The following is a 288,358-nucleotide window of genomic DNA, read 5'->3' as shown; positions in this document are numbered from 1 at the left end:
GTACCTCTAGTATAGTTTATATAAGTGTATTCCATGTATCATCTACTATCTACTGTTTCCCAGCCAGATGTGTTCATCACCCAAAGTATGAAAGTACTGTTAATTTAAGGTCTCTGGAGCACTAGGAAAAGTGGAGTAGGATTTAGAGGCGCTGGATGAGGAGGAGCAGAAAAGGGCAATGAACTTTGTTGATGGTCCTGAAGCTGAAGGGTCATCCGGTTACGTCTTGCGGTGTTTGTTGTTGTGTAACGAGGTGATGTCATGATTAAAAGCTTCAAGACACTGAAAAAAATGCTGAAGGCAGGCTTGGGATTTCCCCACAAAACTTTGAAGAATACGACGAAGCAAGAATCCTTGCGTTCATAAACAGCAGATTGATGTTCCAGTCTTTTTGCACAGTATCAGTTTCTGCTCTCTGCTGTGTTTTGCCCTATAATTCTGTGAGCAAAATACGTCCATGTACAGAGTTGAGCAAGTGTACCCAAGAAAGATTTCACTAACTAGAACAAATAAGGTAATCTAATCGGTGGAAGGGTAAGCACACAGACCTACAGAAACCTCCTACTGAACAGTACTATCTTGTTAAAGCTAGCTGCAACTTACATCCTGTCAACAGCATTATACTGTAATCTTTGTGAATTCTGTTTTGTAGCCTTGTGCAACTGGTTAAACACAGTCCTCGAAGGCTTCTCGTAATGGCATACGCTGGAGTTTTGGAAGGGCAGATGTGATGACTAATGGGCCAATACTCACCCAAACTTGAACCATTGGAAACAGACTAAACAGAAAAACAGAAAATACTGACGTAAGTATGAGCAGTATGTAAGAAGATTTTATCCAAATCTTCCAAAGGCCTTGTAATCATAAATTATGTATAATGTTCATCAATCCCTTAGCTAATGTACAAGTAATGTAGTTTAGCTTAAAGACCTTTTCCCATGACATATAAGTCATCCACCCTACAGTGGATGAATAATTGGTGCTAAACCAGCGCAGAGTCCTTTGCACTATTGTATCAATTGCCTGAAAGGTCTGAATGTAATGTAATTGACCGAATGGTCTAAAGTTGGTCGAATGTTGAGCCATTTACCCGCATCCTCCGTCCTCCATGTTGACCTCTGTACCACTCTTGGCCTTTCAGTGTCTCTCCCTCTTTTCTTCCTTTCTCATCCTTGCATTCTAACACAATACGGTCACGTCCGGCCGATGAATCGATGGCTCTGTTCGGACCATGAATGGACGACTGCGACAGAGAGTGAATAGAGCGAAGAGGGGAAAAAGAGCAGTTTATTTGCAGATCGTTGTTGCAGCGTTGAAATAAATGGATGTAATAGACTTGTGCAGATGGAAGACAGAGGGGGTCAGGGAGAGTTAGGCAGAAAGACTGCACTACACCCCTCAGGGGTTTCTGGGAGAAGGTCAGAGGTCGCTGTGCTTCGGCGAGATTCATATCTGAAGCAATGTTGGCCCTTAAACTCTAAATGCTGGTACCAGCCTTTATTGCTCCAGACGTCCTCTCACATAACCCCTTGCATTCCCTCTCTCTTCCATTTTTGTTTCATGTGTAAAGCCATCCTGCGCTCTTATATGTATGTACATATCTTTATTTATCCAAGTAAGCTCCCACTGAGAACTTAACCATTACAGCGTGTATATGTGTACAGTATGTGCTTTCTTTACATGTATGTGACTCCTCTGTTACATCTCCCCATCTGTAGAAAGTTTACATCGCCAGTGCAACCAGAGCCCGTCAGATGAGGTCCCATGTCTACACCATGCCAGTCAAGCGTAACAGGGAAGTAAACTGGAAGCACTAGACGAAGGAAGGCAGGGGGTAATGGGGGGGCTCTTGGTTGTGGGGATAGCCTATATAACTAACACAGAGGGGGCCTTCTGAATTACAGCCTGAGTCTGTGTTAGGCTAAGTACCCATTTGCAGTCTTGGCCTGGAAAAGGACCATAAAATGTGAGGATGATAAACCCAAAAGCCCCCAAAACCCTGTTGAGAAATCATATATTACTTAAATGATAAGTTTCAAGAAGACGAAGGAAGCGCGTCTGGATCCATGCAGTAAATTTCACGAACACACTGGAAAAATGTATTAAATAAAGAGTAAATAACAGAGGGTTTTAGCATGAGCACAAGTATCAAATATATTTCCTTAAGTTTGTGTGGTATCTAAAACACTCAGTGACATTTGTGTTCAGTGTTTAAACACATTTAAGTGTTTAGCTAAACTCTAGGATGTTTTAAAATACTTTTTAGTTCATCATCACATGATTTTTCAACATTTAACCAATGTAACATGACAAATGCTGGCTTCTGAAGCTGTAAATATCCTTGTTTTTTGGAGATGGGCTTATCTTAGTCAGAAAGATGATAGTGGTTGTTTAGCTAATATTGTTGCACGGCAGTCTGTTTCACTGTTTATCTTATAGTATGTGCTTGTTAAATATAAGTAACACTAATCAAATGGGAGTATGTCTAGGTACACTTTCACACTCAGGGAGTGTGCAGTGCATTTTATTTATTAATATTCAACAAACAAAAGCAGTAACATGCGTCAGACTGACCTGATTCTAGACCCAACTTTCTTAAAGCCAATGAAATGTCTAGAATGAGCTCCTGACCACGTGTGGTATGTGAACCTCAGTCAATGTTATTACATGTTCGATATTTTTATTTCCCACTGGCCACTATAACGGCATCCCTGCAATCTGTGTGTAGTGAAAAGATGCATTGCATTTCCCAAATAAGGCATTCTGACTATCTGAAACAGGAAAAAAAGAAGCTGAATTCCTTCAACACAGAGTTACAGTGAAACACACTCTGCGTACCACAGTATCCACACCACATTCCCTCTCTTGGAATGGCCAAAATTCCACTTGGTGTGAGAAGGACAGCCTCAAGTTAAAGGCCATGGTGAACTCTAGAGCTCTTTGACCCAGACATGGACCTTGGGATATCGCCGATACGTATCAGTGTTGGTGGTGTTTGGCTGTAACTGAGCCAGACTGACAGCTGCTGTCTGTCTGCTCGGTCTCTGTCATCAGCTCCGGTCATGTACCGACACCATGAACATACCAAGCACAAACCACCTAGCTGTAGGCAGGAAATATATCTATATCTATATATAGATAGATCTATCCTGGGTCACAGTAAAGTCTATCATGAGTAAATCTGTATGTTTATGTAAAAATTTCCCACCTGGATGAAGTAATGTAAAAGTATGTGTTTCATAACTTTATGTTGGCATGTTGTCTCTGGTGTATGTACAATACGTGTGTGTAGATTACAGTCTATAGAAAAGATCATCCAACAATAAAGCCATACACTGCATAGTGGTATTAACATGGCCACATAGCCAATCTATATTTAAGCATACCATGACTGTTTTCAGTGTTTCAGAGGTCAGCTGAATATGTTATGTACTGTACATGTGGTCAGAGGGATAAACACTGCACTGAAACACATGAAACAGATGGGGTCACGCCCTAGCAATACTCTGTGTGTAAGCTGAAAGTGAGTAACATACCACTGGAATTGCCAATTTTACACAATTGGCAATAAAGCTCAAGGCAAACCTGGTGACAACTTAAAATAGATGAAACACATGCAGAGGTTCTTTCCACCAACTTGCATATTTTTTTTTTTATTTATTCTTTTTACTGTCAGGGAAGAGCATTAGTTGTGCAGCTTTTTCAAACAAGGAAATGAGTTCTTGATATTAAGGATCTCTTCTATAAGAACGTCCTGGGCTGACACAGACAGCATTAAGCAACCATGTTTTTAAATGGCAAGAAAACCAGAGCTCCCAGAGACAACCTGCACAGTAGATGAGAAGAGCATGCACACTCTTTGGTGAAGGACCTTACCTGGATTTGAACCCAAAACATTTTTGCTGTGAGGCAACTAACTCTATACAAAGCAATGAAAGTAAAGTACTAATATTGACTGGAGTAATACAGGTGGATTAGGGGTCTCAGCTGTAGGTTAACTAACAATTAACCCTCTGACAGATGAATTATCCTGGATTATGACTCTAACCCTAACCCTGTGCTATCACAATGGTAGTTTAGGGTTAAATGTTCTCCCATGTCTTGGAAGTCAAGGGACAAAAAAGTGACCAAAAACCTATTGTTACACGTGATTGCAGCTCATTGCTGACACGTCTCTGGTTACATGTTGGAACATGCAAAACACAAAGAAAATACTCCAATGCAGAAATGCATACAATATTGATGTGACAATAAAAGTGATTTGATTTATTTTGCATCTCTATAAATTGTCTTTTTAGCATGTTGCTAACTCTTGGAGCTCTGCCATCATCTGGGATGATGCCGAGCCTATATTTACCATACAGGTCTCCAGTGATCTGATGGATGTTGAGAGGTAAACTATTCACAGGCAGGTTATTGCAAACAGATGTTTAATTCAAGTTTGTGTGTCTTTTCTTGACGTTCTCTTTTGTACAACATAGCGCTGCATTGTAGCTCTGTTCAGTTTCCGTGTCGCAGGTTCTTTGTGTTTGCAGGCTTGTTCAGACTGATTTCACCTGTGCATGAAAAAAATATAAGGCAGGGCTTTGTAAGCCAGTCATGCATGCAGGCAGTTATTTCTATTATATCCTTTGACTCCTCCAAATAGAGATAGAATTTGACTGACATTCTTTTATTTAATTGCATTAGATTTTACAGACGTCCCTGATTAAATGGCCATTGAGTGCTTTTCCACTTGCACAAAACATCCCAGAAGCAAGTGCTGTTTCATATTACAGAACTTTTATTGTTGCCCACTTGTACAATCAATACTCTCTTGCACTATTAAGAGGCATGTAAATCAGCATTGGTTGTGAGTTTGTGAGGTCAGGGCTTTGGAACTGTGGGAGTATCCATTTCCACACACAAACCTCTCAGTCTGGTTTAATCCCCATGTCGCCTCATCCCTCAGCAACAGCCCTGTCCTCTGGTTAGGGTGCTGGGCAGAATCAGGCGGGTCAGGGGCCATGGGTCAGGGCTGCTCCTTGAACTGGACAATGGCCAAAACCCCACCTGGAGTAAATCAGTGGCTGCTCAGGCGATTGGCCATGACAGCCCCCATTACCGAGGCCAAATAAACAGAGACTAGGCAAAGAATTGTGGGTAAATCTAAGAGGATATGTGTGCACACGTGTACACACATTCACCACCTCTGTCTCTGGTGACTGTCCGAAGGGCCACAACTCACCGTTGCTCCAGTGTCACCCCCAATTCAACTTCCCGCAACCCCGCCTGTGATTAACTGTTGGAAGTGGAAAAGGTGAAAGGTCTTCTAAGAACAGCAATATCGGGGGTGGGGGGCTTGATCCTGAGGTGTGCATGTATACGTTTGTGTGCTGAGGTTGGGCTGTTTCAGTGAAGGGAGAGCTTTGTTTTTGGACTCACATTTCACAGCGCAGACCTCTTGTTTGTTGCTTCAAACTCACTCCGTGTGCTGATGTGAGAGACGAAGCCGGAGCTGGAAATAGTATAGCTGTCGTTTATTTTGAATGGTGGGACAGATGGATGACTGAGTGGATGACTATGGATGCAAGTGGACTGGAAATCTTCATATTTTGTTATCCCTTTGACACGAAGGAAAATAGTAAATACCTGGCATTGTCATTTGGGTCAAACCTTTCATAAAACACAGTGATCTAGATCCATAATATCGCCTTAGATTGTCTTATATGTCTTATAAACTAATCTCTTCAACCAGCTACACTGAAATAACTTAAAATGCCAAAAAGATTCCTTGCAGATAGATATAATGGTTAAAATAAACTTGGACAATAGAAGCTGAAATAGAAAGTGATGCATAAAGTTGTGTGATGGCCTTTTAGGTTTCTTGTTGACTGACTGCACTGCTTCCATTGTTAAAGTCAAAGTGGATAAAATGTGATTTATTGTCTTTTCATTTGAGGCTTTAAGGCAATAAAACTAACTAGAAAGTCTGAGGGTGTGTAGAGTTTTGATATCCACTGCATGTTTGGATATTTCATTTGGTTTGCCTCAGTAACGGAGACCTACAGGCCTGTGAGGGAGGGGTGGTGGGGTTTAGCATAACTCCGTTTTGAAAACTAAGACACAGTGATAACCACAGTGGTCTCACTGGCTCCAACCAAACCTCACGGTAGTTGGTCAGTATCGTCCACTGCAGGGCTGTAACTATGTTTTCTGCTCTCTGTGAGTTTCTATAGGCTTCACTTTACTGCAGTGCTGACTTATAACTGTATAAGAAGGGGGGTCAGGATAAAAAGCTGAGTGGGATAAAAGAGAGATTTAATGTGGGCTTAGTTGCTTTTAAATGATTTGTATAAATACATGTTTTGAATGCTGGAAGTCTTCATATTATTATTATATGGACAATCTGGTGGAACAAAGTATCAGATGTTAAAGATTGTGGGGTTGAGTGTTCTTTGGGCAAAACAATAATCATGTGGAGAGACAAATATGAGGCACTTCAGAAATGCATTCACAAACAGTTTGTTAAGGAATCTTCTGTTAGTATATGGCATTTGGATGTTGTGTATAGACTGGAAAATGTGTTAACTAAAGTCTCTATCAGACTAGAGTTAAAATTACAACTGCAAACTTCATATGATCAGGAAAGATTGCAGTGATCAACTGGTCACCTCTGCGCAACCACTTCAGATTGGAAGGCGAGTGCACGGGTCGCTAGGTGGAGCCAACCTGTCTCCAAATATTCGAAGTACAGCTGGCAGTTAAAATACCCTTGTGCAGCAACTATGTCACAATTTATGGCAAAATTTCTGTTTCAGATACACAATGTTCTTGCTGGACTCTGACTGTAAGTAGTTAATGTGAAGGGGAACAGATTTATGATTTTCACTGGTTTATCACAGTAAATTGCCATATTATCACAAACAGTTTAAAACAGGGAACAAGAAAGGAATACAAGATGAGATTAACAGACACTCCGATAAAGGGCACTAACCAACTTAGGTTTTAAATACATAGGAGATAATGTGGGAAATGGAGACACCTTGGGAACTAGACACAGCTTAAACTAATTAAGGTAATGACATGCAATTAAATACCAAAATACAAGACATAGGAGAAAAATTACTACCAAAATAAAACATGACAGGGAAACATAGCACACAGAGACGGTCATGGGATTAGGTAGACGATCCACCAATTGCTCTTAGAACTGAAGAAGCTTCTCGGATGAGAGGTGAAACATCTCCAAGAAACTTAAAGATTTCCAGACGCTTTTCTTCCCAAGCGCCTTAGACTACGATGACCTGGATGACTGAGAACCTTCACAGAGACGGAGACTTTACAGGAGACGAGGGAACACTTGGGATGAGGGATAAACTGAAACTCTAGAAACTGGATATAAACTACAACTCTAACCACAAAAAAGAAACTAGATTTCAAAAGGTACAAATAACTAAAATAAGAATATAATAATTTTGAAAAGAACAACCAAGACACATCTGCTACATAAAAGAATACAAAACTCAAAAGAAACTCAACTGACACCATAAACCGAGGAAACCAAACTGGAAACCAAACTGGACTAGAAATAAAGCAAAACTGAAACCCGAATCTAAATTTCAAATAAAAAGATAAACACGAGAAAAAGCTACTACCTGGAAAATACAAGAGGTTGTGCTAATAACTGGTAACAACTGCTAATAATTCCTCCATATTTTCTTGCCAGTTAATACTACGCTTGCATTTTCTTTGCTGTTCCAAGTTGCTAAAAATTTAAGAATTCAAAATAATTTAATAATTAAAAGTAAATGGAGGCTATTTATTATGCTGAATAGCCTCCTTCCTGATACACTGATGCAGCATTTTAATTTTACACCTTCTTTTACAGGTATACCATCTGGGATACCTGGGAACACTTAATCTTTCCCCCAATCCCATTCCCATAAATGCGACACTTTGAGAAAAATTTCCATATGCAAGCATTTATTGTTGTATTTGTTTCTCTCACTTTGTAGTCTTTTTGTTAGTCGATGGTGTATGTATATGTGCTTGTTTTCTATGCTTCACTTTACTAGGTTTCCAGAAACAAGTATTCATATCCTTGCTTTGGCTGTTTATTTATGTATAACCATATGTTATTTACATGTGCATCCATATGTCAGCATTTATTTCTGCAAAAGGGTCTTTACTTGTTTTTCTATTTGGTTTCATGTCCGTGTGTGTCCGTAACTTTGAATGTCAATACCACAATTTTATTTTTCTCTTGTGGCCAGGGATCCAGAGAGTTCTGAGCACATGGGGGGATAAGGGGGTGGTTGCTTGTGGTTGGGTGGATGGATGTTAGTGGTGGGGAATCCAGTGGGGCTGTTTGGTGGATGATGGTCAGAGGTTTCGGCAGCCCACCTCCCCTTTTTTTTTTTTCCCCCTCCCCTTTTTCCCAGCCCTCAGCCACCCTGTCATTAGGGTGACAGTCAGGTCCTGTTTAGCCCCAATTGGCCATGCTAATAACAGTTTTAATAACCCGGACCCATGTAATATTTCACTGCTGTTTGGACCGTCCTGTCACGCTAAGAGCCCAGCAATGGAAAAACCACTTCACCACTACAAGGATGGAATGACTGGGTGAACTCTGTCCGGGGATGTTTATGTGTGTGTGTCTATGTGTCAGTGTGTGTGTGTGTGTGTGTGTGTGATAGATCCATGTTTTGAAATATGACCGACTGACCAAAGTATATGTATAAGTTCTTGGATTTGCAGCTTGGATTTTCTTGTTTTTCTGTGTCCTTTTTAAATGTATATTTGCATGGAACATTGCATAAATGATCATCTGGTTGAACTAAGCGTGCTCACCTGCTATGTTTGTGTAATATATTAACTCAGTGACTAAATCTTTTACTATGTAATATGTTGTAATAGGCTCAGCTTGTTACAGCTGCAAGGCAAGGAGAGGTCAGAGGAGCTGCTGAGGCGCTGAAAACCATGAACATGTACATTACTGCACCTACATTCATGAACACATGAGTAGTAGTATGTATGTAGTATGGTTACATCAGAGACAAGTCAGACTTAAGCACTGAATGTGTTTTCAGATTCAGATTATTCTCATTCATTCAGTAAAATTAGTATTTAATATGATGAGCTAGAATCGATGCTTCATGGAGCTGCAATGTACAACACAGCCCAATCAAGCCAAAGTCCCCGAAACACCAATCGTATTAAGTAAAATAATTCTGCATGTCGTGATTTTAGTGTGAAATGATGATGAAGCAGTGTGCACTCTGTCTATAATATGGAGATAACATAATCCTTATCTGTCCATAGATTTCCTTTTTTTTTAAAAAAGAAAAACATAACCAACCTCCTTCCTTACCCATAACTTAAAGGTATGAAGGAAAGTCCAAATGTTCATCTGATCAGCATTTAAAAACATGGTTTTAGCCTCTGGACAGTTTCCCTGCTCATAACAACTCCACGTGGTCCAAGGCAGGTAGCTTAGAGCATCAGTCACACAGGCCTAGACACTGTGCGGTGATCTCCTGGCAACATCCAGTCACAAGGGACAAAGAGGTATTTCCCAAATTGTTAGTAAGTGTTTGCTGAAGGATGTTGCATCAAAAGAAGATTGCTGAAGGCGCCTGAAGTTTTGAAGTAAGAAGTTTGTGTTTCATGTTTAGGGAGTAAAAAGTTGAGTAATTTTTAAGTCTGCTACTTTTTTAATGAAGGCACTTTTCAACATGACTCTTCCAACCTCTTTGCTTTCCAACAAGCTTCACTAAAATATAACTTCCCACATCATCCATCCCCACATCACTCTCAACCAGACAAATGTTCTTGCAGCCTCTGGTTCAGATCCCATGTGCTTTTTCCAGGAGACAGAGCTTCTCTTATAAGGAGAGGCTCCTTTCCAACTGCTCCTTTAGCTTGTTTGGCAACATTGTAGCTACCATTTGTCCTCAAAAAAACCAAAACAAAGAGAGATGACCAATTTTCAGTTGAAGCTATAACGCAGGTAGCTTTCACAGTACTCTCTCCTTGAAGGTTTTTATATGGTTTTCCCAACACACCATTTTGACCTGCTGGCAAATTTTATCCTCTGCGACGAAGGCCATGGCTGAAATGCATTGGTCAAGTAATAAAATTCTGCTTCATACGACAAGTATTGCTGGAGTTTCACCCTCTTTAAATTTTATCCTCCTCACAGTCAATCAGTGTGTGAATCAGGGCATATGAGGTGTGCAAATAGAGTACAGTTATATGTACATTTGCATGTAATAATCAGTTGAATAAACACTGATAAAGTGACAGAAATGTCCTGAAGCTAACCTAGATTACAAATCTTGCAAGGCTACTAACTAACCAGTGTTTCTTCAAGCATACAGGCTGTGACAGTGACAATAATAGATACTTAATTGCCAGTATGCATCTTTCATCAATATGTAGGTCATACGTAAGTGATATGGATCTGTCTGTTAAAAACTATTTTAAGATAATGCAGAATACTTTTAATGAGTTCAGAGTTTCCAATCAGCCTCATTTCATATAAACGGAAAATGCTGAGATGGAGACTGACTACAGACAGAAAAAAAGACACACAGACACACACACGCACGTCTAGTTGCTTCAGTTCCTTCCAACCTTGGTTTTGAGACAGTCTGTGTGAGCCGGCTGAAACCTAATTCTTTGGCAAGCCTTCTCACTCAGCCAACGCTGTGAAAGATAAAGACTCAGGGGGAAACTGGGCCTGGGAATACAGCTAGTGTCGGCTTTTATTGGGCAGCCCACATCACAGAGGGGACCTTGAGCAGGTCTTAGCCCACCGGGGAGAGCTGGAGACGGAGGCCCATGGAGAGAGTCGGCGCGGACAGCGGCTGGGGAGCATCAGAGATGAACCAGGGAACTCTTTCATTCCCTGCCAGCCAGGAGATTCCTTCCAACTGGACCCACAGACAAGACACAGCTTCAAAAGGAAAAAAGAGAGAGAGAGAAAGAGACAAGAGACAGACAAACTCATTTACTCAGAGAAATCTTACACCAAATTATACAGTAGCAATAGGTCTTAAAGGATTTTGCAAAGAGTTCTGCAAGTTTTAGTCGAGGAATTCAAGTTAATCATACCATTTGCCATTCTGAGCAAAATTTACTCAGTTTGTAACACGGGCTTTCTTTCAGCCAACATAAACATCTATCACTATGGCCATCGTCCTCTGCTTGTCTACCACTATTAAGTCCAGTTTGTTAGCCATCACCAGCACAATCAGTCACTGGCCTTCCCAGAGCCTGGACCTCAGCATTACTGAAACAATGTGGGATCATTTTGACAGAGAGCAGAGAAAAAAAGGCAGGCGACATCCAAAGAAGAGCTTCAGAGTGTCCTTCAGGAAACCTGGAGAACTATTCCTTAAGACTGTCTAAAGAAATCACAAGAAAACTTTCCTAAGTGAGTTCAGGCTATGTTGAAGAATAAAGGTGGTTGACTTTCAAGCTCTTTAGAATAGCACAAACTCTGTTTTTTCCTTATATACTGTAGCTCAGTGAACATGTGTCCATAAATGGCTATTTCCCATTTTTCTAGCAAACCTTAAAAAAATGATGAGTGGCTCAAGACTTTTGCAAAGTAGCGTAGGATAACAAAGCATTTAAAAGCTTGTTTTGTGGTGGACCACTGGAGGGCTCCACTCACACCCAGTCCTCAGGAAGTGTTGTTGTTATGTTTTGGAGGGAAAAGAGTTCAGTTCTGTGGTGATGAGATTAAACGACGAGTGATAATCGAGAGCTCGTCTGTGTTTACCTCCACATTGGTGACCCCTGACTCGAACATGCTGCAGTCCGATGGTGGCACCGACTCCGCTCTGGATGCATCAGCAGCCGCCAGCCCTCTGCCTCCGGCTGCGGCTGCGTTTGCTGTGCGGCTCAAGCTGCCGGACTTCTGGCTTCACGATCCCCCGTCGTGGTTCGTGCACGTGGAGGCTCAATTCGCCCTTCGTGGCATCTCGGCTGACGACACGAAATATCACCAGGTGGTGGCCTCTCTCGACCCGCTAGCCACCCGTCGTGCATTGCCTCTCCTCCGGGACCCACCTGCCCGAGGGAAGTACGCCGCCCTTAAGGAGCTGCTTCTTCAGCACTATGCCCTCTCCGACGCAGAGCGAGCCGAGAAGCTCCTCTCCCTCTCAGGCCTGGGTGGCGGTACGGCTCTCGAACTGATGGAGCGCATGCTGTCCTTTCTCGGTCCGGACGACGGGGGATTCCTGTTCGCCCAAATCTTCCTCCGACAGCTGCCGGCGGCCGTGAGAGCCAGCCTCGCCAACTCTCCACTTCTGGGCACGAAGGATTATCGCTCCCTGGCTGAGGACGCGGATCATATTCTCTTGGCTACCCGTGCTTTCCATGATCACGACCTAGTTCCAGCCTCGCCTCCTACTTCCCCGCTGACCTGCCCCGACGTGTCCGCTCCTTCGCTGGCGGCAAAGGTCGCGGCACAGCCACACCGCGGACGGGACCTCTGTTTCTACCATCAGCGTTTTGGCCCCAGAGCGCGCCGCTGTTTGCTGCCTTGTGTTTTTCCTACCCTAGGACACGGGACCCGACAGCGCGCTGTAGCGGCTGCGACCGCTGGCGACAAAGAAAAGCTGCTCTTCATAGAAGACTCGCGCTCCAGGAGACGTTTCCTGGTCGACTCCGGCTCACAGAAGAGCCTCCTTCCCCCGTCCGGCGCCGACAGTTTAGCAGCGGGCTGCGGACCGCAGCTCATTGCGGCTAATGGCTCTCCCATCGCAACGTTCGGGGAAAGGTTCGTGACTGTTTGTTTTCATGGTCGGGATTTCCAATGGACCTTTGTTGTTGCCGCTAGCTCTGTTCCTATTTTGGGCGCTGATCTCACGGACTGCTGGTCGATGTCGCTAACAGACGCTTAATCGACGCCCAGTCTTTTTCTTCAGTACCCTGTTTCACTCGCGCCATCGAGCCCCTGAATCGGGCTAATTTGGTGACTTCTGGGAATGTTTTTCAGCGTTTGCTCTCTGAGTTCCCTTCACTGACTGTTCCTAATTTCTCAAACACGGCAACGAAGCACGGGGTTGAACATTATATTCCGACGGTCGGTCCCCCGGTGTTCGCACGCGCCTGCCGCCTCGACCCCGCGAAACTCTCCGTCGCTCGGGAAGAGTTTGCCACCATGGAGCGCCTCGGCATTGTGCAGCGCTCGAATAGTGCCTGGGCCTCTCCGCTACACATGGTGCCCAAGTCCGACGGTTGGTGGCGGCCGTGTGGGGATTTTCGCCGTTGAATAATGTCACGGAGAACGACCGTTACCCCATTCCCCACATACATCCCCGCCCAGACTTTTCAGCGGTTGATGGACTCTGTCTTGCGCGGGCTGCCTTTCGTCTTCGTGTACCTTGACGATATATTGGTGGCCAGCTGTTCTGAGAGTCAGCACGCGTCGCATTTGCGTCAGGTTTTCCAGCGCTTGGCGGCACACGGCCTGATCGTCAACCCCTCCAAGTGCCAGTTCGGCTTGCCAGTTCTGGATTTCTTGGGCCACCGCATTTCCGCTGACGGTGTGGTTCCGTTGCCGGACAAGGTCCGGGCCGTTTCGGCTTTTCCGCGTCCCGCGTCCGTTAAAGCACTGCAGGAGTTCTTGGGGATGATCAATTTCTACAACCGCTTTCTCCCCAGAGCCGCGCACCTGCTGCAGCCTCTCTATGCTGCCTTGAAGGGTAAAACTGCTAAGGACCCGATTGATTGGCTCCCTGAACGCATCCAGGCGTTTTCTGATGCCAAGGCCACGCTGGCAAACGCCGCCCTGCTTGCCCACCCGTTTCCATCGGCGGAGATCGCGTTGACCACCGATGCGTCGGACATGGCGGTGGGCGCAGTTTTGGAGCAGCGGGTCTCCGGTATCTGGGAACCGCTTGCCTTTTTCAGTCGCACGCTTAGGGACAGTGAGCGCAAATATAGCGTTTTTGACAGGGAGTTGCTGGCCCTGCACCTTGCGACCCGGCATTTTCGTTTTTTTCTCGAGGGTCGGAGTTTCACCGCATACGTTGATCATAAACCCTTGACATTCGCGATGTCCAAGGTCTCTGACCCGTGGAGCGGGCGCCAGCAGCGCCAGCTGGCAGCCATTTCCGAGTTCACAACTGACATTCAGCACGTGGCTGGTAAGTCCAACTGCGTGGCCGACTGTCTATCCCGCGCGCTGGTTTCTCCCGTTTATGTTGGCATAGACTTTGACGCTATGGCCGCTGATCAACGGGCGGACCCGGACGTCCTTGCCCTTCGGTCTGAGCAAACGGGCCTTGTACTGGAGGACAGATCTGTGTGGAACGGCGGGCCTAGCCTGCTTTGTGACGTTTCCACCGGCCGACCACGCCCTGTAGTTCCACTTTCGTGGCGTCGTCGCGTTTTCGACTCCGTACACGCCCTCTCTCATCCAGGCGTCCGGGCCTCGGTCAAGCTGGTCAGCTCTAGGTTCGTTTGGCCGGGCCTTCGTAAATCGGTGAAAGAATGGGCAGCGGCGTGCATCCCATGCCAACGCGCTAAGATCCATAGGCACACACAGGCGCCCCTCGAATCCTTCCGCGTCCCAGGGAGGCGTTTTGATCATGTACATGTGGATCTGGTTGGTCCCCTGCCGCAGTCACAAGGTTTCACGCACCTTTTGACTGTGGTGGACCGCACAACCCGTTGGCCTGAGGCAGTGCCTCTGGCGTCCACTACAGCTGCAGCAGTGGCCAGGGCATTTTTGTCAACGTGGGTTTCGCGTTTCGGTCCCCCGCCGACATCACCTCAGACAGGGGCCCCCAGTTTGTTTCCGAGCTTTGGTCTGCCATGGCTGACGGCCTGGGTGTCAAGATCCACCGAACCACTGCGTACCACCCGCAGGCCAACGGGATGTGCGAGCGTTTCCACCGGTCGCTTAAGGCCGCGTTCCGTGCTTCTCTCACAGATGGCAACTGGGTTGACCGCCTCCCATGGGTTTTACTGGGGTTGCGCTGCGCGGTTAAAGAAGACCTCGGGGTTTCCCCGGCTGAACTTGTCCTCGGTCAGCCCCTCCGGGTCCCCGGGGAATTCTTGCCCGAGAGCCCACCCCGTGCTTCGCTCCCTCTGTGCTGTCTCTCCGTCCCCCAAGAGACTCGTTTTCTCTTCCTGGCCCAGTGCACCATTGTCTGCCCGACACCTTTGTTCCGAGGTCGTTGGACTCTTCGCAGTTTGTTTTCGTCAGGCATGACGCTCATAGGCCTCCGCTGCGTCCACTGTATGACGGCCCCTTTAGGGTTATTCAACCGGGCCGGAAGCATTTCCTTTTGGACTTTGGGGGTCGTCAGGAGACTGTTTCTATTGACAGACTTAAGCCGGCATATGTGCTGCAGGATGATCAGTTGGTGCCGGCTCAGGCCCCCGCCGTGGCCGCCCGCCTATAAACAGTTATCCACTGGACTGGACAACCCTGCTTCTTCCTCTGGGAGCACCCCCCACCTGGCAGGGCCCGAGCTATCTTCAGCTTCTCCTGGCCGCCCATGCCAGTCTGGTCCTCAGGCACGTTTCCCCTCAGCCAGCTCTCCACCTCCCCGGTTCAGCCGTTCTGGACGTTTGATTAAGGCAAGGGTTCTGGACTAGGGGATGACACTACTGGGTGTTCGGGGGGGGCATGTGTGGTGGACCACTGGAGGGCTCCACTCACACCCAGTCCTCAGGAAGTGTTGTTGTTATGTTTTGGAGGGAAAAGAGTTCAGTTCTGTGGTGATGAGATTAAACGACGAGTGATAATCGAGAGCTCTCGTGTCGTCTGTGTTTACCTCCACAGTTTGTTTGTTTGTTTGGTGGGGATAAACCACCAACTTCGGTGTAGTGGGGTTTTTTGAAGAGCCAACAAACAATTGTCTCAGCCTTCCATAACAGAAACCAACTAACTTCGAACTGTACTGAAAAGCAGCCTGGAAGCCTCTTTAAGGTTTTGTTTAGGAAACTACAACAACCAGAACAGAAAGAATTAGCACCAGTGTGTGATTTATGGCTGAGATGAGTGACTGTCTTTTTTTCTGTGCACACACACCTGTCACAAACAGAAAAGGGGTATGAGCCTGAAGCTGAGCCCATCAGATTAACCGTAGCATTGCACTTGGACATTAATCAATGCCTGACACACATACACACACCTTCACAGACACACAAGAATGCACATGAATGGATCTGTAGACACTTGTGTGGGATAATTTTATTCAGCCTCTCTGTTAAATACATGCCACTTTTCTCATACCTTAAAGCTGTAGGAACATCCTGTTCAGTTTACATTATGCAACTCGACATCAGTGGCCAAGTATTCACCAAGCATTCACCTTCAATGTATCTGTAACTGGGGTCCTCCAGCTTTATTACTGACTGGCAGATGCGTTTTTAGATCCACCCTCTGGTACGTGCAGTGTTTTTCACTCTCCATGTGCTGTAGATTAGTTTCTTTGTTCTCTGTGATGCTGCCATAACACTTGCTCATTAATCACAGTCCTACAGTAGTCTACTCTTCCACCGTCACCCCTCCTTCTATAGCTGCCAACTATTCCCAGGGTGTGAACTCTCAGTGCTGCTAAACCACAGTGTTATCCAGCCAGCAGACAGGAGGGGAAAGTGGGTCAAGAGACACCATGCTGGAACCACCTGAAAGCACCAGGAATGCAAGACCACCACCCATTCATCTGGCTATATGGGTGAACGTCAGGACATACTGTATGTCCACCAGAGTCATCATTATTTTAATGGGCAAGAAAAACCAACAGAGAATGTATTTATGGGCTCTCCTTATGTGAAACGTAAGTTCCCTTAAAGGACTAGCATTAATTTGACAAAGTATTTAAAAGAGAAAAGCTAATAACGTGGGGTTTCAAAGATGATGACTTGATTTAAACGTTTGCTAAGACGTTTATAAAAGAAAAAACTGTCTGAAAAGCTTTGACTTCAATGTGGATATTAAGCTTAGAATAATAGAATAGTAAGTTAGACCAAACTGAAAATAGTAAATGGCTAACCTTTCTTGTAAGCTCAGACATTAGCCTAGCAATAGCACTGCAGCTAGCTACTGCTGAGCAGATGTGTTCAGCTGTGTCAGCTAGCCTCACTTCGCATACAGGCAACAACTCACAGGGAAGTCAGATTTACTGAGATATTTAGACACTAATACCATAAAATGTATACATTCTACTCTTTAGCCTAAACCCCAGCTTCACTGTTACCTACAAGCTAATCTGATCAAATCTGATAACAAAAATACAAAGTAAACTTCCCTGTAAGGATCACTGTATGGAAATGTTCTTGCACTTTATATTCACACTGATTAACTTTTTTCAATTACTACTTTAAGGAACTCTTTCGGGGGGGGTTAACGAAGTATTGGACATGCAAACCCATTAATATCCACCTGTGACAATACAGGAAGCTGCACATCCCTACCTCCCACAGCTCTGCAAATACCACAAGTTCATCTCGGGGGACTGCACTAGAACTCAGTGGGCTTTTCTCTAAACGTCTTCCTCATCTTCTTTCAGCTGCTCACTTTAGGGGCCATCACAGCAGATCATCTGCCTCCACCTCACCCTATCCATAGTATCCTCTGTCACACTAACCTTATGCATCTCCTCCTTCACTACATCCACAAATCTTCTCCGTGGTCTTCCTCTTTTCCTGCTTTGCAGCTATAGTTTCAACATCCTTTGCCCAACAACTTGCCACCTTCCATTTAGCCTCCTGCACCTTAAACCTTTTTCTTATTACCAGTCATAATCCCTCCATTTAAAGTCCCTACACTGACTTTTCCTTCTCTCTCACCAACTCCAAACGTCTTCCACTGCTTCTCTTCCTTTATCTTTAGCCAGCAGTAGCACAGTTTTCCAGTACCCTGTTGGCCAACAGCATCAGAGGTGGTTAACCCAGGCCCAAACCAATCCCATATTGAAATCTTGTTCTTTAAGAATCAGATTAGCATTCTTAAAGAATGAATGTGAGGTTCTCTCCCTTCAAAGCATGTCCTGTTGGGTTGAAGAGTATTTCACTATTTTGACTTAAGAAACTCTTGGCTTGCTTTTGCAGCTTGCGTTGTGTAATTATCTATTCATGCTATGATGTGCTTACTGATCAATTCACAACATTTAGTTAGGTTTGAGCAGAAAGTGAAGCCCAGAATTTCTTTTAGGTTTAATCTGTCTAAAGAATAAAGAATACAGGCTTTTTGGGATGTTTTCTGCCAAAGTATAAATTGGCCTTCCTGTTCCTTCATGTAGCAAGTGCTTGCTATAAACCCTCTGTATAACTATTCATGAAGGTGTGTCAATTGTGGACTCTGACAAAGATAAAATGGTATCTTCTTGAGAGTGCTCTTGACCTGACTTGATGTTGTGAAGCGTGGTTTCTTAACCAAGGAAAGAATTCTGCGATCATCAACTTTTTCTCTTCTGTGCTCGTTCAGGTCAGTGCATTCCTTCTTTTTAAGAAAGCAGCAAAATGTAGTTGTGGCCACTCCTAAAGTTTTAGCTTTTTCTCCAACAGGTTTAATTTGGTTCCGCCCGGTACCCACATCTCTTTGAACCTCATACTGATAGTTCAACCGAAAAGCTTGAACCAAATGGAAATTCATCACTTGGAGCCAACTTCAGATCTTAGCTTAATTTGTCATGAAATAATGAGCAAACCAGCCTCACCTGGTCATGAAACAGCCTGTCAGGGGGAAAATACTTTTGAGCCTCTGAAAATGGAGTACTATGTCTAAAAATGTCTTTAGTTCGGGCTAATAAACAGTTAACACAATATTAACGATGACATTTTGACTGTTAAATTTGAAAGCTAATGTGGTCAACAGAAACAAAATAACAAAAATTGTTTCACTGACCAACAACTGTATATAGTGTACCGTTTCTCTTAGCTATATTTCACAAAAAAGGTGATAAAAGGAAGAATTCATGTGCACTTTGTTACATAAATGATACTCGTGTGGCATTTATTTGTCAGAGCACATGTACAACTGACACTACTGCAGCTTTGAAACTCCTATAATAAAAAGATCACAATAATTTGGAGTTATCACGCATGGTTTGCGAAAAGGTGTTTCAGTATTTGTGTCACTGTTCAGCAGCCTCTTAAATACATCACTGGATTCAGACTTTAAACCAGGGCAGCGTGCAACAGGGGGGTGAGTTTCGCTGTGCAGGAGGTCCAGCAGTCCGGTGCCTCACTCTCTGCCTTTGTTTCCAGCTTTGAGCCGTGCCCACTCTCAAATAAGGACCCAAACACACATACATACAAACACACACATACACACACATGGACACATGCTCTAAGCCCCCTTTCCCAAAAATATCTCTTGCACGCTACACTCCTGCCTTTTGTTCCACCTCCACCCACTGCCTCTTTGGCGTCCCCTGCCCCCCTCTGCCACCACCAGCAGCAGCAGCAGCAGACTTTTCCAAGCCAGTGGTCAATTAGCATTTTTCCACAGCTTACTTTTGTCTTACTTAACCCTTCCCAGCACCACAGTCCCCCTCCAACCCAGCCACCCCACCCTACCCATGCTATCCACTGGTATGTGGTCCATCATTAATGTGCACCCTGGAACGACCCCCCCAAAAAGATAGGGGCCATGGGTGGAAAAGGGGGGCCTTTCACTTCTCATTAAGAACCAATAGTCGCCCATCTCTCATGCGACAACTCCCCCACTATTCTTCCTCATCATAGCTAGCCCACTCTCTCTCCCTAATCACATGTGCTCATTAGCATGGTCCCCCTTTTTGGGTCCTGCCGTGCATTATCAGGTCAGGCGGGGGGAACGGACGCCTCTCTCTTTGTCAGCGCAAGCTTTTAGAGATGCAAAATATGATACGCATTCAGTCCCTTCACCTATCTTTGCTACCTCTTCAATCCCTGGCCCGCTCCACCCCCACCCTCCATGTGCTACAGCCCTGCTATAAAACTGCCAAAACAACCCAGCTCCCATCTCTCCCTCCACCAACAGCCAGGGTTTAAGGAAATTCACCCCTGATCCACTGACCCCTGCCAAGTCTGAGCGAGCGCTGTGCCAGTCCGCGACCCCCACCCGCTCTCAGAATGTCTGATGAGACTTGAAACCGTCCGAGCCTGGGCACTCTGCGTAAGTCACAAGGCTCTCAGCTGAGTCAGTCTCAGCCCTCAGTCTGCCACCCAGACTGTGGTGGACTGAGCCTAACACCTAACAAAGCCAACACTGCCTTACTTCACTGCGGTTTTTAAAAGGTTTAGCTAAACTCATGATGATCAGTGAAGGATGAGGCATGGGGAAAAACTTGGTAAGGGCACGAGCACTTGGATACACACACCCATTCGTACGCACATGGACACAGATGTTCCCCAATTTTAAAGCCAGTCAACAATAATGATACATGATGTAACCAAATATTATTTCATAATTAACTTGCCAATGACGCCCTGGATCAAAGTGTAAATCCCCATCATATTATGGAAAGAGTAGTGTGACAGCTCAGGACTGTAAATTACATGCACTATTTCACAGTGTCAGACAATCACAGACAGGCAATAGCCCTCAGGAGTGCACGCACACAATGAAGTGTTGAATTTTATCTTTTATTCCATGTTTTCATGCAGCTCTTTGTGATCCATGACTAACTCTGATTGCTGTGCTTTTATGTTATTCATTCATATTTGACTTTAGTGTACAGCTAACCCTTTTATTAGGCATGTAAATCAAATATAAGCTGTGCTAAGGAATGCATTACTTGGAGGTATAAAAGATCAGCAAAGCCAGATCCAAGTTGTAATCAGTGAAACAGTCTCGGTAGATTGGAGGCAAATGTCAGTAAGAATTTGTAAGTGCACAGCAAAATATGTGTGCAGAAATACTGCATGCACTGCAGGTCAAAGATGAACCTGAGGGGGTTTCATTAAAAACTGAAGTCATCTTACTGCTTGTCCAGTCTCACTTCCCTTCATTTGTTTTGGAGGTCTGAGCTACTAACTATGTCACTGTTGTTATTAACAATAGGAACCGTGGCCAGAAGGAAAGAGGAAAAAGCTCAAAGTTGTTTTAAATGGAATAGTTCCTATTTAAATGTAAGTCATGCAGTAATTCACAACTTGGAAATACAAAGTTGCCATTTTCCAACCTTATAGTATAGTGATATAGTGTATATGTGGACAGTTGCTTTTATAGACGGCATCGTACAAAGCATCAGTGATATTTATTTGGTGTCATATATCTTTTGGTAATCGACCTTAGCCACTGTGATACTGCCCACTGATTAATGAAGTCTAGTTACGAAGCCTCGAGCTGTTCCTGGTGTCAACATATTGGTTTTTCAAAAACAGACATAATGACTCAGCGACAGATCTGACTGAAACCACTCGCTCAATTAAAACTTGTGACTGACACATCATTAGCTAATGGACATATCCTGATAAAGTGTTTACTGAGGTTTGAGCCTAAAAACACTGAGACAGTAAAAACACGGGATTAGCATTCTTCCTGTTAAAACTGAGTTCTTTCTTCCCACTGTCACCAAGTGCTTGCTCGTATGGAGTCATCTAATTGTTGGGGGTTTCTTTCTCTTATTGTTACAATATAAAGCACATTGTGGTAATTGTTGTTGTTGCTTTGCTGAATTGAAGGTTATAAAATCAAAGCTATGAACTGAAATACACTGAAATACTATAGACTTTATACTATGGATTTTTAGAAACTTTCACGTTACATGATTATTTGATTTGTTGTTAATGTAAAGCATGCTAATTATTACAACTTTAAGTAAAGTATAACAAGTTAAACTTAAATGTTATGTTTTTCAAGATCTTTTGGACTTTCAACAATATTATCCTATGATGCTGGTTTCTCTTTTGTATGGAAACCTGAATCTGGAGTATAACTAGTGCCTATAATGTAGGATACTACACTACAAATTTTTACATTACATATTTCTTTCCTATAGTGAGATGCACTTCCAAACCTTTAACATGCTGCTGAATAGCATCTTAGGTGGTAATATCCCAATGCCTTTCCCAGGACTTCATAATTCAGTACACTTGGACTTGTCTTCAACAAAGGGATTCCCCCCCCCCCCCCCCCCCCCCCCCCGCCCCCCGGCCCCCACCCATCTCCCTGCTAGTGGATCCCAGAACACTGTGACAAACTGGTCATTCATATCTGCCCTCTTCACCATGCATCTTTTCTCCTCAGGTGTCAGGGAGACCTATTGTCCATGCCCAAACAACCCTTGAAAACGTCACCCTCCCACCCTCAGGCCCAGAAGTGACACGGCTGACCTTGGTGTCAACCCCCTGCGCCCCACCCTGTGACCTTTTTGCCAAAGCCGTGGGGCTGGGGTCCCATTTTTCTCTAACTGCTGCATTATGGGAAACACAGTGACTGAAGAGTGAAAGAAAGAAATGGTGCATGTGTGTGTGTGTGTGTGTGTGCGTGGGGGGAGGGGGTTCACATCCCCAATCAGTGATGTAAAACAGAACCATTGTGAGGGTGGCAGGGGGAAAAAACTCTGATTAATGCAACAGGGTGTTTGTCTGAGAGATGAAAGGGGAGAAAACGAGAGAGAGTGGGAGGGGGGAGAGAGAGCGAGAGAGAGGGGGAAGAATCAGGGCATGAGAAGGTTCTCGACGCATTCGCGAATCTGTTCAATGTCCAGTCGAAAAGTTCTGTGGGTGAAATATTTCACAGCTGACAAGTGTGTGTGTGCAAGGAGAGGCAGTGGTGGTGCTGGTGGTGGGACGTGGATGAGGGAACTGATGAAGTGTAGCAGGAGCATGTGTGTCAGTGCGGGAGTGCTGGAAATATGTTATGTAACCTCCTATCTGGGGGGGAAAGAGAGACCAGGGTCAGAACAAGGGAAGAGAAGAAGAAGAGAGGAAGAATGTATCGAGTGAAGGAAAAAAAGGGGAATCTCTCCTCTTAGTTTCCTTTTGTCTGTCTGAGGTATGTCTGAGTATGTGTAACTTTCAGAAGCCCAGTTTTTATACCCTCCCGTATTCACACATCAACTTGATTTCCTTCTCTCTGTGCTTCTTATATAAACAGCCTAAAGCATACTATTTCCATACATCAATAAATCCCTGCCCCTCTCCCTTACTGTCCGTCTGCCATATAAACACATTGCTCTCTTTTCTCCTGGTTAATTTCAGTCCTGGACTGGGTTGTGGCAGCTTCCTACCTAAAGTCACTTCTTTGTAATCAGTGAAGTTAAATGTAAAGGGTAATAACTTTTTTGATTGCATTTGTAACACCTAAAAAAAAGAAAGGAAACACATTTTTAATGGTATAGTTACGGTTGGACTGGCCATTTAATATAATTGCCATTTTATTTGACAACTGATGTGACAACTGATAAGCCAGATAAGCTTGTATCAGTTGCAGTGTTTAAGAGTTTCACAGATAAATGTCAGTAGATTGTGGGTTTCAGTCAACTGAGTTCTATTTTCTTAACCTTCCCAATTCAAGTGCATGATCCTAGCTACGATGGCCACAGACAAACATGTCCAAGCCAAGGGGGATCAAAAACATTCAATATAAACTACTCCATAACGACCATGGCCAGCATGTTTCTGCTACTGTTTTGACTTGATCCAGATCCAGATTCAGTTTTTTCCTATCTGTCAGCTATCAGCTGTCAATGCTGGGTAAGAAGCATTCATATCAATTTACACTGCAGGAGGCTGTAAAACTTTGTGAAAGGTGTCCAATAATGGGTCAGTGAGTCAGAAAAGCTCACTTCTGACTGATGACAGCGATGCTGAGGTTAGTTGGTGACGATATGCTGAACTTTTCTGTCAGTAAGACTCCTGTTTTTGTTGCAGTTAGCCTCTTTTAGCTGGTTTCACCCACTGTTAGCTGCAATTAGTAAAACCTGAAAAGAAAGATGAGCCTTGAGGTGAGGAGGAAGAGGATCACATTTTAAAACCATCTTCGGCTTGGCTTCATCTTGAGTCTGAAGGTGCAGACATGATTTCAGTCTCCTTCCATGGCAAACGGATGCCTAAGAACATCTTTTCATCTCATATGTGGTCTCTACGTAAAACATGATCAGGGAGATGTATTCAAATATGGTCAGGGACAGTTCAACGTACACAAACCACACACCCTGCTCCTATGTATTTTTAATTAATTCATTATTACTTAAGTTTACGAGAATGCATTTGCTGGAAGACGAAATTACACACAAATCTATGTACATTTGTGAGTACAATATCTTTTTTTTCTGTTAAAGAGCCTAAAAAAGGTTATTGATTGTACATTTCAGTCAGACGTACATGGCCTAGACACATTGTTAAACTCCTCTCCTTTGACGTTAGTGCCTTTATTAAAAAACTGCATCTACAGAAGTGCCAAAATCTAAAGGAGGATTGGAAAAGTTGCAGGACAGTAAAAGTATGTGCAAAATTCACTGCCATAGGAAATTCTTCAAAGCCTGTGGCCGATGATTATGTTGGGAGAGCGACACAGTGAGAAGGATGAAGAGCAGCGAGGGCAAAACTGGAGGGGGTGTAGAACAAGCAGAACAGTGGGCTCAACAATAATAACTTGATGATTAGCATTAAGCTACTCTGGACTTAGGGAATCCATCAAATTCAGCAAAAGAAGTGTTTGGCTTTGATTTCCCTTCTTTGGTCTTCCTACCCTCGTTATCATCTGTTCACCTGTACAGTATTACTCCACATGAGCGCTCCCCGAGACTAATGAAGTCACTTGGATGAGTGACAAGACGTTTCTCCAACTAAAAAAGCTACATCCAGATGAACAGAGTAAACTTTTTGGCTGGATCAGGTGATGAAGAACTCTCCCTTAGGCACACTGCCATAGGCCTTGGCTTCTGTGGGCTTCCCATGATGATGTCCATGATGTGTTTCTTCTTCACGCCCCTCTTTTCACTCTCTGTGTGTTTATACACACTTACACTTTGCACTATATACATTTTTTGCCATGTTTGCCAACTGGTCAACAGACAACCTCTCCTCCCTAAGCCTGGTTCTAGTTAGGGTTTCTTCCTGTTAAAAAGGAGTCGTCCATAAACGTATGAGCAAAGTGTTTGAACTCATGAACACGATTGAGGGAAAAGGTAAAAACATAGCTTTTAGCTTTCTTCCTGTTAAAAGGGAGTTTTTCCTTCCCACTGTCATCAAGTGCTCACTGATGGTGGATCATCTCATTCTTGGGGTTTCTCTCTGTTGTTGAAGGCTCTTTTCTTTACAACATAAAGCTTCTTGAGGCAAATGTTGTTGTGATTTGATATATGAACTTGTGCTCTTCATTTTCTGGTTGTGCCTGACTTGTGTTGGCAGCATCTTCTGTTCATCACATGACTTTTGAAAATAAAGAATTTCATTTTGTGGCTTCAGTTCAGTCTCCTGTGGTGTCTCCAACTGGGCCTTCACTAAATAATAAGCTCAAATTGTGACACAGGCACTAAAAGCTGTCTATCTAGGCACTGCCCACAGACACTGTAATATCCAGAGGGTAACAAGAACTCTCTATCTCCATCAGACAAATTAATCTGGTCTGTACTCTCCAGCACGGGTGCAGCAGTTTGCTGTCAGCAGTAAATGCTATAAGCTATTTCTATAATAGTAGTAGAAAAGAGCTCTTTGATTTTTGCCACCATTATAACTATCCTGTACTTTAGAGCTAGTTTCTGTGCAACCTGCTAAGTGATGCATAAATATCTGCTTAATAAAATAAACCCTTAGATATAACTAACTTACATTCAAGCTGCAACAGACTGCAGGTCCTTAGAACAAGCATCTATTCGGTTAATATGAGCATTTCAAGAACAAACCCATGCTAAGCCTGGGCTTCATAAACTGTCAGCACATACTCTTAAATTTCTCTGCAGGCCCACATGGTGGAATGCGATATATGTTTGGCCTTCAGCTTTATGTGTCCTGCCCAAACCAATTCATTCAGATCTGCGCTCACAAAATCCCTTTTTCACAGTGTTTCATTTGCTCTGGCCGAGCCTTCCCGCCTGCCATTATGCAACCCTTTTATAATGTGTATGTGTAAAAGAAGTTATGAATTAAAATGAATCCAACTCCAGAGGTCTCGCTGCGGTCTGTGCTGGCTACAGTTAGACCACAGGTTATTGTCCAAATCAAAATGTAATTCTTAGTTGAGCAACTGTTCCTGGGTGGCGTCACATTATTGAGGCGTGTGTAATGTTATGTGTCATCCCCATGAGACATCGAACAGTGCGCTGTAATAATAAAACCAGATGATGTCATTTTGGTTTTATTATGTAAAAATCTTATGTATCTTTTTCTATTATTCTTGTTAAATCTTTTGGAATTCATTTAGCTCCAGTCTGAACTTGTTTTTATGCTGTGCTTTATGTTAGTTTGTTACAATGTAAGCTGCAGGAAGTTGTATGGTTTCTGTTGTTGACTGTATGAGATGTTAAAGCCTATTGAACTTTTGTTTCTTTTCAGCATAAACTTGACTTGCTGGGCAACCATGTGCCACCACAACAGCTTCAATTCTCATTTGCACTGATATCCAAGTCTCTGGATCTCTACTGGTGGGATGGCGTACCATTCTTCCAAATGATATCCTCTCATTTGGTATTAATCTGGGATGAAATCTATTAAATGTTAAAGGAATCTCATATAAGTCGCATTATTTCTATACTAATCAAACCAATCAGTAATCACTCATGCCCTAAAGATGGGGGCACTGTCATCTTGGAAGAAGGACTGAAATTTTCCATCACTAAGAGCAACTTTGTATTGACTGGAGGTCGTCCTTCCCTCTAAGAGGACAAGTGGATCCAACCCAAGTAAGAAGAATGCTTCTCACAGCATAAGAGAGTCACTGGATACCCTCTCTTTAGGGACACAGCCAACGTGGCATCATTTATTCTGGACTCCACATTTTAAGGTCTGTCTATAAAATGTGTGGCTGACACACACAGACAGACTTACCTGAGACTGTTAAAATACTCAAATTTTACTAGAAACTGAAGTAGAACTCATCACTGAGGCCTTGCAGGCAGCCATTGGCTACGGCTGACTGTACCCTACCCCATAACAGGGCTGGTATATAGGGGACTATCCACAGAGGCCAAAAACATTCTTTATAAACCATTTCTTTTTTTAGTGCTGTAAAGCTGGACATTTCCATGTGGCTAATTTTTTTAGCCCTGGAGGGTGTTGCTGTGTTGGTAAGTATTAACGGGCTAGGCGAGGCCTGTTCCCTCATTATTTCATGACAAATTAACCTAATAAAAGATCTGGAGTTGATTCCGATTTTAAACTTGCATTTGGTAATTGTTCAGTGGAAATCTCAAGATGAGGTCCAAAGAGATGTTGGTCCAATTGAAAGAGGAGGTCATTAAACTGCAAGAAAAAAGTAGACCTATCAGAGAGAAAGAGAGAGCGAGAGAGACACCAAAAGGTCCAAGAGACCACAGACGACACCTGAAGTGCATGACTGCAAATTCTTTCCTTGGATAAGAATAATATGTTTCAAAATCTAGGGAAGACAAGACCACTCTCAAGGAGGTATCATTGTATCATTGTCAAAGTCTACAATCAAGTGACTCCTTCACGAATGCAAATAGAGAGATTACTACAAGGTGCAAACTGCTGATTACATTCAAGAACAAGAAGGACAGAAAACACTGAAATCAGCCTGCACAGTACTTTGGTCAGATGAAACCAAGATGAATTAAGATTAATGAGAAGAACAAAAAGTATGAGAGGATAGAAACAGCTCGTGATCTGAATCAAACCACATTAACTGTCGAACACGGTCAAGGTAGTGTCATGGCATAGAAACATATGGTATGTATGACTAGTGTTTATGGATGATGTGACTGCTGATAAAAACAGCACAATGAATTGTGAAGTGTAGCACACTCTCTGCTCAGATTTAGGGAAATGCTGCAAAACGGGTCAGATGATGCTTCACAGTGCAAATGGATAATTACCCAAAGCAGATTGCAAACGATTCTCAAGGAAATATTCTTCAATGCTCAAGTCAGTCACCTGATCTCAACCCAGCAGACAAAACTGAACCCAGAGAGATCCACAAACAGCCAGTAACTGAAGGCAGCTGCAGTACAGGCCTGGCAGAGCATCTCAGCGACGGAAACTCTGCATTTGACGATGTCCATGGGTTCAAGACTTAAAGCAGTCATGCAAATGACCACAAAGGTTTTTCATCCAAGTATTAAAAGTAATCCTTATTCTTAAAACTATGTTAGTTTGTCCAATTACTTTTGTGCCTCTGAATGTTTAAAGTGGTTGTAGTTTCTGAACAGTTATAGGGCTGCTTCTGTTTTACGCTGTTTGAGCACTCAAAGCATTTTATGCAATAAGTGCAGTTTTCTATGCTTTTTATTTAACTAAGTGCTTTCCATCTAAAATTCACACACAGATGTAAGCGTCGGAGAGGAACTTGGGGTGTCAGTATCACGCCTAAGGGTACTTTGGCACGCAGACTGGAGCAGCAGAACCACCAACCTTCTGATTAGTGCATAACCTGCTCTACCTCCTGAGTTCATACGATACTTTTATTTAACCAAAAGTGTTGTTTTCTTAAACTAGAATTGCAAAAGATTTGTCCTTGTTCAAAACCTCTGGACAATAACTGTAGTTATTTGCAACTCAAAATTTAATGACATCACACGGGTATTAATTTACTTAAAGAGGTCGGTACACAGTGGCGGTCCTAGCCTGTTTGGTGCCCTGGGCGAACACTCCCTCTGGATTCACTTTGTCTATAGGGTTTATTTCTGGGATTTCACACAACCCAGGATTCAAATCATGAATACATAATGGGCTTGGATTTACAACATTATGAATGAAATGTGCTCTATTTGGAAGCAGCAGGTCTCCCTCCCCTTTCGACGGGTTGTGTGTGAGACTTTAAATCATCAAACTGTAAAATATACATTTTAAATTGTTATTGATCCCTTTACCCCGAGTCCTAAAGTGTATATTTATTTTCTTACTCTTCTTATATTTATTGTTTGTTTACTTGCACTGCTGTAACTGGAGCCTCGTCGTCTCTCTATATACTGGACTGTATATAGCAATAAAGTTTACTTTGACTTCAGCAGCGAGCAGGCGCACCGAGGGCTCTCACGCTCACTTTTCGCGTATAGAATTTTGAAAAAACATCGGTGCAAATTATAAGTCGGTATCATAATGTCTGGTGGTTTCGTGTTTGTTGTTTTGTTTTTATTTTCTTTTATTTTGCGAGTTGGTTATTAGATGCTGCTCCAGAAAGCCAGAGAATCCCCCGCCGCCCCGGCCTCTCCTCTCTGTGCCGCAAGCAGCAGGCGCAACTCCCAAATGAGGGCGCCCTTACTCCGAGCAAATGGGCGATAGAAAACCGATTGATGCCTATGACATTCCCAATATGCGCTGGCTGACGTCGGGGAAGCATGAGTACGAGCAAAAGAAATGTATTTATTTTTTTGCCAATGTCCGCGATGCCGCCCCCCACCACGATGCCGCCCTGGGCAACCGCCCGTGTCGCCCGTATCAAAAACCGATACTGTCGGTACACTTTAAACAAAGTGGTAAAAATCAGCTAGCATTTAAAACCTGCTGACTACCCTGAAACACCAATTTGCCACAGCTATAAAAGTTTTTCTTTTTTTCAGCATGGCCCTGCACCAAGACCCTGGAAAGTAGAGTCTTTACAAACAATAATCTGCTGCTCAGGAGCTCTGCTTTCTCCTTTCTTGTCACATCCCACATCAGTCGTTCAGCCCTTAGGATAAAAGTGGAGGGTGAGTGGTGGAGACTCATACAAAAGCCTCCCAGATCTCAAATCCCCCGGTGAAAGTTTGAAGGGATAGAGGGAAATGGGACGAAAACACCTTTGATTTCCTTTTCCCTTTCTCCCCTGCAGAGAACATTCTTTAAAAAAATTGCTCTGTGCTCGGTTTGGCTTCATTAAAAAAGCCAGAAGACACGAGAAGGGTTGGAAGGGGGGGGTCTGTCCTGCGCCCCATGAGTGCGTTTGGGAGGTAGGGAAGGGGGGGAGGACAAGTTGTGTGTGCTTTTGGAAGGGGACTTTGGAGGGTGGACTTTATCTGACTCAGAGCCGTGCTCTGCGGCCCATAATTAATAGTCCCCGATGGAGGTGGAGCCGGACAATAGGAGCCTTTCAGTGGGGCTGTGGGGCCCCCGTCCCAGACCCGTCCTGGCCCGTCCTGCAGCCACATTGTTGCCCTGCTGTAACTTCTGCCAGCTGGGCTGAGAGGGAAACTTCAACATAGCAGGGGCCAGAGACACTACAGCCCAGGAGCCTCTGTGTTTGTTTGTTTGTGTGTGCGTGTGTGTGTGTGTGTGTGTGTGTGTGTGTGTGTGTGTGTGTGTGTGTCTTGTTATGCTTCTCACCAGAGCCAAAAACACATGAGCAGAGAAGACGGGGAAAGTGCGAGCAGCAAAGAGTGAGAAAGAGAATGAAACCCAATGTATACAGATTTATTATAATTATTATTATATTTTATTAAAAGTCTGCTTTGTTATTTGTTTAACCAACACAACTTTTATGAGAGTCACTGGATATCGGGATATTCAAAGGCAGTCGAATGACCACTCCAGTTCATAGATCATCATCATTATTTTCTGGCTGTCCCTCTCATTTAACGTTTTACAGAATCAATATAATCTTAATCATCTGCTCATAAACTAAGTTTTACTGCTTGTTTTTTTCCTAAAAAAGAAAAAAAAATGTGTGCAGCAAACACTAGGGGTCAGTGTTCCTACAACTTAGAAGAGGAGCAGCACAGTCCCAGCATAAGTCAGGCTCTCTGTTACTGGAGGCCAAAACAGCAGTTACAGCCTCAGAAGCATTTGCCTCTGTGCTGTCTGAAGTATTCTGTCTATTTATGTTCAGATAAATACATTTAACAAATGAACTGATTTTGAAAATGCAGGATATTATACACAGTTATATGACCTTTTTATACAGTATAAAGTGTTTATACAGAACAACGCTGGAACAGCAACAAAACTGAACAACTGGAGCATAGTTATATATTGTATATAACTGTATATACACAGCACTGTAATGTTGTTGTTTTTAGAAATCCAAATGTTAAATCTAGAGCAAGTCTAGCCTAAATCTGTATCAGATCCATTTGTTACAGTGCACTCTGTTTTATTACCAGGTCTGTGTCCTCAGCTTGCACTGAAATTCACCAAAGAAATGACTGAAGAAAACCAAAGTGATTATATCTTTCACGCTAACCTTCCAGCCTGAGTAATCATTTTGTTGGTATGTATGGAAACATACATGTGGTTGTCTGAGGGGCGTGTTTGCATGCGAGTGTGCATTTAAGCATGTCTTAGCATGCCTGTATGTGTGTAATAATAACTACACTCACTATGGCCAGCCTATCTTTGGACTGACCATCCATACCAGCCTAATCTTTTGCTGCCTGCTCTCCTTTCAAATGTCATGATGCACCTTTGGTGCTCCACTGTGTCACTACTTAATGTTATGTCATAGGGTGTTTCACCATGTCCTCATATTGTACAATACAAAATGTTACATTATTGTACTTTATGCTAAAGAATGTCAAGTCACTGCAAGCATTCCCACTCTGCTATGGCCAATAAATTCGGATGCAGTAGATGTGAGTTACCTAAGGTGGCAGGGAGAGCAAGACAGGACCTGGAGCCCCTTAATCTGCCCTGTGGAAACCTTAATCCCATTACTGTGTGAGGGAGCAGGAGCCCCAGGATGCTCTAGCTCACTGCTCACGGCCCGGCGACAAAGCTCACTGTTGGCTTTTGAAGTGGGAGCTGACCTAAAGGGACCCTCGTCTGGTTTCCTGCAGGCGTGACAGCAGCAGTAGTTACAGAACAGTGGTTATCTTTGTGTGGGGACAATTTCACAGAGAACTCTTATTGCGTTTAATCTGGGTGCTGCTGTACACGGACAACTGTACATTTTATAAATTCTCATTTAAGAATCATGAAAAGCAAACTGTGACTCACCTCCACTTTTGAGTCATAAAGCTGCTTTGATCAGTTAAACACCCACAGGGTAAAACATTTTCTTATTTTTGGCAAAAGTCTGTTTAACTCAAGATCCTCTCAAATTAAGTTACATCATCGTGTCATCATACAACCGATGCTCTGTTATTCTAAATGTTTGCAGAAACACTATTTCACTTCATGCTTGAGAATTTACTGTTATACAGTGCTTATCATATTAAATATAACCTGGTTGAAATGTTTCCTTTTTCCTCTGGCAGTGAGTTTAATCCTGCCAGAATACTTTAACTGTTTGCATAGGAAATAATAGTCATAACATATCCTGGATCCAGCCCATTCTATTGTTTGTTTCTGTTTCCACTTTTACCCACTCTGTGGCCACACTGCCATTTTCCTGTCAAATGCTGCTGCTGTTTTTTTGTTTGTTTGTTTGTTTTGGGTGTTTTTTGCTTTTATGGAATATGGTGTCTGCTTTGGTAGATACAGCAGCAAAGAGCTGTCTTTCTCACATAGATTAGGTTGGTTCCAATAGCTTGTTAACTTTCACTATTTAGAAGTTCTACGCGTTTCATTGGAAGTTCTTGGAAAGGGGAAGGTGTGTTGGCACGCCGCAGCCTGTCAGTCTGGGTGAATGTACATAGTCTGTGTGGCTACACGCCTGGCTTCTAGTATATCCTTAAAGTGAGTGTGTGCCAGCACACAAACCTGTTTATGTGAGGATGAGTTAGCTGATCTGCCAAAGGGGAAGGCAGACTGTCATGTGGGTGACACGTCTGAACCCGCCCTTGTGCATGTATGTCTGTAGGTCCAGTGGCTCCCTAGTAAAATGTCAGTTGAATGCAGGATGGTGCTTATGTCCAAACAGCATAGCTGACAATGTGGTGCATCCAGCGTGTGGTGCCATGTGTGCTGCAATACAGTGTCAAAAAATGAAGCCAGTGCACAGTTGCCAAAGGCTGCAGTTCCTCTGAGTGTCACTGGAGACGTGAAAGGTGCCCAAAAACATGTTTACAACCTGCTACAACAACCGTTTCAGGTTTCTTCCTTCAAAATAACTGTATGGTGGGTTAAGTAGATTGTTGAACTCCATCTGGAGTGTTGTTACTTTGACTGGTTTGCACATTGTAACCACTAGCTGTCTGTAAGGCCTCCAGTCATGTGACCCACTGAACTGGGTCGTGTTACTGTGTTTCTGGAAATTCTGGAACATTTTTAATGGAATCATCTAACAAATAAGATTATCAGACTGACCCAGAAGAGTAGTTTGTTTGGCTTCAGTCATACTAAGTAAAAGTTACCTCCACTATATACACTAAAGCACAGGGCCTACACATTACACCTGCAGGATCTGCTTAGCCACTGTCTGAAACCCATACAATAAAGCACCCGAGGCAGTTTTTGTGCTGATGTCAATGACTCTGTGACTTTTACACAGTATGCACCTCAGTCCTCTGCAACCCTAATCTGTAACTTTACGTGGTCTGGCATGTAGTGGCTGAGTTGTTGTGGTTTCTAAATGTTTCACTCATTATTTCGCAACTGTTTCTAAAGGCAGCCTGCATGACTAGGTGCTCAGCTTGATACACCTGCAGCACTGACTGAAAGCACCCAAATTCAAAGATTCAGCAGTGGGGCTTGGTTTGTCCATACACTGGATATGTTTGTGCATTGCATTCATACTCTGTGGATGTAGCTTATTATCCAAGCATGTTAGTGTTTCACCCTTTAAATTCAAATATCTAAATACTTCTGTCTTTGCAAACCAACTTGGAGGTATGCAAAAGGGACGTTTTAAATGTGGAGTTTGCATCACAGTGGCATCATCCTGGTGTTATAGTCTATGTTATAGTCTGGTGCCTCCTGTACATGCTATGCAGACGGCTCCATTACCTAAACCACACAGAATATTTCCAGAAGTGTGAACTTGTTTGATGTGTGCTACATCCCCGTCTCATTCTCCTGATATTGTGTGTGAAAACAGCATTTGTATCACTGGATTGTTGAGAATAAAACAGTCATAGCATTCTCACTCAGTTCCTGTTTTCTCCAATCTAACAAAAGCATCTCACACTCCTCTGTCTGCCTTCTCCCAGACCATGCTGTATATTATTCTCAAAGTCCACAAGAGGAAAGGCATAACACCCGGTACTAGCCTGCATGTACGCGTCTAAATGTATCTGAGTATATGGTTACAGAGGTCTGGCTGTACCAAGCAATCAGACGCATGCTAAGTTTAGCATAGTGTGTATATGCGCTTGCTTGTATTTACAACCACAAATGTACAGGCTGGGGTTTTCCTTTTGTTTCAGCCAAGGCTAAGCAGAGCCGAAAGATGCACTGAGGAGATATACACACAGGCGCACACACACACGCACGTACACACATGCATATACTTTACATAAGCATTTAAAGATCTTTTTGCGGTCTCCACTTCCCCCGAGTCTTACATAATCTGCCAAGTAGAGTTTTTCAATCAATGTGAACCAAAAAAAAGGATTTAGGAAATCTTGAGCAGGTTCCAAAGAGGGACAGATTCCCTAATGAAAAGCACGATTTTAATCTTGCAAATTTTAGCAAAAGGAGTTTTTTGGGGAGGTTTTTTGGTTTTGCTTCAACACCTTGGTGGTGGTTTTTCCCATTCCAGTCCCTACAGCTGGCCTGTAAATATTAATGAACTTTAAAAGGAAGCCACTTCACCTGACACGTTCACTGAGGCCTATATTTAGGTCACAATCTCGTGGCCTCCTAAAAAGTTTGGGGCCTGCTGACAAAGCAGGTAAGAACTTTGAATGTGGGTCACTGACCTTCTTGAAATTTTTGCTCACACTTGCAAAGTTAATGTGTCGCCCATATGTGAGGCGAGAGCGGGTACAGCAGTTCTTCTTCAGAGAAGGTGAGCAGAGACGTCACGTTCTGCGAATCTGCTCATTTTTTCTCCTCTTTCAGGCTTGTGGATACCAACATGCAGCATGTGCTTGGTTCTAATTGTCTGTCCTGTCTGCCCACATTAGCAGACTATTTGTTCCGAAAACGCCCTGTGTTTATCCTGGGCCCCCATAAGGACAAGCCCAGCTCAAGATGGGGGTAAGGAAATGGAAATGGGCGACGAGGGAGGGTGAGCGGTGGTGGTGAAAGTGTGCATGTGTGAGTGTGTGTGTATTGGGGATCTTACCATGGTGCCTAGCCCTTAATGGGATCAGAGGGGAGCGGTGGCGTGAGGGGGACAAGGTCAAGCTGAGGTGCTGCCAACTCTGGTTAACCACGAGCGGACCTGATTCCAGTGCGACAGGTGCTCTCTCACACCATCGCTCCCAATCTTATGTTACCCCACTTCTTTCTCCACCTTCCCCCTCTGCCACCGAGATATTTTTCTCTCATTTTATTGTCGTTTTTTTCTCCTTTTCCATTCCCACCTCCCAAACCCTCCTCCTGTTTCCTGTCAGCACTCCATGATGTGGCCATAATGGGCTACACGTACTTTAGGATCTTGACTTGATCAAATAAAATTTTAGTCTCAGAACCACAAGTTCAAGTTGCCTTTCATGTAAAACCTTCTGAAAACTTGTTTCCGGAATTCTATTCAATTCAAATCACAACAACCAGGCTCAGGGAGGGGCGGGGCCATCTGCTGCGACCAGTTGGGGTGAGAGAAGGAAGTGGAAAGCCTATCCATATGATACAAGCTTCATTTTGGTTCCTCTCACTGGTTCTCAAACGTTCTCTGGCATCCACCATGTCCGAATTTGAGAAAATATCCACCCAATACAATCAGTAACAAAAGAACCAAACCTGAATTTGCAGTTGTTGCAAATCCATAATCTGAAACACGTCCCAAAGATGCTCTATTGGATTGAGATTTGGCGGTGGACAGGGTTAATTAAACTAAATAAAGACTAACACACTTTCGTGAACAAAGAAAGGCAAGAAGCAAGACGCTTTTTAAACCAGGTGCAGGTATATTTATTGTGGCATATTTTAATGATCTGTAACTCGTGTAAACCAAAATATACTTTTGTGATCCAGCAGCACTTTCAAAACACCCCAAAGCCTTCCTGTGCCACCTCCAGTATTTGCTGGCTTTATGTCCGAATCAGGTTAATAAAATGACAAATCATTTGTTTCATTTCACTCTTAGATTTCAAAGCAGTTCACGTGTAATGTTTACTTAGCAAGTTCCATGTAATACAAAGGCTTTCCTATCTGATATCAGCATAACCTGAGACGATGCCACCTCAACCTACAACAACATTAGCCTCATCATCTGCAATCATCAGAAATCTAAACTGATCTGCACAGCAGCAAATTCAGCTTCTGCAAAGAGATTGGAGTGTGTTAGAGCCAAGAGCAAGTTCTGTGCATCAGGTTCAGGTATGAATAATAAAGTGCATGGGAGGAGACGGCTGTCAATCAGCAAGACACTGAACGGTCTTTGGATGCAACTCTGTTTTGCAAGCTTGAATTCTAGCATAGATTTTCCCATGTCAAACAGCATGTGATGTGGGGAGATTGTGTAAGAGGATTCCTGACATGCATCTCTTGCTTTGTGTGTGTATTTGTTTCCTGGAGTTTCTGAGGCTGCTTGTCAGCGCACGCATCCAGACTGTGTGAGTGCGCCTGCAGGTTCTTGCAGGTCTTTCATGTGTTGGCGTACACCTTCATAGACACATCCATTGCCAGGTTTTTGGGGGGGGTTATACACTCGGGAAAGAATAACACAAGGCCTGAAGAGCAGCAGCTCAACACGGCACGTCTGAGTTTGCAGCATTTCGAGCTGCATCGACATGAGAAGAAAGTCAAAGAGAAGCAGAGAAGGAGAGACGTTTGAGTGTGTTTGTATGCTGGAGAGGAAGCCGCCGTGGTGAGATAAACAGCTCTTATCTGTGGCTGTGCACGTACTGCAGGGCTGGTTGACAAACCACAGTGTACGTAAGAGAGCAGACAGGTACACAGGCTGAGTGTGCGATTGTGAGGGAGATGAGACACTTTGATTAGCACACGCCAGCTGTCATATACACACATCCATACAACTGTTAGACACTCTTAGAAAAACATATGCATGGTTACACACTGTGCAGAGCACGCTGTACGTCACCTGCCAGTCACCTAATAAGAATGTGCTCTTTATTCATATTCATGTCTCTGGTCTGCAAGCATGTGTGTCTCTTCTGTTTTTGCATGCCTTTTAAAAGGAAGTGCTTGGATGACTTTCTGTAGCTTTGCATGATGCACAGTATGTGTTTGTGCTGCCTACTCTACATCATCGTTTGCATTTTTAGCACTCTGATGTCATGTACCACTGAACACAGCATTCGGCGCTGTCATGTCGCTAACCAATAGTTTATATATAAACAGTGGCTCAAACAACTACATGCAATGCAAAAAAAGGTCACACACAGACTGTCATCCAAATTCGTAGAATTCTTTGATGTCTCCTACCTGATGTTTTGGAAATGTAGCAATTTGCTAATATAATGTGGTCTTAATGCTCAAATTAGCATAGTATGCAGGTGCAGCAGGTGGCTTTGTCAAGCCATGCTCACTGCTGCTGTGCAATACTGCAAGTTCTGGTATCAATCCGATACCAGGTAAATACAGGGCCAGTGTTGGTCATACCAATACCGATCCTTTTAACCTTTAAAGGCATCTTATGTAAAGGAGATTCATGATTCATGACATGACTCATCATCAACCTGCAAATTCTGAACACAGTTTAATGAGCGCTAAATCACTGTGATTTTTAATGTCCACAATAATTTATTTAACGCAATTCAGTGGGCTACATACTGAAATACAAACTATCGGTCCTATCACACTGGTGTCAAGACGAAACCAATACCAGTTTGTATCATTATCGATATTTGGATTGATCCGCCCACCTCTAATGCTCACCAGCCTGAATTGTTTCACACATAATTAACCCTCTGGGGTCCAGGGTATAAATGACTTTGACTACTTTTGATTTTACCTTCATATTTGACATTTAAACATCGTTTACCTCACCTTGTTTGACTTGATTCTTTTCACCTTACGTGTTTGACTTGACAGTTGATTTTTCATTTTGAAATACTGTATTAACACAATGGTCTTAAAATTACACACACACACAAAACAATAAATAATAAAAGCTGTGGAAACCACAAACACGTTTAATGAATCATTTTCATAACTTGAAGTGCAAATATAAACTGTGTCATTCTTGCCTTTTTTTCCTGCACTAAACATGACAACAGCATCTGGTTTTACTTGGTCTATTAACACAATTTAAAAACTGCTATAAAGTTTCAACACAAGTTTAATCAGAGACTATGCGAGTTTGCGTCTTGCTGCTACGTCATCTAAAATCTATCATGTGATTTGGAAACATCATTTGACTCTAGAGGGCTAAACCCTTGACTTTCAGATAAAACCTTTAACTAGCTAGCATTACGCTAATTTCACAGCTTTTCCACATCTAAATAAAAAAAGCTTGTAAATGTGTTTATAATTATGCTCAGAATCCAAATCTGTTATATAGTGAATTTTCTTATTAACTTTCAACAATGTGTAACCTTAAAATCTCAGTGGACTTAAGGAGTCTGCAATTCCAGTTTAGCAAAATATTGCTGAGTATTTCTGTGGTGTATGAACCTGTTCATTCCCACCCTGCTAAAGCTCAACCAGTAGGGCCCAGATATTGTGGCAACCTCTTGTCACTAGGTAAAAAATGTATTCCCCAACCAGTTGGCAAATGGTTGCTGGTTGTCACTAGGTGAAAAGACTTTGCTGCACCAATGCAATGCAATTGCTTTGGTCGCTAGCAGACAGTTTGCATGGCAGATGCCAACTTGTCTGCAAACACTGACCATCAGTTGGAGATTTGTCTTCAAAGCAAAAGTTAAGCCTTATTGCTACAATGAAAACTATTCAAAGGTGCAACTTTAATTTGAAGCTAACATTCTCCATTTCTTTGTGCAGCAGTCTTCACAGTTTAACAACAACTTAGTAGTTGCGAACATTTGCAGACAAGTTGGTGACTGCGGCAACCGGCTAGCAACCAAAGAAACCACAAGGAGGTTTTCAGTGCAAAACCAGGTACTACTATGCAACCAATGTCACGCTAGCAACCATTCACCAAATGCTCGCAGAATGCACGCTTTCCTTTTAGTGGCTGAAAGTTACTATGGTCATTAAACAGTTTTTTGACCCGTGCGAGTGAGGTCATAGTAAGCTCCTCTGTGTAAGACAGCAAGACTGCATTTCAGAAAGCGCAGAGAACGCAAAGCATCCGTGCCACATCTCAGTTTCGGGAGACTGTACTCCAGGTTGTGGCCAGAAGAAAAAGTAGAAAAACTTCCCCGGAGGCTTTCCTCAAAAGCCTTGCACGTGGGTAACGGCACGGACAGGGCTGTTGTTAGTCAGCAGTGCTATCGAAAGAGACATTCAACTGAAGAGGAGAGCCTCCCGGAGCAAAACAGTAAAGCTGTTGCTGTGGTTCATATTTAGTGATCTGATGCAATGACTAAAGCTTTTCTGTGTCCTGATTACAGTGAATATTCACTAAAGAAAGCCCTTCCTCTTGAGGCTGAATATATTTGTTTTTCATGGAAACGAGCAAATTGCAATTTTAGCTACGTGTCAAACAACGACTGCTTGTCTCTGTGTGAATCCCACCTGCGTCACAGACCGTCTCACATGTAACCCCGTACCACTCTATGAATGAGTTATCCTAGCTATGCTCAGATTCAGTACAAGGCGTTCTCAGTAACCAGGGTCATCACATCACCTCACTGTGTTTTCCCATGGTGGTGGGGGGCGGGGGCAGCGAAACACTTGTGTGTTTCTCATTCATGTTTCCCACAGCGAGGGCTGCATACGGGCTGTTTGACGGCAAGCACCCACACGCAGAAAATTCATTGTAATGCTGTGGATATATGATGTGCGCATTAACCATTCACAACCGTCGACATATGATGCACACATAACCAAACAAAGTGAATAACAGACAAACAGGAAAGACACACGAGTCTCACAGTCTGAACAATAAACATTTGAAGTGATCACTCGAGGCCTTGTTTACCAGCACAGGTACAGGAAGTGTGCCTGCATTTGTAGTGTTTCCTGCTAACATTGTGGATTTGTATGTGGTGTGGTATCGGTACAATATCTGCTCATATGCATCCACGTGTGCGTGTGTGTGTGTGTGTGTGTGTGTGTGTGTGTGTGTGTGTGGGTGTGTGTGTGTGTGTGGACGCTGGTTGCCGCTGCACTGTTATTTTCCACTTCACCTGTCGAGCTGTACGAGTGAGTGCTGCAGCAGCAGTGGCATTTGTGAATGCTCTGTTAAGAACATGTGCCCTCTCCTCCACCACATCACTGAGTGACAGGCGTTCCTGTGCTCGTGTGTGATGTGGTTTCAACCATGCAGCATCACAGAGGTTTCCAGTCATTCTGCTCAGCAACCAGACTTACCAACAGATAAAGGAACTCAGTGTTCTGATGTTATCGTAACCCATCTTCATCTCTCTCTGTTTCCTTTGCTCTGTTTCTCTATTTCCTCTTGAAAAAAAAAATCACTACAATATTTATTCATGTTTCCTAAAGGAACAAGCACAGTAACAGTCACGCTTATACTTCACATGTTATGTGAGTTTTGGTGTGCTTTTCAGTAAACAGCGTTTCCCATAACATTAGCACTAGCATTAAGAGTTTCAGATAAGTTAGCTAGCTAGATGACAATCTACTGGACTAATCCTTTTAAGTTCCTCCCACTCCACTGTCACTTCAAACATCACAATATGTGTGACTATTGCTATATGAGACTGAACTGAACAGAACCACTTGTAATAAGCTCCAATGATAGACCAAACACCTGTTCAGTTATAGCTGTGATGCCTCCTCCCCAGCACACCACAGAATATGCCATTTGTAAGTTCACTATGATTGGCATGCACAGTTCTCTCTGAGTTTCTCTTTCTGTCACCCTTATCTGTTTTTCTCAAAACGTGTCTGCTCAGGCAGCAGAGCATGCTGCAGAGCCACCTCCACCGCCGCTGCTGCTGCTGCTGCAAAGAAACCCAACCATCTCATGAGGAGGTTTCCTCTAATGATGTGAAGACAAACACCGCAGCTGATGTGCACGAGTTGACTGAAGAGCACATGATTTGCAGCCTTTTTTTTCCCTCTTTCCTTTTTTTTTCTCTTTGACGGTTCCTATCTTCATATTTCACATAAACGCCCCGTGTTGTAGCTAATGAAGGTGCAGCCTGACTGAGAAAACCACTGCTTTGAATATCTCCTACACGGTGCAAACATCCTGCACAGACTCCCTCGCTTACAGTAATTCATTATTATGGAACAGCTATTTGACTCACTTATTAATAGGAAATCATCAGTTTTTCATCTCAGAGATGAATAACAGGTGATATCTATTAGGGCCTGTGCTATGATCTCAACTAATACTTTCCAGACGGGCCCAGTGAAACCCGTTTACAGTAACCACATGTTTTTTCCCCAAAACAGCTTCAGACCACTTTGGAAACACATTGTTTCCAAAATATTACATGGTTTATTGTGCGGAATATCTATGTCTTATATTTCACAAGGATTTTGATCTCTATTCTCAATAAATTGATTAACGGAGACGTCTTACATGCCTGACAATTGTTTGACTGAGTCATAATCAAATAATATCGGATGAATCACAGCAGTGTGAGCTACTTAAAATAAATTATTTTTCAGCATTAACATGTTAATACATAAAACCATAGGAAAAGCCCATGTGTGTGTGGTTTACTGGTGATATAACATGAAGGGAGGGCGCAGGTGTGAATGACATTAATATTAGCTCAGTTTCATTAAGTTCTAGGTGGAACATAAGCAGTGTTGGGGAGTAACAGAGTACATGTATCGGCGTTACGTATTTAAAATACAAAATATGAGTAACTGTATTCCGTCAAAGTTACGATTTAAAAAGGTCGTATTAAGAATACAGTTACTTTGTTGAAATAAATGGATTACACGGCGGTCTTTTCCTGTTTCATATGTTAGTCTATGCCCTCTCTATTTATGGTAATTCCACGCCGGTGGAAACCCACACAAAACACGCAGAGGCTCTAATGCCTGGGTCTCAATCTCGCGGCCCATGTCACCTCTACTCTCGGCCCACATAATGACGTGACGATATATTTTTTAAAATTGTTGTTCAAAAAATGATTTAATATGAAGGCAATAGCAGAGTGTTACAGGCATAGTCCTAAATAATGTAGCCTCATGGGCAGTGTAGTCCAGCTGTAAGCTATTAAGACTCGACTGTACACTGTGTTCGTGTTTTCCTCCGAAACAATAAGTCCCGTTAGAGCAGCCTATCAGCGCCTCTCTCTGTCTCTCGCTAGCAAAGTTGACCCAGACAACAAAGTAAAGCTAGTTTTCGGCTACGAGCCGACATGAACCCGACGTATTAGCCAGAGGTCCCTTTACTACAGTTCGGAGCCGCGGACCTGTTTTATATACGCGCGGAATAGTTTTCTATACGAGAGCAAAAAGTGCAGCCTTACCTAATGTCCACCCTACTGTTACTCATTTTATATTAAGATTTAAAAATCTAGTTGGTGTTGGTATGTCGAGTAGCCTTCAGTAATAAATCACACAGCAATAGTACATTTATGTAGTTGTAAAAAGCTTGATAATATATTAAGTAATCCAAAGTATTCCATTACGTTACTCTCATTGAGTAACGTAATGGAATACATTATAAAATACATTTTGGGGCATGTATTCTGTAATCTGTAGTGGAATACATTTTAAAAGTAACTTTCCCAACACTGAATATAAGTCACCACTAAATCCAGCTCAAGTCCAAATGCTTGTCTTGGAACTGTGTGTGGTAATATTATGAATATACACAAATATGTAACGGGAGATAACTAGATCTAATATAGAATGGTTTTATATTAGTTTCCTGTTATGATACCTGAAAAGAGACTATGAACATGTTGGGCTAATTGACCTCAACTGAAACTGGTAAAAACTGGCAAACTGGGCTTTATAAGAAATATTAATAAAATGTCAGCGTGTATTGTAACTTTGGATTAAAAATGACTTCAACAAGTTGTTTAAATTAGATTAAAAAGGGCTAACATGAATAAACACATTTAATACAGCAGATCTGCTCAACTGCCCATTAATGCGGCCGATCGCATGGCAGCAGCTCGGTGCATTCAGGCATGCGGACGTGGTCGAGATGACTTGCTAAAGTTCAAACTTAATATCAAAACGGAGAAAGGTGATTTAAGTGACTTTGAATGTGTCATGGTTGTTAGTGCGAGACAGGCAGATCTGAGTATTTCAGAAACTGATGGTCTGCTGGGATTTCCCCACACAACCATCTCTAGGGTTTACAGACAATGATCCAAAAAGGAGAAAATATCCAGTGAGCATCAGTTTTCTAGGTGAAAAAAAGGCTTTTTTGATGTTGGAGGTCGGACTGAAACAGGTGGGCTACAGCAGGAGAAGGCCACTCCTGTCAGCTAAGAACAGGAAACTGAAGCGACAACGTTTGACAACAGAACTGGAACAGACTGGAAGAACGCTGTCTGGTCTGATGAGTCCCAGTTTCTTCTGTGATGTTTGAATTTGGAACAAAATCATGGACCATCAGCTTGGGCTACTGGTGATGCTGTAATGGTGTGGGGGTATTTTCTTACTTTGGACACCTTAGTACTTACACTGTCCCTTCCTCGTCCTCCTTCATCTCCATCCACTAGAAAGAAAGGACCAGCATCACACCCAGTGTGCAGACATATTGATCTTTCCCACAATGGAGCCCTGAATGGAGCAGAATAGGGGCCCATTATGAATTTGGCAATCTTCTTCTTTTTTTAACAATCTCTTAAATGAGAAGTATAGGTAGGGGAAAAAATAGGGAAGGATGGAGAAAAGGGAAGAAAAAGTTACACAACAAAAGAGGTGAACGGGGGGTCTCGAGGTGCCGGCTGAAGGAGGAAGAGTAGGAGGCTCTCCTCATCTTCCCTCCTTCAACGAGGCCGTTTCTCATCACTCCGCCTTTGATGTGCAGCAGTAGACCAAGATCCTGTCAAATGAATTGGTGGGGAAGCGTGTGTGTGTGTGTGTGTGTGTGTGTGTGTGTGTGTGTTCATGGACAAGTGTAAGGGTTAGGAGGGGGCGTGAAAAAGAAAACTTGATGGGCTTCGGAAGTGAGGATAAAGAGGCACAGCTGGACTGATGGGAATGACGGGAGTCTCTTCCTTTCTCCCGCAACACCCACACACACATATACACACACACACACATATACACACACCCACATACACACACACACACCATAAATAGGCACAGTCATGCAGGTGTAGAAACTCACACACACACACACACACACAGTGAAAGTTTCCCCCATTTGTTTCACTCGGTCACCCACACACACACAGACACACACAAGAAAATACACTGCAGAAACAGAAACATACTTTCACGCACAACAACACACTCCACAAGATTCCCCCTGCCTGTTTTTGTCACACGCACACACACTCACGCACACACACACACAGCTCCCTGTTGTTGTTGTCATTCACAGTGAGGTTGTAAAAAGCCCCTCTGTTCAGACTATAGCCTTCATTCCCTACTAATGGTCAGGTGCTTCTGTTCTTACCCACAGAAATCAATCAGCAGTCTGCTCGTTGTCTAGCTCTTTGAAAAGTGTGCGTGTGTGTGTGTGTGCGTCCTATTCTCCCTTTGACTATATAACTGTAGGTGAGTTATTGCGAAGCCAATAACTCTTAGAAAAGAAAGTACTGTCTAATCCAGCATGGTTAGAAATGACTCACGGTATATTAAACAGTTTCTCACCCGGCTCATTGTTCCTCGCAGATTCAGAAAAAAAAAGGCGAGTGAGTCATTACCTTCAACCCACGGGTCGATTTTTTTTTTTTGCAAAATCTTTAAATTTACGATTTGTTTCTTGGTATAGCTAGTCCAGCCACTGAAAGTCAACGATTTTCATCTTTGGTTTATTCAAAGAAAAGAAACTTTCTAAAACCATGGAGATATGCAGATTACTAAGAAACGCACGCTCACGTGTAGCTTCATGTGCAAAGGGACGATGCTGAAATGTGACTTTTTAAGACAGAGTCAAAGAAGTGAGGGTGGTTTTTACAATAAATCAGATTTCTGTGTAATTTTTTTTCAGATTGTATCTACTTGATTCAAGAAATAATTTACTACAGAACAAAGAAAGAAGCTTCGTGTATTTTTGTGCTGTGAAGAAAGTCGGTACTACTAATCTGACTGACACGAGGCTGATGTGACCACTTCAACATAAAGACTTGCTTGGACTTATTTCTCGTTCCCATGTGAATTAGCACTTTTGGTTACCTGACGTCAGCCTGTACATACCGTTCTTTGTGATACATATTAGCCTAAATTACTCATTATGAATTCATCCAATTCCTTCTCATCATCAAATTAGTCAGTTAAAACTCAGCGTGGTAGTTCAACATCTTGTCATTAGTTCCTAACTTAGTTACTTCTCATTGGTAATTCATAATATTGCTTTTTCTTCTTCTGACTATACTTTCAGTTGTGAGTGTATATGTTAGTGACCTTCTGTTATTAGGTAAATGACAAAAGCCATCACCACAAATCACCACAACAGGACAGGTAAAGGTCAAAAGGCTAATGCTAGTTAGTGCCTGTCCCAGAGTGAACGCAGCAGTGAGTGTGCAGGACTAACAGGGACTCAGCCGCTCTATAAATAGCAGAAATGGAAAATAACTAGTCAGAATCTGTTATCAGCACATTACATTCACAGCCTTTGTTACCTGCTCAAAGAGTGGAAGCCTGACTTTACGCACCAGACTCGTAATATTTAAATATTATTTAAATATTTTTGCTTAATTTAATCCAATTTAATAAAAGTATTAAATATAATATTCCCTTGTAACTGTAAATTATTAACTTATGAAATTAAGTTATTAACTACATTTTTAACTTAACTGAATAGTTTTATATAACATTAATTTATTAAATACAAATGTATTTTTTCACCTATTCTTAATGAAGCTGTTGGCACATACTGCGTTATTTTGCAGGATAAATTTGCAGCACTCATTGTTTTGGATCGAGGTTGATTTTTCTGCAAGCGGATAAACAGATCCCACCAATCAGACTGCTGGATCTGACAACAAGTGATCTTTGAAATGATTTCTCTGCCTCCTCTGATGTGGACCCAGCTCATCCGACACGAGCTCAAACTGCCCACTGACATCCTGACACATGTACAAAAGCAGATGTGATACAGCTTCAACCTCCAAACTGTGAAATTCTCCCTGCTGCTGTCTCATTTAAAACTGAATGTACTTTGAATCTCTGTTTCTTCCTTTTCTTGTTTAAAAAACATCAGGACCAGCTCATCACTGCTTTATGTGAACTCCATTTTTTTGGAGTGCGTTTCTTAGACAGGATACTTTTTTTTCCAAAACTATACCGCTTTCGGTGTGTATACATGTCACACTACACGTTTGCACCAGAAAAAATTCTGAATTTTGTGATGTTTTTTCTCAGCGTGCTCGGTGTGTAGAGGCCTCAGAGGTGTATATACTGTGCTCTACAGTAGCCCTCAGCTGTCAGTTCCACACAACATTCAAATACCCTTAAATCTTGAATGGCATTTTTATAGAAGCATCTAGAACTACTTGAAGCTCTTCTGAAAGATGAACAAACAAGTCCAGAACAACCGCACCACCATCGTACTTTATATTTCCATCTGTGCTCGCACACGACTTGCAAATTTTGCATAACAAACACTTGTTTTGACACAAAAATCAAACCTTCGATGCTTTCACTGTGACTAATCTTTTGACTACCTGAGTTCAAAACAAAGGATCTAATCTGTCACTACTAACAACATTTTTTTTAAAGAAAGGACTCATTTCTAGACTAAAGAAGCTGGTCAGATGGCTATTTTTGGCCTGATTTCCAAGCTGGCACATGAACCCTACCAGGTGCTTACTGCTGTGGGCCAGACAGCACTCTTAAACCCTGCCACCTTTCACTCACTTTAATAGGTGGCAGTGTGAAAGCCTGATGGCACCGACACCAGCCTTTGGCGGGCAGCAGGCCTGAATGAACAGAACCTCTTATAAAACGGAGAGAAAGGGTAGAGAGTGAGTTATAAAATGAAAGGCTGACACCGTAAAACAGAGCTCCAACAGGAACACAGAAGGAAGGCAGAGAATCACCAAAACAAGCTACCCACCCTCATCCACACACACTCACTCACTCATCAGCCTGCCAAACCCCCGACATTTACATTAGAAGAGGAAGGACACAGTGGGCCTGTGGAGGAATAGAGGGATGGGGAGGAGAGGTCGGACACGCTATTGGAGGTTGTAAACACTGTAAGACAGTATCTCCATGGAAGCCCGCGCACTGCTCTGAGGCATCCCACTCCCCCTCTATCCAATCGACAGCCCCCCCCCAAGTCTTTCCTAAGCCAAGTACCCTGACCAACGGGCCCCCGAATCGGCCCCTCGCCTCGCCTGCCAGCCTGGCTGTCCAGCACAGCAGATGTGCACAGAGGAGTGGCCTTGGATGACTAGATCCCCTGGGCTTTACAGAGGGGGAGGGGGAGGAAAGATGAGGACAGTGGCCTTGACAGAGGGCTTATGTGACCAAGGTCTTGTGTTTGTGGAGATCTCATATTTACTGTAGCAGTACAGGTTCATACAGATGAAAGTGTGTACGTCCATATTAGCTGACGTGCGTTCAGCCCTTGTGCAATATGCAGAGTTTGCAGCAACTATTTATTTTTAGTTAAATAATACCACATTTTCTTTCAGCTTATTATTTCTCTTATTCAACTACCAGTAAATATCATGTACCACATGTTTCCATGAGAAACAGTGCTTCTCATGATTTAAATTTGTTTAGATGTCTCCCAAATGTCTCAGGATCATCTTCCTGAACACATTCAGACTCCAAATTCTGGTAAAATTGTTTCAATCTGACCCAGATTTATGTGAAGGGTAATTGCTGGTAACAAAAGCAAAGTACATTTCCTGAAAATTAAAATCAAGTTGATGGCTCACTTCACTGACACATCAGAGGAAACCAAGTATGTATCTCAGATCCACAGTTTCAGACGTTTCTTCAGAAATCTAAAAGCAGGAGCCGTGCAGAAAACAGATGATGGGGATGAACAGATAAGATAACCTTTATTAGTCCCACACGTGGGAAATTTGTTTTGTCACAGCAGGAAGTGGACAGTGCAAAAGTTATGAAGCAAAAATTAGAATACAATAAGAATAAATACAGTACACAACTGTACAGAATAGAATAAAATATAATACTATATACAGTAGAATAAAATAGAATAAAATATACAATAAGATAAAAATAGAATACAAATGCTATATACAACTGAGTAAAAATACAACGATGCCAGAAAAGATTATTGCACATTAGTGTTATTGCACATGTGTGGATGTGTGTGTTTGATCAGTTAAAGTCTTTGTTGTGGAGTCTGACAGCAGTGGGGAGGAAAGACCTGCGAAATCTCTCCGTCCCACACCGTGGGTGCCGCAGTCTCCCACTGAAGGAGCTGCTCAGTGCTGTCACAGTCTCCTGCATGGGGTGGGAGATGTTGTCCAACAGGGATGACAGCTTAGCCGCCATTCTCCTGTCACTCACCACCTCCACTGGGTCCAGAGGGCATCAGGAGATGAGATTTAACTTTCCCATCAATATCCCTATCTGGAATGACTGAATTTAATATAACTTTCAATTTTAATTCAAATGTATATATAATGCTGAAGCACTTTATGTTGTAATGTAAAGACCCTACAATGATCCAGCAAAACCAGGCTCAATTCTGCCAACACGTGTTTAAGGGAGAACATGCAAACTCATGCTAAGCACCGTGCCACCGTGCAGTCCATGTGAAGAGAAAATTACTGAAGGTGGTTGCTGAAATGCAAGAAATATTGGCCATTCCTTCAAATGTTGATCAGGACAAGCTGACGACACTGGTTGAATTTTCAAGTTCCTACAAGTTCCAACATCTTTGATGTTTCATGCCTAGTGTGTGCGTGAGTGAGAGTGACCAAGAGGCCATACAGCGACACAGCCCCTGAACTTGAACGCCGCTCTTAAAAGGAAGGATGTGAGGATGGAGAGGAGGAGAAGGAAAACAGGTGGGTTGAAATGGTGTTCTGGGTTTAAAGAGCCTCCTTTGAGCCTGCAGTCCCATTATACAGCCACTATTATGTGGATCTCAGCAGCCGAGCTACTATAGAAGTTCCTTTAGACTTTGCAGGAAGACGGCAAAGTCTGGTACAGCTTAAACGTCCCTCTTGCATTTTCAGTTGACGTTATTACTTATTTTTTAAGAGAATTCTGGAAAAAAAGGCATCCAGAGTTTAAAAACATCAACAGTGTCTCTCCATCTTCTCCTTTTCTTTTATCTCTGTTTATCTCACAGAGTAAAAAAGGGACACGGCATGAAGTTGTTGGTAGATGGGTAGATACCCCCGTAAAACAGATTCCCATTCAGCAGCTCTTTATAAAGCCCTTTTATTAAGGACTCTGTTCGTTAGCCCTCTCACCTCACGTATTCGCCACTTCACTCCCAGAGAGAGAGTGGGAAGCAGTTGAAAGATATACATGAGGAGGGATTGGAAAAGAAGTAAAAAGGTATTGTGGGGGGGGCTACAGGGTTTTTTTCTGCACAAAAGACAAAGTTAGAGGGCAAGGGAGGGAGAGTGAATGCTCAGAGAGAGATAGGGAGCGAGCAAGAGAAAAGCCTAGAAAACGAGAGGGTTTACAGAGCTGGAGCGGGCAGCGGCTGCCAGGCACCGAGGAATTCATGGTCGATTTGTCCTTGTTTGCAGCCGGTTTGCAATAAAAAAGGAGCTGAAGGGCAGAAGGGGCTGGACCGGCCTGTGGGGCAAGCAACAGATTGCAGATGCCTCTATTGGAGAGGGGAACGTACTTTTTCACAAGGAGCCCTCTCCGAGTCCCAAGCCACCCTTTAGAGAAAAGAGCCCTTCTCTACTGTAAAGGAGCGCTCGGGACATTGTGGAGCTTGTCAATGGCTCTCGGCTGGGGCACAGAGAATACAAGGAGGCCCAGTGTTCAACGCTGCAGCTCCCTCTATAGAGGCCAGGACCGTAATGGGGGCCCAGGGGCTCTAGAGGGAGTTTAAAGGGCCCAGTTTCAATGGAAACCAAGTCTTCTTTTTTTCTTTTTTTTGACTGTCACATTATGCTACTCTCTCCCTCTGTCCTGGAGATGCTAGAGAGGGAAATTCCTATGCAGATCAAACAGAATGTCTTCATTTCAAATGAACTGGATGAAATTTTGAGGGACACAGTTTGAGACACTGGGGGTGGACTGGTATTGTTAGAGCAGAGAGGCAGGGGGTTAGCTAGGTGTGTTTATATCCACGACTGAACTCATGCATGTGCATTTGTGTGTCAAGTCTTATTACTGCAGATGGTGGTTAGCAACCAGTCCATCTCAGGTGAGATTAGAGCCAATCACAGCACGTTAAAGCACACGCCACTCAACACAGCAGACTGCTGAACCCGGGGCAACATCCCGCTGTTTTCCAATGTGTGCCCGTAAATGTGTGCACTAATTCTGTGTGACTGTGTTAGGTTAGGTAAGGTCAGTCATGGGTTGTTATAATTCTGTTCCGTTTTCCCATGAAATCATTACAAAAGAGCACATGTAACCTTTTTTAAAGACAGTATAATCACTTATGGCACTGAGACAGACAGAAACCTGGCAGCTAAGGACTCGGTTAGCCACAACTTAGAAAAGACAAACTTTACACAGTCACCATGAAGATTGCAGAATGCTGCAGAAACTGTGTCCAATAAACAAAGTGCCATCCAATGAAGCAGCCTTAGGATTTCCCCTAACCTCACCCAGTGGTCTGAATACACAGTGGGAGTGCAGGTCTTTTTATATCTCTGTTTGTCTAGCTCCTCTATCTCACTGTGTGATTGTCACTCATGAAATGTTAAAGGATAATTTTGGCCTGGGTCTTATTTCCATAGTTGTGGTCGCCCTTCTATATTGGTTGAAACACTGTGCTCACCAAAATAATAGCTGGTAACAGGGCAGCATCACTACAAAACAGTGACAGACAAGTCAAGAGTCGGACCCAAGCAGACAGAGTGAAGCAAAACCTGGAGAGTCAGTCAACCTGATGGTGTTTAAACAAAAAGCACGGTGTTAGAGTTGACTGCTTCTGTTTGAGGTTAAAACTGTACACTATGTGCAAGTGTTTCCTCAAAGGGACTGGATGCAAATAAAGAAGAGAAGTTGGCAGATTTTCAGTTCGTCCTCCTGAAATTTCAGTTTCACAAAGGTGTGACTAATGCTGGATTATAACAGCAGTAAAGAATATTTGCACGGAAACATCCTTGCTTGATAGATGAAGGGCATCATTGTTTTATTACATGTGCACGCACTAAGGATTGACATTTGCATTATATTTGCAGTAAAATTCAAATCAAATCATAGCATCATGAAGCATATTAATCCTTTTACCACTAAAACCCACCTCAATAAATATGAACTCAATTCAGTTGTATGTATACACTGCCAAATCACAGCACCAGTCGCCTCGAGACACTTCAAGACCCTTCAATAATACAGAGAAGACCTCAAGAAACAAACAACTCCCTATGAGCAAGTACTTGGAGACAGTGGGAAGGAAAAACTCCCTTTTAACAGGAAAAAAAGAGGGGCAGCCATCTGCCAGCTCTAACTATAAGCTTTTTCAAATTGGGAAATTTTAAGTCTGATTTTAAAAGCAGTAGGGTATTTAGTATATAGGTATGGTATTGAGTATGGTATATTAGCTGGTATGGTTTTTCGGATGGACTGCATGCTAACTTAGCAGATAAAACTGCCAGCTTGATCTTTTTGTGCCCATTTCTTGGGCTTGTATCCATAATTCAGAGCATATTGTAAAAGTCAGACGTCACCGTCTTTCCTGTAAGCTTGATTTCACGCCGGCTAGCTGTCGCTTTAGTCTAGTCTTAGCTACAGGTCAGAGATCGTTGCATAGGCCTTGCTAAGTGATGACTGCACAGAGGGAGGCAGCTGCGTCAGAGCCATAGACAGTATAAAAGGCGGACGCAGCTTCCGAGTTTGAAAAGCAAAGCCTAAGTTTAACTGTTGGCCACCAGGGGAAAGATTTCAGTCCTATAGACATTTATAGGAAAATAGCTCCATGGGTTTATGGCTCAATTACTCATTTTGAGGCGTAATGAATAAAAACTCTACTTCCATTTTGTATAATACTTTGTCATTAAAAGTGTGTGAAAGGAGAATTATTATTCAGGAAATGCTTATTGGCCACCAACTTGGGATCCATTTTTTTTTAACTGTAGTTTAGCGCAACACCAATATTTAACAGGAGCAGTGATGAGAGGTGCCAGAGCCCGGGGGATAAGACGCACTACTTTGGTACTCGCGTTAGAAAGAGGAGATGTATCACTGTATTTCATAATAAAAGCTCAGATTAATCTTTTTTCAGCTGGCTAGCTCAAGTTCCCAAAAAATTCTATTCCAGATGTAGGAAAAACTACCTCCGGAATTTAAGAGAAAAATCCATATGTGTACATCAAACAATATTATTAAAACTACAAATCAGCATTTGCAGGTTATCAAGATCATGTCAAACGGCAAGTACACACCGCATGGAGAGCCCCTGTGCAGTCAGCAGAATGTCTGTTCTAATGTCCGTGTTTACAGGCCGCGTGTAAAAATCCTGTTCTTGTACAGTTTGCAGGTACTAATGATGGTGCCCCACTTCCTCAAGTTAAAGTTAAAACACTGTCATATTAATGGAAAATAAGACCTCTCTTCTCCAGCTGGTGGTCATTTCCATGTGCTAATCCTGCGGGATGCACACCAGTCAACCATAACATTTTCACCACCTGCCTAATACTGTGTCAGGCACGCTCAAATCCTTACACTTGCCCATCTCTCCTGCTCCTAACACATCAGCTCTGAGGACAGAATGTTCACTTGTACCTTAATAATAATCAGTGTTATTCACATCACCTGTGAGTGGTAATAATGCTTTGCCTGATTGGTGTATATTTTCTGCAATGTGGATCAAAAATCATTTTTCTCCAGGTATTTGGTTCTTCTGTGCTCCTCAGTAGTGTGCACCTGGAGGTACTGCTCACAGAACATGCAAATTTGCTGAACTTGCTAAAGACCAGTAACCAGCAATGAAGTCTTTTGAAGCTATTGTAACCCACCAAAGGTATTCTAAGCTGAATTCTCAAACACACACAAACCTAATATCGGCCAACTCGGTCAACATCCATGGATCCCTGAACAGGAAGAAACTCTTCCTGCAGAATTCCCTCATCGCACCAGCTGTAACACGTGAGCGGGCTATCTGTGCATGCGACAGACATACAGCGGGATGAGAGAACGTGACACCTCTGACTCCTGGGTTCCTCCAATTGTTAGGCAGGAAGCGCGCTAGGACTCTAGATAAAAGAAAACAAGACGAAAAAATACCAAAGAAAGAAAAAGCGACGCGGGGAAGGCGAGTAGGCAGAGATGCTCGCTCACTGCGGGGAAAAAGTAGTGCAAAGGTGAGGGTCGCAGAACAAAAACAGCGTGGTGAGTCAGGTCTGCGGTTTGGACGCTGCGCTCAGCTGGTTCAGTGTACGCATACTGGGAGACCCCACAATGACGCACAGCCTCTTGACATCTGCGCACTATGGGCAGAGTTCACACATATACACACGTATCACACAAACAGTGAACATAACACCGATATCACAGTACAAAGGTATGGAAATTTTTCACCTGTGTTTATGATACAAAACCAGTCTCTGTTGTTTTGCTCCATGTGCCGATATCTGCACTCAGCAGCCTTGTGAAAATATAGAATTTCTTTTTTTACTATAAAACCCCGAAGCTTAACCCTAATGGAAGCCGTTAACAGAACAAGTCAATATAAGTGTGATACTTTCAGTTCCGAGATATGAGATATGATATAGCTCTTGTTTTGAAATTACTCTGCTTGGGTTTTAGTTTAACCATTACACCACCCCTTCTGTCTCATCAAAGAAAAGAAACAATATGAGAATCAAAACCGAGAGCAGTGACGAGCATTTGCCTCCAGTCCCTGAAAGTATTGTTATTGTGCATGAGTGCTGCACGTTGACAGCGCATGTTTTTGTGTTGGGCCTATTAGCAATTGCACCCACACGCATGGAAATCTTCCCTTTCATCTTGATTTACGTGATGTTTTTAATCGACATTTTAATCTTTCTTATGAATTTTTTTTTTTTTTGGAAAAAGCTCAGATTTTACCTTTTTCTTACAATCTCAATCGAATTACTTTAGCTATGATTAGCTTAAAGAGAAGTTGGTGAAGCCATGATTACATCTCTGTTTCGGGGAACTCGTTACAGCCCGAGAACGTTGAAATTCTGGGAGGAATAAGTTTGTATTACTGTGTATGTGTGTTGCAAAGACAGCATGTACCTCCATGTGTATGACCAGTCTTGGGTAGGGCAAATAGCTCATTAGCACGTTTATGTTTTTGAGTTTATACTCCTATACACTAACAAGTTATCCTCATATGAAGACCTGACAAAAAAATACCAGCAAGCAGGTTCAATATGTGAGCCTCTGAAACATGGCGATCAATGTCTGATTCACCATCAGATTGGAACTAGCTAATTAGCTAGAATACCTCTGGTCAATTTCACAGTGGTAAATACTCATCCAGTCAACCAAGGTTAGACTACAGCATAACCCTAACATGAGGCTTAAACATAAACACACAAATATATTACACAAATTGCTTACAACAGAGCCATTGGTCCAGGAAACAAACCTGCCACGGGTCCATTTACGTACTTGGAGCACAGATGAAGCACACAGAGTTTGCTCACTCAATAACACGAGGCAGTTTACAACTACAGCACAGATTACACTGAGCTAATATTCATTGTTTTGACATATTAAGCTCCTCACATCCATCAGGCGACCCATCGAGGTTTAGGGGTTTGTTTAATGTCCACTCCTGTTTGAACCAGCCAAATGGAAACTATTTAATGTCCAATGGAAATTCAATTTATTTCAATTTGATTTTATTTAGATAGGACCAAATCACAACAACAGTTACTTTGTATTGTAAGGTAAAGACTTTAAGTACTTGGCAACAGTGGGAAAGAAAAACATCCTTCAACAGAAAGAAACCTCCAGCGAGACCAGGCTCGTGGAGGGGCAGCCAACTGATGTGACCAGTTAGCAGACAAGACACATATAATAATAACTAATGATTAAAAGCAGAGTGGTGTATAAACAAAGTCTCAGGCCTATTGCGAAACTAAGGTAGGGTTCATGGTCACCTGACTTAGCCCTAACAAATCAAATGTAACGTCTGGTTTCTGAAAATTTGCCTACTCGGCATCTTTCTTAAACAAAACCCAACCCAACCCTAAGGTGCAAAATTTTGGCAAGCAGGTAACGGGGAATAAAATCGTTCACACTAACACGCTTGTTTTTTTCTTTAGCCATAAACGTCTGTTGTGCCTCAGGGTTAGAGTTAACACAAATAATGACTTAGACTTCACAGGATTAATATCCAACTGTCAGAAGGTTCCAATTCAGTGGGCAACAGTGGCAAGCTGTTTATTATGATATGTGATTCAAATCTATTTTTACAAAACATTCAAAGATTTATAGTCATACTACATGTTCAAACCCCTTTTACTGCCACAGTGTTAAGGCCAAGGGCTAATATTGGCTCCCACTGGATGCCAGCGTGGGTAGTGTGCACACTCACAGTGCAGTTTCACTATTATCTTGTTGTAATATTCCTTAAAACGAGGAGCCAGAGCACTAAGCAGTTTGGATACTGGTGACCAAAACTGCCAAAAGATGACAATTTGTGGCATTTGGAGTAACAGATTGCTATTCATCAAGTACTTGTCACGTGTTACTGACCACTCAAACCACTTGATATGAAACACATTCATCCACTTGCACATGTTTATCTGTCACATGGTCACACGCCAGGGGAAATCTGAGGTTTAGTATCTTCCCCAAGGACACTTTGAAATGAAGGAGCCGAGGACTGATCTGTCAATTAATGGACGATCCACTCTCTTTAGCCACGGCTGTCTGAGCCACAGTGATCCTCTAGAGTCCTTCTTCCCCAGGCCCACAGACTTCCTTCCTTTTCATGCTAAGTTTACTGGCTCCTGACTTTGACATCATATTTGTATCAATCTTTTTATCTTTCTGCATTCTTGCCACAAAAGCAACTGTTTAACCTCATTTTTTACTAAATAATAAATTTTAATAATAAAGGCGACCTCTTCCGTGTCGGGGAGGAAGGGCTCCCTGACGCAGCTTGCATCAGGGTGGCCGGCCTCTAGCGGGGTAAGCTTGGCTCTGGGCGCCACATCTAGGGCCTCTTTCCTTCTCCTGCTGGGATGGGCACGCAGATATCGCAGAGATGTGTGGCCTTAGGTCTTCAGTACATTTGGGGCTGGGGATGGCCCAGTTTTCCCGGGTCCATCTCTGTCTGCCTCTGGCTTCTGGCCGGCATTATTGCAGCACTCCAGGTGTTATATGTTTGATTTTCTTACAGGTGCAGCAGTTGGCGACCCCCCCTCCCTTACACATTATCATACTATATATCACATATAATGTAATAACTGAAACAGAAATGAAGAGACAAACAGTTAAACCCCAAACAAGAGGATCCTATAAGGAATTTGTAGAGCTCATGTTGGAAAAGTAAAATGTACAGCAGTGCATTCAGATCATAATTCTGATTGCAAAAGCTGTGAGACAGGGCAGGATTTTAAAAAATAAAATAAGTAAAAATCAAAAAGGTGATTATTTTTTTAATGCACAAGTTGCTAGTTGTTATGGGAAACAGGAAGCTGTTTTTGCTTTAAAGCAGGTAGCAGGTGATGCACTGTTCTTTAAGTTTACAGTAACCAAGCACATGCAGGGTATTCAACCTTATACACACACTTTCACATAGATGCACATATAGCAGATAAGTACACATGAAAGATACATGCTTCACACAGTCCTTACTGCTCTCCATCTGTTCAGCAGGTCGTGTAGACGTGAGCAATGTCATACAGGGCATGGTAAGTGCTTGTGCCCCACTCTCTCATCGTCTTGGTAACCCATTGATGGGCACACATTGTCACGGCGATGGGGATGATCCAGCACTTGCTCTCTGAATGGGTGTTTCATCAAGCATGACTTGGCATTTTATTTGACCCTGCCTGAAGTACCAGCTGCGTGGAGTTAGCGGTGGCTTAATTATGAAGCTCTTGTCAATAAAGCTGCTAATGGGAGATCAACATAACAGATAACCTGTGGTTATCTAAACTCATTGTGACACGGTGCGGTAAAGCCTCATGCATCTGGCTTCCTGGGCAGGGTTACACCAAGCACGGATAAACACCTTTTGAGTCATGCTTCTTATATGTTATCCTTCTTATGTGTCGCTTTGTTATGTCGTTAGGGTTGGACCAATATAATTTCAATTGCAAAAATACAGCGCTGATCATGGCTTGGAAAAACCTGTCAATCACTTCAGCTATAATGATTGTTCCTCTTTTCAAAGTGTGTAATTAAATATAATTAAATCCACACAATTATTAAAGGATTTAGCTAGTAATATCAGGGTGGCTGTGACTGTGGAGGGAGTACAGGTTATCTACTAATCAAAAGGTTGGTGGTTTTATCGATGGCTGCTCCAGGCTGCGTGCCAGCGCATGATTGGGCAAGATACTCAATCCAGATAAACACTTAGTCATACTGCTTGAGCAGAAACGCACTACACAAGAACCAGTTTATTTAATATTCTAATTATATTTTTTATAACCAACAAGAATTAATGGAGGGTCTGAGTACTTCATGACCTACTTTATCATCCTTTTTGAGTGAGGTTGGTGTTGTAGGTTCTATAATAAGCATCATGTTGCATTTTATGAGACCTGAAACTAGTGATTGAGACGATAAACTCCTTCTGAAAATGTTTACCCAGGTTATAGCTCAAGCAAATCAAAGGTTGTTTTACTCTAGAACAGGGTTTTCTTGTGACAACCACAGAATGCTGATTTTCTGCATTGTCCTCACATTTCAGGCACAGACGCTAAATTCGTCTTTTATGTACAGTCTACGTTTACTTTACTGCCATAAGCACATAAAAGTTTTTAGTTCTGCATCACATACGCCTTCCCACACAAATTTATTTTGACCCACTTAGAAAAATAGTCTCCCAGTCTTAGAGTCTTACCAGAGTTACATGTAGCAACACTAAGGAAATCTACATTTGCGGTTAGCTTTGGTAGCTCACTTGCTATTTTCCAGCAGCAAAATCAAAGGAGAAAACCACATTGTCTTTCCTCTTGAAGACAGTAAAAGCTACTACATTTTTTAAAGTATATATGGCATTAAACAGTATATAGTAGAGTATATGTAGCAAAATGGATTCAATGTGCTGGACTTCAGCTACCTTACAGTGTAGCTAGCTGATTTAAGCTACATTTGTGCTGCTAGCTTAACTTAAATTACTGAGGTTGTCATTGGTAGTGGTGTTGTACTAGGTTTTAGGCAAAAATGTAGCAAGTATGTAATGTAGTCCAGGTCAACGCTGCTTTAGAGTCAAACTTCAAGAGTATATAAATAATATTACCTATCCAAGGCAGAATTTGTAGTTCAATTGTTGTATTTAATAGCATTTTAAAGTGCAGCTGTACATAAAAAGCATACATATACATATCACGAAGGCCCCTGACAATTGTAGTGGTTTTAGTTACGTGTACCTAATAAAGTGAGTGTACAGTATCTACAGTATGTGTGTTTTTGTGTCTGTGTGTGAGTAACCTGAGTGATAGAAACCTCTGTGGATAACAAATAAAAGAAACACAATAGCAAGTAACAAAGCACAATCTGAAATAGCCACTTATCTGGAATGACTCATGTCAGGAAAAGATGAAGCAGAACAATAGAAAGTCTATCCATGGCCCTGAGACAAGTTTCACAGTCAGACCTGAATCACCACAGTCACCTGTTTAACTACCGGCAGCTATTTATTATCTCTGTCACACCACCGTCCTCAAACGTGACAGGAACGAGTGTGCATACAGAAATATATGTGCATGTGTGTGATTTTCAAAAGAGGTAGGGGGTGACAGACCGACAGCTACCAGTAAGGGAGGTGTCTCAGTATGTGGGTCGTGAACGGGAGCCTCTAATCCTCTGTGATGCCGACCTGTTTGAACAGCTAGCAGGTTCTCACCGACACTGTTACGTAAGAGCTGAACTGAGGCCAAGCAAAGGCAAACACTGACACAGACGGCCGGGGAGAGAGAGACAGAGAGAGATTGGTTTACACTTGTCATACTCAATTCACCTGAGCTCTACAATTAGAGAAGAATTTCTTGACACCTCAGAGTTTAGCTGTGCGCGATCGTGGATAGAGAAAAAAGGCGGGCGGGCATCCGTGCATGTCTGTGCTCAATAATGAGCAGATGTTTGACTAAACAAAGCTGGGCAGCTAGAGATTCCCCCATGCTGCTCCAAGACTAACATTAGACTCATACCACAGGTTAATCAGATATGCCACTTCTAAGTATGGATGGAAAATAACTGGTGCAACAGTTACAGTACTGAGTGCTTTTAACCCTTTCGGTGGCAGTGAAAGCTGCTGACTGAAACTTAGAAAACTGTTATGAAAACTGCTGATGATAATTATCTCTCGGCAGCAGCACCGCTGCTACGTTTAGCATTGAATTCCACCTTCCAGTGTACTACCTACATCACATTTTCTCTGTCATTTTGGGCAGTTATGGACAGAAATTGGTATATCTGCACACAGTAGTAGTAGAACAGGTGGCAGTCAGGGAGGCAGATACTCACATCTAAAGCCATACATGTCCTCCCTAATCTTGTGTTATTTAATGCTTACACACTGACATCATGATCCCTTTATTTGTGGATACAGTAGAAAGAACTAAACACACTTAGTGTCATGTTCACATAGTGTCATAATTGTCACATTTGCCAGTTTGTGAAACTCGTCGGACAACATCGGTGTCACAATGACATTTTTCAGAAAGCTCCTTTATATCTAACTTGCTGTAGAGACACAGAAATGTCAACAAAGTCACAAGCAAATACTGGATGTCACACTTAAAGGCATAGAAAGTATGCCATAGCTTGCAGATCACAAAAATGAAGCCAGTACAGAAGTGCCATAAACCAAATGGCATTGCAAAAACACTTACAGAAGTCTACGGGAAAACTTTCTTTCTGTCTTGACGTCCATGAGCTGCAAAATAGGCCTCAGACACTCATTCTGGGTCATACTGCCTTAGAAAGAATGAAACTATGTTTCAAAAAGGAGCAGTTTCACACTCAGACCCTTGCCTCTTGTCACGTTTGACTTTCTGAAACAAAGATGATGATGGTGGATTTCAGAAACCCAAAGATTATGTCATAATAGCTATGTCCATCTTTTATGGTCCCTATGGTTAAAGGCATGCACTATCGACAATTTGTTTCCTGGGTATTTGAAGAAATGTCAGTAAACAGTATTCTTGGACTCCACTTCATTATGGTAGCTCTGTGATGCTGGTGTGCTTTGAGCTTAAGGGTAACAACAGCATGCAGTATTCTTGCGAGGACCACGGGGACATGCTGGTAGGAGCTGAGAAAATGAAAGAAAGGGGTGAACTGACTGGCATTTTGCTAGCATAGCCATAAGGTTAACACAGAACATATTGGGGTACTTTGTAGTTACCCTACATACATTTTTCACTATGTGGCTCCATTCAAAAGATGGCAGTTGAAGAGGTTCATACATTAGGATGCATCCTGGGTACTTGCTAGGTGAGTTGTACTGGGAGAAGACTCTGGAGCACAAAACACAGAGGAGAGATTATAGCTGTGTCCAAATTCATGGGCTGCATCCTCCTGAGGACCCGGCCTTCGCGGTCTACGTGGGCCAGGTCCTCAGAAGGTCGGGTAGGCCGGAAGTAAACGGCTGTGAAATTGGACAGTCTAGCCTTCTGATTTGTGTCACCGCTCTCTCGGTGGAGTTTAATAAACTCGGCCGTCTGCTCCTTGCTATCTAAAATAGAACAGAACACTGGCGTAAATTCTTGACAGGGGCGGATCTAGAAGGGTGGCATGGGGTGGCAAGTGCCACCCTAAAATGATCCCTTGCCACCCCAAGTGCCACCCCAGTTTTGCATATGACAGTGTTGTTTATTAAAATAAGATAGAATTAACAGTTTGAGCGTAGTTACAGTCAACAGTGAATATAAATGCTAAAACTGAATATATTGCATAGTGTTCCCCCCTCCACCATTAACAAATGGTTCAGCCCATAGCAGGACCGGCTTTTTTCTTGTTTTCAGTAGCAAGCGTTGCTTAGGATTGTGCCAGAGCACATTTTGAACAACACCATGGGAATTTTGGATTTTACACAGGTGGTTGGATGCTACACTCTGGAAATGGAAGGAAGGTGAGTGTTATTAACCCTCTGTGGTCCACGGACGCTGCACCTCCAAATCACATGACTATGTTAAGCTGACATAGCAACAAGCTGCAGCCACGCTGAGTCTCTATTTCAGCCCACATTGAAAGTTCGGACTTCAAAGTATTTAAATTTTAATTACAGGCCAGTAAATCCAGAGTTATGATCATATTTATAAGCCACGCTTTTTTCTAAATACTGTCGTCACATTTTTGTGTGTGTGTGTGTTCTAAGCGTTTTCTGAGGACAGCACGAAAACAGTAAAGAAAGGAAAAAAGCCACCTCTTTCCTATCGGTGGAAAAATGCACCATGTCGACCAATTTTTTAAAAAGTCAACACGTGGGATTTGGTTGTTTAGGAAGAGGGGAGAGTTTTGGGAGTGATGGTAACGGCAGCGAGACAGAGCGAGCGAGGGAGAGCGAGAGAGAGAGAGAGAGAGAGAGTTTTTAGATGTGGGAGATTTGTGACGTTTAGTGTGGAGTGTATACTTAGTGTATTGTGTTGTTTTGTGTAGTTGTTCTGTTGAGTAGTCGTTTTGTTTTGTGTGTCAGTGAGGGCACTAATGAATGTCACAGAGGCACATTTGCAACGTAACCACTGTCACTAAGTAGAAAACCAGTGGAGTGATACACCTGCTGTTGTCAGGCCTGCAGGTTTATCCCTGTGCTGTTCTGTCTTTTGGTGGACAAACTGGGTTTTTTTTACTGGCACACATCATTTGTGGGGCATCTTATTGCGAAACCTGATTGTTCTCTGATTTTAGTTTTAGTAATATTTTTAAATGGTTGTAGAAAATGAAAAAAACGGCAGGTGTATTGGCTGCATTTTTAGATAAATAGTTGTATATGTTTACAAAATATACAATTTATATTTGCATTTCAAGTTATAAAGATTTACTCAACATGTCTGTTTTTTTTACAGTAAAAAAATACTTCTAGGATTTTAAGTTCTTTGTGTGATTTCAGATCAGTAATACTAATGCAGTATGTCAGTGAAAAAAACAACTAAATTCAGTTGAGCTGAAAAGAATGATACCAAACAAACAAGGGGAAAAAAATAAAATGAAACAATCTGAGGGTGAAATACAAACGTAAACTCAAAAGGAGTCAAAAATGGGCAGTTGTATTTCAGACCTCAGAGGGTTAATCCAACAAATCATGAAAAATTAGGTTTAAATTTTTGTTCATGACAGTGCAGATTTCTGACATTTTGTGTAGTTTAAGCTGTAACAATGTGATTGTTTTCTAACAAAAAACAGTGTGAAACTTAAGTTAGACGTGTGTTTGTAAATGAACCGCCCCATGTTGTGTAGCTTTCTGGATTTTATATTTATTGGGCCACATATTTCTTTATTATACAGGCTATACAGTACAAAAAATCAAAACTCACACGTTTTATGTAACTAAAGTGTTTAATTATGTGGGCTACAGACGATAATTAAGTTATAGACTATAACGTGTATACTTACTGCATTTGAATCATTTTAACCATATGTAACCACCTGCATATGTGTTTGGGGGGAAAAAATGGCTTTGATTTTGCCACCCCATTTGATTTCTTTGCCACCCTCATGCCACCGTAAGAAAATTTCTCTAGATCTGCCCCTGATTCTCGACCATCTCACACTTCTGTTTATTCAGTTTTCTGTTTGACATTTATTCAGCTGTGTGAAAACCAAGGAGGAACCCAACCGGGGGATTAATAAAGTTTTATTTTATCTAATCTAATCTAATATCTCTAATCTCAGCCAAACCGTTTTACTCACGAACAAATAAAACACAGAAAAAGCCAAACAATAACTTTTTAGGTTGTCTAAGTGACTTATATATTACATTTAACCTGAGTAGCGAAAGTCCGCGGTGATCTGAAAATGATGTGCCGGGAGTTGTGCCATTCTTGGCAGCTTCAGTGACCCTCGAGCTCTCGGCTAGCTATCGAGCTGGTGGGTAACAGACGTCTCCAAAAATGTTGAAGCACTTTTACAAATATGTGCTATCTTTATAAACCGAGCAGATATTTGAAGTTTACACACCCACATTCTCGCCTGAAAATATGTTAAAAGTTTATTTTGTGACCCAGAAAGATTAATAAGAGTAATTTTAAAACTTAGTAGCAGCCGCCATTGCCGGAAACTGGAGTTTGGCTTGGCCGCGCTATGAATTCTGGGATATGGTGGGCCACGAAGGATACACCCGACCCATCCTTCAAATTCGGGGAAAAGGAGGACGCATTTGTCGGCTGCATTCGGAGGAGTCTACGAATTTGGACAGCCTTCGGCGCGTCGCTGTGACATAATCGGTCTACAAATGCGTCCTCAGGAGAATGCAGCCCATGAATTTGGACACAGCTTATGTCTCTCACACCTCGCTGCCCCCACCCCCCAGATGAACTGGAGGAGGGGCCTGGGGAGATGGATGAGCAGTAGAAGACAGATGGATTTTTTTTAAGGTGTACTTGCCAGTTTGATTCTCTGAAACTACTTCACTGTGTCATATCATGAAGAAAGCTGCTACTATATCAGATGATCAATCTAAGGCAACAGGGGTTTTTAAAATCACAACAGTGTTTTCATAAAGGTTAAAAAACATTCCAATTCTTCATATTTTCCATGTAGTGATTACAGAGTAGATACAATGAGCTTGTCAAGTCATGTTTTCATTCAGAGTGATTCATTGCTTTAAAAAGGTGAGAGTAACATGGATGTAAGTTTTATTTACTATGACTCTCAAAATGCAACTTCATGCATTGCCTGCACAGAGGAGCCTAATCCGGGTGTTTGCCGTCTGCAGTGGCCGGTGAGTAGTTCCATGTTTTCAAGTGCAAATATATGATCAACCTCTATGACTTTCAGCCAAAGCTCCTTGAAGTACAAATAAATATTAATGAATGTGCTGAATGTACCAAAGTAAACCACACACACACACACACACACACACACACACACACACACACCTGGGAATGACATCATTGTGTATAGAAGACTGATAAGGTCATTAGTCAACAAAAGCAATGACCTGTTGCATAAGAAAACCGAGAGGGGTCGAGTGATTGACTGAGACAACCATGCATGCACAGAAATGCAGACACACTCGTGCGCACGCACACAGACACACAGAGAGTGAGCTACAAGTAGTTAATGATTACGGTGCAATGTGATAGGCTTTGCTATTGCACCTGTCATATCAAGGATAGGTTGACTCCCTCCTGTTTCTCACAATCCTTCATTGTTTTCACTGGCATGCAACACCGGTCGCAAACAAAGTCTTTGTGTGTGTGTGCGTGCGTGTGTGTGTGTGTGTGTGTGTGTGTGTTTAGGTGTGTTCATGCCAGTTTCTGAGTTTGATCATGCGTTAAGTTTAAGCGCCAGTTTGCCAGTTTGTATAACACTGAGTTAGTGTGTGCAAAGGGGGGCAGGCAGTTTGAAGGTCCACCATAGGAGCATTAGTTTACTAACCAATAACAGACCTCTGGGGATAGTTTGTCATTCACCAAGCTGCTTTCTCTTTCTAGCAAAGTGCCTTTTAAACCGCAGGTACAATAAACTGCTTGCTGTTAATTCCTTGCATCTTATGTCATTATCCTATAAACAGGCTATTTTCAAACTCAATAGTCATCTGAACAACTAACCTGCTGGTGAGTCACGAGAAATTTGATTTATCTTCCCTGCATTATCCATCACAAGGCACCTCCATAGTCCTGACTATAGGATGAATCACTTCCCCAGTCTTTGATTGCTTTTAGTGTGGTGCATAAATAGTCCAAGGAACTATAGTTCTCAAGGAGAAACTGCTGTTGTACAGATTTAATTTGATCGTCTCTCACGAGCTTCTTTTTCATAAAACTAGTCAAAGTAATTGCTGAGATCTCAGAACATGGTAGCAACACTGAAACTAGGTCAGATTGGTCATCAGGTTAAAGTGAAACTCTCAGATTTCTTGTAAATAGGACCACACATTAGCTGCAAAATGTAGTTGGAGAACAACCAAGAGCAAGCGTTTCTGCAAAGTTGCTAATGCAGTTGGATGAGCTGAAAAGTTTTCTTTAGAGCCTGACTGATTATCTGCACAGATAATCGTGTCAAGTTATCACTGCTATCAAACCTGAACCAACTGCCAGTGGTGGTAAAAGTATTGGAAATAAACCACAGAAGCAGACACTCAGGAAGGACAAACACTTAATATTAAAGCATTCTCAAAGTACCAAAACTAGCTACTCATCAAGTCAGAAACATTTAGAAGCAATATAAATTCTATTATTGAACTATTCCTGCAATAACTGTAGACACCAGTGTTCCAGCTGGTAATGTTTGAGCTACTAGCAGCTATTTTATACAATGACCAACCACAAAAAGTAAAAAACATTGTTGTTGCATGTTACAACCCACAATTCTGCTGGGAAATCCAGAGTCCTGGCAATCATGTGGACGTGACTTTAACACGAACCACACCATCTAAACAATGCTGCAGAACAAGCTCACTGCCAATGTTAACAGGGCCTCTGAACTCCCCAGATTTCAATCTGAAGGCTGTGCAAAACAACCAACAAGATCCAAGGGATGTTTTTCCAACATCCTGATGATGGCAGGTCCTGTACAGAGCTGATTTTTGTTTTGTTTTTGGCACAAGGCAGACCTAAACAATTCAAGGTTTTCAAATGATTTCTGATTGGTGTATTCTGCTAGGTGGCGTAATCTGTATCAATACATCATAACTATGGAGTGTCTTTGCAGGAGCAAAAAGCAGATCTATCACCTGATGGAAATACTCAGAGCTGAACTTAAAAAAGCAAAGATAGGAATGTTAGATTATTTTGATACCAATGACCAAAGAAACAAAAATAACTTTTAAAGAAATGTTTTCAGTGTAATGCTGATTATTTCCAGATGGTACCCATTTAATCTACCATCTTTTACAGAATGCAGTGGACCACAAAAACACCTACTCTGAAAGCCAACGGTGGGAAACAAAGATGACTCCCAGTATGAAGATAAGAAAGTATTCTTTTCATTCCTGCTACCAAGCCAAGTTAATAACCACAGTGTTCTCTAGCACTGCCGAACCTTCACAGGGACATACCTGCAGCTGCTCATATTTCAGTCCCACAACATTATCTAAGGTCTTGACTTAGTCGAGACCTGGAGTCTATTGAAATGCACTAAATGGGTGTGTTTCGGAAGGCACATGTATCAACTTGTGGTTGGCTGGCTCCGATTTGTATTTTTCAGTATAATCACATTCAGTACAATGCTTGGGTCTGTCATTAGGTAGGTGTCACACAGTTGTAAATCAGTAGAAGAAGCTGTTATCTGTAGCATCTGTAGCCACATGTCAAAACTGTAAACAGCCATTGAACCTAATGGGACATTCAATAAGGAGTCAAAGACAATGGGAGGGGGGAAAAGTCGTTTGTGATTTCCCAAAATAATATTCTAAAGAAAAACAACATGAAGCTGTAATGTTAGCTGTGAATTCCATTGACCAAATAAGCTAATTAAAGGGGTGGTGTTTGAGATTGCTTAACGCTGAGAGAAATGGGTGCAGTGCTTCAGCTGACTGACACACAGTCATTTCTGTCACTCCGGTCGTAGCACAGTCAGCAGAGACTTGTTTTTTCTAAGGTTCAGAAATGAAAACGAGACCAAGAGAAGTGTAACCAGGGGTCAACAGAGGTGTGCCTGCTGTTATTAATAATTATCTTCCAAATACTGGTGCAATTAAAATCTAAGTAATGATCAAACAGACCCTAACGAGAGGCACCTCTCTCGTTAGGTTACTAAAACCCATCTATGATCAAGCATTTGCTGATGCTGACAACTTGTCTGAAGACAGATTCATAAGCACACACTAGCATGACTAGCTCATTAGATTACTAACCAGAATGTTTGCTGCGAAAGGAACTATGTTACAAGACAATCAAATGAGAGTTATTACCTAAATTGGCTAAGACCAAATGATGTAAACCTCAAGCTAACATATTGTTTTAGCATTGGTAATTAATACCAATGCTAATGTTGCTAATTAGCATGGGCAAAAGCATCATCTAACCTAACAGCATTATAAGTAAAAGCACAAATCGAACTCCAATAGAAAAATAGCTGTTAAGCTTCCACTTAGTCTAAACTCGACTTGGACGTCATGCAGAAATCTTCTCAGGTATTTTGTGCAGTTGTATTCATTTTGTACAACTTTAATTTCAATTGCTTCATCTGTGTATCCAATTAAAAATATGTTTTTTTTCCTCTGGAGACGAAGTTACACTTCTACTGTCGTCTTTGCAGCTGTAACATTTATTCATACGTTTCAATTTAGGATCCTTTAAGTGCCACGTCTCTCCGGTTAGATCTCAGGGAACTGATCATGCCCACCTTGACCACCTGAACCCATTGACAGCCCTCCATATATTCTCCAATAGGGTCTGTTATTCGCAAGGAGACCTATGGACATGTTGAAAATAACACTGATGTATTTGTTTCCCAAGCGAGTGCAATGAGTGTGAAATGCAGGTCAGGTGAGTCATCTTCTCTTCCCTGACAGCACTGTCTGGTTTTTCACACTTGAATGGAAAAATACATTGTGTGTGTGTGTGTGTGTGTGTGTGTGTGTGTGTGTGCGCGCGTGTCTGTGTGTGTGTGTGTGTGTGTGTGTGTGTGTGTGTGTGTGTGCGCGTGTCTGTGTGTGTGTTTGTACAAGCAAAGACTCCCACACACACACCCACACACACATTGACTGATTCATACTCTTTTATGACTGCCCTGACAGCAGGGTACAAAGCTGTGCTGAAGGCCCAAGGACATGCAGGAGCTTACATGCTTACACACACAACTATTTTTTTCCCTCCCAATTTTCTCATTATCACAGAACCGATAGCATCACAAGTATCTTTCTGCGCAGACGCACACGCGCGGTGCACAACTTCTTTCTCACTCACCAAGTTCCTCACTGCACACACAAAGCACATACACACCAACTGAATTGCTGGTGCTATAAAAAGACAGCGGTGTTTAACCTGTCCTTGAAACTGAACAGACGACCAACACACACACACAGTCTATATTACACACTGTACAGGTTATGTTTAGAACCGACAGTGCTGTCTGTCTACTATATCTCATATGCATGCAGTGTGGATGTAAAGTACCAGCGTGTTGGACAAAATCACCGCTCGGGCATTAAATCTACACAAGCTCGGTTTGTTTCACAGTATCCTCCTCTTTTCAGCGCCGTATCCCATGATGCATTTATGAGATCTTTGACTTTGCTGCACGATGATCACAATTTTAGACCAGATGCTCCTCGGTGGATGTACCTGGAATGGCGTGTGATTGTAACTCCATGAGGCCTCCACTGTGAGGCCATTTGCTATTTTGTTTAGCTAGCTGCTTTGTGTCAAACACACACTCCACACACATGCTCCAACAATAACACAACAATGTTCGACAGCAACAGTGAAGTGTGTCGTGCTCCCCCTGTTTCTCTCATTTCCCTCCACAGTCCTAACGTTCTGTTCTTGTCATTTTCTTCCCTCCTCCTCTCACCCGCTCCATGTTGTTCTGACCTTTAACCTGACACCAATCTTCACTGGTTTAGCTGCTGGTTTTCCAGTTAGGCCTTCTCTTTGGTATCCTGGATGTAAACTGTGAGTCATAAAAATGGGGAAAAATGTTTTTCCTTTAATAGGTTTGGTAAATCACAGTGTAAGTTGAATCTACTAATGGAGGTGATTGTGTGTCCTGTTGCTGAAGTTTCTCATCTACCACTGACTTTCTAATATTGTTGCTTATCAGAGACACTCAGTTAATGAATTTATAATAAAAGCGTTGCCAATTAAGTTTCTTTTTCCTTTTAGATTAACTTTTTCTTTTCTTTTTTGCTTCACTGTACTACTTTAGGAATGAGTACTTTTGTCTGTCTCGTTGTATTCAGGTTGTCTTGCCAAAGTGTGAATATGTGTGTACGTGTATGTGCCTGCATTTGAATATATGACAAGTGATCCAAGTGAAGTGTGTGTGTGTCCTAGATTTCAGCACACTGTAAATCATTCACAGGTATGACGGGTCAATCTTCAATCCAGATGGCCTGCCAGACTCCCGGGCTGCATTCCAAAAAGAAACACATTTCACTACGATGTCATCTCCCACCCTGCCTGCATGCACACACACACACACACACACACACACACACACCTAGGCAGGGTGGGACCCTAGCCTGCTTGGAGGGTACACCAAGCAAGTATACCAGTCAGACAGTTCAGATCCCTTTGAGGACTCTTTGAGATACAAGGAAACAACGTTAGGGACTAAGATTGTGAAATGTGGGGGAATGCCTGAATGACACATTTTACAAGCAACAGCTACCATACAAAGATCCATAAAGACATAAAAGTGAAGTTTATTATCCATTTTACCTCCGTATGCAGAATAGGTGAAAGACGTGGTTTAACTTTTCTAAGAGTCACTATCGTATCTTTCAAACAACACCGCCTAGTATCTCTGCTGAGATAGCCTCACCAGGGTGGCACAATTTGTGTGTGCGTCAGTGCCCAAGTGTTTATTATGGCAGACAGTCCTTGGCCACAATACCCCAGTTTGCTATTATTAGCACATTTCCTATCATAGAGCCCAGGTTAAGATCTCCCATGGCAGAAGGCAAGGAAGTGAGAGACAGAAAAACTGAACCAGTGAAAAACAAATATGTATGCGGAGAGATGATAGGGAGAACTTCAGCAAAGGAACAGCCTTGCTTTGTCTCTCGCCAAGAGAAGAAGCACTGGTGTGTGGTGAATGAAAAAGGAATGGATGGAAATATGGAAACGTGATGAAAAGAGAGGAGCACTGAGAAAAGATTTAAAGTGGAGTCAATCAGAGACAAATGTCGGATTTGGCTCTCGCAAATCGGGCTCTCGATATCCGTCATCATCTCTCAGCCTCGTTTGCCTTTGCCTCTCTTTCTTTTTCCGTGCTCCCGCTCCATCACTGCTACTAAGATAGTTTTGGATGACAGCATGCGATGACAGCTCGATTATGGGAATACACCAAATTCTGAGAAAAAATCCACAAGCCGACTGTAGAAATCTAACTGTAGAAATGACCATTACACCGATCAGGCATAACATTATGACCACTGGCAGGTGAAGTGAAAATCACATCTCTTCTTTATTGGGGCATATTGGGCGAACATTTAATCTTCAAATTTGATTTTTTTTAGATTCAGGAAAAATTGGCAAGTTTAAGGATTTGAGAAAGTTTGACTGTCTAGATGTTTGAGTCAGAATTGTCTGCAGTGGTCATGAATATCAAAAGTAGTCCAAGGAACAAACCACCGACAGGGTCATGGGCAACCAAGGCTGGAGTGAAGGCTGGCCTAACAGGTAGTCTGTTGGGCCAGCTCAAACTGCTGAAAGTTGATGCTGGTTCTGATAGAAAGGTGTCAGAATACACAGAAGCCCCATAGACAGCAGAGTGCCCATGCTGACCCCTGTCCACCATCAAGAGCACTAACAAAGGGCACATAAGCATTAGAACTGGACCAGGGAGCAACAGAAGGTCACGTTTTCTTTTACATCATGTGGATGGCCAGGTGAGACAACCCGGCGTAGGCAGTGTGATGTGATTGTCAGTGTTCTTCCTTGGGTCCTGCCATCCATGTGGATGTTGCTTTGAAGCAGACCACCCTTTTATGGTAAACCGTATTCCCGGATTGATGTGGATTCTTTCAGCAAGATCATGTACTCTACCACAAAGCAAAAATGGATCAGGAATGGTTTGAGGAGCATAACCATGAGTTTGAGGTATGAGTTGGTCTTCAAATTCCCCAGATCTCAACCAAAATCGAGCATCTGTGGGATGTGCTGGACAAACAAGTCTAATCCACTCGCACCATTGCGCAACTTAGAGGACTTAAAGGATCTGTTGCTAACTTGTTGGTGCAGGATACCAAAGCACACCTCCAGAGGTCCAGCAGAGTTCGTGCCTGAATAGGTCTGGGCTGTTTTGGCAGCAAAAGTGGGACCGAGGCAATATCAGGCAGGTGGTCACAATGTTAGGCCTGATGTTGTATCAACTCACGTGAGGAAACTCGAGTGAGAAACACCAGACGTTCAACAAATTAGCGATGAAGCACATGATGACATTTTATGAAAAACTGCAGACAAACCTAGTAAAACTGTGTTCTCTAAACATACAGAATCTCAGCTTGTGTGATTACGCCTGTACATTTGTCTGGGTTCCTTCCTACTGTTCGTTCTCGTAACAGGACATGACAGATATGGAAAGACTGCTGGCCCTCTCACAGTACATTTGCACACACACACACCCCAGGTCACTTTTTTCCATTAAAAAAAAACTCCTCTCAGAAGGTACACATCCATCTCCAAGGATCCTTTTTATCCCCTACAGCCTTCACAGTAAAGGTGGAAACGACTTTGACATTTACAACATCTAACAGCCCTCAGCGAAGCATAAACATGACAGATGGGACAAAGGCTAATATACATCCAGGTTTGCATGGAGAGATAGCATAGATAATAATAGCACAAATGTAGATGCCAAATGCTCACCTAAGCTATTGGTCTGCACATGTAGACTCTTTTATCTAAGATAGGCTCCTTTACATCTGATGTGACAGAGGCTGCTCTCTTTTGTTGATCTTAGATGTAACACAAAGAATGTAACTATATTTCAAATTTCTGACAGTAAGTGCATGGTTATATTTAAGAATCAGTATCCCTTCAGCCTGACAGTTACATTTACATGTTGTATATTGCACTGCAAAGTTATGTTGTAATGTCATAAAATCCTGCATGTAAGCACAGGTTTGCCTTTTTGCTCCATTTTTGGTCTCCACCCCCTCCTGAGGAAACTGTTCTGCTCTTTAAGCAACTAAATAAACCATTTATAAGCCAACTGTCTTTAACAGCTCGTTCACAATAGAGTGAAAATTGAGCAGCGACCTCCTGTCAAAAAATCAGAGGTTGTCTAGTAACTGAACTTAATTGTTTTCACATTTGGTGGCTGACCATAAGTAGTTTTAGCAACCAACAGGCTCAACAGCCTCAACCTCTGGGTGACCACCCAGCAACCGGTCCCTCAAACAGATTAGTGAAGGTTTGCAAATAATGGCCACCAACATGTTGCAATCGCTTTGAGTCAACCTGCAACGATGAGCACAGCACATCTGTGACGTGTCTCTTTGCCACTTAATTCAGTTGTTTTCCAAATCATTGTATCCTGGTTGTATTTCTATATGAAAACAGGTCTATGCGAGGGCCTTTGTTATTTTGCTGCTAAATCGCCGTTGTCAATTTTTGTGGAGGAATTTCTGAATTTCTCTTTTAAATCTTTGAGGTTCTGACTGGACAATAAATTTCTGATTTGTGACTTTTTTGTAATTCACCACAAACAGATTGCATTTTATTGCCAACTTGACCCCATTCAGTTCCAAACCAATAGCAGACTGATTCCATCTCATGCCCATTATAGGATTAGGATTGAACTTTATAGTCATCACACATGTATAAATACAGGGTAACAAAATACAGTTTATATCTAATCAGAAGTGCAGGAGCAGTAAGTGCAATAACAGCAGATTATATACAAATAAGGGTAGTATAAAAGGTTGGAATAGTTATGTGCAAATAAGTTAAGTATACAGTGGTCCCTCGCTATAATGCGGTTCAGCTTTTGCGGCCTTGCTGCTTTTTATGTGCAATTTTTTTTTTTTTTTTACAGCGCATTGTGTTCTGTGTCCCAATTGGCTGTAGACCATTGTCAATCAATCCCGTGCCGTGTCTCCTGTAAAGTACAGAATGCGTTTAGCTTGTCAAATTTACATAAATCTTCGATTGCTAGCAGTGTGACTGAAGTGCTGTACTGTATGTTTGTTTTCTCCCCAACAAACACAACAATGTCGATGAAACGGGTGCCTTTGGTTTGATTCTATAATACTGGACTTACTTTACTACGAAGGTTCGAACTTTAAGAGTGTTTAAACAAGAGAGAAAAGTGTAAAAATGTTCATGCCTGTCTGAGAAAAGTGTATAAAGTGTGTAGTGAGGGGTTTAACAGCTTTAATAATTGTAAAAACTAAAGCTGGCTACTTCGTGGATTTCACCTATCGCGGGTGATTTTTAGAACGTAACGCCCGCGATAATCGAGGGACCACTGTAAGAATGTTTATATTGCTATACAGAGAGCAAAAATCCAGGTGTACTACAGACAAATGTACAGAGTAGTGCTCTGAACAGACTATATTAATGAACAGTGTAAGTGTAAGTGCCTACTATAACAGAGACTATGCTATGTTAGTGTCTTAAACTATAGCAGTACCCAATGTGAGCATACAATGAATGTTCAGAATGAATGGCAGTCATGATCATCGTCATTGGGAGACCATTGAGACACAACAAAGTCATGTGGAAGATGGCAACCGACTGCAAGAGATTGCAGACTTAGCAGACATCTCTGAAGCAACCATTTCAAAGGCAACAAGATGGCAAGTTCATTCCACATGGTTACAGTAACTGTTTTCCCTTGTGTAGCATTAGCTGTAAGGTAGGTAGGTTCATAGCTAATCAACGCTTAATAATAGCAAAATAGCATCAGTAGTGCAGAAAGATTATAAAGGACTCATGGATGAACTCCAGAGACTTGTAGGTTTAACACTATGGGTAACATTATTCATGACTTCATGGTTTATGTAATATAATTGATTACTGCAGCTTTAAATGCAAAGACAATTCGGGTCCAGTGCAAATTCATCACACGTATGTGCTAAATACCATGCCAGGGTAAGTGCTGAAGGGTAGTATGAGGTCTTTGAGTATGAGGGCTTTATATTTAACCAACAAGCCAGGCCACACGGGAGAGAGTGGGGAGCAGGCAGGATCATTTTTGCCCCAACCTGCCTGACAGCCCCCAGCAGGACCATGAAACAGCAGCAGCCTGTCAGCACCCAGTCGTCCACATCGCAGCCAGGACGCTGCTGTCATCAGGGCGGTATACACCCTCACACAGAGTCACACTCATTCACATACTGCAGATACCCCACCTACAAACACACACACACACACACACACACAAAGACACACACAGCGTCAACTTTATGTATGGTTTGGTCATTTTTTCCACCCTAGCGTCAGCCGTGTCTGGGTGACAAATAGGTGTGAAATGTTCACCCTCTCTGACCTCACTTCCTTTCTTTTCCTCAATATTTATCCATATGTAGCCACATTTATTTCTTTTATCTGTCATTCCTATAAATTATTTCAAGTGTCGAGCACTTACCCGATCAGGTGCCCCAGTCTAAACGCAAGGGAACCGGGTTTTTTTTTTTTTTTTAAATAAACATGGCTAATTCACTTTTTTCCAACCTAGTTTATCCCATCGGTGTCCTTCCTGCCCCCACACTCTGACCTTATCCGTTCTTCATACATCCATCTCTCCAGCACCTGCATATTAACCGCTACGAGCTCTGCCTGAAGCTGGGTCTGGCAGCGCACCACAGATGGTGATGAATAAGTGCATGGGGTTGTGGTGCTGCGTCATGGAAGCTGGTTGGATAAGGTTAGATCAGGTTGGGCTTGCTGTCTGTGACCCCATTCGCCAGCCTGTTTCATGTTTCTGACTCCTGATGATGTGCGTTTTAAAAGGTAATGCCGGTTTATTAGACATTAGCCATGCAAACTAGAGCTCTAAAAAAGCAGCGGAAGAACTGTAACCTGATTTTGCCTGGTGAGAGAAAAACAGAAAAATCTTCACTTGTATTTTTCTTCAGCTTGCAAACTGGCGTCCACCATGCACACTCCTTTTAAAAGGAGATCCCTGGACCCTTCAGTTTTATCAGATTTCAGACCTATCTCTAGATCTAAAGTTTTGGAGAAGGTTGTTTGTAATCAATTTAATTTCTTCTTAGAAGATTTCAGCATCTATGAAATAATTTACCTAAGAGTTTTTAACGATATTGTTTTAGCTGTGGACTCAAGGCAAATCGCTGTATTGGTGCTTTTAGATTTATACTCTGCTTTTGATACAGTCAGCTACTCTATTCTTTTATCTCAACTGGAACACTTTGTTGGTATTAAGGGTACTGCCATGGTTCAAGTATTTTTTGTCTAAAAGGAGTTTTCTGTCCACATTGCTGGTTTTTCTTCCTCTGTGGCCCCTCTGTCGTGTGGTGTCCCCCAAGGCTCAGTCTAGGCCCTATCCTTTTTATATGTTGTCCTTGGGTTACGTTTTTTTCTTATCACTGCTTTGCTGATGGTATCCAAATCTATCTCTCCATCAAAGCAAACAACAAAGAGTCATTTAAACCACTGCTTAACTCCTTAAGCAACCTAAAAACTTTGTTGAATGCAAACTTTCCATTTCTAAATGAGAATAAGACTGAGGTGGTTGTTTTTGGTCGCCCCGAACAGCTCAGCAAGTCTGCTCACACTCTTGGCACTTTAGGTTTTAACATTCGACCTTTTACCAGGAATTTGGGTTTTATTTTTTATTTAAATTCAACAGCTCTGTGGGAAAAGCTGGTTTTCATCAACTCAGACAGTTGACCAAAGTCAATCCCTATATAGGGACCTTGAGACAGTTATCCATGCTTTTATTTCTAATCGCATTGACTGCTGTAACTCCCCATACGCAGGCCTGGATCACTCTGCTATCCGAAGATTACATTTAGTTCAAAATGCCGAATTCCTTAAAGGGACAAAAAAGTGAAAGCACATTACCCCAGTTTAATTTTCTCTTAATTGGCTCCATATCTCTTTTAGAATTGATTTTAATATTTTAGTGCTTATTTTCTTTGTATGGGTTTGCCCCACACTCTAGTTAGGACACTAAAGTATTCTAATCAGATGAGTCTGGATGTTCCCAGGACAAGGCTAAAAAATAGAGGGAATCGGGCCCTTTCGGTTGTAGGACTGTCCTGTCGAACTACTACTCCAGAATATCTGTTCATAATGCAAAGACCTTAAAGTCTTTACTCAAAACTCACCTGTTTTCCCTGGCTTTTACCTCGAGTTGAGTACAGACATCTCAGTGCATTCTTATTTTATTGTATTTTTACTTTTTTGTATTTTTTTATTGTCCCTTATTTCGTTTTCGCTGGTTTAACCTGTACAAATAAAGTTGAAGTTGAAACAAAGCAATGCAGAGAGAAAGAGTTGAAAAGTTGAAGTGGCAGTACCAATTGCTAGTAAGTCACTTCAGGTCCTATTAGCTGTGTGAATGCGAGCAGCAAAGAAAGACTTGGAAGTTATGCAGCCCAGTTAGTACTTACCCCCCTGCCAGTCCTCTGAATTGTTTGCTGTGAAAGCAGCTTATGGTGTTGTACTCTGGTGTTTTGTTTTTTAACTTCTCTAAGTGTGCCTGTAAATCTGGGAATCTATGGATTCATTTTGAATCTGATGTCTTTATTATAAATGGAAATGCTCAGTGTTTGAGCACAGATGAGCCTATTGTGTTGCTTAATAACATGTTCATCACTTCATCTTTTCTCTTTCTCTTTCCTGCCTGGGAAGTTGCAGATGTTGGACCTTCATGGGTCCCATGACGTGCAGGCCTCGCTGCGACACAACACGATACAATGCGGACCCAATACATCATCGGGACATGAATTCATATTTAAATTACGACCGTTTAAATCCCAAGGGTGGAGCGCTGACTGTTATGCCTCCTCATTAGAGGCTGTGCTCTTTTTTTTGTTGTTTTTTTTCTTTACGGTTTTACAGTAATGTGACAGATGGAAGCTGACGCTGCAGTTGATGTTGGTTAGACTTTAACCAAAGGTACTGTGTACACATCTTTGTACCCAAGGTCTGCTAAACTCCAAAGACCCACTAACTTTTATGTGCATGTGACTTAAATGCTGAGCTAAGAGTTGTATTACTAAATAATCCAAGTTAGGTTAAAAATCTTTAAATCTCCCATCAGCCCTACAGTCTGGACTGCAACCCAGTCTGCTTTGTCAACTAACTGAACCTGTAGCTCACCTCTGATGACACTGTAGATGCTCAGCAACAAGCTGCCAGCTCACAGGCTGTGAGTGTAACGTGGCTCGTAACTCTTATATAACGCAGCCGAACTGAGTGATTGATGTTTACAAATTAGCCTCAGCACCGCCAAATGATATTTGTCTGATAACAGCTTATCTCCTGCCAGCGTTCTTATCAGCTGGCCTACATACTACACCAAGCTCAACGTCAGAAACCAAGGGGTGTCTGTGTGTCGGCCAAACCAAGATCAAGTAGCTTAAAAGTGTCTTTCAACAATGCTCAAACTGAACTGGATGCACACAGATATGTGGAGAAAAGCGTATACTTTAACGGCACATGCCTGATGTTCAGCAAAGCCAGACATGGATTAATCCCTTAAAACAAAAACAATCACGAGAAAAAATCAAAAACACTATCTGCAGGACGTGCCTTTGTGCACATTCACAAACAATTAGGGGTAAGTAAAACTTTCCCAATACACACATAAAAAGCATTACGTGGAGCATGAAAGTGTGTTTGTCCATGGAGACTACTCATAAAGTGAGTCAGGCATGACTGGGAGGCCTGAGACGAGGAAGCAATCACATCAGGGAAGATAGAGTTTCCATAAACAAGTTGCAGATCAGGTATGCAGGAGCGGATTTAAAAAAAATGTAATATTAGACACAAGCAGACAGACAGGCAGGTAGACATCCAGAGAGACAGCTGTTCACCATATTAAATAGCATTAGCAGGAGTAGTCATCTCATAACCTTTTACCCCGCAGGCCAGAGATGTTCCTCGTTCTACTTTATAGGTTATGACTGGTCTGACCGCGAACAGATACAACTTTTATTTCACAACCCCGAGGGCTTCCTGTCCCAAATACGCCTCTGTAGGTGCAGAGCACAGCATGGGGAAACACAGGAAACATGGATGAGGAAACCTGCACAAAAACATCTGCTCAGAAACATGCAAATATCTTGTACTTTGTAATTCGCGCTTACACAGATTATCATTAGCATGTTTTTAATGAGCAAAGCAGCTGCTGAAAAGAAGTTAGTGGATTATTAGATGCTGAGATTAAAGATTTTCATTGGTTTTATCCGCCTTCTATTCATTTTCGCTATTAGCATCCAATTAGCATTAGAAGGCCTGATAGTCTACAGATTAGAGATTTTAGTCTTGCAAGTCTGATTTTACTTTTTAATTAAAATCAGCATTTTAAATGGCACAGAGGTAGAACTGTGGTGGTGTGTTTTGGGGAAAAAGATCACTTTAGCAAAGCCTGAACCCTCACAGTCCAATAAAACCCTAATATGTTATTTATTAATGATCATCCCAGTGCTGCCTGTAATCTTTGTTATTTATTTTTTGGCCTTTTTAGGCTTTGCTGGATAAGGACAGTGAAGACAGGAAAGCTCTCTGGACAAAAGGAATATGGTCACCTGCTCACCCACTGAGCCAAACCAGCACCCATGCCTGTAATCATTTTGTTTACTATGATTTCAAAAGACTGGAAATTTTGGCTGTATGCATATCTCACTATCTCACAGTTTATGCATATATATATACTCTAAAATAATAAAATGTCCCAGCAGTTGTGAAAGAGTTCCAGATTTAACTCAAGGTGTCATAAATGATCAAAATGCAAACACTGTGTGTGGAAGTTAAATCAGTTAAAGCTGATTAAGTTGCCACCTGACTCTGGATCAGATGATTTTACAACAACTGCACCATAATTATTATCTGACTTAAACACAGCGGCAAATCATAATTTGGTGGGTTTTGTTTTGTGATGTGGAGTGAGTGTACAATTTATTTGGTGGACACGTAGTTTTTCACAGAGCTTAAATGTGTTATTCAGCTCTGAAAAGTTCACTAAAGATGTTATGAGAGATCAAAAGTGCTAGAAAAGAACAGACAGTGCTAAATTTCACCGCCGATGTGTACTTGGTGGGCCTCGGAAGAGTTTCACAGTGAAAATTGAAAATTTGGACGGCTTCAGTAAATATAAGTAATTTTTACACAATTTTTTTTAATCTGCTGATTCTAAGACGAGCTGATTCAGAGAGAAGTCTGTGATATCCCGTCCTGATCCCGTCTCTGTGTCTGGCATAATTAATAGTTATGAATAATAAATGACAGCATTACTGTTGTGCCAAAAGCGCCTCAGTGCAGCGCTCCCGCTCGAGGCTTCGTCACAGGTGAAAGCGTGTGAAACTGTGAGAGCTGGCAACCCTGATGATTTACTCACTTCCTCAACTCCCCTGTAACAAAAATAGCTAATTACATCTAAGAACAAACAATTACATGGCATCAGCTCAGTGCATTTAAATATGTAGACACGGTCAAGACAATGTCCTAAAGTTTCAAATAGAGCATCAGAATTGAGAGGAGCGGTGATCTTTGAATATGGCGTTGTTTCTCTGATTATTTCCTAAACTGCTGATTTTTCCACAGAACCATATCTAGGCTTTGCATAGATGTCTGTATCTCCAAAAAAGGGAACACTGTCCAGTGAGCGTATTTTTTTAATTACCAAAAAAACTTAAAGAAGTTATCTGCTGGGGCAGGGATCGTCTCTAATCATTGTTCATTGCAGTCATGAATGAGAGAGAAGAGTGAGTCAGACGGTAGGTTCAGCAGAGGGACAGATAAGAGACAAACAGCTTTTATCACAAGAGCCCTTTTTTCAGTTTCACTCTGATCTTAATACTGTTTCAAATAAATCTGTCCAGAGTCTTCTGGTAAGAATGATGAAAGTGAGATTCTCAGCAGTGCTGCAAAAGCATGACAAAGTCAGTTTCCCAGTGGGCTAATATGAGTCAGTGCTTTGAGGGTTAAACCATGCTTTCAGTCCCTGTAGTTTCACATGCAAATTTACCGTATGGAAATGTAGCATGGCATGTGTAATGCTTACGGTATAAAATAAATGCTCTGTCGGTTGATGCTGAAATAGGTCAGTCTGAAAGTGGACATAGAGGTCTGGATGAGCAACACAGGAAGAGTTAAGGAAACAGGTTTTAAAGGAGGACTACACATGAACACACCTGTGCATTTAGCTGTGCATCCGTGGATTATACTATGTATTTCAAAGGCATTTTGAACTACGTTACCAGGAAGTTCAGAGGCACTGAAGTGTACTCAGCCTGACTAAAGTAATCATATGACACACATGTATCAAGTTTCAGTAATTTGTTTCACACTACACAGTTCCTTTTTTTCTTTCATTTCCTGTGGGCATCCAGAGGGCCGCCTCGGCTCACGCTAAAGGTCAGTATGTGCAGTACAGTACGTGTTGGATCAGCAGTCACGGCTGACAGCATCCGACTCTATCAGTTGTCTGTCAGAGAGGTCATGCTAACTAAGTTTATGGGAGCAAAAGGCCAAAGTTTAGTATGCAGACCTAAGGGTGACACAGTAATGACTGTAATAGGAATTTTCCAAAAAAGCTAAACTGTGGGATGAGTTTAACGTCCATCTGTCCTGGGATGTATGTGTGTGTGTGTGTGTGTGTTCTTGTCTAGCTATCTTTGTGAGGACCGAAATCTGCATTCTACTATACTTGTGAGAACCAGCAGTCACACAACCCAGTCCTCACATTTTTGAAGGCATTTAAAGCCATTTTTGAGGCTCAAAACGTGGTGTTAGTGTCAGGGTTACAATTAGGTTATGGTTAGGTTTAGGGTAAGGGTTAGGGTTAGGCATTCATTTTTAATGGTTAGGGTTAGTGTAAGGGCCTAGGGAAACCATTATGTCAATGAGGGTCCTCACTAAGATAGCTGAACGGGGTTGTGTGTGTGTGTGTGTGTGTGTGTGTGTGTGTGTGTGTGTGTGTGTTGTTCTGTAAGGACAGAATGTTCTCAAAGTGGAAGTTTTAACTTATCAATCTGGGGTAATGCTACTCATACAACTTCATGGCTATAGTATAAAGAATAAAGAAACATCTAGGTTTTGACTTGATCTCCCCTGAAAATGATGGCTTAACTGCATCACAAAGTCAGGAGGACGATAGCATTTCATAGGAATTTGTTAGCTTGTCACAGTTAGCAAACAGAACACTGAGGAAAAGTTGAAGTAAGTATTCAGCAAAAGAAACATGAAGGAAAGAAGGTGGTGAAGGGTAAAAGAATAAAAGGAACTACAACAGTTACCTGAAGCAAAATAAACTGGGACTCGAGTGGGTTGAGCAATGTTTAGCTAGCAAGTACAGAAACCTGCTTGCTAATTAGCATAGAATTACCACATATATCTAAACAGATAGGTATAGTTAGCTGTATATAGTTCCTATTAAATGGTGTATATGAAGCTGAAATATGAATTTATCAAAGTTAATTAGCTAGCTTTAAAGCTGTTGGTAGATTGCTATTGTTGGCTGTTAATGTCAATGTCATGTATCAATAAAGTGTCAGCAAGAAAGCAAATTAAACTTTTAACAAGGGCTGAAGTAGCTCAGCTAAAACATTTTGTTGAGGCACTGCAGTGTCTGTTTAACCGTTAACATCAATACTTTGAATATTTCTTCCATGGATGCTAATTTATCTTCAAACATAAACTGTGGACCCAGGGAACTTTTGGGGGATTTTTGTGACTTTAAAAAGACTAAAGCTAGCAGAGTAGCAGTGGCGGTGACCTTTAAACTCTTTAGACTTTTGACCATTTCTATGAGTTTGAGAATTTGCTGGGATGTACCCTCTCTGGAAGACGCCATTATTTGAAATCTCCAGACCAGCAAAATGCCCAAATTTCTGCTTTCATAGAAGTCTCACACTTGCTGATGATCAGGTAATAAAGTGCATCTGATTAGCAACAGATGGTGGATACTTACCCTTCTACCCTCTCTGCTGATAATAATTAAGTTAGCTTTTTAGAAATGTTGAGCAGTTTCTTTGCCTTTGCTGTTTTTTTTTAAGAGGTTTAGCATTTAATTCCATTTCTGACAAAAATGTCAGAAAGCACAGCTGGCAGGTCCATTATTAGGTTATCGTATATCCATCATTACTGTATTGGTCTGTTTTTAATCCTTGACTAAAAATAATTTTAGCTCTGCTTTTCAGTGAGCTCTGTCCTGAAAAATGGGTCGTTTTTACTTTTTTTGTCATAGATGATAATTTACACTAGTTTTTTAATTAATTAACAAAAACACATTTTGGAAATACATGTTTATATTGAACAGAAAAAGAAAAAAAACTGCCAGAAACAGTTCGTTCCTGTGGGATGAATACCTAAAAAATCTCTGACCCAATAAAAACAAAGCTTCCATCCACCCTGAGTCATGAGTTTCCTGTGACAAGCTAAACAACACCACATGGATAAGTGGATAACAGGGATTGGGGCGCATTATAATGTAGTTTCTCTTAGGATTTTTCAAAGGATCCTGCATCAGCCTGTGGGACTGAAATCAACATTAAGATGACTGTTTAGGATGACTCCTAGTCGATGTATTGTACACAACTTAACACAAAGCATACAATCTAGGTCACAAGGAAGTCCCGAGAAGGACCTAATGTTGTTTTCATTACTGTTTGGAGCTGTTTGGAGCATAGACAAAAAAACCCAAAAAGGTATGAAATTATTATTATTACATTTCATCAAAAATCAGATTTAATTTTATAAAGTCCTCTGAGAAATCTTGAGCCATTTCCCAAAAGTCACAAAAGTTTCCTGGAGTTTGTACAATAATTGACAAAAAGACGTCAAAGAGTGATTCAATAAATCTAAATTAACTCAGCTAAAGGGTGGACTTTCCCTTTTTTTCTACCTCTCTCCACATGTTTCTTTCCTCATGTGTGTGTCTCTGTCTCTAGCTCTCTCCTCTCTGCCCTCTTTTGTGTTTCCATGGTCTCATGATCGATCAGCACACACTGAGAGGAGAGGAGGGTGCAGTCAAGGTGGCTGTGACGTCAGACTCATTGAAGGTTGCTATGTCGACGACGGGTGCGGCAGCAAAGTCAAGAGAGAAAGGGGTGGTGTGATATTTCCCATTGAACCAGTATGTGTGTGTGTGCGTGTGGGGAGGCGTGGGGAAGGGGTCATGTGGCTGTGTTTTTATTACAGTGCAGTGATGATCCGGTCATATGATGGTCAACACCTCAATACCACACATTACCTAGCTAGGTACATATAATCTAGTTTCAAGACAAACTGTATATTTACAGAGCAAACCATATGTAGAGCAGATGTTCTGAGAGGGAGACTGAACATGTGAAACGAACTGCAATTCTTCCCTACATGTGTTTTCTGTTGAATGTAGCATCACATCTAACCTTGAAAAGCGCTGATGTGGACATAATCCAGTACAAAGTCATCTGCAAAGTCGCACTTGGAAAATGTAAAACCTCGAGACCCTTCAGAGCAATACAACTTTGTGTGCTCTTCTAAACGTGACGGCTACCCTCGACTGTCCTGGTTTTGTTGACTCCACCCATCTGGTTTCCCATGTTGAAGCAAACATTGCTTTTTGCAAATAACGCCTGACCCACTTCCACGAAGCGCTATCGTGTGATAAAGTCCCGCGCCACCATGTTTTCCCCCAAGGACAAGCAACGTCTGAGAGGTTTCAGGAAACTCTGTAAAAGTTATGCATGGACAAAGATGTGTTTTTGCCGTGTAAAAGTGTGCATGCGTGCATGTGCGTGTGTGTGCACACTGAGGTACACTAATTACCATGTGCTGCGATCAGCTGTGGCCCCTGAGGCCTGCAGGGAGAATTCCTCTGTGGTCGGTCGACCCCAGTTGTCCTGTCTATCTCTTTCCCTCTCTTTTTGTCTCTGCCTCGCACACACACACAAACACACACAAACGCACACGGTGAACTCAGTCACCCCACTCGTGCCACTCACTCAGGCACGTCATGTAGAGGCCCCGTAACAGAGCGACTGTGGGAGAGGAACATACATATACACTTAGGCTGTCATTAAGTTCTGTGCTGAACAAGCATAGAAAGACATGAAACCCAGTATTGTGGGTAAAGAGCTGGAATCAAACTTTTGACTGTCTACTAAAGTGACCTACATACAGTAGTGGCAGAGCGAAGTAGCTGGGTCAGAGGGCTCTAATTTGGATGTCTGCCAGGGAGTTCAGATAAGACAAGAATGAATAACTGTATTACTACAATGGCTTAGTCTAGTGTCTCTCAGCTAGCTACTCACCCCCAACTATGTTGATCGAATAGATAGTACATCAAAGCTGAAAAGAGACCAACGGACAAGACAGTTAATCAAATCAGTACCATTCATTTTATAGACCAGGTCAAACCGCCGTTTAGAGAGGCAAAATCTGTTTTTTGGGGAAGTGACACAGTTGCTGCGGTCTAAATGATATGCAGTCGTGGCAACAGAATGAAATGGGAAAGGTGGTTACACAAAATTCAGCCTCACTAAGGGGAAATTATAGTTTCGAGGTGGCTGTCCATAGCTGCCCATCTACCAGGAGAGAGTGTCAAATATATGTGGTGCAACCAATCTGTAGGCTACTCTTGCTTGTCTTTTTTTCTATTAGCTCTAGAGAAAGTTATACAACTTTCTGTACTTTTCATACTCTATTATTATTGTTGTTGTTGTTGTTTTTGTTGCGAGTCTCCTATTCCTTGTAAACCAGATTCTACCTTCTCTGTTCTGGCCCATTTATCAACCAATCATACCACGTGCATTTGAAATTTTCAAGTACTGCATGGGACCACGTTTGTGTTCTCTGTAGGCTCTCTATAGGCAAATACATGTGCATATGGACATAATCATGATACCATAAATTAAGCATTAGAACTGTATTGCCATGTAGGTTTGCACATGTTCCAATAAATTACTACACCTATTTCCTATTTTTCTGGAAATGTATATTTAAAAAAATGAGGGGCTCAAGAGTTTTGCACAGTACTGTAGTATAGAGTAAATGTGATATGCTGAACAGATGTATGCATCTGCTGAGTGTGTTTACCCTGTGGACATTAGCTCCATTAGATCCTGTATCTCATATCTTTAGCTATCCTAGGGGAAAAGCAAATACATCTCAAAGCTTATTAAGCTTACTTTGCTGTGTCAGCTTGCACAGACATAGTTCAAGTTCATGCATGTGTAGTACACATACGAAGGACACCAAATCACACCACAGGCATGTGCACAAACACCTACATTTCCAGTTAGTCAGGGTCATCAGGACAAGAGATTAGCAGCTGTCATGGTTAAAAACACAAGCTCTGCAGTGACCCAGCATAGCTAAATACTAGCATGAAGGAATCCAGGCAACCACACACTGACCCTCCCAGACCTCTAACGTACATGCACCAACACACCATGCCTCTTTCCCATCTGTTGGGAGCGACAGTGCCACGTCTTGACCCTAACTGCTTTAACCTTACATAGCTCACCCTCTCGCACAAATAGCTTAGGTCTTTTAGTTAATGCTTGACGCCTACAGACAGACATTTAAAGCCTAAACAATGCAAAAAGGGAGTTATTTATGTGCGTTTTAATAATATCCACTTGTTAAGTGATGACACATCAACCCTGTTTGACGTGTCAGCTAGCTGAGAGACATTAGCCTTAGCCGTTTCGTTCAGGTGTGAGTTCTTACTATGTTCACTGACACTGTTGTCTTTTTAAGATGTCGAAACGCTTAGTATCTTACTTTATTGAATATGAATTAACCTCCTAAAAACCAGTGGTTGTTCTCTGTCATTCTTACTTTTTATTAGTACTGTTCAGTGGGAAAATTGTGTATCATTTTTTGATGGAAGCTAGCAAGCTAACTTCTAACTCATTTTAAAAGTATTTAAAAATATCTAGAAGTGGTGCAATTGTTGTAATTATAAGTGACCACGTTTATAGAACAGACTTGTGTTTCCATTTCAGGTAACATTGGTCTGCAGCGCAGAATACAAACAACATAATAACACGCTAGCTAGCTAGCTAGCTCGCTAGGCTAAAATCTCTGATGTCAGCATTTCATACTTAAATCTAAAGTCTCCTCATAGTTTGACACATATGTGGTTTCTTTCATAATAGATCCTTATAATAAGTTCTTATATTAAGCTGTATGTTGTTGCCTTCATTGTTTTAGGCATATCTACTTTATAACCAATACAGACATACTGGACTGTTTTTCCCTTTTCTCCACTGCTTTCTTTACACCCAGTATGTCAGAATGGCTACACATCAGTGTTAAGATGATGTTTATGAAGTTGATCCCTAGTGATTAGTCAGGCCAAATCAAATCAGCTGCTTCATGGAAACTGATTCAAGTATTTGATATCAGGCTAATATCCTCTACATGGTAAATATGACAGGAAAACTAGCTAGTTAAGACAGAGGACAGTTTAACCTGCATGATTCTCACTTTGAGCAGTTTAATTTCTCTTTAAAATGAATATGGATTGCTCTCTCTCTATCTCTCTTGTCCTCTTTCTACATTTCTTCCTTTCCTTCTGGTATTACAGCAAAGGAGGCTGAGGCAAGCCCTCCGCAGCCGGAGGAAAACCACACAAAGCAAACACGTTCTCCCCGTCTCACACACTCAACCAAAACCAACAAAAACAGTCGTTTGAAAGTCACGCGCCCTGAAAATTATCCATGCTCAAATAGTGTTAAAAAATAATAGGTAGTACTATGGCCATCCACCCTCAACCCATACGGCTCCAAAACTATATGAATGTCTGGCTTCAGTCTAACCAGAGGTAAAAACAGTCTTCCTGTATGTCAAAAGCATCTCTTTAAGAAAGGACGAGCCCTTCTGTGGTTATTCCTTTTTTTGGTTGACTCTATAAAACCCTTAATCTGCTTTAAAAAAGGTCAAAAGTATTAAAATAAAAATATTGTAACCTGTTAACCTTTCAGGATCAGAAAAGAATCAGTCTTTCCCAAGGACTGAAGAGCCATTTTCTTGTAGGACAGTCTTTTGTTCTGAGTGTAGGGATAGAATGGGAAAAAGAGAACAGACAGGGAAATATGATCGAGGAAGAACCCTGCACTGTGAGGAAACCCATGTGTTCCCCTGACTAGTGATGTACCGATAAAGACTGAATGGAAGTGGTGTTGTTTTCCTAGAACAGCAGAATGTGTGGTGATGTGGCCAGGCCCCAAGAGAGTTCAACTGAGCAACGCATTAAGGCGGGCTTATTTCCCATGACACCTCAGCAAAAAGGAGAAGCCTCAGTACACTCACAAGTGTGATTCCTTACAGTGAATTTACTCATTCTGCAGTACCTTTATCTTAAACACATCTATATCAGCCAGTTGCGAAGATAACATCAGACTTCGTAGTTCTTCCCTAATTATTTCTTCTGCAGTCATAAAAAAAGAAAAACAACAAGCACAACGTTTTGCTTCCATAGGAATTAAGAGGGAAAGTTATTGAAAGTTATTGTTGCTGCCCATAGATCTGGGAAGAAATCTAATCAATCCACACGAACAATATCCTTTTGCCAGATTGAACTGGTTCCACTTTGGTGAAAAGCTAACACGGCATATCAGCACAAACACCTCATGACAACTGTCAAGCACAGTGTTGGAGGGGTAATAATTTGGGTTTGTGTTGCAAGTACCTGAGTATCTTGCAGTCATTGAGTAGACATGAACCAAAGTGTTCTAGTGTCAACCTGATGAAACCACGAGATGGCCTCAAATTTGAGGCCATCTGTCTGACAGATAATCTTTGCTGAAACTGGGTCGTGAAACAGGACAACGATCCCAGGCACAGCAGCAAGTCTACGACAGAATGGCTGAAAAAGAAAAGAAACAAGGTGTTGCAATGACCCAGTCAAAGTCCAGACCTCAGCCTCAAATGCTAACATTATGTTAAGAGAGCTGTGTATAAACAAATGCCTGCAAACCTCAATGAACTACAGAAACATTGTCCAAAAGGTCCTCTACAATCAAATAAGAGACTGATTAAGTCAAACAGAAAACAATTACTTCAAGTTATTGCTGCTACTGAAACATGAGATCTACTTTTCCCCACACTGCTTCTGCATTTTGATAAATAATGAGAGTGCAAGATGTGATGGGTTGTTGTTCATCTGAGGTTGTATTTACCTAATTAAAAGCAGATATTTGTATTACGTTCGCATATGGAAACCTAAGATTTTTTTTAAATTTATTTATTTTTACCATGCCTTTACTATTTCTCATTTACACATAATCAACTACTAACATTACTTTAAACTCATCTAAAAAAAAACCACACAAAAACGCAAAACTTCCGTTACATTCACCCTTTATCTATTAGTGACAGAATTCTTTGCTATTTTCGATGGAACCCCAGCTGTAGGTAAGAACATGTGTGGGATTTTTTGTGGTTTATATGAAATGACACTTTAAGGTCAAGGGATGGAAAAGAAGTTGACGTTCATCTCCATTTGAAACACATGATGACTGTGTGGTCAGCAGGCTTAAGATAAAAATGAGAACAGTCAAACTTGTCACCTGAGGACTTGATCCAGTCTTGCGGTGTGGCTAATAACGTCAGACTTGGTTCTTGTATTTAGTTGTGATATCGGAGATAGAAAAAGTCTATCACCACTTACCATTAAAAGATTTCAACAGATATTGGAGTATTCCATCACACTGGTCCTTAAGGCCTACAGCACTCTCAGACTGAAGATGAAGACCCTTTATATTCTTCCTCAGCAAAATCTCTTGCTTTCGTTACCCACGATGCAACTTAACCACCAACAGCTCTGTGTTTTCTTGTATCAGTACAATTTCCCAGCACCTCGTAAACAGACTTAGTGTTTAAGAGTGACCCTTTAAGTTACATATTTGGAGATGTGTGAAACAGCTTGGCTTATCTTTATTTTTAGGCGTCTTTATGGAAGTAATAAGTTCTTGACCTGGAATTTGATGTCAGTACCATAATGCCAAAAAATTGCAGTTCTCTAAGAAAGACTCCCCCCATCCCCAGGTTTCTTATGTTAAAGGGGAGTTTTTCGTTCCCTCTGTCGCCAAGTGCTTGCTCATAGTAGGCCGTTTGATTGTTGAGGTCTTCTCGTTATTATTGAAACGCCTTCATCTTAGAATATAAAGTACTTTCATGTGACTGTTGTGATTTGACTTACACAGACTCAGAAATAAAACTGAATTGAAAAACTGGATTTAATAGTCATTTATCCTTCATTATATACAGTCTATAGGTCCAGATCAACCTCATAACTATGAACACTTCTATTCACAGTTATCTAAAGCTCTGTGACCACATGGGCTAAAATGTTCAGAGCAGAGGCCCTGCTTTAATTCTAGACTGACTAGATCTGCATGTTATTCCTGCACATTTCCTGCTCCTCTCCCTTATTGCGACCAAGTATAAATATCTTAATCTCCCCTAAAAGAAAATACATATAAACAGGACACAGTACTTCTGAAAGGCCAACTCTAATTTTCTTTTTACTAAGTAGGGGAAAAAAGCAATATCTTTGGCTTCATAACATTAAAATGTTGGTGCAAACTAATGTCAAGAGTACTCTGATTATGCCTCACTGGAGACAGGAAAATCTTTGATCTCGTGGGCTGTTGTAACAGAGTATGTTATCCATTGTGGTCAATTTTTTACAGCAACTTCCTTCTGATTGGAAATCCTGCAGCTGCCCAGAGCATGCTCCCATTCCCAGCAGAAACCAAACACACTCCAGCTGATAACTGTATCAGGAGTCCAGAGCAGATATGACTTTAACCCCAGAGAGACCTGCAGGGGTCGTGCACTTGTAAGGGTCAGCTGGGGTGAGGGGATTGGAAAGGTCACGCTGATGGGTGCACGCAGTGATGCAAACTCTTCAAACACACACACACACGTGGATGATAGGTTTCGACGCGACAGACAGATGTTGCGTCCAAATTCCAGCTGTTACGTACCTGGCTTCTTAGGCTGGTCACTGACACACATGCATACTGACACTCACTCATTTGCACACTCACTGTCTCATCCATCAGTGACTCACCAGATTTATGGTGTTGCAATACTTCAGCTTGTGTTTGTGTGTTTGTGTGGGGCAGGGGATGTGTTTACCATCTGGAGGAATGTACAGTATTTGGTAATGTGAAAAGCAGCCCTCAGTGGTCAGAAGAGGTACAGACACACTCTGTTTTATTGGATGGACCATAGATTCCTCTGTGTACACCCAGAGGCAGGAGTGAGGAATTTAAACGCTTTAACATGCTGCCGCACTGTTGGGGATCTAATACTGCTCTTTGTGTGTGTGTGTGTGTGTGTGTGTGTGTGTGTGGGAATTCCAGCATGTACCTATCTATGTTTGACTGTTAGCACATTTCCCTGAATCAAACATAAAAAATACTTCTTGTGTCAAGAAATCTGTAAAAATAAATAATTAAGTAATAACAATAAAAACAATCTGTGCTTTAAATGTTCCTCTCCTTTTATTTCTTATCAGCCTTCACTGTTTCCATGGCACATGAGTACTCTGTGTACATTTCATCATGTGTACTGCTTATGTTTGCGCAGTGGGGCTTCTGGCATTAGTGAGTCAATAACTACAGTACTGTGTGTGTGTGTGAGGCCCAGTTTCAGTTCAAAGCACTGGGCTTGGCCTGTGGTTGTATTAAAGCTGGTTGAGAGCACCAACGTGGACACCTGTGTCTCCTATCGTGTTACATACGTGCATGGGAACACACACACACACACACACACACACACACACACACACAGGGTCATCTTTACAGGTGAATATAGGTCAGTGCAGCAACCAGAGGTGGAGCAGCCTTTGGCGTCAGATCCTAGTGAGTGTGTCACCCCATTGCTGCAATGCCAAGTGCAGTTTCTTGTCCTTTTCCCATGTGCACCTGCTCATTTTGCGATAGAGAGCGTGGCTAAATGTGGCACCAAGCTTTGGCGTCAGAGCAGATCTGAGGTAACCTCCTTACAATCCAATGCCAGACTCGATTTGACCATTTTCCCACCAAACCTGATTATATCACTGTACTTCCAGCTATCACATGATCACATGAGTAACATTAATTCCTGGAAAACACAAGGCAACTGAATGTTTCCTGCATGATTTGATTGCTTGGTTGGAGGAAGGAAGAAAAAAAACCCACCTTTGAACAGAATTTATTAGCTTTAGGGCACTAAAGCTCTCCAGAGATAACAATAACATGACTTGGTACTTAGGACATTCCTAAAAAGTGCAGAGCAATATAGAGAGCCTTTATGTTTTCTAATAGCAATAAATATTATTTGTCTAGGAACACTGCCATAGCAATATCTTAGATGCGATTCCTGTTCCTGTGTTTATTTTTTTACGTTTTCTTAACAGGCTTCATTTTTCCTGTTATGTCTTTTTGTGCATGAGTGTAATCTAACTAAATCGTCATTATCAAAATGTTGCTGGTGTTGGTTTCTTAAGGAGAAGTTTAGATCTGTGAAAGACTGGTGATCTTATCCCAAAGTACCCATTCTCATATACATAACAGATGGGAAAACAACTTTTAATGGGAAAGGAATGCAAGCTTAAAGTTTTAGAGTGACCTGTAAAAGTCCACAGATTTGGAATGAGTTTAAAAGGACTGAAAATATTTCTCTTTCTTTAAAAAGCATTTGAGACAACAGCCACTGCTAAATTATGTTGAAAACCTGTGCATGGCTCCTCAGTAACTTTCCGTTTGAAATTTCGATCCAAATGATTTATACTGGTGCTCACTGTGTCCAGAGGAGGGGTAGGGAATTAACTTTCCCAAGGGCCACATGAAAATCTGGGACCGTTATGGAATAAACTGAAGTCAATTCTACTCTTTAGTAATTTTATTTTTTATAAACTCCTACCGGCAAGAGTAGATGTTACAGTTTTGACAATTAAAATGTGAAATGTCAAAATGCTATCACTATTTATTTTGCAAAAATAACTGAACAGTATGTACATTTTCTTGCAATATTTCAAAAGACTGTTCATTTTTTTAAAAATGCTGGTGCTATTTTGTATGTAGTTTCCTGACTTCGTCTTGACTCCTTGTTTCACTGAGAGTCGTCTAGTCTGTTGTGGCTGAGCGTGTGAGGTGGAAATGGGAAAGACAGTCACACCGACAGCAAAGGATCCGGCTTCTGAGAGCTATTGGAAGAAGCTCCGAACATCTTTCTTTGGTGTGGCCACAGTGATAGTTTCATATCTGTGTTCAGTGCTACGCCAAATCAGTGGCAAATGAATGTGCAGTGAATGACCGTGTATTGTAATTAACACGTCAGTATCACGGAATGAAAAGCTGTTTAGTAACACAAGTCACTTCTTTAGCTCTGCATTATTTATTCGGCATAAAGTCTTCACACATTGCTACTTGGCTTAAATTCCTATGAGCACATCATCTCTTCTGTAAAGACCTTTACAAGAAAATAAAAAAAAAAAATCTGTAAAAACATCAGTAAATTGAAACCTCAGTACTGGAAACTACTTCTGTGAATATGGATTCACATGCCAAGATGTTTGACAAGGGATTAATACTGAGTCCAGAGAGCTGCTGAAACACTCTAACCAGTAATGAATGACTTCATAGATTTCTCTGGGAGTGAAAAAAAAACTGTTTATCCAACACTTTTCTAATAAACAGCAGCAGAGGAAAAGACTTAAATTGGAAGTTCTGGCTTGGTTGATGGTGCTGGGAAGCTGCAAAAACGTGTCACTGTGTAAACACACAGTGACAGATTTGCTGCTTTACTGGCGGAGAGATCTCAGACCTCATTTCCTCTAGAGAGCAGGGGTCCTTGGGGATTTCTGTATAGATATGGGGCAAAGAGGGTATAATGTTTTCCTATCAATATTATTTTAGTCAGCTATGGCTGCGAATGTTTCCATCTGGAAATGACCCTTTGCCTGAAGTTCTCGGCATGATACCGCTGCCCGGGCAGGTCTGACAAGCTTTAAGAATTTACAGTTAAAGTTGGTATAATAAATATTTTATGATAATAATGTATGAATGCATCGAGCCTCAAGCTTGCTAGTGTTTGGGACTTTGAAGACAGAAGTTACTATATTTGGAGGGCTCTAATTTTCAGCTAAAGCTAGCAAGCTTGAATAGACAAGTGTAATGCACAGACTCTCATATCTGCTAATTATTAGTGCAAAGTTACAAACTGAGTTTCTCTCACCTACAGTGCGCATCTTGAAACCCATATTATTTCTGTTTTATTAAAGCTAAAAAACAACAACATGCCAATGAAAGAAGCCACGCCTGTAATTTTAACGTTCAAATGGGACATTTATAAGAAATTCAACAACCATACAGCTGTTATGAAGAGGAAAACCAGCCATGTGGGGTCAAATAGTTTTTTGTAGGCTGTAAGCGTTGTTAGGAAACACATGTAGTTTAAACACTGGCATGCTTCGATTCATGAGAACAGCATTTTGTTTCCTTTTATCTCGAAGTTACACGATTTTAAATTTTTTGATTTTGTCACTAACATCCACCTCGATGTTAGTGATAGTGCTATGTAGCTGCACAGTTTAACATGGGGGTAAGTAAAAAAATTACAATTTTATATAGTACTAATTAAGATATTTATACAACAAAAATGATTAAAAATACATAAAAGAAAAGAAAAATTACCCAAAAGCAAGTTTAAAAAGATAAAGAGGGTTTTTTGTAGGTCATACTATTTCATAAACGTGATTGCTGAGTATAGCATCGTCAACACAACACAACGGTATTTTCATGCCAGTGTATGTTCTACACCAAAGAGATGTCATTTCTTTCCACCTTTCTATGTAAAAATGCATCATTTGAAACATTCCTAACAACCAAATCTTCTTGTTATCTTTAAGCCTTTAAAGCCTAAACTATGAAATAAATGTCAAAAAATTCACATTTTTAAACCAAAAAAAAGTATTTATGGGGGTAAGAAAATCACAGTGATGATGTAGAAGACTCGAAAAATTGAAATAAAAAAACTCATAAACTTAAGTTTAAAGTGTTAAAAAAAAAATGAAAAGCTTTAAACAACCACAACTCCAAAAAACTGGGACGCTGTGTGAATATTTTATTTAAACTGCATCTTTTACAACAACATGACTTCATTTCAATTTTATTTGTATAGCGCCAAATCACAAGAACAGTTATGGTGTAAGACTTAAAGAGATACAAAGAAAACAGAGGAAACCACAACAGTCAGATGGACCTCTATGAGAAAGTCCTTTGGTGATGGTGGGAAGGAAAAACTCCCTTTTAACAGGAAGAAACCGCCGGCAGAACCAGGCTCAGGGCGGGCCTCCTCCATTCCCAGACGTTTACTAACAGTTGTATTTATTATTGTGCTATCTACTGTACAATATAAAGCGCCTTGAGGCGACTTTTGTTGTGATTTGGCGCTATATAAATAAAATTGAATTGAATTGCATTGAATTGAACTTTGCATTGTCCCAAGTTTTTTCAGACGTGTTGCCGCCATTAAATTAAAATTGAGTTAATATTTTCTTAAACTGTTACATTTTCACAGATTAAACATTTCATATGTTTTTTATGTTTTACTGTGAATAAAATATTGGTTCCTTAGATTTGCAAGTCATTGCTTTCTATTATTTATGATAATGTGCAGGGTGTGAGTGGAAGATTGAAATCATTATCACACAGCTGTGAGAGGAAAACAGTGATCTGCAGTCATCTTGTTTCTCTGATGAGACACTCGTGACTTTGTGCAGGCCTCTTTCAGTAAATGCCGTTAAAGTTTTCCAACACAGCCTCTTGGAAACGAACGTTGCGTAAGGCCCGACGCTGGGTAAATAACTGATGTATTGCGTTATAGTGACACAGACGCAGGAGAGGCAGACCGAGATTCAGGTCAGGCAGTCGAAATACCTAACAGCCTAATGACTCGCCATATGTCCTCGCGCACATTAATACCATCAGTGCAAAATGTGTCGCCTGCACAGCGCGTCTGAACTAATCAGGTGGCACTGGTTTGTGGTTTAGGCTGTAATTCAGTTTCCAGAAATAGATGTTTTTGTGCATGTGTGAAGCGTGCTCAGAGTCTTCGCTTTTTCAAACTTTATGATGGATTTTTATCACATATGACTAAAAAAAGAATGAATGAATCACAATGAGTGTAAAAAACATCCACTTTCCTTTGTTTCAGGACACATTTTTCTCTGATTAGTAACATCCACTTTCCTGTTTGGACTTGGGGTGATTTGAGGCCCCTGAGTGTGTGTTTATAAGGTGACTCAGCTTTTTAAATAAGAGATTATTGAGGGTTCCACAAGCTCGCAGTAACAGCAGAGGTATGTGTGTATGTGTGTGCTGGTCACTGTGTATGTCCAAAGCAAACAAACCCAAGCAGAGAATATGCACTGGGGTGGATATGACTCATCTTTAAATACCAGATTTCTGTATTATTCGAGTGAAATGCACCATTGAGAAATGTTACCGGGTAAACTTCACAGGAAACAGCTGATGATGTTCGCTGATCACCGTGGAGGTACAGCCGCATGGCGCTGACCAAAAACAAAAAATTAAATAAAATCCTAAATGGCTGCACACACGTTTCAGATTAATCACTCAAATAAACACAAGTTTGTTTATAAAATGAAATCTATCTTTATTTACAGTAAATAGAGGTGTGTGTGTGTGTCTAGTCCCAGGTGAAAAAAACACACACACATACACACAGATGTATATACAGAGTGTGTAAATGAACGCAGGAGGTGTGTTTTCTCACTCCCCAATGGTGTTTGAGTAAGCAAGTACACACATACACGGGATTTGCACAGTTTGTGTGCATGTGTGTTGCTGCAGAGAGTGCCCACCTCTCTAGTGTATGAATGAGTGTCCTGAAAGTGCTAGATAAAGGTGGTCTGTGCTGTAGCTCTGCTTCTCTGACCCTTAAAAAGGATTCATTGATGGGAGGGCCGGCTCAGCTGGCTGCCGCAGATCCAGCATCCTCCTGTAATGTAAAGGCAGAGGATGCAGGACGGTGGAAACAGGTCGACACAACCGTGACACAATGACACTGTGAGGGAGGGACAGAAGCACTTGGAGACAGGAAGAGACCCACAACAGTACCAGCTCTGGGAGCCCCTCCCATTTGTCATAACCAGCTGGAGTGTGAGGGGAAGCATTTCTAGAAAACAGGACTGTAGAATCATTTTCACATCATCGCTGCAAATCAGAATCTGATGATCAGTAATTTGGTCTCGATAAATGAATCTGAACCCCGTGGTGAGTCGGGTATTTCTTATATTTAATGTTTGTGCTTAACTTAGAGCATTGCAGCCCGTGTGTGTAGTACTTGTGTCTTTTCAATAAGTTTGTGTTCACTTTGAACCAAAGGAGACAGCACAGATTATAAACTGGGAGGCCTCAAATCAGGTCCAATGAAAACATCTGTAAACCCAAATGAATTAAAGTGATTTTTAAAAACACATTTAAAAAGGAGGATTTATCCAATTTGTGTGTGTGTGTGTGTGTGTGTGTGTGTGTGTGTGTGTGTGTGTGCACTACATGATCATAGCTCAAAACATGCAGTAAAAGACCAGCAACAGTCCAGTCTTTATTGTGCAGCTCACATACCAACCGCCGCTTCTCGGGGGAGCTCCCAGGTAGGTAGTTACCCTCAGGGAGTCCCCAGAACTGTTTGTTTTAAAAGTGGCAAATATTACCAGTTAGTTCTGGGACGCAGATCGCGATTACATTGGCTGATTAGGGTGTTACCAGAATTTGATTTTTCCCATGAGAAATGTACCTGATGAGGCAGGATTATCTCTTCACAACAACTAACGCAATGGCCGTCGCGGGACATCGCTGGCCTCAACAAAAGTCATCTTTCACCATCACGAGAGCATGATGAAACTTTCTGCCAACAGAAGAAGAAATGTGCGGTTATGTTGAGAAATGAAACGGGGCGATCTAATGAGCTCAGTGGGGGGAAAAAAAACTGCGTCGAATTAGAAAGAGAAACAGCAACATCATTAGCGAACACACAAACGCTCATTTCCTTTGGCTGGCCGGCAGATTGTATCAACATACGGCTTTTGTTTGAAAGCCACAGATATGAAATATGGAGTGAGTAAGAGCACTGCATCTAGACCGAGAAGTACTAACCAACACCCCTCCTCCTCTGTTACCACACACACACACACACACACACACACACACACATACACACACACACACACAGAGAGAGAGAGCAAAACACTTTGCCTTACCAGAACCACATCCGGAGTGAGTGACCCTTAGCCCCCTTTAAATTTCTGCCAGATGCAGGTCACACCTCAAAGGTGCACTGAACTCTGTGCCTTGCTTGCATTATTTCAGCCAGCATTCATGTATTCATCCTGCCTGAAGGATATTAAATGATGCATAACATTAACATGCAAAACATTATATATACTAATGAGTGCCTGAGGACACGGCCCCCAGTGCTAAATGTTGATGGCAGGGTAAATAAAAAGCTAACAATGGCACAAAAGATCACCAAAGTGCCCAAAGTCTATGCCTTAACATTGTCTGAAACAAATTTTCTGGCATATCCATCAAAACTTTCACTAAAATTAAATTGTCAAACAATGTCTTGCTAGCAATGGAACAGATCTGTGGATCATCAAAATCTGACAGGTTCATGAACTATAAACATCTTTTCAAGCTAGTTCAATGAGTAGATGGTGATGCATTGATACTTTTTCCCATTAGCAAAAATCTAATCGATCTAATCGACCTTTGATATTTAAACTTGGGTGAGATGGATGGTCAAACCTAGCTCAGACAAAATTACCATTTATTTATCCTTCAGAGGTCTAATAATTCTAGTCTTAAAAATATGTTTTAGAGAAATTTTTTTTTTAAAGATACTTTTTGGAGGCAGTGGTGGCACAATGTTGTGACAGTTAGCATTGCTGCTCACAGCAGGGTTCAAATCCATCAGCTGGCTTAAGCTTTTTTCTATGTGGTTGTTGCTCCCACAGTCCAAAGGCATGCATGGGTTAGGCTTACTGGTGATTCTAAATTGGCCATAGGTGTGAATGTGAGTGTGAGCGGTTGTCTGTACGTGTTAGCCCTGTGAACGATGGGTGACCTGTTCAGGATGTATCTCATCCCAACTGTGAAAGTACCAAACGATAACTAGCAAGAAAATACCAAACGAACCATGCAGCGACACAAACGCAGCAAACAGCCAACTTTGCACCATGAAATATTACCTTACTAATGGAGGACAATGATTTGTACTCGAAACTGATCAGGACACACGAGGTACTTGTGGGGCAGGGATGCCAAATTCATTTTACATTGTGGGCCACATGCAGCCCACTTTGAACCCACTGTAAAATGCTGAGGTTTCTGTGATTTAATGGTTTATCTGTAGTATAAATGTGTAGAGGGCAGGTCTTCTGCACAAGAAAAAGCTGTAAAACCCATGAAAATACAGTTTAAAGTCCAGAATTCACACCCTCCTTCACTTATTCCAAAGCCATCCAGTGAGACGGATTGGAGTCTCAGACGGGCCAATGCTGGCTCGTAGGCCTTATGTTTCACACTCCTGCTGCAGGGAAGGTCCCTCCTATATCCTCAGCTATAAGGTCATATCTATATTATAGTGTTTTTACAGTCTTTACGATACTTTGTGACACAGTGCAGTTTGAATATGGTGCTCATAAAGACTGATAGCGGGCCTTCTGTCTCGCTGCATAACAATCAAAGCCTGGCCGTGAGCCTGGGTAATCAGAGAGCGACCGGGCTCATTCACAGTCTCAGCTACGCCATCCCCACACAGCCACTCACTCAACACAGTTATGCTATTTGTACAGTATAAACATTTTGGATGATTATATGCAATTACCCGGTGCAGCGCGGACATCCACACATGGACTCACACAAACCTGCACACACGCTGACCTCTGGGATTCTCTTCCATGCTGAAAAGTGTTTACTGAGAAATAAGGCAGTAATGATAGAATTCAGGGTCACACTCGCTGCCAACATCCTGTCCAAATAAACAGTCCTATTAAATATTTTCGTGTCAGTCTCCCCACTTATTGCCATACTCCATAATCGGAGTCGGCGCTCTCAAAACCACAGCGCTGACCGTGAGGATTCGCTCACGTGTGGCTCTCTATGACACCAGCGGTCAAAGAGAACGACACGCAGAAAATGTCAGCACACTAGACGAGGGCGTACCGATCCAACTATCAATCGTATCGATAGCAATGCGTACTGGATCGACCAAGCGCAACAGGATCGATGCTTTGTTTATGTCCACCAAATTCGGCACTGGACTCAGCGAAAGGTGTTAAATTACTTTTTGTTTTAAATTTGGAAATGAAAAAATTACATCAAACATGCACCATGAAAGCTGTCTAAACATTTTTATGCTGAAGTTGATGTCTGTTGCATTTCTAGCCTACAGCACATCATAGCCAAAGTCTATTAGATACATATTTTTATTCCAGGCCCCCAAAAAGGTGTGTTTTATTGTGTTGAATAAGCTTTATAACTTCAAAGTATCAGTATTGGTATCTGCAATACTGGTCCTGTATTTACTTGGTATTGGATGGATATTCAATACCAAGCATTCACGTCTTTACCCGGGCCCATCGCGCTGCCTCACAGAGAACGTGCTCGGAGCTCAGGCACGCTCTGAGCGCAGCCCTTTAAAGAAGTGGTCAGGACGTTACACTCTACACACTGCGTTTCTCAAACACATGGGCCTGAGGTTTTCACGCCTGCTCTGTCTCTCTTGTTTTTTTCACTTTGTGTGGGTTTCGCATCTTCTCGTGTCAGGTGGAAGGGATATGGCACATACAGAGCAGAGACAGCCATTGTTGCCCTCAGCTTCCTCTCTTACACATGCTGCTGCTCGAATAACACATGCTTTCTTTCAGAGCTGAAAAGGAGAAACCATGAGTAAGAAAACATCCCCCTTATTAACTTCTGCTTTAACTGATAACTGCTGCTCTAACTATGGCAAACCTTAGTCAGATATTGCAACATAACACATACTGGTCATACTGCTTTTATCACCATGGTTAGCGCAGAAAAACCTTAGCAGTGCGTAAAGCCACCGTCCCCATAAAAAGTCAGTTCCTTTGTAGGTGATTGCTGGCGGACATCCGCCTGAACACGCGACCCTTATATTTACCACACCATCATATGTCTATAACAGTTCTTCGCTCACCTCATAGTTCATATATTTACCATTGGTTCACTTAACCTTTGCCTTGCTAATGTGTCATTTCATCTATTATTACTACAAGACGCTGAATTTTATTGACATGTCTTTCATTTTGGGCAGAGAGAAACAAAGTCATGTTAAAAAGAATGCTTTCACAGGCCTCTGTGCAGTTCTGTCAAAAACTAAGAACAACCCAGGAATCGACAGAACTGGAAGTAATCATTTTGTGTTGGACTTCATCAGCCTCTCCCATCAGTGGAAATGTTTTACAAGGTTTGGAGGCATTTGTTTTTGCATAGGTCTCTTAAGGTCCTGCTACAGCATTTCAATCAGGTTGAGGTCTAGACTTTAACTGGACTATTGTAACACCTTGATTTTTCATTCTTTTGCCACATCTACATTTACAGTGCTGAGTCTTGAGCTACCCCATTCTTATGTTTTGCTAGGAAAAGAGATATAGGTGTAGTGATTTATTGAGACGTGCAATATTGGGAAATGCAGGATAAACTGCAAAAACAGTTTGTACAATTCTAACGACCACCTCTATTCTTCAGCACAGCCTGAACTCTCTTAAGCAAGATTTCCTTTAATTTCTTTAAGTCGTCTTCAGGAATAGTTCTCCAGGCTGCTTGAAGGACATTTAACACTCACTCAAAGGGCTTTATACAACTTCATTCATCCAAGACGTTTTTTATGCCTTAATGCTTTCTATCTAACATTCACAGATATTCACACGCTGATGAATGCATTAAGTGCAATTTGGGGTTCAGTATCTTGCACGAGGATACTTTAGCATGCCGACTGCAGCAGCCAGGGATCAAACCACCCACCTTCCAGCTAGTAGATGACCTGATCTACCTCCTGACTTACCACTTTTTAAGGGCTACCTGCATTTATTACCAAGATATGCTAAGTTTTTTGTCAATTTATGTCTTTCAACTGTGTTATCTCTGGAATCTTTTGTAGATTCTAGACTAAAGAAATGGGAGCAAAGTGTCTAAAGACACAACTTAAACTTAGTTCTTTGCTAAGCTGTTTGATATGTGGCGACACAGCACTGGTTCATCCCTGAGTTAGGTGACTTTTTTATGTTTAAATGATTCATAGGTCAGTGTTAAGTGGCCAAATAACATTGCTCTGGAAATGGTCCGGTAGAAGGACTGGACAGCGTTACACTACACCTTTAGAATGCCTGGAGAACTGTTCCTCAAGGCCACTTTAAAAAATTGCAACTATGGATCCTTGAAAACAAAATATAAAGAAATGAGGAGTGGCCCATGACTTTTGCACAGTACTGTGTATATCATTTAAGGTAGGACGTCAGTGCATAAGTCAAGGTATAAATAGGGGGGTTTATGTATACATCCTATGGTGAGGATTTTTGCACTGTAAGTAATGGGCAGTAAGCCATCTGGTATGTTTCTGTTGCAGATTACAGGACAGCCAAGAATACTCAAGCCTCTGAGAAAAGCAGCCAATGACAGAATTAGAGCCAGACCAGGTTAGCATGTCTGTAGACCTCATTAACCATGCCACAGTGAAACGTCCACCCACATGTTCAACACGGGCTATTTGATTCTTGATATATCTTTACACAGACTGACTTGCCTGAGAAACTGTTCCCCGGGCCCTTTATGGTATTTACCCCCTCTGCATTATTTACATTGGAGAAGAAATAAAGAAAACATGTTTTATGAGAATGTTCCAGCCGCAAAGACGTGATGTCAGTGCTGCAGCCTTGTGTACAGGATAAGGCGAGGCGAACAAACACATCTCCCATCTTTCTGTCGTTTGCAGAAAATTCAGAGCGAGGACGGACCGCCTCTCTACGACTTGGCCTTCACTGTGGACTCACAGATGAACCTCAGAGCCGGAGGCCTGAACGAGAGCCAGGTGCTAGTGTTAGCAGACTGTGGAGAGACCAAGGGAAGTGCCTCATCCGACAAACACACACAGCGAGAGAAGCAACGCTTCTTCACTGCTCATATACATACACACTCTCAATGTGGAGCCACAAGCTTTAGCAGTAAACACTCAGGCCTCTCACAGGATGCTCTGTAAATATTTGCAGCTCGGCATGCATTGAAGGGAGAAGGACACGGCAGACCAGGCAGAACGTGACTGGCCTCAGCCAACTGCCTCCACCCAACACACTCCAGCACATCCCCAGGCTTGAAATCAACTCGACAAAAAAAAAAAGAAGCCCAAAACATGACCTTATTCAGCATCCGCACGCTACAGCTTACCTTGGTGATGTAAAGTGGGACCTTCTGTCAGTGGTTACAGAGAGGCGAGGGAAATATTTGCTTAAGTGGGTGGATTATTATGCCCCTGGCATTATTACAGTGTTTATACATAAAGAAACATAAAAAATCTGCTATAGACACAAGCACACAGGCATTAATTACTAAATAAAGATGCATAAATTTCCCTCCATTTTCTCAAAGATCCCCATGACTCAATTCTTACTGGAGCCATCAAAGAATGTGAAAGGAAGGAATGTTTTGGTTTTTTTATATTAAAAAAAACGTTTTAATGTTGCTGATTCATAAGAACTGTGGAGCTGTTTCAGCTTCAGAAGCAGGACATACCATAGAGTAGTAAACCACTGCCTTAACTCTGATCTCACCTGAAAATGTAATCATTTACATGACATAGACGTGTGAGCAGCACTGTGCACCTGCAGGTTGTAACTTTGACGACCTTTACATGCGCTGTAACTAAAAAGAAAAACAAAGTTATATAACAAGTCGGGGATTCACCATTTAGTCTGGGATTTTGTTTCAAAGTTAGAAAACTTTGTATAACTATTTTTATATAGTGCTGACCATTGATGTTAAAGTGAAATTATATAGCGCTTTAAGCTAACTACCGAAAGGACGGTGGCCTTGAGAGGTCAAACGGAGTAAAGCTGCAGCAAAAAAATAAAAAAGCAAAAGACCCCCCCTCACCCATACAGCCCACACACGTTATTAGGGAGACAATAACGTGATGTTTTAACTACCGTGTACTCGTGTCCCGGTGTTTTATTCATGGTGCCAGCTGACAGAAACATTACGAGGGAGGCCGGGCGGTCAGGTTGTGCCGTAGGTTGTGATTTTGACTTGTGCGGTAAATCTACGTCGTAACTGAAGATATAACGGTAACCTGATGTGCACCTCCCAAGAAACGTAACTTCATTCAACGCAGCAACTTGAATGGTGTTGAAGGTTGCGGTGTAGAGTTTAAGTGACGTTTCCGGTTACATCGTAAGTAAGGACGTAGATTTCCCGTACATCTAAATCCAGCTTAATGAGGCAGCGGGGTTTTAGAGGTGTTTGCAGTTATGACGTAGATTTCCTGCTGAAGTATAAATCCTCAGTAAGTGTTCAACATAGCTGCCCAGTAGTGAGACTTGCTTATGGAAGGAGTTTAATCAAACTAAAAATACAGAAACTCAGTGGGAACACAGTTGCTGCGTGTGCAGCTGAATAAAAGCTGTTAGTTTACACCTTTGTACCATTCGCCCTCTTCAGATTAAAGCACTGAATCAAAACCACAAGCAAAAGTAAACTGTAGCTCCCACACCAAACTGCCACTTCAGCACAGTTTAGAATATATAGCAGTTGCCAGCGGCTGTTTTCTTTTAGGAAAGTAAAAAAAAGAAAAGCCCATTTCTTTATTACAAGTCAGTGTACCATCAAAATGATTCTGATGCTGTTATTTGAATGTAAAATAGTTACAGGCCACACAGGACTTCAGATCACCGACAGAATGGATCCCTTGTCTGTCTTGGCGGCCCTCCTATTGCCTTAAAAAGGACTTGGATATCATCTGCCTTCATGTTACCTCAAGTTATGACCAAATAAACAACTCCAACTTCTGACTGGGCGCTTCTGGAAAATGTGACAGCTCCCTGATCCTGAGCCACACCGTCAGCTGGGTGGAGCTTCATACCCTGTTGTGACACATGCACACATTGTTTCATTGTGAAACCAGAGTAGGGTCAGAAAAAGTTGACAATCGCAGGTAATCGGTACAAAAAGGGGACTTTCGAGGGTTGATTTACAGCACCCGTGTGACTCCGAGGCCCAGACCTGGGTGGAGGATAGGGTGGTGGAGGGGAAGAGGCTCTCTGCTAGAGTGAGAAATGTTTACTTTCACTTTAGGTATAAGTAGCAATTATAGCTCGTTAAATAAAAGAAATATTTTTTCCTTTAATCTTCGACTTTTACAGCTAAATCAACCTGCAGGGAAAATCTGGCCACATGTCGATTAAGGTCTGATCAGAGTCTAATTAGAGCTTCGTGACATAAAAAATGATCAGAGCCTCTGCTTTCTGTTTGGCAAGCTTCCACCCATCTGGCACCCATATATTCTATGACAAAAGTCTAAAAAGTTATACGCCATTACTGCTTGACCCCAGGTCTGGGCTTAGCATGCCAAAACAATACCAGGACGAGCGCACGGCTTCCCAGAGCGGCAGCGCGGAACACAAATAGCAACTTCTAGAAGCCGCCGAGCCGCCTCTGTAGGGGAGAAGGGAAGCTGAAGGAGAAGGAAAAACAGCAGGACGAAGAAGAGGTGGAAATGGGTGGTGGCCAGGAAGCTGGACTCTTCCTGCCCTAATCACAAGTCAGAGAGTGTTTCCTTTCATTGTACAAGCTCCAGAACCCATTAGCCAGGCAGACCCCTGCACACACACTCACATATATACACATCCTTCATAGGAAAAGTTCATCTTACTCAGACATAACATATATGAACAGGAATACATTCCCTCAATCTCTATATGTAGGTTTGTTGAGTGAAACTCAGCCACACACACACAAACACACACACACAAACACACTCTGAGTCACAGGTACGCGGATCCTACTTGGCAGGGCCGCAGCACATTGTGCAGCCCTTTGGCTCTGCTCTGATAAACACTTCATTATGAAATCCTGAGGACACAGTAAATATTTGCCGAGGCCCTTATCAGCCTGCCTTATCTTGGCGTGAACTCCAGGCACCGCATGACTCCCGGGCCCTGTGTTTTCTTACAGCCTATAACTGCATAGAGGAGCGCCACAGAAAGCTGCTCTTCTTTGAAAGCCTCCTAGAAACCCGCGCACCACGACAGCGGAGGCCAGCGCACGCCGGGGCTTTCGCCTCCGTCTAGACGTGAGCGAACGTGGCACTCCGATAAGAAGCTGGCGAGGCTGGATCGGTTTCTGAAGCTGGTGAATTGCAAAGGTTTACTAGCTCAGGTGACTGATAGAAGAAACACATTTACAGCTGCAGAGTTAATCAGTTATGGGCCGATGGCTGCTGCTGATACAATAATCTGTGACCTGAGAGCACGCCGATGTCACTCACACAGTTAAAGGGTACCTATTGTGCTCATTTCAAACGCCATAGTTTGATTAATGGCCTATAATAGAGTTCCATAGAGTTCTTAATGATCACACATTGGGCCTTAGTGTGTGTGTGGCAGAAAACAAGGAAAAGAATAAAAAGTCTCTGGAAAGTGCAACACAAGCACATTTATTTTTTTATTGAAGCAAGCCATGACTCGGGTATAATCCTAGAGAACACTAAGGGTTAATGATTCACTCGTCATCCTTGATGCTGCGCTCGCACTTGAGCAGTTCCATTCCCCACAAAAAGATTTCCTCTCTAAACTTCTCACATGGTTTTGTTTAAATAACTGCCCGAGGCTCTAAAAAACAAAAACTACGATTAAGATCCGCTCAACAAAGAAAAAAACAACAACACAAACTTGTTGATTTGTCTTCTTCCTCTCTGCATTTTTTAATTAGAATTACGAGCCCCAAGATTTAACTTGTGACTCTGGACTAGACTCCCAGAGCTAAATATCAGGTCCAGTACTTTTATTTTTGATGTCGTAAAGGAGACCTATTCTGTAATCGCTGTAAATCAGCTCAGTTTTTACAGTGCTGGTCAAACCTTTTTGTATGTGAAGGGCAGCCAATCAGGATAAAGCTGGCTTAAAGAACTGGGGGAAACAGCTCGTTGGCAGATAGTCAGTGATATTAGAGCCTCGGCCCAAACCCAGTATGAAGCACAAAGCTAGTCCCAGATTAAAAACAAGGAGCTGGAAGTGAGCAGGATATTGTGCTTTAACTTTGTGTGGCACTTCTTCTGCAGTCTGAGGGTTGAGAGCGCCAGTCTATATCACGTATATATCGACATAATAAAGATTGAAATCTTATCCTCCCACGGCCCAGTGCCTCTTAAGTTTTTCATTTTGAAAATTCATTACACAACACCATCTCCAGTTTGTTCTGTACCCCTTTTCCATGTTTGTAGTGAACTTTCACAACTGTTGCAGAGAGCATATACACATCCAGAGGAAGGAGGGGGGGGGACCCAGCAGCACTTGGGTAAAACTAGCTGGTCAGTGCTTTGACCGTGTGTGACATCATCATACAGCTACAAGAAGTCAGAGTCTGAAACTTTTTGAAAAATTGTTTTTTTTTTGTTGTTTTTTTATTGGGAGAACTACAAAAAAAATGTACAGTACAAAGTTAACAGTCTCACACTCAATTTGTAGTGAACTGACCCCCCCCCCCCCAAAAAAGAACACAACTCTCGGTTGTCTTTTGTCCGTCTTTTTTTCTCCATTTTTTTTTTTCTGTGTGTTACATTCAAAAAGCTTTACTTCTGATAAAGTAGTCAAAAGTACATAGTGCGCATCCCCCTGTACCTACTATGTACAAACCAAATGTGTCCATCCAACTTCCCTCTCCAGCAAACTCAACACTAGATTTCAATATTAAAAAAACAAAAGAGGAATGGGGACTTTGAGAAAGTTTACAGTTGTGTTTTTTTTTTCTTCTTTTTTTTCCTGTCAGAGTGTCTGGAGTGGTAACAACCTCTAGAAAAAACAAAAATCCAACACTACATTCAGTTCAATCTGGATTTATAAAAAGATGCAATGTAGGAAAAATACTTTATTTGGTTAATTTTAAGGCATGTCAAGATTATGAACCCCATAGGCACTACACAATAATACTGGGGCACAAGGGATTGCTACATTCTTTAGCACGTGGCTGGAATCACAGTGTGACCTCGTGCAAACAGAAAATGAAAAAGGAAAAAAAATAAAAAATACTTTTTGGTTAATTTATTGACTCGGGTTCTTTGTCACTGAAGTCTGATCTAGATCAACGAAAAGAGGAACGAAGGTTTGGACGGTCTATGACAAACCATTGTTTATACATTCTACAGACACATCTAAATAAGGATCCTCAAAAAAGAAAAAAGAAAGCCTTCTACAGCTCTGACACACAACCTCAGGAGCAAACAGCAATCACGCAAACTTTTTTTTAATAAACGTAAACAAGGAAACAAAATTAATGAAATAAATATCACATACGTTCTCTTAAATTAAGATTTTTTTTTACTCATTTACAATAAAAATAACCAAGTGAAGTTACAAAAAAAAGGAGAAAAAAAAACAATATATATATTACTGTGAAAAGAACATACACTCCACTTTATGCAGATTAATAATGGCGATCATAATTTAAACATAAAAGAATATAGATCTATTGCTTCATCATACTTGATAAATACAGTATGGACACAAATTACCAATGTAGCCTATACTTTTTTTTCACAAGATAATAAATAAGTTAAATAGTCCATAGCCAGTTATGCACCGCTATGTAAATCACTCAAAAAAAAGAAGAGAAAAAAAAGAAACAGCTAAAAAAATATATATTCAACCATCAGCAGTGATTTCCCCAAACAAGCCCAACTCAAGAGTGCTTTTTAACCAAGCAACAAACTACACTAACCAAACGAACCACTGGGTGGCGCTGGGTGAGAGACAGATCTGGAATGGAAGTTGAAGCTTTCAGAGAGGAAAGAAGAAGAGGATGAAAAAAAATAATGTTACTTTAAGTCAAGGCATTTTCTTGGCAGGATGGGAGGAAATCTGAAACCGCTTACAGTCTCTTCTTCTTGTCAAGTCATGTTACACACACACACACACACGCACGCACACGCGCACACACACCTAATCCCAGGAAAAGTGTGGCTTGCCTGATAGAGCAACAATAAGGGAGAAGGGGGCTGCCATGAGCCCTTGGGCAAGGCACTGATGGAATGCCTTCTGTTTGCTATCTAAGTTTTAATACAGCTATATTACATATAAAGAAAAAAAAATACTAGACTAATGCCAGGTCAAGGACACTTTAAACTGAAGCTTTATTGATCTCTGCGGGTGAGACTCTCCTCTTGCCCCCCTCCAGCGAGGTCGGAGCAGGGTCAGCACCCTTAGAGCTGGTAGAGATTTTAAAAGTCTTGCACGAAGGCACTTCAGCAGGGGTGGATGCTGCTGAAATGAGGGAAGTGGGGTGGGATCCTGGGATCCTCTGCTTTGAAGGACAGTCTCTCACTCACTGACAACCCACCTCCCCTGACTCGTCCATCATAATCCATATGAAAAAAAATAAAGAAAAAAGGAAAGTGTGATTAGTCATCTGAAATCGACAGCCTGCTGAAGATTGGCAAACGTCTTCCAGCGTCCAGACTCGGGGACTCGGAGCCGCTGAGGCTCCCCGAAGAGCTGAGGGACCCGCTCGCATAGCTCTCCCGGTCAGAGAGCGAGTCTGGCGGGCTGGGAGGAGGATCGAACACCGGCGACTCGTTGAGGCGGCGCAGCGCCTGCAAGTGGCTCATGTTGTAGGTCGGGGGGAAGGCGGGCACACGCTGCTCTGCACGTTCCCGTAGTAGGCACCGGCGGAGTGGTTGTTGGCGTAGCTGCTGCTGGTGTGCACAGTCAGCGGGGCCAGTAAGGCTTTTAGGTCCTGTCCGGGGAAAGAGAAGGCACTGTTGATGCACGGCATGGAGTTCGGGGACAGAACATCGTCGTTGTAGTAGCTGTGGGCGGAGGTGCAGGAGGAGGCTGAAGTGGGAGGCGGAGGGGTCCGGGACGTCGGGCTGTCGAGCAAGGGAGACTCCAGTCCGTGGTGGGTGGAGAAGCCGGAGAAGCTGAGACTGTGGTGAAGCTTTGGTCTGTCCTCTGGGTGTAGCCGAGCTGCTGCTGCGGCGGCAGGACCTCTCTCTGGCCGTAGCCGCAGAGCTCGCGAGCCGACCTGGGCTCCACCGTCTGCACGTTAGCGTTGGCGGGCGGAGCGGGCCGGCGCTCGTCGGCGTTGTGGATAAAGTGACAGCGGGGACCGTACGGGCAGAAGCCGATGGTGTGGAAGGTGCGGCACGGCTCAGTTTTGTATTTAGGGTGGCGGGACAAGCTCCTCAGCTCGTGGTAGCCGTGAGCGAACTGACATTTTTCGCCGTACTTGCAGGAGCCGTTCTCCTCGAAGGGCCGACACAGCTCGGTCTTGTAGCGGGTGGAGTTGATCTGTGAGCCGGGCTTCTGCTGCAGCACGCCGCGCTCTCCGTTCTCGCTGTAAGCGCGGTCGCGGAACTTGTTCTCCTTGTTAATGAGGGCCGTGGCGCTGCTGTTGCTGCTCGGCGTGTTCTCCTTGAGGCTGCCATAGGTGCCTATGGAGAACTTGTTGCCGTTGTTCATCGCCTCCACGTTGCTGGTCGAGTTTCTGCGGTAAAATCCCGGCGTGAAGGCGCCGCCGGAGCCGGGAGCGCCAACCGGAGCTCCCACCGCCTTCTTGTCCAGCATGCTGTTGATGTGGAGGGCGTTCATGTTCATGCTTTTATCTTGCTGCTGGGAAGAAATGACACCAAGTTAGCGTCTCGGACAGTTAACTGCGTTACTGTTTTGAGCACATGGCGTAAAGACTGCGCCTGCAGTATTTACAACTTGTTGCAGTCGAACACATGCAAACTGTGCACAAGTTAGTACGGCACAAAACTCATTCAGAACAAGAAAACACTCTTAAAGCGTCAAACTTTTTTTTTTTTTTACCTTATAAAGCATGTCCATGTCGTAGAAAGCTGACAAGACGGTCGCTGACATCTCTTTTCCCCAAACTTGCTGCCGCACTGCCTCTTTCATGGAGGACCGAGCAGGATCCTTGAATGCGACGAGCGGTAGTTTGTGCCACGACTGGTTTTTGGTTGTGGAAAAAAATAAAACTTTAGAAAAGTTGCTTAAAAAGCTTATGTGCAGGTTTAAGTCCGTGGAAGAAACAGGAGGGAGGAAAAGAGGGGGGTTAAGTTTGTGTTGTTGAGTTGTAGGTGGTTTTATTTCCTCCCCTTGAGAAGCGCTGAGCCAGAGTGCTTTGCTGGGAGCTCTAAGCCTTCGTATAAATGTTGCGTGGCCGGGGAGGGGCGAGCTCAAGTCGGTGCAAACTTTTTTCGAGGAGCCGCCTCCTCCCCGAGGAAAAAAAAACTTCCATTCACCGGTTGGCCGTCTATTCTTTAACACCACGCCTTGAAAATGAAATACAACCCCAGCCCAACCCTCCCACAACCACCACCCTCTCACCCCCCGAAACTTTTTTTAATTTTTTTTTAAATCACACAATTTTGTGGAAGTTGGTTTTGCTTTTTGGGCTCGTTGAGAAAGAATGTGGTACTCTACTATGAATGCGTGCCAGCCTGCAGCGCATTAGCGAAGCTTGGTGTCGTAAATAGAGGGAGGTTTTAAGGTTCCTCAAGTCCTGGGATTTGAACCAACAGTCTTTTCTTGTGCACTTAGAAGCTGACACATGTATTTGTAATGGAAGGAAATTCAGCCTCTCCCTGCTTCTCTGCGTGTGGATGGGGTGAGACCACAAGTATGAGCGCAGAAAAGACCAGTCAGAGTGCAGCACAACTTTTAGACTCCACTGGTTGCATAATCCACAGTATCCACTCTATACACACACACACACACACAGGTTCTAAATGCCAGCATGACCCACTTTAATCTTGTCACGACTAAACTTTTTGGCTTTCACCTTTGAAGCCGTCACTCCAGAAGCACAACGTGCAGAGTCATTACTGCAGTAAATAGATTTGTTTTGGTTCAGTCTTTTTAAAGCACTCCTCTAAGTTCCTCTAAAACTTGTTTTTCACCCTCCTCCAACCTCAAGAAAGCCCAGACTGTGCAGGAATGTGGTTTTTGTGTGGAGCGACAGAGCAACACTGCCCCCTAGAGAGCAGCAGGGGGATCGGCGAAGGGGGAGGAGGACTGAGGCGCCACCTGCTGACCAGAGCTGGATAAGATTTCAGAGGTCCACCCAGGACAGTTAAACTGGAGCACTATCATACTTTTAACTGATTCTGTTTTAAAATAAAAGCACAGCATTTCGTATTTCTGCACAAAGAGGTGAAAGTAAAGCTCCTGAGACACAAAAACATCATTTTTAACATGCTTTTGTCATTTTAACAAAACCTCCCTGCCTAACAATAAAAAGTCCCTCAGTTGTAAAGTCAAAGAGTGCAGTGCGGTTGCAATAAGCCCCCCATCCTTCCAAGGATGGCAAAATGTTCACATGAAAATGTCAAACTCCTTAAGTCTGCTCTCTGGAGTTATGACAAGTTTTAAAAAAACCACAGTGGAAAGATTGCAGAGTTGGCAGCAGAGCACGGGAGCTCTATATCAGGCCTCTGAAAGGCAGATATTTCAGGCAGGAGGGTATTTAAAAAAAAGAAGAAAAAAAGCAACACATATCACCAGAAATGACTGGTTTCTGCAACACTGGTTTTCCATATATTATTATAATTGGAAGAGTGATTCTAAAAGTTTTCCTTCTGTGACATGATTCAGTGTACTGTTAAGGGCTGAATGGTTTGGTTAGAGATGGAAGAAGGGCAAAAAAAAAAAAAAGGAAAATAGCAACAAGCGAAAAACAAGTGACATAAGAGCTTGGAATCTACTACTACCAACCCTAAAATTAGGCTGAGGGCTGCCCCAGGACTATTTGCAAAGTTGTGATAAATAGTTTAATGTGAAGGACAGACACAGCGAGGCTCCTGAGAAATCCCTCGAACACATCCTCGTCCCGCAGAAAACGCTCTCCCTTCGCACAGCTCTGTTTTTATTGGGGGATGTTGAGGCGCTCCAAAACATTACGTCAGTTTTACTGTAACTGGGAACATGGCTACCAGGGAGAGAGAAGGGTCCAGCTGTATGAGGGGGCAGCATGGATCCACACACACACACACACACACACACACACACACACACACACACACACACACAGGGAGGACAGTAGCGCATTGTGCCTGCCTCCTAATTACATAACCGGGAAAACTAGAGGGAAGAATAAAAACGCAGTCCAATGGGAAGAGTCCTGCAGTAAATTAAATATCACAGGAAAATAACACCTCGTATAAACACACAGGAGTCAAAAGTGTACGCTGAAATACAACTCTGGTGACGTGTCAGCGCCGACACAATCGCTGCACTCAAGCCCGAAAAGCTTCAAGGCGCCCGAGTTGTTTTGTTCCGAATTAAAATTCCCTGGTGGACATGGAGAGCGCGGGATGCACTGCGAGCTCAATGCTGACACTGTTGGAAGTCTGTCGTGTGACACATTCCCACTGATAAGAGAACAGTGCGTCGAGTGTTGTTTTCGCACAAGCCCGGCTTGAATTATTGTTATAGCTTCACAATTGCCAGAAATCTGCACACATGTTCACACAGTGTTGTTATTATCATCTGCAGCCTCTTTAAAAACATCTTAGCATTCAGAAACACAAACAAACAAAAAAAACGGGACATTATGTTTTATTTTTTCCATTTTAGCAGTTGGGAACATTGGATTTAAAAAGTACACTAATAACAGAACAGTAATCATGCACTTATGACGCTTCTGGCAATCAATGAGAGCAACATTTGTAAGACATGAAGTAAAAAACGAAAAACATCAGAGTTCCTTCATTCCCTCGACTTGATCATTAAAAGACTTCACCACAAAACCAGCCTGTGGTCTCCTGTGTCGGCCCATTAAAATCCATTTATGTGATAATTGAAATATTTGGAAGTCTTTTCCCATTGAAAATAAACAACTGGTGCAACTAAAACCGATCTCTTCTAGCTTCTCTGTCTCAGCCTGTCCAGCACCTCTAGAGCCAGAGCGGCCCTCTGCTGACGCAGCGTCAGCCGGGCGTGCTCGATGGTGCAGCAGAACTGAGGCAGAGCTGGGAGGGAGTCCAGGGCCTGCTGGGAGCTGAGGGCCTTGCTTTGGGCCAGTGTGTGGATTTGGTTAAACTGGTCCAGTCCAGCAGATCCTGGTTCCCGAGTGTCCTTCAAGGTCAGGATGAGGGAGCCAAGGTGTCTGTGAAGCAGCTTCACCCACTGGATGGGCTCAGCCCACAGGTTTAGATCCCCTTTCTCGAACAGGAAGTCGTCATCGTCCTGGTCAAAAGCAAAATGGAAGTCACTTTACTGGGGAATTTAAAGACTTTGCTTCCCCCCCCACCCACACCTAGAGCTGCTTGTGTACTACCGATCCAGTTTCCACCAAATCATCAAGGAAGTATCTCAATCTTTAGCTGCTAAATGTTCCATCACATTCACAAAATTCACAAACATTACAACATCTACACTCACATATATGTATTTGTTTTCACTAAAAACAGTTCTGTGTTGCAAGTAAGCCTACATCCACACAAATCTAGGCTTTTAAGAGCCCTAAAACAGAGACTTTTGTAAATGTTGTTGTACTTTAAAAGCTAGATTTTTGCTGACTTGTCATAATAACTCACGATATGCTTTCTGCTGCCAGGAGTGACTAATTCTGAAGCTTTACTTTGAGAAAACAATCCCAGGCCTAAAACACTTGATAATAAATCTCCGTGGTTTAGTCACTATCATAAACTGTATATAGAAGATGGACACAGCTTCCAGGCCTGAAAAATGAAGTGCCCATCTGGAAGTGCTTCAGGCTCCTTAGGTTTCCAAAATAAGTCAGATTATACTGAATTTCATTGTAAAACAAACCTAATACTCGCCTGGTCTATGACCTCTCTTAAACATTTTCCTTATGACTCTGTGGCCTCAAATGCTAGTTTTGCAAACTATTCTTCCAGTAAGTTTCAAGAATCCTGTTCTTGTTGCCATCAATCAGTAAACATCAGAATCAGAATCCTTTATTGATCCCTAGGGGAAATTATGTTGGTTACAGTGCTCCAGTACAAACAGCAACAAAAACAGACAATACAAGAAGTAAGAAATAGCACAATATATACATATATATAAGTTACATACCAATATCTGAATAAAGTCATTGGGGCGGAGGCTATCGCTCGTGTTGCTAGGCCACATCATTGACGGTTCTTATGCTGTCATGTGACCAGTAATTTCAAGGTCAGAGCCGAAAACGTCCAAAAGATTTTGGGAGCTATAGTATTATATCCCATAATAGTTGGTAAGTCATAAATGTAACTGGACAGGATTTTTAAGACTGATACTGACACCGATATTTGGTGATTTAAAAAGTGCTGTCAGCGTTAATCTTTCGTGGGGCAGCACGGCGCTAACGCGTTAGCTTGTTAGTGCCGTGCTGCCCACGCACGGGCAATCCGCGCTAACTCGCTAACGGAGATTTAATGTGGTTATGGTGTTAATGCCATTTTAACGAGATTAATGCTGACAGCACTAGTTTCTTTAAGTCTCATGAAACAAACAGATTCCTCTAACATTTGTTTTGTGTAGCCATTTAAGTGTCTATTTAAGTGACTGTTGTTGTGATTTGGCGATGCTGCTTGGCCACCTGGTTGTTGTGTTTGTGGGGTTCCAAACACGTGTTGCCAACAGGTAAACTACAGACCGCCCCCCTGCTCGACAAACTATGCAACGTCAAAACTCCATAATTAGCATTTCTAATTCCATTTAATGGCCATTATGAATGCAGATGCCAAAAGATTAGCAAGTAGCTAACTGATCGCTAATACGTCAATTGGGCTCTTTTAAGGTCAATCCAGGGCTCGTTGTGGTCCCAGTTGGAGCCAAATAAACGATATGATACAAATAAAGGTTACGTTTTATGGTGGGCCTTTATTCAAGCTGACAAGTTGCTGCTATATGGTATCTACCTTGGTTTCTCACTCACATTCCACCCCCAGATTCTCATATCTGGTTTCAAAACATTGAGATGGCCACAGTTAAAACACTCAGTTTGAGACTTTGGGAGAAGAGTTCATGAACTAACCTGTAGTGGCTAAGTTCATCATTTATATACAGACTATGGTTGGTGGCCCAGTCCATCTTTAATATACAGTCTATGGTTAGTATGAGTAACAGTGTTCACATTAAACAGATTTATATGACTCAATACCAAAAACTGGCAGCTTTAAGAACACAATACTTTGGGTTGTGTTTAAGTAATCAACCAAAGCTCAAAAATACACAAGCAACTAAACAGATGGCTAAACCAAACGTGGGTACAGAGCAGAAACCTCGGTTACTTAAAGAACTGAACCATATTGACTTCTTGTGAGAGCAGAACATGACAGCAACAAGCAAATTGTCCCTGATATTTCACACTTCACAGACACCACATTAACATCAATCTAACTGTGACTTTGTGTCAGTGTGTTAATATAGAACTCAATATATCCCTACACAGCAGTGTCAGCAATTTCTTTCACTCTAACACTTCACAAACAAGCCTTGTGTAGCCATAGAGAGTGCAACCTTGAGACGCATCCGTTTACTTATGAAAATCATTGCTAGCATATGTAGTCTACTGTCTAGCAAACACTTCACACTGTTCCTTCGGACTGGTCGTGATGTTCTTTTACCACAGTGTTACAGTTCAAGTTGTCAATATGCATCTGCACTCAGGTCACAATGACAAATAAATGAAAATCATATAAAATAAGAGTTGTGTGAACGACACTCACCAGACTAGAAGCTTCATTTACAGCTGCATCCTGACTGTGCTCATCCTCCCCAGCAGCCACTCTGTCAGAGCAAGGATGCCGGCTTGTACCTGACCCACACCTCGAACAGCCGACACAGGAGCCCGATGCCCGAATCCAGGGCCGCAGGAGGACACGTGAACACACCTGCCATGTCTGAGGACAGAAGAGAACAAACATTTTAAATATAAAACACAGTGTTTTACATATAAAACACATTTTATGCAATCAAGCTCAAAAGGAGGCACGAGGTTACAGTTGGAACCAGGGGGGGATTTTACGAACTCAAATGGTGAGCAAGATGTGTGTGGTGCCAACAAGAAACTTTAAAACTAATTATTTACTACAAATGACATTGAAACATTCAAATGCAAATAATCTCTAAGCTAATAAACACTTTGATAATGTAGAACTTGGATGTAAAAATCACCTGTAAGGCTATAATACACACCTTTGTGCAAAAGTCTATATTTTGTTATCAAACTAGGAAATAGATACAGAAACATTGAAGCATGTGCAAACATACATATATTATAGTTACAATGACCTTCAAAGTCGATATCTGGTATGAACACCTTTATTTTCCAACATAGCCTGAACTCTCTTGTACGACCGTGGTTTAATAAATTTGTTTCACTTTTTAGACTAAATGTGTCAACGTATTAGAAAACTAACACTCTTTTTGCCAATCAGCTAATTTAAATTTAGGGCACATGGTTAATTATGCTAATTATGTTAATTATTGAGGAGCTGGCGCATGTCTTTTAATTACACATATAATTTTCAAATCTAAACAGGTTATATTACCAATCATGTTAGATTATGTTCATGTGCCCATGAGCTAAATTAGCTACACACTGTCTATGCACAGTTATTAAACATAAATTAGTGCTAAATATTTTATTACAAATTTACAAAATGTTGAACTAACCAGCTGGTACAAGTTGCTGTACTACCACATTTCAATCTGAATTCTTATAACATGTGACAATCACTAATCATAAATATATAAAAGTATTTATTGATGCATAATGTTCCAACTATACATTTAAAGCTAATTCTTCTGTGTTACCAGTGACTCTCACGTTAACTGGCTGAAAAATGAGACGTGTTCTGCGGACGTGTTGAGTACCTCAACTGAAATCTTAGTCAAGTTGGTGCGTTTTAGCAGATGTATTAAAACTCCTGACAGGGAAAAGAGAAACCTGGTGTTCCCTATCAGGATAAGGGTTAAGAAAATCATGGTGGACACACCTAGATTACTACAAGGAAAGCATGAGCCACGTACGGATTATAGTATGTTTCTACGACACAGCAGCCCACAGACTGAGCCCATTGAGTGTCATGAAAGGAAAAACCATTACATGTAGTGAGTGGTGTGTCACTAAATCCAAAATAATTGAAACTTGAGCTGAAATAAATCATTCTAAAAAAAAAAAAAAGACTATTTGTAAAATTCAGGCGTTCTACGAGGAAAAATGTGCGCACGCATCTCAGCGTTATTCCAAATATGGTGCACGAGAATGACGCCAGGTAGGTTTTGGGCTTTATGACCACTTCATGAAAACATGTTTCCCACCTTGACCGGATTTCCCCCAGTGACCTCCTTGCGGGTTTGTAGCTGCTGGTGTTTGTGAAGTTGCAATGTTTCAATGACACTGTGTTCCAGACTGAGTGTGTGTGTGTGTGTGTGTGTCCTCTCTGGGTTTGGACGTACTTCTGGGAAACAAAACTATAATTCATACAACCAACCACCATCAGGGTGTGTATGAGTAGATTCAAAAATATACACCAATCTGCGCACGCGCTCACACTTGAATTGCAGCACTGCTCCTAACACTCTTGCATGTTAAATTAAAGGACCGTCTCCGTGTGTAAGATGTGCAAATGCAATGTTCATGTCTTGTTTTAGCAAAAAATGTATTTCTGGCTATTTGCAAGTCCTCAACAAATGGGCCATAACGCACACGTACCCAAAGGCCGGCCTGTGATGAGGCCATTCCTCCGCAGTGCTGTAAGACTTTAGAGGAAGTGGAAGTGCAAGGACACACACAAGCCAAAACATTATCACCAAGGGAAGAGAAGAGGAAAGGAGGGAGGGAGGAGGTATATGGACCCCTATGAGCACACATACAGTTTAAAACACGCATGCAGGGTTGGGAACCCAGATTGTTTTTCATCTTCTGAGAGGAGGCGTAAAATCGCAGCAGAGCCCGGAGTCTGAGCGTGGAGGGAAACCCACTCTGTGAACATTAGAGCCTGCTGATTGTAGTGTATTAGAGGAGATTTAAGAGTTTAAGAGCATGAGTGACAAATTCCTTTCTTTACCAAGAAGCCGCCTCTCTCTGGGACAGCCCTGCGTCTGAAGTCAAGTCCCTTACAGCCCTCCCCCCTCCGCCGGCATTAAGGGGACATAATAGGAAATTTTAGCTGCCGTTCAATTTATCTGCTTCTCTATGGCGGTTTCACACGTCGCTTAACCCGATTTCCCTCTCAAGCTTTTTTGGCGCAAAAATGCCCCTCTTTCTCAAGGGGATTGTCTTTCATTGCCATTACTGCCCAGTGTGTTGGACGCAAGCATTTTAATCAGGTGGTGTCTGGTGTTGAAAGACTGCAAGGCAATTGGCAAATGACAATATCACTGGGTGGAAGAATGGGCTTGGGTAGGATGGGCTGAGAGTGTGAGAGCGAGAGAGGGAGGGAGGGAGTGCCCTGCAGTTGGCATCCACTGGCACACACTCCATCCTCTGGCACTCCTGTAGTACATCTGAGCTGGGCAGGGCAGCAGAGTGAGGGAAAAACTTAACTTTGGGCCACTTGTGGAAACAGTGTAACAGTCGCACCATTCCGAGCTTTTTAAACATTTGACTTTTTTAGTTTTTTTGGACCTTCACTGAGATCTTTCGTTGCTTTGTTACAGACTGTGGTAACCATGGTTTTAGAAACTACTTCAAACGTAAATCTGATAGAAACAAAAACTCTTCACCAGGCATCTGATCTCTTCTTCTCTGGTGGGAAAGCGTACACAGCGGCACGAAAGAGATCCGATGTTGATCTCATGAATTCATTGCTGCTACCTTTCTTCAGTGGAAGCAAAATGTGCACTTGCAAAACAGACGACCTTTGCTTGCTCTCAAAAGTTTGATATGCTTGAAGACTCTTGATAAACTGGAAGCATCCATCTTCCTCGACAAGGCAATCAAAACCATTACTTTATCCATGTCCATCACAGCACTTTATACTCATTTTTTAAAACTTTTAGTTAAAGTACTACACCAGAGGGCCCATTCTGCCCCCTCTGGTGTCCAACTCCAACCCGACCCTCTGGAAGGCTTTGGAAAACATGGAGTGCATACATTATGAACTTTTAACTATGTTTTCATACATTTTACAGCTTTTTCCATTGATAATGACAACCCTCATGAACCCTCTTCTATATAGAATTTTCTTTCTCTCTCTATATAAAAAAATTATCATTACATTACAGTCTTGGCAATGAACTACCAGAACTCTTTTCTGTAATTTTACACATTCGTCATGTATCACGCTCTTCCTTTTCCCATATTAAGACACCTCAGGGATGCATGTTTAGCTAAATGTCTTTACAGTGACAGACTGGAGTCTCACTGGTCCATGATGTAAAAATACTTGTACTACTCTATTACATTTAGCATGCCACATACTATGGCCTTGAACTGCTGGTGTTGTTTTACAAATTTCTTCCTTTACAATGATTTTACATTTATTTAGAACTCAGTGGCAACATTGGGGCTGACTTCAAAATGGCCACACGTCTACCTGTTAATATGGTCAGCTTTATAGCAGAAGTGAAGGGTTCTATAGCTAAATTTCCTCTTAATGTCAGCTACAAAGAGATAAACGAGGTATGTATTTAGACTCACCACCTAAACTTATGTTAAGGCTTAAAGTTTTCATCCATGGAAGCACTTTAAACGACTGACCTTTGCTAAACTGAGTCGCCAAATTTCAACTAAACTTGAACGTGTTTGTGGTGCATTTGACTAAATGTACTAACAGACCTTTCAAGAAATCTGTGCTCTAGTTTTGGTGACTAAAATTCTATATTTAGCACTAATTAGCGGGCATCTGTGCATTGCATCCATACAGTTTATGGAGGCCCATTGCTAACAGAGCTTAGTAGCAGCAGACAATACTGTGGATGTTCAGCCTCCTTTAAATGTGGTCATGTCTGGCTGAACAAAACATAATGACAGCTATGGTCATAAAGCTAAAGTGGAGGCTTAACAAACTGTTTATGTGCATCTTTTATATACAGTCTATGGGTGTGAAAGACTGGCAGACTGGAACTCATGTTTGGAGTAATTCTTACTTTTCCCCCTCATTTTATACCCACTCTCTCTACGTTGACCCTCCAAAGAAGGTAAACAACGCTAAAAAATGTTTTTGCAGAAAAAGCGAGCTCTCTAAAAACAGTTTGACACAAAACTCAAGTAATCTGATCTTGCATTGTACCAATTCATTTCCTTCCTTGTTTCAGTCTTGCTTATCGTAATAACCGTAGGGTTATAGTATGCTAATCTCTTTCTTCACATTACGTTCTGTTTTCATAGACTCGAACTAAACACAGGATGGCAACGTCCCCACAGAGAATTATCAGAGAAAAATCTGTTGAAAATTCAGAAAATGGATACATTTCCAAATGACTTGCTTTTGCAAGACTCAGTTTGGTCAAAAGCAGACATCTATTGATTATTATGAAGTAATTAAGAGCAGTATGGTCCTGTTTGTCCTGCTGCAGCCACACAGTTCTATCACTACAGAGCTGAATGAAGAGGGAGTGATAAGACCTGTGTGTTTCAGTAAGAGCACAGGTCTGCACATTACAAACTGAGCCTCTGCAGCAGGTGAAGGGGTGTCAGGTCTCCCATTGTGGGGACGGTGAGGGGCAGATGAGAGGAATGGGGGTGATCAGTGGGCTGTCAGGGCAGTGAAATGGGAGAAATCCTGGACACTTCCTGTCACATTCGCTTTGGTGCGAGTTCATTCCTTCACTCAGCTGCCCACATCTGACAAATTTGTCTTAGACGCCCACTCACTTGTACCTGGCAATGTTCAGAGGATTTTTTCCTTTAGTTGATCTATCAACGTTCACCAGAGCCTCATTAGAAATAGTCTCAGTGAACGGTGGCTGTCAGGAAGCCATTATTAAGCAAGGGAAAGGGAGAAAAAGTTGAGTTTCGCCAAATTACACAAGAATTGGACTGAAAATCTTATGGAGAGACGAACCAAATCAGAAATATTTGGTTCAAATCGTCATTATTGTATACAGAGGAGGTCAGCAGTGAGTGTCTTCGGCCATCTGTAAAGCACGGTGGAGGTTCTGCCATGGCTTGGGGTTGCATTTCAGGCTACGTCTACACTAATCTGCATAAATTTGAAAACGGTGTTTTCGTCTAAAAACGCCCCGCGTCCACACTATCTTTTTTAATTGTTTCCGAAAAGTTGCGCATCCACACTGAAACGACTGAAAACGCTTAAGACGATTCCTGTCTCATTTCTGCCTGCCGTTTATTTACTTTCCGACTCTTTGAAACGTTGCTGCAAAATGTTCAGGAAAAGCACTGAGTTTTTTTAATGGACTGACAATGAGGTGGAGTTGTTGCTGCGAGTAACACAAAAGTACAAAGTTGCAAAATCGAGCGAGAATATAGACTACAATGCCGTCCTGCATCTTAGTTGAATTGGTCACATGACTGCATCATATGACTAAAATGCGCCATTGTTTTTGAAAGGCTCCGGGTTTGTAGCCAACACTGCAACGAGAAAACTGCGTTTTCAAATGTGTCCACTTTGGAGAACGTTTTCAAAAGCTCAGTTTTCCTTGACCAAAACTGCCGTCTCAGTGTGGACGGAAGGCCAAAACGGAGAGAAAAAGATGCATTTTCAAACAAAAACATATTAGTGTGGACACGGCCTCAGACAGTGGTGTTCAGGATCTCCTCAAAGTTGAAAAGTACCATCAGATTTTGATGCACCACACAGTACCATCCATCTGGAAAACATCTTACCAATGCCCAATCACAGTGCCATCACAGTGCCACTATCAGTCATGGCCTTCAGGTTATTGAAGCTGTGTTGGATCATCTTGGTAGAATACAATGAAACAAAGAAGAAGAGCTTTGAATATCCTTCAAAAGAAGAGCTTTTGAATGGTCCAGAGAACTATTCCTGAAGACTACTTAAATCAATGACGAGAAAGCTGCCTAAGAGAGTTCAGGCTGTGCTGAACAATAAAGATGCTCCTGCCACATATTTACTTTCAATCTTGTGAGAGCACAAACTCTGTTTTTCCTGTATATCCATGTATGCTTGCACATGCAGAGTGGTGTTGCTAAACTTTTGCAGAATATTGTAGACTTCAGCAAGAAGAGTTCTTGCTGAAGATCTCTGTGTGAAACACACATACACCCCATCTCCTTGAGAAGAAAAAGAAGTCTTTCTTGTTCACAGCGTGCGCTACAGATGCTGCAGGAAGCCAAGGTGTGAGATAGTGAGAGGTGCGAAATAAAAACAGTTTACAGCCCTGGCTTCCTCTGGTGTCAAGATCAAGAGAAACAACAACAACGACGATGGCGACAAGAGGAAACCAGATAATAAACGTACGAAACCTAGTACGAAACCTCAGCGAGCATTAACACACAAATTACGGTGTGAGAGTATTCCAGCAGCCTCATCATCGCAGTCTTGTGTTTATTCAGTCAAACACAAGTAAAAAACTGCCTCACCAAGGGGCCAAACAGGCTCCTATCGGTCAATTATGGAAACCTCACCCCACCTATATGTGTTTGTGAACTCTAAGCTTTCTTGTCATTAAAAGCGTGCAGTATAACATCATCTGCACAGATCTGTCTTTAAATAGCTTATGTTTGTTTTAACAGGCAAAAAGTAAATGGGTGGATTTCTGTACATGAGATAACACACAGATTACCGGCAAACGTCACAATTAGTCATTCTAGAGGTGATTTTATATTCTGATCTGTGACTCACCTCCCCAGTGGAAACTAAATTCAGGCTTTAGTTCTACAATAAACAAAAAACTCAAAATGTGCATTAGCTTTAAAGCTGATGGAGAAGTGCACTCCCCCCTAACAATTAAAAATGGCATTTTTATTTATTCTCCATGGTCCTGAAAAGCAAATATAAAGAGAATCAGGCTCTGAGTAAACACAGCCACAGATACTCCCATAGGGGTTGGAGTAAACATTCAACTGACCCACTACTCCTCTCAGATCTAGGTCTGATTACAGAGGTTTCACAATAAACGAAGATGCGTAATGAGGCTGATTTACTTCAATATGGTTAGATTGCGAAACACCTACGTTGACACGGTGAATTGCAGTTTTTATCTTTCTTTTCTTTTCTTTTTTTTGCCTGTCCCGTTTGGCTCTTTTGCCATCAGAATTATTGTCTAAAGGTGAAGAAAGATGCCCAACGGATTTAAAGGGGAGAAAGAAAAACAGCTGAGAAGAGGGACGGGGAAAAAGGGCAAAAACCAAAAACCAACAGAATAAGCAGACAAAAAATACATATATCGATCACCTGGATCACCTGTTGAGAAAGAAAAAAGAAAACAAGCAGAAGAAAACGAGAGTAATAAACAACATCACAATGATATATGGGAATATGACAGTAAATACTAAATATTAAACATTATGGTGCAGCACGTAAGATCGACAGCGCACAGTGTGCTTTGAGGTAAGAGCCAAAAAGGGTGTAGTTTGTGTGTGTGAGCCCCCGTGTGTACACCTGTGAGCATGGACGCGCTTGTATTTAAAAGGTTCCTTCATGTAATGATCTGCTAGAGGGTGTGGGGGGCCACAGCCCCGTCCTCCAGGGCATGAAGCAGATATGGAGGAGATCAAAACTCCAGACATCCAGAGGCCCACAGAACACAAGAGACCAAGGAAGACCAACAGAGGGGCAGCCGCGCCACTATCCCAGAAAGAGCTGAGGAGAGTCCCAGATGAGGGGTCACTCAGCAGCCATGGAGCAGAAGCCAGGGGGGTTGCAGTGACGTGCCCAGGAGCTCCGCCGGCAGCCAGCTGTGCCTGAGTGACCGAGCCCCAGGCCGAGAGGCCGAGGGCACCCCACCCCGACGTGGCCCGAGCGAGCCCCAGGCTCCAGGCCCCGGCAAGCAGCCACCAAGGAGTGAGCCGCTGTGTACCTGGACGCCCATCCCCGGACACAAAGAACCACCAACGCACCGATGTCTGAGGGCGTCCACCACCGGCAGGGGAAGTGGTGGAGGGAGATAGGCCTCCAAACCTTGGAGGGCCTGAGATGTCCCCAGAGAGGTGGCGTCTGATACCCAACCTGACACAGACATACAGGCACACACAGATACAAACATCCATTCCCACCCTCATGCTCTCATAAGCAATTACTCCACACTCAACCAACGTGAAGACAGACATAAAGAGACACTGTACACACAATCACACTCCCCAAGCGTACTCTAAGAACTGGGTCTGGGTACCCTTGCCCCTGGAGGGGGAAACTGCACCCAGACCCAGGTGGTGTTACCCTTTTCCCTGCAGTGGAGAGAAGCAGACTGCCCCGACTCCGCAGCAGCAGGGAGGCCCCACATTCCAGACCCCAGTCGGACGGCCAACTCCTCCTCCTAGCCCCCCCCCACCAGCAGGCCGCAGAGAACGGGGGTGTGTGAAGACTCCAAACCTCCCTCCACCTGCTCATATGTAGTGTTGATGTATGTGTGTTCTAAGGTGCATTTAAAACCCAGGAGGGCATGGAGCTACCTGCCAGAGAAGCAGGTAAGCGCATAGCCCCTCCTGCTAGCCCTCAATGTCTACGTGTATTTAAAATTGAGAGGTGGGCAACGACGCCAGGGGTGAGGTTGTACACCCTGATGGTAATTTGGAGTCCATGTTGCGTGCCCACCCCCAAGATCCTATATGTATGTGTAATGAGAGTGTGAGTAATGTGAATGTCTAAGTTGTGGGATAAAATTGAGGCAGAGGCAGCCAGAAGGGGACAGAGGGGGGGGGGGGGATGCCTCCTCTGCACCCTGGTGACACACCCTTACCCCAAGGCCCTGCATGTGTGTGTGATTGTGGTGGAGCGGGAAGAGGGAGGCAGCTGGAGATGGGGAGGGAGGGGCAAGTGACCCCTCCCTGGGGCCAGCTCCCCCGCTAACCCCAGTAGGCACCCCCATACTCTGCAACCCGCCAGGGAAAGGGGGCCCAGGCCCATCCGGACTGGGGCCCAGTGCAGCAGCGCCGCCCGGCCCCACAGAGCCCGGGACAGCCCACCCGACCCCACCACAGAGAAAACTGCACCCACCCCATCATCCACTCATCTTCCAGACTACACAAGACAATAGACGCCCAGGCTGAGATCTTCCTCCACCTCTCCTGTATCTCCCCCTCCTGCAGAGAGAGTTCCTGAAGAGAGGAAAGCTCCTGCAAGTTGAAGAGCCACCCAGGTGGCTTGATGCACTGGTGGCACCCTGCGCCAGGGCTGGGCCCCCATACACCCACCCGCCCACAACCCCGGCAACACACCAACCAGGACCCAAGCCCCCGAGGCCCGGCCAGGGCCCCAGCCCAGAGACGGAGCGCTCCCAGGACCTCACGCCCGTCCCGGACCCACCCAGGGGCAGCCAGGCTACCAGGTCAGTAACCCACGTCCGTCAGCACAGAACCTCCCCTAGCCCCGCTGCACGCAGCCACGAGGAAACCGTCACCTAAGAGCCAACAGAGCCCTTAATTGGCCATGACCGCTACCCCGGGTTGAACCCCCCGACGCCCTAAGCCTGTCCCTACCCCCACACCAATCACAACAGTGAAGGTGGGACCAAACTATGACCCCCCATCCCCACTAGGTGATGGAGCTGATCAAAGGAGCCCAGAGCAATTGATCTGATGTGGTGGCAGAGGCTGTATCAAGACTAATGTAATCTAATAGATAATTTCTATATTGGTTAGAATTAAGATTATTTTTATTTTTCCAGTTCATGAGGACTGTTTTCTTGGCTATGTATAGGGCAGTGAAAACCATATGGGCTATATTCTTTTCTGAAGTGACATCATCTAAGCTGCCCAACAAACACACTAAAGGGGAAGTTGGAATGTTACATTTCAGACACTTTGTTAAGTCTTCACATATCTCGCGCCAAAACTTCTGAACTGGTGGACAAAACCAAAGAGCGTGGATATAATTGTCCGGTGAGTTGGTTTGGCAGTGTGAGCAGTCGTTGGTAGACGTAAAGCCCATCTTGAACATCTGATGACCTGTATAGTGCACTCTGTGTAGTATTATTAGTATGCAGTTTTTATCTTAAGAGCACATCACAACCACTGCTGTATACTGCAGTGAAAACACTGCACACAGACACACTGCACCAGAGCCTGCAGACACTAGACATTACTGCAGACATGTGACTTTTTATTTCACACCACCCACCAAATGATTAAAATCTCATTCCCCGGGCTGTCGTTTCGAGTGAAAGACGGTGAAAGCAGCGAAAACACTAATTCTGTCTGTGTGTTTCCACTGGAGGGTGAAATAACTGCCTATTTATTCCAAAAGTAAAGGACCCAGCTACAAATCAAACCTTGAGTAATTCTCCTCTGCTTTCTGTGTGCTTTACAACAACGTCTGAGTGACACAAACCTCAGGTTTACTGCGCAAGTGCTGTGCTGCAATAGGAAGAGGCCCATTTCACGAGCGAGCGTCCTTCGGCTCCGCCGGGCCATTCGCTTCCGATCAACTGCATCATCCAGTGTAAACAAATAAAAGGCACCATTCTGAACAGCCCGTCGCTGTCTTTACAGTAAGCAAAATAGGTTACTCCAGGTTGGTTGTTTGAATATGGTTCACTGGGATTGGCCTTTAAAATATGGGCCTGTCACTGGAGTCTACAGTATAATGAAGGACGGAACAATTTGGAAAATTTGCATCGTTTTGAAAAGCAGTTTGATGTTTCATGGAAAATGCTCAGTCATTTTCTGGTACAGATCAGAATGAGAACACTGATACCAATCCTGATATCACTGATGTAAACACAGCATTCACTAGCAGCGGGTTACCTTAGAGCAGGGGTGGGCAACTCCAGGCCTCGAGGCCCGGTGTCCTGCAGGTTTTAGATGTGTTCTTGATCCAACACAGCTGATTTAAATGGCTAAATTAGCTCCTCAACACGTCTTGAAGTTCTCCAGACGCCTGGTAATGAACTAATCATTTGATTCAGGTGTGTTGACCCAGGGTGATATCTAAAACCTGCAGGACACCGTCCCTCGAGGCCTGGAGTCCCCACCTCTGCCTTAAAGCAAAGAATTGAAGGAGGCAGAAAATCTTCCTGCCAACCAAAACCCATTAATGTGAATAACTATTCAGAAACGTTGGCCTCTGACCTTGACGTTAAGGCCGATGTCACAGAGTCAAACGAGTCCAAGATTTTTCAGTAGATCCACCTATGGTATGAATTTCAAAATCCTACGTCACCTTGTTCTCGAGTTATCACGGTTATAAACGTAAATGTCCACACCGCAGTCACCCGCCTGTCTTGTGGGGTGACCCCTCGTGAATACCCCCTGAAACTTAGTGGAGCTCCAGTAAAAGAAGGGCTCTCTAAATTTTGATACAGACCCAAATCAACTTTTTAGCTTTAACTAACGTCCAGATTGGACCATGTTCTTTGTTTAGTTTTCCCACATTTTTGACAGCTGCATTCCTGCAGCGGGTACGACATGTGCTTGGATGAACTGGTGCAATTTTCATGATGTTGGGGGTCAGAGCAGATTTTTTGAATTTTATACATTTTTGACATTTGCTTTGCTGTTCATACAACAGAATCTGTTGTTATTCATCGAACACAGGCGTTACAAAAGATGGCTGTAGCCTCTGTGACATCACACATTGTTTAGTGGAGCCATGTTGTGAAATCTCGAGTGTTGTCACCGGATGTGACACGCAGGTATGTTTTTGATCGTGAAACTGCAACATCATTGGATGACCTCTAATTTCCTGCTTCAGATATAACAGGATATTGTACTCAGCCCTAAAAATCTTAGAAACATGGTGTCTAACCAGATACTCTAGATGGCATTATCTTGGTTTCCAGTAACACTGTGAGGAATCCTTTTGACCAGGCTATATCCTTCAATGTTCATATTACACTAATATGCAGGAGTGCTTTCTTGCATTTGTGTAATGTCTCTAAATTAGAAACATAAATGAGTGACTGAGCCCAAAAACTCATCAGGAAAAAGTTTACAGAGGTCAGGGCAGAGAGCCATTTTCCAAAGACTTCCATACGGCCAGAAGTCATTGTGCAACCACAGCTATCGCTGACGAGTTTTAAAGGATCCAGGTCCATTTTAAGTCTACAGTCATTTTTTTAACAACTATTTAAGAATCATGACCAGCTCTGATAAGAACTTTTTAGAAAATCTGCACATTTTTGTATTAAAAATGAGCAAACTTGCATGAAATATTTCATATATATTTCATATAGACATGTAGATTGACCCGTCTGCTGAGCATTTCATTGTTAATCTGCGTGATACTAATCAGAATTCTAATCAAAGCCCTCTTATAACCCATGTCACAAAGCCCAAATCACCTCAACCGCCCCATCCAAATCCCTCTGTGCTCTATATATAAAGTCTTCCCTCTGGTCCTGCCCTGAGTCCGTGACACTGCTAGAGGTCCAGCGAGGACAAACAGAGTTTGATTTCAGACCTAATTAGTCTAGAGGTATTTGGAGGGTGGTGCCAGTTTGCCAGGGTGGGGGTGGGGTGGGGGGGCAGTTAGATTTGCTCTTCCTATCCAGGACAATGGCTGTGGGTCACAGCTCAGGGAAGAAGGTGAGAGTTTATTTGCCAAGTTCCACTGTAAATTCAACAATGTTAGATACAGTTTCACTAACGCTGTCTAACAGCAGCTAACGCCAGCGTTTATTGACAGAAAAGTTCAGAAAATCCTCAGTATCACTGTCATTGGACAGAAGTGAGCTTCACTGACTCATCGACTTGTATCGAACTCCTTTCACAAAGTTTTAGACGTTGCCATCCGGCACATTGACAGCAGACTAACAGCGCACACTCACTATAGATGAACGGTGACCATTGTAGCTAAGATGATGCACATGAACTGGGAGGGGTAAGAAAACAGAAGTCAGTTGACCAGAATCTGCAATCTATGGATGTCTAATGGTGAGATTTTACACACTGTACCTTTAAAGTGAATGGACACAGAGGCTTTATATGTTAATAGTCTAAAACTATAGGTACAAATCAGTCAGAGTGGACCCTTTGCTAACAATAAAATCATATCTGTTACCAAAAGTGAGACTCAACACCACTTTTATAGCTTTTTAAAGTCCTTATTTAAATAACTGAGACAGAGCACACACACAGTGTTTTTCATCTTTAAACTGCTTCCCTAAATTGGGAAAAGGTTTATAACATTTCCTTAGTTTGTGTGTGTTACGTGTTTGTGTGTGTTGTTGAACCCGGCTCTGTTCCCACATTTCTGCCTGTCCTCCATATCAAAGGGCCTGGAGTCACCGCCTCCATCTGAAGCAGCTCACACCTCAGATACTTGACTCTGCAGTGGCAGGTCATAAAACACACACTCTACCCTTCATGTAACACTGGATGGCCTGAAGGGAATGAGAAAGGCACAAATAAACACACACAGACTCACAGACACAAACACAGTAAAGCTGGGTTTTTCCACTGGCGCTGCACTATATACTGTGTGTATGGTGTAGAAAAGCATGCTGCACTATTCCTATGCTCTTGGCGCTCTGCCTGCAGCGTTAAGGGTTGAGATATTATATCGGTCACCGAGCCAAAGGAATCACTGCCAGCATCAGGTCTCTGGAGAGGTGGCAGAGAACTTCACCGTTTCAACAGCATGTCACTTTGATATTAAAAGCTACCCTAAGGGCCTTGGTTGTGTTGTACGTAAACAGTCTTTTAGCCACAGCTCTGTCATGTTTACACCAGCACTGAGGATGTGAGCATTTTCTGCGATATTCTCCTGAATCACAGGTGTCGCCACTCAGAGAAAACCTTCATATCAGTGCAGGTGAAGGAGAAGAGGAAGTCAAAGCCTTTGCACAAGGTTACAAAATTCAGAGGCAAACGATGGCGGAAACAACACCAGACTTTTGACATTTTAGTTAAAAGATTGATCAAAAATAAATCAAATGATAAAACAACTTTAATTGTTCAGATAGGCCTTACAGCCTGCTGCAAGGTCAGCAGCTCAGGATTAATTTAGCACTCCAGGTTAATCCCATTTTACCCTATTCCCACTTTTTCTCTTGCGACCTATACAGTCTAACTAACCCTGATTGACCTCTGACACTTAGCTACAAACTGTTGCCAGTGCATTAATGCTTTCATCTCACTCCCACAAGGCACAGTGGCACACAATCACACACACGCATGTGTTCTTCTGGTCATGATGACTTCATTAAATCTGCCTTGGTACTGCCAAAGCACCAAGATGTTCTTCAAGCTAACTGCCGCAGATATAATTTTAGAACATTTCTAAGCTTTAAAAGAAGAAAGATGACATATTTTCCCAAGTAAGGAGTTTAAAAAAAAAAGATAATCAATGGGATGTGATTCTTTTTTGGTTTTCTGCTGTTTTTCATTTGCATGAGGAATTTGACTTCCTTGGCCAAGTCGCCCAATCATCTGGTACAAGATCACCAATTTACCGTCTCATTTCTTCCCTTTTTGCGCTGCATTCCTACAGTGCGTACGACACGTGCTTGGATAAACTAGGAATTCAGTGCAATTTTCACGATCTTGGCGGTCAGAGCAGATTTTTTGAATGGCTTGGCTGGAGCGTGAAAGGTCACACAGTAGAGTGGAGGCAAACACTCACACTTGTTTTTGTTCCTTCCCCATCGTCCATGAGGAAATGTAAGGTATTTTACGGTAAGCGCCACACTCAGCGCCTCGCCCACATGCAAAAAGCTGTCATCTCCAAATGAGCGGGGACTATGGCTGGACAGAGGAGAATGCCCCCCGCCCCACACACACACTGGGACACCCACTCTGTAATTATGCCTATTGTGTTCCTTTCCTGTTGCACAGAAAGAAAAAATCTCCATCTTAGTCATGCTGTGCTGCTGACCTCCTATCTGATTTTTTTAGCTTACAGCTTATCTGACCCAGTCTGGCCTTATATACATAAACACTTACTGTATAGCACACACACACGCACACGCACAGTGCCTTTGTATAAATACTGGTATCAAAACACTTCCAGGGATTTTGAATTGGTTTCCTGGGTACTGAGGTGGTGAAACAGACTCAGCTTTTAAGGGAAAATTTGGACTTTTTGACTCTGTTTGCTTTTACGGCCACCAAATGAAATAAAAACAGCAAACTGAAATAAAGAAAACCCCGTCACTTATCAGCCTTTGGCTAAACCACAGCTCGGGTTGAGTCTTCCCCCATGACTATGCCCCGCTCCCCCCAAATCTACAAACAGTGTTGCCATGAGACCTTTTTTTTTTTTTAATTGTTTTATTTTTTCAGGGGATGTTTTTGCTATCTCGTTGTTATGAGATGCTATCAATGGGGAAAGACACAATAAGGGTGGCTCCTGCAGGGAAGCTGGGAAAATACAGGAAGTGAGTGTTGTGAGGATAGGAAGTCACAGTAAAGCTGTTTGTGAGGGAGCAGCCAGCTGTCAGTCCTCTCAGATAAGCGAGGATAAGAGCGGTACTGGGGTGAATCTGTCTTACTGTTCAGTAAGGCCGGCCGTCGCACAAGTTCTTCAGAACGCAGCCCTCAGACATTCCAGAAACAATGACACATGACCACAAAAGACACACACACACACACACACACACGCGCGCGCGCGCACACACACACACACTCCTAACTCTCGCAAACTGTCAATCTTAGAATTAGCGCCCTTCGTTCCAGGAATGCTCCCCAACCCTTAGTGCAAAATGATGTCATCGGCCCTTTTTAACATTAGCATGTGTCTGTGGTGCTTCGTGTTAGTGTGTGTCTGTTTATATATACACATGCATTATGTATTATTGTTGGTTTGGTGTTAGGGCCCAGTAATTTAAATTTTATTTCATGTAGTCTGTAGCCAACACGGGCAAGCCCGGGCCATAAGAGAAATGTGGGTGATAGCCAGGAGGCTCTGACTTGCTTTTATTCTTGGACTAGAGTAGCTTTGCATAATTCACAGTTCAAAATGAGCCTTATTTATCTCATAAGGGGTCCTGATGGAGACGTTTGTTTCATCTACTTTCTGAAATGAGCTGTTTCGACTCCCTTTCACATCCCTTCAGCCCAGCTTTGTTCTGAATGACTGTCAAAAACACCTTAACAGCAGGTGGGTAAGGTTTCTGTGCCTGAGATCGTGTTACGAAGATCCATTCTTAGTGACAACATCGAGAGCCAGGAGTAGAAAAAAAACTGTGTCAAACAGAGTTCAGAGCTTTTAGCTCACAGGGACTTAAAACTGAACTTTCATTTACTGAGCTTTTAATTTGAGCAGTCACCATGGTAACAGAAAATATGGAAAAGATCCTTATGATTTCTGATCTGAACACCAAGACAGAAAAACATTGGCCAAGTTGATAAATTACTATAAACAGAAATCATAGAAAAAAAAGAGACTTCAGAACTTGACTAAGAATAATTTGATCTTTAAGTTTTTTTCATTATCACAACAGCTGAAAGCAACTGTAAGCTGTGTCTATATTCTTTAGCACACTCAAACTAAAAGTGTCAACAGGTAATTCTACGGTAGCCCTGAAAGGTCAAACGCTCTCCAACAAGAAAAATACTCCCAAAGGACTCAAAACGAAACACATATGGAATAAAACACAACGGAAAAAGAAATAAATGCCACAAAAACTCACAAAACCAAACTGAAGATAACAGCAAACGTGTATCAATAGTATTATATGAATGCCTGCACCTTTTTCTTCCTCACAACACCGAAGGATCCTCCGCTTCTTTTAAGTGTCCAATCCTTCACGTGTTTTGGTTTCTTTCATTTCCACCATCATGTTGTTGTTTCTCCAAAAACAGTTTCATTTGTTTTTAAGCTTTTGGTTTTTCCCTAGTTCTTCTGTGTTTTATTCAACTTCATTTGTGTTGATTTTTTTCTATTTGTGTTGTATTTTGTGAAATTCGACAGGTTGTTGACGGGTTGTTTGCTGCAGTGAAAATGACCTCTCAGGGCCACCATATATATTTCAGCTTACAGTACCTGTTTGACATAAAATAAACTAAAAGTAGCTTAAAAACAAGAAAAAAGGCTCAAAGTGAACAGCAGTATTTATTTACCTGCAGCAGCTCCACCGACCCACTAATGTCACTGCAGACTGTTGGCACGAATCCATCTATGAAGTCATTTGATGACTCCTGTTTTTTTGGGGGGTCAAATTCCCCTATAAGACGATTTTAAAAAGTAGATAAAGAACTGACAGATTTATTATGAATAACCATGCCATGACTCTGGATGGGTTTTAAATTACAGGAGGGCCGGATAGGTCACAGAATAACAGCAGTTAAATGTGGCTGTAATTATTACTGGCCAGGGAGTTAAAAATAACCCACATACTCACTCTGCGTGATACTGAAGTCACTAAGCACTGCAGGTAATAACAAAATCCACCCACCCAAGTTCTTAAATAGTGCTGGGTACACGTTTAGAGCAGAGATGCTATATTAGTTCGTCTGCAAGGACATGCTTATGCACAGCTGTTAGCGTGTACCTGTACTGAGCAGATGAGCTGGCACGTTAGAGATGAAGTCAGACGCTGAATCTCGGACTTCTTGATCTTCGTCCTGCAGCAGCACGAACAGACTCCTCCACAGTGAAACTGTCGTGGACAGACCTGCCACAACACACACACACACACACACACACACACACACACACACACGGACAGTCATACACAAGGTCTTCAGCCAGAAGCCGCCTCCCACATCAAAGCAAACTTCAAGCTGTTACATTACTGAGGCTCACCCAGTGGCAGACGAGGGCTGGTCAGCAGGGTGGACGTACATTTGACCAGCACCCTTGCGGCCGCCAGCTTGACCTCCGCTGGTCGCTCCTCGCTGCAGCACGAGCACACCAACGCCCCCCACTGAGCGAAACAAGCCACTGCACTCAAACTCTAGATGGTAGATTAATTAGAAAAATACAGTTCAGCTATATATGAATGAGGACGTTTTCTCACAGATGTATTTGCCACTTGAACACAAATTTTACCAAAGAACAAAGTAAGATGAAAAAGAAAAAATGTTGACGGCAAGCTTCACATTTTTGCCCACAGCAAGAACATATTTTCTGTCAGAGCATATTGAGAATCCACAGTATTAGCAAGGTGTACCTAATAAAGTGGCTGGTGTATGCTTACTGTGAATACCTCGGGACATTGATAAAACAGAAATAAAAGGAACTAAAAAAAACAACAGCTGGTGAAAGATCTCAGAGCTACAGAGGCTTTTTAATAATTCCCAGGGATCCAGAGTCTTGCAGAGGGTCCATAACACTTGTCATGGAACAGAGACGGGCATCAGTGCACAAGGCACGGTTAACCTGCACATCTGTGAAGGCACCATTAATGCTAGACAACAAACAGCTTATGCTAGTGTCCAAATGATGTCTCTTTCATGGAAAACCCTTCTTATTTCAGCAAGGAAGTGCCAAACCACATTCTGATTGTATTCCAGTTAAACGGATAAAAAAACGAGAACTGGTCCTAAACTGGTCTGCCTGCAATCCATACTTCCCATGCACTCAAAACATTTTGCGCAGCAGAAAGGTTGCACTGTAAATAAATGGGAAAACATCCAGTGTACTCATTTAACACATCCAGTGTTGTTAAAAGAGGTGAAGAAGAGGGACTCCATAGGTACGCATATCCCTGCCATAACTTTAACAAAACATACTGCAGCAACTGAATTTAACATGTGCATAGCACACAGGAAGCCCCCATGGCTATTTTTTATGTATTTATGCAGAATAACCATTTTAATTTGCTGAAGCAATACAATGTAGTAGTTGAATGTTACCAATACTTCCCCCATATTGGAACCATTGATCTGTAGTAAAGACATTAAGCACTACAGTAGCAGCTAGCTAAAGCTAAAAGGGACCAGGACAAGGCTGAAGGCTGGTGGCAACAACCTCCACCCCTCAGATTCTTTGCAAGATTACTACACAGCTGATGGTGATGAGCTGGTCGTTACCTGCAGGTCAGAGTTCACCAGCCAAATCACCAGTTGCGAGGCCAACGTCAGGGCAGCACAGTGGAGCTCCACACTTAAAAACACAAAACCACATCAACTTCAAAACATGTAAACAGTTTGCAGTTTTTACTCTAAAAAATATGATATATTTGCAGAAAAAGTGAGATTTTTTTAGTTATTTTTATTTGAGTGAACCGGCCCTTAAATTTGACCCATTTGCACAGTGACAGCATCTGCAAACGATAACGTGCTCCTCAGGTTGTTCCGTTGAAATCATTACCCAACGCTGCGGCGCTGTCAGCCACACACACACCTCTCAACTGTATTGACTTACATTCCACAAAAGAAGTGTGCTGGTACTCACCACTACATTATGGGTCACAATAGCCCGAGTGCTATTCAATCACACGGCAGACAAGGGCAGCCAGCAACCCAATCTCATCCCTCCCCGGCTCTAATCATAACCCTGGGGCCACTCCGAAGGGAAAGTGGATCCCCGGGTCCAGAGATTGTGGCCAGGAAAAGGCTTTGCAGGGCTAAAAGCCTTTGTAATCCAATCCTTATTCAAGCCTGTATTCTCTTGTCAGGGGTGAGAAAAGTACAGCAGTGGCTTGTCAAGAAAAGGGGTATGTGTGTGTGTGTGTCTGTGTGTGTGCCAATGCATGTCAAAGGGGCTTAAGTACGAGCACACACACATGAATACTGGAAGAGAGTGTGCCAAAAGTGGTTTGTGGTCAAAGGCAGAGACGGGCCCGGTGACTCATAATCTTTGACAAAAATAATGCTTTTAGCCTGACAGGTGTGAATAATCTAACGTAGGAATAATGGCGTGATGAAGGTGATTGAGAGTACGGATATCAGCTTTCATCCACTTTTTTTGGGGGGGGGGGGACACTTAAGTTATCAAAATACTGCAGCAGTACGCAGCTAACCACGCAAACATCCTGCAGAGAGGACCCTTCAGGTGCGCCCAGGTGCGGGGTTAAGGTGCAGCCAGTGAACCTGTGTGTCACTCCTTCATGGATTCCTGCTCTGAATGAGGCCTGACAAGCTGACGGCGACAGCAGTGTGAGGGCTCTTTCACAAGCCGGAGAGAGGAAGGGAAAAAAAGAAAGAAGAAAAACAGAAAATGGAGGAGGAGGAGTGTGTGGTTGCATCTTTGCCCTGTAGTACATTCACGTCTCCATCCATCACATTTAAAAGCTGCCCTGGGATTTACTTGGGAACTGTTTTGACAGCAGGTTTTCAGTTAGGACTCACACAGTTGCCTCCCTTTATAACGAATATAAGTTTGAGAGGGACCCAGCAGGGCCCGTATGAACGCAGAGAGTAGCTGTAGCTGTCTTCTGTATCAATAACATGTACCAACATAACTTAATAATGAGAAACGCTGTTAATTATGCATTAAAAGTGGGATTTTGAGGGTTAGCAGCACTGTAAATTTCTGCGGTTCAACATTGTTTACGAGAATTTGAATGCAGCGTAGAAAACCTCTTGGAACTGCCGGGAATTGATGTGGAATTTCACACAGCTGAAAAGCCCGCCAGTCCACTCCCAGCCCCTCCAGGCCTACATGAGGCTATAAGTGTTTTGAGTTACAGGACACAGACTTCACAGGCTGTAAACAGCTGTGAACTCTGGGAAATCAGTGAGGTTTGTGGGTAATCATGGCGCTGAAATTCAGTCTCACTGTGACGATGTTAGAGATGGATGTCAGGGCGATGAAAACCACACGAACCAGAACTTAGACACGATGTCTAAGGTCAAGGGTCAGGAGTAGATCTTTACTCATTCTGAACAGAAATCAAACAATAAGCAGTGAAATAAATATTTGTCTTCAGGCCCTCTATCTTTACCGAGTACTTTTTTAATACCTGCTCGGCCGGGGGCGTCAGACTGCATGCCACCGATTGGCTGGTCAGTAGCGTCACTCCACGAGTCAATAAAATCAAACCCACCATTCTTAAAACCTGAAAACGATGGAAATGGCTACAGTCTGACGGAAAGCCACAGACTGAGCAGCAGGTATCTCGTCGCTGTTCGTGTCGCATATTAATTAAGTCATGGGACACTCGGCAGCGCTGCTTTGATGACAGCCACGTACATTAGGTAGTACTGGATTGTCATGGAAAACCAGTCGACCCAGTTGCTGCCGAACAAACAGCAGTCTTCTGGGCTAAATATTAGCAGAACGTCAAAAGCTACTGCACTAGTTATCAGGTATCTGTGACGACCATCTAAGGGGAAACCTGCTAGCCAAGCTTGCTATAACCTTAATTCAATGTAAGGTAAAGACCCAACAATAATGACCCGTTTATGAGTAAGCACGTGGCGACAGCGGGAAGGAAAAACTCCCTTTTAATAGGAAGAAACCTCCGACAGAACGAGACTCGGGGAACTATCCCGATCATCTGCTACAACCAGGTGGGACAGCTAATCACTTAGCACGTCTCCCTCTTATCTAAATATGATCACTTTTGACATCATGGGGCTATGTCCATCTTTTCTATACAGTATTTCTTTTTACTGACCTGTGAGCAGAGTTCTGAGCCAATGTTAGGAGGTGCAACAAAACCTCCTCCAGGGACAAAACCCTTGCACCATCCCTCCACGGAAGCTCATCGCTGGAGCTCAGCACACACAAAACCTGCAGGACCTGAGAGGAGGAACGACATGACAGAGACAGCAGGAAGAGCGAGTAAGAAAGATACTTAAGCAAGATACACACTGATGTAATCACATCATCCTTTTTCACCTCTCTCTGCCTCACGTACACACTCATTATCAGAGCTACTGGTGAGGGAAGTTGCTCAGCGTCATCCATCAGCAGAGCTTTGGTGTCCTCTCTGCAGTGCTGCTGGCAAGCTGCCCCAAGGGTATTTTTACCCTTGATCCTCCCTATGCACACCCTAACCACGGGTACACAGCTGCCTCACACTCTCACACACACAAATATCCTCATGTGTGCGGGTGAGCACGGCAGGCACTAACAGGTCTTGTGTCTACTTTTTGTATCTTAACCTTGTGCTTTTTACTGTGCCCAGTCACTTGCACAGAGAGGCAGGCAGCTCACTGAGCGCGAGGCGGAAAAGACCTGTTTTTTTCTGCCGCACTAGATGCCTGTTAAAACACACACATCCAGGCGAGAACACATGTTGACATTCCAGCTGCATATCTCAATGATTATTATTTCTTTCAAGGCTCCAACCTGTTATTAGAGCTTTAAAATAAAGCTCACTTTATAGGATCTGTGTGGGCAGAGGGCAGGGCGAGCGGGTGCATGCAGTGTCTGTGTGTAAACATCTGCCTGTGTACTGCACTTTATGCATGTGAGGACTGAAAAATCGAGGTAGCGAGGTGAACCCGTGAGGTTTCTACGCCGTCATTCTGACTGACTGATTGATCGATCTGATACAAATCAATTACCAACAAACACTGATTACATCACAGCTGATCAGAGAGAAGTCAAAGTTGCTGTTATTTAACCATTTGGTGAATTTAAAAGCTGCCCAAATCTTTGTTTTTATTACACCATCAATGAAAACAATGTGGTGCAAGAGGGGAGAATAATATTGAAACATACAGATAATTATCTGTATGTATGTAACTGTAACTCTTTTTCCCATTCTGCGAAGCATCTTTAAGCTTTGTTTCATTTTATTGTAATTATGTTGCATCATGAGACTTTAATTAGCTTTTTCTCAGAGGACATTCTTCATGCAGAGGATATCTGCATGAAGAATGTCACAGAAAGCTGATGAGACGGGATTTTGTTATTCTTAGTCCACCATTTATTACATTTTCCAGGTCCACAAATATTTTCCAACATAAATAAATCTGAATCTGAACGACAGACCTTGTTGGATGTTTAAAATCCGCTCTCATTATAAGCACAAGGACACTTTGTTGAGGTACCCTTCATGCAATTTACTGCATGTTGCAATAATAGATTTGATTAACTTTACAGGTAAAAACACTGAGCTAAGCTGGCTACGTTAGCACTGCAAAGTAGCTGAATGGTGAACACTGTGAGGCAGATCATTTGAAACTAAATCAGTGCCAACAGTGGACTTTGTCTCAACAAAAACAAATTACGCTAAAATTAAATCAACCCAATTATGTAATGAAGTGGAAAATAGCTTGCTAGCATATCTGCCTTTATAACTGGATATTGTGACAATGTTTTGCAGTCATTCAGTTACAGCATACTGCCCCCAAATGGCCTTAAAAGTCTATTATCACAGCTTTAACCAAACTGCACACACTGGCTCAAGAGAGCCAACCTATAAAAACAATAGCTCATAGTGTACACATAGATAATGATAATGACAGATAATAGTGTCCATATTTCAGACTCCTGTGAAAGAGTCACTTTGTGCCACAAAGTAGAGTCCAATACATACAACAGCTCATTTTTACTCGTCAGGGAGGTTGTGGTGGGTGTAGCCTATTCCTTAGACAATATTTCACCAAGTCTATTGGTTCCTTTCAACTCCAGTGAGAGTCAGTAAATCACTGTCCAAGAGATGCCAAGACAGTGTCATTATTCATTTGGCCGCAGCATTTCTCTTTCTTTATTGCTTCATTAACTGAAAGACTTCCAATATATATATAATATAACACCGCCTCCCCCTTCTTTGCAGTACTAATGGGATTACTTTAGTTGTAATCACAGCCATCGAGTGTGTATTTTTCACTGTTCATCCACCCGTCTGTCTGCTAACCCCGACAGCTGCTCTGACCATCTCTGCTGCTTCAAACTTTTACAGCCCGCTTTAACAAGCTCCCGCCTTGCGACATACTCGGCTGCCCACATACTCAAATATACACAGTCACAGTAAAGCATGCCAGCCCAGGCGAACAGACTTTCATAGCTGTAACATGCAAATAAATAGTGACGCCCACCCTGCATGAACAGGCACATTACAGTTTCCTGCTATAATCTGTTCTGCAGGTCTAAGGAACTGGACCCGAGTCCCGAAAAGAACAGGACTTTCCCTCAGCAGCTTTCCCATAATGCTTCACTGGAGATCAGGGTGAGCTATGGCAACTGGCCCATTGGGTTGGTGCGTCTATGGCGCAGAGGAGGCTCCACTTAACAGGCCCGACACATTAAACGTTAACTGCTGGCCTGTAAAGCAAAGCCTGATGAAGAACGAACCCAAGCAGACACATGCCAGTCTGCACCAGCGCCGAAGTGCACAGCAGTGCCGAGTGCTGTCAGCTCTGCAGGGGTGTTAACGACAGACGTGACAGAGCGGGCCCGCTGGCAGCCTGTCATCTTTAGGAAGAAATACAACCTTCTGTCCCCAAACAGGAAATAGGTCGCATTTTCCTCTCCAAAACCTGTTAGCGTGGAAAGCTACCAAGCCTCTCAGGAGTCAGTGTAAGTAAGTGAGCAAGTGAGTGAACCAGCTCACTGCCAGTGTGCTTGGCGTTTCCCCCTGTGGCCGATTAGCCTCTCACGCAAGGCTCTACGAGATGGACTGGGATTTTAATCAGTTTGTAACCAGTGTCCTTGTGGTTCAGGGAAACTGTGTCAGATAGAAAAAAGGAGTTCACCATTGTGTGATGTCAGAACTTTAAGATTATGCTGCTGGCAGCAGGCATCCACATACATCTATAAAACAACTAGACATGTATACAGGCTCCCAAACAAAAAACACAACAAACAAATGAAACTCCTAGAATACGTTTGTGTAAATCTCTGTGTGTGTGGCCTCACCTTGGCCAAACACTGGGGGTGAGTCTCACGAAGAGCCAGACTGGTCAGGTTAGACTGGGTGGTCTCACCCAGCCACTCAGGCCTCCTCTTCCTTTCCTCCTCCTCTTCCTCCTCCAGCTTCCTCAGTAGCCCCTCTACTGCCAGCTCCCTCACCTCGTACTGCGGGCACTGCAGCAGATGCTCCAGGAGCTTGGTCTTCAGCTGGGGGCCGTCCCAGAGCTCAGGGAACTCCACACCGGCGCTGAGGCCCACCCGAGCCAGGCTGAGGAGGTACTGGGTGCTGCCAGGCCCAAAGGTGGCAGAGGAGTTGCAGGAAGTGACCAGTTCTGAGGCCGTGAAGACGGACAGAGTCTTCTGACGGAGTGTGCCGACCTCTGAATCTAAAAAACGCATGAAACATAATATTAGCTGACAGCAACAAACAGTCATTTAAAAGTCATTTTTATTCCAAACTTACAAAGACCAACTTTTTAGAAACACTGCCATGTAAATTAATACCGGCCATGTTATCTTCTGTCAGCATTCATCTGATGATATCATACCACAACGCTTTGGTTTAGTGCCACAAACCCACACAGAGCAACCTATTAATAATGCCAGCTGGCTCCTAAATGACTAACCAGCAAACATTTCCCAAACAGCATGGTGTATGTACAAACAGGAATCAGATGAGAGATACAAGTTACTGGAAATACCAGTTTCAAATAGGCCTCCGGAACTCTGTCACACCTTAAAGTTGCACAACACTGATACAAAAATAGCCCATCACACAACCTACAATAATCATTTTATTTCTCGTCTCCATTGCTGCCTCTGGTTCAGATCCAGTATTCCTTTGAAAAAGGCCAAGTTCCTCTTAGAAAGTAGATCTGGTTTCCAAATGCCTCTTTATCCTACTTGGCACCAAGTATGCATTAGCCAGTTTCTACCAACATGCCTTCGTTGCGAGAACTTGTTGCAATCGCCGGTCAAGCGAAAGCATTTTCATGAGTGTCTAATATGGTATCGATTGATTCATGACTTTTTGCGCAGTCTCATGGTAGTTGTAGTCTTGCTCCCGGTGCACACAAAGTGAGAATCTACAGGATAGATAACCCTCTTAAAGCAGCCCATTGGTCGAGTTCACACTCATTATCTTGTTCTCTTTAGAGCTCTGTTTTTCATAGTTCTGTTTGTTGACATTCCTGTCAGTGTGTACTTGATGCTTGGGCTCTCCTTCCCAAAGGAAGACTGTTCAGTGATGTCAGAGATAACATACGAGGAGGACCGCGACACTAAAAGAATACTGGATGGAAATCTACCGGAGAATTCTGAAAAACTATGAAGAATGTCTCCCGACTCGGCCAATGCCAGGTCTTTGTTAATTGGCAAGAAATAAAAACTCTAATTTGCCTTTTCAGACACACCATTCTGGTCCTTGGAGTAACTCTGAATCACGACTGAAAGAGAGCAGGTGATACAAGTTTCCTCCAAAATGTGGCTCGCCTTATCCTTAGTTTTCCAGGCATACTGTATCTAGGATAGACCCAGAACACACTGGGAAGACTATGTATCTCACCTGGTTTGGGAACACCTTGAATGCAGGTGTACCTTGAATGTACCCCCCCCCAAACTCTCCTTCCTCTCCTTATTATTTTCAGATACTACAATTTCTAAGAAGTTGTATTGCAGTCCGATTTCTCCACAAGCTAAACACACACACACACACACACACACACACACCCCTTTGTGATGTGAACAGATGCATACAACAGGCCGAGCTGAAGAAGCCAGTGTCGTCTGTTCCTGTCTATTTTGACTTTTATTGGAAAGGCTGCGTCAGTGTCTGTTTGGAAAAGCCCATGGCTGTGCCAGCCCGGCCACCTGTGAACACGCACCCTTGAGGAGCGATGGACACACATGTGCACACATACGCACACACTTCCTGTGAAATATAAGAATAATCCAGAGGCGGGGCACCAATATAGTAACCCAACGCCATGCTAACACCGTGCTCCTCCCTACAGTACTGTTTCAAGACTCCACACAGACCCTGCTTTGACAGCCAACTCAATTAGTTTAACACACACACACACACACACACACACACACACACACACACACACAGCTTATGAAACCCAGTGCAACTCAATCTGGCCCCACAGCGCCACTCAAAATGTGGCTTGACAAAAGAGCGGGAAATGCAGCATTCCTCCAGAGATGGGCTGGGTTACCGTAGAGATGGGCAGGTTACTATGGAACCTGATCCTCAAAGGGGGGTCCGAGGCCAAATAAGCATAGCCTAATGGTTATAATGGCGGGCTAAGGGCACAGTAATGACACCGATGATGAAGGGAGGAAAGAGAAGAGGATGACTGAAGGAGAATGGGTGCGTGTCAAAGAGAAAACAGCTGTCGGTCAAGGTGGAACGAAGTGAAAAACTGTGTGTGTGCGTCAAAGGGTTTTAAAAACAGCATGTTGCCATTTGCTTGTCATATGCTGATACAGTCAACTATGATGCTCCTAGACAGACGACAACGCTACACGCACTGACGGCGAGCAACCCGAGACACAAGAAAGCACAAAAATATGCTGAGTGAAGGTCAGCAGAGAAGGAAAAGAAGAAAAAAAGTCCAGAACTGAAAAATCCCAAACCAGGGAGCAAAGGACAGAGAGGAAAAACATCATTAGTCAGGATGCAAAGCTGCTTTTTTATGATGGTCTTTATTAAAACTTGAGTGGCGGAGGAGGCAGGAGCAGCCAAGCGTTGCCCCAGTAAATGAAAGGCGTTCCTGTGAGGGCCATTTCACTGTGATTTTTCATGGCTGATCATAAATAGCCATTGTTCTCCCACAGCTGTGTTTATTTAAAATCGATGTCTGCACTTGTGTCTCTTCATTACGCTCGTGTGCAAACCTGCAGCTGGACTGCGGCCAGACTCCATTAAGCCGTACTACCATGTGATATTTCGGGATGCTCTGGGATGAGGTCGGGCTCGTGTGACTGCAGCTTGAGAAAGGCGTTAATAAACGACACGTAAATGCAGGTCTTAGTGAAGAGCTTTAGTGCAACGTGATGGTGAATTTCACACATTTACAGACTGCTCATAAGAATGTAAACTACTTATGGAATTTACTGTGAATTTTTAGCCATATTAGCAGCATGGCTCTAATGATGGTGGCACCGACTGTTCAAGCCGGAAATATAAAAAACTATTAAATGGAATGGGATCAACAATATGTTAGGTATTGTTAATCAAATGACCTGTGAGCTATTTTGCCATCAGATTAACTAATTGTAAATAATTTTAATCTAACATCCCAAGTTTTTTTCTCAACATCAGTTCAGAAACCTGTGACCAGGGCAGATCCCAAGATTTTTAGAGCCCACCGGCCAAAAAAAAGTGCTGGGGCCCCCCCCACTGCCTCCAACCACCAAGTTCTTATTAGTCCTTTAACAACACTTCCTGTCCTAAAATAAAATAAAATTCTTCCGCTGAAGTGATTAAACTCACCTTTATTGGGGATTTTTAAAAACCTTTTAACCCTTTTTGATAAATTGTTACATTAGTTTTCTGTTTATTGACTAACAGATTAAGTGAGTAGTTGATGCAGCACTTTTAGCTGCTCCCTTACTCCAAAGGGGTTGCAGCTGTGGATGGATCCCCATATTTTGACCTGACAAAGCCTGATGCAAAGCTCCAGGTCTGAGACCATCACAGAGTATGCTCCTATTCTTAAATCAGGGATCTTTTGCCTGTCAGTGATAATAGCATTAACCACAAAACTATACAGCAATATTAGTAACTGATCCAGCGCTACTACTGTAATTCAAATGCCATCCGCCTCTACATTATTTTGTATCTAGCATCAAGCCGCAACCTTCAGGTCTAAAAAAAAAAAAAAAATTAAGCTGTGAAACATGTCTGTGAAGGTTCTCAGTGAATCACCAAAAACTGCACTTCCTCAAATGGACACTTGAGGCTTCATCCCAAACAATTACAGCATAACAAAGTGAATCTTTGGCATGCTGTAATTTTATTTAATGGCCTGCAGGGGGCAACTCCTTCAACTGCAAAAAGACATCTGGTTGTATGATAAACTGTTTGGAGAGACCCCGTGGCTAGCTTAAGGTGCAACCTTTGTAAACACCCTCCTGATGACTTTATGGGCTCAGCTGCAAGTTTCAGGTCTTACTGAATAACATGAAGCTCATTATGTGATCATCATCACTCTGAGAAACAGAAAGGAGGATGGACTAATGATCATCACAACTTAATAGTCAATAAGTGCGTGTTGTTGCAAGTTTCTCAGACGGAGACGCCCTTTGCTTGTTTAGCACATACAGTTTGAAAACAGAGACGGCAACGGTGAAAACACTCGAGGTTTCGTAACAAGACTTCACTAATCACTCGTTGACATCATGGTACAATCTATACTATGTTCTATGGTTGTGTGAATCTATGCTATTTATTGCATGCAATGTGCAAAATCAAGATGGTCCTCTGTTAAACATCAGCATTTAGCTTAAAGCACCACTACGCCCACACAAACTGTTAGCATGATTGTAGGCTCTTGAAAGCTCTACAGATTTGTGCTGAATATTTGGCTCCAAGGAGCAACCTGATATCTCTAATAATCAAGGGGAGGCAAACAGTGGGGAAATGGCTCACCATCTCTCTTGTCTGAGCAGGACCACCAGAACAGTTCAATTTCTGGGCTCAGAGCATGCAAAGACATGAGAATAAAGAGAATGCTAACCACAGTAAAGCAAACATCGATCAAGGTCTGCGGTTATGCTGATTTCCCCTGCATATCTGTCATGTTTTAGTACATGAAATTCAAGACTTGAACAATCCTGTTTTACCCTGGTGGTATTAGCTTTTCATCGAAGACACCCAAATTTTCAAAGAGTACAAATGCTCTGGAGTTCAAATTTTGGCAGCCCGTGAAAAACAACAGAGTGATTGCACATGCAGGAAAATCAAAAGCCTCGCCATAAAGTGATGCTGCAGAGAACCGAGTTCATACGGTCTCAGAGCGCGACTTTGCTTATCCTGTGTGCACGCAGAAGAGAGGAACACAAGTGCTATATGTGTGATGGTCTGTTTTACACTAAAGGTCAAATATTTGAACTAAACGTAACCACAGCATCTGGTTTAGGTCAACCTGGGCCAACCTTGCAGTTTGTGGTTTATGGGAGGACGGGTACTGAGCGGGTGCAGAGGGTCAGCATTCTGCTCCAGGAAACACTGAACTCAACAGCTACATCCAGCCCAACACCAGAAACGTTTTTACCACAGCTCATTTTTAGAAGTGTCACTGGGAAATATACACACTTTGAATATTATGCAATGCCCGAGATCATATGACGAAGGGTGGGTGAGTGTTCTATATAGTTGTTTAAGAGCTGTACCACAAAACTGGGAGAAGAGGCGTGCTGCTGCTCTATTAGCGCTTCCCATAGCCCACTAAAAGCTGGTTGTAAAGACGCTTTGCTGTGTCGAACTAGAGCTCTGGCAAGATGTGTGCACGTGCTCTCACACGCAAGCACACAGCTGGATTTCACATCAGCCTCCACCGTCATTACCCAAACTGTGAAAAACAAACCCCAGACGCTACGTGTGTGTGTGTGTGTCTGTGTGTGTGTGTCTGACAAGTGTGAGAGAGCGGGCCTTCTTATTAGCCTAAAACACCGGCCCCACATATACATCTGTCCTAAAAATAAAAGGAAGCTAAAACAAAAAGAGCCGTTAAATAATATTTCTGAAAAATACCCACAAAAGACAAAACATGAGATACAATTTTAGATGAAAAGAGAAGCACTCAAATTGCTTTTTACAACCACTTTTGTTCAACATTCAAGTGCTTTCTATCTAACACTCTCACTCCGATTAACACATCGGGATCAACTTGGGGATTGTCCAACGATACTTAGGAATGCAGACTGGATCAAACCAGCTAGCTCCGACCTTTCCCGTCTCATGTTTTCTCTACTGGCTGCTTCGCTAACCACAGACAAAACGGTGGGAAAATTAGCCAATGGCTCTCGGGTACGTTTTCTCTCATTTGGCGAGCTGGTCAGAAATCAGCAGAGAGTTGTGTGATGTATGGGTGTAAATGATGGGATGTTCAACCCAACACCATTTCTAAGGCTTTTATACATGTCACTGATACAGAACGCAGGCCGGGTCACTGTGGTGGTGATCCTCGAGATCATTCAGTTGCTTATTCAGCATTTCCCCATCCTGCTGTTCATCTTCTGCTGTGAGCTGCACAGTTATAGGAGGTGGAGAACTGGTTCAGGTGACCATACGCTGAGCTCACTGAACAAAACAAGGACTACAGTTGGCAGCTACTGTCTAAGATGGTGGAGCTAGTCTATCCACAGGATGAAATAACCACTGTATTTAGTACTTTTATCTTAAAGGTTTAAAATGCTCAATTTTTATTCCCTAAATCTTCCAGATCAATACTCGTCAAGTCAAGTAGCCTCCATTTTTTTCAAGCTCTTAAGACTACCATGACCTGGATGACTACAAATCTACACAGACTTGTGGAGAACTAGTTAACAAGCTTGTTTTTAAAAGCTAAACCACTGCTTACTAATGATCCCTGAGCGTATGAGCTGTGAGCAGTTTGATTCATGCACCCCCAGTTTTATGATTACAACGAGGTAAAGCTCAGCATTTCACACAAAAACATTAAAGATGAGGTCAGGCCACTCAAGTCCAAGACATCTGAGTCGTGTATTCTACAGTATTTCATAGGAGGAGGAGGGTGAGCAAGTTATTCAGCTCTTGGCACCAGACTGCAGATGGTGCACAATTCCCCAGAAAAAAAAGAGCATCTTAAAGCTAAATGAGTGGAAGTATCCAAATATGGAGCCACACGGATTACCAAGCTGTCACACATGAACATCAATCAGATGTGCTAAACTTTCTTGAAGCCTAATTATGACAACATGGTTTTTTGGATGCACTAAGAATAAACTTCAAGGCTTTTTTTTTTTTTAATACAGCACTCACACACCACACATGTATGGCATGTACAGCAAGTGTGACAGGATGCTATAATGATTCCTCCTCTCCATAATGACTGGGAAGGGATTGCTTTGTAGCTGCACTGTAGGAAATCCATAATATTCAGCTGTCTCATTCTGAAAAATGCATACTTTTTTAAGTTACTATCTTATTGGTAGGTCGCTTCATTTTTTACAGATTTTCAGAAAGCGATGCGTTTGGGTGGCGGTATTCAGGGAAAAGCACAGTGAGCATTCAGTGCTTGGAAAAACCAGGATGAAGATAATCATCAGCTTTTATAACAACTGCAACAATCAAAGAAGCAGCAATGAAGAGAGCTTGTAGTTGACTGCAGTGCTGTGCAAAAGTCCTGAGCCAACACTCATTTCTTTGTATTTTGATTGGAAAATAATTATTCTTCAGTACAGCCTGAACTGTCTCCAGGAAGCTTTGGAACGCTAACTTTTTTCCACTCGATAAAAGTTAACATGAGGGTTCCTGATGGTTAGGGACAAATGCAATCGCATGGCAGGATGCTGTAAACGGACCAAACGTCAGTCAGAAGAACAACTGAGATAATCCATCCACAATACGAGGTTAGTCATTCATATACTGCTGCATTGGCTGGGTTGTAGTTACATCATAAGGTTTTAAAAGCTGAGTTTTAAAATGAATAGTGGTGATAAAAACCGAGAGAGGCCGACAGTGATCACTGACTGTTTTTAGGGGCTTGTTCAGATTAAACAGAACAAGATACAAAGCATTCAAACATGTTAAAAACACAACAGCCTTAATAAACGCAGAGTAGTTTGGACCCGGAAGCAGGGTTCATATGTCATCACTTAAAGACGGGATTCAGTTCTGTCAGGATGATCAAACACTGCTTCAATAATGTTGCAGTCCAGGCTCTGGGGACGACTAACCATAACTGACATTGTTCCACTGTGTGTTTTTCTATCCAGGTATGCTTTTACTGCATTGGCAGAGTGTTTGGGGATCATTGTTATGCTGAAAAAGGAAGTTAGTACTAAGCACGTTTTCCAGATGTGGTGATGTAAATCTGACACTACATTTCTGTGTTCATGATTCCGTCAGTTGTGTCAGGATCTCCAACACCACAGGCTGAAACGGTCCACTGAGACCATTTCTAATGGGGCCTCGGGTCCTTGTATCAGGTCATGCTGGAGATACCGTTCATCTGCAGGAGGTAGTTTACAGGTCTGACCCTTCTTCTTTTGTTTTCCACTTCTTTATATCCTTGAGTAAAAAATAAAAAAACTAAACAAAACAAAACAACCATTCCTTTAAAAATGAACTGGACTGAAATAAAATTATTAAAAAATATAATTCAAAAGCAAAACGTCCATATGGAGACTGGTTGTGTGAAAAAGTCTGGGCCCTTGGAAGCAAACATTGAGGGGTGGCTCGAGACTTTTGTACAGCACTGTAGATGTTGAAACATTGGTTCTCTCGTCCACATCAGAAATACCGGTCAGTTAAACAAATCATTGAATTTAAAAAGCGTAATGACAGGTAACTGCTCTGAGAAGTTACGATGCCTCCCGCCACTAGCAGCATCACACCTCTGTGACGGGAAGTTTAGATCTACATGTAGGGTGGATGAGCAGATGACAGCCGTGCTAACCAGTGCGTTTCTGCACTTTTTTGACCTAAAATAGCAGCTGTGCCACAGTAAACTGTCATATAACCACTCAACCAGAGCGGTACCTAACCACACTCTGCACAGGCCTGTAGACTCTGACCTACAAGGAAAGAAAGCTGCTGCTAGCACTGCTAAAGTTAGCCACACTCTTGAAACTGCATCTGCCAAATTAACGCCCGCTAAAATATATCTGGAGACTCATTTTAGTATTTTGTACTTGTGCATCCACTTCAAGCCAGTCACTGCTAACCAGCTAGCCTTCCTGCTGTGTGTTTTCCAGGGGTGCTCTAGTGGGGGTCCCTGAGAACTGCTTTGTTTTTAACCACAAAGTAAGCCTACTTAGATTAAAAGAAGGAACCGTTATATGATTATATTTAATAAATTATATATTTAAATAAGACAGTTGTATGGGGCACATGCGCACACATCTTATGAATGATTCAGAGACAAATCACCGCAACATTTAAAGGATGCTTAAACTGTACAAAGATCCAATTCCTGGTTGCAAATGGCTAAACGTGCAATATTTATATTAGGGATGTCAGACTTATTGTACACTGTGAGCCACATACAGCCCACTTTGATCTTGAGTGGGCCGGACCAGCAAAGCTTCCCTTTCTACCAACGTAAAGAAGTTAAACTACAGGGTGGCCCATTTATATGGATACACCGTAATAACATGGGAATGGTTGGTGATATTAAAGTCCTGTTTGTGGCACATTAGTATATGTGAGGGGGCAAACTCCTCAAGATGGGTGGTGACCATGGTGGCCATTTAGAAGTCGGCCATCTTGGATACAACTTTTGTTTTTTCAATAGGAAGAGGGCCATGTGACACATCAAACTTACTGGTAATGTCACAAGAAAAACAATGGTGTGCTTATTGTTTGCCCCCTCACATATACTAATGTGCCAAAAACAGGACTTTAATATCACCAACCATTACCATTTTATTACGGTGTATCCATATAAATGACGCACCCTGTACACATGTAATCCTTGATCCTTCCTCCAAAGTTTTGCAGTGAGCCGGACTGGACTATTGCCGGGCCAATGTTTGACAACCCTGATGTATATGAACAGGGGTCTATAAAAGTGACTTAGTCAGTTAGTCTAATTTTTTTCCTCCTTTTTTCAAGTTAAAAGACTAGAAAATTGAAGATCGTGTCTACACACAGCACACGAATACTCACGGGGCTGAAAAGAATTAAAGTACGTGTTGCAGTTTACCAGAAGAGAACAAATTAAGGCCAGACTCCGGTTTTATCATCATCACCATCATCATCATGTGAAAGCACACTAATGAAAACAAGTTCATTTTTGTTTGATTTTTACCTCCTGTTAGTGTCCAGCTTCCACTCTCTCTCCTGCTAAAGCTTTCAGTTTATTTTACTGGCAAGCCTGGAAAGCAAAGAAACAGCGGGCTGGCAGAGGTGGAGATGAAGCAATGGACAGAGGGGTTTTTTTATGAGTCAGCACAGATCAAAGAGCTGGAGCAGAGAAATGTGTGCACACTCATGAACAAAGAGCTGTGTTCAGAGCTGAGAGGAATTGGCTGGTAAATGCAAAGTTCCTACTTAATGCAGGGAGCCAGTTAAAAGAGGGGAGGGAAAAAAAAGTAATATTGAAAAAGGGGATTGTTCACCTTCTTTTCCTCTGGTGCCAGGCGCTCTTAAGAGCCTGCTGCTTTCAAATGAACTTCCAAAACCTGTGGCTTTTTAAATCTGATTCAAGTGAGAAGTGCAATTACACAAGAGGAACAGGGGGAGTGATTAGAGGCGAGGAGCAGGAACAAAAAAGAAGGAGAAATAAAAAGACCACCGATCTGGTGGTGGTTAAGCCACCACCAGAGCGGGTGAAGCCAAAGACAGACTTATGATAATAATCGAGGCATTAGAGGTGTGTAAGCTAGAGGCTGCTTATTTAGTTATGTAAGGAGGAGAGCCAAGTCAGGCCAATCTACAGGCTTGTTTGGAGAAATCCTCGGTATTTCCAGTGTCAAGACCAACATGTGTTCAGCACATGGCCCACTGAAAACATCGGTGCCCTCCTCCCCTTTCCCCCTTTCCTCTCTGTACAGCGCTCCTCCATAAACTGGGTCACAGGCGCAACCCCACCATCTGTCACAGATCGCTCGCCTTCGGTTTCACATTCCTCCAGCGTGGAGACCCCCGCAGGTCTGCGTGCGTGCGCACATGACCGCGCAGGCGTGCACACGCACGCACCAGGAGGCTTCTCTGAACTACCCGATACACGCAGCAGACTCCTGTCAACAATAAGTCTAAATGGAGAGCGCAGCGGTGCACAGCCTCGCCAACAAAAGTTGCACGGTTGTCCATTCAGATGATGAAAGTTCCGACGTCAAATTCGAAGCAAATGGACTGAACGCAGCTGCTGTTCGCTGAGCTGGTGAAATGCCGGGCAATGCCGTGACAAGCAGCAAAACTCAAATATTTATCACTCTGTTCGACTAGAATATGCAGAGTGCGGCGCTTCCAACAGAAACGATCTTTTAACAAAGATATTTGACGTTTGTCAGCAAGAACGTTTAAATAAAAGGAAGCTACAGAGGAAAGTTTAGGAAATTTGGTGGACAGGTGGAGCATGAGCGAGTGGGCAAATAGGAACACCAAGTTGTCAAAGTGGGGATTTTATCTTCTGGCTCCTATTTTTAGTGTTTTTAAGGCAAGCTGGAATGTTTTAAACAGCACAGCAACATTTATGGCCAGTTAGCTAACATGACAGTGATGTAACAGTCCTGGATCTGTAGTCTCTGATTTCTGCTCTGATTTTAGGTGAGAGGACGTTAAAGAGAAATGATGTTCAACACTTTAACAGAGGGTAGGACTTTTGGTTTTGTACAATTTTAGAGTGAATAAAAGGAAAAGAGACTCTTGTAAAATTGATTTCAGCTCTAAGATAGCCCTGACAGGAGTTATGTCCTGCTCACAGTCCTCTTTTGGTTGCCTAAAGAACACCACTTTATTAGGTACATGCTCTTGGTATTATGCTGGACCCACCGTTGCCTTGAGAACTGCCTGAATACTTTGTGTTGTCAATTCAACAAGGTGCTGGAAACAGAATTTGGTCCATACTGACATGACAGTATCAAACAGTTGCTGCAGATTTGTTGGCTGCACATCCAGGATGCCAATCTCCTGTTCCACCCCATCCCAAACATGCTCTATTGACAGTAGAGGCCATCTGAGAGCAGCGAATTCACTGAAATCTTAAAGAAACCAGTTTGAGATGATCTAAGGTTTATGATATGTTGCGTTATCCTGGTGGAAGCAGGAAGATTGATACACTGTGCTCATAAAGACGTGAACATGTTGAGCAACAAAACTCAGATAGTGAATTTTAAATGATGCTCAGTTGGTGTTGAGGAGTCCAGAGTGTGCAGCACTACACCACCAGCAGCCCGAACTAATAATACAAGGCAGGACGGATCCATGAGTTCATGCTGTTTACACAAAGTGCTGACCCTACAAACCAAATACTTGAAATGATCTCGGACCAGGTTTTTCAAATCTTCTCATGTTTGGTGAACTCATGCTTCAAGGCAGTTTTGCACTCAGAGTCATTCTTCTGGATACTTTGGTTGCTGATATACTGCATCTGTGTATGGTTCTCCAGCTGCACACAAAAAGGCACTTCAGAGGGTCATTAATATGGCGCAAAAAAAAAAAATCACTGGACATCCTCTTCCCTGCCTGAAGGACCTGTACAGCACTGCACACACCCAGGACACCAGGTGTGAGGTCGTGGACAAACAGACTCAAGGACCAAAACCTTTTCATGTCACTGTATGTGTGTCACCACATGGTTGTGGGTAGTGTGCAGGACTTGCGTTTGTGTCACGCTCTGCATATTTCTGCAGGTCTTCATTAAAACTCCGGTGGAAAAGTAGTGATCCCACAATTACTACTCACCTTCCAGAATGCTGATCTCAGGCCCACACAGGCACACCAACACATCCACAAAGGCTCCTCTGGTCACCACACAGCTGTTCTGTCTGAAAAGAGAGAAACACGAGACCGTCTTTGATCCAGCACAGAAAATTGACTTAAATCGGTTGAACCTCAAAAGCCGTAGAAACATTTGGACACGTTGGGGGAAAAACAGAGTTTGTGTTTAAGAGCTGTTAATAATGAAGGATCTCTTTTATTAAGTAGGCTGCTTAAATGTTCCTAAACCGCTTATCGATTTAAAGAGATAACACTGCAGCCTCCAGTCACTGATCATCTGTTTCCCATTAAGATCACAGACGAAGATTTTCTTCACGAACCGGCTGATGTCTCACCACAAACTGTTGAATTAGGGCAATGGGCATGGCCAACTCGGTGCATTTATTGCTTGTGAGAACGTTCCTGATCTCTGCTGTGACTGAGTGTGGGCTCTGTGGCTCATGCTGCCTTTGCACAGCACTGTACGACCTTCTAACCAGGAAGCAGATAAAATCAATTTAAATACCTTTTTCCCAGCCATATGCAGTCTGCTCCCCACACAAATGTATGCAGCACAAAGTGTTTACATTCACTCAGTAGGGTGTCAAGCTTTAAGCTTTCAATTTATAGCAAATTAACAAACCTGCCAACATAAATATAACATATAAAGTCACAAAACACACCGTGGACCTACAGTTCAACAGTCAAACAAGCGAAACATCTAAAAATTCACCAGATAAAATAAATCAGACCAAAGGAAACAATCAGCTAAAATGACCACACGGTTGAGTAAACACTTCTCTGAGAGAGGCTTCAAAAAGTGAACATTAGAAACAGCCCTGCATGATTTTTGTGCTGCACTGCAACAGTGTGAGTTAGGTGTTCCTAATAAACTGGGAACTTCATACATTGTAAACATCAGAAACCAGTGGCAGCTTTGTCACATTGGTCACATGCAAGGCCTTAATAATCGGGATCCGTTTTATCTGATAGACCTTATAGTACCATATGCCCCAACACAGCACTTCACTTTCAGACTGCTCGCTTACTTGTTGATCGGTAACAAGTCCTGAACGCCTCCTGGGTGAGGCGTTTCAGACCTGTAAGCCTGAGATGAGCCCCTGGAGCTGGCTTTGGAGTGCGGAGGTGGCCGGGGAGAGTGAAGCCCGGGTTTCTATGCTCGTACTGCTGCCCAAGGATGGCAATAACAGATGGAGGCATGGATGGTGTTTGTTTTCCTACAAGTCCTGAGTGTCAGTGCAGGTCAACACAAGAAGGAAAACAAAAAAACCCCAAAGCTGTGCATCAGCTAATTAGCAAAACATTTCATCTTTCCACAGAACGATACATAAACCACTTAATTGTACTGACACAGACAAAAAGTTACTGTTATTAGTGGGTCAGTAGCTCACGGGATCAGACGCTGAATGGCACAGTGATTTGTGTTTTCATTTTTGATGAATCCTGATGGCTGAGAATAGGCCAGAATCATATGAGTAGCCCCCAGCTCTGTCATCCTAGACGGGACTTATTTACTGAATGTCACTGGAGTTTTCACGCAAAGGCTTCAAAACACGAACGACTTGGTGTCATTTCCTTTTTATTCCTGCCCTGCACATTAGTGAAGTAAAGCTCTCACTGCTGTCATATTATTTGTAAACGTCGACATAATTCTGTATCGCCCTGTGTGGCCGCGGCAAAGTGTGTGCGTTCTATCAAGATTGTGACCACAGCACTGCGAGAGACCACAAGTGTGTGTGTGAGTGTGTGAGAGAGAAAACAACAGAGACAGTGTGCGAGCTTGACGTCATGTTTTCATCACTCGGATATTAATAACGCGCACATGCCCCCACATCAGCATGCACACTTAATACACGCACACATGCACGATACTCGAGATGGAGCACGTTAGAGTGTGTGTATGAGAGAGAGGAGCGACTGTTGGTTAACTAATGACAGATTCTGGCAGCGATGAGTCCTGTGAATGTGAGCTAATATCATCAAACACGCTGTAAGAAGTCGAATCGTTAGATCGCGATCCAAACTATACACTGGAGAAGGTCCTAACAGGCTGACGCCGGCCCTTCACGACGCCAGCGTCATCGCTGCAGCGCGGACACCCTCGCGGAGCCAGAAAAAGTCCAAAATGACACAACACAAGGATCGGTGTGAGGCCAAAACCCAACACTGACTCAGACCAGACGAACAATGCATTCCGTCCTTTTTGGAAGGCGGCTGCCTCAAATTAGTGGTGATCTGGACGAGTTTGGGAGGTTTTCTTTCCCCAAAAACAAAGATACTCTGACCTGCGATGTCCTTAGATCTGGGCGCCGGGCTCCCGGCGCCGGGCGATCAAACGAGCAGACTCTGGGTACGCTCTGGTGAGCAAGAATTCACCTCGTCATCTTAATAAAAGCTCATCAGTGTAACCAAGCAGAGCTAGTAGGGCTAGTGTTGCTAACCCAGTGGCGCTGTGTTATCTGCTGTAGGGCCTGAGCACAGGAGACCTAAACCTGACCTCAGACAGAAGAGGAGGAGTTGGTGGGGGGAGGGGGGGCCAGGTAACTGTGCCCCAACTTGAGGCCTGGACTTTTAGCAGAAGGGCAAGAGGTAGAGGGAAAGTAGGGGGGAGAAGCTGCATGCAGATGGGTCAGCAGGAGGTCTCTTTGAAATGGAAGCCGGGGCAGGACATGAAGCGGACAGGGCTGGGGAGGGGATGTACGGTGAGACAAGGAGCTATTCTTCTGGTGAGGGAGCTGCAAGAGAGGGATGGATGCTTATCTGTGTGTTTGTGTGTGGGCGTGCTTAGGATTACCGAGAAGCGAGCCACATGCGCTGACAGAGAGCTTCACCGATGCCGCTTCCTGCTGGCAGGGGTCTGTGTGAGTCAGTCTGGTAGGAGCGCAAGAGAAACAGCACCTGCAGACCGACACGTGCACACAAACACAAATTGAAAAAGACAGGATGGATATTTATTATACATGAGTCAGAGTCACAGAGAATTATCTACAAGCCCTACAGAAACAGACTCATCTTTACATCTTGGCAGAGTGATACTTACACATACATGTTACTGATACTCTGTTGTTCCCCGTTTTTCCCTCTTTTTCAACCACATTTTGTGGCAGATATCTTATAAAGGAGAGTCTGATGCATGTAGACTGTAACTACTGAATCACAAGCTACAGTGTGTAAGTGTAGATAAAAGATGGACACTTGTAGGACGTGTTATCAGTGAAATGAATTGTGGCTTGCCTTAGGCTCTAAGGGTAACCCACGCAATGAAATCACACCTCAAAGGAATAGTGTAACATGTTTGGGTTTGCACTCGGTCTTAATGGGTTCATTATGAAATGAAGCATCAAACCACTACTGATGGGGATTTTATACTGTTGGCTGTATGACTGCATTTGGAAATATGGTGAGCTCCTAAATGTTGGACTAAAGGGTGAGAAAACACTGTGTGCTGATTCAAAACCAGGACGGCCTTTGACTCCTTTATAAATGATATAAATCATTTATAGGATGAATGATTTATATCATTTATGTAGATCATTTTTTTTAGCTATAGGGTTTCGAATCATCAGTGATTACAAGACAATAAATACAAATTCCCTGGAGGAAAATATACTTGGACACCAACCACGTCTGGACTATAGCAGCAGTCTCCAACCTTTTTTGCGCCACAGACCAGTTTATGTCCGACAATATTTTCACAGACAGACCTTTTACGGTGTCTGTGGAAAACAAGTAAAACAAGTACTGGTACCAAAAAAAAAAGATTTATTCATAACACACGGGAAAAGACCCAGGGAAACAGAGTTAATGATAAAAACGTTAAAAACCGATAAAACCCTGAAAACCATAAATTTCACACCTGAGCCTTAACTCTCGCGGCCCGGGGACCACTGGACTACAGCACAAATACTCCTTTTTCTAATGGTTTTTATGGTGCATTTACAAACCAATCAAAAAAAAAGAAATCTTACATGGGAAATTATTGTTAGAAGGGCTTTCTGTCTTGTTTTATTTATTACACTGAGCCAAACAGCCCGGGACGTGAACATGTTAATCCTACACAGCAATTCCACCAACCACTAGTTGCTCAACCTAAATGACAAGAAGACGGTCAGAGTCGTCCCTTTTGATGTTCCCTCTTCTCCAGTAAATATTCAAAGCACACTTTGAAGGTCAACACGCTGCTTGCTCCAAAGGAGCATCTTTCCATCCTGGCGTGTGACCTCTGGTCTCTGGACAGGAAAGCAAGAAGTTTCCCGATGAAGATTAAATCATTCTTTTCACTTTGGCCGATTTGCCAATGAGAGACTGAGCCAGTCTGCAGCAGGTGGACTGGCGGTTGGGAGTATTCAGAGGCCAGGACACAGGCTGGCTGGCTGGTTGGGGTGTGTATTCTGGGCCTTGGTAAGTATACTCTTTAAGCTGGGGCCATGGCCACAGACCAGTAGGAAGCCATTCATTACGCTATGCAGGGAAGGCAACGTGGGGAAAACCAGGGCGACCACGTAGCACCAAGCCTGGCCGCTGAGTTCTGGCCTGCCCCATCTCATCTCCTGCAGTCTCCACGCCCAGGCAACACCCACTGGCTCACACAAACAGCTTCCACACCTCCAGGTCCTTCTTCCTCTCGCTGTCAGCTCTCTCTCAGGGCTTTTCCACCTACGAGAAGCCAGAGCTGGAGCAGATTCCCAAACCAAATATTGAACATTTCCAAGTGATTTCGCTTCCCATTATTTCAAACATAAGAATATGTCTTCATTTTCACTGCCAGTTCCAACAAGCTCGGTAAAGGAAGTCATTCTAAAAGTAACCTATCACCCTGTTTGCTCAGAGCCACGGTGCCAGACTAAAATAATCTTGTTTACCTGCGTGGATGATGAAATGTTGAATCTATTCTGGTGGGGGTTTAAATCTAGAAACTTCATCAAGTGTCTGGCTTTTAAAACTTGCTGGTGCACAGCCATACAGGATATTACAAAATAGTTGAGTTCTAAAGAAAGCTTGTGGGTCTAACTTCTAACTCAAATGTGGCCTTGATTAGTTTACTGATATAAGAGCGGTTAATCATTTAACCATATTATTAAGATTTTATCACTTTGCTAAAAAAAAGGAAAAGAAAAAAAAGTGCAGATCAAAAAGTACTCCAGAAGGTTTTCGATATGCTTTGTGGTCTGTGCTGTTACTTCCAGTTTAGACAAGCACACGCCTGCTCATTAAAAGTTTGCTTGAGCAGCATCACCGGTTCCAGCACTGGTTCCAGTGTCCAAAGCAGAGAGCTCTGTGTTTTCTCCCTCTCTTGCTGCACTCCACAGTTACACCTCATCCACCGGGTTGGGAAGTCCCTGCATGGGAGGCTCAACCGGCTCAATCTAGCCCGGCACGGAGAAAACCGAAATATTTATAGAATTCCTCTTCCCAAAGACAGAGTGCAGAACTACACCCCATTGTGGGAGGAGATCCTGGGATAGGATCAAGTGTAAATGAATGGGAGACGATAAGACAGCAGCACAGAGACCTTCTGCAGGCTTATTTTTGTTGATCAAATGTCAGATTTTTTCCCCCCTTGACTGCCTAAATGTAGATTTCCTGCTTTCTTGCTACTCCTTCCACACTTGTAGGAAAATGATCATATGACTTGTGTGCAAATAAACTGGTTCCGACATGAAAAACAAAAGCAGTACTGTGTATTGTATGATTATAATGTATAAGATGCTTAAAGGAGCTTGCACTATTATATATACTGGCTTCCAGGAATCCTTTAAAACAACTAGGAGACAAGCGTATGTACTGTATACGTATGTATCGGCTCTTTGAATGGTGCAACAATAAAAAGAGGTGAAGGTTGCAGACACAGACTGTATAAAACACAGCATGGCGTGTCATAACCTGCATTCTCTCTGAAGACCACTAGATGGCAGGTGCTGTGATTGATCCTATAGAAATCTACAGAATAATGGCTTTGTGTCTTGACCCCTGTAAACACATTTATGCTGAGGTTGTGACTGACGACACATGAGCAACCAGTTTCCCAGTCAGACCCATCCTTCCTCCCCACATCAGTTTTTTCTGAAACGGAGATGAGGCGATGGTGAAAATGTTTATCTTCGTATATCTAGGTGCATCTTTTATACTGTATGGATACAGCTAGCTGGTTTAGCGCCCACTGTTTATTATTAATGTAGAAAATAAATGCTACTGTAGTTATGCTTGCTCATTACATATAAGTTAGACTTATGGGTCTCCTTAGCTGGTGAAGCAATTTCCACTTTGACATGATTTTCCAAGTAATAACAGATATGGTTAGCGAGTTAGCTGTGGCTGCATAGATCAGACAATGTTTGGTTCACATTATTAGCTGATAAAGTCATATAAAAAAATGGCCGGATACCAAATGAATTCTGGGAGTCTGGATAAATTAGCAGCTAAATCTTAACCACTTAAAACTGGCTTTTGCTATGGGACAGTCTTCTGTGTTAGCAGGCACACTAGAGTTAGCTAACATTATCCAGAAGAAAGGCAGCTCCAGAGTGGATTTATTCTCAAGCATGCGCATCACATCCTTCAGATTTTCAGAGAAACATACTTCACATTCTTCAGATTAGATGTGACATGTTGTAAGTCCTTCAGAAGTCACTCCAGACACTATTCGAGGAAATGGTGAGAGTTGGTAACATCGCTGGCAACAAAATACATTAAAACATGAAAAAAGTATCCAGTGTATGTGCTTCTATTTAAATGTGGATGTTTGCAAACATTGCAAATAATTGGCACAGCGGTCTAGTGGTCGCCTCACAGCCAGGAGGTTTTGGGTTTGCATGTGCCTGTGTGGGTTCTCTCTGGGTACTTAAACTTCCTCCCACAGTCCAAAGGCACACATGTTAGGTTTAGAGGCCATTCTAAAAGATCGGTAGATGTGAATGTTAGTGTGAAGGGTTGCGAGTCTGTCTTTGTTGAGCCTTGATTATACTGATTATACTGCGGACATGGACAGCTGGAAACCCAACTGTCAATAAGTCATTCCTGTTATACGTCTCTTTAGTTCACTCCTTGAGGCACATTCATAGTTCGTGCATTGTAATGTAAATTCTCTGCAGACGAGTCCACGTGATCACAAAAACCATGCAGGAATGTGAACATCCGCACACACTCTCACGCTCACCGTATGATCGTGAAATTCACATCTCTTCACACCCCAGTGAAGCCGCGGATGCAGAAAGTATAATCGAGACTTTAGTACGTTTATTCAAAACAGACATATTTATTATATCATATAAAAAGATATTGATCAATGCAGCTGTTTTAGATACTTTACAACCTCATAGTGCAACCAAGCGTCCCCCTATAGCTGTGGATTGGAACTTCAGACAAAAAAATCCAATAAAAACTTGAAATTATGAAAATATCAAACCCTCCTTGTATGCCTTGTTCTCTAAGCAGACATTTAACTGTTTGTGTGTGTCTTTTTGTGTGTCGCAACAAGCCTCATTCTGCTTTTGGGTCCGTTAAAAATAGTGGTGGTGGATGTGAGGTCCCTTCAGACTCTGTTATCAGCCTGCCCTGCCGTCCCTCCCACTGCCGCAACCACAGACTGACCACATGTTGTTGCAAGCGCACACGCACGTACGCGCGCACATGCACACAGCAAGTGCAAGCGCAAATAATTGCACAGCAATCCGGGGCTCCGTCCAGTAAAACACATTCACAAAGAAACGCATAAATCGGCGTTCACATAAAAGCAGAAAGAGGTTAGGCAGAGTGTGGACGCGCCCAATTAGACAAAAAGAGATCCAATAAAGACGAGCTAAATATAAAAAAACAAAAAAGAAACACAGAAACTTTCCCTTGCCCTGCACGGCCGTATTCTTGCACAAACAAAGCTTATAAGTGCACTCCATGTGCATGACTACATCACTGTTAACAGTTATAACAGAGCATCGCAGCTGGCCCCGAGGGAGCGGTTTGTTATTTTATTATGTCCAGAGGCGGGTGTACATACTGGTACTAGCAGCATGGGGGGTGTGCATGTGTAGGACTGACACTCAGTTGTCCTTTATCATCACTCCTGCTCGAATATCCTGCAGCAGTAAAACGGGAGCTCCCTGAACAAGAGGCCAGGGGTTCATTTACTTTGTACATAACAGAAGTAAAGATCAATGATATCAGTGGACAGCAATTAATGACCATAAACATGAGACATTACATTTGTAATTGGGCAAAACCTTAAAATGACTGAACATATACATATATATATTTTTTAAAGTAAACTGTCCGACAATATGGATTGGAAATAAGTGGTAGACAGATCAATTCTGCAGAAGAAAATCAGGACGTAAATATATTAAGTTTACAGGCATCCAATGCTGGTAGGGAAATTGTAGTCTCCGGATGTTGGAGACAATACTAAGGGCAGGACACTACGATAAATCATGATGTGAAGACATAAGACTAAACATATTCCTAAATAAGAAGGTTTTCACATGGCAGGATGCTGTAAACGGACCAAACTTCAGTCAGGAGAACAACTGAGATAATCCATCCACAATACGAGGTTAGTCATTAATATACTGCAACAACACGGGAATAGAGCAGCTGCGAAAGAATTCAACAGTGATGAACCAATGGTACGGAAGTGGAGGAAGCAAAAAGAATGAGTTGAGTAAACCAGAGCCATCCATTGGGACGACTTGCGACTATATGGGTTGCCAAATGAATAAATCCCTGATGTATGTTGACACACTGGGAAAAAATTAGATACAATAAAATGGGTTCAATATAAACCAACAAGGACTTAAACCAACAGTGGTTTAAATCTACCGCTGTAAGAAATGATTTGGGCAGTTGCCCACTTTGCCCGGTTGGAACTGCCACCTGTATGTTGACAAAATAGCACAAAACGTCTGACACCAATACGAGACACCTGGGATTCCCACTGGACTGGATATATCTGATGGCATTTTAAAAGCAGGCTGACTGGGTGTGCAGGCCCACACATTCTTTCTCTGGTTCAGCCCAGAGGCTTTTCTCAGAAAGCCCAGGCAGATCGCTGGCTAAAGGCAGCAGTCGGGAGGCCAAAAGAAAATTATTTGAAGACAGCAGAGAAGAATGCACTGAGCAAAGCTACACCAACGCAACTGCTGCCAGAGACGAGGCTACAACGATACTCCGAATTCAAGAGCCTCCTCAGTCTCATTTAGCCTCTGTTGTGAAAATACACAAAGGATTACATGTGTCGAGTTGGCCCTTCTCAAACCACCACAGGCCGCAGCTTTATATGTCTGGCCTGTACCCGGCGCTGTGGGCCAGGGCTGCTGCTGGCGCGTGTCGAGAGCGGAGTCCAGTGTCGGGTTGGGTTAGTGCCGGTCTGTCCGGTGGGCTTGTTAAGCTTGGTTCAGATTGTATCAACAGAGGTTTTGGGCAAGACGGGGTGACTGAAGTGAATCCAGTGGTTTTCAGAGATGTTTGATCACAGGGAAGGGATCTCACCTAGGCCACGCAGGAGACAGCACCGCCTTAAGTTCAACCAATTAATCAGGCTGACCAAATCCGGACGACGTAGAGAGAATCAGGCCAGGACATTGAAGCCTGCCTCAGATGAGTTCTGACTTCTGAAAACACCGCGTACAGTGTCGGTGTATATCTAGAACTGCAGTGCATGCATGAAAATGTCCTATTTTTATCAATCTACTTCAATATTTTCTGCACAGAACATCTTAAAGTCAAATAAGCTTTTCATCTCGAGGGGAAAAAACTAAACAAAAACCCAGATTGATTGATTGATTTTTATTGATTAGCATACAGAATACAAAATAAAGATTACCAAAAAGCAAAAAAATCATGAGACAAGGCTAATCAAAGGGTATTGGCTGAAGCATTTGCTTATTATGCCCAATCTGTGCCACTAAAAGTTTGTAAAAGGTGAAAATATTGTTGTAAATTGAGAAGTATAGCATGGAAATGAAGACAAAGGCAATTCAATTTCATCTTATTTATATAGCGCCATATCAAAACAACAGTCACCTCAAGCTCTTTATGTTGCGATGTAAAGTGCCTACTAGGGTTGGGCGATTGGACGAATATATCGACTATCGACGATAGGCTGAGCCCATCGGCGATCGTTTTTACAAGGGCGATTTATTTATTTATTCGCCCATGAGTAAGTTTGCTAATAACGATGGAGCTAATAGAAGCAGTCAACAGAAGAAAAAAGAAAGTAGCGCTGTTTTAACAGCAGCCTTTTTCATCTGCGAGCAAATGCCCCCTCCTCAGAGTGCGACCAAATGCTTGTTGATGGAGCTGCAGAAGCTGGTGATAGCCTAGCATACTCAGCCGGATGGTGGACACGTACATGCTCGTGCAAGTTAGTCGTAATTGAGTACTTTGCTCGCGCTATACGTCTCCACAAGCGGCAGACCGCTTTCATCCCAAATTGGCGACTGTCAGCGTTAAATGCGCCATCATGACGACTAACGCGATTAACAATTAACCCATCTGGAGCACAGACTGAGTCAAAATCCCTGAAATGTCTCTGTCAACGTATTTTGGGCAGTTTATCCAAAGTTTGTTCATTCTGCGCTCCAGATGAGTTGAGCGCGTGAAAAATTTTAATCGCGTTAATCGTGACAACCGCATTAATGCTGACAGCCCTAATTTTTTCTGGAAATTAGTTCGTCCATGTTTGGACTTCTGTGTTGTAAATGAGCAAATCAGTCCGTGCATAATTACATTGCGCCGGCCATCAAAAGGTCTGCGCCTGCGTGAATATATCGCCCATGGTCGATTATTGGACTGACGATTGTCGGTTGGAAAATTTTTACATATCGCCCAACCCTAGTGCCTACAATAATATATACAAGATCCCATTATTCAGATGCCTCTGTGAGCAAGCACTTGGTGACAGTGGGAAGGAAAAACTCTATTTTAACAGAAAGAAACCTTCAGCAGAACCAGGCTCAGCGAAGGAACGAGCTTCGAGGCTGATCCATTAAGCTGAAATCAAAGTGCCTAAAACTGCAATTTCTCGAGTTGCCACTGGCTGGCTTCAAAATCAAATCCCTCAGATTCCCATTTTGAAATGTCAGTTCTGTAAATCCCAGCAGTGATATCACTGATAGGCACACTGCTGTCTGGATCCGGACCCAGAGGCCGTTCTTTAAGGACCCAGATCTACTAGATTTTGACAGACTGTTTGCATTTTATTCTGAGCAACGTTGTTGTATTTACAGTAGGCCTAATTTGATCTGCACAGCCTTTGTCTTTATGATATTTAATGCTTTCCTGACTTTACTACTGGAACACACCAACCCACACCAGAGGTCACTGAATGCGGCTTAAACGTGCGGCAGACCAAACGCATGCGTTGTAACTCATCCCATGTGACGCTAATCATCCAATCAAAAGCGTGCGTGAAAACAGAAAACTTCATGAGACAAGATGCAAAAATCTGAAAGATTTCAGTAAATCAATATTACAGCTCAGACGATGTACATGTGAGATGTAGTTTAAGAAAAAGAAGCAACAGGGAAACTCAAAGTCTTACATTATTATACATTAACAACTTGAAGACAACTTCTTCAAAAGTGGACCCTTTAGGTCACTGTGGAAGTGAATAATAACCATTGTTGAAATACTGTTGAATTATACTTTGTTTTATTTGACAGTCAGTTGTTACCTATATACAAACACTGATACAACCTTTAGGCCACTCCTCATAGCAGAGAGCTCTACTGGATGAGGATCTGGGGCGAGATAGTCACAGTTTATTTGTAGTTTATGCATCAGAAACTCTTCAATAAATCACATTTTCTTTAACAAATGTTTTCAGGTCAGAGTAGCGGTTGAACTTTCTCTGATTTATAATGTTCAGTACAAAAGAATTCTTATAATCGTGCAAAAAAACGAGAAAAAAAAAGTGTCAGATGGAAACATTTCTTTGTATCAGACTTGTTACTGCGCGTGTGAAAGTCAGCAGGGTGGCAGAGCCGGCCTCGGTAGCGGTGATGGTTCCCAGCTCTGCGCTCGGCCCACTAACAGTTGTTCTTTGACAATAACAGAGGAAGTCATTTCTCCCTCGAGCAAAAACATCTGCTACCTGTTATACACAAACACACACAGCGACGCATATTAACGTGCATCAGACAGGTCCCTAGGCCAAAACCAGCATCCTCGTAAGCTCAGCGTAAACACAGCGCCAGAGCGTGGCTTACATGAACGTGCACACGTACGTGCATGTTGCTAGCGCGCACGCTCGCTCCAGTCTCTGCAGCTCCAGTCTAAACATCGTCCTTGTTTCTCACACACAGAGCAGGGAGGCTACCGTCTCTATCTGCGACGTGTGTGTGTGTGTGTGTGTGTGTGTGTGTGTGTGTGTGTGTGTGTGTGTGTGTGTGTGTGTGAGAGAGATGCTCCCTTCCACACGTACACTCAGACCTCTATCTCTGTCTTACTAAGTTTAGACCACTTCACCTGCATTGGACTCTGCAGCTCTTTGCATATCTGCCTCCATCATCTCCACAATGCCCTCATTGTGCCCTCACATTAGCATACACCTACTCACCTGCTATCTGTAGCCTCGTATAGATAGTCCCTACAGATAATCAATCCCCGCCGATCAAACGAGTTCATCGTTACTTTATTAAACTCTTGAAACACACGAGACACCTGAAGCTTTGACGCAGTAATGAAATTATTGATTAACACAAAACAGATGAACAGAGATATTCAGAGCTACAAGTGGGAGATCTTACATTATAAACACACCATCATAGCATTAATTAGGATTCCGTCCTCGCAGTTTTATCTCAATTATATAATGTTATTATAAGTACGATTACAAAACAATACCATTGGCGGGGTAACTGTATAGCAAAAAGTAGCAGGCCTAATAACAGCAGCATTATTAATAAGGAAGAAATGGAGAATTAAACCCAAATATGTAACAATTCAGAGTAAAAGGACTGATGTTCAACACAACTGTAAGTTAAAAACAGGAAATGTGATGTATATGTGCTGCAGTGGGTTATTATGTATTCACACTGTGGATGCAGTAAGGCTGAGCAGACAGTGTGTGAGGTACAATGGTCTGGTGTGCTTTCAGTGGAAGGAAAAAGGAAATGAAATGTCTAAGGAAGCCTGCAGGCTTCGGCTTTGCTCTATCCCGTACAGATATTTGTGTGCCTGTGCGAATGTGACATACGCTACATGTGAGCAGTCTTAGGATGGCTACAAAAAAAGTTCAAATGAAAAGACTGCACGAGGAGGAAGAGAAACGGGGTTGAAACGGACTAAAACAGCCAAATAAGCGGATGTGTGAATAAACTTTTTCCAATCCAAACTCTAATGCAGGGGTGTGATTAAAGAGGGGGCCAGTGGAGCCAACGGAGCCTGGCCCAAGCCCCTGCTTCTCAGCCTGTGCCCTCAAAAAGATCCACATAGCAACAGCTGAGGATCAGTCACCGTGGTTGGACACCAATTTCGTAATTTCTTGGGGTATCTGTAGTAACCAGTATGCAGCAGCAAATGCTCAAAGAGACTGACTGCAGAAAGAAGCGATTTCAGTTAAAACAGGTTCTAGTGAGCTCAGCTGAAAATTGTTTTAGTCATTTTTAAGTAAAACCTCTATTTAAGATTCAAGGATCATAGTTTCTCAGAATGGAGAAGTGGATTTGTGTCTTGAGAGCATATGGACTTTGACCAAGGGCTCAGAGAAGAGCTTGCAAAGGGTGAAGGTAACAGCGACCCCTAAGCTAGGCGAGTGGCTCCAGCAGATCCCAGGAACAACATCCGAGATCTCTGTCCAGAGGAGCGCAGTCCTAGGAACAGCTAGGATACTGCACATGACTCTTAAGCTCCAAGGCCTCTGGTAGAGGACCCAAGCTTGAAGGATAAAGACCGCCACGGGGGGCGAGAGGGGAACTGAATGCGGCCTGAACTGCACCTTACAGTCCTGAAGTCTTAATTTTGGACATGGAGGTAATCGTGTTTAGTCCAAGTTGCTAATCAATGATATCAAGCCGCTTTAGCAAAGCTGTACAGGTACACTACCTGTGTTAGTGTTAAGTAACAGGATTTGTTTTCTTCAGGTAATTGCACTGCAAGTGATCCAAAAGCCACCAACACCTCAAATGACAGTGAGACTATCGCACTAGCAATCGAGTGATTGCAGCCTCCTGCGTTAGGCTCAACCAGCCAGTCAAAGCAGCTACGCCACTTACTTCAACTTCAAGCTTCAACAGAAAGGCTGAGCAAATACATCCACATTTGTCAGGAAGAGGGAAATGAGCCTTTTGGTGGAACTGCAGTTTCTAATTTCCAGCCTCAGAAGCTGCCGCCTGTATGAAGCACGCTGTGTACAAAGACTTCACCTGTGTTTATGTGTTACAGTGTGACAAGAAAACAAACTGCTGGCGACATATGTAAAGGTGGTGACTTCTAAATGATACAAGTCTGGATTCAATAAGATCTGAGGTGAGGTGAATCATGGGGAACAACAACAAAACAAAAGAATAAAAAGAAGAGGAGCAGAAACAGAGGGCACATAGATGAAGATGGATGAAGCTAGATCAGGAGACATCTGGGCAAGCTTCACACGTGGCGCCCATGACAGGAAAGCAGAGTAAACCGCTCTCCTCCTGAAATCTCCTCTAAGCTTTTAAGAGGCCCACCTCCCCTCCTCCATCCATGCCTTCATCCCACAGCGGACCTCCCTGCAGTCCAGACCGCTGTCCCCCCGTAAGTGTTCCATCTTCTCCCAAAAAAAGTGCACTTTTTCATTCTTTTGTCTTGACCCCCGGTTCCTACCGCTCCACGCCCACCGGCTCCCTGGCCAACCCCATCAGTGGCGTTCAATAAAAAGGCCGGGGAAACTCCCACTCCCCCACTCCTCCCTCCCGTATGTGTTGATATTACCAGCAGACTGTTTGGTTGTGTTTGGCAGAGTGTGATGACAGAACTAAACACTGGTATTTACTCTGCGATAACCGCCTTGTCTGGACAGGCTCTGTGCGGTAACTGAGTGTGTGGGACTGACAGATAATGTGTGTGTTTGCTGAGGTGTGATGCATTGTATCTCCAACCTCTCCGCTGGCGTCCGCATACGCCCCGTCGTGATAACTGCTTTGGTAATTGCGTTCTGCCTCTTCTCTTTGCTGGGTGGAAACGCAAATCGCAGCTCGGGTCCAAGTGGTGATGATTGTCATGTTTTCATTTGGAATAAAGTTTATGTTTTGGAGATACACTGTGTGTCCTTGAAGGCTAACAACTGTGATGAATGCATTTCCTCCCTCATAAAACAACTGAGAAGCTCATTTTCGTGTAATAAGTCATCCCGGCGGCGTTGACATCCGTGTTTACGTGCTTGGAGTCTAGTTTCTTTTTCCTATTCTACATCACACTGATTAGTACATCAAATCTTTAGCGACTTCACTGAGATTTGAAGCTCCCGTTGCCTCGTTTATCCTCGCCACCGCGCCTGATGACAGCCCCCCATCTGCCTTTTATAGCTGAGGGGTAAAAACTACATACAATCTAATCTTCCTGACAAGTGAACATGCTGGCCTCATGTACAAATGTGTGTGCCTTAGCTCTAATAAGCTTTTTTTTCAAGTTTTGAAGCATGCACAAAACAGCCCAAATACGTGAAAAATAAAACCCCACGTTTAGCCCTAATCTAATGCCAGACAAGCAGAAGCCTTATAGCGCCTTCTTCATGCTAAACATGCTTTTTAAACACACAGGGCAACATCTGAACATGAAGCTTTCTGGCACACTTCAGCACTGATTCATGACTCTCAATAAGAGCTGGAGGCACTCACAGAGACCTCTGCAAAATCAACCGCCTTTGTTTTACATCACTGCCTTTGGTCTACAATTTCACGCAGCTAGTACAGAATAGACTCTATAGAATACAACTAGTTGTAATATTTGTACTGTGACAGGTCAGATTAACAAAAGAAATGCTTATGACTGTAATCTAAGCTTTGTGTTTGGCTGTTTATTACATCCCTGCAGCAACAGACACACAGACAGGACAAAACATGGATGTCACTTCTGGGTCTGAAAGTGTTGCCAGGGCCTTATTCCTGAATAAGGCACTGGGGGGGTAAATTTTGGTCATTTGAGGTTTCAAAAAAGGATTTTCCCACATACGCTCAATGGCTTAAAACTTGTGATTGAGAACTTTTGATCATCCATGAAACAACACCATCTAAGACTGAGATTCTTTCACTTTTATTTTGAAAGTTTAGCTGCTAGGCGGGTCCATATTGTGGCCGCCTCAAGCATCTTTCAGTTTCCTTTCCAGTGAGTTTCTTCATCCCGTGGTCAGACTCCGACTCCAGCATCTCACCAATGTGGCAGATTACAAGTTCAGAGTACAAGGAGTACTGTTGCTAACTGCTTATTGCTCTAATTGCACAGCAACAAGCATTTCATTGCATGTCGTACTATGTATGATTGTGTATGTGACAAGTGTGCCTACTCATATTTGCAGCGGAGCACCTTGTTGTGCACCCTCTTTTCACACACAGGCACAGGATTAAAATCCAAACTGTTGAGAAACGCTGCACATAACTTAGACTTGTGCGCTCCTTTGCTGATTTGTACAGAGAACAACGACGTATGAACACACCGGAGATACTGAGATTTTGAATCCAACTCTAAAAGAATCTTTGCGATCATTAAACCAACACCCCCTCCCCAACTTGATGTTATCTATACAAAGTGTGTGTGTGTCCTGGTTTATGCCGGCGTGTGCATGGGAGCAGACCTGCAGCAGAGTGCCGTGGATGCGGTTCTGTTGGAGTTTGGGTCCTGGTTCTAGAGGAAGTTCCTGCAGCAAGGACTGGACGGTAGACGGGATTTGCGTGACCAGGACAAAAGGGACAAGAGCCCGAGCTGCCATTTCTCTGGTGCGATACACAGCCGAACGGCCGCATCTGTGGAGCAGAGAAAAACATTAGTATCGTGGAAAAACTGTGGAAAGAGGATGGCGGCGTTGTTATGATAATCTTTCAGTATCGCATTATGTAATATATCATTTGATTTAATGGAAAAAGTAGTGATGTTTCCCCGCTATCACAAGTCAAAGATTGTTATTCTAACTTTTCTATGACAAATAACATAATCACCACGTATATTATCATTATGAAGTATCATTATTTTGTTCTCCGACCACATTAAGTCATGGACATATTCTCAGTGATGACCTATGAGGTATTTGGTTTGGACAGTTGGCCGCTGTTTTATTGCACTGCTTATGTAACATCTTTTTCTCCATCTCCTGTTTCCCTCCTCTACTGCAAAGGGAAAAACAAACTGCTCCCAGGTCAGCTGATGACCGATAAACCCTGAATCAAATATTTTAGAATCATTACCTAACCAGCCAGGAAACGGCCTACTACATTTTGTTTTCGCCCACACACAGGCGCAGATGTCTCCAGCTCACGGTCATTTACAGTGTTCGTCGGTGATGGAGGCTGCAGCCAGTCACCCCGAGTGCATGCTAAAATTAACCTTGTTTACATGCTGATAATCTTTCCTTCTCCAATGTCATAACAGAGCCGATCCATGAGGGAAGGACATGACCAAGACCTGAATGAGATAAAAAGGGGGAAGGGTGAGACGGCTCGAAAGGAGCAGAGTAAGAGTTCAGCTACTTGCAGAAACAGATAGCTGGAGTACAGTTCCACGAAAAACAGCCGTCACACTGGAAGAAAACTGACACCTACTAAACCGGCTGCCTTCAACAGATAAGCGGGAAAAAGCAAACATAAAAGTCTAACGGATGCCTCTTGGAGACTGTGTACCAAACATACTGTATGTAGATGTTTCTGAAAGGAACCACAACACCCTGAGTCTTAATAATGCTCATGCACATGTCACAGTACACGTTAGAATACACATGCATTTATATATTAGCACAGTCAAGTCACAATGTGACATCCTCCAGAGCTGAAAAGTCATTCTGGAACTGCTAAAAACTGCAGTTCCAGAATGTCCACTTGGGGCTGTCTCCAGGAGTGAGTCAATTACTACAGACTGCTATGCTAAAATACCTAACCTTACCACTTTTAAAGAAAAAACGTAAGTGGTGCCTAGAGCCCGTTTCTCAAAATCCAGATGATCTCGTATCTATCCTGAAATCACTCCATAATGTGACAGATGCAAAACTGCTGAAGCCTCACTGATCCACATGTACTGGTCTTGTCCCAGTCTCGTTCAGTTCTGGACAGACGTTTTTCATACCCTGTCCAGGATTCTCAGTGTGACGCTGGCCCCTGGCCCCCTTCTTGCTCTGTTTGGCATCAGTGGGAATGGGGTGCTTCTACCGGCCTCGAAAAAACAGGTGTTATCATTCTGTTCCCTGTTAGCTAGGAGAGCAATCCTACTGAGGTGGCGGGACGCTGCCCCTCCCACTCACAAACAGTGGTTATATGACCTCACGTCGTGTCTAAAACTAGAAAAAAAAAAAAAAAATAAGACACTCAGTCCAGAACTCTACTGGAAAATTTCAAAGCATGTGGGGTCCTTTCCTTGATGCATTTCAAAGTCTCTTATGTCAGGTGTGGAAATACAGTGTACAGGTCTAGGGCAGTGACCTGGGTGGGAATGAATGAGATTTTTTTTGCAGGGATTATGTTACTTTGGGAAATATCATACATGTGTTCATATATTTCCCTTTTTTCCCCCCTTTTATTTCACAGCCTTAAATGTACGGGCTAATTACCCCGAGTGTAAAGATCATCTGTAATCCTTTTCTTTTCTTTTGGTTTATATGTATAAAAGAAAAACTCTTAATAAAAAGACATTGTTTAAAGAAAAAAATGTATTTTCTATGGACAGTTTCTCCCTTCATAACTGCACGGTGGGTGAATTTTGTTTTTTTTAGAACTCATCCAGGCAAGTGTGTAAAACCAACCTTGGCAAGGCCTCACCTTCACTAATCTGAGTCACCGACTGACAAATATCACAAACTGCTGTGGGATATATACCATCCAAGAAGTCTGTGCTGCAGTTTTGAGGAGTTCTTTACTAATAACTTGTTCTTCAAGTCCAATATTGCACCCATACAGTTCATGGATGTAGCCGTCCTTACCCTTTCCACCCTCTAATCCAAATATGGTCACTTTTGGCTCCAATAAACTAACACGGTGCCGGTCAAAAATGCTAATGTTGAGGTTACAAAATGAAGAGTGCAGAAACCAATAGGTGATGTCATGGCGTCTATGACAAGCATGCATACTCATTTACATGCAAAAAAGTTAAAAGTGGATCAAAGCTACATTCATACATCCGGCTGTTTAGGGGCTGTCATGGAATTAAAACTGGCTGCTTGGGCCAGAAACGGCCCTCGGCTTTGCTCTGGAAAATTCAAAGAAGCTTCCAGAGAAATGTGAAACACCTATCATGCTGCAGCGGCATGTGGAGATGAAAAAGAAGCCCATCTTTTTGGCTCTGGTTCTGAGCGGAGGCGAGATATGTTAGCAGATATCTGGATAGCACCGTGAGAGCGTATGTTAATAATAAACAGCATGTGTTAAGAGGAAGCAGCAAAGCCAATAAACGATCAAGTGTTGGATATCCTGGTGATTTGACTGAGAGACCAGGACAAGAAGTGACAAGAAACGTCCAATCGGTATGCACTGAAACAAAGTGGGGGCTGTTTGGAGCAACAGACCAACTGTCAACAAATGTTTTTTCCACCTGCTGTGAACACACATACATACAGCCAGACAGACAACCAAAGGGCCCTGTATCAAACGCAGACAACAGTTTGCATTCCTGAGCTCTGCACGCCTGCACACGTGAATTTATGAGCCCAAACGTCCCACACACAAACCCACCAAAATTCATGCAAACTCCTCACTTTCCACTCCTCCCAGCCCCCATTTGGGCCCCATATGTTAACTATCTGTGCTAATTTGTCCCATTGAAAGTCTTTTGCAAAAGGAAATGACAGTTTGGAAGGTTGTAATTTTAGGAACAGGGACGTCCCCCTGTGGGGTTCAGTAGGCAGACTGTTGACTGGCCTGGATCAGGCTCATCTGGGCCTCATTTTGGAAAGCTGGGAGAACTGCTTCCTCCACAGAGACTCAAGCATGTTGGCTAAACAAGCCTGAGAGTCAAAGCTGATCAGCAAAGAATCTACTGTAAGCAAATTAAGATTCAAGGAGTGACAAGTTAAACAATTTGGCTTCCTTCATTTATTCATATGGACGCGATGTAGCCAAGTAAAAACAATCCTTCTTTTACTTTACCACCAAAACTCTTTCTTTGTCCTGACTATTTTGCTGTGTGTAAAACCACTAGAATGTGTGTCGAATTAAAAAACATCCGGTATGAACCCGACCATGCATAATCATGCCTGCACGTAACTGTACATGCCTGGTTAGGCAGACAGCCAGCGTAATGTAAACGTAATCATGTAAACATAATTATGTTCGCACTGCTATTTATGCTTCTGTCAGTTTGTGTACATCTTTGATATTACAACAGCCCGTATGAACTGAGCCATATTCAAATTGCCCACAGGCAAAAACCCAAAGACGTCCAGTTAACAGTGAATGTATCAAAAAGATTTCATAACCTAAAATAATATGTGTCAAGCTTTCACCTGGACATCAAACTGCACTGAAAGTTACATTGTGTAAGATTTTCACGTTAGATCGGCAGATTGCACTCAACTCAGTTCTATTTTCTTACTCCTCCCAATTCAACAGTATAAACCTCGCTATGGTGGCCGCTGTAGAAGAGATCAAAAACATTAACTTTAGACTGCATCTCATAAGTCTGCAGGTGGCCGCTGTGTTTATGTTATTATTTGGACCAGATACAGATCTAACCCGGTGTTTCCCCCCCCCCATGTGTGGAAGGCTGTCAGTCCACTGTTTACCTCAGCTGTCAATGCCGTCCACGCTCATTTACTCTCGAAGAGACTGTAAAACTTTGGGAAAGGTGTCCAATATGGGCCAGTCATTTAGGCTACGTTCACACTGCAGGTCTTAATGCTTAAATTCCGATTTTTTTGATCAAATCCGATTTTTTTGTCTGCTTGTTCACACTACAAATAAAATTCAATTCAATTCAATTCAATTCAATTTTATTTATATAGCGCCAAATCACAACAAAAGTCGCCTCAAGGCGCTTTATATTGTACAGTAGATAGCACAATAATAAATACAGAGAAAAACCCAACAATCATATGACCCCCTATGAGCAAGCACTTTGGCGACAGTGGGAAGGAAAAACTCCCTTTTAACAGGAAGAAACCTCCAGCAGAACCAGGCTCAGGGAGGGGCGGCCATCTGCTGCGACCGGTTGGGGTGAAAGAAGGAAAACAGGATGAAAGACATGCTGTGGAAGAGAGACAGAGGTTAATAACAGATATGATTCGATGCAGAGAGGTCTATTAACACATAGTGAGTGAGAAAGGTGACTGGAAGGGAAAAACTCAATGCATCATGGGAATCCCCGGCAGCCTACGTCTATTGCAGCATAACTAAGGGAGGATTCAGGGTCACCTGGTCCAGCCCTAACTATATGCTTTAGCAAAAAGGAAAGTTTTAAGCCTAATCTTGAAAGTAGAGATAGTGTCTGTCTCCCGAATCCAAACTGGAAGCTGGTTCCACAGAAGAGGGGCCTGAAAACTGAAGGCTCTGCCTCCCATTCTACTTTTAAATACTCTAGGAACAACAAGTAGGCCTGCAGTGCAAGAGCGAAGTGCTCTAATAGGGTGATATGGTACTACAAGGTCATTAAGATAAGATGGGGCCTGATTATTTAAGACCTTGTATGTGAGGAGCAGGATTTTGAATTCAATTCTGGATTTAACAGGAAGCCAATGAAGGGAAGCCAAAACAGGAGAAATATGCTCTCTCTTTCTAGTCCCTGTCAGGACTCTTGCTGCAGCATTTTGGATCAGCTGAAGGCTTTTCAGCGAGTTTTTAGGACATCCTGATAATAAAGAATTACAGTAGTCCAGCCTGGAAGTAATAAATGCATGAACTAGTTTTTCAGCATCACTCTGAGACAGGATATTTCTAATTTTAGAGATGTTGCGCAAATGGAAGAAAGCAGTCTTACATATTTGTTTAATATGTGCGTTGAAGGACATGTCCTGGTCAAAAATGACTCCAAGGTTTCTCACAGTGTTACTGGAGGCCAAGGTAATGCCATCCAGAGTAAGAATCTGCTTAGATACCATATTTCTAAGATTTTCAGGGCCGAGTACAATAACCTCAGTTTTATCTGAATTAAGAAGCAGAAAGTTAGCGGCCATCCAGGTCTTTATGTCTTTAAGACATTCCTGCAGTTTAACTAATTGGTCTGTGATACCTGGCTTCATGGATAGATAGAGCTGCGTGTCATCTGCATAGCAGTGAAAATTTATGCTATGTCTTCTAATGATGCTGCCTAAGGGAAGCATGTATAAAGTAAATAGAATTGGTCCTAGCACTGAACCCTGTGGAACACCATAATTGACCTTAGTGTCTGAAGAGGACTCTCCATTTACATGTACAAATTGGAGTCTATTAGATAGATATGATACAAACCACTGCAGTGCAGTACCTGTAATACCTACAGCATGTTCTAATCGCTCTAATAGGATATTATGGTCAACAGTATCGAACGCTGCACTGAGGTCTAGCAGGACAAGCACAGAGATGAGTCCACTGTCAGAGGCCATAAGAAGATCATTTGTAACCTTCACTAAAGCTGTTTCTGTGCTGTGCTGAGCTCTGTGAACGCTCAAAGCGGCCCGCATGCGCAAAAGAAGACGTCACACACAACGCACTCTGTTTAGACCCAGAGCAAACAATATTGTTTGACTGATGGCCTTAATATAAAGACTTCGGACTTTACGTTTCCCAATTTTTGCTTTAAGTTATTTTGTTATTTACATAATAATGTAGATAACCTAATAATTATCCTTATTGCTGTTTTAGAGGAGCGGTGCTTCAAAGGATAGTTGCAGATTTCTGTCAGAATCTGCAGATTATACAGTACAAATAAAATGTTCACGTTGTCTTGCCAACAGTTTCACTGACATCTACACTGGATGGCCAGGAAGCGTTCGCGATGTCTTCTCCGGCGCTGATAATTGGCGTCTGTCTTGTGTCAGTGACGTAAGACGGATTTAATGCGACATGACCGATCAAACAGCAGTCGCTTTCTAAAGCAACGGATATGTATCGGATTCAGTACCACATATGAGAGTGACCCAGATTGGATTTGAAAATATCGGATTTGTGCCGTTCACACTGTCATACCATGATCGGATATGGGTCGCATAGGGTCACAAATAATCGGATTTGATGCGCTTTCGCCTGCAGTGTGAACGTAGCCTTAGAGAAGCCGACTCCTGACTGATAACAGCGATGCTGAGGTGAGTTGGTGAAGATATCCTGAACCTTTCCGTCGGTAAGCAGCACTGCTGTTCCTTCTTGTCGTGTTCGGGTCAAATCTGACCGATTTACAACTTAAAACACTCATAAATATTGTTTTGTTTTTTTAAACATCTGATTGCCTCAAGGCCTTATGACATCCTCCACACTATGCACGTGAACATATTAAAGTGACTGAACGACCCACAGAATGGCCAATGAATGACCAAATGAACGACCCACTGAACTGAATTTGGTGGTGAAAAATGTTTGTTATGCTAATTTAAGAGTTGTTAAAACAGACCGGGAACACTAAAATAAGGGGGGTGGGGGTGCACAGAACTGGAGGGTTAAAGCTGATGTTGTTCGCCTGTGCTCATCTGTGTAGATCTAAGATTACTGGACTCTGATGCTTAGTGTATAAGCTCTCATACAATGTGAAAATACAATCAAACTATTTATCAGAGAGAAAGTGTGAATGTTTTAATGTTTTTAGGTCACTTAAACCTAACGTTAGTTTATACCCAGCTGTTGTTGATGAGCTGGTTCTTGTCGGGGGACCAGAGTCGGAACGGTCGCGTGTCTAATCTGCTCACATTAAGTACTTGTGACAATATCAGGAATAAACAAGTATCTTGTTGCACCATTTCCTGTGTTAGAGCTCTGACTTCGGTTCAGAAGACGAGGCTTGAGATGATGAGGAAGAGGAGGATGTTTTATAAAGATGCCAGTCACATTGTCCCTTTCCTTCACATTATTATTATTTGGTGAAGGAGACCCCTTCTCAGTTAATAAAACACAGGTACCTTCAAACTTCATGTCTTAAGTTTGAAGGTTCAGGCATGAATTTCAGTGCTCTACACGCAAGCAAACTCCTACATGTTCTCCTTTACACTGCTTTTGGCATACCCTCTTGTATCTTCTAATACTGCAGTGCTAGTTTTCATCAGTTTAATAAACGCCTTGCTGCTACTAGTGGGCCTGATTACCACACAGGGTACAGCCTCAGTTTACATTATGAAATGTAATCCTGTAATGTGCCAATAAACTATTTCCTTTTTATGTCAGGCATAGTTCAAATACTGATGGCAAGTTTGGTCTTCACTAGGCATTTGTTCACCATTCGTCATCGTGGGGAAATGCACTGCATCGTATTTTAAAAAACAAAACAAAAAAAACTGATAGCAGTCCCTTTTGAAGTGCATTTCTGTGCCCTTTCAAAAGAAATGAGATATGAGACAGTGCGGGCCAAAAAGGAAAGGAAGGGAGTGGTGCAGGCAGGCAGGGTGAGCAGAAATGCCTGGGCTGGATATCACGGGATATAAATCACTACCACAACACTCTGAGGGCTTACAGTTAAGATGGAGAGACAGAGAAAAAGAGAGAAGCTCCAAGGAGATAAGACAAACTGTTTCAAAGACATTGCGGATAGGAATGAAGTCATTAATTATTATAACAAATGTCCGCTTCTCGTCATCCTCCCCCGTTTTCTCGTCATCATCATCATTCACTCCGTCATTACGCATGCAGGTGTGACGCTTGCACAGGGCCCGGCATCGAGGGAATGTTACAAATCTACTGAGGATGAGCTGGGAGGTTATGATTAAAGAAAAAAAATTGCTATGTGGTGTAAAGGAGTTACACCACAGTATGTGAGTACGGTGCTCTGGCCTGTTAACAGGTGAAGCTAAGCAACATTTAATCCTTGGAGGTGACGGGTCAGGTCTTATGGGGATGGGGAGCACGCGGGGGGCGACAGCCATCGGCCTCATCAGACACGTCCTGCACACGCCTGGGGTAGACGGGTTGGGGGATGGAAAGGGGATATCGCAGAGAAACATGGCTGGAGCCAAAGAAGTTGTGGCTGGGCTATATTTAACATCTCCAACATGTGGGCTTCATTTGGCTAGATGTGTGTGCTGCATACCTTCTCTGACAGTGCCAGACTCAGCCGAAAGCCCTTTTATTTTCACCCACAAGAGATGAAACTAAAGGCATAACTACGAGATTTCACTGAGGTTCAGATTTTTTATTTTTTTAAGAACGTAAATAAAGGCAATAAAGGCAAAGTCACACATTTACAGGTACAAATGGTAACGCCTCCGGTTTATGACCCAACCAGCTTCTGATCACACTTCACTTTCCATTTTCTATGTGTGTCACTAAATATGGAGTGAAATTAATTTTTCAACAGGGTTATTATCAGATGCGAGTTAGATGGCTGCCCCTACCTGCGTGTACTTCTGCTGGAGGTTTCTTCTTGTTAAAAGGGGGTTTTTCTTTCCCACTCTCGCCAAGTGATTGCTCAAATTACTGTATGGCCTTTACCTTACAGTATACAGTAATCGGCTTAAGGCGACTGTGGTTGTGATCTGAATATATAAATAAAATGTAGTGTTTTGCAGCATAAGACTGAAGAAGTGGATCAGACTAGAAACAGTTACAGAACCAGCCCTTAACAGTTTTGTGTGCAGTCAGACAGAGTGTAGAGACGGAGGAAAAACCAAATGCGATCAAGACGAGATTACCAATATAGGTGAAATAGTCTTGGAGGTCTCTAAAGATCCTGAGGTAACACGTCAGCGCCTAAAGAGCTGCTGGTAAAAACTCCAAAATGAAAAAAGAAAGTTAGACCCTTTTTGTAGTCATAACTGAATCCAGACATTGTTTAAGCATTCTGACACATATCCGTAGTCCATTAAAAATTGTCTCTGTAATAAAGGGTACAATGCCAGCAGGAAATGCTAAAACTTAAAATCACTGTTTAATGGAGCCAACTTGTCAAACTGAAAACAAAACATGATGATTTTTTTAAAGGCTAAAACTTTGGGGCACTAGCAGCTTTGCATTTCCTGTTCTTTGACTTTGGACGTGTCTGTTATCTCTTATAACCTTGAGCTACACTATTATGTACAAACACATGAGCATTACTCATACAACAGGGTTGAACTTGACTGTTTTAGAGGGCAGAGGTTTCACCCTCACACACCAGAGTTTAGTGCAGTAAGTACTAATCCTGAAAGATCACTGGGAAGCAGAATGACTGCGCTAATCTGGCAAAGGACCAGTAGCAATAGTTGCCACAAATCTCCACCTTTAAACATAACAAAGGTTGGATGAAGGAAAACACAAAACGGTCACAATTCACCGTGAGATGCAGAGGAACGTGAACATCTAAACAAAAATCTCACGCCAAATCCTTCAAACAGTCGATGAGACTTTGCACGCAAACACCAAATGTCACCCTCACGGTGGCACTGAAGACACAGTCAGACTTCTCCTCTGTGGAGCACAGATGTTAGCATAAAACTTGAATTCCTTTCAAACTTTGAGTCTGGGCCAAACAAACTAAAAGAGCTGCTCAGCAACAGAATATATTATACAGTAAGCAGCAAACAATACGGCTCTACTGTTTCACTAAAAATGTTACAATTTTTGGCCATTTTTGACAGTGGTTTATTCAATCCACTTGAAAATTGGAGGATTTACTGTTGGTTAGTTTGAGGTATCTGGATGAGTGGTTCTTATATTCCAGTTGACCAGTCTGTAGGGTGAGGGCCACTAGCTTTGTGAAGACACCGCCTCACATTAAATCTCATTCCCAAAAATCTTACCCTAAGCTTAAGCATCGCAACTTAAGCTAAACATTAAAAAAAAGGCAGACGTAGCCATGGAGACAAAGACACCCGCCCGCCAAAAAAAAGGCCAGTGCGCTAACAGTAAAGCCAAATCCCACAACTACTGTACATCTCCTCACGAGGCATGCTACAATACCAGTTTTATGTCTCCTCACTATGCCAGCCCCTACCAACACACATACAGCACCCACATGCAAGTACTATTATCTAAACCATCAGTAGTGCATTCCAACCTCAAGGTCAAAGCTTAACTCCCTATATCCTCCCAAACACGCGCGCACACCCACACACACAAAGTCGGACGCACAAGCTATCCAGCTGTAAAAATACTGCATCAATCATCTGGCTGGACAATTTACACATCAGATAAACTATTCAGAATAGCTATAGTGACAGAATAGCTTAAAGAAATGTAATCAGAAGGATCTGCCTTACACACATAACACAATAGTGATTTGCCGTACAAAGTGAAAAAGCCTTCACACCACCTTTCCTTTGCCACAAAGCATCACCAGCTGTGTGCTTGCATTCCAGAAAAAAATGAGCTTCAGTCTCCACCACCTTAGCTCTGCTGCTTTTATTTTATACACCTTATCAAGGTGCTGTTGAAGGGTGTAGGCTTTTAGGCGTAGGACTGACTTTTAAATGCTGAGATCAGGCATTTTTTTCTTGGGATGCCAAATCTTGTGGACACACAAGGTTGAAGCTTACGGTTCTTATTTGCAGGTGCGGCATATGAACATGTTCCAATAATATTTGTACATTTCTCCATCTGAGGAATGTAACAAAATTAGTTGTGACTAAAGTTTCCCACTCGCCTGAGAGGTTTACTCCCCAGTAAACAGCGAGTGGATTCAGACGAGCTGCAACGCAAGACAACACACACATGCGCTGCTCGCTGCAGGAACAGCTCACACTAGACGGGTGTTTTGTCTTAGTGTGGAAAGACACAAAATCATACAGATGAACACAAAACAATCTCTCTTGTAGCCATGGTGAAACATTCGATTATATCACAGGGATTGTACCAGTACTGAAAAACAACAATGAAATGATGACAGCACATCCATATCAAAGATGCAGAAACACCTGCGCAAACAAAACAAATGAAAGAAGCCCCGCACACACACAAACACGCGCACACTTGATGTTTAGACCTTTGCTGATTGTGAATTGTTCTATAGTTAGAAAGAAAAGTTCAGATAATCTTAGTTTGAGAGGTTTATCACAGCTGAGACAGCAGGTGTGGGACTGTCTTGGGTTGGACAGAATTCCTTTGGTTACATTTTTTCTTCCAGACTTTACATAAGCAGGCAAAGTGACTGGAAAAGGCATCATTAGTAGGGTCTGAGAAATGCTCATTCAAGTCCACTTTTATGAGGGGAGGGATGAATAGTGACAGAATCAGTTTGACAGAAGTTTCCAGGCAAACATCACAACACAGGGACGACAGTCATGAAATAAAAGTCGTGTGTGCCAATCTAGCACGGCCAAAGTTTCTAATAATGAAAGGTCAGCGTATGAACAAGTATTTCCTCTGAGGCAAAAGCACAGCCTCCCTTAAAGCCTGTGCTTTTCTCTATTAATGCCATAACTGATACCTGGAATTTTGCAATGTCAAAAACGGCTGACTGGGAATCAGGATTGGGTGATATGTAAAAATTTTCCAACCGACAATCGTCACTCCAATAATCGACGATGGGCGGTATATTCGTGCATGCGCAGACTTTTTGATGGGCGGAGCAATGTAGTCATGCACAGACTGATTTGCACATTTACAACACAAAAGAAGTCCGAACATGGACGAACTAATCCCCCACATATTTGGGTTTGGATGCGTTTTGCTTCCCTGGAGATACTGCTAAGTCCCCTGCTTTGCATCTTTGTGGTTCGGGCAAACCCGTAGAGTCCATGCAGCTGAACTGCTGCTGTTTGTGAAACTAACCCACATTTGTAGAAAATCGTCAGTAATGGTCTCAGATGTTTTGACTCCACTGTTTCCACTGTACCCGTGCGTGCACACGTAGATCACCTACCTCATGATGAAGGGCATGAAAGGTGCGAGCCCCAAAGGAGAAGAGGATCCATCCATGGGAGAAGGGTAGAGCCGACTGAGAACCAGCAGCAGCAAGAAGAGACTGGGGTGCAGCTTCACCTGACCGCTGTCACTGAACATGTACACAAACACAAAGACACACACAATTAACGTTATCTAGAAAGTAAAAGTCATAAATCATCAATGGTAAAGCCGTTAAATGAATGGATACTAATACTTTAATGCTGTTTAAGGATTGCTAACATACTGAGATTCAAGAGAAGCACACGAGTGGCGACACTTTAAGACAAGGCGACACTCCTGCCGTCACTGTAATGGTAGAAAAGTGATAAACTGTACGCTATTTTGGATAATCTTCTTCAGACATGATCATAAGGGACTCTGTACACATAAAAGAAGTTGTTAGCAAAAGAAAGGGCCTGAAATGTGGGCTCTAGGAATAACCTTCACTTCTCCAGTGAAGGGTTGTTAACAGCCCATAGATAAATGTGCACAACACCTCTGTGGAGCTTATGCTAACATGCAGTCAAACTCTATGAAGTTGAACTTCAGGAGTCTCTATTTGCTAAAGAGTTCATAGTTAAATGAGAATATCCTCTTGTCTATAGGCTGACTATGAAGCTAAAGCAGCAGACGATTAGCTAAGCTTAGCACAGAAAGCCCGAGCTAACGAACAGCACTTGTTTGCATAGCAGTTAAAACATGGTGTAGTGTTCACGTGACAGGAGCACGAGGCAAAGCGCTTTTTAGCTCCTGAATTCATCTATACTGGTGAGAAATAAACAGTCTGGTGTGGCGATCACTGCAACAGTGAAAAGTCACCTGAAAAGCACAAATAACCAAAGTTACCGTGCAAAATTTAACTGCCCTAAATTCCTCTTGCTTTTTAATAGACTCTGCATGTCTAAAAACCACCCACGCTCTCAAACAGTCATCTCCTCATCAGTCCTTGAACCGAGCTTTTCACCTCCCTCTTCTCCTCCATCCAAGTCTCATCACTGCCAGCTGAGTCAGAATGGAAAAGTGTCTCTCTCTGCCAGCGGTTTCACAGTTTCACTCTGACACACTCGCAGCGAAGGAAGCAGGCAGGAAAATAGAGACGGGGAAAGAAACAAGGACTCAAAGAGCAAAATAAAATGAACCTTATGTAGTATCAACAACGAAGTCCAGCTGCGCTTTGCCTTCACGGGTTTTAGTTTTTCCTGTCTTGAATATAGAAACATGAGGAGGAAACAGTGTTTCAGCTTGACGCTGAACTTTGTGAAGTTCTGCTAATGTGGCTGTATGTGTGTATCAGGAGAGCAGTACATCCTTTGGGCCCTGTCATTAGCCATGAGGATCTCAGAGAACGGAGACCTCCCCTCCCGCCCCTTCCCCGAGAAAACATCGTATGCTTTTCATTACTTCGTTAAACAAAACACTCACAGAGAACCGTCCACTGGGACTGCCGCAGATCGGCAAGATGGGAAATGTAATAGCGGCCCAATTAGTAACTGGTCTAATGTGTTTAATGTCACAGTTCAGTCAAGCACAGCAGGACAGGATGTGATGTCACAGAAACAAGGGACTGGGCTGGTGGTGGAGAGGGGGGCATACAAGACCTTGTTGGGATGCAGCTGAAGGCAGAAACATTTGACAGGATAAAAAAAGAGACTCTGTGGCATTTAATGCTGTCAGATCCTTCTGTGAATGTTTGCCCTCTCTAATCCAAACTCCTCAATCATCTCCAACAGCCGGGTGTTTGATGAAACAGCCTATTTTTATTTTGTATCGTTTAAAAAGAGAGTGGAAACAGAGCGCTGACCTTAAGTATGTGAATTCTTCATTTAGAAAGGAGTGAAGGGGACACAGTAGCAAAGAGACACCAAAGAAGCTCTAAAGTAAACTCAAGCTGCAGCTTACGATTTATTCCACTGGTAGACAAATAAATCGTCCACTGTGTTTAGAAAATGACTTGGAATATGATCCGAAAGCTGTTTTCTTTGGACGTGCAGGCAGAGGCAGATAAGATGAAGCGCTGCTACAAATCAGAGCGGATTAAAAATGTGGGCGGTGACCTGAAATACTTTCGCAGATAAACCTGCTTTGCTACGCAGAGATAATAAAATTAGAAATCTGAAACAACAAGTCGGTCTCGGAGCATATATGAGAGCATGCTTAGGCCCCTCCGAGATAGTCTTTTCAAAATTAAATTTAGAGTGTTTAGAGTGAGTGCATATACAAGCAGACCTTGTGTGACAGGAGGACCATAGGAAGTACTATAGGAGGTAAAACAGGATACCAGAAACAAATGCTACACAAAATGTACTCACAGGTCATTCAAAATACTCCATTTAATAATCATGAATCAAAATAACAAAGGCACTGGCAGAACACGTAAATAAATAAATCAGATTACTTTGGTCTAGACAGTTTTCTTCCCCCGTGGCGTGTGATGAAGGTGATTTTCAGTTTTTTTTCCCTTGCTTCCCTCCATTTAAGGAATAATAACTATTATAATAAGTCAAGAAACATGTGCTCACCTGAAGCCCCGGTCACACAAACATCGAGAACTCCAGCAACCGCTAAACGACTGAAATTTACATTTGCTAGGTAGCTGGTGGTTGGTTGGTGTCAACGAATCTGCATTACTTCCCTAACAACCAGTGGTTGCCAAGAAGCTGCCAAGTGGTCTCTAGGCCTGTGTGAATCTGATATATAATCTGTGACTCAGAAATTGAAGGACAGCAACTGTTCTTTTCCCTTTTTTGGTCCAATCACATGTACACTGTGATAATACTGGATGCCAACATTAAGCATGACCAGAGTTTTAAAAAAACAAGGTTAGCATATATGTGCAAGTAATGTGTTAGCAAAAAGCTGTGGTTTCAGGGATTTTCATCGACTCTTGGATATTCAAGAGAAGGGATATCTCAGGCTGACAGTGGGTGGATAAGAACTGTGAATCTTTCTCATCCAGAAAATGTCTAATAGTCTGATTACCTAAGGACCAGACACTCCTGCACCAGGAAGGACCCACTGCAGCAGGATACGGTCTCAGAGTGGATCTGAGACAGTCAGGGTATCACATGGAGTCTGTGTGACTTTCTAACGCACTAGGGTCCACTCAGGTCCACTCGGGTCTCAGTGACATAAGTTTCGTCATCAGAGGGTCTGTGTGGAGCTCCATGTGCCTGCCTGGTTTTTTTGACTGCGTGGACTCATCCACTTAGAATCCATATTGCAATGTACCAATATGCATGCTCTCCAGGCGCCGGACTTCAAGTGGAAGTCTGAAATCTAACAGGAATGATTGCTGGGCCGTTGGGTCTCCAGCTCTCCATGTCCGCTAACCGAGTATTACCTACTCTTAACGTTCACCGCCGCGTCTCCAAACTCTTTCATGTGTATCACAGGTGCTCAGTATGAACCTGTTGTTATCTGTGAACAGGATGGGGTGCAAGTGGTTCACCTGCCACTTTTGGTGTTCTCGGGCAAAGGACCTAATGTGACGCTCATGGAGTTTGTTTCTTACCGTTTGACTGGATAAATGTACATGAGCAGCTCTCTGGTGGTTACTTTGTAAATACATGAAATGGACTCACAATGTTTTGTGCTTTCTAACTCAACACATTCATGTCCCTGAAGTTCATCTTACTTTGTTTGATACTATGATGAGTATCGTTATCTTTATTTAAGGATAGTATATACAAAATATATGGATATACAGTGTAACATGTTGCCAAAAAAACAAAAAAGGAGAATGATGGCAGAAAGATGGTGCTTTAAACAATATTTATATAACAATAAAATAAAAACAGTTTAAAAGAATGATGGGAGTCATTTTTAAGAGGTAAGAATCAGAGTGTGGGGGGCTGATTATACAGAGGTCACTGTTCAGCTGTACAGGCAGTGATAACAGGTCATCTCTCACAGTAACCAGCTGCTGTCAGGGAAACACCCTGTACACTAGCTGCCCTGTAGTAATGCCTGTACAGACCATGCCATGTGCTGGTCCATCTGCATTGCTCTGCTATCAACAAGTGAAACTGAGCTTTTGGAGCTAATAAAGCTCATAAAGTAATGAAAAGTGTCTTTTATCTGGAGTGAAGACTTCAGAACTGTTTGAATCCATACAGGTAGGAAAACTGTTTAATAGTCACTACAGTGAGTATTAAAAGATAATCAGATAATCAGAGTCAGCTTTGCAGGTTTAAATACTGCCACCAAGAATTGTATTTAAAAACTATGATTCCAAAGCTCATCAAGGCTTAAACATGCCAACATAGGCAAGACTTGTCTGCATGCCACAATAATGCTTACTACAGGAAGAAGCACATACTCTGCTTGTCCAGTGTTTTATATGTCAGCTTGTGAATTACTACACATCTCGCAGCTTTAGTAATAAGAGGGATTTCTGCAGGAAGAGCGGATTACATAATCCACAAATATACAGCCTTACACAGGTCCAGATCCTGCTTCTATAATCTTTCCTATACCGTTGGCCTATTTTGGAAACATACTCCTTCACGTCTGTTTGAAAAACCACTAACAGCAGCCCTGTTACCTCCAGTCCTGCAGCGTATGGCTACAGTTTGGTGCGGTTGGTCTGTTTGGGTGGCGCGATACACTGAGATGTGGGAAGTCAGACAGCCGGGATCTGGTTCCGTGGGAAATTTGCAAATGTTTTAACAAGGGTCGCGGGGAGTAGGGGGGAATTGTGAAAGAGCTGGCCTGAAAGAGCTTTCAATTAATTGGATCCATATTAAGATAAGGCCGCCTGGGCAGCTGTTGGATGACTCATATGCTTTTAAAAAGGGAGTCTGGAGTGAGCTGACAAAGATAAGACCGATGAACCCAAGTGGACCCAACTCTCCACTCCAAAAACTATAGCAAAATCTCAACAAGACATTCGTTTTATTCGCTCGTAAAGCTCTGTGCTTTGAACAATTGTCTGTCAGCTAAGCAATTTAGAAAAAGGCCCACGTGAGAATTCAATGCAGAGGAAAAATAGCCAAGCTCTTTGAGAAAAACCTAGCTTTTGGACTGATGAAAAGTTGCGCTAACCTTGCTTCTTCCACCAGAAAGCCTGCCGGTGCAAAAGCACTACTGCTTAATCAGCTTAAGCAAACAAAAAAGGCTGTCTTGTAGAGCTGAAATGCAAGTCAAACTGAACCCGTAATAGGATCAAGGATGTGCGAAAAGCCACGGCGAGTGTGCGTGTGTGGATTTAAGAGCGCCACCTTACCTTTCCACTGTGGCTGCAGCTTCCTCCAGCTGGTTCAGAAGGAATGGGTATAGAGCCGGAAAGCGGGTGAAAAACTCTCGACCCGTCATCCTGCAGGCAGAGAGAGAGAGCTCTTACAACCACAATCACAAATAAGGATTCACAAACAATCTTTGATATATTCGGTGAAGTGTATAGTAAGGGTTCTGTATAAAATATGATCTGCCAATTCGTTAGGTACACCTGCTTAAGCGCTCATAGAGGCAGATACCCAATTAGCCAATCAGATGGCAATATCACAATATCAGACATGTAAACATGGTCAAAATGACCATAGCGTGGTTTTCAGAAACAGGCAGGCTGGTCTGAGTATTTCAGAAACTGCTAATCTATGAGGAGTTTCCCACACAATCATCTCTAGGGTGTACAGAGAATTGTGAGAAAACCAAAACATATTAATCTCACGTGGGGCTGCACGGCGCTAACGTGTTAACGAGCTAACTGCGCTAACACATTAACGCTGTGCAGGTCCACGCACGGGGCGATCCGCGCTAACTCGCTAAGGAGATTTGCTGCGTTAATGTGGTTATGGCGTTAATGTCATTTTAACTAGATTAACGCTGACAGCACTAAATATAATTTTAATACTTTTTAACATGATATTTAAAAATGATCATGTATATTATGTATGTTTTTAACAAGTATACAAGCATCATGTTGATTGTTTGCTTATAGAATTAAAACAAAAACATACTAGCAAGCTAACAAGTTTCTTCTTTCTGTTTGTTTAAAAACACGCCCACAGTGGTCACACACTGTGGTATGACGTTTCACAGCAAGTGACACCACCAACAAGGTAGCTGCTGCCCCTGAATTATTTACTATAATCACATATATGACATACATACATTAAATATGCATATATGTGACTATTTTCAACCTTGAAAAGTGCACATTAAAATAAATGCAAACTCAGAGCAGCAGAGGAACTTGCGATTCCTATAAATGGAATTAGGGTATTTTTTCTTGTTTTTCCGAGCTGTAATGCAGGACTTCCTCTTGAAACTCGCAGGGGGCAGGCTTAAGCCAAAACTCAAGAAGGCTGCTATTAAACAGTCACAGGACTGCTCTCACACACTGTGCGCTGCTCTGCCTGAACAGTAAATAGACTCTGACAAGTGAAATATGTGGAGCCCACCCTTTATAGCAGACACTGAAACATTAGAGTAACAAACCTAAAAAAGAAAGAAGGAATAAAGCTGGAAAGTTTATTACTTTTTGGAGTGCTTGTCTGTGTCTATGAGGTTTGAAATATTATAGTCTGAAAAATGCTGGATGGAGAGCAAAGGAACATAAAAAGAAGGGTTGTTTGCTTGTAAGGAGAATTATTATGCAAAAAGAGAAATGAATGAAAATGATCCCCGTGAAAAAAAGTACTTTACCAGACACCACTGAGCTAGAGTCGAAGATCGGAAGCAGCTGGGAAGCAAAACAGGAAGGTGATTTTAAGCTACAAAGAGATTCACAAATAAAGCAAGTATAACATTAAACAAGAGGACAAATAAAAAAGGAAACTAGTAGTTTTATTGTGCTCCAACTTGAGCTTCATTTACTTAAATTACTGTTAGTTGTGATTAAATTCCTATGTCCCAGGCGCTCCCCTTCTATAAAAGTGACAAACAGTACCAAGTCGAGCCATAGGCGATGGGGGGAGGGAGGTAATGGAGCGAGCCTCCTGCCAAATACTGTGAAGCTCTGATAAGGAGACGTTCTCAGGATAAATACTCGGTGCCTAAACAAATCAAACCTTAATGTTTGCTTATCCACACCTACAAATGGAAACTGATCTGTGTGTGGATCCATATATACACTGCACCCCCGTTCTGCTGTCACATGTTTCTGCTTATATATTCACACACACGTCAATAAAATGACAAACTTTATATTTAACACAAGCGGTCTCTCTGCTACAACCGCCATTCAGCCTCAGGGCCAATAAAGTTTTTATTTAACTCGACCCATCTAAATAAAGTCATTCCTAAAGGGAAGAGGTCTGCTCTGCCAAACACTCGATCACAAGACTGGAGAGATCACATAGTGCTTCAGTCACAACTGGCATGGATTCTACACTACAAACACACACACACTTATATAATATAAAACACACAGTCATGGTTTTGCACATCCATCCAGTAGACATGCTGACTTGAATCAGGTCAAACGGGATGTGTGTGTGTGTGTGTGTGTGTGTGTGTGTGTGTGTGTGTCCTTTCTTTCTCTCCTTTCCCTGAAGGCGTCAGAGACGGAGAGAGGAGGAAGGCGGAGATGTAGGGCTGTTTGATATAACGATATATATCGGATGGCGATATGACAACGTCTTTGTTTCATATTACGCTATCATTTGTTTTGTGGTGTTGAAAAATAAACTATTTACTGCAACATTTTTTCATCGTTTTGATGGTCACTGTAGAATTAACTTCTTAAAGTTCTCTCTTTCTCTTATATTTAATGTAACCACACTACGGACGGACAAGCAACTGTTTTTATGCGTTGTCGTTAGCAACAACAACGGTAAAACCATCACGTGGCTCCGCCGTCCGCTTGTTTATTTTTCACATAAACCTTTCACAATAAAGCTGAAGATCCTGTTGAGAATTTTCAAAATAAACTGAATCACGTGAAATAGTATGCAGAGTGTTTACGGACGAGAAGCTAAAAAGAGCCGCTAGGTGCTAAAAAATAAACCTTAGAACAGACTTATCCCTGCAGCACGCCGTGTAATAATAAGACAATTGCGGCTGTTTCAACTTATGTAACACTCGACTCCAGGTACACGACGCCCAGCTGAAAACACTTAAAGCAAATCGAGTTGCCCGAGATTCACAGAATTTACAGAAAATGTAAAAATTTTGTGACATATAACGTTGCCGGGACGATAAATGTCATATCGGGATATGAGATTTTGGTCATATCGCACAGCCCCACAGAGGTGTATGAGAAAAGGCCAGGTCACGTTTGTGGGTTCATAGTTGTTACACCAACAGGTGATGGAGAAAAAGTATTTTAATAGCATCTGTTTGTCTGGAACAGGTCTCTCTTGCAAATGAGACACTGGGTCTCAATGTGACTACCTGTATAAATAAAGGTTAAATAAAATTAAAAAATAAAATTTTATTCTTCTTCACTACCTTTCACAGCCAAAAACTGTTTATCTTCAGTTCCATTAACTATGAGATATGAATCATGATTGCTGCAGTGCAACAATTTGATCACACTCAGGTCATTGACTGAAGTGCTGACACGCTTCAATCGAAAGAGTTGTTGGACTTTTTTGACCGGAAACAGTCCAATGACAACTTTTAGAGTGAAATTTTAAATTAGCTTCTTATTCTGATGAAGACATTGCCTCAGAATGACCTTTTTGGCCATTTATAGGAGCTCTAGGATGAAAACCACTGAACTAAAATAACTGTCACGTAGTTGCAGCCATCATCAGGTTGACCAGCTACAATAGCACAACAGTGTTTGCGCAATGGTACATCAGCGGTTACACACTAGCTCCACACATCCGCCTATAAAAACCATACATAATTTAAATATAGCTTGCCTAATAGGTAGTTTCCTTTTGCAACTCTGCACAACTTCCCATTCTGATCGTTCGCACTTGTATATTTGCAACGCATTCAGTGAGCGTAGATGGGAAAGAGGATGAAATCTACTGAGAAGGGTCATTTGTAAACAAATCTATTTGTAGGTGGGGCCAAAAATGGAGTTTTCCAAGGAAAGTTTCCTGCAGCGAAGTGGCACAAAACACAGTTGGGGTCATTCGTGGTGAATGCTCTCCCTCAGAACGAGCGTGCACCGATCGATCGCACTTCTGCTCTAAGTTTTAATCAGAACAGGCTCTTTGAAAACTGCCGTTTGGTCTCTTAGTTTGAAGGATGATCAGATTTAAAATCAGATTTGGTTTTTGATTTTTTAGGGGATGTGACTGCTGCTTAAGCCCATTTTTCTGATATCGTATCAAATATAATTACTACAGCACAAGCAAATCAAACTGTGCAGCTGAAGTTTAAAGTGAGAAAAAACCTGACGCTTATCTTGATCCCAGAGCATTCCCAGTATCTTAACACCCAGGTTAGCACACACTGAATGGATCCCAGGTTCCTTTTTCCACTGCTATTCCAGAGCTTGTTACAACTGGTAGGTTTTTTTTGTTGCTTGGAATGCAGAGTGCAATCTTTGCTCTGTCAGTTTTGTTTATGCTCGCGTTTATCTCAACAAACTGTATCGGATCAGCATCATTGTGCGGTCAGGGAGAGGCGAGAGGGCCCCGAGTCTGGAGCTTAGTGGAACGGCGATCAGCAAGCAAACGACGCGCCTGAATGTGAGCAACTTTGGAAAATACACAGCTGAAATTCCCACACACCCCGAAATGCTCAACCCTTTTAAACACACAAATACACATAATGATACAAATAAACTGGTTTGTGTGAGAAAGGGAGATGCGTTTATGCTCCGGCTTCAGTCGACCAAGAAACACACACAAACACACATCCGAATATTAGAGTGGACAAGCTGTCACAATACATTTTCTGCTGCCACACTTCACAACCATAAAATCACGGTAATAACACAGACCAGATTTTGGAAAACACTCAAATTCTCAGAGACACAATTATAAATGAGACGCAGCTTTCTGGAGCTCACACGCACAGCTCCATCCAGTGTGACCCACGCGTATTATGACTAACATGCTGCAAGAAGAGAGAAATAATCAGAGACCAAGAACACTAAAACACAAACATGTACCTCTTAAAAGTCAAATGAAAGATTCAGGGTTCAAATGCTAATTCTCTTCACCATTACTTAATATTTGTTATTAACCGTAGCACGCTCACACTCCCACAGGCACATAAAAATAACTCCCTGCATTAATAACAAGAATAAACAGATAAGGAGGAAGTGACTAACAGAGAGCTATGCAGAGGGCTCGACAACAGACTGAAAACACAAGTAAAAGCAGACAAGACAAAGTGCAGCATTGTTGGCTTGGTTAACGTTCAGCGGGCTTCAGTAAAGCAGACAGTAGAAACACAGCACAGGGAACCAGACTGAGCACGACCCAAAACCCTGGGAAACTTTACCCCAGATTATACACGCAGTAACAAATCTCTTCTGAGCTGAATATAGACCCTGAACATAAGTGTCACACAGGCAGCCAAACAGTACATGCACATTATTACCATGTTTGTTTTAATGTGCCGGGAATATTAGATGGATCACTGTATCAGTTTCACCAGAGGAAAATAAGCTATCAGTCATGTGAGGGACTTATATATTATGGATACAAGTTGTGCAAGGCCACTCTGCAGGGTTAGGGTAAGGGCAGTGAAGTAACAGGCAGAGTCTACGGTCGGGCCAACAGCTCTGTGGTTCTGATAGCATGCTAATATTCCTGTGCTGACAGGCTGATTTTGCACGTTTTTATTCACAAAAACAAAGCACATAAAGAACAAAGTGAGAGCTGCGATGCAGAGAGCCTAGCTTAGCATGGGGCAGTGATCCCATCATCCCAGAAATTCTGCAGCCGTACAGCTCAGTAATCTTACAGCTTTACAGCAAAACATCCAGCTGGCATCCAGTGGAGTCGAGTCCCCTCAAGTTGTGCTCATTGCCTCCAATCAGGGAACCTGTTCAACTGCCTTGCGATCAAAGGTCGTGAGTGCGCAGCGCATCCAAGATGTGGGCGACCAGAGAGCTCTTCAAGAACTCCTCTGAACACCAAAGTATTCTAGAGGGAGGCCATCTGCCTGACAGTTCAAGCTGTAGGAAAACCGGCTCATGCAACAGGACAGCCTCAGAGGTTTGTGTTACGCAGCACTTATCAGCAGGTATCTGTGCGCGCTACGAGAGCCAGACAAAATAGTAAGATCACAAACCAACTACTTCAATCTTTTGAATAGACTCTGAGTGCATCACAATCTGCCCAGTTATTCTGCACTCGAGTTACAAACAACAGATTATACAACATACTTAGAAAGAACACTCGATAAGCACAGGCTATAATTTTTAATTTCAAGGTTTCCAAACACTTGGATGGTGGTTTGACAAGGCTTTGGGAGCTTGTTAGAATTTAAGACTCTTTCTGAAACCTCAAGAACAATCCACAATCTTTCAAACAATCTCTGACAGCAGAGCTGATAACCTTCCAGCTAAAATAACGAACAGATACATTTGTCATTTACACAAGCCAAAACCCATTCTGGGTGATGGTTGTAGATCAGCACATAAATATATCATCGTATCCAACACTCAACAGCTGACAGCTCCACAGCTCTTCATCACCTGTGCTGTTGGGACTGCTAGTCTAAACATTACTGTCTTACTGCTTTTAAAGACAAAGTCTTCTTAAACGGCAAGTCTGAAACCAGGATTTATTTCAGCTCTGTTTAGTTTTATTTATTCACCAGCAGTTCACAACAAAAAAGGGTTTATAAGTTAAAGATCCTACAATATTAAAGAAAGAACAGACATGATCAGCACCTGGTGACAGTGGGGAGGAAGAACTCTCTTTTGATAAAAAAGACCCTCCAGCTGGAACAGTCAGAAAAACAAACACCTGCCAACACTGGCTGGTGCTGAGAGGAAAAATGTGATCGAGCTCTTAAACTTTTAATAATTCAAGTTTCATAAAATAAGTTTCAGATTTAGTGATTCCATTGTCTCAGTTTTTAATCATCAGCCACTCTGTTCTCTATGTAAGAAACATAAAAGCACCCCAAGGTGCAAAAAGTACCTTTTTTGTTATGTTGCTGACCTCGTCTGGGAAGCCTCAATTACTTTTCATATAATGTCAGTAACAGTAATTTAGTTGCAGATTACATTTCCAAGCATGACTTCCCCTTTTCTGTGCTTCCCGTGTCATTTCCTTGTTGATATTCCAGGAACAGAGGAAAACCTGCATCTCCTGCAGTCAGGAAGCCTGAGCAGAGTAAAAACTGCCCTTCAGCCTGGGTGGTGTTACAACAGCACCCCTTTGTGGTTATATGGTAAAATAACCAGTGTTTAACTGGACCTTTTTTATTATCTTGGCTTTAAGAACATTTAATGAGTGTTTTAATGTTGCTGTTGTTGTAGTAAAAATATGGATTAATTACATTAAATGAACTGCAAATTTTGAGTCTAGTAGGAAACATTTTTTCCTGATTTAGATTTCTCATTTTATGTCTGTTGAATTATGTGAATTTTTTTTTTAAATTTTTGTTTGTTTTAAGGCAAATAATGCTCACTATTAAACAAGAGCTACATTTCTTTGTTGGTAAGAGCTTTTTTACTCGAGTATTTGTGAATTTCTGGACCTTATACGCACTGATGCACACAGCATGAAACTTAGAGGGGTAGATGAGTTCAAGAGAGGCACGAGAAGCAAACCTGTTCTTTTTCGAGTGTTCGTCCTTCCCTTTCTTCACGCCAAAAATCCTTGTGATCAGAGTGCTGAAAAGAAGAGTAGAGGAGTTCCTCACCTGGGAAACAAAACAAATGGAGGTTAAGAAATTGGATTAAATATAAAAGCAAATTATCACCATGGGTTAGTGAGTAACCCCCGATCAAGTATGCACTCCAAAGGTTGGTTTGTTGTGATGTTCAGATTACGATAAATGGAGGTAAAAAAGCAGGAAGTAAAGACTCACTGCCCAGACAGGAGAGGTGAAGCCCAGCACTGCAGCCTGCATCCCTTCTGAGACAAAAGGAACGATGTTTTCCCCCAGACGAGTGTCCCTGTACAGAGCTCTGAGGATGTTCAGAGCATGGACCTGTGAGCGACAGATAAAATTCAACCTCGAATACGGTGTCAGAAACATTAAGGTGATTATAAAAATCACTCTTTGTGCTTTTACAAATAATTGTGTTCAGGAAATCTCACTTCCTGATCTGTGAGGCTAGATTTGACTAGTTTTATGATTAATGAAGCTGCTAGGTGGCGAAACCTGAGGCACGGTGGAGGTGTCAGTGATCTTGTCAGCAGAAGGCATGGCCAAAGCAATCAGCTCTCTCATGGTCATCTTCAACAGGCTGCAGCTGGACGACTTGGGCTCAGAGGAAAGCAGAGCCTGGGCAAGGGGAGAAAAAACAGATATAGCTACAGTTACCACCTTTTGTTTGTGAGAGACAGCCAATCAGAAGACTTACAGGGAGCTAAAACTGCTTTATTTCCAACTGAGGATGAAGTGAGGGGCTACAAAGACCTCGTATGAGATAAATAAGGATTATTTTGCAACTGTGAGGCTTGCAAAGCCATTTTAGTACAGTTCAAGAATAAAACAACAGCATTATCCTATTTTAAAGACCTCGCCGGTAATGATCTTCTGTTTTTACTGATGAGCCTTTTCAAGAAATAATCACATTATGACATCAGGTGTGATATCCTGTGGTAGTACACTGCAAATAGGCCCTTTGCAGCTACTGCATCCGTCTACACTTCACAGTTTTATTGTGGCCCGCTAAACTGAGCCACATTTATATGGTAATAACAAAAAACACGTTCATAAAATCCCATAAGTTCATCTGTTCTGACAGGCTGACTGAACGAGATCATTTGTATGAGCTTGGAGTGGGAGATGGGAATGGGGGAGTGTGTGTGGAGGTGACGGCACTTTGCTGTGTGAGAAAGAAGTCATCTCTGCTGGAGCTGATGCAAGCCAGCTGTGTCTGAACTACCTGGCTTATGGTAAAGACTTAGACCTTGAAGGATAAGATGGAGAGGGTGGGGGTGGAGCATAGTCTGGCTCTTATGAACTCTGAGGTTAGAAGCAGAGGAAGCCAAGAGGAAAAGGAGCTAGCCTGGTTCCTATGAACTAGTCAGGACCAGTATGAGCAGGAGCCAGCCTTCCCGGATCTGATTCCATGTCTGTCTAGGAATGTGGTCTGGAGTTCTGCCAAAGTTGTAACTACTTCTTCTCAGACTTCCTCTGCTTCATTCACCATCATCTTATCTTCTTCGTCTCTCTTCATCCTCAGTTTTAATCACCCAGCCTACTTGTCAGGCTCTGCCCTGTTAAAGCTCTTCTGTTATGTTACTATTCATCAGAGATGCTCACAGATAATGCTTAGAAAGTCTTAAAAAACAAAAAAAGAAAAGAAACAGGATCAGGAAGACATCAGAGCCCTTAAAAGTCAATTTCAGAAAGTCTGTTAACAATGAAATGAAGCATCCCGTTCGATCAAGCTACGAGGCGCACGTGCCTCACACACACGAAAACAAGAGAGTCAGTGACATCACCGATGCGGCGGTCTGACCAAAACCACAAAAAAAAAAAAAAAGAGTACGCCGCTTCAAAATGACTGCTGATAACATCCCCTCAGTCACGTCTAGTTTCGATATTAGGAATCAAAGGAAGTGGAGACGCGAGCTGAGACTAAATAAGAGTCAGAGACTAACACAGTGATAGTAACTGACGGGAGGGACAACCAGAAAGTGAGAGTGTGTGTGTGTGTTGTACGTTGAGGGGGAAAAAAAAGATGGCTAGATTAAGAAACGCAGTGTTCTTCCAGCATGAGTGCTTCACTGGTATGCCAAGAACTGCTTATTGCGCTACTTTTGGGAGTAAACAGGAACACAAAAACACACAGGGTTTCTATTGCAAAACCTTAATTTTGACCAAATGGTTACTGCTTATGGTCCTCGTTTCGTCTTCGGGATGACCGCTGCAATCGGCAGTGACACATTTCTATTTGCAAAATAAAAAAACGATCTGGAAGTTTTATCAGATGAAGCAAGAAAAGCAATCAGCTGCAACAAAGGGTCACTGTGTCCTGAGAGGGTTATACTCATGAAGAAATTGGTGTGACCACCAACGTGACCACCACTCCACCGCACACACTGAAGCAGCTAAGTCACAGGAATGTTATGTTTACTGACAAGCCTGTGGTTTCTGAAGTGTCGGAAATTTAAACATTAGGCTCTTGCCAACACTTAGAGTCAATAGCAACTCCAGCAACAAATCTGAAACATTACAAGCACCCTTTGGATCCTCTTTTAGCCCATTTGTTCTGTTTATATCTTTAAAAATATTGCTTACACACCTGGATGTAGAAAGGTATTCCAGCGCTTCGTCGCGTGGCGCACAGCTTAGATGATGGGTCGCTGGATTTGACCTCTTCCAGAACCTCAGAAAGCCAGCGGGCAGGAAGCTGCTGCAGGGCCTCACTTCCACTCCTTAAACACAAACACACACAAAACAATGACATGGACGTAAGCAACAAAGACTGAAATCTTAAGTTTCCCTTTGCACTGTAGTCCACTCATGAGTAAAGTCATACTGACGATTTTCCATTTACACACATCCAAAACAGGCCACTCTCATCAAACCTGGATACATGTTAGCATGTTAAAAACCACGCTGACAATCAGACAGACCCCACAGTAGGTTTTGGGGTTTTTGCTTCAAGTGCCAAAAAACTGCAGTTTCAAAATGATCATCTCTGAAGCAGCTCCAGTGGACACACACTGATCTGTTACTTCTGTAACAAACAGCTGTTTAACAAAAGCCAAATGAGCAGAGAGGGCAAATTAAAACAATGACATTTGGGGGAAAGCGTACAGATGTAGTACTGATGCATAATACAGCCTCACAGTGAGGGTACAAACATCACCATGCAGTGAATACGTACTGAAATCCAGCTTTCTCTTTCAGAGTGTTTGTATCCAGAGGTTCCTTCCCACTATACTGCTGGCATTAAAGTACTCAATATAAAAAATATGTATAAAAACAGCCACATGTTGAACAGAGCAGTACACAGCACTTGCTCTAAATAAGAGTGAACACAGACACTGAAACAGTTTGCTAAAATAACCGCCTAGCTGAGCAAACAAGCTAACAGATACTTTCTTTTTAAACACAGGTAGCTGCAAATAATCAATAAATAGTTAAAGTAAAAGGTTTTGAATAAATGTTAAAATATATAACTCGTAATATACACTGGTGAAGCAGCTAAAAGTAAATGGACAAAAATAGTTAGCTAAATTATTGAAAAAGTAAAAAAGCAATGAATAAATGTTCAAATAGTATCTCCAAAAATGTTAATGGTGAAAATAGCTAAAAGGAGGAAAATGGTCACAACGGTTAGCGTAAGTGGCTTTGTCACGTTCAAAAAGGAAATGTTTTTTTGCCTTTGTCACCAGAACATGACAGTGACTACCTGACAGAAAATGACAATGAATCCACATTTTTGCACAGATTTGACCTTTAAAAGGCATGTGGTCCTGAACTTTTGATCAGCTGTAAAACAGCCTGTTTCAGTTTAAGCATTGTTTTGAATAAATTGCATGCTCAATGTTTTGTCTCACTTCCATTTCTTCTTGTTGCATGTTGAAGCTCTACTTGGAACCTTGTTAAATTCCAACTAAGCAAAACTGGATTTTTTGCAATTTTTCAAGAGGTCTTAAACTTCTGATCGGGATTGACAACAGCCAAAAGCAAAAAAGTAGATGGTTAAAGTATCTAAAATGATGTCACACGTATTCCATAAATGGTCTGAAATAGCAAAAAGTGCATAATAAATATTAAAATATTTAGCTACAAGTAATGTATAGTGATTGTAACCATTTAAAGTAATGAGTAAATGCAATCCTTTACCTAAAACTAAAATACTGAGTAAGCTTTAGGTATGCCAGATTAAATCGTATGTACGGACTACATCAGTAGCGAGGTACAACAGGGAGTGTCTACAATCATCTGTAAAACAGTGGAGGCTCCATCATGGTTTGGGGCTGCATTAAGCTGGTGATGTTGGGGATCTTGTAAGAATTATAAATGTAGAAATTACCATCAGAATTTGACCCACCATGCAATACTGTCTGGAAACCGCTTCATTTTGATCATGACAGTGATCCCAAACAAACACACCAACAACCAACACCAATTAAGGACTGGCCTCTCCCTCACCATGTGTGGGACCATCTTTACAGAGAATGGGCCAAATGGCAGCCAACGGCCAAAGAGCTTTGGATGTCCTTCAAGAACCCTGCAGAACTATTCTTGAAGACTTCTTAAAGAAATGACAAGAACGTTTGCCTAAGAGAGTTCAGGTGTGCTGAAAAGTAAAGTTGGTCATGCCAAATATTGACTTTCAATCTCGTTATAACTGTACAAATTGTGTTTTTGCCTTATATACTGTATTTCCATGCATCTATATGGCCCTTCAATAAAGTGCTGCAATTATTATTATGAGAGATGGTCTCAAGACTGTCTGAGGAGCTTGGAAAGAAAGCTACTGAAAGGCTTCTTCAGGTCTGAAGACATTAAATTTTAAAAAAAAACTTCACTCCTCCTATTAAGACATGACATTCGACATGAACTGACATTAACTATATTTGTTTTACTGCAAAATTACGCTGTTATTAGTAGAACAATATTAAATTTCTCCACTTCTGTTACAAACACAGCTTTTTATGGGACTCATTTGTGTCTTTTGCATGATCGTGGTGTTGATTAAGGGGTAAATGAGTTCATCTGACAGCACTGCTGGGGGCATGTCTCAGGACAAAAATGGAAACCACAGCTATAAACAACTGCAGATAGAAATGCACTTGTATAACTAAAGAATTTAGTCAAAAAGAAACAGAAAAGAGAAAGTGAAGATAAACAGAAAGAGTGAATGAAAGAGAAAACTGAGAAGAATGGAGAGAGAGACAAAGAGACAGAGTGAAAGAGTGCAAACACAGTGGAACACACCAAAGCCAGATCCCGAGGCAGAGCATCAAAAGGCTGCGGTTAAGCACCCCGCAATCAACACCCCATAACCCAGCACACGGCCTGCATACCATCCACACATTGCTCTTTCCCTCCTGGAAACACACACTCGCATCCACACAAGCCAGGGGCAGGACGCACACACTCCCCGGTACTCCTACACACGACCGCTAAAATGTTACACAACGCACACAGAGCCTGGTTTCTACACAAGAACAAAACAAGTGAGTTTTGTTTTAACTGCTCAGCACTGGGTGGTTCAAAGTCAACACTGCTGTGACGGTTTTGTGGTTGGTGACCCGCCGCAGGGCTAAAGACGTTTTCCACAACCCACCATTGAGGAAAACTGGGAGGTACATGAAAGTGAGAAATTCTTTCATGTCGTTTAGAATTAAAACAAATATTTTCTTCCTCCTCGGGAGAATAATAGAGAGATTATTTCTATGAATAGCACAGGTGATGAGGACTTTCATATGTCACTCCAGCCAAGTTTAACGCTGCCCCCGGCGGCACACTGGCACTGAGGCCAAACCAGGCTATCGCTCTTCACTGTGCAATTTAAGTGCAGGAAAACTGTTATTTTCTTTTTCAAAATGTTGGTTTTCTAAGAAAAAGTTGGAAAATGTTATGAGCTATGAGTTTCACTTTTCTGTTTTTGTCAGTCTATAAGTTGTAGTTATCATTTCAAGAATTTGCAATCTGAAGCTGAGATGTTTTTGCTTGATGTAGGACTTCAGGACCTCCTTTATCATATTTTCTGTTTCATAAGGGACCACATCTTTTCCTGCAGTTTTGTTACGTGCAGAACGTTTTGCTGAAATGAGCAAAGACTTCCCTGACGCTGTCTGGATTGCAGCGTACTTTGCTCAAAAACCTATACATGTCCCTGGTGCCTTCACACATCCACAAATTACCCACACCGTGTGCACTAATGGGGACATGCAGTTTAGTAGGGTTAGTTTAACCGGTGATTCTAAATTGGCTACAGATGCGACAGACTGGCGACCTGTCCAGGGTCATGTCCCGCCTCTCACCCCACACCAGCTGGGATAAGCTTGATTAGGTAACCCAAAGAAAAAGGACGGATGGACGGGCACTCATACACCCCAAAACATTACAGATGTCTCTCCAAGATTTTCATGCTATCCATGATTTAATGTGTTCGACCATTAGGAGCTGCATGTTTCTTTTAATGAGATCATCAGAGGCTTGCATGTTCGCCCTGTGCTAGCGTGGGTTTTCTGTCACCAGCAGTTCAGTTCTTTCACACCCATGCCTTTCTGCTGGCCATCCAGAGGGCACCAGATTAGAAATAAATCCGATTATCCAGCCTTGATTTATTTAGAGTGGATTATATCTGAAGAATATTACTGAGCGGGCTTGCCTACTGCTAATTACAAGGCACAGGGACACTCACTGTCGTGATGGAAGCTAATGCCCATGGCCGTCCAACAGTATCACCTTTCAGTCCCTTTACGCTGAATGTGAACACAGACACATACGCACCTGCACAACATGTCTGTGAGGCGTACAAAGCCAACATAAGCCAGTTCGAAGGCGCCACGATGACGGGACTGCAGGAGCTGCTGACGGAAGTACAGGCCTACCCCCTCCACCTGTAACGCAGAGAGAGAGAGAAAGGAAATCAGCAGCTGAACTGTAAGAGGTGAACTGTGTGGCTGTGCGTAAGTAAGTAAACTTTATTTATTAAGCGTTTTTCACAGATAGACAATCACAAAGCGCTGTACATAAATATTAAAATAAACAATAAAATCGATAAACAATGTACACAATATAAAAGATCAAATGTAAATAATGTAAAAAATATAAAATATTTTTAGTGTGTGTTCACATAACTTTCCTCCTGCTGCACTCTCCAGCTGAAATCAATTATGCCAGTTTCAAAGGGTCAAAATGACATAAGTCATGTTATATGCATCCAGTGATGCAACCTTAACAAGGCCAGGCCATGTTTTCTCCACTGGAGGCCTGCAGGGCCAAGATTTGCCTTCATATTCAACAATCATACAGTAGCAGCGCTAGCTTTTAATCACAGGTCTATACGGAAAAGACGATGGAAGCAGGGTTGTTACACTTTGACACAACAGTTGTTTTGTGAACCAATGTGGGATGTAGTGACATCACCCAGAATATTCTGACTTGTAGATGTGTTGCTTTCATCTTTGGCTACATGTCTGTCTATGGAAGGCTTTAACAGTATACAGCACCAACAGAAGAAATGCAAAGTAACCATGGATTTCACAGGAGCAGGTTCTATTCATTTTAATACTTTCAATTTGAGCACTTTTCTATTCATTTTAGTACTTGGAAGGAAAAATATACTTGTAGGATATTTTGATGTACTTGTAAAACTATGTAACATCACACTGATTCAAGTCCGCTTCAAACGCATTCATATTACTCAAAACTTGATGAACCGTCTGAAGATTTGACATTTGAGAGGGGAATTAACTGATGAGTCGGGTGTCAAAGTGTAATTTAAAGAGTTGTTGCATATCTGAAAGAAACAAAAAACATATTTATTTATTGTTGGTCAACTCAGTTGGAGGTTCCCACAGTGAGTGTCATGTTAGTTCTAGTGTGCTACTTTTTATCTTTCACTGAAACAATGAAGCATTTAGACATGAGTGAATCCACCACAGTGGACTTTGTCCTCTGAGTGCATGAATCACTTTGTAAAGTCGAGCAATTACGTCTAAATACATCCAATAAACTCAATACAATCTCAAAACAATTACCCACCCACCACACTCCACCCTTGAAAATGACACAATTCCACTTGTGGCTCATTGAATGGTGGTAAAATGAACCATTTGGATAACCAGCTTGGTCATTTAGACAATTACTCAGAGCCTCGCAGCTTCCGGCTAAAAGAAAAAAGCAGCATGGTGTACAAAAGATGGTTCTTCGCTACATTACCTAATCCCACTTTAGACTTTCCTCTGCTTGGCAAAGCTGCGACACTGGCTGCACTCTTGTTTTAGAGACACCACTTAGTTTTCAGCCAGGGAGCACTGAGCTCGTCAAGCGTGAGAGCGGCATGTCAGTAGCGTGACAAGTGTGTTCAAATAAGGATGCTGAGACATCCACATAATGGCCACCGTCAGTAAAACCATCCAGTTAGTAATAGTGTTAGCAGCATTATTCTAACTATACACACACACACAAACACAAGTCAGCGGTGTTTCTGCAGCAGTGTGTAAACTGGCGAGTGTGTTGCAGGTGAGGCGGCAGGGCGAGGCGGACGCAGAGCTGCACAGCCCTGTCATTAAGCCTGTGGTATCACCGCCACCACAGAGGCAGCCAGGCCCCGACTTAGTCAGGGGTGGCATGGAGGGCACAGGGAGGGGTGGCGAGGACCCAAAGCACAAACAAAAAAAAAAAGAAAGAAAGAAAGAAAGAAAGAAAGAAAATACCCCGTGTAAAAAGAGAAAAAAAGATCCCAACAGCCCCTTAGGGGATGTAGGGTTAGACACAACATCTAAACTAACACAGACTCAGACCCACACATGAACCAGAAATATGCCAGTCACTGTAAACTTCAGCCACGAGCCCTGATGTCACTGAAGGAAGAGAAAATGATGCATGAAGCTGGTCTGTAAGAGGAAAAACAGCAGGAGACTGCGATGAAACAAAAATGCTGCACGTGAATGAAAAGTATGTGCAACATGAAAATCGTACAAAGAGAATAAATGCGGCAAAGATGAAAGGCTTAGACAGCCGGTTTCTGACCACATGACTGGTCAAACTCAACTGACCCTGCAGACCTAAAGTGGACTAACTTGGACACCAAAGTATGGACTGTGTAAACCACAGCCTACCAAGCCCAATGACTTATCACACTGGTGGCCAGAGTGGACTCCCAGGACAGGCCTGACCTCACCGGGGTAAAAATGGCAGCGACAGTCACTGTTAAGATGGTCCCTTGCTGCCGGGGCCCAGACCGCTGCGGTGCTGAGCTGGGCCGAGCCGGCCCGTGGCTTCGCCTATTTAAAGCTTCCCTTTCGAAGGTTCCCGTCTGTGTAACTGTTTAAAAAGGGCCGAGCAAGCTTCCTGCGCGGGGCAGGAGGGGGCAAAGGGGGGGTGCACTTTATTTAGATGTCAACTTCCTGTTTGCAGCCTTGCCCGTTTCCCAGAAAAAACTTCCATGTGCGGAGAGAGAAGTTTCCCAAGTCTAATTACATGTATGGCTCGGCCGTGACAGTGACCCAAATAGCTAACTTCTCCCCTGATGGCCCCGGGTTAGACGGCACTCTCACCATGTTTGTTGTTGCTGCTGCTGCCACTGCTCAGTTTCAGTGAATTATTTCCCCCCCCAAATCTGGAACAAACACAGCGCATGCCGTACAAATCCGTCAGTCACAACGTGGGACAAACCTAATTTGTACCCTGCCATATCCCCTAGTTGACTTAAACTGCCAGCATATTTCATTGAATGAATCACTTTGTACCAAATAAGACTTGTCGACTGAGAGCGTTAATTCAGCAGCAACTGAAAACAGGAGAAGCACCTTCTCATAAAATTCTGTCCAATCAGTTATTTCTGCAGCCAGGAGTGATCCCCTGCTTGATTTTGAGATGCATGTAATTTTCATCTCCTTCACCTTTTTCCTAGTTTTTGTCTTTACTGCATCGGTCAATAACTCCTCATACCAATCTCCCTCTGGACTCTCTGCTGCTTAAAGGAAGGACTGAAGAGTAAGATCTAATCATTCCTGCAAGACCCCACACATTTAATGTAGCACACTAAACACTGCATACAATTCTATACACACTATACACTGCATACAATAATAACTCTCTACTGCACATCACAATTATTTTTTTAATCTCTTATACTTTTCTTCCTTTAATCTCGTATTTTTCTTTCCATTACATTTGACACTTTACTAATAACAAGGTTCCTTTCACAGGTATTGATACATTTCTATAAAATAATTTTCCAACTCCATGTTCTTAGACTTTATCTGCTACTACTCTTCTTCCTTTTAGCCTGCTTTCTTTTGATTGGCTGTCACTTGCAAACAGATGGTCTAAACAACAGGTGGGTGGGGCTTTTGCATTCATAGCCAGAGCTGCATGCTTGGGATGACCATATTAATGATATCCTGTTTCACTGACCTACAGATCCATAGTTAAAACAAGTCTGAAAGGGAGTGTGAGAGCAGTCTGCAGCTTCTGGCTCACATAAATACTGCCTTTAAGTACGTGTGCAGTATGGAAGTACAGCACACTGGGCGGTCTCCTGCTGCTGTAGTTCATCTACATTTAGAGGTGACGTGATGCTCTTTTGTACACCTTGGCTAAAAGGCCAATGGGTGATAACTGGTTTGCAAACACAACATGCAAACCATGCTATCATGCTTTTCAGGGAGAAAGTTCTTCCAATTTGGCAAAGCAGCCAGAAGACTGATACAGAGATCTGTTTCTTTCTTATTTTATTGTGAAACATAAGTTTTCTACCATTTTGTTTGAAAAAGCTGTCGTTGTGAAATCAGCCATGCTCCATAGGCAGGAATGTTTGCAGTGATTAATTTTATATATCTGCTTACTGGCAAATGATATAACTAATGTTGTAACTCGGCAACCATCCAAACATTTCAGTCTGTGTCCTATCAACAAAATATGATGTTGACATTTTCTGCTCAGCACTAGTTTTGCTTGTATTGACAGAAAATCCATCTGCGCAACAATCAAATGTTGTTTTAATAAAAGAGTTTAAGTTCGCAGCATAATCATTGTGACTTCTACAGTATATATGTGACAAGATTAGGAAAAGCAAAAAGTTGACAATCAGTGGTTTTACTCTTTGGTACAGTATTTAGTCAGCAACCAATTGTGCAAAGATGAGAGAGGTCTGTAAGTTTCATCATAGCTATACCTCAACTGTGAGAGACAAAATGAGAAAAAAAAAATAAATTCAGAAACTCACATTGTCTGATTTTTAACGAATTGAACTGCAAATTATGGTGGAAAATGAGTATTTGGTCACCTACAAACAAGCAAGATTTCTGGCTCTCACAGACCTGTAACTTCTTCTGTCCTCCACTCATTACCTGTATTAATGGCACCTGTTTGAACTCGTTATCAGTATAAAAGACTCCTGTCCACAACCTCAAACAGTCACACTCCAAACTCCACTACGGCCAAGACCAAAGAGCTGTCAAAGGACACCATACCTACTGTGAAGCATGGGGGTGGTTTGGAGCTTTGGGGCTGTTTTTCTGCAAAGGTACCTGGACGACTGATCTGTGCAGAGGAAAGAATGAATGGAGCCATGTATCGTGAGATTTTGAGTGAAAACCTCTTTCCATCAGCAAGATATTCGAAGATGAAACGTGGCTGGATCTTTCAGCATGACAATGATCCCAAACACACCGCCCAGGTAACGAAGGAGTGGCTTCAGAAGAACCATTTCAAGATCCTGGAGTGGCCTAGCCAGTCTCCAGATCTCAACCCCACAGATAAATCTTTGGAGGGAGTTGAAAGTCTTGGGTCTGGGCAACACAAACATCACTGCTCTAGAGGAGATCTGCATGGAGGAATGGGCCAAAATACCAGCAACAATGTGTGAAAACCTTATGAAGACTTACAGAAAACATTTGACCTCTGTCATTGCCAACAAAGGGTATATAACAAAGTATTTAGATGAACTTTTGTTATTGACCAAATACTTTCTTTCCACAACAATTTGCAAACTAATTCTTTAAAAATCAGACAATATGATTTTTCTGGATTTCTTTTCCTCATTTTGTCTCTCATAGTTGAGGTATAGCTATGATGACAATTACAGGCCTCTCATCTTTTTAAGTGGGAGAACTTGCACACCTGGTGGCTGACTAAATACTTTTTTGCCCCACTATAAGTAAGCTTGTGGGATCTCCTCCTGTCCCTTTGTTAAAGTGTAGTCCAAATTCATTCTTTAGGAAGCCCTAAAATGAAACTCAGGACCCCACACCACCTTTGACAGGTTTTTATTCCATTGTGGGAAACTGAGGAGAAACTCTTATTTTTAGAATTTAGATTTTCAAATAAAGCATTGCAAAGTAAATATTATGTACAAGAGAGCAAATATAGGGAGATGTCAGACAATGCATTCCGTGTTTGTGTGTGAGACTGCGCGTGCATGCCTCTCTGCCTGTCCAGGGATGTGGGTGTGTTTCCCTCTCAGATGCAGAGCAGGCCAAACACATGGTCTGCCTCCTCTGTGTAAGCAGTGCTCTGAGCTCTGAGCTCCCAGCTATGCCAAATATGCTGTCAAACTCCAGCTGACCAGCTACTTTGGTGGTCTGTCTCAAACACACACACATCTTATTGCAAACTTTCAGGTGTTGGAGATTTAATTTTGAATGGATAAGGACGACATTCAAGTCTACACTCAATTTTTTAACAAAAAAAAAAAAATCTAGAATCTCTCATTTACACAAGCATTCAAACCCTTAGATGTTGCTCCAAGTTGTAGTCGGGCATGTCCTGTTTGCTTTCATAACGTGACTGGGGGCCACGTGTGACAAGCTCAATTGATTGCACATAGTTTAGAAAAGGGTGAATTGTGTGTATGCAAAGCCACCATTTCACACTGCATATTAGGACGCCTATGATAAAAATAGCCATAAATCAGGGTAAATGTACCAAACTACCAGCGTTTTGGCTAAAGTTGCCTCTCTAACCAAAGCGGTGAATGGGCGATTTTTCAAAAATCAGCTGTAGTGGTTTTTGACCTCGCCTGCTTCTCCTTTTTTGGTCTGATGGTAAATAACATGTTCTTCTATTCCAGCTGTATAAGGCTGATTGGCAAACAGCTTCTAAATTAATTACATCCACCTTTTGGTATTTTTAAATATATCTCAAAACTCAAAATATTAAATAATTTGAAAATTGGGGAAATCTGAGATGGGAAAAAATGTGAACTTTACAACGTAAAAATACTTTCTGAAGCGACAGAGCAGCAGGACAGCTTCCCAATTTCTTTACATCTTGCTAACAAAAAACATCTTGAAAAACTTCAGAAAGTTGAAAAGGTCTCAACCTAAACGCTTAGTCATAAAAATAAATTGGACAGGAATTAAAAGAAATCACAGCATCAGTGCCAGCTGCTCCTGTTACCATGGTTTCACCCACAACAACAGTGCAGAGCTGCTAGCCAGGCCGACAAGGATGTCACACAGGATGCTGGCGAGGACCACAGGAGGTGTCGAGCTCGCACACGTTTTTGGAAGGAGCTGTTTCGGTCACACAAACACTACACACATGCATGTCATCACTGCGGTAGGGCAGCAAGACTTTGTATGCAGAGACTTCGGCAGATCCAACTTTCCAAACACTTTTACAATCATCTCACTGTCAATGTGAACAGATTCACTATCGATGTGTACACACACACACACACACACACACACACACACACACACACACACACACACACACACACACACACACACACACACACACAGTGTGGAACTGATGACAACTGAATAAAGATAGAAGAGCTCAAGTTCAGATTTTCCTTTTGTCTGCCTGCGTTTGTTAAATAACTGCTTATATAATAAGCCATACAGAATGACATCATCACCTGTTATCTCATCAGATAATGTGACGTCTGTGGCTGTGACATCAGCACCCAGTCAATTTTAGTGATCTATTCTTTACAAGAAAAGGATTGAAAAACTTGTAGTGTGACACATTAAAATCTGCAAAAGGATTTTACTTCATGGCACATGATTTGGCAAAAACTGTATCCAAATACTTCATTTACAAGATTTTAATATATAAACTCGCCATCTTCTCTTCATGTTTATGCCAATTTCTGACCTGACCATCTGCCACCATTATACAAGTCTCATCTTACACAGAGGATTTAATTTACAGATTAAATTTTGAACGACACCACCACAAAAAACATTTTCCAAATGTGAGATTTTTCCTTTGGGATGACTTGGATCTTCATCTACACCCTTCCCACATCACCTAGATTTAAAATCAATGTAACAACAATGAAAAGAAAAACACTGCACAATCTTACAGAGTTGCGAAAGCGTCATGAAGCATACGAATGAGAAAAAAAAGTACAACTAGAACCAAAGTGTGAAATCCACAAGCTGCTTTAGAACACACAGTATGCGCCACAGATTGCACGCAATTGTTGGCCAACACTGCTCAAGATGCTGCAGGTTAACCTGCAGTCCAAAACAAAGAAAAACCACCCATTCAGCACATAATAGCCTCTGATCCTTCCTGCTTTCTCTCTCAGTGTAAATACACTGTCAACAAGCAAACAAACACACACACACACACACTCATTACCCCCTACACAGACAAACACAACCTATGTCTGGTACCGTTGTTATTATGGACGCTCACATGCTGAAACACTCAGACAACTATTCCTGTGTGTTTGTTTGTCTGTGTGTGTGTGTGTGTGTGTGTGTGTGTGTGTGTGTGTGTGTTGTTTGCAGTGCTCTGTCTTTCCTGCTGGTGGTGGAAGTGATTTGGAAAGAATGCAGTGGAAAGGGAGAGGCGTCGTGGCCGTTAAACCAGCGGGATTGGGCCTCAAATGAAAGCGCGGTGCTAACGAGGGCGGATGCTAATTGAAGGGCCTCCTGCTGTGGGGGTCTCTCTCACACACACACACACACACACACACACACACACACACATTCACAGCATTCCTTTCTACAGAATTCACAATATACACACACATAAACTGTATAGCCGTACACTGTTTTCCTGGGGTTTTTTGAACTCGTACTGGGATAGTAGAGTGTAAACAGCTTTCTAGATCCCACATGAGACCCCAGTGGAGTCCACATTCGGGTCAGGCGTTTGTCTTTGTACATTGTATAAAATCAGTAATAACAGGGAGGGCTGCCCTATCCTTGGCAGCACACTATAGTAACATAGCTTAGCTGTTACAGCTTGGTTAGGCTCGTTAGTCATCCCATACTTTCAAAATATGACTTCAAAGTATTAGGAATAGTGACATGACAGAGCTGAGACGTGGCAGCAGTGTTTGAGGACGATCTGACACACATCCACAGACCCTGACATACAATTAATACCCTGGAGAGAGCAGAGCTTAGGCTATTTTAAATGTCATTTCTTCTACAGGTTAACTACAACAGATAGTTTAAGAGGTTTATGCAGTTCATACTGACGTGTAGGGAAGCACTGACTAATATCAATGCTCGTCTTTCACTACATTCACAGTCTGGATAATTCTGAAAGATCACTGTGACAATAAAAACTGAAGGTTTTGGCAAGATAACTGCCTTGTTTGCATGTAGGTGCTACCCAGTTTGCAGACCACATCTACATGCTGTAGTCCTTTAGCAGTTTTTCCTCCCTTCCACTTTGGGCTGTTTAACATTTATTCAATTATTCATAAAATCAGCCCCTGACTGTCGCCAATAAGTTCCCGTTCTTTGGAACATCCCTACTAATTTGAGTGATTTGAAATCCAACATCAAACATGATTTAGATTTATAAAACATTAAATTATAAAACATATGACCTATAATGTTAATTTTTAAGGTAAAAGCTGTTCTTAAAATCTATGTGTGAATGTATGAAATATTCTAGTTTTTTACTGGCAAGAAATAATATAAAAAAGACTGAAGCTCACGTCTTGTTTTCCCAGACATGACTTAAGCCTCGTCTTTTTTGCCAATTTTTTCTTCAAGTCCAGGACTACAATTAATCCATGTCTGGGAAACTGGGTGATAGTGTTTGTCTGACTCTTAATACTTTCCCACTTCCACAGCTTGTTTCTGTTATTGCACCCAGGTGCATTGGTTCTAATTGGTAACGATGCAACAGTCTGACTCAATGTTTCAGGTAGTTTGGAACAACAATGGAGCATTATGTTAATACAGACGAGTGGGATATGTGGGGCTTTGAATACAAACAGGTCACTGTAGTACTCAGACTTAGCTTCTTTTTTTTAAAGGGACAGTCTGATTATTAGAAAAGTATACCAGACTATTACCAGCTTATCTTTTACACACGCTCAGAATAACTCCTAAAAATCCACTGCTAGTAATGACACCTCCAGTTTGCACTGTGTGGCTCACAGTTCATGCTTGCCTGCTAGCAGAATGAGGTAACAGTGCCCTGTATGAATATGTTACACTACTGAGCACACTCTTCTATATCATTTACTGTGTATAACAAAAGTTAGTAAGCTAACTGTAAATTAGCTACACTGCACAAAACACGTGATGTGATAAAATAATTACCAATGATGAAATTTGATCCCGAAAACCCAATCACTCCTCCGTGGACGCTCACCTGATGTCAGTCAAGTTCCAGTTTTGCCAGACAGGCTTCATCTGATGAAACTGAATGAAACTAATGCTAGCTACCGTTAGCTCGCCTGCTAGTACAAACATATTGCTCGATACTCGATGTAGAAGGTAGCTGTCTAACCTTAGCTTATTTGCTCACCTGTGCTAATTGTGCTAGCAAAATACTATCTGAACCACAGCATGTTTGCTTGGTTGTCCTCATTTCAAGTCTGTTTTTGAATAAATGGTCTGAGTTCAAATCAGTGACTGACTCATTCTAAGTTACTGTTAGCTAGTGTTCCTCATTTCCACCGAAAGGAACAGAGACTGATATTTAAGGGAGCTCACTCAGGAAACATGACATGCTTTTAATTTATGCAAAAAATTCTACCTGCATCAAACAGAAATCCCTCCACAGGTTGCAACTGAGAGTCAGGAAGGTCTATTATTACTTACATTACAAATCATTCAGACATTATAACTTAAAAAATGTCTAAAATTTAAAAACTGTCACATTTAACTACCTTAATTATTAATTATAGCTTTGAATGAACAATAACTTGATGTTTTACATCACTGACCCTGGCCCATAACCTGTTAATCAAACTTCTATAAAAAAAAGTTAACAGTCAGAACAATTTTATTTTCATATTTTAGACAACAGTAATAAACCTAACATGCTCAACTACCCTCTGTTGTGTATGAGATAAAAGCAGTAGTAGGATGCGAGCAGTGTATGCGTTGGTGTGTTTAGTAGTCTGGGGTCTCACCTGTTGCTCTGTGATGAGCCCGGTGTGCGTGTACATGTTGTCATTGGTGTAGTGCAGAGGCAGGCTCTGACACAGCTGTCCGAGCAGCATGGCCACTTCCTTCATTGTCCGCCAGCAGCACACCAGCACCATCTGGGCTGTCACCCTATAGCCCTCACCACCTACAGCCAGCACATACACGTGGAGGGCAAGGTTTGGTTGTCTTATTAAGTAATGTGGCAAACTAAACCTCAGAAACAGAAAGTCTCATAATATGCTCAAATTCAATATTTATGTTCATGTTTGTTACACATGAACACCATTCAGTTTTCCTTATGACAGTGAAGTTGCACTTGTTGCACTTGCAGAGTCCAGACTGTGCATCATGTGAAGTTACCACATGAAACACTTCCCTCACCAGGAGATCACAGGTATTGCACTTACAAGAGCAAAGATACCAAGGAAATGTTTACATTACCTGTGTCAAGTGATGGGGTCTGTGTGTGACTGTCCCCCTGCTGTGTGTCCAGCTCTCTGGCGCTGGTGAAGAAGTCATTGGTGTCCCTGGGCTGAATCTCCTGCAGGATCTTCTGCAGACCTGCTGAGGTCTCTGTCCAAAACACAAACAAGGCAAGCTGGAGTTTCTCTATTTGTGTTCCAGGGTTCTTGTAATTTCAGCAACTGTTTTCCTGATGAATTGTAGTGTAGACTTGTAGTTATACTGCACATAGAAAGACGAAGACCTGAGTCATTATCCATGGGGATGAGTCCTTCTGGAGAGGAGCTCTGGACTACAGGGGAGACCACGTCAGACATCCTGTAGCACACAGCAATCAGCTCTGACACCAGAAATCTCCACTGCTCGGTCTGACTCAAGCTCCTAAACACACACGCGCACATATATACATGTAATTATTCCATGATAAGAGATTGTTGCTAATTTGAATATTGTGTAGATGCAATTCTTGTCCTCACTCTGTGTTTAGATGTTGCAGGACAGCAGTGATGCAGTGAGCTCTGCCGTAGAGAGGAAAGGAAGCAGCTGCCTGCAACAGAGACGCCTCTGCCCTCGACACCTCAGACTGCAGGCAGCGCAGCAAGAACTGAACCACTGAGGACAGAAAGCAGCAGTTCAACATACGCTATACGCACACGAAATTCTGAGGCTGGTCTGCGAACATGGATCTCACCTGCCAGAGTGTTGAGCTCCAAAATGAGCATATCAGAAGCCTGGGCTGGTATGGAGAGAGGCTGGTAATCGAGGCCTTGCTGCTGGGCGCAGTGCAGCAAAGACTGGCTCAGGTGTGGCTGCGGGAGCAGCAGGTTGAGGAGGTGGGCAGCTGTAACGCTGTCAAAAGGTTTGGTGCTTGTACTAAGGTCCAGAGCAGCCTGAAGAATGGAGTGCATCCTCTCAGGCACCTGGAAACAAAGAGACCAGAGATCAACGTCTGCACTAAACAAAAACAAGAATTACAAAAATCTAAGAAAAAAAAGTTTTTTTGTTTTTGAAGTAACAGAAACTTTTATTTAGACGAGTGTCAGAACCTCAAGTCCAACAGCTGATGGTGGGAGCTGCTGTATTAACGACGAGGCGAGCTGTTTGACTTCCAGGAAATTGCTGGCGACACAGTAGAGGACGTTCTGAGCATATGTAGAGGTCACAACTTCGCCGAGGGCGAAAACATCAGGCTCTGAGAAACAGAGAGGCAGAGGTGAGAAAACACAGGAGGGGACAGTCAGTGACAACAGGCAGAGTATGCAGCTGACACAGCTGGAGCACCAGGCTGGCATCAAAATAAAGAGGCTGGCCAGCACCAGACAAGCTGCTGGTTCAGGCACATACATACATGCATTGTGCCAAGAATCACTGTTACTGCGTCCTTGAACACAGCTCTCAAATCCAAACTGTTTCAGCATATCAGAGCCCAACACCACCATCTTTCTGTTTTACCACCTGAAACAGTTTATTAAAAGTTGAGTCTCAGATGGCAGTTTAGCCATAAGGAACTTTAAGGGGCCTCATTCTGGTTTTCATTCATTTCTCTTATATTTACACTGTTAGAATGATGAACACTCATGTTAAACATAGCCCAGGTTTTAATTAATGAGGTCAATGTATGAAAAAGTAGCCTTGACTGCTCTAAAAGCTCCTTTTTAGACATTATGTATGACATCACTGAGATCCCACACCAGGGGTCGGCAACCTTTCTGATGATGAGTGCCATCTAAAATTTCCTCAGAAGTCAATGTGCCGTATCAACTAATGCATTAGCAATACATTTTGTTTGCAGATGTTGGCATAGTGCAGATCAGCTATTTTTTTAAAAAAGAAAGAAAGACACTTTTTATCAATAACAAGAACTTCATAACAGCAAATGAACTGCACAACAGAAAATGCAAATGCTATTTATGGTCTCACAACAATGATAAGAAAAATAAACTGGGGAAATATTGGATGTTTGTTAATACAGAGACACACATGTTAATGTGATCTCTGGTCTCCCACTCAGAGACACAGGTCTCCGAGTGTCCAGCATTCAGACAGCTACCTGAGGACACTCATGTGAGAGAAAATCTGCTCACACAGATATGTAGAGCCAAATACTGTCAATAAGGCCTCTGCAATGTTCTGAAGACAGTGAAACTTGTCAGGTAGTGATGTCCAGCAGGTGAAAATGCAAACTCCATGAACACGCACAGCTGTGGATTCCAGCTGTGTTTGTAGTTCTGCAAACTTTGACCCCCACAGAGGGGTCAATTCAATCAGCTGCATTTCGATGTCCTCTGTGTGCAGCCAGTTAATGCGAGACAAATCCAGCTGCTCATTAAAGCTTTCTGGTTTGATCAGAAAAGAAAACATTGTTCCATACACCTGAAAGTCCTGAAAACGCATTGTGAATTCTGTCTCGAGTCTTCGGATGTATCCGTGTATTTCCGCGGTGCTGATGCTGCGCTGAGCGGACAAAACTGCGAGCTAGCAACATCTCTCTCACAGGCAGGCTAAGTGATTTTTAGCCAATTACAAGCTGAATCTGGTAATTAGGGTTGTTAGATAAGATACCATCATTAAGAAGCGGCACAACTAATGTGTCTATGCGAGCTAATTTGTGATGTGCACCGCTGGCCTGGCCATTTATTTTTTAAATGCACCTTTCAGATTAATTCACTGCGTGTCGTGCCATCAGTTAACCCTTCACATGCCAGCTATGGCATAAGCACCCAGGGTTGCCGACCCCTGTCCTATACAGTCCTCTCAGCTCTAAGCACAGCACTCACTTTCTTTCTACAAAGGCGGCTCGGTTAGAGGGAGAAGAGTTAAAACAGCTGGTTTCAGATGAACTGAGAAGCTGTACCAAGGCCCAGTTAGAATAATAAGGATTATTTTGAATTCTGAATCATGCAAAGCTATTTGGGATCTTGAAATAAGGCCTCAAATCCTGATTAACATGCATGTAATCCTTGGAGTCTAATACAGCATATTTACACATCAGTGATGTTTTAGTTCAGTGAGCAATTGGTGACTAGCGATCAGCTGATGTACCAGTGCTAAAGCCGAAGAGCTGACCCAGCAGACCCAGTAAATGCAGAGACATGAGGCATTTAGAAAAAGAGGCTCCGGGGAGCAAAACCTCCAGCAGCCTCTCACACAGCCAGCGCAGGAACGCCTGCAACAAGACAAATAAATTCATCAGGCAAAAATATCAACACTATTGGAAAAAAAACAAAACGCAGTGTTTGAGTTTTACCTTGTACTGATGTAGAGTGTGTTGGTCTGTGTCTCCCTCCTCCTGGTCTCTCTTCTGGCTCAGTCTCTTCTGCAGCAGCTGAGTGCTGTCCTTCACCCTGCAGAGCAGCTGTGTAGCAGAACATTCAAAGTGTCATTAAGTGCCGATTTTGATGTTTCCCTCCACATAAATCCACAGTCTGCTTTGCTCAGCAAAAACATTTCCAAACATTACAGACGGCCTCAGGTGTAAGGCTGCTAACCTTCTTTAGCAGGCTGACTGTTTGCTGTCTGATGCCTGGTGACTGGCTGTTGAGGTTGGGCAGGAGAAAGTGGCGGATCAGGTCCATTTCCTGTGAGGTCAGAACCTCTGTGCTGCGGTGGCTCTCACACACCAAGCCCAAAGCATCCATCCTTACCTGAACAGGGAGAGATAAATGCATAAGAACACTTGCAACACTTGCATCTGCTTTGAGGACATAGATAGACTTACCTGATCATGTTTGTGTATCAGAGCTTGTTGGAGCAGGGGCAGCGGCACTAGTCCTCCCCACAGACCACTCTCTGTGGACGGTATGACTCCCTGGGCCCTGGCTGCCCGTAGGCACGTCATCAGAGCGCCTAGAGCTCCTCTGCTGCCTGCAGAACCTAATAAAAACAGCAAAATAGCAGAATGACATTATGCCCTATTATTTGGGACTATAATATACTCTTTGACTGCATTCATAACACTTTATCGAGCTGAGAGACATTAATATGCATTTGAGAAATAAGGGTTGAGTGAAAACAGTTGCCGATGTAAAGGACATGCAAGTCTTTACCTGTGGGTGGCATGTCCTGCAGGGCCTGCACCATGTGTGCCAGACTGGAGGGGCTACAGCGTAGCAGCTTGGGCAGGAAGTAGTCCAGGATGTACGTTGTTTGGTCCAGCCTGGATCGGCACAACCCATGTAGCAGAGGAGTTACCCACGTCTGGTGCCAGCGCTCCATCCAAGCCTCCGTCTCTCCCGCTGCTGCACCAGCCTCACTCGCCAGCTGTGCCTTGTGGCTGACAAACAGCCTTTCCAGTAGGTCGCTGGCATACGGAGCTAAGGTCTGGTCACCCATCAAACCCAGGAGACATGAAGGCAATTGGGACTGGATGTTAAGCAGATACCCTGCCCCATAGAGCTCCACCAGGCAGCCTAAGGAGCCAAACTTCCCCCTCATATGCCACTCAAGCCCTAGTAGGTTATGAGTCAGGTCCGTGATGTAAGGATCCTCAGTGGGGTCAGAGACAGATGGGCTGGTGTGCTGATGGATGAGGAGGTGGTTGCGGAACAAGGACCGGGTTTGGTGGCGGACACCGTCTAGCGGATGCTCCCAGTGGGAGTAGATGTGCTCCAGCAGGTGTCGCTGTAGGTCAGAGCCTCCACTCAGGGACTGCTGGAGGCTGGGAGGACACAACTGCGTCTGCCCCTGCAGGCAATCCAGGGCAGCCCCACTCCACAGGGTCAGGACCCGAGCCACCACCATGGCTGTACTTGACTCCTTTATACTATTGAAAGGAAAAAAATAAAAGCAAAACTTAAAATAAAAGTTGTAAACTGCATCCCAGCACACTCCATTTCATCAGAATCTGGAAAAATATGTGAATTCAGAATGCAGACTGGGTATCAGAGCAGAGCTACCTAACATCCAGATCCAGCAGCGTGTTTGGGACCAGCAGCAGCAGCTGTTCCCACTGTGGCCCTGGTAGGGCAGCCTTCCAGCTCAGCATAGCAAGGGCACCGTGACACAGATACAGAGAGACACCCGGTGGGCGTCCACTGCTGCACAGACCCTCACACCTCTGCTTGAGCCACTGAGGAGCCGAATCCAAATCCTGCACAGAGCTACGCAGCAAACTGCACACCTACACAAAGCATAAAAGATCCTCTTTATAGCCAGAATCTATGATTTAATTACTTAATGCAGTTCACAAACATAAATAGATTGCAGTAAAATAAAATGTCTAAGTAAGTAAGTAAAGTTTATTTATTAAGCGCTTTACATAGACAGGCAGTCACAAAGCGCTGTACACAAAGATTAAAATAAATAGAACGTTAAGTAACAAAACAGACAATATACACAATATAAATGTTCAATGTAAATAAAATTATATAAAAAAAAAACTAAACAGCGTTGATCAACAGAAAGCTTGTTTAAACAGTTTTTAACTGCTTTTTAAAGGATTCCACAGAGTCAACCAAACGTAGCTGTGGTGGTAGACCGTTCGACAGCCTTGGTGCCACAGACTGAAAGGCTCTGTCCCACTTTCATCTTCAAACTCTGAGCCTGTGAGCGGAGACAACGAGCAGCAGTGTCGTTTGTAAGAAGCTTGGATAAATAATCTGGGGCCTGGCCATTTAGTGCTCTGTATGCTAAAACGAGTTTTAAAACGAATTCTAAAATCAATTGGGAGCCAATGTAAAGAATATAAAATAGGAGTAATGGGAGCACGCTTGCTAGAACGAGTTAGTAGTCTGACTAATGCATTTTGTATAGACTGGAGGCGAGAAAGCGATGACTTGTCCAAGCTGGTAAACAGGGCATTACAATAATCTAAACATGATGACACAAATGCATGAACAATTTTTCCAGTTCAGCTAAGGACACCTTAGCTGAAAGGTCATATGTTTAGAAATGTTCCCTAAATGAAAGAAACAGGAACGAGACAAAGACTTTACTGCCAGTCAAGGCCCAGAGAAGAATCAAATATTACTCCAAGATTTCGAATATTTGACAGTAAGAAGCAAGAACCTGACTGATATTGGTACTTCCTTCTGTAAGCAACAATGTATAACAATATTGCTTATAGAAGGAAAAAACAACAACACTGAAATAACTCATTAAATTCAATGAAAAAAAACTTTTAAATAAATAATCTGACAGTATGATCCCAGTATTGAGGGACTACAGCAGCTCAATATAATTTTTGCCCAAAACAAGTCAATGTAAGGTACTTCTTAAGTTTAAATTTGTATATGGATAAACACTACGATTGTAATTTATTAGTGTTATAGCGTATACATAGAGTGATAAAAGTCCCTTTCACTCACCACTGAAGCAACATCGTCTCCAGAGCCCATAACGGACCTGATCAATAACACCACAGCCATGCCAGCTGTGCTCTGGACAGACTGGATGAACTCCTCTAAAGACAGGAAGAAGAACAGAGTGGAGACAAATCAATGAAAAAAAAAATGTATTCCATGTTTATATATCATTTAAGCTTTACCTGCAAAGCTACAGTGAGAGAGAGTGTGAGTGTGTGGAAGATGAGGCTTCAGCTTGTCCATAAACATAAAGTGAAAAAGTCTTAGATTCAGTGACTGATGAGGACAGCTGCCTGTTTTCCAGTGAGACGACGGTGGATCTGCATGTTTGCTTCCAGCTGTTTGTCCTCTGCACATCTTGTTAGTTCCTTTCTTACCATCAGTGAGGATGTGTATGTAGCAGCCCAAGAGGTCGCCCAGTGTGTCCTGCAGCCTGCAGCAGTCCGGTTGGGCCTGTAGAGCCATGCTGATCGTGTCCTGAGACCTCTGGACCACCAGCATGGAGGTCTTCACTGCAGCTAGACAGGACTGCATCAGCTGAGCCTGGGCAATGTGGCGGCCTACGAGACCACTGGGAGAACAGCAGAGGGCGACAGAGGCACACAATTTGATACAAATACAAGGCTGGTAAGCTTCCTCATGTATCAATGGTTACACAGAGGATATAAACCTACAAACTGTTGAAATCAGTGAGCACCAACTGGAGTCCAGAGAGAGTCAAGAGACTGGAAGTCTGATTTTGAGACACTCTCATTTGTGATTTGTTGAAAGGAGGGATAAGCGCATGCCTGCATACCTGTTTTGATGAAGGTATTCACTCAGCGCCTTGTGAAGGAACTGCAGAACTACACAGAAGAGGACTCAATGAGATGAGATCGAGACAGAAGCTTTCCTCAAAAATACATGAACTTAAAGCAGGTTATAGTAAGGTGGATACTAACCTTCTGGTAATAGTTTGTTAATGCAGCTCTCACCTGTAGATGTACAATTTTGCTATGATTGGTACTTATTTATAGAACATGAACTGTTGTTTGATATTAGCAGTGATCACTCAAAGAGCAGAATTAACCACTAACCGAGAGGGAAGCCATCCAGACAGGCAGTGATGGAGTCGACGATGTGGGGATACCGGTCTGAAGATGCGCTGGACATACAATCAGACAAGCAACCAGCCAAACAGCTCACAGTCTGCTCCTGAAGCCAAGCTGGTACTGAACCCAAGGCACTGAGAAGTGCAACACAGACAAGTTATTTATCTGAGAGCCTCAGAATTCACTAAGAACACACACACACACACACACACACACACACACACACACACACACACACGTAAGTGAAAGATAAATCAGCTACTATGGCCTCTTTATATCTTCTCCTTTAAAACCACAAATAAACAGCTGCTCAGGCTCAGCTTGTCCACAAATGAAAATAGAAGAAAATGAAGTATATGTCTACCTTGCAATGGCTCTTCGGAGGGGGTTCTTGGACTGCAGGGAGGTGTAGACCACAGCTACCGTGTGTAGACAAGCATCTAAAAGAACTCCACCCATTTGCTCTTCACTCAGTGCCTCCAGCTGGGACCCTGCCTGATGAAGTATGGAAAACAAACAAACATTAAAACCTGGAGAAGTGACAAACATTTATGATCTCATTTACAGTGCTACCTGTCAAAGGGTGGGATGAATCAGGCTGCAAATGAACACAGTGTTGTCTTGTAAGCAGGAAACATGGGACGTGTAAGTATCTGAGAGACTGACAGAAGTCTAAATTTGACGGCTTAGTGCCTTTAAAGACTTATGATGCAGAGCTTTCAGAACATATGCTGATCTCACACGTCTGTTCCACTTTACCACTTACTAGACCTAAAAAATCTGCTGCTAACATCTTGCTTGGACATCTTAGTCTTAGTCGCATTGAGTGCTCAAGCAAAGTAGAAAAGGGCTATATAAGAACCAGTCCATTTACCATTTATCACACTATTCATACCGTGCTATACCAGACAGACCTTTTTAACCAGCTGGATCTGCTGCACCGGCTCTGTCAGCTCCAAACAGGACTGCAGGGTTTGGGCAACCTGCCTGACTCCATCTTCTCCTCCATCAACTGAGAGGGATGCTGGGAAAAGGTCAAAATAAATATTATAAGACATGCGTAACATCAAGTGAAGGGTACACACACAGTGACTGCTCTACCTGCAATGTATGATGAGACTTATTTACTGTTATAATAACTTTTTAGGCACAGTTACCTGTACTTTTACTCCCTCACCTAACAGCTTGTGCAGTTTCTCCTCATCCAGTGCCACAGCCTCCACTTTGGAAGTCTTCTTCTTCACTACCATGGCTCTGCCTCTGTGTGAGGAGCAAACATACAAACATAATTTAGAAACAACCACACAAAATAGGGGCTTATTTACTGCTTGAAATTCTTGCTGCTAGATGTTAGCCAACTATTGCTAGCTGCTCGAGACTGACTACACGTACAAAATGAAATGCCAGACAGATACAACAAACCCTCAAACAACAAAACAACAAACCGCGGCTTTACTAGAGCAGCTCTACACACCCGCAACATTAAATGTAAAAAGCATTCAACTCTATTCGGCATGTGCTTTACTCACTTGAGCCCTTCAGCTTCAGATGGTAGCTGTGAATAGTGTCAAAAAGGACTAAAACCTCTTACTTCCGAAACGTTTTTTCAGAATAAAACACCCATTAAATATCGTGCCCAATAAAACAAACAAAATAAAGCTGATATGTGACCTTCGGCAATATTGTTGGTTTTCATTTAAATGTAAAAATAAAAATTGTGACGTTCAGACTCTGAATTTGTATTTTTATGTCAGCAAACTTTTACTTTGACACCAAACCTTTTCAGCTTTCTATGGTGTTGTCGCAAACCTGACGCTCCTGGGGCCATGCCGCACATAGTAGACGTCACTTCCGACAAAATGTCTTAGCCCGCCCTCAGAAACTGAGCTGCCCGAGAAGTGGCGCTCGGGATTTTTATTGGTGGATGACACACGTCAATCAAAGGCAGACGTACCTTTCCGGCGCTGCTGAGCAACTCCTACCTAGTTTTTGATTGGACGTATTTGATGAAGCCACACCTTTAAAAAAAACGCCAGCCCTTCACCAACTTTGCTCGAGAAATGCAATGAAAACCTCTGGGAAAGACAGAAATTCACCGTTTTAAGCCATGAATTAGCATTTTCTTCACAGGAATAACAGCAGATAAAGAAACGCTGGACTCGACATGACGTGAAGCTCCTCGTAAAGTGTCTTTACGTTAATATTATTAAGGGTAAGTCGATGAAAATGGATGGTTTTAATTATTAGGAAATGAATTATGTATTTTAATAACGGTTTAGCAGCAATGTACATTAACAGTCATATAATATTTATAATAACTTAAATAGACTAATGAATTTTGTTTATCAGCACTAAAGAAACAATTTTTGTAGGAAAATGAAGAAATGCTATTTATGTATTTTATTGATAGCAGATTATAAGTTTAACTTTTAATATTTGAAAGTTACCCCCCATTAATGTACTCACAAACCAATGTTTAAAATATCCCTTTGCCACATCATAGAAAGTGTGCTACCACAGACATTGTTAGTTTTGTTGCACCTCATCACCTCAGTTTTCTTTTCTTGCTACAAACTGTTTTGAGTCTCTTCAGGAATACTTGGGAAAGTAGATGGATTATTGTTAGTCGGGGGAACTGGGCAAGTCACAGTGGTCTTTCTGACAAATCAAACAGCTACTGTGTGAGAAAACATGCTGTTCAGCTTTGACTTTTGGGGTTCATGTGCTCAAAGTAACAGTAGCTTTTTATTTTTCATCTCTAAAAGTTTTTGTAAAAAAGTTATGCACCAACTACTATATGTAATAATTGTTTATTGTTCAATGATAGTAATAATAGAATTAGCGCACACTTGAAACTTAACTCAGAACTGTTGAGGCTCAATTTGGGGCTCAAATCTTTCTGATGAGAGTATACAGAATGAACTTTTTTTTTAAAAAAGTATTATATTGTAATAATTTACAAAATCTTTTTTGGTTATATTTTCAAAAGAAAGAAGGAAATAGGAAAGAAACTCCTAGTCCAAGACAGAAATTAGAAATGTTTGAAAGAAGAAGGTTAGAGCTCAGACAGCTGTAGTGAAATGTGTGAGGTGCAACAAACCAGCACATGATGTTGACATCTAAGGGATGGGTTAAAAGGATCAGTTTGGTTAGTCAGATACGAGTGATGATAATAATTAAACATGGTCATATATTTGGATTTGGTTTTTAATAAGAGGAAAAAACCTCAATATTCAAATAGGTTAGTGTTAGTGATAATATTGGATGTATTTGAACTCTATTTGAATAATGTAACTGTCTGCAGCTCTGCTTTAAATTAGCATGACATATATTCACCGGTGACTTTGTTAGGTACACCTGTTTGATATCTAATCAGCCAATCAAATGGCAGCAGATCTGTATATTTAGGCACGTAGACATGGTCAAGATAGCCTGCTGAAGTTCAATGTTGATTCAAATGAGGCAAGTTGGATGTCAGGTCAGAGGAGAAGACCAGACTGCTCTGTGCTGATATTAGGGCAACAGTAACTCTAATAACAGCTCGTTACAACCAGGGTATGCAGAAGAGCATCTCCGAATCCACAGCACATCCAGCCTTGAATGTTACAGCAGTGGAAGACCACACTGGGTGCCACTCGTATCAGCTTATCAGACAGGAAACAGAGGCTGTAATGAAACTGCATCACCAGAACTGAAAAATAGAAAAAAAAAAAAACAACCTTTGTCTGGTCTGAAACGTTTGGGGATTTCTTTACCTGATTATTGAGCATGCATCAAGACATTGTCTGGTCTGATTTGTTTCAATTTCCACTGCAGCAGGGTTAGAATTTGTTATAAATAGTGTGAAAACATGGATCCATCCTGCCTTGTAGCGACTGTTCAGGCTGGTGCTGGTGGTGTATTGGTGTGGAGGACATTTTCATGCCTCACTTTGGCCCCTTTGTACTGATTGAGTATATTTTAAATGGTATATAATATTATTGCTGACCACAGTGTGCATATCTCCTGATGGCTACGTCCAGCAGGATAACGCACCAGTGTCACGAATCTCAAATCATCTCGAACTGAGAAGTGAGGTAGTTCACTGCACTGAAATAGTGTCCACAGTCAAGAGCACCTTTAGGAAGCGGTGGAACGAACAGGAGGATGACATCATAGATGTGCAACCAACAAATCTGCAACAGCTGTGTAATGCTGGGGATTGATTCAAACACTTTGTAGAATCTATGAAATAAAGAAAAAGGCGGTTCTGATGGGAACAGGTGGTCCAAGCCAACAAGCAAGATGTAGATGTAGGTGACGTATCAGTGTATATACCACTGGAACGTGTTGCGCTCAGCTGATACGTTTTCTAAACAGTCAAGAGATTTTATTCGATCAGAGTCAATTTGACTTCCTTTAAACCTTTATTTATAAAACCAGAATAACTTCATCAGCAGACCACATCCAGATGAGCTTTCAAAAGAGTCCCGATTGTGTCTGTGTGTGCTGATTCTGACTTTGACCAACAGGAAGTCTGAGAGAAAGATTGCAAAAGAAAACAATGGGGGCCGGGCTTTAGAGGTCAAATGACCACATGTTTTCTTTAAGAATGTGTGTGCTCCAATATCAAAAAATGACTAATATTCTAATAAGATGTTGTTCATTTACCTTTAAAATGTAACCAGCTGAAGGGTGGTGTTGTAGCTAAACATAAACATTTTGAATATTACAACTGCTATAAAAACACCAAGTGTCAAATTCCAGCATATTTAATGAGATACTAGCGGTTAAATGTGTGATATGTGAAACGTAAATTTAGAATACAAAGCGTTTCTTAATGTTTATAACAACAACTTTGTCATATTAAACTCCGTCCCCTCAGTCCCTCGTGCTGTTTTGTTTTGTGGGGTGAGACTTGGTTTATTCCTTTCCCCTCGTCAGTGTTTACCACAGCAAACAGGCAGCAGAAATAAGCCTGTGGAAACTACTTTATGGCGTTCCTCCACACATGTTTGCAGTCTCTTTGTGAGGAGGCCAGGCTGGTAATGAGAGGTTATTACTAGGAAGAGAGAAACCCAGGCTTTCTATCCAACATCACAGACGCTCTCTCTCTCTCTGCTGCCTGTTTTCCTACATTAGTCGTGGAAAATGTGATACAACTCTCTTTTGGAGAGGGTGTCGAGGTGTTTTGGACTAATAGAGCTGTTTTCCTGTTTGTGAGTGATACGCCCACTGCCCACACTGGTCCAGCTGGGTTACACCCTGGAATATTTCAGGTGCTGCCTGGCTGGTGCCAACACATCTGGTCAACAACAAGCCTCCGGACCATTTTTTTCACGCCTGTGTTTCTTCATCTGCTCTTATGGAGATAATGTGAAAATGTTAAATGTCTGCACAAAAATGTTTTGCTACACATAATGTACTGTATATACCCTCTGTGTCTCGCTGCTTAGGGTATTTTTCAGAGGGATATGGCGGAGGGGGAGGAGGCGATGAGCCAAGAGGACTGGAAGGAGAAGTGTGTGGTCCTGGAAGCACTGCTCATGAAGTTCAGAGTGCAGATCATCAAGATCCGAGAGCTCACAGCAGACAAGGTTGGCTTGAGTACATTCATCTGTGCGAGATAAACCCGGTCAAACAGGTACAAAGCTATTTTGCAAGAAAAGCTATGCTGATGATCGACAGGCAGATACTGTTTGTTATATCTGAAAGAGCAGAACAGACGTGACGGCAATACCGAATTATGGCAATGCTGAAAATTCTGTCATATGGAAATGATATGGTAAAATATCCCAGCTGGCCATCATCAGTCCAACAAGCAGAGACTGGCCACGCGAATGACATTTTCAGAGAAAACTCCCTTAACTGGGATTCATTTGGTTTTAAAGCTGAAGGATGTGCTCGTCAGTGAATGAGTACTCCAAATATGATCACAGACTGTATTATGACAGATTAAATTTTTTACAGTGTTGAATTGTCCAGCAGGCAGACCAATACAGTACCAAAATAAAGAGGAAGAAAAGGGACGAAGAAAGCAACCGTCAGTTGACTCGGCTACAGCCAGTAACCAGTCGCCTAACCTAACTGGAATTTGTTTGAAGATAATGCTGAATTAAAATACACATTACTAATAAAACACTGGATCCAATGATTATCCTTTTCCCATGGGTGGCTTGTTTATCCTGTAGTATTACGCTCAACACTTTTTTACCTCGGCCAAGGACCTCTGACCTCTCCTTCAAGACCAATCTGAAGGTCAGAGTGATAATAAAAGCATGTTTCTTGCTGCCATTGTTTATTATTAACAACATTTAGGGAATGATACAGGTATGTGGGGATTCTAAATATCACATTGTAGTTTGCTTCCAACTATCCTGTCACATTTGACTCCTGACCTCACTTTTACGTTACATCGCTGCCTTTTTTAAGTTGACCCCGAAATGTGTTACATCTTTAAGGAAAGTATTGTCAGGAGAAAGAGAAAGAGCTGCCTCATCTCATCTCGCTTCGACTTCTGTAATAGCCTCTGCTCTGGTGTTACCTCGTCATCAATTGGCCGACTGCAGCTAGTCCAAAACGCTGCACGGCTCCTAACTGGCACACGCAAGCGAGATCATATATCTCCTATACTTGCATCACTACACTGGCTGCCAGAGAGCTTTTGAATTGATTTTAAGATCTTAACACTTGTTTTTAAGACGTGGAATAGCCCCTACATATCTTGCTGATCTCCTAACCTGGTATTCTCCCCCAAGATCCTTGAGGTCTGCAGTCCGAATGCTTTTGGTTGTCCCTAGGTTCAGACTAAAGCACAGAGGAGACCAGACATTTGCCGTGACTGCCCCCAAACTGTGGAATACATTGCCTTTGCATATCAGGTCCTCCCCAACACTGGATACTTTTAAAATCCGTGTAAAGACCCATTTTTATTCTCTGGCTTTTGATTCATCATTAGTTTGTTACCATTATTCTTTCTATGATTTTATTCTCTTCTAAAACACTATTCTGTTTTTCTTTTATGTCTTCTGCTTTGTCCATTTTATTGTACAGTACTTTGGTCAACACTTGATGTTTTTAAAAAAAAAGTGCTATATAAATAAATTTAAACTTGAACTTAAACTTGAACTAGTTAGTTAGAAATATACTGCAGTATTCTTGTCCAGTTATTTACGACTCAGTCCCGATTATCCACCAAAACCAGTTCTTTCAGAATCAGAGATTATGCAAACAAACTTATGTTCAAGGGCAGCAGATGAAGGAAGTGGTGCTGCTCACAAAAGCTTAGACACACTATTTAACAAATGATCTCTGGGAAGAGGAAGAAGGTCCTCGCATGTATGGGAAGATGATGCGCATTCTCAAACAGAGTGGTGGTGTGTCTGGTGGGCACAGAATGGGCCGTCCCTCCCAGCTGGCCAACACTGGGCCGGCCCAAACTGCTCAGTGGCCTAGATCTGAAGCGGCTCTCCAGGGATGCTGATTAGAGCTCTAATGTAAACAGCAGTCTGACCACAGGGCTGCGCTACGAAGTGCATGATGGGATTGACCCAGCTCCAGTCAATTACAGACTCAAAGTAAGCTCAGCTGGACAGCAAAACAAACTCCCGGAGAGACTTGGAAGAGAGATTGGCTTCGGTGGGTTTTTGCAGCCCACGTAGCACATGTGAAAGTCTCTGCCGTGTATTTTTGGCTCTATCCATCCTGTTTGACAGGTTTACGGCCTTTTTCCACTCAGCAGTAGAAAACACACTGTTAAACACACCATAACACACACTGTGTTTTTCTTCTTTGGTGTGTTTACTCAGTCCTAGCTTTGCTCTTTGGAGGTTACGTGCCGTGTAAAAACAAAATATAAGGTGAGATCAGGGAGATGAATCGGCCTGATAGAAATTTTGAAAAATTGAGGAAATTGTAGTAAAGTTAAAAATCATCCATCACTCAGTTTTATTAACTGCTTATCTAACTGAGGGTCACAGGAAGGCTGGAGCCTACCCACAGACAGGCCGGCCGTTTGTCAAAGAGGGGTCAAAATGGGGTTTTTTAAGTTACCTCATGGATCAGTTTAATCAATCGGAAGCTTCCACTGACTTATTTTTTTGCTACGTAGCCACACGGAGGAATTTTACAGGGGATTTGTTCATCTTTTTCTTATTTTTTGTCATGTTTTTGGTCGTACAGCATGTGCTCATGTTTGAATCATGTAAAGCTACTCTAGTTGTCTCGTCCCCTTAAACCTCAGTTCTGTTAGGAAGCCAGTTCTGAGACCAGAAGCGGACTTGGTCTTGGTCTTGATGGGGACGACAGAGGCAGCTGTAGTGTGTAATCTTGGTAGACATCAACAAAGCCTTTATCCTGCATTAAACTGTTGCTCAGCACCCTGTAATATTTGGTCAGTATGACTGCTCTAATTCTGATGAAGAATAGCAGTAATCCTTAAGTCCTGACTGCATACCAAAGATGACTGATGTCATCAGGATCCAGAGTTCAGTCAGAGTTCAGCAGCATTTCTAAAAACACCAACACAAACAATGATATTGAGAAAAAACAAAAACAAAAGCATATGTCAGTACTCCAGTAAAGCCAAGTAAGTTTAATGTGAACATACAAACACAATTCTGAATCATCCACATCCTTTATAATTCCCGGTCTCATTCAGATCCTTTAAGCAATTATTTTATTTGATAAAAAGTTTAAGCACAGTCCAAATACTGTGTACGCGGTCTGAAGTAATATGTTCTGACTTTGCTCATGTGGCTTTGTTGTATAATGACGGGTCAACATGTTTTCACTGACCTCGTAATGCTCTGAGCTCATCACGTTAACATCCAGACCCCTGCTGGTGTGTTTTTCTCTGCTGTGGCTCCCACCGCCTCAGCCCGAGCTTGTTGTTTTTAAAGCCGCGTGGGGGCGGATGTACGTCACTGCAAAATCCCCCTAATATCGCTTCACAGAGGTAGACTCATAAACCAGTGAGGAGTGGGTTTAAAAGAATTAATTAGGAGCAGTGATTCATTGTACATTTCAGATTCCCAAATAACTGGTGCTAAAAACTGTTTACTGTTTCTGATGTATTGATGGCACTGCAGCATGTGCATAAAGGCAGATCGCAGTTTGTGGCATATAACCCTGAAAGAGCTAAAATGCTGGTAATACTGTAAGATCAAGAAAGTGCTGTTCCTAAAAGAAGGTTCAACAAACTCTGAGCTGAGTTAGTTCAGTCAGTATGAGTATGAGCTGAGTGTGTGTGATTCACTCTGGCAATGGATAAATAAAGAGGGGAGTCTCCATTTTAATCCAGTCGACCAACATCAGTGGATGTCCATGTGGACTGTGATATTTATCTTATGTTATGATTTAATTAAACTGGACCTCTCTGTCATCAGTAAGACCCTTTTATATTGTCTGTAATCACCATTTATCCAACTTCAGTGGGAATCGAAGCCAGAATCCTAATTTTATATTTGACAGAAACTGAGAATAAAAAAATGGAGAAACAGCTCAGATACAGTTTCCTTATGGACCTGAAATATACGTTAGAAGCTCTGGTTGTCATCATTTAATAGCCATGTTTCAATGTGTGGACACTTTTTCATATGAAGTGCAGTCAGAATACAGTTAAACTGTCTGCAGCCTGCTAAAAATGCAAGGTACAAAAAGAACTCCTGCTTAACTGGGATTTCAGTGTTTGTACAAAAGTAAACTTTTGCAAATGAATGTGCTTTGATACTTTATGGACAATGAGATAAAACCGAGTGTCAGTCAGCCGCTGCAACAGCAGCAGGATGGGAGGAGTCAGAGAGAAACAGTTTGTTACCCCAGTAACTGAACCAAAGTTTAACTTTGTCGCTGAACTTTAGAAAAGAGAAACGGACAAAAATCTACAGCTGAATTAACGCTAACAAAGACGGGAAAAATGGCAGTGGAGGAAACTACAAGCCCAAAACACCACATTCAGAGCAACCTTCAAAATAAAACAGGAAACACATGGAGATGAGACAACAGCGGGGTCAGTGGCTCGTGTTTATTACTGTATCGAAATGTTCACGCAGATCCAGCTGCAGAACATTCAGGCTTGAGTCAGAGCAGACGCTGTGCTGGAGGGCTCCGGGTCAGCGTAATACGACAGGCCGTCCATATGAACACGCAAACAGAATGAAAATTTGTAGAGAAAGGGTTAAGGGGTCAGACTGACCATTTTTGGGAGAGGAATGCAGGAGTAATAGGAAAGGGATTCAGAAACACAAAGGAAGAGGAAAACTAAGGAGCCATGGATAATTACATCTGCAGTGGGTACAATATATGTCCTTTTTTTATTTTTATATTTATTTTTCCTTTTTTGTTATAGTTTTTATTATTGATCAACCAGCAATATGTTGCAGTTTGTGTTTCTTATTATAGGTTTTTTCCCCCCTTTTTTGCAGAATTACCTTGAAAGAAGATAACAAAGGTTTTGAATTTGCTGTTCCACAAAACTGGAACATAAAATGAATTGACAGCAGTCTGGGTAGACTTGGCAAATTACTGAAATCCTAGAAAGCCTGTATGAGGTGACTGAGAGGGAAAACGGGGGAGGAAGAAAAAGAAAGAAAGAAAAAACATGAAGCCTTGTCTAAGGATTGAACTGCCCAGGGGAGGAAATACCCAGTTTAGTAAATAGTGTGTGTGTGTGTGTGTGTCACACAGGAAGTGAGTCTGAAGCTGAAATGTTCAGTTATTCTGTGGGTGAACCTGTGTGCATGCAGGTCAAGTTAAATTCACGTCTAAACTGTTTTCACTGAGACTTTGCACAAAAGTGAAAACTGATGTTGTGTGTGTGCGTGTGTGCGTGTGTGTGTGTGCGCGTGTGTGCGTGTGTGTGTGTGTGTGTGTGTGTGGGTACAGATATTTGGATTTGGGAGGCATGTTAGTTTTGGCCAGTGGGGTCTCTCAGCTGAAACAGTAGGCTACACATCTCCTTATGAAGACAAAGCGACCATGTGTGTTACATTTTCTATGTATCAGCCTTCTCCCCTCCTTTTTTTAAACTAATGCATTCATTCACTTCTTCTCTTCTGTCCGTGTGCATGTGTGTCTGTCTCAGGAGAGATTCTCAAACTCCCTATAAAATTTAGGAAAATAAAAGGACAGGATGCTAAATGTTAAAATGAACTAGAGATAAAATCAAAACACACAGGAGGTGAAATTAGTGGTCAAAGTTAGGGGGGGCGTGGCCACTTGACTGGCACATGCCCCAGCACAGATACTTTCACCAATTCAGACCTGGAAAATGGGCCTGTTGGCTGTTTGGAGCGTTTTAATTAAATTATCTGACAAGTTATTTGTGTGGTGCTGTAAGCACGGCTAGATCCAGAGTAACAAAGAGTATGTTTGCGTCAGACGTGTTGGGATATCAAAGATAATACATAAGCAGAGGTGCACGTAAGTGGTCCGCAGGTGCGCATTCGCTGTCAAAATAAAAGACGCGCACCAGATAAGAAGTTGCAACACGCGTTTGCGTACATAAGATTTTCTGGAGGAGGACAGACATTTGTTTAGGACTCTTAAAGATGTCGAAGAAGCTCCTTTAAGCAATTACTTTGGTGTTCCTCCACCTCCAAAGAAATGTCAGAAGGAGTCCGAACCGCAAAAGAAACGCGTATTCTTGGAAAAGTGGTTGCAGGAGGTGAGCTGGCTTCAAACAGATGATGAATGCACAGAGATGTGGTGCAGAATATGCCGTGGTAATCCCACTCTAGCGGACAAAAACAGCGCCTTTTATATGTACGCAAACGCGCGTTGCAACTTCTTATCTAGTGCGCGTCTTTTATTTTGACAACAAATGCGCACCTGCGGATCACTTATGTGCACCCCTGTATATAAACACACACAAACCATGTTGCCGAATTATGTGGATCCATATTTTGATTTGGCACAGGTTTCCTGCGAGATCCCCTTCCTGACACAGTCCTCCCATTTATCCAGGCTTGGATAGTCAGATAAATGTGTTATCCCCCAAACCATTGTTTTCGTGGCCTTCTGTGATTGTCTTTGTGGATTCCCTTCTTCTCGTTTAATTACGGTTGAGACCATTGTTTGTTATTTCAGATGCTATTCTTTCTGTTAGTATTTGTGCATCTGTAGGCAGTCCCACATGGGATATCTGGTCACCCTAAGCACATCCCCTCCAAGATGTTATGTTTAGATTTTGGTGTTTGACATTTTAATCTGTCTGTTAGTTGACACTTATTAAAAGGTACAGCTGAGTATTTCCCAGCTGCTGTTAAACAGCTTGAATCTCTCAAGCTCCAAGAATATTCAGTGTTCACTTTGGTCTTTTGGATGTAGTTCTTGTCCAACAACGTATATTTTGGGTCGTTGTTGTATTTGCAGACAAAGTGAGAACTCAGTGTTTTGCTGACTGCTTGAGGTTTCATTTCAAAATATTCAAAAATATCCTTTTTGCTGAATGATTTCTTCGACCTTGACAAGATTTCCATTTCCAGACACGCTGAAAGCTGAAAGCACATCATTGCACAGCAGTGGTTTCTGCTATGGCTCTATAAAAAGGTCCGTTTTTGAGTGGGCGAATATTATCGACCCTCGCAAATGTTATCCGGTAACTTTATTAAAAAGAAAATATTGTTGTGGAGCCAAAAATGCTCATTTTAATGCTTCAAAATGCAGATTTGATAAACAAATCAGTGACGTGATATGAGAGAAAGTGTCTCAGTTTTACGCACAAAGCTTTCTGCTCTTTCTTTGCTACACATAAACATCCGCTTGCAATTTTGGTCTCTGGCTGCCCAGTCACAGGCACATAGATGCCTACGGCTAACCTTAACATTTTCAAACAGATGTTGCTTTTCCTCATGCGTGTCCATCTCCACTTTGCACGTGCTGGGGTTCTGTTTTTTGGACAGCTATGGTATGTGCCTGCCCCAGAGTGTGCCAAAGAAACTAGAGAGTTTATTGCTTAGATTGTAAGGGAAGCCCAACTGGCACTGCTATATTTTTTTAAAATCATATATCTATTGTTACAGTGGTGGATCCTCATAGTAAATGTGGTCAAAGTTTCATATAATGAGGTCAAACTTTGTACAAGTAATTCCTGTGGGCCAAAAGCTGCATACTGCTCTAATAGCTCTGTTTCAGAGGCTTTTCCTGCTCTTCGGTCTGTTTGAGGTCACAGAGAGCTAAAGAACTAACATGGCCATCTCACACACACACAGCTCTGACTGGGAGCACAGAAGCCCCACCCGCCTGATCAGAAGAAAATGGCTTGAAGTGAAGCAGAAGCTAAAACAGCTGATTTCAGACTTTGTGTGAACTGCCAGAACCATTCAAATAATAATTAAGATTATTCTGAACTGAATGTCGTGAAATGAACGTATTAGATCCCCTATGAAATGTAAAATATATGTCCTTACTTAGTTACTTGTACTTAATGTGTCAATAAAGTCTTTGTCAGCGTTAGCCCCCGCTGCAAGTTACCATACTGAGTGTACATCTGTGGTGTTAAACCCGTTTTAACTGTAAGGTAAGCACTGTGGGTCGCAGCCTACAGAAAGAGGCTTTGTGAGCTGGCTGTCTGGCCTGCGGATGGAGTGGTGGGGGAGGGATGGATGGATGGAGCGAGTTCAGGGGGAGGTTGGCCACAGGGCGTCAGTTGTGGAATTCCAGGAATGGAAGTTGAACTGGATTTCAGATTTTGGATGTGGACGGGGAGTCGACTGCAGAGGTGATAGAGCTCTGTGGAGGCTGAGGGAAAGCACAGAGATCACGTGTACGTGAGCGTCAGGCCTTACGCGACGAAGCGGCAATAGCAGTGCTCGTATTGTGCATGAACACAAAGAGAGTAGCAAGGCGTTACTCTTATCCCGTCCTAAGTGAGCTGTACAGGATGTGACACACACACGCCCAGGTTGGGTTCATCCTATATATAACATCATGAAGCAAACACACACTTACTCGCATGCTCTGATATGCAGCAGTTAATGTGTTTAAGCCTTTTTATACACTGTTATGTCTGGTGTGTGCGTAAAAGTCTGTGTGCGTGTCGACTCCAGCTGTAGCCTACAGTATACATGGCCTGTAATTAGCATGGCGTGTTCTGCCAGATGCTATATCTGTCATTGAGAGAGGCACATGTGGTTGTTCGTTTGTGGTACAGTGGAGGATCTATATAGGGAAGAGAAAGACTGTGTATTTGTGTGTGATATGCATTGACCTTCATTCATGTCTGCTCTTCATCACAATGTGCTTTTTCCTGTAAGTAAGTAATCTTTAACAGTAATGCTTCTGGGGTTCACAGGGACTGCAGCAGTAGGTGAAGAAAAGTTTGCTGCATCTGTGTTATTGTTGGATTCGTCACAGTTTGTCAGTTTTATCAGGACAAAAGTATCTTCAAAAACCAGATGTGCAAAAGCTCTACCTCAACTGTCCAAATACTGAGTTGAATACACCCACAGCCTTTTTCCAGATGTGGACACGCAGTGACATAATCCTATAAATTCTTCTTCCTAGAATCCGCTTCTGTGAAATGTTGTTCAAATGTCAGGTGGAACAGCGGTTGTGTAAAAGGTCTCGCTTCCACTTTGGTCCAGAAAACGTTGCGTGGTGGAAACAGTGTGGGTGTCTGGCAGGGTGTGGCTTCCCGGCCTTGGCCTGAGCTCGGTCCACTTCTTCTGGTCTCTAGAAGTGAACAGAAGCAGGGGAAAACTGGAGCTCAGCCATGCCTGTCTCCAGGCTAAATACAGATGTCGCTCTTCACAGCGGTTTCCATCAAGTTTGGATACGGCAGCTACTAATTTAAGTGCTAATTTGTCGATTTCTACGGAGTAACATAAGACAAGGAGCTATTCACAGCGCGTAGCTGGCACCGTGATGTGACACATGAGAGTGTGACCTGGCTGCAGATAGAATGATACTTTATTTGCCTTTTGAAGGAAGAAATCATTTTTGATTAAAATAAAAGCAACTGATATGTTTTCCTCAAACTGTAATAATTGTAAAACATATTTTTTAAGCGATTGATGGAGACATCCAAGTCTAAAATTCCTTCAGGAAAACTTACATTGCAATCCACACAGTAATAAAAGGATGTTCAGTACACATAGAAACCCTGTTTATTGTACCTGTGAACAGATAAAATTGCCTCAACTTTCCCCCACAAAAAATGTTTTTTGCATGTTCCCACTGTGTCTGTGTGGGTTTTCTCCAGGTCCTCTAGTTTCCTCCCACAGTCCAAAGACATGGAGTTAGTGGGGTTAGGTTAATTGGTGATAATAAATTTCCCGTAGGTGTGAATGTGAGTGGGAATGGTTGTCTCTCTGTGTTAGCCCTGTGACAGACTGGTGGCCTGTCCAGGGTGTGCCCCACCTCCTGCCCTTTGATTGCTGTGCAACCTTAAATTCGATAAGCAGAAGATGGATGCTGTGTGTATATAACATAAAGTGATGCCAGCCCATTCTCTTTCTTAGTATTAATAAAAAGGACCAGTGATGTACATATACTATACACTACATGTTATTTACTGATTAATTTTTTTAAATGCATTTTGTACATATGTGGACATGTCGAGGAATATTTTTGCCATGGTGGTTGCTGCGCAGACAGTTTCCATCTACAATCCTGCATATTTTCCAGCTCAAAGCTTCTGAGGTTGGAGAGAGTTTCCTCAGAAGACAGTGGTTCCTACGCTGCTTCCGCCACTCTGAGCTGAGGAATTTCAGAGGAATGTTGTCCATAAAGTCATCCCTCTGTCTCGCTCCTCATTCCCACAGATTTTTTTAAATCTCATGTCTGTGTGTGTGTGCGTGTGTTTAATCCGTGTGACCTTTTGCTGTTGTTTTAGCACACTCCTGCTAGCTTCCACATGTACTGCTGTGATCTTAGCACACAAAGGGCTACTTGTAACATTGGCACCTCATCACCATTATGTAATGGTTAAAGGCGCTATATGCTGCACTTCTACAGCCATGAAAAGACTTTATAACAATGTTGTAAACAAATGAAGCCATCCCTAGCCTCCCAGTTACCAAATGTTATAGAGTGTTATTTTATATTTTGTCTGTAAAGCAAAAGCACAACTTCAGCATGTGGAAGATAAATAAACTAGCATTGGAGGTTGCTTAAAATCTCAGTAGTTTGTGTTAAAAATGGCTGCAAATGAATGTGAATCTATGTGAATAGAAACATTCCTTCGAATAACAGAACCCAGCTGAATCGCATCTGCTCCTTTCTAGCGTGGCAGCGTTATCTTGAGTGGAGTTCTCATTAGGCATGCGAGACTTTCTTTGTCTTTATTTGGTGCTGTTGTGTTTGGCTTCAGCCTCGAGTGGAGTGGATATTTCATCTCTATGCATTTGCAAACATTTGCAGTCTGGATCCCTGAAAGGAAACTGATTACTAATTTTAGATCGGACGGGGTTATTGTATGGTTTATGTGGTCCTTGTATGAAGATGCAACAAGACTAGTAAGATATTAGGATTTTTTAGGGAAAAAAAAGTCCAGTTGAAATAAAATATTTGCTTTTCCAGATTCAGCAACTGGAGACGCAGGTGATCGATGCAGAGAAACGGGCGTTCACAGCTCAGCAGCAGGTGAGGACCAGAAACACAAGTTCGGCTGTTTGTCTTTCCTTTCGGCGCATCAGAATGCAATTATGTGAGTGCATGTGTGATGATTCCAGATGCAGTGGATGGAGGAGAAGCTCAAAGCAGCAGATGGTCAGTCTGGAGACTCAGAGGTGCGTCTGTTTCAGCGGTGCCAGGAGCTGCAGGCATTAGTGCAGGAGAAGGAGGATGTAATCGCACAGCTGGAGCAGCAGCTGGAGGAGCAGGTAAAAAAAAGCACACGCACTAAGAATTTCAACAGATGTGATGCCAGTGGAGTAATTCATAATCCCCTTTTTTTATTTAATACCACATGTATCTCTATGAACACCATCTTTAACCTTCTTACTGTTCATTTGTGTTTCCCCGCCCTGTTCTCTGTTTGCTTCGTCTCGATCTGCTCTTCATGTTCCAAAATATATTCACCCAGAGAGACAGACGGCTCATTTTTACTTCTTTCAACAGAAACAGCTCCGCCTTCAAGATGCCAAGACGGTGGAAGAGAAGGCAGCTAAGATCAAAGAGTGGGTGATGCTGAAGTTGTCAGAGGTAAATCTGTGTGTATGTCAGCTGTAAAGGTTCCTAAAACACAGATAAGAAAGAGACGGAAATCTGAAAGATAAGTTAAAGTATTTAATGAGGTTGCCGGTTTATGTGAGAACATGTTTGTGCTTCAGTTTGAGGTAGAGAATGCAGCATTAAGAGAAACCAACAAACAACAGGAGGCTCAGATTTTGGAGCTTCAAAAACAAATACAAGGTATAAGCTTTTGGAACTTTGTTGGAACATGTTAACCTGCAAGTTATACGCAGGTTAAAACTCCTAAATGCCTGCTACTAGCAAAAATAGATTTATAAATGCTAATACATTGTAAGCACACGCTGCAGTATGTGCATGACTGTTTGCTGCTTTTGCAGCCTTTGAGCAGAAGTGCAAGGGTGGAGCTGGAGCCCTGTGTAGGCCAGGTGAAGCCCAGCGTCTTAGCAGCCTGACGTTCGGCTGCTTTCAGGTGAGAGGGAAGAACCCGCAGGTCCTGACTGGACCAGCGCCGTCCCAGAAGACCCTGAGCACGCAGGGGGAGACAGACGCCAGGGACAAAACGGGTAAGTCCCCACACAGTCACACAGCTATGGATAATGAAAACAGCATCTGTGAGTGGTTAGATGGGACTCCGGGGCAGAGCTGGACACAGGATGGTAACTATCTGAGTGAGGTCATAGTCATGCTGTATTAAGGAAAGTATTTGCCACTGGAGTATTTTATGGGCTATTTGGAGACTTTTAATAATAATAATAATGTGTGATAGTTATATAACATAATAACATCACTGATTGTTAGAGTAAGAATGTGAAGAAACAATATTGTTACATTGTGAGATACTAAGATTCTTCAGTCATAATTGTGCAGATCTATTTAATGTGGTGCTGGAATTGTATTAACATTGTTTGCCAAACTGGTTTTAGTGTGTTAGAAAGCCAACACTCACTAATTAGCTATAAACACACAGCATAACAGAGGCTGATGAGAACAAGAATTGGTTTTCCTAGTGTTTGGTCATAAACCAAGTATTGTTTTAAAGGAAGAGTGAGAGCTGAAAGCTTTATTCAAAACAAAGCAGTTAAGAAATGGTGTTTCTGGGCACAAAGGTCCAGAAAAAAAGCCTGAAGAGAGGCTAAAAGTGGGTTGAAGAGCTGGAGTTAATATACTGCTGCTCAGTGATCAGTGATGTGTGTCAGGTGGGTCAGAAAGGAACCTGGAGTGAAGCCACAGGAAAGGCTTTCACACATAGGGGAGGATGTACTAACTGGGGGGAGTTTGTGTGATGCCGCAATTGCAGATTTGCACAAATGGGGTTGGAAAGTTCTGCAGGTGATCTACAAAAAATGGTCTAACTTACAGACAAAGATACAGCCAGTACATTATGGAAATGGACTGGTTCTTATATAGTGCTTTTCTACTCATCTGAGCACTCAAAGCGCTTTACACAACTTGTGCATTCACCCATTCACACCACATTCGCACAAGCACATTGTTCTAAGTGCTTTCTAAGTAACATTCACACGCATTCATACTCCGATGGATGCATCAGAGAGCAATTTGGGGTTAGTATCTTGCCCAAGGATATTTGGTATGCAGACTAGGGGAAGCCAGGAATCGAACCACCAACCTTCCGATCAGTAGATGACCTGCTCTACCACATGAGCTACAGCCACCCCTTAAGAAAGAGATGGAGACATTACAATAATAACCAGACTTTTACCAAGACCAGCGCAAATCAGCAGTTTAAAAATAACTAACCTAAAAAATACAGCATAACAGCAGGTTTTTGTTTTTTTCTCATTATGTGAAAAAAATGTTCTGTGTGCGCACTGCTGATAAAAGACCCACAGAGACGTTTTAATCATGTACTGAACTCTGAAAATCTGAAACGGTTCAGTTCTGTTGCCAAAAGGTTGATTCTGTTCATGTGGACGTAACGTTTTTATAGCGACTTCTTCAGTCTCAGCAGACTGCAGGTTTCCCCAACCTTATAAACAGTACATTTGCACAATGACTGAAACCAGCACCACTGAATGAACAACGGATACAATGTGAGGTCAGTTCCTTGATCATACTTTCAGTCAAGATGAGTCTCACAACAAAAATAACACGTGCCGAACTTATTGACTCACACTGTGTGTTTCATTTAAATACTCTCCTCACAAAGTTTTGTGCTCTGACAGGGAAACTCCAAATCGATAAACAAAAAGACCAACCACCAAAACATCTGCTGCAAAACTAATGCCACATCTCTTCATTAAATCCTGACAGCAGCTTTTCAAAGTCAAAAGAGGTTTTTGCTGTGGTGCAGAGCATTAGTAAATCTGGCCCGTGAACACACTTATTATTGCAGACCTCATTAAATATGTATTTAGATTCACTTTCAGATCCCGCAAGTCAGCCATAATATAAAATCCGGCCAATAAAAATACTTTTTAAAGCGCCTTGCAGTGTTTCTGAGTTTTACATTGAAATGTCTGTCAAAATGTAGTTAATGAGACTCCGAAAGATCAGAAGTGTCTGAGTCTTGCGATATATAATAGTCACTTTAACTAATACACAGCATTACAGGGCAAACAGGAAAAGGATGAGTCAGGATCTGACAGTAAATGATTATTCCTGTGCTTTTGCACACTGCACTGGTCAGATGGAACACAGATGTCAGGTTTGCATGGTGAATGCTGCCTCCACCCGAGCTGTCAGATATATTTCTGTTTGTGACGTTAGCACTAGCGTAGATTTGCAAATTCACCAGAAAATAAATGAGGGGGAGAAATTAGATCAAAAGTAAAGAGGGGGCAACTAATAATCCTTCAATTAACTTATTTAATTTGAATTATTTAACTTTCTTTCTTTTTTTGAAATATATAGTTCATTTAAATTTGTACTGTAATCTAGAAAGATCTCAAATGCTTCGTCTTTCGTGCTCCACCAGATGTGAAATTATTGCACATTTTTATGTTTTCTTTGGCAGATAAGAGTAGTAAGAAGACAGCCTCATCAGTGACAGATGGTGAAGGCCATAAACCGAGCCAAACTGGACTGCTGTGTTCTCCGCTAGAGGATGACGGTGCACCTGAAAGCTCTGTTAGCAATGCATGTGGACCCGAGTCCCGCCGTGTATTGTCTGTGCTCTCCAGTGCTGCATCAGTGGAGGAAGAATTGTGTGAGAGCAGAAGCGGAGCGTGTGGTCTGGAGATCAGCCGGCCCAGCAGCGAGACCTACCTGACAGCTTCAGATGACAGCAGCTCTCTGTTTGACGATGACATGCAGCGTACAGAGCGCCCCAGCTTTAGCCTGCTGGAGTCATCAGATGGAACACTAGCAGGGTGTAAGAATGAAGAGGAGGAGGGACGCACGGCTAAGTTGGAGGACTGCACCTCTGAGGAGCTCAACAAACGATTCCAGTCACAGAGACTTGACTCCTCATCATCTTCCAGTGAACCTAACACTCCCAGCCCCATCCTCACACCAGCTCTCACCCCTAAACGGCCCAACCCGCCCCAGGATCCAAAAGACAACCCCGCCTCACCCAAACAGCCCCGCCTGAGGACTCCCACAGGGTTTGGGTTGATGAACGTGTCTCTGGCCAAGAAACACCTAAGCCAGCCGTCAATCAGCAGTGAGGCAGCACACGGCCAAACGCGTAATGCACTCAGCATGCTGCGCCCCCTCCAGCCTCAGGAAACTGATGTTGACGCACAGCAGGAGGTTGGCATGGAAACGGGCAAAGCCATAGTTCCCGAAATCCTTCCCGGCTCACAAGCAGCAACCACCGTGCCATCCGCACCAAATTCATCTGAACCTGGGACAGAGATGGGCTCAGAGAGGCCAGACTGTGATAGCACCACACCTGGCAGCAAACCTCCTACTCCACCTTTACACAGGCTCCCCTCCTGGGTAAGACTGCCCAAGGTTCATGTTAGGCACACCAAGTTTTTTTTTTAAATTGCAAATTTGGTATTCCCAAACAAATTCCCAAACAAATTCCCAATGTTCAGCTAAGTATGGATAAAGAAATCACATTTGTTTCTTACAGAAATTAATCCTTAATACATTGGAAAGCTGCTGATGTTTTAGGCAATTAATTTTTTTCTACAGAATTTGGTTTTTCTAGATTAAGGAAACAATATTTTACACTACTGTGAAACACAGAGTCCTTCATGTGAAACATTACAATTTTAACAACATATTTTCTTCTACAAGTGTTGGACTAAGTACAGGAACTTCTCCATGTTTGTAATTCTGTTGGTTACACTGCCATCTGCTGTAAATGTGCATAAACATAAAGGTTTCAAATAGAAAACAGCAGTTTTCTGTGATTAGAATTAGAAAGCCGTCTTAGCAATGGGGCGGCTAAGCAGGTTTAAACTGAAAATTAACTGAAGCCTAAAGTCAATAAATAGTAAAAGAAAATATCCAGTCAAAATAAATATTAGTAAATTACTGGACATACAATAAACAAAAAGTTAAATTAGCTCACTGAATTGATAAAATTGTTAGCTAAATTGCTAGCTTTAACCATGCTAAACAAATGGCTATTAAGTATTAGCTAATCATGCGCTATCAGCTAAAGTAGTAAGCTCAAAGTAGTAACATTTGAAATTTTTAAGTAAAAATAACAGTTAAAAGCACTAAAGTCACAAAAGATAATAAATATGTATTAAATTAAGATGCAAATTAAAGTAATGGGCAGGTTGTTGAAATATTTGCTACTTTGCTACTCATTGTGGCTAAACAGCTGAGAGAGTCAGATTAAAGGTAAAATGACCTCTTGCTCAGATTATTAACCAGGAGCTGCCTTCATATACTGAAGGGAGATGATATACAAAAATAAATATAGTGTATACAGTTATCAGCTTTTGAATGTTATTATCTTAATTGTCCTTAATGTAAATATGTAAGAAAAATTGTGTATGTTTCTGTTCTGTGTACTGTTTGTATATGTGTCTTTCTGGCTGCTGTTACAACCAAATTTCCCCTTGTGGGACAATTAAAGGATTATTCTATTCTATTCTATTCTTAATGGCAGACTTGTTTTTAAAATTGACTAATGGCATAGCACATTTTCTTTTCAGGAAAGTCGTATATATGCTGTAGCTAAATCAGGAATCAGACTGTCTGACACTTCATGCACAGGCCTGTCTAACAAAGGTAGGAGAGTGTCTGGCTACTTCGTTGACAGCTTAGTCTGCTGTAGTGGTTTCTAATAAACAAACTGTACTTTGTGTCCTAGACCCATCCCTTCAGTCTTCCTATCCAGCCTTTGTAATGTACACATCACTCATCTATAAAAACATGACTACACCAGTTTACACTACTCTGAAGGGGGTAAGTATAAGAGTACACAGCAAGTTTTACAGCCATGTACACTCCCTCACTGTCTATTTGATCACTTGTAAACTTGAAAAGAAAGTGCTTTTTTTTATAGTTAACAGTAATTGTGTCACCAAAGTGGATTTTAATATCCAGTATATGGCTCTGAGTGTGTGCCATTTTCAAATTGCAGAAAGCTACTCTGCTGAGCAGCAGTCCCTTCTCAGATGAGTCATCAAGCTCTGAGGAGTCATCTAGTTCAGGAGATGAGGACGGCTCCCTGTGCAGCTCCCACACCTCCTCCAGCTCCAGAAAAGACAGCAGCCCAGGCAGCCCACGCTCTCTCAAGAGAGGTACAAACAACCACTGAATATAAAAGATGGACATAGCCTCTAGTTTTACATTGTGACCTTCCCCATTTTTACTTTTTTGTATCCCCGGTGACCATAGACTGTGTAAGAGCATCACACAGATCTATATTAGTACCATACTAATTAAAATACTTGAATTAGACAGGCTATGAGTCCAACTGACCACTTAAGGTCAGCTGCCATTCTTTGAATTGTTAGTACACTTGCCAGGTTCAGTCCTTAAGAGAAGCAGAATAGTTTTTAAACCCAGATAATTATGTTATCCTGTTAAATTGATACCATCTGTTATAATGTTACAGACAGGCAGGACTAATAACATTTGCTGCACACTAATGCTATAGTTTTATTATTAGCCATAGCTACTAGCTACTAACTTATTTATAACTAAATGGCTAATGTGGCTATCGTTGACACAGTGAATGGTTCTGCATGTTTAATTTGACACAACCCTCCCATAGAGCACTAGCTTGTGAACCACAGGCTAAATTTGTAGCTATTGGCTAACTGCTTATAGCTAAAAAAAAAAAATAATAATTCTTTGTATTTGAGAATTGATTTTTTTTTTGACAACACAGATTTTAAGATTGATATCTGTGGGGATGGACTCATTTTTGGAGCTAGTCTCGTGTGGCTATCACAGGACCTGGAGATTTAAGAAGTCTTTTTGTTTCATTCTTCACCTCCAAAGACTGTCTTTCTCTGTTTTTCATGTGTGAACTTACTGTCCTCAAGCTGTGTCCGTGGCGTCGATGACATCAGAGTGTGACTATGCCATCCCTCCTGATGCTTACTCCACTGACACGGAGTGCTCTGAACCTGAGCAGAAACTGCCCAAAACCTGCTGTTCATCCAGTGACAACGGCAAGAGTGTTAGTGACAGATCGCTTTACCTCTGACACGCTCAACACTTTGTTGTTAGTTTCCATGCTTTAAACTATGCTGACTGGTTAAGTCAATCAATTAAAGCTAATTTTAATAAGAAAACTACAACTGAAGTCTTTGAGGTAACTCTAAGATTAGAAATTCATGCGACTGAACATTACTACCTTCAAAAGTTATATGAGTATTGACTTTGTTTTTTCTGCACACAGCATGATGACATCATGTTTTTGAACCTAAGGCTCATTAGCCAACCTTTAGTTAATTTCTCAGGTCTGTTTCATTAGCGGTTCTCAGTTTTACTGCATAAAACTGAACAGTGTCACAACCTTTAGGAGCCAATGGAGAAGTCAGGCTATTTGCTGAAAATGGTCAAAACCTGGAAGAAGACCTGGAAGAGACGCTGGTTTGTCCTCAAAGATGGAGAGCTGCTCTACTATAAGTCACCGGTATGTTGGTTTCAACAACAAAAGCTACTTTCGGCTGCTCCGCATGTTTGATTTGGCAGATTTTTATGCCAGACAGTATCACTTCATCTACTTTTTCTGAACAAGATTAGGATTTCTGATTCTTCCACAGAGCGATGTGATCAGGAAACCTCAGGGTCAGATCAAGATCAGCGCCACCAGCAGCATCGCCCGTGGCGACGGCAAACAAGTTCTCCAGGTATTCGGTCTTCGATGAACAGCCACAATCATCTAACATTTCTAGACTTGAATTTATTTTCTTTTAAATCCTTTCCTTCACATTTTCACGCCCACCTGGGCTTTTATTTATCCTTGTGTGTAGATAGTAACAGGAAAGCGCGTTTACTACCTGAAGGCGGACTCTCCTAACCTGCTCGAGGAGTGGCTTCGGGTCCTGCAGAGCGTGCTGAGGCTGAAAGCCGCCAGTCCTCTCTTCACTCAGCCGGATATTCGCCCTGGCATGAAGGGACTGCTCATCAAGGTCCCCGCATCAAAGTTTACTCATTTTCTAAAACTACAGAGAAAAATGGCTTTACGTGTAACACAATATTTCACAAACTTCTGTGTTTTACGCTCCGATTTGTACTTCCTCTGCTGCAGGTGAAACACGGCTACTCTAAGCGGGTTTGGTGTGCTCTGATCGGCAAAACGTTGTACTACTTTCGCAGCCAAGAGGACAAGGTGTGCATCTGTAGAAATACATCTGTAGCCTTTGTCAGGAGCAGGTGATCAATTTAAAACTGACCTGAGCTGTTACTTGTCACTGAACGTGGAGCGCACGTCTGCTTTTGTTTCCAGTTCCCACTGGGTCAGATTAAGCTGTGGGAGGCTCGGGTGGAGGAGGTGGACAGGTCAAGAGATTCAGATGACGACCTGAAGGCATGCGGGCGAGGCCTACAGCCGGCACCCTTCACCATCGCCATCCACCCACAGGAGCAAGGACCCACTTACTTGCTCATTGAATCCTGCCATGAAAAGGTCAGCACGGGACTGAAAGGTTGAACTTTTCTGTTCTGTAAGGCAGGCAGACCCGTGTGTCTTCTGACCATGGCGTTTAAGCTCATGTGTACAGTCATTTTTCTCTACTGCAACAAATCTGCTCCTGAGCTCTGAGACTGAGAGCAGCTCCATGAGAGGGGCTTCCTGTATTTTACTTGAAGCTAAAACTAATCCAGTCAATTTTAAACTACAAACTGATGATTATGCATAATTATGTTTCCTGTTGTGATGTTTTCTCACGTGTCTCTGGGATCACTGTGTAGGAGTCATGGCTGTACCATCTGTCTGTGGCGGCAGGCACTACGGTGGGCAAAGTTGGCACTGAATTTGAACAACTGGTGGGAAAACTCTTCCAGCTGGATGGAGATCCAAGTGAGTACAAATGATTTTGTCTTGTGTTGTGTTTTATAGTTTTGTTTTACTTGATTCAGTTTTTTTCAGACTTTCTCTCATCCACAGATAATTTTATTGCGACTTAAAATGTCTTTCGTCACATGAATAACCAAAAAAACATACTGATGTAATATTAATAAGGAAGTCTGAATTAAATAAAGAAACATTTCTCACTGCAAACCTAGCCTTATTGTACCTTAAGGTTTTCTTATTAATGTAGGGACGTTATTTGTCAGGTCACGTTTACAGCAGTACAGTAATAAAGCTCAATAATAAAAATGCATGCACCACTGTCTGTTATTGAAGGTTGTTTTTACAAATTTGACTCAGTTTAGTTCAGTTTTGGAAGTACAAAGTTAAATTTGAGCTTTCATTTTTATTTTAGTCATTTCTAAGCTTTCCCATTTACGTCCTTTGAAGTTCCGTCTGGTTGTTTTGTTTTGGGCTTATTTTTGCCTTTATTTCTTCCACCTTTTATTCTTATAACCCACTCTCCTACCTGCCTTCAGACTCTCAGATTTGGAGACACCCCATGTTGTGTTTCAGCAAAGAAGCCTTGTCATTTCCTCTCACCACCCTGCCCTCACAAGCTCTGCAGACAGAGGCAGTGAAACTCTTCAAGGTACCACAAACCTCCACATGTTCAAATAAAAAATGTGGTCACTGAATGTTTCTTCTATCAAATAACTAATTGTATCACAAATATTTTCTCTCTTTTAAACTCCATCACCGCCTCTCAGACTTGTCAGCTCTTCATTAATGTGGCCATCGATGCTCCGGCCATCGACTACCACGTCTCCCTGGCCCAGAGCGCCCTGCAGGTGTGCCTGGCCCACCCCGAGCTTCAGAATGAGTTTTTCTGCCAGCTCATCAAGCAGACCCGCAAGAGGCAGCCACACAGCCATCCGGGACCCCTGCAGGTTTGCATTCTCACCACACAGTGGCAGCAGCAGTATGCATTGTTAAGTGGAAAGGCTGGCAAAAAAGGCGTGGTATCATCAGGGTTCACTGACCTAACGAATATCAAAACTGCCTAAAAGGAGATCTTTTAGTATCTATTACTATACGGATCAATTTTAAAACAGTGCCAGCATAAGAGAGTCTTGCCTCTCTTATGCTGGCATGAAAACCAGAAGAGTTTTGTAGACTGTCTGTTCTCTGTCACTCTGTGGTAATCTTCCATAGCCAGTAACCAGAAATACCAGAAATACTGTCAGAGGGCAGAAAGAACAGCAGACGCTTTCAAAAGAAACATCAGATTCCAGCGTGTGCTGATGTCTAATTCAGCTAAAAACCAAAACACTGTGTCACAGCTCAGTCATCCCTTACATGAATGAACTCAGTGTAGCCGATTAACAGGATCCAGTATGGCCACTTGTTTTATGCTTTTACGAAACAAGGGAACTATGCAGTCTTAAGTCTCTCAGTTGTGGTCTTGCATAGAAATTCACAGAGTCATGCATGTGACAGTTTGTTAAAGATGTGGTGACTGAGTGTTTGCACGTCACTCTCCAGGGCTGGCAGTTTCTAGCCTTGTGTGTGGGACTGTTTCTGCCTCAGCACCCTTTCCTCTGGCTGCTCCAGATCCACCTCAAAAGACATGCAGATGCCAGGTGAGAAAACACAGGGGCCCTGAAAACTGACACAACGAAGCAAAGCACAAAATACAACCAGTGTACTGTGTATGTACCATCTGGATATATATGCTCTTTGCACTTGAGCACTTCTTTACTTCCTTCCCAGGAATACTGTATAATTCCTTCCCAGGAATTATACAGTATTTTGGGATTGAAAGACCGAGTTATGTCATAAATACATATTTATTCTCTTTCTCTTTTATTTTACTGATGGGCGTTTTCATTTCCCTTGCTTTGATATCTGAGTTGCTTTCAGGGAATTTTGGCCATAAAAATGTTCATGTATGTGAAACTAAAGCGTGGCTACATTTTGTCCTCAGGACAGAGGTGGGTAAGTATACCATCTACTGCCAGCGCTCCATGGAGCGGACACAGCAGAAGGGCGAGAGACAGGCCAGGCCTTCCCGTATGGAGATTCTTTCGATTCTTCTGAGGAATCCCTATCATCACTCCCTGCCCTTCAGTGTGCCCGTGCACTTCCTCAACAATACATACCAGGTATAATAGTCACTCACTACACAGAAAAAACAACGATCAACGGCTGCCTGCCTCCAGTCCTAACAGTTTAATGCGACATGATGTATGTGGCAGTTTGAGCACTGCTATTTTTCAACTGACAGTAGAAGAATCCATATACACCATTTTAAATAACATGCTGTGAGTCACATGAACCAGTTACATGGATTTACAGTTGTGCAGGATTATGGTATAAGTTTGAAAGCCATTCGACCTTTGCCTCGGCTCTTTAATAAACCGTAACAGAGTCACTTCTGTAATGTTTTCTTGCACTAGATGATAGCCCAACCCCACTGACAGATACTCTACTGAAGGGTGTTTTATAGAAGGATCCACTGCTTTTCTACCTTTAACCTCATAAAATCATGCTACTGAGTATCACTTTTCCAGAACTATGTTCTTTATGGTTGGTTAGTGCCCGATGTGAGGTGAGACTCTCCCTGTTCACTTTTCCTTTTTTTCCTTTTTTTGCTTTTCAATAAAGAACTATTTACACATTAAGGCGTTTAGGTCGTATTCTGCACAGACCTGTGTACATCTAAGTCCTCAGATATCCCATTTATTGTGCCTACAAGAAGTGCAGAATTGTTCAAAATGTCAAGTTGTTTGTGATGCAATAAACAGGAACCAGTGCCCTAAATCAGCGGTCCCCAACCTTTTTTGCCCCACGGACCGGTTTATGCCCGACAATATTTTCACGGACCGGCCTTTAAGGTGTCGTGGATAAATACAACAAAATAAAACCAGTACTGGTACCGAAAAAAAGAAGATTTATTCATTACACACGTGAAAAGACCCAGGAAAACCGAGTTAACGATAAAAACAATAACAAAATAACCCTGAAAACCGATAAAAACCCTGAAAACCATACATTTCACACCTGAGCCTCAGCTCTCGCGGCCCGGTACCAAACGACTCACGGACCGGTACCGGTCCGAGGCCCGGGGGTTGGGGACCGCTGCCCTAAATGTTAAACTGGAGCCGTGCAGTACATGAACTGTGGCTCTGTTTGTGGTTGTTGTTTTTGATGTCTGCTTGTTTTTTGTGCGGATGTGCTTTTTTTCCCTAGTTTAAACGATGGTTGAGTGAAACTAACTCATCCACGCAGCTTGATTCTTGCTAACTAACTCTCCCAATGTGCACTCAATATCTCTGATATGAGAAAAATGCCAATGATTATTCCTTGGTGTCACACAGAGATGTTTATCTGTTCACTTTGTCCCTCGGCGCACCATTGTCGCTCTCTTCGCTTCACTGCTCCACCCAGTATCAAGCTAACCTTGCATCTCTCCCCTGTGTGTGTGTGTTTCCCTTTGTCGCTACCTGCTTCCTGGTTGTCCCCGCCTATATATACTGGAAGTGATGAGATCATCACCTTTACATGTATTAACAGCTCTGGACTCAAAAACAAACAAAGCTATGAAAACCTGTTTGGTGTCTGTCTATAATCGATGTCAAGCTTATTGTGTGAGAGAATAAAGCAAAAGGCAAAACGTTAGCTTCATAGCATAATTGCCTAAGTCACTTTGACCAGACAATGACTTAGGCACTTATGCTATGAAGCTAACGAAAACATACACTGCAAAAACTCAAAATCTTACCAAGAGTATTTGTCTTATTTCTAGTCAAAATTATCTCATTACACTTAAAATAAGACAGAATCAGCTAAAGGGCAACATTGCAGTAAGCTAAAGGAACTTGTTTCAAGACAGTAAATCTTAAAACTAGAAAAACTAGACAATTTTCACTTGTTTCATTGGCAGATTTTTTCACAGCTAAAATATCTTGTATTAAGTAAAAAAATCTGCCAATGAAACAAGTGAAAATTGTCTAGTTTTTTTCTAGTTTTAAGATTTACTGTCTTGAAACAAGTTCCTTTAGCTTACTGCAATGTTGCCCTTTAGCTGATTCTGTCTTATTTTAAGTGTAATGAGATAATTTTGACTAGAAATAAGACAAATACTCTTGGTAAGATTTTGAGTTTTTGCAGTGTAAATACTCTGTATTATATAAAGTTAGTTTCAAGATATTTTTAATTTTAATTAAGTTTTAATATTTTTTAATTTGACAGCTTTGATAATTATTTGTTATCGTTATGACCCCGCTGCTCCCTTCATTTTGAGGTTAACCATGTAGTATCCACCCTAACGTCTCGACTAACAGGTTGCACTGACATTGTTTTTGGTCCAGAGCTTCATGATCCTCTCAGAATGAAACCTAAACTTTCTTTTAGCTCCTCATTTTATTTATTTGCTTTATGATCACCCCGTCCAAAAAAAAGGCAAATTCTGCCAAATCTGCCCTGGATATCTTATTTGTATTACCCCGGAGTAAAAATTTGCATTTCTTGCTACTAGTTTGTTTAACTTGAATATTTGGGACAAAGCTGCTGTTAGTATCTGTACTCCATGTCCATGTTGATTGCTGTGTTATATGGACTATGAAAACTTTTCTGCCCAAAATGCTGGCTTTAACTCATTTAATTCCATACATTTTTATTGCATAAGTACAATGTTACATTTAAAGGGATCTGATCAAATGAAATTAACTTGGTTGGTATAAATTCAGTTTATACCAAGGACATTTTTTAAAAGTCTTTTAATAAATAAACCTTTGATCTCATCTGTTTATTGAGGATGAAAAATCTCTTTTTGAGTGTAACCTATTATTATTGCTGGCGAGACTATGTAAATATATTTTCCAGAACTTTCCAAGCCAGCATATAAAATCTATGTTAGATTATACTTTTATGTCCTTTGTTATGTGCCTGTAGTAGTAAAGGAAAGCTTGCACTGAAGTCATGCTGCACATGATTAGTGCAACTTTGATGTTACCACCAGAGTGATGATGTTGGATATTTCATTATTCATTGAATAACCAGGCAAATATAATTTATTCATGATATTCATCCATAATATCTAATGTATAATGTTAACAGAACAGAAGATCAAAGAACATTTGTCTTGTGTTTTCCTGTCTGTGAAGTTTATTTCTGTATCGGCACTAATAACACGGCACAGTGAGTCAGCAGCGGGAAGAGAGAAAACTGTTCTGTCGCTATGACAGGAAGTAGATGCATTTTCACACATGCGCACAACAATTCATCTTTCCACATCAGCCAGTCATAACACCTGTTAAACATTAACAGGTGTTACCCAAGTCAGTGTCGATATATCACAGTTTTCTGTATACAGCATTTAAAGTTTAACACCATGCAGATGATTTGGGTCAGAAATTTTGTTCTTTTGAGCTGAAGTTTGACCCGGATTTATTTTGAAAACTCTGAAGAATCATTGCACACTCAGATTAGATTATTGCGTCTCACTGCCGTCTTACACTTATGCATTTAATCCCTTGTTCACCTACACCTTGTACTGTAGGTGGTGAGCTTTGACGCCTCAACAACGGTGGACGAGTTCCAGTGTCGTCTCAACCAGGACACCGGCATGAGGAAAACGGGACTTTCTGGTTTCAGCTTGTACACCGATGACCCCACTGGACGGTCGCTGGAACACTGTCTGCAAGGAGGCCTGAAGGTGCGCCTTTTAGTCGTGCGGTGAATACTTTAGGAAGATTGAAAAATCCGCGTTTTCCCACACAAAGGTGTCTCGTCTCATGTGCAGATTTGCGACATTATCTCCAAATGGGAGCAGGCCTCCAAGGAGCATCACACCGGCAAGTCAGAAAACACCAGGACTGTCCGCCTCACCTACAAGAACAGGTAGTGTAAGAACAACAGGTTCAACAGTTCAGTGCTGAAATAATGCTCAGTGGGATAAAATAGTTTGTTAGCTTGATGGCATCGCTCTTCACTGTAAATTAAACTAGATGGCGGATCAGAGGCAGACTGCATATAAAGATCAGGATTTGTTGTCACCACACAAAGTGGAAATGTGGACTGGAGTTACTGCCTGGATTACATGTTTCTCTCAGGAGGATTTATCACCCGGTCGCTTTGTCCTCATATTGGTTCTCTTTAACTTTTCCTCTCCATCTTCAGACTTTACTTCTCTCTCCAAGTGAGGGGGGAGTCAGAGAGGGAGAGGTTACTGCTGGCATATCAGACCAATGAAGCCATCGTAGCCGGACACTTTCCTGTCAACAAGGAGCTGGCTCTGGAAATGGCCGCACTGCTCGCACAGGTCTGATATCAAGTGATTTTTCTTTTAACTCACTTCTTGCGTTTCATATCTCTTTTACAGCGTGTGTAATGTGGCCTGGCTTTATGTAATGGTTCATGTGTAACTCAGGCCCTGGTCTAAAAACAGTGATATCTGACACATTTTTCGTCGTTTTATGTAATTTATAGCTGAATGATGCCACATATGTCGTATCCACTCCTGGATTAAAGTGAGAAACAGAGCGTGAAGAATTTCTGAATACTTACTGCCTGCACTCCGTGTCTGTGTACAGGTGGAATTTGGAGATTTTGAGCGTCCGTTCTCCACCTCTGGATCGGCCCAGACTAAGTCTAATCAGAACCTGAAGCAGGTGTTGGACAGATTCTACCCCAAACATTACCGCAGGAGCACATCTGAGGAGCAGCTCAGGTACCAGACACAAAACACCCCGAGAAACAGTGGCTTTAAATCTGAACTCACGTCCTACTTTGTAGTGCATGGACATTATCTGTTTATGCTTTTATAGTCTTTTATTACACCTATAACATCAAGGTTTCCATCCCAGAAAGCAGCTTTGTGACTGCTTGTGGGGTTTTTTTTGTCATCATACAGTACCTGTCTTTGTTTTCTCAAGTCTTTAATGGTCAAAAAGAGACTTACAAAACTGTAAATGTTTTAAAAGCAAACTCTATTTTATCCTCTGCTTTCCCTCAGACAACTGCTACAGCGTCTCTCTGCCCGCTGGGCCTCACTCAGGGGTCGAAGTTCACCAGAGTGCATCAGGATCTACCTGACCGTAGCCAGGAAGTGGCCGTTCTTTGGTGCCAGACTGTTTGAAGCAGAGGTGAGCATTGTGAGCAGTAATCTATTTGTAAATAAGGTTTATCTTATCATCTCAGATACTGAATATATGTTACAAATTACAAAGAAGTAGCATGAATGGAGCCTAACATGTAAACTAAATAAAGTGTCAGTGTGCTCCAAAGAAAAGAAAAGAAAAAAGTAGGGGAAAAAAACTCCAAATAGGTTTCTTTGCATTGTTTCCCACTACAGTGTAAACAGTATCTGACAGAGTGAGTGCTGGGGATTTTTGGACACATCATGAAAACATGCTCATAACTAACCTCACCCTCTGTTCTCTCTGCCTTAGTCCATCACGCCCTCTCCGGAGCCCGGTGTTCGTGTTTGGCTGGCTGTACATGAAGATGGTATCAGCGTCCTGGAGCACAACTCCATCGTGAGCAGCTTTGTGCAACACAGTCTCAGAAACCTGCAGAGGAAAGATTCCTCCGCTTTGCTGCCGTGATTTCAGATTAACAGTTACTTAGTCGTCATGTGTTTCTTCAAACTCCAGAAGTAAACATTTGCATACGGTGTAAAATCACTTTTAAATATCATAATGTAAAGCACAGAGTGTTACATCGTTTTTGATGTCGTTGTTGTTTGCTTTAATCTTAAAACTGAGGCCCAGAATTCAGTTTTTACATTTCACATCCTATTTTTTAATCGGAATTCTTTTACCACAATTTATTTTTGTGTCTGGTACTCAGAAACTGCTGGTCTGCTACTCCTACAAGAACCTGATGACATTTGGAGGCTGCAAGCAGGACTTTATGCTGGTGATGGGTCAGAACGTCGGCACTAACGCCAGCAAAGACAAACCTACAGAGAAACATCTGTTTGCTATGGACCCCTCCAAGGTCAGTGAGAGGGCGGGCCGCGGTCGTGCCAGAGGGCGAAAGTCCAGATGGCAAAGCAGAGTTTGTATTCTTAAAATAGATGGCACATTTGTTGTGGTAGTAAAAGTTAAAACTGTGTCACACTGCTGCCTTTAATTCCACTCATTCTATCTCAGTATGTGTCAGTACATGTTGCAAAACAACAGGACAAGTTAGACAATTAACTCCTGCCTGACTCTTCATTACCTGTAATGAGTGGAGTCGACCAAAGTGAAACAGAATGTAACAGATTTCTCTGGCAAATTAAAGGCACCGACACAAAGAAATAACACAGACATTATGTAAAAGATGAGTGTCTAATTCTTTGTTTTTTGTTGTTAATCACAAAATGTGTGAGTTTAGTGTTTTTTGAAGAATGCCTTTATTAGTTTTTAACATCCATCCATTTTCTTGCACTTAGCTGAAGGTTGTGGGGAGGGTGTCATGGGAAGAGAGGCGGGGCACACCCTGGATAGGTCTATACTATTGCAGGCCTAACACAGAGTGAGACAGACAACCGTGCATGCTCACATCCACACCAACACCCAATTTAGAATCATCAGTTAACACTACATTCATGTCTGTGGTCATTTGTGGGAGGAAGCTGGAGTACCTGTAGAGAACGCAGGCTCCGCACAGCCTGCCGGTGGAGTTGAACCCAGGGTCTTTTTACTGTAAACCAACAGTGCTAACCACTGTTCCTCTATTCTCCGGTTCTCTATAGAAAAAGGGAAGAACAGAAAACAAACTGTTGAACTGTTGAAATCACAGCAGAACAAATACTGCATGATTCAAACATGTTCATCTGTTTTACCTTCTTTTAAAGCTAAAGCTTGTCTTATCCATTAAGTAACATTTGGTCTTTTTAATTTAAAACAATGCTACTGTCTTTTTGACATTAAAAAAACAGGTTCGTTCATGTCTGTACTACATTCTTTGGATACAGACAAAATAAAAATGTCTTGGGTCTGGTAAATGTTTCATTAATGACACTTTGGTGCTGGAGTTAGCTTCATGTTTGAATCTTTTACACTGACAATTTGGCTTAAATGCTATTCCTTTAGCCGCTGTGCATTTCTTACCACATTATAAACAAATGCAAAGTTGGCAATAGATAATGTATTTATAGAGAAGACCTGAAACCCACAACTGGGACCACAAACAAACTTACTTTCATCCATCTGAGGTCACAGATCAGGGTTGTTTTCCTTCTATACAGTTGACTTCTCTCTGCAAACAGAAGACTTTCCCTCCTGCAGATACAAGCGCCTCTGCATTGGCTTCACTTTTTAGATGCAAAGACCATGTCCATCTTTTATATATAGTCTAGGAGATGTACAAAAACTGAAATGCATCCCTGTTTTTGTTTTGTCCACAGATCAGGGAGGTCACTCTCCTCATTTCCAGTTACATCAACAGCGCACATCAGCAGAAGGCCGCCGCCCACCACCTCTCTGCCCCGGCCCTGATGGTGGCCCAGCCCGTGAGACTGAAGAGCAAAGAGTTGAGGAGCAAATCCCCCCCAGCTCTGGGACGCCCCAGCAAGGCCCCCACTCTGCTGTGATGGCACAAAGACTTACACCCTGGTCTTAATTTACATTAGAAATGTAGCATCTTTAGCTGCATGGTTTCATCTGTGCACTTTAGCCCAGCTAAATTCTAATAAGTGGAAAGGTTACCCCTTTGTGACAAGCCGGGCACTAACAAAACATATCTGTTGAGTGCAGTTTAATATCGCAGACCAGCTGAGGCTGCAGCAATTTGCAGGTATCACCATGTAGCGCCTTGGTACCTTCCTCAGAGAACACTTGATGAGATCTGTGGCTCAGACTTGAGCTAAAGGCTTTATACAAAGGTACAATAGGGTCAAGAAGCACTAAGAGGCTTTGCTTAACATTTTTTGTGTCGCTAATGACTGTGTTGCTTTCATTTTGTCACTCCAAGGAGAAAAATCAACAGTATTTATTGACAGACTGAGCAAATGTTCTGAAACGTCTCTATCAATCAGTGTTACCTGGTACATTTCTCTGTGTGTTCAGTTAATTTTTGTATTTCTGCCTTTAGAAAGTAATGCACAGTGCAGAGGACGTAATGATCAGTTGTTATTAAAAAATCATTTAGAGAGGGCGCCTGTTGTTTCCTGCCTTCCTGTAGGGCAGAGTGGCCCCAGCAGGAAGTGAAACTCTTAGTGTTACAGTCATGCATAATGAAGGACATTATGATGAAAGCAGGAGGCAATAACAGGTAACCAGATGGAAGTGGAGCACAGCTGTTTAAAATGTGTTTAAACCACCTCATCTGGGGCTGTGTGCGCCTTTTTGCAGTAGATGTGAGAAAAAGAACTGTGGACTTGGTGGGTTGTGTTGTTATAAAGGGACCAGATTGTGCTCTTTGTGCTCCTGGTTACTGAACAGCCAGGAGAGTGGTAAAACTTTAATCATGTACAAATACATAAGGCCTTTCTCGTGAGGTCAGTGGATTGAATCAGCAGGAGGTTTCGACTCAGAATGTTACTTGACAGCTTTTGGGGAAGTATGGAAAAGTGTACTTTATGTACAGCTGTTTCTTTATGACACATATTCTTCTAGATTAGATTAGATTAGATTAGATTAGATTAGATGAAACTTTATTAATCCCTCGGGTGGGTTCCTCTGGGAAATTCAGTTTCCAGTAGCAAAGCACCGAAAGAAGTTGCATGTTACAGATACAATAAGGGGAATGAGAGTAAGGATATAAGCATAAATACACCATATATACACATATACACATATATAGATACAGAATATACAATATGGATAAATAGGATTGCTCATATACGGACTCTATACTGAGTCCATCTCACAGTTCAGTGGCCATCTGCTACAGCTGCCCCACTTTAGGTATTAACATATAAAATCTTAGGTATTATTTAAAAAAACCCTCCTTGTTTAGTTGTTATAAAGTCACAGTTTGACATTTTAACACTTTTGTATCCAGCCTCAAGTGGCCATGTGAGGAACTGCACTTTCCATTGGCTTCATTTTATTCTGCCCAGAAGGTTCCAGTCCAGTCTAAGCATTCATCATAAACTTTCCACCTCCATACACACACACACACACACACACAGAGAGAGAGAGAGAAAAAATCCTCGGTTCATATCAGGAACAATGTTGAAGGTGAATGAAAACTGTGCTGTGAACAGGTCAAACTGGAAGACAGTGATGAAACACCACTGCCCATTTTTCCAGTAAACAATATGGTGAGTAAACATTCAAAATGGAGCCTTGATGGCTGTCAAGTCTGAATGAGAAAGCACTTGTAATTGTTAAAGGTGTGGATAATAAAAAGAATCACACACACACTAATGGCTAAGGGGTCTTTTTTTTGGAAAATTCAGCAGTGTGAACTCAGCTTTAAGAAGTGTGTATTTTTTTAAAAGTATGTAAAAAGAAGGTGAGAAGATGTGGGAAATGTGTTTTTAGCATGTTGTTGAAAACATCCATTGGTCGTTGAGCAGATTCCAGAGAACTGTAACGTTTTTCTTTGTTTGCTGGTGAGACAACACGAAACCGAATCTGATATAAACCTGAAGACAAACGGGAAAGGCATGACAGTTTAATGTAAGGTACTCCTAGTATTATCATGATCCAGTATACAGTGAGAATAATCAGGCATCAAATAATATCAAATAATCAATATTTATTTGTGACATGGAATACATTGTATCTAAATCCTGTGTCCTGGAAATGAAAGTTTGCTTGAGCCACTGGTGTAAATCCCTGACATTCATATAAAATCCTCACCCTGTAGGAAACTGTATAAATCTATAGTAAGCTTTAAATTCGCCCCACTGAAGCAAACTGAAAACTGACCTGTCGATACCTGCAGCAGGTACCTCACAGCAAGCGGCACACCTTCATTCCTGCAGTCTTTCACAGAATCGAGGGGTGGGGGAGGGTAAAAGGAGAGAAGCTATATGATACCTAACCTGGCTGAACAAGTTAGAGATCTGCTTTTGTCCTCTTGTTGCTATGGAGCTAGAGCGAGGGGGCGAGGCTCACGGGAGCGCGCTTGGGTGAGGCCAGAGGGAACTAAGGTAGAGCAGGTGACTGATACTGTGCTTTATGTGGGGACGGAGGTTAAAAGTAAGTCAACTGCTGATGTTGAAAATGCAAATGCATACAATAAACAGGAAGGTATACTTCTTTAGGTCAGTATTCTTTCAAATGTGCTCCAACCTTCAGCAAGGCTCCACACTGAAAAAGTAAACACGCACGGCCTCCTCGAGTGCTAGGTTCACAGACCACAGCTGTACAGAACCAACCACATACTTCTTGCAATACAAACATGTTGCAACAGGAAACCAGGCGGTTTATTTATATATTCAGATGTAAAGATAATGCCAACTTACAGTTTCTGTTTGATGAGAAGATGTCTGCCATTTTAGTCCACTTGGACTTCAGCCCTTTCACCTGACTCAGTCAATCATTCCTGCCCTGACATTTTAAACCGAGAGCACTCGCAGTACAAGCATATGCATGCATTCGTAAGTGAGATGGAACCTGTCCGACAGGTTCAACACGTCGCCAATGACTGAGCGCAGCTAGAAATGACTACCTGTAATAAAAGGTAGTTGTCTCACCTGAGGCAGTGTGACACACAAAAACTACTGCTTTCCATCTTGGCCATAGTGGCACAAAACTAAGATCTGTGAGTTTTGCTTAACATACAGAAGTTTACTGAAAAGCACATTCACATGATTCCTGCCACACCCGTGCAGTAGCTGATCTCCAGCAGACCTGCCACCTGTAAACAAAGTGTCTATTACGAACAACTACCGGAGCAGCCATCTTCCCAGACGACGAGGCTTTACGCTTCTAAGGAAATACACCAAAACATATCTGAGGGGTGGAGTATCGAGGAAGGGGGGAGAATAATTAAAAACCCACACAACTTTAAATCAGCTTCGATCATTGCCTCATCATGTTCAGAGGTTTTCAGAGTAGTTTCCTCCATCTTGTACCCATCCCCCACATTTAGTCTGTTAACAGTGGAAAAATACAGGAAAGTTCAGACGAAACATCAAGAAACCTGCTTCAGTGTCTTTTAAAGCATGTTTTATTAAAAACAATCCAAACAAACAATAGAAAGTAAGAAACTGTACACTCTATGATGTGGAATTTAAATTCTAATGTTAAAATGAGGCATGTCAGGCACACTTTAAAAATGCACAGTACTTTATATGGCATGTAGACCAGAGGGATGATGCTTTAAGACTTTACATGATTTATAAATAAATTGTAGCAGTAATGACACCCCAACAAGGAAAAAAAAGAAAGGTGAGTATTCATTTACAATCTGCAAGTCTCAAAAGATAAAAATGGCACACTCCCACAGCGAAGAAAACAAAAACAAGGTAATCCAAAAAAGGCGATTGTATGCGTCGACTCTTCACACTCTCTCTGCTTTACATTTGCTCCATCTCTCTTTGCTGAATTTGAGGAAAGAGCAGACACAACAAAAAATTAATACAATGACCCTTTTTTCCTTTTTCTCAAAAGATGAATTTACCGACAACAGGTCGTTTATCTCACCTGAGTTTTTTTGTACTTCCTCTGTCGCTTCTGGACAAAGAACTACAAACACAGAGAAGAAACCAAATTATGGCTTTTTGTTTTAACATTCGTTCTTTAAACGACACTTCTGACATGCAGATGCGCTCACCACAGCCAGCAGGCCAGCAACCACAGCCAGCACCACCACCACAATGACGGCGATGATCCCGCCTGTCAGGTGCTTCATGGTGATGGTCGGGGCCTCCTCGTCCACATAGTACACCACGATATTCTCCATCTCCAGGGTCTGCCCATCCACAGAAGGAGTAAAGCGTCTGCTCTGGTCAGTAAACAGTGGCAGGATCTTCACCTGCAGAAAGTCATGTGACATGATGAAGTTAGCCAGTGGGTCCATTATACAAAACGCACACACACACACACACACACACACACACACAAAAGGTTCTACGTACGTCTTTCTCCATGTAGTAGGCCATTTTGGACAGGTCATATGAGCGGTCTCCTTTCACCTTATTCACATCAACCACAATCATGCGAGCGTCTGGGTCATACTGAAGAATGACAGGATGTTAGTTAGCATGGCAGTGATGCTTTTTGCTTTGTTCTAAATTATAAGCAGTTTTTTGTTGGACTCTCACTCACCTGAATCTCCTTCACCAGGCTGGGGTTCATTTGGTAACGCTTGTTAAGTTCAGTCGAAATGGCACTGTTTTAAAAAGACATTAGGATGGTGAGATCTGGAAATGTCAGCCTCAGCATGCTTCTTAACTTTTAATAAGGGCTGAAGTGGACTTACGTCTTCAGCTTGTCTTTATCCACGGTGGCGGGCCCCTGCTTGTGTGTCAGCTGAAGACGGATCCAGCTGGAAGAGGGAAAAACAAAGAAATTAAATTATGTTGAATATTTGAACTATTCATCCTCACAGCAATCCTTCACTATATTGAAATCACTTACTGTGTCTCCACCAGTTTCTCACACTTGAGGGTCTGATCTCCCTTGTCAGTCCGACGAACTCCAGCGCTGTTGACGCACCAGCACACATCTGTGCCGTTGCACTGCTTGGCCTTGAATTTGCCGTCACTCTCACACTCGGGGTCATAGATGCCATCGTTGTCCACAATGGCAGTCTCATCTGGCTTTCCTGCAATACTGCGAGTGTTCATACCCTTTCTAGCTCTGTACATTTCAGCTTTCATCAAGAAGCACTTGGGGACCACTGAGGGGGAAACAAAATGCACACCATGAGCAGGCTGGAGTTTCAAACAGAGGACATGAAACAGGAAGGAGTCCGTTTATCACTTCTAAACTTACATGTTGTGCAGTTTATGGGCTGTTTTACACCATTATCAACCAGAAGATAACACGAACATGGGGGTCCGTCGCATGTAGCCCACTTCATAGTCTCACATGTACTTTGACCTAAAGAGAAAGGAAAAAACCCCACCATACTAGCAGGTTATTAACAGGTACTCAAATATGTAACCACATTACTATACTGTGACTTCCCGAGGCTTAAAAGAAAAAGGGAGAAACCCCCCTCACACACACACACACACAAATAAAGCTGGAATACAATAGAAAGATGAATCTTTGGTATGATAGTGTTTGAAAAGATTTAGTCTTTGTCTTCTTTAGAGCTCGAAACGGAGACGTTAAGTCGTACAGGTAGACCAGCAGGTTTGCCTGGGCGTTGGTTTCTCCCCACAGAGCGGAACAAACCTTCCCAACCCCCACCCACCTGAACTAGCTAGTGTTACATTAAAAACAGCTTTTTGGTCTGGCGGCTAATTACAATATTTTAACAAATAAAACATCAAAACTACATCTCATAGGAAGCTAATTTTTCTATGTCTTAAATAAAGCTGCTTCAAACTTTAAAAATGTTTGTTTTTGTGAAAACGTCCATCAAATCTACGTCAAAATGAACTGCGCGATTTTTCAGCCGAATACAATTTTATATCAAATTGAAACTACTCACAGATCTGAGCTGAGGCTCCGACCGCGAGAGCGGCGAGAACAGCAAAAATCCACATTTTCATGATCAAACTTGAAGAAAAAAAGTCTTCGTTTATCCGTTTCCTATGCGTCCGTCTCCCGCAGAGGTCAAAGACCGAATGAAGAATGCCCTCGACGCGCCCAACAAGGCTCCTTTTCTCGGCGCAGGTGTGTCCCGGTCAAACCTGTTTTAGAGAGGAACTAAAGCGCGCGCACTCACAGGTGAGACGAGGAACCGAACGAGCGCGAGCACACGCTTAAAAGTTGAATTCAAATTCAAAGCAGAGCTTATCCTGGATTATACTCCGTTTGGTAGTTGTTGTCCACCTGTCGGAGGAAGGACCTGAGCAGTAAAATTTATAAGAGAATTACTCTCATAACGTCAGGCTAATTTGCATAGGCGGTGCCGTGCGAGGGGGGAGGGGTCGGGAGAAACGCACCTGAATCCGGTATGACCATATTTGCCCTCTCTGTCTCTGTTGACATATTTTCATCTTTCAAATCATAAATAAATTTAACGTTCACCCCTTGTGACGTCATCATCTTGTTATATTTGTCAAAAATTATCTAAACTGAATTTTGGTTTAAAATTTGGTTAATTTCATCTTTAAAAACCTTTAAATGCCTATGTAACCTCCGCTTCTTTTAGTTCTTTTAGTGTTTGGGGGTTCACTAACACAGAAAGGAGTCCGTTAGGAACAGCAAGGAACTGGTTATTAAGGTGTTTTCCCCTCTTTTCCCCTGTTTTCCGTGTTGATATTTTCCTGACGTGCTTGTTGAGTTTCGTGTAAAACATGTAGAAAAAGGCAAACTCTCCTAGGCTATAGACTACACGCCATGTCATGTGGTGTTGATTCATATCATAAACTTTACTTTTAAACAAATAAAAGCGTTTTTTAATTACAATTATTATACTCAACGTATTTTATTGTAAGACCGCCATCATAATGTTCCCGCAGCATTTTGTGGCAGATAACTAGAAATCCCATGTTGCTACACTGAAACTACCTAATGGTGTAGTTTCACTTTAAAACACATAAGTGTTGTTCATGCAGATGTTTTTCCTTGTTATGAGTTGTGAAACACTGCGATGCGATGACATCATCAGCAGGTATCTAACAGAAACCGGAGCGGGAGAAAACATTTCTCAGGTGTTGTGAGTCACATTCTCACGGATGAGTCACAGCCTCGAGTCTCTGTCTGAGAGATATTCTCATCAGCTCTGCACAAATCCTTTCTTTCCTGATCTAGCTAGGATCAAGTGGCATAAAGTGTTGTTTTGAAAGATTAAACTTTTAAGTTGGGGACAGTTTTTATTTGGGCTTCATGCACAGCGAACCAGACGAATGCTCTGCTGCCACCTGCGGCACACAGTCTGCTTTTTGTGTTTTTCCTGACACACCTTTCTTTTTCATGAACGTGTTTACAGATTGAGAATCTTTAACTACCTCTTCTTCAGTCTGGACAGTTGCCCGTTTAAAGAAGACATATTGGAAAGAAATCGCTTCACTAGGAAAAACTGAAAACATGTGTTGCATGTATTTCCCAATTAAAAAACACACCCTGTTCTTTTTGTACACCATAAACAAAGTGCTATAGAAATACTAACAGGTGCTTTCTTTATATGTTTTTAGACACAAATATTGTCTACAAGCAGATACTTGTGATTAAATGTACAAAATTCTGTGGTTGGGAACAAAAGGTCTGCTGATTGCTAGTGTCCGAGCCAATCTGACAAGGCCGAGAAGGTAAACAGTTTTTCAAAAGTCTAATGAATATCATCCATTAGATTCAGAATGATATAGATCTTTATTTCAATTAGTAGCCTTTTTTAAATTCATCTGCATACAAAAGCCGTGCCTATATGAAACAGGAAGTTGTAGCCCATAACTACTAACTACACAGAAAGGTCAGGCGAACGCCAAATAGGTTTCCAGACTTGTCATGAGAACATATTAAATCTTTGGAACTACATTTAACAAGAAAGTGTGATGTCTGTCTGTTTAAAACCACCAGATGGTATCTGTAAGTGGTGTAAGTCTTTCATATCGTGCACCAAAGTTATTATAATTTACTAAAACTAAACTGGAAACTACAAGAAGCAAACCTCCGCCGACACAGCTCACTCTCTGGTATTTATTTTGAAGGGAAGAGTGTCGTATTTATATATATTTTCTAGATATTCATTTTGTTTTCTTTGTTCTTTTGAAAGAGTAAAAAAAATGTAGTTTGTTGCAGCTTCTTTTATTTTACTTGGATATATTTTGCATATCTTATATTTCTACTTTATTTCTCAAATGCTGTGTCACTGGAGAGCGCCGTACAATAACATTTTTTACAAAAAAAATTTGTAAAAACATGGCTTTGTGTGTGCACTGTAAAAAAAAAAAGCACTACAGTTTTTTCAGTAACAAATGGTTCGAGATATTTGTGCTTCAGTTTTGTTGCTTGAGGTTCTGGTATTTTAATTGAAGGTTTCTTGGCACTAATTAGCAGGTCACTGTGTCACTGTGTCTGGATGAAGCCTTAGCTGGTAACTTAGCGCTCCATTCTCTAATCCAAGTATGGTCACATTTAACTTAAACAAAAAGGAATTGCCTTTTAGCTACAATAAAAATGAGGCTGATATAAACACGAAGGTTATCCAAATTGTTCAAAACAAGTACATATAGGTGCAAAAGTATCAGTTTTACAGCTTTTCGTATTAGCTCTACATACTAGATATTATAACCTCATGTCTCTCATTACAGTCTGTGATAAACTATTAGCTGTAATTCCAGCTCATGGCAGACATTTGTGGTAGGAGCAGCACACAAGTAACAATAGTTGTTGTGTTAGGAGTGACAGTCTGAGTAATGAATGAAATAACACTGAAACCAAGAACAAAAGGACAGCTCACTGTCATGGTCCCAGGGTTTCCTGGATTGTTGTTGTTTTTCCTTTACTCCTCACCACCAGGGTGGAGTCTGACTCTGGTCCCCGCCTCAGTACTCACCTGTTCAGCTCTACTCACCTGTCTGCCATCACTGATAATTACACACATGCCATCCATTGCTGTTGATTACTCCTGCACTACTTAAGGCCTTGGTGGAGACTGACTTGTTGTTGGATTGTTGTACTAAGCTGTATCAGTGTAACCCAGCTCACCTGGTGTTTTATTCATGTGCTTTGCTAACGTTGACTTTCCCCTTCAGTATAGACTTCCCTGAACCGCTTCCCTTCTTTGTGAACCCTGAGTGGATAAGGGTGAGTGAGCTTGGGCTGGAGTGGCTTTTGGATTATTGTGAGTCACTGGCAGTGTGAAAAGGAGTTTGGACCTCGCCCTGGACCCCCTGCACCGCCCCAGCACTGTGTGTGGATATATTCTCACCTGGTGTCACTTGTATAAATAAACCACCTTTTGACTTTCATTCAGAGTGAGTCATGAACCTTGACACTCACAAAGATTATGTTGTTAGTGACACAAATGTAACTAATAACATGAATGTGTGAGGCCTTGAACCTGTAGTTCAGGTATTTGTGGTCCAAATCTATTCTGTCTACTAAGTGGTTCTAGAAATGTCGAAAAGCTGCATGAATAATTTTTGGTTCCCCCATAAGATTTTTATATTTTATTATACAGGATTATTTAAGTATACTTTTTTAGTAACAGTCCAAGAACACACCTTGTTTTTACCAGTTTAGACATTCCTCAGATTTTGGCACATGTTGACATGACAGCATCACACATCCATGATGTGAATCTCTGGTTTCACCACTTCCCAAAGGTGCTCTATTGGACTGAGATCTGCTGACTGTAGAGGCCGGTGGGAGTGCTGTGAACTCGCTGTCATGTAAACGAAGTCAGTTTGAGATGATCTGAGCCTTGTGACATGGTGCGTTATACTGCTGTAAGAAGGCATCAGGAGATGAGTACACTGTTGTCATAAAGTGATGGGAATAGTCAGGAACAAGACTCAGGTAGGCTGTGGTGTATAAACAATGTTCAGGTGGTACTATGGAGCCTAAACTGTGACAAGGTAACATCAAGGAAAAATACATGTTGAACCACTGATAAATGGCAGAACAGATTCATGGGTGTTTACAGAGAAGTCTGACCCGACAGCAGCAGAACTCAAGACTAATCAGACCAAAAGAGTGCGTGCCAAGAAGATTTCCCGCACACCATTACACCACCACTGGTAGCCTGAACTGTTGATATATGGGAAGATAGAAAAGGGCTTTCAAGTTTTTCATGCTATATTTGGATCGTTTGATCTGGATGTTGCAACAAAAATCGAGACTCATCAAACCAGAGAATTGTGGTGAGCACATGCAAACTGTAGCCTCGGTTTTCTGTTCTTAGCTAACAGGAGCAGCACCGGTGTGGTCTGTTACTGCAGCCCATCTGCTTCTGCATGTATTCAGAGAAACTCGTTTGTAATGAGTGATTATGGGTTGCTGTTGCCTTTGTGTCACGCTAAAGCGGTGTGGCCATTTTCCTCTAAACATCAATATTTTCACCCAAAGAACTTCCACTATTTTCTGTTCATCCAAAAGATGTTTGTCTGTCAAAATCCCACTAGATCAGCAGTTTCCAAAAGACTCACTTGGCTGGCACTAACAACTATGCCAGGTCCCAAATCAATTAAATTAAACCTTTCTTTCCCATTCTGATGCTTGGCTTGAACTTCAGCAGCTCGTGTCATGGTGAGCTGTGTGGCAAGCAAGGAACAAATGCAGGACTCTGAGACACAAACTTTAAAGCAGCAGCTTTAATTGTTGGTAAAATGAACTAAAAACAAAGCAGATGAACACTAAGGAAACAAAATAAAGACAAATTAGAACTAACAACTGCAGAGACTTGAGACAACATGACAACAAGCAGAGCAAGACTGAGGGCTGAGGCTACATCCACACGTGCACGGGCATTTTTGAAAACAGTTTTTCAGTTTTCGTTTCTAAAAAAAATCCTGTCCACACGTAAACACCAAAAACGAAGGAAAACGCTGCCAGGAACATGCCAAAGCAACAGGTGGCGATAAATTCCTAATCGTGTAGAAATGTTGGTCAATCAGAAGTCTAGAAGCCCGGGTGGGAAAGAGATGGCCCATAGAAGCAGAACTGAGTCCTGTGTGTGAATTATAATCACAATGAACTGAAGGAAAACAGAAATATGCGAAGGAATGATCGAACTCCTGATCAATGATCAAACAAAAACAGAACTACAAGAAAATAAACACAAACCCCTCGGAGAGTATAACGATTTAGAATATAATCTCACCCAGATGAAGTCTAAAACATAAAGCCTCGTGACAGCTTGTCTTGACCATGTCTACATACTGCGCTGAGTTGCTGCCATGTGATTGGCTGATTAGATATTTGCATTAGCAAGCAGTGTACCTAAAAATTTGACCAGATGCATGCACATTTCCTTTAAAATAAAAAGAGGGAACGGTTTATTTTATTTTCTCGTAGGAACACACATTAACACAAACCATAAACATCCAAAATCAGGTTTTATCTGATCTTCACTCAGAGACTCTCACACACATACGTTTGTACATTCATTTCATTACCCCAGGTACTTTTTGCACAACCCAGTGTCATTGTTGTACGTTTCTATTGCACCGACTAGTGTATGCATCGTTCTGTTGAACTGTTTTGTTTTAAATTTTTGCATACTTGCACTTTATGCAGTCCTCTGCTGATTTACTGTTACATGTAGCACCATGGTCTCAGAGGAACCCTGTCTCATTTCAGTTTGTAGTGCACCGCTGTATGTGGTAGATGCTGAGCTTGTAACTGTTGCTTGTTGCTGTGCATAGCCTATCACTGCTACATGTAACCAGGGTAACCAATTGCGCAGTCCAAAGGGATCAGACACCTTAATCTTTATGACGGGTCATAAGATTGTCCCAGTTTTCTCAACAGTGGACAGAGCTAATGAACCTGCGCAGTGTCTGTGGCTGTTTTATCATCCAAGGATTTATTACGTGAACAGGATGGCTGAGAGATGGCGCCACCATGTGACTGGTGCTAGAACTGACAGGCACACATTTCAAAACACTGTCACTTTGTTATGAACTGACCTTCGTGGCGAATTCAACCCAAATCCAGAAAATTCAATTACATCTAAAAAAAAAAACAAAAAACAACAACCCCACAAAGAGTTACTGTCATTAGCGTACATTAGTAATACAAACCAGCTAAAGCTACAGTTAGAATATGTTAGCATTATTAAATACCTGGAGGGGTGAGAAGAATGGCTCTAAAACCTGCTTTTAGCATGAATTAAATTCATAGACATATTTTGGACATTCCTCAGACGCTGACATGAAAGCATCAAACAGCTGCTGCAGATTTGTTGGCTACGCATCCACAATGTGAATCTCTTGTTCCAACACTTCCCAAAGGTGCTCTATCTGAGATCTGCTGACTGTGGACGAACCCGGGCCGTCTTCCCCTCTCTCCATCCTCCACTTTCCTGTCAGTCTTCACTGTGCCTATCAAAAAATAATAATTTTCTGAAGTAACAACACTTATTTTGATCTTTTTTTGACTTTTTTGCAGCTGAAAAAATAAAATATAATATAGAAACATGTCAATAAAAAAATCAAACTACATAAAGTTTTAGCAAGACTAAGAGTGTTCATGGCAATGGACTTCTTATTTAGGAGCCAGGCAATAACATGAGTGAAGCACTCGCTCGCTCCACAAGAGCGAAGCAGTGACAGGAAACAAATCAATTCGTTAAAAGGTGATTTATTTACAAAGTGATAAAACAGATACAACAAAACGGGAGTGTCAACACGTCGGGGTGAGCTAAGGCCAAAATAATAAACAAAACTAATCTAAACTGATTCCCACACACCTAACCTTACCACAACAAGAGCCAAAGATAAAGACAGAGTCTGACCAGCTTAACTTACTCAAAACAGGAGAAAACAGGGGATCAAAAGAAACGGCAGCTCACCCCTACCCACTCCACTTCAACTGTCACAAAGTCACTGAAGTGGCTGTCACAGGCGTACTGCTTGGATGTTGGGAGAAACGCGAGAACCTCTCTCACCACGGCGCTCCAGCCTTCATTTAATGGGCGGGCCTCCAGCTGGAACCAGTCACTCCAGAGCTGTATATGGTAAGGGATTTCTTAAAAAAAAAAGTTTTTAAAGTTTTTCAAAATTTCTATTAAAAATGTAAAAAAAATTGGACAAGGAGGAGCAGGTGCATGAAGAATTGGGGCCTCCTCGTCCACATAGTACACAATGATCTTCTCCATCTCCAGGTTCTGCCCATCCACAGGAGTAAAGCTTCTGCTCTGGTCAGTAAACAGTGGCAGCACCTTCACCTGCAGAAAGTCATGTGACATGATGAAGTTAGCCAGTGGGTCCATTATACAAAACGCACACACACACACACAAAAAGGTTCTACGTACGTCTTTCTCCATGTAGTAGGCCATTGTGGACAGGTCCTGTGTGCGGTCGCCTTTCTCCTTATTCACATCAACCACAATCATGCGAGCGTCTGGGTCATACTGTAGAATGACAGGATGTTAGTTAGCATGGCAGTGATGCTTTTTGCTTTGTTCTAAATTATAAGCAGTTTTTTGTTGGACTCTCACTCACCTGAATCTCCTTCACCAGGCTGGGGTTCATTTGGTAACGCTTGTTAAGTTCAGCCACAATAGCACTGTTTTAAAAAGACATTAGGGAGGTGAGATCTGGAAATGTCAGCCTCAGTATGCTTCTTAACTTTTAATAAGGGCTGAAGTGGACTTACGTCTTCAACTTGTCTTTAGTCACGGTGGGCCCCTGCTTGTGTGTCAGCTGAAGACGGATCCAGCTGGAAGAGGGGAAAAACAAAGAAATTAAATTATGTTGAATATTTGAACTATTCATCCTCACAGCAATCCTTCACTATAGTGAAATCACTTACTAGGTCTCCACCAGCTTCTCACACTTGAGGGTCTGATCTCCCTTGTATGTCCGACGAACTCCAGCGCTGTTGACGCACCAGCACACATCTGTGCCGTTGCACTGCTTGGCCTTGAATTTGCCGTCACTCTCACATTCGGGGTCATAGATGCCATCGTTGTCCACAATGGCAGTCTCATCTGGCTTTCCTGCAATACTGCGAGTGCTCATACCCTTTCTAGCTCTGTACATTTCAGCTTTCATCAAGAAGCACTTGGGGACCACTGAGGGGGAAACAAAATGCACATGAGAAGGCTGGAGTTTCAAACAGAGGACATGAAACAGGAAGGAGCCCGTTTATCACTTCTAAACTTACATGCATTGCAGTCTATGGGCTGTTTTACACCATTATCAACCAGAAGATAACACGAACATGGGGGTCCGTCGCATGTACCCCACTTCATAGTCTCACATGTACTTGGACCTAAGGAGAAAGAAAGAAAAAAACACCAAAACACAGCAGGTAATTAACAGGAACTCAAATACGTAACAACATTACTGTGACTTCATGAAGCTTAATTTTTTTATTTTTAAAAGTTGCAGTATTATATAAGGGTGAATCTTTTGGCTGCGAGTCCCAACACAGCGGAACAAACCTTCCCCACCCACCAACAAAACTAGCTAGTATAACATTAAAAACAGCTTTTTGGTCCAACTCTGGTGGCTAATTACAATATTTGATCAAATAAAACAAGCAAAACTACATCTCATAGAAAGATGATTTATCTGTCTTAAATAAAGCTGCTCTGAACTTTTAAAATGTACTTGTTTTTGGGGTTGTTTTTTTTTTTTTAATTTCCATTAAATCTACTCAAACTGAGCGGTGCCTTTCTTTTTAGAATCAAGTTTGTATCAAATTGAAACTACTTACAGCTCTGAGCCGAGGCTCCGACCGCGAGAGCGGCCAGAACAGCAAAAATCCACATTTTCATGATCAAAAGTGAAGAAAGAAGTCTTCGTTTGTCCGCTTCCTATGCATCCGTCTCCCACAGAGTCCGAACGAAGAATTCCGTCGAGGCTCCGGTGGGCGCAAGTTCGTTCAAACGGGAGTTTTCAGGAGAACGCAGCGCGGTGGTTCTACAATAGGAACGGAATGTACTTGATGACATCACAGCTTAGCTTAGTTTTTACTGCCATCTCCCCTAATTTAACCGTGATTAATATTTGCAATGAAATTACATATGGTATGAAAAACATTACACGAAGAAAAAAAGATCATTTATAACGTTTATAAGCACTTTATCAAAATTCCCTTTTACATATGATCTCTTTCTTTCTTTTCTTCCAGTATGTATGGCTGCCATGCAGGATGTAAATCAATAGTGTTAACTGAAAGATAATTCTTTGGTTTTTATTGAGATGTGAATCTCACCCTGAAAATTTCAGTTGATACTAAAGAGCCTAAACTGTGACAGGGTAACATCAAGGAAAAATACATGTTGAACCACCAGCAGCTGTCTGAACCACTGATAATAGGCAGAATAGATTCATGCTTGTTTACAGTAAAGCCTGACCCTACAGCAGCAGAACTCAAGACTAATCGGACCAGAATATTTTAGTGATCTTATGCAAACTATGTCTACATACTGCGCTGAGTTGCTGCCATGTGATTGGCTGATTAGATATTTACATTAGAAAGCAATTGAACATGTGTACCTAAAAATTTGTCTGGATGCATGGACACTTCCTTTAAAAATAAGAGAGAGAATGGTTATTTTATGTTCTAGTACGAACACACATTAACACAAACCATAAACATCCGAAATCAGGTTTTATCTGATCTTCACTCAGAGACTTTCCTCCTGAGTTACAGCAAACCCAGAATATCCACAAGCCTTTTCTACTCTGTACCAAAATCGATCAACTCAAAGGCTTAAACAGGACCAGAGGACTCAGAAATATGAGGTGAGGAAGGATCTACTTTATTCTGCTCTTATTTTATTCTTTTGTTGATGGCAAGGCACTGTCATGACTTTTAGTTACCCAGCCTCACGTGTAAAGGTAACGCAAAATAATCGTTATTGCGTTTTACTAATGCACTGATATTTTTATTTGAAAATTAAATTATTGAAATATACGAAAGCTTCACTGGACTGTTACTTGGGTCAGTTTGTGACAAACTTTGGCAAATACAAGTGTACGTTAACTGTGACCTGCTATCAAAGTCGATTTGCATCGAGGTCCACATCCAGCCCACTTTAATCTTAAGTGGGCCGAATCAGAGAAACTCCTCTTTGTCTCAGTATAAAGACGTTTAACCATGCATTTAATCCCCTTTAATATAAAAAGAAGTGAAATTTCAAGAGTGCATCTCAGGTTTTCCACACAATAAAGACATGCTGCTCAGAAAATGATATTTTCCTCCTGTGGACCCATTGTTAAAAACACAAATGTCTGCAGTTTAGTAGATTCTATAGAGATACCTTAAGATACTAAAAGTTTCTTACTATTTAAAAAAGGCGCAAATAAGTCCAGATGTCTTTTATTTCAACGCTGAGTTTAATCAATAGTCTGTGTTGTGAATTTCTGGCTGCTAATCCCTGCAGAATGTTTATAAAGATGATAAAAATCAAAATATTTTAATAAGAAAAAATTGAGCTTCTTGTAATCGGCACATTGGTAATACAAACCATAAGGCTACAGTTACAAATTCTACATTACTATACTTAACTAGGATTTCAGTTATGTTACAGTTGCTTTATTTGAGTACTTATTTTTCTGAAATGTTACTTTACCATCCAACGCTTCAAGATAAATATCTTTTTTTGGCTCTGGCTTTTTACAGAGGCTTATATGCTGTACTGTTTCTTGGAAGGCTGTGCTGATTTTCTGATCTTTTTTCCTTTTTTGCAGCTGAAAAAACACAAAATAATATTGAAACAAATGAAAAAAAAATCAAACTACATAAAGTATTAGCAAGGCTTAGAGCGTTCATGGCAATGGACTTCTATAATAATAGTGTTGCATGCCCTGGAGACAGTATTAACATTTAGATGGTAAGGGATTACTTTAAAAAAGCATTTTTAAAATTTCCTTTAAAAATAAAAATAAAAATTGGACAAGGAGGACGAGATGCATGAACAGTCGGGGCTCCTCATCCACGTAGTAAATGATGATCTTCTCCATCTCCAGGTTCTGCCCATCCACAGAAGGAGTAAAGTGTCTGCTCTGGTCAGTAAACAGTGGCAGCACCTTCACCTGCAGAAAGTCACGTGAAATGATGAAGTTAGCCAATGGGTCCATTGTGGACAGGTCATATGTGCGATCTCCTTTCACCTTATTCACATCGATCACAATCATTTGAGCGTCTGTAACCACATTACTATACTGTGACTTAAAGATGTTTAAATTTAACAAAAAAAAGTTGCAGTATTATATAAGGATGAATCTTTCGGCTGCTAGTCCCAACAGAGCGGTACAAACCTTCTAAACCGCCACCCACCAACAAAACTATCTAGCATAACATTAAAAACAGCTTTTTGGTCCACCTCTGGCGGCTAATTACAATATTTGGTCAAATAAAAAGCAAAACTACATCGCATATAATATAATCATATAATCATAATATCTATGTCTTAACCTTGAAATGTGTTTGGGTTTTTTTGGTGAAAATTTCCATTAAATGTGCATTTCTTTTCAGCAGAATAAAGTTGGTATCAAATTTAAACTGCTTACAGCTGTGAGCCGAGGCTGCTACTGCGAGAACGGCCAGAACAGCAAACATCTACGTTGTCATAATCAAACGTGAAGAAAAAAAGTTTTCGTCTGTCCGCTTCCTATGCATCCGTCTCCTGCAGAGTCAAAGACCGAATGAAAAATTCCGTCCATGCACCCAACAAGGTTACTTTCCTCTGCACATGTGCGTCCTGGTCAAACCTGTTTTGGACAGGAACTAAAGCACGTGCACTCACAGTTGAGATGAGGAACAAAGTCCGTATCGTTCTACAATAGGAACTGAGGTGTACTTGATGACATCACAGCTTAGCTTAGGTTTTACTGCCAGACCCCTTGATTTAACTGTGATTAATATTTGCAATGGAAAAACATTACATTACAAAACATTACACGAAGTGAAAGATTTCTTTAAAAAAAAAATGCGCCTGCCTAGACGATGCATAATAGACGCTGAGCTTGTTACACATACAGACACTGATAGCAGTGCAGAGTCTATCACTGCTACATGTAACCGGTAACCAAATGTGCAGTCAAAAGGGATCAGACACTTAAATCTTAGTGAAAGGCCATAAAACTGTCCCAGTTTTCTCAACAGTGGAAGAGTTAATGAGCCTGCGCAGTACCTGTGGCTGTTTTATCATCCAAGGATTTATTACTGTGTCATTCTGTGAACAGGATGTTTAATTGATGGCGCCACCATGTGACTGGTGCTAGAACTGACTGGCACGTTTCAAAACACTGTCACTATGTTATGAACTGACCTTTGCTGCAAATTCAAGTGCAGACAGTTCAATTAGGGCTGAAAAAATACCTGCTATCACCCCGCGGCAGCAGTCGTGTGGTGCAGTAAGAATGAGGACCCAAAACGCTGGCACTGGCTGTGATGCGAGTGAGCTTTATTGCAGACGGTGTACACAACAAAAACGAGGGAAAACCAAACCAAAACCTAAACTGGGAACAACTAAAGAACACCTCTCTATGACTTTCATAGGGATAAGGTACCGCTGTACCGGACTCAGCGCCTGAAGAGATGGCCGAGCAGGTTTTGATGATGAATCTACTGGATGACACATTAGTTGACACTGCACAGATCAAACGTTGGCCAGCTAAGGATGCCTTGTTGTCCCAAGTTCGTGAGTACACCTTAAAAGGCTGGCCTGTTCAGACCGGGGCCTGTTTCAAGCCATATCGACAGAGAAAGCTGGAACTGAGTGTGAGGGATGGTTGCGTGCTCTGCTGAGCCCAAGTAATTATTCCCACCACAGGCAGAGACAAAATATTGAAACTCCTGCACCAGACTCATACAGGCATGTCGAAGATGAAGGCTTGGCAAGGTCTTATGTATGGTGGCCAGGGATGGATGAGAACGTTGAAATGGAAGTGCAGGCATGTGAGGAGTGTCAGAAACACCACAAGTCACCACCTATGGCACCATTACACCCTTGCAAATGGCCGGAGTCACCATAGTCCAGGGTCCATGTGGACTATGCAGGGCCTTTCCTCGGGGAGATATTTCTAATCATAGTGGATGCTCCTTCCAGGTGGATGGACATTTACCCTGTGAAATCCTCTCCATCACAGGTGACTATAGAGAAACTGCGACAGAGTTTCAGTGTGTTTGGACCACCTAAAATGTTAGTTTCAGACAACGGAACATGTTTCACAAGTGCTGAGTTTGAGTCATTCATGAAGCAGAATGGCATTGACCATGTGAGGTCAGGACCTTTCCATCCTTCTTCAAATGGGCTGCCTGAGAGGGCGGTCCAGACCCAGGAGGGGATGAAGAAAGTAAAAGGTGATACCTTGCAAACCAGACTGTCCCAATTTCTGTTCAGTTATCGCATCACACCGCATGCCACTACTGATTTATCACCTGCAGAGTTGATGATGTCACTGAGACTCAGATCAGTTTTGGGCTTGCTCATGCCTGATGTGAAAACAAAAGTGCAGCACAAGCAATGGAAACAGAAAGAAACTCATGACAACATGAAAATACTGAGAAGTTTCACACCAGGAGACAAGGTGTTCATCAGAAACTACTCCTATGGTCCGAAGTGGATTCCAGAAGTCATTGTGAGAAGATTGGGTCCAGTGTCTTACATTGTAACCGTTGGATAAACTGGGAAGCGACATGTGGATCAGGTGAGAGCAAGAGTAGCAGACACTGTTCCCAGGGCATCGGACAGGGAGGTGGAGCCATTTCATGACACAGAAACAGTTCCTGAGTGCTGCTTGCCATCAGAGTTGGAAACATCGCCACAAACCCCATCATCGGAGATCCAAGAGTTGCCATATGCTCCGGAGACTCCGGCTCCAGGAGACTCCCCAGTGGCACCAGTGTTGTAACGTTCTCAGAGAGAGAAAGACGTCCACCAGAGATTTTAAAGGACTTTGTGAGATAGTGTGAGATCTTCCAGGAATACAGCAACAATGCGCTCTGATCTCACAGGAAGGATGTTACTTCCCAATTAGTATGAAAAAGAAACAAACATTGAAACATATGTACAGTTGTATGGGTACCCTAATTATGTTTATTGCTTGTTAAGCATTCTTTAGATAAGCAGTTATTTTATTAGTCAAGGGACTTGTTGACTTAAGGGGGGAGGAGATGTGGTATCGTAAGAAATTATTTGTTTATATAAATATATTGGTTTTGTGTTACATGAATGTTCTGTAAGAAAGTGGAAGAAGAGTGTGTCCTGTAGGAGGCAGGAACGGACACTGATGTTATGAACATGTGACTAAAAGAAGGTTCAGTAAACATGTAGCAACGATATTCCTGTCTATATTTTTTATCGGTTGTTAATATCTATATGTACTACTTATCATTTTGATTGGTCTACTGTTACCAGGCAAAATGTTTTTGGCCGCATGAAAAGAAATATGCATTAGCCGCACGTCAGTATAAGCCGCAGTGTTCACAGTGTGGGAAAAATGTAGGCCGCTTATGACCCGAAAACTACGGTATACATAAATTAGAAAATGTTCTTAATCATATCTTAGTGACAGAAGCTCTTTTTAACACGATTATTTCTGAAATTATCTTGTTAATTTAGGAAAATAGAGAACACATAAGTTTTGTTCTCAAACAAACGATTAGAATTTCTGAGAGCATTTTTTGAGAAACTGAGGCTACGTCCACATGTACACGGCTATTTTTGAAAACGCAGCTTTGTCTATGCATTTGGGCCTTTCGTCCACACGTAAACAGCATATTTAGTTACTCAAAGGTGAGATCTTTAAAAACTACGTTTTTGCGTTTAGCAGTGGACGAGGAAAACTGAGATTTACTCAGGCAATGTCAAAAGTGTGCGCTGTTTTTGACGTCACGCTATTGTTTACATGAGATCAGTTTCTACAATGGCGGATATCGACAAAATACTGTTGCTGTTAATCTTAGTATCTGCAGTTTTTACACGCTTACATATATACACACAGTTACTGTGCCTCCATTTAGAAAGACAGGCGTCAGAGTGAGCATCTACATTCAACACAGAAGCTCTCACAACCCAAATCCTGACGTCAGTTTGGAATAAATGTAATTTAAAACAATTACAATTATGTATGCTATATGCATTTTGTCCATTCCAAAGTTGTGAGTCTATACCAGCCAAAAATGCTGTCTTTAGTTATTAACATTTAAAATGATGAAGGCACTTGAAAGTAACACAAAATTAGCTGCTTTTCCAGAAAAAGACAAAAACTTTTCAGAAGTATGTAAGGTTTTGTGAGGTTTTCCTCCCAGGCTTCTAGACTTCTGATTGGCCAGCATTTCTACACGGATAGGATTTGGCATGTTCCTGACAGCGTTTGACTTTGTTTTTAGCATTTACATGTGGACGGAGATATTTTTTCAAAGCTGCACATGTGGACGGGATTTATTTATTTTTTAAAAGAAAAAGGAAAATTTCCGTTTTCAAAAATACCCGTGTACGTGTGGACGTAGCCTAAAGTTATCACAAAAATTCGCTGAATATTCTGAGTTGAGGTTTAGTGATCATTGTTGTTTTGTGTTCCTTGTAGTCAAAATGAATGGAAGAGGAGATGGATCAGAAAATAACTGTAATGGTAAGCACATGTACTCATTCTTGAAATTGATAAAAAAAAACTGATTTTCAGCAGATATTTATGAATGCTAATTAAAAGATAAAATGATCTTGCAGGCCGACAGGTTAACCCAGAAATGTTTCCAAGTGGAGATCAGGAACCAGCTTATGAACCTATTGCTGGACTTATCTCTCTATGATATCATTTTTTGGAGGCTGATTGAGCTATTAGATAAAAATGGAGGGAGGATATGATGATGACTTTGACATTGACTTTGACAATGTCAATGACAACAATGTAAACATTCACAATACTGATGTGAGAGACAATAATGCCAATGTTGACAACAATGATCATAATGCTGCTGTTGTTGTTGTTGGCATTGAAAGTGATGATTCTGATGAGGCATTTGAAGACTGTGTGGATGTTCACCAGTACATCCCAGAGGAGGATCCTCAGCCAGCTGTATCCAGGAGGAGGTCTAGAGAGATGGATGAAGAAGATGTGGAACCAAACAAAAGATTCAGATGGAGCGAGGAGTTTTCTGATGATGACTCTGACTTCATCTCTGCTTGTGACACTGATAGCGAGGGCTGTCCTCATGTTGGTAATATTGCTGATGAGGACATCAATCAGCAGGTAACAGAAGAAGAACCGCTGCCTGGTGGATCCACGAAAAGGTCCAGAAAGGAAGATGTAGATGAAGAAGAGCGTAATAGCAAAAACTCCAGGCTTGCAAACTCTGATTCGGGGACTAGCTCAACTGTCTTTTCCTCATCTTTTCCTTTTTTTGATATAAGAATTCCAGGATCCAGAATTCAAAAATGTGTAAATAAGAAAATATTTAAATGGATTTTTTCTAAGTAACACAGTCAAACCTCTAAGATATCACTAGAAGGCTTCAGATCTCTTTCACCTGTGCTGAACAGGTGAATGGAAATAATTTTGCCATCTTTTGTCTGCAATAGGGAGGACAAGCCAGGGCCTCGGGGTCTGTTCCACTTATTGTGTATGAGCTGATACATCAGGGCAACATGGGTGTTCCCCTTCCCAGAGGTTTAAGATGTCAAGGCAGTGGACAGTATGATGCGATGGGCTATTGTACCCAGAGGGGTGGGGAAATCCAGGTAGAGTTGGAGGAGAAGAAAGCGAGAGAAGCTGCTCGAGAAATAAAGTTCAACCCTGTGAGGAAAGAGCAGAGAGAGGGATCTGGAGGTGGCAAGCCCACACTCTCTACCCCATTTCAGACTTAAACAGGACCAGTGGACTCAGAAATATGAGGTGAGGAAGGATCTACTTTATTCTGCTCTTATTTTATTCTTTTGTTGGGGGCAAGGCACTGTCATGAGTTACCCAGCCTCACGTGTAAAGGTAACGTAAAATAATCATTATTGCGTTTCACTAATGCACTGATATTTTTTATTGAAAATTAACCTCAGCTTGAATATAAATAAAGTACGAAAGCTTCACTGGACTGTTACATGGGTCAGTTTGTGACATACTTTGGCCAATGCAAATGTACGTCAACTGTGACCTGCTAAAGCTGTCAAAGTCATTTTGCATCGAGGTCCACATCCAGCCCACTTTAATCTTAAGTGGGCCAAACCAGCAAAATGCATTAAATCCCCTTTAATATAAAACAAAAGTGCAATTTCAAGACTTTTTTTCTACACAATAAAGAAATGCTGCTCAGAAAATGTTATTTTTCCCCTGTGGACCCCAGTAATCCCCTGTAATCGGCACTTTAGTAATACAAACCAGCTAAAGCTACAGTTAGTTGTTAAATACCAGGAGGGGTGAGAAGGGTCGCTCTAAAACCTTTTACAAAACCTGCTTTTAGCATGAATTAAATTCATAAATATATTTTGCATAATTTTTACAATCTGGGAGCAAATAAAGTTTAAAAAATACAATGTAGTTTTTATAGAGGTGGGAAGTACAAATTCTACATTACTGTACTTAACTATGTGCTTTACCTGAGTATTTATCTTTAGGTAATTTTACTTTTACTTCCTACACTTCAGCTTAAATATCTTTACTTTCTGTGTGCATTTTTTCACCTCTGGCTTTTACAGAGGCTTATATGTTGCACTGTTTCTGAGAAGGCTGTCACTTATTTTGATCTTTTTTCCTTTTTCTTTTTGCAGCTAAACAAAGAAGATATAATATGTTCACAAGCCTGTCTCTTTTACTTTGGGCTGTGCAGGGAATATCTGTTTCCATGTTTAGAGTCTTTGTGCTATGCTAAGCTAATCAAGTACAGCTTGACATGAGACTAGTACTTTTTTTAAATGGTCCAACCTTTTCCACTCACAGAAAGTGTAGAGTTAGAGTAAGGAACAGCAGACCAATTAAAAAATCAGAGTACATAAAGTTTTAGCAAGACTAAGAGCATTCGTGGCAGTGGACTTCTTATTTGTTATTTGCTAAAGCAGGACTCCCTCAAAGCAGATTAATATGATTTACACTAGGCGTGCCCATATTGATGTAACTGGAGTCAGCCTCAGTACTGACTGTCCATCCAGAACCTTCTCCTGAGACACAGACAATAGTGTTGCATGCCCTGGAGACAGTATTAACATTTAGATGGTAATTTGAGCAGAAGAAACAGGGGATTGTTGGTATTATTCTCATAATTTAGCTCAACTGTACTCTGAGTCATTTCCCATAAAACTGCTTTGGTGGCTGGAAAACTACATGACATTATGCCAAAAAGATTTTAAACCGAACCCCTCACCTCAAAACTAACTCACAGTTGAAACTCTGAGTTTAATTTATCATCTATAGTTATATATGTAAAAGGAGCCAATACTCGTGTTTCCCGTGATAGGTGTTCATATTAAAAAGGTCAAAGTTTCAAATACTGAAAACCTGAGCAAGTGTATTCAGCTGTGTAAAAACTATAACTTTAATCTCAGCCAAACCGATTTACTCAGGAACAAATAAAATACTAAAAAAAGCCAAACAATAACATATTTAAGTTATCTTAGGCTACGTTCACACTGCAGGTCTTAATGCTCAATTCCGATTTTTTGATCAAATCCGATTTTTTTGTCTGCTTGTTCACACTACAAATAAAATGTGACAGCAAACGCGCTCTAGTGTGGACGCTCAAAGCGGCCCGCATGCGCAAAAGAAGACGTCACACAATGCGCTCTGTTTAGACCCTGACAAAACAGTATTGTTTGACTGATGGCCCTTAATATAAAGACTTGTTTCGGACTTTACGTTTCCCAAGTTTGCTTTAAGTTGTAAAGTTATTTTGTTATTTACATATGGCCTAATAATTATCCTTATTGCTGTTTTAGAGGAGCGGTGCTTCAAAGGATAGTTGCAGATTTCTGTCAGAATCTGCAGATTATACAGTACAAATAAAATGTTCACGTTGTCTTCCCAACAGTTTCACTAACATCTACACTGGATGGCCAGGAAGCGTTCACGATGTCTTCTTGGGCGCTGACAATTGGCGTCTGTCTTGTGTCAGTGACGTAAAAAACGGATTTAATGCGACATGACCGTTCAAACAGCAGTCGCTTTCTAAAACATCAGATATGTATCGGAATCAGTACCACATACGAAAGTGACCCAGATCGGATTTGAAAATATCGGATTTGTGCCGTTCACAATATCATAGCATGATCGGACATGGGTCGCATAGGGTCAAAAAAGTCAGATTTGATGCGCTTTCGCCTGCAGTGTGAACGCAGCCTAAGTGACTTATATATCATGTTTAACTTGAGTAGCGACAGACGGCGGTGGGTTTGAAAACGATTTGCCGGGCTCTAGTGAGCCTTGAACCCCGGCTAGCTATCGAGCTGGTGGGAAACAGATGTCTCCGAAAACGTCGGAGCGCTTTTGAAAACTCAGGAGATATTTGAAGTTTACACAGCTACATTCTCGCCTGAAAATATGTTAAACATTTATTTTGTGACCCAGAAAGAATAATAAGAGCAATATTAAAACTAACTAGCTGCCGCCATTGTTGGAAACTGAGCAGGGCTGCACTATGAATTCTGGGATAGGTTGGGCCACAAAGTATACACCTGAGCCATCCTTCAAATCTGGGGAAACAAAGGCCGCATTTGTCGGCCGCATTTGTTGGAGTCTTCGAATTTGGACAGTCTTCGTCGTGTCGCTGTAACGTAATCGGCCTACAAATGCGGGCACAGGAGGATGCGTTTCCTGAATTTGGACTATACGACTATACGAGCTGAGCACTAACTGTATTTCTAGATTAACGATCCCGCGCCGAGTAGAGCTCCTTGATTAGGCAGATCAGGAACAGGTGAGTGATTATCACAGGTGTGGCTGGCTCCAAGGCAGGGACTCTCCAGGCCTGGTGGGGCAGCAAAACTGACATAACAACACACAGGGAAACAAGGAACCAGGAGCAGATCACACCACAACCATAAATGATTAAGAAAAACGAATAAAACTCATAATATTCATTAAACTCAAAAATAACACATGATCCCCGGGTCACAGACCCAGGCCCATGACAGGTTCCATAGAAGAGGGGCCTGAAAACTGAAGGCTCTGCCTCCCATTCTACTTTTAAATACTTTAAGAACAACAAGTAGGCCTGCAGTGTGAGAGCGAAGTGCTCTAATAGGGTGATATGGTACTACAAGGTCATTAAGATAAGATGGGGCCTGATTATTTAAGACCTTGTATGTGAGGAGCAGGATTTTGAATTCAATTCTGGATTTAACAGGAAGCCAATGAAGGGAAGCCAAAACAGGAGAAATATGCTGTCTCTTTCTAGTCCCTGTCAGGACTCTTGCTGCAGCATTTTGGATTAACTGAAGGCTTTTCAGCGAGTTTTTAGGACTTCCTGATAATAATGAATTACAGTAGTCCAGCCTAGAAGTAATAAATATGATCTGCACCAAGGCTAATTAAGGAGGTTTTTTAGACCTCAACCAATCAGCAAATAATACCGGCTGACATTATTGCCTGCTAATGTTAGCTATTTGCCATTTTATCGGTGTTGCAATTTATCAAAGTTACAAAATGTTTTTAAAGTAAAGAGATGAGAAAAACACCTTTTAACTATGGGTTGCACAGTCTTGATCACCTTTTTTTGAATAATGGAGACATTTTAACTCATTCAGCAGCCTCCCCCAGTTTAATGCAACTTAAGGAGAGTTCCAGGTATTTAGCCTGTAATGAGGTTGTCCTCTCAACTCACGTTAATATGGCATTTTCAAATGCTCAAGACATAAAGACACGGGAATATTGATTTTACTATGTAATGCATGTAACATGCATTACAACAAAACAAAAAACAGCAGACTTCCTTTACTTGACTACTACATAGTCGTTTACTTGACTATGTAAAATCAATATTCCGTTGTGAAAACCAGTGTTTGGAATTCCACAAATACAACTACCCAGCCGCTGATCCGAGCAATCGGTGATAAGTGCAAGTGAGTAGATTAAAAAAACCCATATAACAAAGGTTATAAAAACCGGTTTTAATTTTGTGTGTCCAAATAAATTTTAAAAAGTTGTCTCATATATTGGAATATAGTACTTTTAAATACCCAAATACTGGTATCCAAAATCCATTAAAATCCTATAGCTGTCAGCTGTAATTACTTTTTAACTTTTAATCATGCAAAGCAAGTAGAAAATATGGCACTGGAATGGCGAACTGTGTTTCTTTTAGTTTACAACACAAAGAGGATGAACAGAACCTAAAACAAAACCAAAAAAACAAATGAATAAATAATAAAAGTGCTTCACTTTTTTCGTTTTGTAAATCTGGATTATCAGAGCAGAGCATCATAATTACCTTAATTTGTTATTACTTCTCTGAAGTCGACAAAAAACTGAAAATTTTGTCATCATAATGCCAAAAATTATAACGTCATCAACAGAAATGATTTTTGCTTTTGAATCTTTAATACCATCACCCAGTTTGTGCAGCACATGACATTTTTTCAGAAGCCAAATAACTGCCAGATCTTACAAGTCCACAAAATCTATTTCTCATTTTCTGACAAAAGACAAATTAATCACACAAAGACCCTTAATCAGGTTTGGGGCGTTTATTTTTTAGGTGGAAGAAAACATTTGCTTTAAATATAAAACTCAATGTCTTCATTTATGGTAAAACCAGGTTGGAATATTTAGGCATGCTATGTCTTAGAAAGTGATACGATTACTTTGACACTCTAGGACATCTAATTTTATGGTATGATGTAGCCGTAGTATATTTTTAGGAACTGAACAGAAACATGTTTTTTCTTATTGCAAACGACAGTCCTACTTAGATGGTGAGTCAAGATAACCCTGTAGGTTTATTTGTGTTAAATCGACCATAACAATGATGAGTGATGAAAGTAGGCCTGTAAGTAGAGTGAAAAAGGTAACACATACTCTCTGGTTACAAAAGCCTAGTTACACACCAAAGCTTGACAAACAAACCTGGATGACATTTCATCTCACTCTACATAAGGTAGAAACTGAGGCCACTTGGGTATAACATGGGTGTTTATCTGTACTTAGAGAGCTATAAAAAGTCTAAGTTGGATGAAATTCCTCTCTCCTTACCTTTGTATACCTTTGTATGAACTCTTTTCTTGTTTATCCATTGTCCAAGAAGAGTACAGAATGCCTACAATGTTTCTAGAAAAAGTATATTGTTGCATATGCTACTGTAAATAGTTATGGGCAGTTCCTATAATTTTCTTTTCTTTGCCTTCACAGGCTTTCACTTCTGTGGCTGTTCAGTCTATTTGCAGTGCTGGATTACTGCAGTGCAGGTATCAGACTTCTGCGTAATACTTTCAGGTGACACATGATCAGGTGCATCTTCTTTCAAGCTCATTTCTTGTCTTTATGTTCTTTTCAGCTGATCTGAAGGACTGTGAGGAAGCAGGCAGCAAATGTAACCCCAACGCTGACTGTATAAGGATCAGTAACACCTTTACCTGTGCGTGTAGAATGGGTTACCAGGGCGATGGTCTGACGTGCAGCGATATCGACGAATGTGGCAGTGGCCTGAACAAGTGCCACAAACAGGCAGACTGCACCAATACCTTAGGCAGCTATAACTGTGTCTGCCTCAGTGGATACACTGGAGATGGTACAAACTGCCAGGACATAGATGAGTGTCAAAGAAACAATGGGGGTTGCCATGAATATGCTCTCTGTACTAATTTTGAGGGTGGACGAAAGTGCCAGTGTAAAAGTGGCTTCAGTGGTAACGGCTTTCAGTGTACTGATATTAATGAATGCACAATACCGAATATTTGCCATTGGAACGCCACCTGCACCAACACCCCAGGGTCTCACGTCTGTACCTGTAATCCTGGCTATAAGGGCATCGGAAAGTACCTGTGTCTCGATATAGATGAATGCACAGAGACTCCAAACGTGTGTCTTTCTGGAGTTGGCTACAGAGGTTGTACAAATCTCCCTGGATCCTACAGTTGCGTATGCAGCACTGGCTTTGAAAATAATGGAAAGAATTGTGTGGACATTGATGAATGTGCCGCCAACACCTGCAGCCGTTTTGCAGATTGTGAAAACAGCATAGGGTCATACAAGTGTACTTGCAAAAGTGGCTTTGCTGGGAATGGGCTGACGTGTGTAGACATAAACGAATGCAATGGAAACAATGAATGTGACCCCAGGGCGGTGTGCATCAACAGGATGGGCAGTTATGAGTGCTCTTGTCCAGCTGGTTTTGTTGGAAACGGAAGACAGTGTAACGACATAAATGAGTGTGAAAGAGCTAACATCTGTCCTTCTACCACTACCTGTGTGAACACCGGTGGCTCGTACTACTGTGACTGTGGCCGCGGCTTTATCTTCAATAACTCCCAGTGCATTGACGCGGATGAGTGCGTGCCCGGCCGCTGCAGCCCCTACGCAACCTGCACCAATTCACCTGGGTCCTTCTCATGTCAGTGCATGGAGGGATACAGGGGGAACGGTTTTACCTGTGAGGATGTGGATGAATGCTCGCAGGCTAAGCAGTGCCACACCAGTGCTCTTTGCATTAACCTTCCAGGCTCCTACAACTGTACTTGTCAGGTGGGTTATTTTGGAGATGGGATAAAGGAGTGCAGGGATATAAATGAGTGTGTGGTGGATAACGGAGGTTGCAGAAACAAAGCTACATGTGTCAACAATCAGGGTTCCTTTTCATGCCTGTGTCAGCCTGGCTACGTCTTGATTAACCGTACTCTTTGCCAGGATATAAATGAGTGCAAGGAATTGAACAATCCCTGTGGTGTGAATGAAGAGTGCAATAACACCGATGGGGCTTACCAGTGCCCATGCCGGGTTGGGTACTACCGCCCTGGTAGCAACATGAATTGCATCGATATTGATGAGTGTAAAGACAACCCATGTCATCTCCATGCCGCGTGTATCAACACGCAAGGCTCATACACCTGCACCTGCAAGAGTGGCTTTGTAGCAAACGGCACTCAATGCGTGGATGCAGACGAGTGTTCTCAGAAGGATATATGCCACGCACGAGCAAACTGCACTAACCTAATAGGGAACTTCTTATGCACTTGTCAGGAGGGTTTCAGAGGCGATGGCTTCTTCTGTCAGGACGTGGACGAATGCTCCATCACTAATACAACCTGCCCCGCTTTCTCCACATGTATCAACTCGGCCGGTTCTCACGTCTGCTCATGTTTGAATGGTACAGTGGCCTTTAATAACACTTGTGTGCCACCCAGCCCACTGTGTGACCCTGCGTGCCACAGTCGTGGCCTGTGCCACCGTTCACCAACTGGATACCAGTGTGTCTGTGACTTGGGCTACACGGGTAATGGACTGACTTGCTCCGACATAGATGAGTGCCAGAAGGAAAATGTTTGTCCTCAAAATGAAATGGAGTGTAAAAATATCCCAGGATCATTTTCCTGCATCTGCAAACAGGGCTACACTCTCAATGGAACTCAGTGTGTCGGTAAAACAAACTTTTCATATGTCTCACAATTACTCTGTCATGTGCACTTTATTACACAGTTAAACAAACAATATTCTCAATAATATAACTGTGTATCTCTCATATACTGTTTGATTGGGCTTTTTATTCAAACTGTTTAAGACACCAGGCTTAATACTGATTAAGAAACCACCCACTCTTCCTGGATCCAGAATAATGAGTTACTTCATTTATAGTATTTATTTCCTAATATTTGTTTTAACCTCCTAGGACCTGGCGTCCACATATGTGGACATCACATTTTGGGTTGTCTAGACTTAAATACTAAATTTTGCTCTACAAGGGCCTGATATCCACTTACGAGGACGTTGTACTGCCTCTCTTTTATCGAAATTTAAAGCGAACGTCCTCATATGTGGATCTCATTTTTCTCAGAAAGAAAAATCAGGTTAAAAAAAATCACGTAATTCTTTGCTTTTACATTCATCAGGTCCCAATCAGCCCAAATAGCAAAGAGAAATTAAAAATGCATGCCATGAAAGAGTTCAGGTCTTAGGAGGTTAAACTATATGTATTTTATCTCACTTCTAGATTAAAGTTTGCTTATAAAAAAATTTGAATCTATATTATTTTCCTTTTTTTCTACCCTACCTTACACCTCATTTCCTGTTACCTTTGTAGATGTGAACGAATGTGAGACAGGGCAACAGGATTGCAGTGAGTTTGCTAAGTGTGTCAACACAGTGGGCAGCCATTCCTGTTTCTGTCTCAGCGGTTTTATGGGTGATGGAAAAAACTGCTCTGGTAAGTAATAAATCCTCATTTAAACTTCAGTTGGAATATTTGGTTCTTTTGCACCAATCAGTGGACTTTCTTTGGAGCTTTGTTTTTAGCACCATTCGGAGCTGTTTCGTTGACACTGTCCCATTTTGGATAAATTATAGACTTCGATGAGTGCCAAGGCCAAAACGAAGGATGCCACCCAGCTGCCAGCTGCAGTAACACACCTGGATCATTCTCCTGTGTCTGCCCACCTGGCATGGAGGGAAATGGCTTTGACTGTCACGATGTGAACGAATGCGAGGAGAATAGTACCCTGCCACACAACTGCAGTGCCCTGGCTTTATGCCTCAATGCCGACGGGTCCTACCGCTGCCAGTGCAAGCATGGATACCAGGGTGATGGCTTTGTGTGTGATGATGTGGATGAATGTCAGCTGGCCACAGCCTGTAGCAGGAACATGACGTGTAACAACATTCCCGGATCGTACACCTGTTCATGTATCTTGGGACGGGAATACAACAAGGGCACATGCGTGAATGAAACAACCTGCCTGAACGCTAGTGCCAACTGCCACCCACTCGCCAAATGCCTCCCACATGAGGGTTCCTTCTACTGTCAGTGTACAGATGGTTATGAAGGAACAGGAACTGACTGTTGGGATGTGGATGAATGTGACAAATTACAACATCAAATCTGCCCTGCCTTCTCCTACTGTGTCAACACAAATGGTTCCTTCACCTGCACGTGTTGGAGTGGTTTTCAAGACAATGGGACCCACTGTCTGGATATAGATGAATGTGCGACGGGTGACTTCCCTTGCCCTGACAACAGTACCTGTACTAATCTTGAAGGGAGCTACAAGTGTACCTGTGACCCCGGTTTCACAAGGAATGGCACTCTATGTGTGGACATAGACGAGTGCTCCCTTGGCCTTACCCGGTGCCCTAACTTTTCC

At 42.2% G+C, this 288,358-nt stretch overlaps 4 protein-coding genes and 2 long non-coding RNA genes across 17 annotated transcripts; 1 reads left to right on the top strand and 5 right to left on the bottom strand.

Moving 5' to 3' along the window:
- Positions 1-107,197: 107,197 nt before the first annotated feature.
- Positions 107,198-110,828, bottom strand: zfp36l2 (zinc finger protein 36, C3H type-like 2). The gene is given in 4 exon segments (XM_003452320.5): positions 107,198-109,279; positions 109,282-109,603; positions 109,606-110,262; positions 110,467-110,828. Coding segments are annotated over 4 exon segments (1,293 nt in total). The 5' UTR covers positions 110,557-110,828; the 3' UTR covers positions 107,198-109,055.
- A 2,373-nt stretch (positions 110,829-113,201) lies between these two features.
- thada (THADA armadillo repeat containing) lies at positions 113,202-222,793 on the bottom strand. 6 transcript variants are annotated; one of them, XM_019366921.2, is made up of 39 exons: positions 222,722-222,793; positions 222,121-222,203; positions 221,858-221,967; positions 221,308-221,438; positions 220,929-221,077; positions 220,794-220,826; positions 220,649-220,697; positions 220,230-220,423; positions 219,856-219,950; positions 218,446-218,669; positions 217,597-218,312; positions 217,269-217,423; positions 217,039-217,194; positions 216,798-216,905; positions 216,593-216,716; positions 214,597-214,742; positions 214,242-214,470; positions 214,027-214,162; positions 213,795-213,931; positions 213,530-213,661; positions 213,073-213,233; positions 202,506-202,615; positions 198,331-198,463; positions 196,236-196,358; positions 195,939-196,061; positions 195,679-195,770; positions 188,266-188,355; positions 183,019-183,150; positions 170,729-170,897; positions 156,764-156,867; positions 153,934-154,016; positions 141,339-141,718; positions 138,145-138,269; positions 135,614-135,686; positions 134,385-134,535; positions 134,131-134,253; positions 133,700-133,803; positions 116,337-116,510; positions 113,202-113,847 (listed from the first exon to the last, which is right to left on the bottom strand). In XM_019366921.2, exons 1-39 carry the CDS (start codon positions 222,778-222,780, stop codon positions 113,524-113,526), a joined length of 5,940 nt encoding a protein of 1,979 aa, XP_019222466.2. In that variant the 5' UTR covers positions 222,781-222,793; the 3' UTR covers positions 113,202-113,523. The 6 variants fall into 6 exon arrangements, 5 of the variants coding, with proteins under 5 accessions (XP_019222466.2, XP_019222464.1, XP_019222465.1 ...); XM_019366919.2 differs by lacking the exon at positions 222,722-222,793 and adding an exon at positions 222,473-222,599; XM_019366920.2 differs by lacking the exon at positions 222,722-222,793 and adding an exon at positions 222,418-222,445.
- Positions 222,794-222,958: 165 nt separating this feature from the next.
- plekhh2 (pleckstrin homology domain containing, family H (with MyTH4 domain) member 2) lies at positions 222,959-257,578 on the top strand. Of its 4 annotated transcripts, none has more exons than XM_019366820.2 (30): positions 222,959-223,155; positions 226,379-226,519; positions 237,444-237,506; positions 237,602-237,745; positions 237,984-238,067; positions 238,196-238,277; positions 238,436-238,621; positions 241,033-241,958; positions 243,137-243,212; positions 243,295-243,389; positions 243,568-243,727; positions 244,478-244,614; positions 244,960-245,073; positions 245,204-245,290; positions 245,414-245,572; positions 245,692-245,772; positions 245,890-246,069; positions 246,354-246,462; positions 246,993-247,105; positions 247,224-247,403; positions 247,999-248,096; positions 248,441-248,618; positions 252,017-252,172; positions 252,260-252,357; positions 252,637-252,778; positions 253,050-253,186; positions 253,472-253,601; positions 253,908-253,994; positions 254,308-254,457; positions 255,854-257,578. In XM_019366820.2, exons 2-30 carry the CDS (start codon positions 226,397-226,399, stop codon positions 256,037-256,039), a joined length of 4,461 nt encoding a protein of 1,486 aa, XP_019222365.1. In that variant the 5' UTR covers positions 222,959-223,155; positions 226,379-226,396; the 3' UTR covers positions 256,040-257,578. The 4 variants fall into 4 exon arrangements, with proteins under 4 accessions (XP_019222365.1, XP_003452361.1, XP_025753335.1 ...); XM_003452313.5 differs by having other exon boundaries at positions 237,596-237,745; XM_025897550.1 differs by lacking the exons at positions 222,959-223,155; positions 226,379-226,519 and adding an exon at positions 231,007-231,211 and having other exon boundaries at positions 237,596-237,745.
- On the bottom strand, positions 252,198-253,112 carry LOC112841973 (uncharacterized). The gene is made up of 2 exons (XR_003213488.1): positions 253,024-253,112; positions 252,198-252,345 (listed from the first exon to the last, which is right to left on the bottom strand). It is a non-coding gene; the product is annotated as an uncharacterized LOC112841973 (long non-coding RNA).
- Positions 257,579-259,554: 1,976 nt separating the features above from the next.
- Positions 259,555-271,055, bottom strand: epcam (epithelial cell adhesion molecule). 4 transcript variants are annotated; one of them, XM_005457066.4, is made up of 10 exons: positions 270,853-271,055; positions 270,298-270,405; positions 269,944-270,205; positions 269,788-269,850; positions 269,634-269,697; positions 269,444-269,542; positions 269,251-269,355; positions 260,179-260,271; positions 260,049-260,090; positions 259,557-259,945 (listed from the first exon to the last, which is right to left on the bottom strand). In XM_005457066.4, exons 1-10 carry the CDS (start codon positions 270,911-270,913, stop codon positions 259,922-259,924), a joined length of 921 nt encoding a protein of 306 aa, XP_005457123.1. In that variant the 5' UTR covers positions 270,914-271,055; the 3' UTR covers positions 259,557-259,921. The 4 variants fall into 4 exon arrangements, with proteins under 4 accessions (XP_013131267.1, XP_003452369.1, XP_005457124.1 ...); XM_013275813.3 differs by lacking the exons at positions 269,251-269,355; positions 269,444-269,542; positions 269,634-269,697 and adding exons at positions 260,483-260,581; positions 260,673-260,736 and having other exon boundaries at positions 259,555-259,945; positions 260,179-260,379; positions 270,853-271,044; XM_003452321.4 differs by lacking the exons at positions 269,251-269,355; positions 269,444-269,542; positions 269,634-269,697; ... (2 more) ...; positions 270,298-270,405; positions 270,853-271,055 and adding exons at positions 260,483-260,581; positions 260,673-260,736; positions 260,827-260,892; ... (1 more) ...; positions 261,342-261,449; positions 262,009-262,372 and having other exon boundaries at positions 259,555-259,945; positions 260,179-260,379.
- LOC109204830 (uncharacterized) lies at positions 267,435-269,244 on the bottom strand. Its single transcript, XR_002064351.1, has 2 exons — positions 268,253-269,244; positions 267,435-268,139 (listed from the first exon to the last, which is right to left on the bottom strand). It is a non-coding gene; the product is annotated as an uncharacterized LOC109204830 (long non-coding RNA).
- Positions 271,056-288,358: the final 17,303 nt, after the last annotated feature.

Source organism: Oreochromis niloticus, linkage group LG13 (genome assembly GCF_001858045.2).
Source record: "Oreochromis niloticus isolate F11D_XX linkage group LG13, O_niloticus_UMD_NMBU, whole genome shotgun sequence".
Lineage (NCBI taxonomy): Eukaryota > Metazoa > Chordata > Actinopteri > Cichliformes > Cichlidae > Oreochromis > Oreochromis niloticus.
The sequence above is the reverse complement of the archived record's forward strand: the minus strand, read 5'-3'. Positions and strand labels throughout refer to the sequence as shown.

Excerpts from the sequence above, each read along its gene's own strand:
- epcam (XM_003452321.4), bottom strand. The coding sequence starts at position 262,069 with ATGAAAATGTGGATTTTTGCTGTTCTCGCCGCTCTCGCGGTCGGAGCC. Across the intron at positions 260,582-260,672 it reads GCCTGGTGAAGGAGATTCAG|TATGACCCAGACGCTCGCAT; the intron begins GTGAGTGAGAGT and ends GTCATTCTTCAG. Across the intron at positions 260,380-260,482 it reads CCTACTACATGGAGAAAGAC|GTGAAGATCCTGCCACTGTT; the intron begins GTACGTAGAACC and ends GACTTTCTGCAG.
- thada (XM_019366921.2), bottom strand. The coding sequence starts at position 222,780 with ATGTGCGGCATGGCCCCAGGAGCGTCAGGTTTGCGACAACACCATAGA. Across the intron at positions 217,424-217,596 it reads GCAGGACATGCCACCCACAG|GTTCTGCAGGCAGCAGAGGA; the intron begins GTAAAGACTTGC and ends TGTTTTTATTAG. Across the intron at positions 134,254-134,384 it reads CAGCCCTCGTCTGCCACTGG|GTCTGTCCACGACAGTTTCA; the intron begins GTGAGCCTCAGT and ends GTGTTGTGGCAG.
- plekhh2 (XM_003452313.5), top strand. The coding sequence starts at position 226,397 with ATGGCGGAGGGGGAGGAGGCGATGAGCCAAGAGGACTGGAAGGAGAAG. Across the intron at positions 243,390-243,567 it reads TTTACACTACTCTGAAGGGG|AAAGCTACTCTGCTGAGCAG; the intron begins GTAAGTATAAGA and ends TTCAAATTGCAG. Across the intron at positions 252,358-252,636 it reads CGCCTCACCTACAAGAACAG|ACTTTACTTCTCTCTCCAAG; the intron begins GTAGTGTAAGAA and ends CTCCATCTTCAG.